General features: G+C 39.8%; 31 protein-coding genes and 1 long non-coding RNA gene across 46 annotated transcripts; 20 read left to right on the top strand and 12 right to left on the bottom strand.

The window, feature by feature from the left end:
* The first annotated feature begins 2,912 nt into the window (after positions 1-2,912).
* nbl1 (NBL1, DAN family BMP antagonist) lies at positions 2,913-5,866 on the top strand. Of its 2 annotated transcripts, none has more exons than XM_065243127.2 (4): positions 2,913-3,231; positions 3,732-3,912; positions 3,992-4,103; positions 5,046-5,866. In XM_065243127.2, the coding sequence occupies exons 1-4, from the start codon at positions 3,168-3,170 to the stop codon at positions 5,301-5,303; spliced, it is 615 nt and encodes a 204-aa protein (XP_065099199.1). In that variant the 5' UTR covers positions 2,913-3,167; the 3' UTR covers positions 5,304-5,866. The 2 variants fall into 2 exon arrangements, with proteins under 2 accessions (XP_065099199.1, XP_065099200.1); XM_065243128.2 differs by having other exon boundaries at positions 2,919-3,143.
* A 2,207-nt stretch (positions 5,867-8,073) lies between these two features.
* LOC135721293 (transmembrane protein 88-like) lies at positions 8,074-10,413 on the top strand. The gene is made up of 3 exons (XM_065243483.1): positions 8,074-8,185; positions 8,886-9,168; positions 9,276-10,413. Exons 2-3 carry the CDS (start codon positions 8,887-8,889, stop codon positions 9,501-9,503), a joined length of 510 nt encoding a protein of 169 aa, XP_065099555.1. The 5' UTR covers positions 8,074-8,185; position 8,886; the 3' UTR covers positions 9,504-10,413.
* Positions 10,414-15,273: 4,860 nt separating this feature from the next.
* LOC135721024 (von Willebrand factor A domain-containing protein 1-like) lies at positions 15,274-19,174 on the top strand. The gene is made up of 5 exons (XM_065243124.2): positions 15,274-15,568; positions 16,550-17,095; positions 17,177-17,455; positions 17,658-17,933; positions 18,006-19,174. The coding sequence occupies exons 1-5, from the start codon at positions 15,502-15,504 to the stop codon at positions 18,278-18,280; spliced, it is 1,443 nt and encodes a 480-aa protein (XP_065099196.1). The 5' UTR covers positions 15,274-15,501; the 3' UTR covers positions 18,281-19,174.
* A 611-nt stretch (positions 19,175-19,785) lies between these two features.
* On the top strand, positions 19,786-24,917 carry LOC135721025 (olfactory receptor class A-like protein 4). Its single transcript, XM_065243125.2, has 4 exons — positions 19,786-20,530; positions 21,305-21,568; positions 21,674-21,928; positions 24,551-24,917. The coding sequence occupies exons 1-4, from the start codon at positions 20,312-20,314 to the stop codon at positions 24,797-24,799; spliced, it is 987 nt and encodes a 328-aa protein (XP_065099197.1). The 5' UTR covers positions 19,786-20,311; the 3' UTR covers positions 24,800-24,917.
* A 666-nt stretch (positions 24,918-25,583) lies between these two features.
* On the top strand, positions 25,584-27,704 carry LOC135721292 (olfactory receptor class A-like protein 4). The gene is made up of 4 exons (XM_073813537.1): positions 25,584-25,880; positions 26,128-26,434; positions 27,087-27,346; positions 27,431-27,704. Exons 1-4 carry the CDS (start codon positions 25,632-25,634, stop codon positions 27,668-27,670), a joined length of 1,056 nt encoding a protein of 351 aa, XP_073669638.1. The 5' UTR covers positions 25,584-25,631; the 3' UTR covers positions 27,671-27,704.
* Positions 27,705-28,275: 571 nt separating this feature from the next.
* Positions 28,276-29,850, bottom strand: ora4 (olfactory receptor class A related 4). Its single transcript, XM_065266155.2, has 2 exons — positions 29,764-29,850; positions 28,276-29,250 (listed from the first exon to the last, which is right to left on the bottom strand). Exons 1-2 carry the CDS (start codon positions 29,848-29,850, stop codon positions 28,276-28,278), a joined length of 1,062 nt encoding a protein of 353 aa, XP_065122227.2.
* Positions 29,851-31,591: 1,741 nt separating this feature from the next.
* On the top strand, positions 31,592-34,586 carry fndc10 (fibronectin type III domain containing 10). The gene is made up of 2 exons (XM_065243119.1): positions 31,592-31,695; positions 31,867-34,586. The coding sequence occupies exon 2, from the start codon at positions 31,963-31,965 to the stop codon at positions 32,776-32,778; it is 816 nt and encodes a 271-aa protein (XP_065099191.1). The 5' UTR covers positions 31,592-31,695; positions 31,867-31,962; the 3' UTR covers positions 32,779-34,586.
* Positions 34,587-35,774: 1,188 nt separating this feature from the next.
* ssu72 (SSU72 homolog, RNA polymerase II CTD phosphatase) lies at positions 35,775-42,062 on the top strand. Its single transcript, XM_065243121.2, has 5 exons — positions 35,775-35,961; positions 36,579-36,722; positions 40,415-40,554; positions 40,640-40,758; positions 40,990-42,062. Exons 1-5 carry the CDS (start codon positions 35,882-35,884, stop codon positions 41,089-41,091), a joined length of 585 nt encoding a protein of 194 aa, XP_065099193.1. The 5' UTR covers positions 35,775-35,881; the 3' UTR covers positions 41,092-42,062.
* A 137-nt stretch (positions 42,063-42,199) lies between these two features.
* Positions 42,200-45,653, top strand: tmem240b (transmembrane protein 240b). Of its 2 annotated transcripts, none has more exons than XM_065243122.2 (4): positions 42,200-42,850; positions 43,003-43,109; positions 44,718-44,920; positions 44,993-45,653. In XM_065243122.2, exons 1-4 carry the CDS (start codon positions 42,809-42,811, stop codon positions 45,160-45,162), a joined length of 522 nt encoding a protein of 173 aa, XP_065099194.1. In that variant the 5' UTR covers positions 42,200-42,808; the 3' UTR covers positions 45,163-45,653. The 2 variants fall into 2 exon arrangements, with proteins under 2 accessions (XP_065099194.1, XP_065099195.1); XM_065243123.2 differs by having other exon boundaries at positions 42,987-43,109; positions 44,993-45,649.
* A 308-nt stretch (positions 45,654-45,961) lies between these two features.
* Positions 45,962-50,009, bottom strand: atad3 (ATPase family AAA domain containing 3). The gene is made up of 16 exons (XM_065243118.2): positions 49,732-50,009; positions 49,390-49,466; positions 49,214-49,315; positions 49,084-49,143; positions 48,938-49,007; positions 48,698-48,863; positions 48,544-48,613; positions 48,299-48,454; positions 48,164-48,220; positions 47,950-48,075; positions 47,744-47,868; positions 47,524-47,575; positions 47,364-47,434; positions 47,112-47,279; positions 46,626-46,734; positions 45,962-46,448 (listed from the first exon to the last, which is right to left on the bottom strand). Exons 1-16 carry the CDS (start codon positions 49,913-49,915, stop codon positions 46,176-46,178), a joined length of 1,866 nt encoding a protein of 621 aa, XP_065099190.1. The 5' UTR covers positions 49,916-50,009; the 3' UTR covers positions 45,962-46,175.
* A 1,057-nt stretch (positions 50,010-51,066) lies between these two features.
* On the bottom strand, positions 51,067-52,250 carry mrpl20 (mitochondrial ribosomal protein L20). Its single transcript, XM_065243481.2, has 5 exons — positions 52,202-52,250; positions 52,034-52,130; positions 51,683-51,793; positions 51,530-51,607; positions 51,067-51,451 (listed from the first exon to the last, which is right to left on the bottom strand). Exons 2-5 carry the CDS (start codon positions 52,118-52,120, stop codon positions 51,278-51,280), a joined length of 450 nt encoding a protein of 149 aa, XP_065099553.1. The 5' UTR covers positions 52,121-52,130; positions 52,202-52,250; the 3' UTR covers positions 51,067-51,277.
* Positions 52,251-53,272: 1,022 nt separating this feature from the next.
* On the top strand, positions 53,273-55,629 carry sdhb (succinate dehydrogenase complex, subunit B, iron sulfur (Ip)). The gene is made up of 8 exons (XM_065243116.1): positions 53,273-53,422; positions 54,014-54,147; positions 54,262-54,347; positions 54,488-54,624; positions 54,710-54,823; positions 54,901-55,002; positions 55,076-55,198; positions 55,296-55,629. The coding sequence occupies exons 1-8, from the start codon at positions 53,354-53,356 to the stop codon at positions 55,374-55,376; spliced, it is 846 nt and encodes a 281-aa protein (XP_065099188.1). The 5' UTR covers positions 53,273-53,353; the 3' UTR covers positions 55,377-55,629.
* Positions 55,630-56,189: 560 nt separating this feature from the next.
* mfap2 (microfibril associated protein 2) lies at positions 56,190-59,422 on the top strand. Its single transcript, XM_065243117.2, has 9 exons — positions 56,190-56,277; positions 57,322-57,363; positions 57,648-57,698; positions 57,781-57,804; positions 58,098-58,154; positions 58,234-58,275; positions 58,352-58,439; positions 58,527-58,600; positions 58,678-59,422. The coding sequence occupies exons 2-9, from the start codon at positions 57,327-57,329 to the stop codon at positions 58,779-58,781; spliced, it is 477 nt and encodes a 158-aa protein (XP_065099189.1). The 5' UTR covers positions 56,190-56,277; positions 57,322-57,326; the 3' UTR covers positions 58,782-59,422.
* A 137-nt stretch (positions 59,423-59,559) lies between these two features.
* LOC135721016 (uncharacterized) lies at positions 59,560-75,323 on the bottom strand. 4 transcript variants are annotated; one of them, XM_065243114.2, is made up of 36 exons: positions 74,878-75,012; positions 72,951-73,077; positions 72,739-72,881; positions 71,355-71,546; positions 71,158-71,241; positions 70,984-71,078; positions 70,742-70,907; positions 70,564-70,670; positions 70,249-70,476; positions 70,076-70,166; positions 69,864-69,950; positions 69,609-69,776; positions 69,339-69,538; positions 69,078-69,260; positions 68,855-68,999; positions 68,609-68,755; positions 67,885-68,115; positions 67,599-67,792; positions 67,383-67,510; positions 67,033-67,202; positions 66,746-66,925; positions 66,542-66,676; positions 66,320-66,463; positions 66,012-66,250; positions 65,777-65,936; positions 65,528-65,695; positions 65,013-65,442; positions 64,754-64,920; positions 64,284-64,404; positions 64,049-64,212; positions 63,748-63,963; positions 63,437-63,661; positions 63,210-63,359; positions 62,933-63,133; positions 62,507-62,638; positions 59,560-61,004 (listed from the first exon to the last, which is right to left on the bottom strand). In XM_065243114.2, the coding sequence occupies exons 3-36, from the start codon at positions 72,871-72,873 to the stop codon at positions 60,750-60,752; spliced, it is 5,838 nt and encodes a 1,945-aa protein (XP_065099186.1). In that variant the 5' UTR covers positions 72,874-72,881; positions 72,951-73,077; positions 74,878-75,012; the 3' UTR covers positions 59,560-60,749. The 4 variants fall into 4 exon arrangements, with proteins under 4 accessions (XP_065099186.1, XP_065099185.1, XP_065099187.1 ...); XM_065243113.2 differs by lacking the exon at positions 74,878-75,012 and adding an exon at positions 73,338-73,896 and having other exon boundaries at positions 70,742-70,901; XM_065243115.2 differs by lacking the exon at positions 74,878-75,012 and adding an exon at positions 75,301-75,323 and having other exon boundaries at positions 59,561-61,004.
* A 218-nt stretch (positions 75,324-75,541) lies between these two features.
* Positions 75,542-79,881, bottom strand: necap2 (NECAP endocytosis associated 2). The gene is made up of 8 exons (XM_065243111.1): positions 79,723-79,881; positions 79,066-79,166; positions 77,227-77,331; positions 77,045-77,126; positions 76,843-76,951; positions 76,586-76,754; positions 76,325-76,412; positions 75,542-76,247 (listed from the first exon to the last, which is right to left on the bottom strand). Exons 1-8 carry the CDS (start codon positions 79,818-79,820, stop codon positions 76,205-76,207), a joined length of 795 nt encoding a protein of 264 aa, XP_065099183.1. The 5' UTR covers positions 79,821-79,881; the 3' UTR covers positions 75,542-76,204.
* Positions 79,882-80,313: 432 nt separating this feature from the next.
* On the top strand, positions 80,314-85,424 carry fbxo42 (F-box protein 42). The gene is made up of 10 exons (XM_065243106.2): positions 80,314-80,685; positions 81,784-82,035; positions 82,447-82,563; positions 82,806-82,940; positions 83,028-83,181; positions 83,264-83,374; positions 83,483-83,579; positions 83,660-83,716; positions 83,788-83,904; positions 84,092-85,424. The coding sequence occupies exons 2-10, from the start codon at positions 81,804-81,806 to the stop codon at positions 85,055-85,057; spliced, it is 1,986 nt and encodes a 661-aa protein (XP_065099178.1). The 5' UTR covers positions 80,314-80,685; positions 81,784-81,803; the 3' UTR covers positions 85,058-85,424.
* A 498-nt stretch (positions 85,425-85,922) lies between these two features.
* On the top strand, positions 85,923-90,345 carry slc25a34 (solute carrier family 25 member 34). Its single transcript, XM_065243110.2, has 6 exons — positions 85,923-86,387; positions 86,729-87,351; positions 87,776-87,841; positions 88,251-88,403; positions 89,261-89,395; positions 89,686-90,345. Exons 2-6 carry the CDS (start codon positions 86,881-86,883, stop codon positions 89,857-89,859), a joined length of 999 nt encoding a protein of 332 aa, XP_065099182.1. The 5' UTR covers positions 85,923-86,387; positions 86,729-86,880; the 3' UTR covers positions 89,860-90,345.
* Positions 90,346-91,711: 1,366 nt separating this feature from the next.
* Positions 91,712-97,139, top strand: fblim1 (filamin binding LIM protein 1). 3 transcript variants are annotated; one of them, XM_065243109.2, is made up of 8 exons: positions 91,712-91,880; positions 92,592-92,926; positions 93,067-93,125; positions 94,653-94,725; positions 94,807-94,976; positions 95,376-95,554; positions 96,499-96,619; positions 96,750-97,139. In XM_065243109.2, exons 2-8 carry the CDS (start codon positions 92,596-92,598, stop codon positions 96,861-96,863), a joined length of 1,047 nt encoding a protein of 348 aa, XP_065099181.1. In that variant the 5' UTR covers positions 91,712-91,880; positions 92,592-92,595; the 3' UTR covers positions 96,864-97,139. The 3 variants fall into 3 exon arrangements, with proteins under 3 accessions (XP_065099181.1, XP_065099180.1, XP_065099179.1); XM_065243108.2 differs by having other exon boundaries at positions 92,574-92,926; positions 93,001-93,125; XM_065243107.2 differs by having other exon boundaries at positions 91,714-91,880; positions 93,001-93,125.
* A 273-nt stretch (positions 97,140-97,412) lies between these two features.
* On the top strand, positions 97,413-117,598 carry LOC135748140 (msx2-interacting protein). 5 transcript variants are annotated; one of them, XM_065266225.2, is made up of 15 exons: positions 97,413-97,678; positions 99,671-99,991; positions 102,102-102,587; positions 105,700-105,857; positions 106,821-107,021; positions 107,112-107,263; positions 107,347-107,472; positions 108,010-108,123; positions 108,211-108,324; positions 108,422-108,522; positions 108,753-115,824; positions 115,929-116,021; positions 116,155-116,349; positions 116,542-116,700; positions 116,792-117,598. In XM_065266225.2, exons 1-15 carry the CDS (start codon positions 97,596-97,598, stop codon positions 116,921-116,923), a joined length of 9,507 nt encoding a protein of 3,168 aa, XP_065122297.2. In that variant the 5' UTR covers positions 97,413-97,595; the 3' UTR covers positions 116,924-117,598. The 5 variants fall into 5 exon arrangements, with proteins under 5 accessions (XP_065122297.2, XP_065122296.2, XP_065122295.2 ...); XM_065266224.2 differs by having other exon boundaries at positions 97,414-97,678; positions 102,105-102,587; positions 105,697-105,857; XM_065266223.2 differs by having other exon boundaries at positions 97,414-97,678; positions 105,697-105,857.
* A 56-nt stretch (positions 117,599-117,654) lies between these two features.
* prkar2ab (protein kinase, cAMP-dependent, regulatory, type II, alpha, B) lies at positions 117,655-122,933 on the bottom strand. Its single transcript, XM_065243104.2, has 10 exons — positions 122,594-122,933; positions 122,382-122,417; positions 121,358-121,497; positions 121,167-121,273; positions 120,933-121,086; positions 120,449-120,550; positions 120,065-120,139; positions 119,693-119,758; positions 119,471-119,609; positions 117,655-118,288 (listed from the first exon to the last, which is right to left on the bottom strand). Exons 1-10 carry the CDS (start codon positions 122,856-122,858, stop codon positions 118,164-118,166), a joined length of 1,209 nt encoding a protein of 402 aa, XP_065099176.1. The 5' UTR covers positions 122,859-122,933; the 3' UTR covers positions 117,655-118,163.
* A 3,459-nt stretch (positions 122,934-126,392) lies between these two features.
* Positions 126,393-129,592, bottom strand: slc25a20 (solute carrier family 25 member 20). The gene is made up of 10 exons (XM_073813568.1): positions 129,440-129,592; positions 129,286-129,408; positions 129,014-129,106; positions 128,814-128,941; positions 128,608-128,698; positions 128,396-128,513; positions 127,694-127,766; positions 127,512-127,621; positions 127,314-127,438; positions 126,393-127,029 (listed from the first exon to the last, which is right to left on the bottom strand). Exons 2-10 carry the CDS (start codon positions 129,385-129,387, stop codon positions 126,967-126,969), a joined length of 903 nt encoding a protein of 300 aa, XP_073669669.1. The 5' UTR covers positions 129,388-129,408; positions 129,440-129,592; the 3' UTR covers positions 126,393-126,966.
* A 742-nt stretch (positions 129,593-130,334) lies between these two features.
* nckipsd (NCK interacting protein with SH3 domain) lies at positions 130,335-134,810 on the bottom strand. The gene is made up of 13 exons (XM_065243101.2): positions 134,466-134,810; positions 134,162-134,274; positions 133,890-134,085; positions 133,744-133,819; positions 133,020-133,633; positions 132,769-132,939; positions 132,614-132,700; positions 132,397-132,535; positions 132,248-132,328; positions 132,045-132,173; positions 131,703-131,795; positions 131,399-131,571; positions 130,335-131,145 (listed from the first exon to the last, which is right to left on the bottom strand). Exons 1-13 carry the CDS (start codon positions 134,637-134,639, stop codon positions 130,933-130,935), a joined length of 2,259 nt encoding a protein of 752 aa, XP_065099173.1. The 5' UTR covers positions 134,640-134,810; the 3' UTR covers positions 130,335-130,932.
* Positions 134,811-135,317: 507 nt separating this feature from the next.
* ndufaf3 (NADH:ubiquinone oxidoreductase complex assembly factor) lies at positions 135,318-136,853 on the top strand. 2 transcript variants are annotated; one of them, XM_065243097.2, is made up of 5 exons: positions 135,318-135,458; positions 135,858-136,053; positions 136,138-136,204; positions 136,317-136,417; positions 136,505-136,853. In XM_065243097.2, the coding sequence occupies exons 1-5, from the start codon at positions 135,370-135,372 to the stop codon at positions 136,592-136,594; spliced, it is 543 nt and encodes a 180-aa protein (XP_065099169.1). In that variant the 5' UTR covers positions 135,318-135,369; the 3' UTR covers positions 136,595-136,853. The 2 variants fall into 2 exon arrangements, with proteins under 2 accessions (XP_065099169.1, XP_065099170.1); XM_065243098.2 differs by lacking the exon at positions 135,318-135,458 and adding an exon at positions 135,492-135,626.
* Positions 136,854-137,003: 150 nt separating this feature from the next.
* Positions 137,004-140,020, bottom strand: LOC135748152 (rab GDP dissociation inhibitor beta). The gene is made up of 11 exons (XM_065266238.2): positions 139,730-140,020; positions 139,483-139,590; positions 139,107-139,203; positions 138,875-139,009; positions 138,529-138,727; positions 138,205-138,336; positions 138,030-138,129; positions 137,766-137,937; positions 137,535-137,679; positions 137,388-137,442; positions 137,004-137,307 (listed from the first exon to the last, which is right to left on the bottom strand). The coding sequence occupies exons 1-11, from the start codon at positions 139,898-139,900 to the stop codon at positions 137,161-137,163; spliced, it is 1,461 nt and encodes a 486-aa protein (XP_065122310.2). The 5' UTR covers positions 139,901-140,020; the 3' UTR covers positions 137,004-137,160.
* A 170-nt stretch (positions 140,021-140,190) lies between these two features.
* Positions 140,191-144,579, top strand: LOC135747964 (transmembrane protein 43). Of its 2 annotated transcripts, XM_065266029.2 has the most exons (12): positions 140,191-140,400; positions 140,477-140,617; positions 140,725-140,859; positions 140,964-141,058; positions 141,136-141,185; positions 141,262-141,331; positions 141,429-141,627; positions 141,706-141,780; positions 141,943-142,044; positions 142,125-142,242; positions 142,319-142,547; positions 144,453-144,579. In XM_065266029.2, exons 1-11 carry the CDS (start codon positions 140,389-140,391, stop codon positions 142,519-142,521), a joined length of 1,200 nt encoding a protein of 399 aa, XP_065122101.2. In that variant the 5' UTR covers positions 140,191-140,388; the 3' UTR covers positions 142,522-142,547; positions 144,453-144,579. The 2 variants fall into 2 exon arrangements, with proteins under 2 accessions (XP_065122101.2, XP_065122100.2); XM_065266028.2 differs by lacking the exon at positions 144,453-144,579 and having other exon boundaries at positions 142,319-142,663.
* A 13-nt stretch (positions 144,580-144,592) lies between these two features.
* On the bottom strand, positions 144,593-147,348 carry LOC135721007 (rho-related GTP-binding protein RhoA-B-like). 2 transcript variants are annotated; one of them, XM_065243100.1, is made up of 5 exons: positions 147,246-147,348; positions 146,253-146,415; positions 145,604-145,724; positions 145,391-145,521; positions 144,593-145,076 (listed from the first exon to the last, which is right to left on the bottom strand). In XM_065243100.1, exons 2-5 carry the CDS (start codon positions 146,406-146,408, stop codon positions 144,903-144,905), a joined length of 582 nt encoding a protein of 193 aa, XP_065099172.1. In that variant the 5' UTR covers positions 146,409-146,415; positions 147,246-147,348; the 3' UTR covers positions 144,593-144,902. The 2 variants fall into 2 exon arrangements, with proteins under 2 accessions (XP_065099172.1, XP_065099171.1); XM_065243099.1 differs by having other exon boundaries at positions 146,253-146,410; positions 147,246-147,320.
* Positions 147,349-147,486: 138 nt separating this feature from the next.
* LOC135721004 (olfactory receptor class A-like protein 1) lies at positions 147,487-149,964 on the bottom strand. The gene is made up of 2 exons (XM_065243096.2): positions 148,641-149,964; positions 147,487-148,549 (listed from the first exon to the last, which is right to left on the bottom strand). The coding sequence occupies exons 1-2, from the start codon at positions 148,697-148,699 to the stop codon at positions 147,586-147,588; spliced, it is 1,023 nt and encodes a 340-aa protein (XP_065099168.1). The 5' UTR covers positions 148,700-149,964; the 3' UTR covers positions 147,487-147,585.
* On the top strand, positions 149,960-151,843 carry ora2 (olfactory receptor class A related 2). Its single transcript, XM_065243453.2, has one exon. It carries the CDS (start codon positions 149,981-149,983, stop codon positions 150,947-150,949), a length of 969 nt encoding a protein of 322 aa, XP_065099525.1. The 5' UTR covers positions 149,960-149,980; the 3' UTR covers positions 150,950-151,843.
* An 8,751-nt stretch (positions 151,844-160,594) lies between these two features.
* On the top strand, positions 160,595-223,518 carry LOC135720996 (uncharacterized). Its single transcript, XM_065243089.2, is given in 79 exon segments — positions 160,595-160,647; positions 160,784-160,990; positions 161,084-161,227; positions 161,311-161,467; positions 161,554-161,581; positions 161,680-161,794; positions 161,883-161,975; positions 162,058-162,121; positions 162,213-162,311; positions 162,392-162,495; positions 162,631-162,769; positions 162,850-162,968; positions 163,072-163,221; positions 163,310-163,480; positions 163,554-163,860; positions 164,156-164,232; positions 164,322-164,409; positions 164,489-164,606; positions 165,065-165,188; positions 165,266-165,402; positions 165,490-165,745; positions 165,844-166,086; positions 166,170-166,346; positions 166,453-166,598; positions 166,693-166,783; positions 166,868-167,257; positions 167,333-167,459; positions 167,532-167,650; positions 167,737-167,933; positions 168,021-168,204; positions 168,294-168,459; positions 168,545-168,669; positions 168,765-169,073; positions 169,166-169,369; positions 169,467-169,592; positions 169,762-169,932; positions 170,015-170,119; positions 170,209-170,304; positions 170,408-170,539; positions 170,642-170,657; positions 172,549-172,677; positions 178,591-179,030; positions 179,114-179,270; positions 179,356-179,383; positions 179,475-179,589; positions 179,678-179,770; positions 179,868-179,931; positions 180,014-180,112; positions 180,196-180,299; positions 181,948-182,086; positions 182,194-182,312; positions 182,420-182,567; positions 182,570-182,817; positions 182,889-183,195; positions 183,381-183,451; positions 183,538-183,625; positions 183,705-183,822; positions 183,927-184,050; positions 184,143-184,279; positions 184,372-184,627; positions 184,712-184,954; positions 185,038-185,214; positions 185,318-185,463; positions 185,560-185,650; positions 185,735-186,124; positions 186,214-186,340; positions 186,413-186,531; positions 186,618-186,814; positions 186,895-187,078; positions 187,171-187,336; positions 187,414-187,538; positions 187,636-187,944; positions 205,010-205,213; positions 222,171-222,296; positions 222,479-222,649; positions 222,733-222,837; positions 222,931-223,026; positions 223,124-223,255; positions 223,433-223,518. Coding segments are annotated over 78 exon segments (11,925 nt in total). The 5' UTR covers positions 160,595-160,647; positions 160,784-160,789; the 3' UTR covers positions 223,451-223,518.
* On the top strand, positions 195,512-203,262 carry LOC135720999 (myosin heavy chain, fast skeletal muscle). Its single transcript, XM_065243091.2, has 27 exons — positions 195,512-195,567; positions 196,745-196,957; positions 197,042-197,185; positions 197,269-197,425; positions 197,512-197,539; positions 197,637-197,751; positions 197,839-197,931; positions 198,028-198,091; positions 198,183-198,281; positions 198,365-198,468; positions 198,849-198,987; positions 199,091-199,209; positions 199,317-199,466; positions 199,545-199,715; positions 199,789-200,095; positions 200,273-200,343; positions 200,443-200,530; positions 200,610-200,727; positions 200,834-200,957; positions 201,049-201,185; positions 201,268-201,523; positions 201,625-201,867; positions 201,951-202,127; positions 202,233-202,378; positions 202,474-202,564; positions 202,649-203,038; positions 203,131-203,262. Exons 2-27 carry the CDS (start codon positions 196,757-196,759, stop codon positions 203,260-203,262), a joined length of 3,864 nt encoding a protein of 1,287 aa, XP_065099163.2. The 5' UTR covers positions 195,512-195,567; positions 196,745-196,756.
* On the top strand, positions 212,403-220,119 carry LOC135747961 (myosin heavy chain, fast skeletal muscle-like). Its single transcript, XM_065266025.2, has 27 exons — positions 212,403-212,559; positions 212,768-212,980; positions 213,075-213,218; positions 213,302-213,458; positions 213,544-213,571; positions 213,667-213,781; positions 213,865-213,957; positions 214,055-214,118; positions 214,209-214,307; positions 214,391-214,494; positions 215,712-215,850; positions 215,968-216,086; positions 216,185-216,334; positions 216,419-216,589; positions 216,670-216,976; positions 217,162-217,232; positions 217,322-217,409; positions 217,489-217,606; positions 217,708-217,831; positions 217,912-218,048; positions 218,131-218,386; positions 218,488-218,730; positions 218,814-218,990; positions 219,096-219,241; positions 219,337-219,427; positions 219,512-219,901; positions 219,988-220,119. The coding sequence occupies exons 2-27, from the start codon at positions 212,780-212,782 to the stop codon at positions 220,117-220,119; spliced, it is 3,864 nt and encodes a 1,287-aa protein (XP_065122097.2). The 5' UTR covers positions 212,403-212,559; positions 212,768-212,779.
* Positions 223,519-235,390: 11,872 nt separating the features above from the next.
* On the bottom strand, positions 235,391-241,047 carry LOC135721001 (uncharacterized). The gene is made up of 2 exons (XR_012335921.1): positions 240,784-241,047; positions 235,391-236,230 (listed from the first exon to the last, which is right to left on the bottom strand). It is a non-coding gene; the product is annotated as an uncharacterized lncRNA (long non-coding RNA).
* Positions 241,048-244,545: the final 3,498 nt, after the last annotated feature.

The following is a 244,545-nucleotide window of genomic DNA, read 5'->3' as shown; positions in this document are numbered from 1 at the left end:
ATTAATAGAAAATTAATGTATTTTATAAAAATATAAATCTGGGGCCCCCTGGCATCATTTCATGGCCCCCAGTTTGAGATCCACTGATCTGATGGGCTTTAATGATCATTAAAAGGTGAGTTGTGTATTTTTGTAAAGATGTAATCATTTACATTTAATCTTGGCAGATACTTTACAAAATGATTTAAACCCATAACGTGAGTGTTGCTGGCTCTACCAGTTCAACTGAAGTACTCTGAAAATATTCATATCTTGATTCACGAGTTCATATAATCTCATCTTTGCTGATATCAGAAATGTTTGTGCTGAAGGCTTTCTGTACCCGTCTGGATTAAACCCGTTTGGATCGGTGCGACCCGTCTGAGCATGTTGGCTGAAAATACCATTAAACCCTGAAGCTTCATTCCAGTTCACTCTTCAGTAACTCTGTAAAGATGACAGGTTTATCACAACACTGATGCTTTCAGATGAATGTGTGTGTCAATCAAACATACACTTAAACAAACACAAACTCACTTAAAGCTTCAGGACAGAAACACTTCACACAAACTCACTGGCACACAATCTGCACATGTTTTATGATACATTACATTGTTTAGAGTCGAATCATTCTGTATATTTGTTTCACCAACACAGTAATCCTTAGATTTTCTTCAGAAATAAATGTTTTGTTATTTTAGGAAATTAAATTCAAGAAGAAATTGTTTCTTTATTTGATATATATATAAATCAATTTTGTGTGTCTGTCAGTTGTATGTTTGTAAGCATGTGAGTGTGTATTTGATACATCTGATAGGAGGAGCCGCTGGATCAGACACAGATCTTCTTTCAGGGGACGTTGTTTTGTGTTTTGTGGTTTTGTTTGACATTTTAAGTTGTGTAATAGCCGCAGCAGTGGGACGCTGGCGCTCTGAATCCAATTAAAGGACTTCAGATGGACTTCTCATGTTTCACGGGTGGAGATCTTTCACTTTATTCAAAACTCACCCTATAAAAACACAAAAGTACAGTGAAGACAGCGTGCTATTAGAAAACACTTCATTTATGTGCCGTGGTATTTTCTCATTCTTTTAATGGTATTGCTGCTATTCTTCTTTGTTTGGCACAAATTTAAATGCAAAAATCTAATAAATCATCATATTTATACATTTCATGCCACAGGTCATTGTTATTAAAACACTCTGGTCTGTTCTTTATCATTATCTGTCATTGTGTTTAGAGTATTAGCATTGATATGAAACATCTTCTCTGTGTTTGTGTGTTGAAGCTGTGATGTTCTTCAGACGTGAGTCATAAGATGTTACCGTAATGTGTGCACGTCTGTAGCTGGAGGTGCTGGGATCTCAACAGGACTTTAGATCTCCACACCTGCTGCATGTCTGACTGTGAAGGTAATACATCTCTCTCTCTCTCTCTCTCTCTCTCTCTCTCTCTCTCTCTCTCTCTCTCTCTCTCTCTCTCTCTCTCTCTCTCTCTCTCTCTCTCTCTCTCTCTCTCTCTCTCTCTGATAGGTCCACTAGATGCTTCTCAACCCTGCTGCTGGATCATCATTTCCATCTGCTTCACTTTTACTGTGTCTCTTTATTGAATATAAATGTTTGACAGGAAAACAGCCGTTGTGTGTGAGTGCTAAGAGTCATGATGAAATACTTACTGTGTGTGATGTGTTGTGTAGTGTGTGTTGTGTAGTGTGTGTATGTAGTGTGCACTAATGAGTGAGTGAGTTGGACTCCTGCTGGTCTGGAATAGAAGCCAGATTCAGCACCTGCAGGAGAGAGAGATGTGACGGAGAGATATGAAGAATCAAACATTAATACTAATGTATGCCAAACAACACACACACACACAACACACACACACACACACACACACACACACACACACACACAACACTGCGGGGTTTGTGTTGTGTGTACTTTGATAAGCTGGTGGTAATGATGTTTACACGTTTATGATCAGAGCATCATGGCTGCATTATGTGTGTGTGTATATTGCGTGTGTTTTGTGTGTGTATTGCGTGTGTTTTGTGTGTGTGTGTTCACGCAGCCCCCTGGTGCAACAGAATGTGAAGAATGTTCCAGAATTTCGGAGGTTCAGCTTTATGACAAACAGGTGAGATACCAGCACAAGAAGCATCTACTGATGCCAAATCCAGCCGATCTTCACCTGTGACTGCAGAGAGAGAGAGAGAGAGAGAGAGAGAGAGAGAGAGAGAGAGAGAGAGAGAGAGAGAGAGAGAGAGAGAGAGAGAGAGAGAGAGAGAGAGAGAGAGAGAGAGAGAGAGAGAGATCAACATGTTTCTACCCGTCTGACAGATTGAAGTAAAGCACTGTAATCACACAGAGAGGAATTTAAAAGCTTCACGCATCACAGGAGAGGAGCTGTTTAACACACGTTTACTTGTTGCTTTGATTCTTAAAGAAACACAATAACTCAGATGAGAAGTCTTGAAGTGATAATCATTCATCATTTCATTTCACTCAAGACGCTTGATAAATGAAGTCCTGTGATGTTGTGTGTCTTTAAAACAAAGAGACACAGACTGATGACATACTGAGAGTTTGAGTTTGTCCTGGATGCTGCTGAGGATTCGGATCAGATTGCAGGAGATTCAGACCTACCAAATCCACCAACATCATCATCTGCCCGCCTTCAAACACACACACACGCACGCACGCACGCACGCACGCACGCACACACACACACACACACACACACACACACACACACACACAGACACACACACACACACACACACACACACACACACAGACACACACACACACACACAGACACACAGACACACACACACACACACACACACACACACACACACACACACACACACACACACACACACACACACACACACACACACACACACACACACACACACACACAGAGAACTCATCTGTGACCCGCCCACTGAACACACACACACAACAGCGTCAGTGCAGTGTAAAGCTCGTCTCATCACAGACGGACAGACAGATTGTGTTCCTCTGTACGTGTTGTGTGTGTGTTGTTGTGTTGGTGATGTAATTGTTTAACTTCATCGGGTCAGAAGAGGGCGATCGGTCCGTTTATCATCATCATCTGAGATCCGTCAGGAGAGATCAGACACAGAGACGCTCGCATGAACCGTGAGTTTCCCTCCTGTCTGATTCATGTCTTGTGTCTGTGGCTCATTCATTCTGCTGATGGATTTACGAGAGCGACTTTCACTGATCGGTGACAAATGACTTCTCACTTCTTCACTGTTTGTAAAGTTTAAAGGGATTTATTTGAAACTTCCCGTCTGTCCGTCTCTTTCTTTCTCACACTCGTCTCTCCTCTGGAATAATGGATCAGGAATGTTATTTATGAAAACCAGGCGCTTGCTTTCTTGTGGACGTGCTGTTTTAACTGCGTCTCTTGAGTTCAGTTTGGCTTAAACCCGAGAAGGCATTTAAGAAGTGTGTTTTATTAGAGTCAGGTGGTATCAGACCCGTCTCTCTCTTTCACTGCCTGTCTCTCTCTCTCTCTCTCTCTGCATTGTTCTTGTGCCTCATTCTGTGGTTGCGAGCCAGAGTTTCTGGTCATGTGAAGAGCTGATTATTCTCCATCCGAGCGAAACCGGCCAGAGAGAGAAAGAGAGAGAGAGAGAGTCCAGAACATTCAACAGAGACAGATCTTATAAATGAGCTTTAGATTCTGATTAAAGTGACTGAATGATGATGATGATGTTTCAGGTATCGTGATGTGGCCGCAGGTTCTGCTGGTGTGTCTGCTGACCGGGTTCTGCCGGACGGCTCCTCACGCCCACATCAACCGTCTGGCACTCTTTCCCGATAAAAGTGCCTGGTGCGAAGCCAAAAACATCACGCAGATCGTGGGACATACGGGCTGTACGCCACAATCCATCCAGAACAGGTTACACACACACACACCATCCTATTTCTGTTCAATACATAAGAAGGGTTTTGGGTTGTGACCATGTTTGTGTTTTTAGGGCTTGTCTGGGTCAATGTTTCAGCTACAGCGTCCCAAATACTTTCCCACAATCCACCGAGTCTCTGGTCCACTGCGACTCCTGCATGCCTGCGCAGACGCAGTGGGAGGTGGTGAGTGTGTCGCCGCAAACCTTTTGCATCTGCACAACATAACAACATGTTGGGGAAAGTAGAGGGGAGGTAAATTGGACGTAGTACAAGAACAATACTGAGAAAGAGTCCTGGTTTAAATCACCACACAGCTAATACTGCAATAACAATAAACGTTTGTCACGAGAGACGCTGTTCCAACTTTCATATCTGCGTGCAATATTTCACATTTTAAAAAAACACGTTGACATATGTTGGACTTGAGTATGAAATATGTCTCACCGCATGCCGCGTGTCTTGTCGTGTGGTGCGCTGTAACAACTGTGAGCTGTTAGCAAACCACAATCCAGTTAAACATTGAAGCGGATGATTGATGGAATCGTGGTGCGGGTTAACCGACTCTTTATGAGGCGTGTTGAAAGACAACAAACACACTCATCTGTCTCAGGCGTGTTTCCACTGTCACGCGTGAGCGTGTGAAGTTTTTGTGTATTTAAAGTGTTTTGCGGTGCCGCCCTCTAGTGTTTGAGTTTATTTTGCTTCGATTCTACAAGCGTGTGTTTGTGTGTTTAATCATCGGCATGTGAGAATAATCCTGATTTGTTTCGTTAATTCAACGTACCGACGCACAACGAACGTCGAGGTTCAGTTTGACATGAAAGGTTTCGTTACATGTAGACACGAACATGATTTTCTGTTTGTAGTTTAGCGTTTGCGAAATCTCTCTGAACGCAGAAGGATTCACTGTGACGGATGCTCTGCTACTGATTATGTCCTTTCATACGATCTGCGACTTAATGGAAAACAGTTCACATTTGGTAAAAAACAGATTCTGGTTTGTGTTGAGAGAAACGTGAAGTAATGTGACAGTAACCCGATCTGACCCGCAACACAACATCTTTAATGTTTCATATACTGCTCATGTATGTTCATCTTAATTTTGACCTCTCTCTCTCTCTGTAGGTGACTCTGGACTGTTCGGGCAGTGATGAAGCTCCTCGTGTCGATAAGTTAGTCGAACACATTCTCCACTGCAGCTGTCAATCATGCAGTAAGGAGGGTGGACAGGACGGGACGCTGCTTCAGTTGTACCCGTCAGAGGGGGCGCCGGAGACCCCATCGCTCTCAGACGCACAAACACACACAGACACGCAACCACAGCGCAGTCGCACACGTGCAGACTCTCCTCATTTACACCTGCACACGTCAGAGACGGGCTGATGCGTATCAAACTACACTCACTTTTAATAAAAAACATCACACACTCGTCTCATATCTGCAGATTATTATGATGAAGAACTGAACAGAAGCTGGTAAAGTGAATTAAAGGTCCACTATGTAGATTTTAGTGGCCTCTAGTGGTGAGATTCTGAATCACAGCTCACTCCTCCATTTCCAAACACATAGAGAAGCTACGGTAGCCCCTACAGGACAAACACGGCATCGCCTGAGACAACGTAGCGATGAAGCGCAAAGTTATGTAGGTCATATTGCATTTCTGTCAAGAGATCCTTCTAAAAGTTACACATTGCACCTTTAAAACAGCTCCTTACATTTGAATAATATCACTGTTTACAACATCTGTATGAGAATAAACACACACTGCGCTGTTTTACACAAATGTACTCTCACAATCACACGCAGAAATGTTCAGATCTATGTATGTGTGTTTTAATGTCACACACATTTATTTCCTCTCTCACGCACACAAACATACGTTGTGTGTGGCTTTAATTCACTTATGTTATATTGTTTTATTAATCTCAATAAAAAAATTAAACCCATCGTGATGTTTAAATTGTCATTATTTAAACAACATAACAGATGATCTATAATCGATATATCTGTATTAGTGAAAGTGTCCATTTATATTTGTTAAAGTGAGTTACAGTAATATTTTATCATGCAGATCATTTATTTATTTATTTATTTATTATAGACAGAGAGCTTTAACTTTCCTACAAATGTTAAAAATATAAAGCAACAAGGATTAAAACAATGCTTGTATAACAGACTAACACTTATATCTGTCTGTCTGTCTGTCTGTCTGTTCATGTAAAGGTCATCTGGTCATAAAGTGTTCTTTTGTCATGGTAACCATCAGAGTCTGTGATTGGTCAGACAGTGTCATATGTTGTATGTGTGTTGTACGTCTCAGGGTTTCTTGACTTTAAAATGTCATACAGCTGAGATTCATTCATCACAGTAATGTGTTTGATCAGATCTAGAAGATTAATTCTTCCTTTATTTTATCATTTTACATTATTTTTATTGTTTACACTCTTTTGTGTTTGGTCTTAACTTGATTTGTGTCATAAACTCACAGTAAATGTAATGACTTAAGTTGATCATCAGATGGCGCTGTGAGACTGTGTAAGTATTTCTCTCTGTCTCTCTCTCTCTGTTTTTAAACATTTGTTTATATTTGGACGTTCTCCTAATAATTCAATATTTCTCTGTCATAACAAAAGAGAAAACCACTTATGATGTAATTACCCATGATGCTTTGCTTTGTTTCCAGTCTCTTTATCTGTCCATCACTGATGAGGTGATCTATGGCTTCATCTCAATAACACATCAGAGCTTCAGAGAAAGTGAAGGCAGAGGATGGATGAATCACAGAGATGTTGTCTTCATGAGTTCCTACTGAAATATTAAACACAGTATTGTGGTTAAGGCTAAAGATTTTACTCATGTATGAGGCATTACTTCTGCGGGTACACCTTACAAAAAATCCCCATGGTAACCATCATACTTTCTGCCATATAACTGGTTATATAAAAGTAATGATTTCTTAAAATATATAGATTTTCTGGATTTCATACACTGTATATAGATTTTTCTGGATTTCACACTGTGTATGTACTATATAGATTTTCTGGATTTCATACACTATATAATAAATAGATTTTTCTAGATTTCACATGCTGTGTATATACTATATGGATTTTCTGGAATTTGTACACTTTATATAATCTATAGATTTTTTCTAGATTTCATACCCTCTATATAATATATAGATTTTTCTGGATTTCACACTGTGTATGTACTATATAGATTTTTCTAGATTACACACACTATTTACAATCTATAGATTTTTTTAGATTTCACACACTGTATATAATCTATACATTTTTCTAGATTTCACACACTGTATATATATATCTATAGATTTTCTAGATTTCATTCACACTGTGTATATACTATATGGATTTCTAGATTTCACACACTGTATATAATAAATAGATTTTTCTAGATTTCATACACTGTGTATAATGTATTATTTTTTTCTGGATTTCACACTGTGTATAATCTATAGATTTTTCTAGATTTCACACTGTGTGTATACTATATGGATTTTCTAGATTTCAAACACTGTGTATAATCTATAGATTTTTCTAGATTTCACACACTATATGTATATATTAAATAGATTTTCTAGATTTCATTCACACTGTGTATATACTATATGGATTTCTAGATTTCAAACACTGTGTATAATCTATAGATTTTTCTAGATTTCACACACTATATGTATATAATAAATAGATTTTCTAGATTTCATTCACACTGTGTATATACTATATGGATTTCTGGATTTCATACACTGTATATAATAAATGGATTTTTCTAGATTTCATACACTGTGTATAATGTATTAATTTTTTCTGGATTTCACACTGTGTGTATACTATATGGATTTTCTAGATTTCAAACACTGTGTATAATCTATAGATTTTTCTAGATTTCACACACTATATATATAATAAATAGATTTTTCTAGATTTCAAACACTGTATATAATATATAGATTTTGATTTGATTATAGTGAGGATTAAGTAGCTGAGTTATTTTTGGTGATTTTTTTCCAATGTTCCATTACGCTTTTGTTAGTTTAAAAGGCTTTTAATGTGATTCATGTCCTTACATAGACGTCTCTCTCTTTCAGGTCTCTCGCTCTCTCTCTTGTTCTGTTTCTATGTATCGCTCTCTCTCTCTCTCTCTCTCTCTGTGTCTCTTTCTGTACGTCTCACTCTTGCTCTGTGACTGGCTCATTTGGATGTATCTGTTGTCAGGATTAAATCTCTGCAGCTCTACAGCAGGTAAGATGCTGTAAACTTTAAGTGTGAAGTTGGACTTTGTGTTGTTATAGATTATTGCTATAATTTTTTTATTTTGTTTCTGTACTGATCTCTTAAGATGAGTTTCAGGAGTAAACACCCTGTAGATATGTGTCTGAATAGTGAGCCGATAAGTTAAGACTCTCTGTTTAGGGATCATAAATGTGTTTGCAGCGACTGTGTGTGTGTGTGTCTGATTTACAGTTACATCTCACTCGAGTGCATGTTACTTCTGCAGATGTTGTGTAGTTGTAAGAAAGACAGCCACAGTATTTACATGCATGTTTGCTAAAGTGAGCCGGGGATAATCCATCAATCAATACATGAATCAATACAGCTGGTTGTGTGTGAGACAAAAAACACAGTTCATACAAACACTGTTCCTCATTTTAAAATAATCCAGCTGTCAGAGACTACAGATGAGACGGAAATATAATCACCATACCAGAGAAATAAAGGGTTCTTATATTAATACACACACATATATATATACTTCTGTATGTGTTGTGTGTATTGTCTTGCGTATCTTGTTTGATAAAGTGTGCACAAACTGAGGTTTTGTTAATGTTTCTGAAAAAAAATTCTGCAAGTGTTTATATGTTGTACTGAGATGAAGCTATAATTGTATTTATTTGGATGACTCCTAAGGCTCACCTCTCTCTCCGTCTCTCTCTCTTTGCAGGATGTGTGGAATGGGTATAGTTTTGGACGATGGTGGAGGTGATGAAGACTTTGATGTCGGTGATGACGTGATACAGATGTTGCCGCCTCCACCGGTTCAGTGTGATGGAGGGGTGTGGGGTCCCCGGCGGGGTCACTGTGGGTGTCTGCTGTGGGTGATGTTTCTGCTGATGTGGAACATGACGCTGATGCTGGTGTGTGTGGGGTTAATGTTTCTGGTCTTCAGTCTGGTTCTGCTGCCCGCTGCTGTGCTGCTGTACGCCGGCTTCCTCTGTCACTCACGGGTGAGATGGACGGCACACCCACAACACGCCCATACTAACACACACAGACAAACACACACACACATCCTCCTAAAGTTCAGTCATTCTTCATATAATTTTTTTTGTAGATTCTGGCTTCACAAGCCTCTCTCTGTCAGTACCTCGATGATAACAGTTGCTCCGCCCTCATCATCCTGGGTTTTGTGATGATGTCACCATTGGTCGTGGTTGCTGCGGCGACATTCTGTGGTCTTCTTAGACGACTACACCTCCTCTTATATTTTCAACCAATCACAGGAGCTCGATACCGCGGGCGAGGCCTGGGCTGGAGGCGGGACCTCCATGCCTGGGTTTGACGGACATAAACATCCACTGTTCTCAGGACAGCGTCCAGGGTGACCTCCGCTAACAGATATAATCTCCGTCTATACCTAAAGGTTAAGGGGACGGCAAGATCTTAAATCTACAGCAAACACAATCACAGAGCACACAGAGCAGAAAATCACTCAAAGGTTTGTGAATTTTGTAAAGCCTTTTGTTGATGTCAATGTATTGTTCATGGTCAAGTATTAAAAGTAAGTTTTAATGTGTGTGTGCTGTTGTATTTTATTTAATGACCTTTGTCATGTGTGTGTGTCTACGCACTTCATTCATACAGTATTGTAAAAAAATTCAAGGATTGGAGAATAAACGCAACTTTCCAGAATCATTCAATACAAAACTGATAACACAATCAGAAGTCAAGTAATGTTTAATTGTTATCAATGTTTTAATAAATTGTTTAGCGGTGTGACATTAATCTGTACTAGTAGTGTGAATAAACAAACACATAAAATATTTTGTTTGACTTTATTTACCCTACACATAACAAGTCTAAAACCCCCCAAGCTATAAAAATATCTCAATGAAGACTCAGAAATATCTCTGTTACATACAGGACATCCGGCTTTTATGCTAAATGATCAACATCTTCATCTTTTCTAGTCAATACTAGTAATTAAGTTACTGCTTTGTTAAGTGATCTGATTTTTCCATCCGTTGTGTCTTTTATGTAACTCAGTATGGGTGATAATAGGATTAAAGTATGGTTTTTACATTTGAATTATATTCATTACATTATAACAATGACTGATTTTATCTATACGAGATAGTCAGACATTTGTGGACTGTCACATTAACATTATTATTGTATTGTATATTAATCATAGTAAGCTAATGATGCTTTGTGAAACACCCCACATGTGAATAAATGTCTTTCTTATTTTATTTAGATGACTCTGTGATTATTACCTGAATCTGTGTGTTGATCTGATTGGAGGTTAATGTAAATACATTAACAGTTTGACCTAAATAAACTCACTGTATGATTTGCATATTCAAAACTTCTAATGTGCCCCCCAACACACACTGATTGGTCACCATGACAACCGGCAGTGGTAGGGGCTTTGCCATGGCAACATAATGGGATGAGAGAGTTGAGGTAATGACAAATAATGACAAGCAGTACAGAGAGAAAGAGACAGAATGTATTAAAGATACTTTATAAAAACAAAACACACACACACACACACACACACACACACACATAAATGCACGCACGCACACATACACAACACATTCACCTCTGAATGACATCCAATAACAAATGACTGATTTCCTGTTCCTGTCATTTGATTGGATTGTAAGCCTGTCTCAGTCATTTAAATATTAATGATGTGTAATTAGTCATTATTATGACGGTATGTAGGCTGAAGACTCCCTCTATTAAAGAGGTTTATTGAGTAATTATAGAGAGCTGCAGGGATGAGGTCGTTTTGGAGTCTAACCCCGGACATTAGCTGGACACTGGTTTCCTCACCCATTCATTTTTACCATAGACTTTAAAAAAATAAACTCTGTGTTTAACAAAAGTTTATGACACTTACACGTTTTGTCCAACAAGATAATCTTCCCAGATGAACATGACTTTTATGAATTATAAAGTCTAAATTAATTTACTCGAAATTAAAAGCTAACCTTATACTACCAGTAAACTACACCAGGGTCTCCAGACATCAACGTCATCACCACCAAGCTTGCGACAGCTTGTTTGTTGGGAATTGTGCTCATGTTTCGTAGTTTTTGAGATGTTCATGCGTGATGATGTTTACAGTCTGTAGTCCCATGTAGCAACTTGGCTAAAGTTAACCCAAGATAATATTTAAGACATTTAACCAAAACCCCACTGACTTGCTAAAATGCTAACTCGTTTTCAGGTTTTACGTACAAAAATACGTCTCTATTGAGATGTTTATGTTACACGGTGTACATGGCTATTAATTCATAACAACAACAAAAAAGTCAAGAAAGACTTTTATAACTTGCTGTAGATTTTAGACAAAGTTTCTGCGCACAGAAGAATAAAGGCAAAAACACGAATGCATAATAAATGAGTTGCTTTTTTAAAAATGAAACACAAACTCTACACAAATCATCATCATGTTACATCAGTGTGTGCTTGCTGTAGATAAATCTGTTTTGGAGGATTCAGACTGATTCTCTAGCTCACTGTTGGATGTGATGTCCTGCTGTTTGTCTCTTATGTTCGATTCATTCAGTCGTTCCCCCCAGTGACTCTCATTACACTGAGATATAATCTCTCATTCATCGATGATGATGATGTATTGTGTGATGTACTGATCTTCATCACACCTGACTCCACCTGACCTTAGAGAAACACTCGGCCACACACAAACCTCACCTGACCGCTATTAACTCTTTCCCTGCAAGCCTTTAAAAAAAAGTTGCCAGCAACTTTGATAGAGATCAGATTCAGGGCGATGATCTAAGGGGTTGCTTCCAAGTTTTATAAGCTGTGTAAGAGTGGAAATACAGATTGCCCGAAAACTCTTCATTGGCAGGGAAGCGTTTTCTCTTAATTGATTAGTTAACTCTTCAATGGCGGGGAAAGAGTTAAAGACAACATCTTACTTTAGTGATGTAACACATATCTGTGTGAACTGAATATTTATAGCAAACTAGATTCTGAAGAAAGTGTGAAGTGGTGCTGGCCGTGGCATCATTTACCAGTGATTATACACGTAAAGTAATTCAACCGCCATGTCCTTATAATATTCTGATGCAGAGATATAGGCCTTTTTAAATCAGTTGCTAGTGTTCCTCTGTTTGGTTGCTAGGGAGTAAATTGGCATCCACCAGTGATTAAAGTCCAACCCACAAGTGAAACAATTCAATCCCTGTGTTTCTAAGATGTTCTGATGCAGAGATATAGGAAGGGGAAAAATGGTGGGTGTAAGCGTCTCCATCTAGCCTGGGTGCCAGCCGATCTTAGCCCCGCCCACAACATTTTGAGGAACGGGAAGATCGGTCTGGAGTTTCACCGTTGAGTTGCAACTATGCTCGACCCAAAGTTGGTCGACCGATCAAATTGTCAGGGCGGGCTTTATATGATGATGGACAGATGATCAGTAACGTAAATCAACCACGTCACCAAAGAGCGCGTGTGTTGAATCTGTTGTTTACAACGAAATGGCTGCCGCGGTAGAAATCAGATGTGTGGACTCTGACATTGAGTCTGTTCTAAAAGATATCGACAGAGCATTGATTTTAAAAGAGGAACAGAGAAACGCGAGCAAGGCATTTGTTGATGTTTTTGCCGTCCTACGGGATTCGACAAAAGTTGTCGCACTTATGAAAGATAAAGTTAAAGAAGCAACTGAAATGGGTATCACGGCGATGCAACTCGGTGTGCACGACGAGATGGATATAACAAGCAAACGTAATGGGTATCGTCGTGGATGAAGTTCAACTAATGTACAAATGGTAAGAGATAGTCTTACTGTATGACTTAATGTGATATAAATGAAATGTTGTAAACATAGTAGGTGTTGATGTACGTTCGCAAACTCAGACTTGTAGTGTGTGTCGTAGCGAAATAACTAGCAGTTCGGTCAAGCTGCAAATACGTCATTTCAACATACGTCTCACACCCCGTTGCTCTGATTGGTCGTAGGTCTATCCAATTGAGTGCAGAGGCATTTTTCGGTTGAGACACGCCTCATAATTATAGCTCAATGGAGCGGTATCAGACTCAAATTCTGACTAGAATTGAGTATGACAACGTCAGGCTAGTCTCCATCAGACATTTTTAGCGAAATGCTGTGTGTCAAGTTTTGCTAGTGGATAACATGGAGATGATGTTTGCTTGTGTGTGTGTTTGTGTGTCTGCCCAGGTAACAAAATGCCAGCAAGTACATTTTTAGTACACTAATACTAAGTAAAAGTATAGTTCTACTTCAGTAATACTTCAGTGCACTTAAATAAAGTAGTGTATTTAGTGAATTATTGAAATAAATGGTGTCTCAAAATAGCACAGTTGAGTACACTTAGATGTTCTTGACTTTTTGATACATTAAGTACAAAATGAGTGCATTAAAATTAAAATGTATTTTAGTGGCCTTTTTTACCAAGGTGTGTGTTTGTGTGTTAATGCTTATTTTTTCAAGATTTCACAAACCCTAAGAAGTTTAGGAGACCCCTAACATTACTGAGATAATCTAATTCTACCCTTCAGTACACTGACCACTTCATCCATAATGCACTGCTCTTCATGGGCTCCGTCTCTTATCGTATGAGCCTCGTGAGCACTTATCAACTCTCTTCTGAGGGAAAATGATGGGTTGGTAACAGCAAGGATCTCAGATTAGAGGCAAACGTTTATCTCTTTAATGTTTTTCTCTCATGTGATTAACATTTCACTGCCATCAGCCCATTTATCATGAGCTACGAGCGAGTGTTTGTGTGTGTGTGTGTTTGTTTGTGTGTGTGTGTGTGTGTGTGTTTGTGTTGATGGTAGTGATTAGTGTGTGATTTATGTGTAGATGTTTGTGTTTATACACTGCTGCAGTGCAGTTGTAGTTTATCATGATGTCCACACTAAAATATGGACCTCAGGTTCATTTCTTTGCCATCAGACAGAATCACTGCGACTCTTTATTCAGTCTCAAAGACTACAGGAACCAACACACAATCATCTCTGGACATTATTGTGATTTAACCCTGGATCACATCACACCACAACAACTTGATTCTCTTTATAGATTTCATATCATCTTAGGACATAATTGTTCGTTTATAGTCAGCAGTGAGTCTGAAGCTACACAAACATTAACGTTAAAATCTGTACAGAAATTGTACGACTCTGCATGAGATATTTATCTTTCACTAACGAAGCACCTAATGTTAATTCAGATTTAAAGAAATACTTAAGGTCGCGCTGGCGCATCACACGGCTAGTGCAAGACAAGTCGTCGTTTAAATGATCAGGATTTCTGTTTTCATGAAAGTGGAGTAATCCTTTAAATGAACATACAAATATTTGGAAAGAAGGAAAAGCAGTAATTCAAATGAATGATATTTATAAATAAAACCGTAGTATTTCAGATGATCTGGAGAGTGATGGCAAATCCTCAGCTGGACTGAAGTGAAATTATCTGTGTTATCTTCTGTCTGTCTGTCTGTCTGTCTGTCTGTCTGTCTATCTGTAGAATAAAGCCATCATGAAAATGTCATTTCTCTTCCTCTCTGCCATTTTCACATCCCACTTAAAGGTCTTTTTATGTCACATTGGCAATTTTCCCTCGCCTGAAGACCAATTCTTTCCCTCTGAATCTATTATTTCTCTTTGTGTGCTTTAATCATTACTCAAGATTAATTTCATCATTTATAGCCTAACTCACACTGGACTGAAGGATATCAATCTCTTTAACTATAAACGCTTTTATGTTCTCATGAAGTTTGCGTCTGGTTGTGAAAATGCTTTTGATGCCATTGAGAGGTTTTGTCCTTGAGTGAATATAAAACTCATCTGAATTAAAGCTTTGTATCTTCACAAACTCCTTCATTCCCTCACGCCGTGGGTTTTCCAATGAATTTCCCAACTCTTATACAAATATCACTGCTGGATTAACACAAAGACCCAATAGAGAAAACACTCATCCCAGTCTGTCTGTCTGTCTCATTCCTGTCTCGCTCTCTCTCTCTCTCTCTCTCTCTATTATTGTGAGATTATTTACAGTAAGTGTTTTTTATTCATTGTGGTTATGTCTGAACACGCAGTCTTGTGTTCACGGGCTGTCACTCTGTCTGGGGGCGTAGTGATTGTGACGCGACGCTCGCTCGCACGCGCGCAGGGCACACGCGATGATAAGAGTCTATAAAACTTTACGAAAGTAAGAGGAACAGATGAAGGTGGACTTTTAAATTAGTATAAACACAAATAAAAGGCTCGTGTCTTTACTCACGTGTCCGTGAAAACTGCAGCTGCGTCTAACTTCAGAAAATCTGCTTTTATTAATGGAGCTCCGGTTCATCTGTCTGCTTGTGAGCGCGTGCCTGTGTCCACCCTGCGCGCGCACCTCAGGTAAGCTAAGTGATGTGCACGTGTCAATCTCTCATTAACGCTTATAAGAACGAGTAAGAATTATGGAAAGAGTTACTATATGAAATAATGTGGTTTTTTTTTTTTTTTACTTTTTTTTACTTACAAAATATATTGTAGGTTTCTTTAACATTATGTTCAAACTTTAAAGGTGCCAAAGAATGCATTGTAATAATCTGATAAATAGTTCTCTGATATCTAAATAGAAGGTTTGTGGCTTTATGAAGTGCAAAAATGATCCAGAGTCAGTTTTTCATGTCCATTTACAACCCTAGGATTTGTCTTTATAATGAAATGGTCTATTATTATCTTATTTGAAAGGGTCATGAATAATAAAGTTGAGCTCTGCTCTGATTGGCTGTTTCTCCTTCAGTAGCTCTGTGTGTGTGTAAACAGATCTTATGTTTGGGTCTGTATCAGATGAAGATACAGATTTTTTGGGAGATTTTTAATGGATTGTTCTTAATGGTAAGTTTGTGTTTTTTTCAGTATGGACCTGCAGTATTTCAGTTTAAGATCAACATGTTATTGCACATACAGTACAGATTATCTCTTATATTTATAAAGTAATCTCTCTCTGAATCCTGATTTGTTCTTTAATCCTGCAGTAATTCTGCTCTCAATGTTTCATTTGACTTCAGTAATTATAAATGACTTTGGTTTATTATTAACACGTTTGAATGATGTGCCAGACAGCAAAGTAAGATCTAATATTTCACTCTTATGGAGATTTATTACTCATCTAAAAAGTGTGTACATCTTAATCAGGGCATATATGAATATTCATCACGCTCCAAATTTGGGTCACATTTTACATAAATCTCTCCTGCTTGACATGAATTACTTTACTTTCTCAAATAATGATCCTCAGGATGAGTTCAGTGATGCTGTCATTAAAATATCAAAATGTTAGATATCATAAATGTAAGGTTTGCATTTCTCTCTTTCATTTCTCCCTGTTAGTGTCAAACTGTTGTGAGGGAGATATTTTACTTCTACTGGACTCATCTGGTAGGGTGAACTCTAATGAGTTTTCCAAACTGCTGCAGTTCCTCTCGGACCTCCTGCGACCGTTTCTATTGGGTCGTGGTCAGGTGAGGGTGGGGCTCGTGCAGGCAGGAACCAAACCAAGATTGGAATTTGGCCTGGACACCTACAATACCCAGAATGCCCTACGAGATGCACTGGGGAGGACGCAGCAACTCCATGGAGAGACAAACACAGATGAAGCTTTGCGATTGGCTCAGAGAATACTGCGTGATGATGCCAAAGCAGAAGCTCCGCCCAGAATACTTCTCTGGCTCACCGATGGGGTTTGGTCAGGGGCAGCGGAAGGACCAATGGCAGCGCTGCGACGGCAGGGCGTGTCCGTATTGGCTGTTTCAACTGGACCGGGAAATTATCAAACGCTTCTAAATGTGGTGACTCCGCCCACTGAAACCCATCTGTACTTTGTAGATGTTGATGACATCAGCATCATTACTGCAGACCTGAGGGAGGCCATCATAGGTGAGACATTCAGAAAGATTATTTTGAGTTCAGTCCATGTATACATGATGAGTGATGTATCTTGATCATGATTGTCATCAGAGCTGATTCGTGCGGAGCGCCTGCAGGTGCGTGATGTTCATTCCCACAGCGCTGTGCTACATTGGCGGACGACTCTCAGTGAAGGTCTGAGGAGCTATGAGCTTCTCTACGGGCCCGACATCTCTAATGGCACCAGTAACAAACTCACCGTACCCAGGGACTTCAGCTGGACCGAACTCAACAACCTGCAGCCCGACACGAGCTACACCGCCCGGCTAATTCCTGAAACCAATGCTCCCAACATCAAAACCCTCAGTGTGACCTTCAGAACTCTGCCTGGTCTGTATATAAACACATAAATATTTAAAGTTGGGACACTTTATTGTCCACAGTAATATAATGGGCAAAAAAAATCCTCTGTGCAGAATTATTTGAATTAATTTTACTTATTTGTCTACTGAGATAATTCTGCTGTAAACAGGACATAAAGACAAACCGGATATATTTACTGTAGTGCTGTGTGTTATTTAACTTCTTTTAGAGCATTTCGGTCCTGTCACAGTGATGGTGTCAGATTTGGGTCCAGACCGCTTGCGTGTGAGGTGGGATCCGGTCCAACGCCATCAGGTCCAGCAATATCGTGTGGAATATGGGTCGATACCCAGCGGGTCGATTCGTACTTTGACTCTGCCCTCGTATCAAAACTCTGCCCTCCTTAAACGTCTCCAGCAGCACACTGAATATCTCATCACCGTCACTGCACTGCACTCGTCAGGCCAGCAGAGGGCGATGTCCATCAAAGCCTGCACACAGGAAGGTAAAGCTCATAACTTTCTCCTGTGGTACACTAAACACGAGTTTTTACTGATGTATGTGTTGTTTTTTTCAGTCGTCCCTGCGCTCCTTGACCTTCAGCTGAGTCCAGTGGGGCGGGGTTCAGTGCAGGTTGATTGGCGGGGAGGTGGAGAGGAGGGGCTGATGGGATATTGGGTGAGTTGGAAGAATGAAGATCGGCCTTCATCGTCTTCGTCTTTCTCGCGGTTTCTGCCTCCGCGTTCACTTTCCACCCAGCTGACAGATCTGTGTAACAGCAGTCGGGTCTGTGTATCACCCGTGTATCGGAGCGTCAGGGGCGAGGGCCTGTGCTGTACCGCACACACTTAAACTTAACTTAACTTAACTTAACTATAACACATATATATATACTGCTATTACTTCATAAAACAATATTTTCTTTACTAAACCGAATCTGTCCAAATGGCATCCAACACCTGATTATAACATCTGACTGAATTAAGATCATCATGTCACACAAATACAGCTCATTAATACAAGCAGAGATCTGTTTAACTGTTACTGGACTCATCTGATCTAAACTAAATATTAACTATTAAATTAATATGAACTGAATCAAACTGGTTTGGGTTAATTTAAACTAACCTTCATTATAGCACACACACATACACAAGTGTATGAACAGCGGTATTGAGTTGTGTGATGTGTGTGTGTGTTTGTTTGTTTGTGTGTCTGCTGACACCTGGTGGCCATCAGACAACAACAACATTAACCAGAAGAGATGTATGAGAAAAATAAATGTGTTTCTAATGTGACATAAACAACTATGAATTAAATATTCTTGTTTTTAGGAGAAATTAAGAGGGTTTTGTAATGTTACCCAGAGAATAAACACAGCGTCCGCTCACAATTCTTTGCAATTTTTACTCTAATTTACATTGTTCTTACTATATTGCTCAAATAAATGTTTGTAATTATAAAGTAGTACATTTTTATGAATTAATAATGTTTTTAATAAGATCGTTATGATGGTAACAGGGTTAATACAAAACCTAAGAAATCATATACAGATCAATAATAATATACAGGAAATATAAAGAGAAAATAAAGCATAAGAAGATAATCAAAATGTGTAATATTTTATATTAATTTGATGTATTTTTGTGTGTCGCTTTGAATTAAGTCGTTTGCTAAATGCCTATATGTAATGTATATACTGTATGTTTTACAATAATATCACACCTGCATCTTTATAAGAAGATCTATAAATGAGCCAAAACATGGATTCATTAGATTATACATTTTAAAATAATAAAGTTACTGGATGTTGTCTCAGTGAGACTGCGTGTGTTCACTAATGATTTGGACTGCTAACTAGTCAGAGATTAATTGGGACCGGTGGGTTAAATTAATCCCTCGTGTGTAAAGATGCATGTTCAGCCCAACACATCCGTATCTCCGGCCTTTCCTCTTATCTGTAAAAAGATCATGAACGGACAGCTGAGATACACCTGCAAAAAACTTTTATAAAAAAAACCATTGCACTTGTCACTGGGGCAGAACCTTTATAAAAAAAAGTGCACGTTTGCACCTCAATTCATATTAGTCTACGTATCCCTACATAAAACTGAGTATTGTCCCAGTGCCTGGAGACAAAATTGAGCTCTTTAAAAACATCAATTTCCTTGAAAAAGTTACCTTCCGTTTAACATACTTGAATGCAGTATACAGTACGTACTGTCTCTAACAGACGGACGTGTCTGAAGATAAACTGATCTCACTTCATCCAATCAGACCACAGAGACAGATAACATCTCACCTGAGAACACAATCCTCTCACCTGTGTGTCTCTCTCTCTCTAAAGGTCATAAATCAGTGCAACTCGTCAATATTCATAAATACATTGGATTCAATACTGTTTGAAATAAGTAAAATATGATATGACGCGTGTATTAAATTCATTTATTAGGGTTAACCCCTTGAGAAGTACCAAAATGTGAAAAAGAGTTGATCAGTAAATCATCTATGAGATCAGGACAGGCCAAAACTTGCATTCTCATGAAAAACCTGGAGCTGTTGGGTTGGGTCTTTTCTAATGAATTGGGCTGCCAACTACAATGATTAATGAGCCTGGTGGGGTTAATTATTTGTCCGTGCGTAAAAAATGCTTGTTCAGCACTTGTATCCTAATGCATCCGTATCTCTGGTGGAATCTCGCTGGCCATGTTCTCCTACCGCAGGAGGGCCGGGATGGAGGGGATGTTGTTGAAATTTAATTGGTAACCGTGGTGATCGAGTGGGTTTGAGATCATTGAAGCGTCACAGAGAACATTCAGAGAGAAGCTTCATAAATGATTAGCGCCAGAACCGCTTGAGCACCTGATCGATCGGTTATGAGTTATGGCTTCGTCGCCACTCTACCTCACTGTCTACATCTTTCTGGTGATGCTGGGGAACTTGGGGAACGCTACGGTCATCGGAGTGGTCGGAGAAAGCATTCTGCGCGATCCGGGAGCCGTCCGCAGCTCAGATGTGATTCTGGTCAACATGGCTTTCTCTAACCTGATGGTGTCGTTGACGAGAAACTCGCTTTTGGTGGTCTCTGACTTGGGAATACAGGTATGGTCAAATAACCAATGGATGCTTGTATTGATCAGTGGTGTGGGATAGATGTGGTCTGGGATTGATGAATGGCTTGCTGAATAGTTGGATGGATGGTTGGTTGGTTGGATGGCTGAATTGATGGATGGTTGCTTCAATGGTTATATTGATGCTTGGTTGGATGTTGGATGGATGAATGAATGGAATTCTGATAAGAATAAATTAATTGAACAATAGAGGTTGAGGACAACAGGGGTCTGCTTCAAGCCCTAACAGGTTACCTTTGAAAAAAAATGTAATCTGTATAGATGGAGAGTGGGTCAACAGCAGACCTGTCATCCATACATTTGAACTGTCTAAGATAAGAAGATCTCAGCAGTATTAAGGAAACAATTCAACACTACATAAACCTCAAGTCCGTTAAAATCCCCAATGCATCCTTAAGTTGAGGCTCTGCTGAACTGGGAATGACTGGTTTTAATGTTTCTAAATGACCCCACAGGAACATGACTAGAAGGAATTTCTTGAGGATGTTGGTTTGATTCAGAAATAATTCAGTCGTTCAGAGAAAGTTTTGGAAAATGGTATAGTCTGCAATATCCAGTAAAGTGTCTGGGACAAATAAGTCCAGTTTATAAGATAAAAGATCAGTTTTTGATTAGGGTTATTACCATTCCTAACTGAGAAGTTGAAGCAACCCAACAGTTTGAAGTCAGACATCTCAAATTCTTTCAGGAATAATAATCTGTATCTATGTTCATTTTATAGTCCTAAACTCTTTTCTCTCCATAGATATTCCTCAATAAAAATTGGTGTCGTTTCATGATGGGCATATGGGTTTGGTTGCGCTCTGCAAACGTTTGGTCAACATTTTTTGTCAGCGCATTTCATTTTCAAACCCTGCGTCGTGTCTCCCCACCCATCATCAATCTACACGGCCCACGTAAGCTTCCAAAGTCCCTCATACTTGGGTTTTTCCTCCTCTGGAGTCTCAATCTGATCTACTCAATCCCAGCGTTTTCCTTCTCCATAAACGGAGGCGCGAATTCCACTGAGGTTTTACTTTCAATTGTTCATCTATCAGATTTATTAGACCAAAGTCATTTGTCACCTTCATTTGACCTTTAACTCCTTTCTCTTGCTCTCTCTCTCTCTCTTCAGACTTTAATGTTGGTGAGCAGCACAACTCGGCCATTGCTCGGTTGCATCTGGGACTTTCCGACTCCCGCCAGTGGCCTGACCTTTGCCACCTCTTCTATGGTGATACATGAGACCATTCCCATCATCCTGATGAGTATCACTAATCTGGGATCTCTGCTGACGCTGTATTCCCACGGACTCACACGGATCGCTGCTCATAAGAGTCAAGATGCACCTGTAGCCAGTCGGATCCCTGCAGAGAGGCGGGCAGCTAAGGTGATCATTCCTGTAACAACTTAGTCTCCAATCTATGCTGCAGCTTTTCAGGGTTTAGCTCCAACAACTTTGTCTGAATGTTTTTAGCAGACCTTGATGAGCTTAATCCGTTGTGTTGAATTTGTGTTGGAGCTAAATTCTGCAGGGCTGTGGACTTCACTGGAGACCTTTGGTCTTAACCTTGCTGACAAAACCAGCTGAGCTGGACATCACTGTATCTTTGTTTTTCTTGAAGTAAAAAGGCCTTGATTGTATCATGCTTGTCTTTTTGTGTTAAACACCAGGTGTAATCTTTAGGAAGTACCTCGTAAATAGTGAGACATTTTGGCTAAAACAAGGCAACATTTGGGCTGTCAGTGAAAGTCTAATAAACTGTCTTGGTTTTTGCTTGCCGGGAAGCAGTTGAGATATGTTTGAAGCGTGTGGTGCAGGTGCACTAGACATCTTGTATTTCATTCACCGTCATTCATATGAGAAAACAAATCAATCATTTGTGTAAAGCACTGCTTCCCAATCCTGGTCCTCAAGTACCCCCTCCCAAAAAGTTTTAGATGTTGTCTTATTTAACACACCTGATTCAACTCATCAGCCTCCTTCTGAAAGGTAAACACACCTTCCTAATGAGTTGATGAGTTAAATCAGGTGTGTTAAATAAAAAGGCATCTAAAGGGGGTACTCGAGGACTACGGCTGCGTTCCAGTTTATTTCTTTATGACCTTCCCTCACTAACTTCCCTCAGTCTTGTTCACTTGGATGTACGTCATTGCTTACGTCAGTGCTTCCCAATACTGGTACTCGAGCACCCCCTCCCAAAAAGTTTTAGGCTCTGTTTACACGTACATGGTTATTTTTAAAAACTGAGAGATTTACCTTCGTTTGTGCCCCTCGTTTACACGCAAACGGAGAACTCGCCTGTGAAACCGATTGTTTCTAAGAACTCCGGCCAGAGTGGAGATCTTGAAAATCTTCGGTTGCACGGTTGCATGTAAAGTGAGACAAACGGATGTTTAAGCAGGCAACGTCACAGAGTATGCGCCAGAGCTCGCACCTACGTCAAAAGTGCGACCCATGTTTACATGTGACTGCTACTCTGAACGCTTCCAAGATCACATTTCTGTTCGTGCAAACTCGTTTCGTGTGTTTGTATTTGCAAATACAGCTGCTCCATTATGTCGAGGAGCAGAGACGAGTGCTCTGAGGTCAGCAATTTTACGCGTTTTTGACTTCATGCGGCGCTGCAACGGATGATGTCAAAGTACCGCGAGAGCGATTCGAAATTAGACCTCTACGTGTAATTCCTCAACTCGCTCTCGCTGTACGTTGACGTCATCAATCACCTACTGCAACAACTCCTCCCTCCAACATGAAGAACCAGTTCGCGTCACCACCAGCGCTGCCGGTGATTGGCTTACGTGGGCTTGAGCATCTCTTGACGGCAAATATGCACGGGTATGTGTAAATAAACACTTTTCTGAAAACTGACATGTGTGCACGATATTATTTTTGAAACCGGAGAGGTTGAAATGTCCGTTTATGAAAATAGCCGCCCACGTGTAAACATAGCCTTAGATTCGTCTCCTTATTTAAAACACCTGATTTTACTCATCAGCTTGTTAGGGAGACCTGTTTACCATTTTGGAAGGAGGCTGATAAGTTAAATCAGGTGTTTTAAATAAGGAGACATCTCAAACTTTTTGGGAGGGGGTTCTCGAGGACCAGGATTTGGAAGCACTGGCTTACGTTGTACGAGGGCCCACTACTGTTAGGGTGGCCATTCGTGCCAGTTCCGCCAGACACGTCCCGAACATGTTTTCGGGTTCGTTCTCCGGAAGTCGCGTTGCTGGACCGCATACGTCATCAAGGTTTAATATTTTTGGTTTAATTTCAGAAAAGCAACCGTTACATTTCAAGGTACGAATGAAACTACAATGATTGTATGTCTTAAAATAAATAAATCTTAATTTTCTAATGTATTTTAACTGAAATGTGAGAACCTCGATGACGTATGCGGTCGAGCAACGTGACTTCCGGAGAACGAACCCGAAAACATGTTCGGGACGTGTCCGGCAGAACTGGCACGAATGGCCACCCTAACTACTGTTGGAACTTGAAGTTGGTTTCAAATGGAACGCCCTAACTTACAGGTGTGAACTACTTTCCTCTCCATCATTTGAATTGTGTAAAGTGCGAGCTGCTGAAGTCACGTCACAATCGTGTTGCATTGGTATATGGAGCTGCCCGAAGTGTACATATGAAGTAAACTCACTCCCTCTGTGAAAATCGAGTGAGTGAGAGTCTGTCCATATAAACTTCCCTCGTCCACTTGACAAAGTGGAATGCACTTTAAAATGGCGACAGGGATTCCCCGAAGGGAAGTGTTTAGGGAAGTCCGCGAGTACACGTCTAAAACTGGAGTGGAAAGCATCCCAGGATTGGGGAACACTGGTGTAGACTCTCTCTTATTTACAGAAGTTTATCTCTGTGAACTCTAACCTTTGACCAATAGATGAAGATTGTCTTTTCAGCTCTGAATATAAAACTCCAGACTTCTCTTCAGTTTAACTGATATTAAGATATAAGAGATATAAAGACTTAAGAAATGATGTGTTTGTGTTTGATCAGGTGATTCTGGCTCTGAATATGCTCTTCATAGCATCATGGGGCACCAGCGTCATTTCTGTCAATTACTTCAATTATAATCGCGGATCTTCAACTGAGTTCCTGCTGATCGTCGCCCGCATCGGAAACATCACCTTCATCGCTCTGTCACCCATCATCCTCGCCGTAGGACACAGGAGGCTCCGGGCATTCATAAAGTCAGTCCTGTCTCACATACTATATCTAAAGCCTGTCTGTTCAGGAAGAACGTGAGAGAGAGAGAGACAGCTGTCTGTCTGTTGTTTACTGTATCATGAAGTTACTAAAGTCTGTTTCTGTGTATCGCATTTAAATTTTTTTGTTTTTATTTTCAATAAAGTTGCATTTTCTGTCTGACCAAAGAACAAAGGTTTTCTTAGATTGATTTAATCTGACATCATATGAAGAAGATGCCTTAGGTTTATATCATGACAGGGTTTGTCACATGTGTTTACTGACACCTAGCGTTAAACCACACCGCTCTTCTTCGTATTACAGAATGACACCACTTAACTGTTTTCCCATTGGATAACTGGATAGGTGTGATTGATAATGTCTGAATGAGATAAATGAGCTCTTTTGATCTCAATAGGAATAGCAGGAAATATTTAATATTCTTTAAAAACATTAACTGAATAATCTGTGTACAGGGCTCTAGTTGGATAATGAGATTTCTTTGTAGTTAGTTTGGGCTTTGAACATAAACCCTCTGTGGGATTGAGTTAGGTTTGTTAATCAGTTAGTCAGAGTTTAATGAGTCTGATGGGGCTAATAATCCCCCATGGGTAAAAATGCATCTTCAGCACATTTATCTCAATACATCCATATCTCTGGTGGAATCTCACTACTCTTCCTGGTATCTTCTACTACAAGAGCTGGACCAGGATTATGCCGATCTGGTTTCTTCTTCATATTTATTGGGTAACCGTGGTGATAGAAGATGATGGAGGTTGGGGTGGGAGGTACTGGGCTGGAAAAACTAAACATCACTGAGAATGTTCCCAGAGAAAGCGCATTAGTGATTCACAACTGAAGTCATTTGCACGCTCACATTATCAGGCGAATCATGGGAAAACCTATCAGTATAACTCAGCGTATGGCTTCATCACCACTTTACACGGCCATCTACATCTTACTGGTGCTGCTTGGAAACTTGGGGAACGCAACGGTCATCGGAGTGGTCGGAGAAAGCATTCTGCGGGATACGGGAATTGTCCGAACCTCCGATGTGATTCTGGTCAACATGGCTTTCTCTAACCTGATGGTGTCGTTGGTGAGAAATACTGTAGTGATGGTGTCTGACCTGGGAGTCGAGGTACAGTACAATCACCTTCATAAATCAGTGGATTACTGGGTTTTAATCTTAAGAAAAATTTACAAGCAACAGCTAACAGTACATCAATGTCAACAGGAGTAATCTTGAGTAGAGCAGATGTGGAAATGTAATAAGTAGTGAAAGAGATTTAGTTGATTATTATTATTATTAGTTTGTCAGAATGACTGTTAGTAGTCATGTGAAGGTAGAAATTTTTTAAAACAACATCATGTCTCTTTCTTCGTAGGTGTTCCTCAATAGAGACTTGTGTCATTTTATGATGGGTGTCTGGGTTTGGTTGCGCTCAGCAAACGTCTGGTCGATATTTTTTCTCAGCGCATTTCATTTTCAAACACTGCGTCGAGTCGCCCCACCCGTGGTGAAACTACACGGCCCCCGTGGTCCTCCAACTAACCTAATCCTGGGCTTCTGCTTTATATGGAGTCTGAACTTCATCTATGCCATTCCAGCATTTATCTTCTCCAAAAACGGAGGGGAAAACTCCACTGAGGTCTGTCTGCAGTTTGTTTATCTGTGTGTTTCCATTGTGTGTACAAGGACAGGTGAAGTTAGTGTCTGAAACATCTGTATCTCTAGGTTTCAATATTTTTTCTGTTTAAAATTGACACTTCTGTAGTTACATCGTGTACTAAGGACGATGACAATTTTCTTCTAGGCCAATATGGCTAGGAACTATACTTAATCCCTTCATTTATTTTAACTGAAGATGACCCTGCTGAAAAAAACAGCTGGTCTATGTTGGTTTGATGCTGGTTTAGCTGGTGGTCACCAGCATACCAGCACCAAAACACAACATATGCTGGTCTTGCTGGTATGCTGTTTTTTCAGCAGGGGAGTTGTTCATCCTGGCCAAGAATAACCCTTGCCAATACCTCTTCATGCATGTGAATAGTTTATTTAACTAACTCATCTGTCCTACATCCAGTCCATAGCTGATGCCTAAAATATTTTATCGTACACTAAACCTGTAGCTGCTCAAACAGGACTGAGCACTTTATGGTCATCAAACCCAACAACCATCTTCAGAAGCAGACTCAGGACTTGCCGCTTTTAGCAATAACTAATATTTTCATTAGGTAGTATTGTATAAGTATCACTTCTTTCTTTGTATGCCATTATATGTCTGTCTTGCCATCTCATCATTAGACCAAATCAAACCTTAATTTCAACCCTCTCACCCTCTCTCTCTCCAGACTATAATGTTGGTGAGCAGCACAACTCGTCCATTGATGGGTTGCATCTGGGACTTTCCTTCACCCTACAGCGGCCTGGCCTTTGCCACCTCTTCCATGGTGATACATGAGACCATTCCCATTATCCTGATGAACTTCACTAACCTGGGCTCCCTGCTGACACTTTTTGCCCATGGACGCATGCGAAATACTAACAAGAGTCAGGATGTGCCGACCGTTAGTCGAATCCCTGTGGAGAGACGGGCAGCTAAGGTGAGCATATCCTTAGAATCTCAGTTCGTGATGGTACTGCTGCTGATTTTGGTAATAACAGATCATGTGTCTGTGTTTGATCAGGTGATTCTGACTCTGAATATTCTTTTCATATCATCATGGGGCACCAATGTGATCTCTGTCAACTACTTCAACTATAACCGTGGATCATCGACAGAGTTCCTGCTGATCGTTGCTCGCTTTGCTAACATGAGCTTCATCGCGCTGTCGCCCATCATCCTCACAGTGGGACACAAGAGACTGCGAGCTTTCATAAAGTCTCTCCTGTCTCGCATTCTCTGGATAGATAAACTTTGGGCATAGTCATTATTTACATAAACAAAACAATAAAAACACAAACAACCTGCTGGAAATCAACTGGAAATATTTTATTACCTAATTAATATTCATGAGTATCTGTGTTTTACAGGTTGAGCATCAATGGGATTCAAATAAACATTTGGTGGAAAAAATTGATTGTGTGTCTGAGATTTGTTTAATTCTGTTATCATGACATAAATACATTAATAGGTGAATTCATAGCAACACAGTGATGTATTATAGCCATCTACAGTACACTTGTATACAGGTAAACTGTATGTTTTAATTGCTTCTAGTGGAGGTCCCACACTTAAAAAAAACAGGCAGTGCTGAGGGCCTATGCTGAGATCTTCAATGTCACTTTTCACTCAGTTGCCAATCACAGTGGAGGAGGGGTGGGACAAATACAACAACTATGATAATAAACAAGGATATTATAGCAACTAAAGCCCTCAGGCATTCGCTGACGTTTAAATCATGTGCTGGACACAGATCCTAAAGGCCGAAGTATGGTTCATTTTTACGCATGCACGAGGGTCCGCATACAGTGGGCGTGCCACAATTTTCATCATTAGAAGAGTGTGCGCGTACAGTGTGAAACACTGTAGTCACTTTTTCCTTATGTGTTCTGCTTTACCCGATGTGATGTCTTTTGGTGTTGCTGCTGTATGTTTGCTTGTTTCCGGGTGTTTCTGCTCCGAGTTTTTGATCCATGGTACCCAATGCTGCAGCATGACATTAATTCTTTTCCGCAGTTTTCCGTGTCCGAGAGCCACAACCAGTGGGCTGAACCCCACAAAGAGCGAAGCCGAAAAATGAGCGACGGTCAGGAGTCCTTCTGCGTGCCGGCCGCCGTTGTGGTTATAATACGTAACCGCGGCCACTTGCAGCACCCAACAGCCCACAAACAGCGCGACCAGAGCCATGATCACGTGACCCGCCTTCCTCTCACTAGACGTCTGTTTGTCCACGTCCCCACCAGTGACTACACCCGATGCCACCGCCCTGATGTGCTTGGCCAATGCGTGTAGGGTCGCAAAATTGGTGCCCACCATTAAAATCAGCGGCATGATCTCATTCAGTGCCAGAGACGTGGAGGCAAACGCGTAGCCTTGCTGCTTGGTGGGAAACTCCCAAACACAACCCAGCAGCGGACGTGTCGTGCAACTGATCACCATAAACTCCACCGTGAAGTTTCCTCGCACGTGGGTCGTGTAGACGAGCGCGGGGATTGAAAATAACAAGTTGACGCCCCAAACCACGCCCAGAATGACCCACACCCGTCTGCGCTCCCTCTGGTGGCCTAGCGAACCCATGGTGACGTGCTGGCGCCGCAGTGTGGCGCAATGGAACGCGCTGAGGGCGAGAGTGACCCAGCAGCTCACCGATCGCCACCACACCCACAGGAGCATGAAGACGCGACACCAGCCGGGCGACAGCGACACTGCCAGACCAAAATCAGACACAAATATGGGAACTGTTCGAAAGATGGACGACAGCAAGTTTGCCATGCAGAGATTGACCAGAATGGTGTCAGATGGAGGCAAATGACGAGAGCCGCTTTCTTTAGCACACTGCAACACCTAGAAAACAAAGAGAAGAATTGAAGATACTAGATGAATAACAAAAGAGAGGAACTAAAAAAAGATCAAAATAACACACCAAAAAACATCAGTATTGTCTTCTTTTAATTACAGTTCAGCATCTGCCTCTAAATTCTCATGACTGCAATGCAAATTATTTCTGCTCGATACAATCTGTTAGTTAAAAACACACATGATAAAATATCTTATTGCATCAAAGAAATTATTTATATGTAATGAAAATAACATTGCAGTAAAAATAATTCCCAAAAAGTTTCATAATTTCAAAATAAGATCTTGGGGTGAAGTGCATGTGTCCAGCCAATGTTCTAGAAAGCATCATGAGATTAAACTGTAAGTCAAAGATTCACTTTCTTAAATCTGTCAGAAATGTCTTATTCTAGATTAATTACTTTATTCTAGAAATATGCTGTTAAAATTAAATTTACGTTATCATATTTACATTCAAGACAAACAATACAATCAATATTACAGAATGAAATCTGTTCTCACCACATAGATGACGAGAATATTGCCGATAATTCCCGAGAAGACCAGCAGGCCGAAGAAAATGGCATCTACTGTCAAAACTTCAGACATGTCTACACTTCACACGTGTCTGTCTCTTTATCTCTCTCTCTGTTTGCTCTGTCCATCTTGTGTAAAGGTTGTGTTAGGTTTCATTGCTGTTGTTTGAGCTCATTTATATTAAATGCACACATACGCTCAACCGCACAATGCTTCAGCAGGCTTGAACTTTCTGTGTTTCAGGGTTGATTTCATTCAAACCCTCGGCTCTCAGCACTTCTCGATCATTCTCACACCACAGGGATTTTAATCTAGCATTCATTTTGTCATGCTTAAGTGATGATAAATAAATCAGAGTCATGCTTCTGAAAGCAGATTGATAGAAACAGTGTTCCAGTCTGTCCAAAATACACCTTTGAAAAGTAACAGGAATGAGGGGCACATGATTGTAATCTCCAAATCAAAGATGTGTCTTTTAATCTGTTTAACAGGCACAATTACAGTCAGTTCTGTGCTGCATTCTTGTCACTTTTCAGAGATTTTTGCAATTTTGATCATGTGATATTTGTATTTTTTTGGGGGGCGGGGGCTGTTAGTGTCCTTCATATGTGTACAGTTTGTTGATAAAGGGCTGATATATTGAGGCTCTGGAGACTTATTAAACTTTCTGATGCTGCACTTTAAGGAGCTGATTCAATCCTCCACAGAGGAACATGTGCGTCACAAATCACTGACTTCAGCTATTCAAATCTGCATGTGAGGACAATATTCATCAGCTCATGTCCAGAATAATGTTTTTATTTTATTATGTTTTCTTTTGTTCTTAATTTGCCTCAATCAGTATTTATTATTTTCCTGAAGGTATTCACATGTGTCATATTTTCTTTGTAAAGTGTTTGATAAAAGTTTATGCCGTTAATATTTTTCTCTTATTGTGTCAGATTCAGTCAGTCAACTTTATTTGGAAATTAACTGATGGATAAATAGCAAAAAGTGTAACTAACATGAATGGGTGAAGAATGTAGTAAAACAAATTAACTAAGTGGATGTGACGTCATATAGTGTGATCAGAATTGTAGCTCATTGTAATACCATAGTATTCATTGTGCAGAATGATTATCATAATTTATATAGTACTTAAAAACACTAAAATGATGGAAAATTATGGTCTGATGTTGATTTAATGGTAAGCGGCTATAATACCAATAAACTAACGACAATGAATGAACTCAGTATAGAGTTTATGATAAGTAGGGCTACGGATAAATGTGTTTTTATTTATGCCTACCTATAAACACTGCAGATCAAGCAATAAAGCTCTCCTGATTTTGCCAAGTGGTTGATGTCCTTAGGGCAACATTATAGTGAATCTGGGACATCATTTTGATCAACCAATCAGATTTGCAGAAATAAGTTTAATTGTACAATCAGGATTATCTGCTTCTAGACCATTGTTTTTCATCATTTCCCTCTGATGTTAGGGTTCAGTTATGGTTAGGGTTTTATTTACAAAAATGCTGACCTTGGGTCAACACAGTATGTTGCCCTTAGTGCATCTCTCATATGGCGAAATCAGAAAATACCGGGGTAATACCAGGGTACCTGTCTGAAGAAAAACATTCACACTGACACTTTTCGGGACTTCATTCGCAAAATGCTGCCTTTTCTCAAAAATAATTACATTAAGAGTTTAAATGCGTTTATTTGATATTGTTTATTATAAAAAATAAGAAAATCTAAATGATAATATAGGGTTAACATTTTTCTAGAGAGTAATTACATGAAAGTGACTGAAACCGAGCGAAACGTGACAAACACATCATTCTGTGATGCGCGAATAAACGCGCAAGCGCGGGCACAGATAGATGCGCGTTCTCGATGGCAGGCTGTAGTGTTTGATGATCTAGTCTTTCGAAGGTAACATCTTTATTGCTAACATTAAATCTGTATTTAGATTAAATGATAAATGAACGACATTTGTTCACGTGTTTATAAATCAAACGAATGTGTTGTTTTGTTTCTTGTGTTCATAGATGCGCGTGTGTTTAAAGCACGAGTCGGTTACGGTTTCTTTCTGTTTTCCTTCAGGTCGTCTCGTGCACCGGTGTGATGGCGACCGCACGTGCACCGTTATTCTCCGCATCTGTCCGTCGTGTCTAGTGATATAAAGCCGTTAGATCAGACATGTCACGCCGTCAGGGATCGGATCTCCTCCGCAGCTTAGCTCTTCTGCTGTTTCTCAACACCGGGAGTTCTGCTTTACCGAACCGGACCAGCGCCGTCCGTTTCATGCAATACGAAAGCCCCGGCAGCAATAATAACGACACTCTAGGAATCAATAATCCCGAGATGATGCCAAAGCTAATGGATAATAGCGGGACAGTGAGGCGGTGGCCCGCTTTGGGCTCTGGGGGAGAAATCGGGCCACTGTGCGCCTACCGCACCATGAGCGCGGGTAACCCGGGGCGCTTGTGTTTTCGGTACACGCAGACCGACTTCACGTGCCCGGCTCCTTCATGTCGGCAGGTGACGTCACCCGGCGGGCAGCTCACCGCCAACCTCCTGTCCAACAGCAGCGTGTTCGTTCAGTGGACCTCTACTGCCCCAACAAAGAGCCCCGCACCGGGCCAGACGGGCGGCTTCAGGCTCAGCTGCTGGTGGAACGGCAGCTACACGCAGTTCGACTGCGCAGGCGTGCATTTAGGCAGCAGCTGCAGGGATTATTTACTCAGTGAGCTGCACACAAACGTGCACTACCGCCTCTGCGTGCGACCCTACGCCACCGAGCGAGCAGAAGCCTGCGTGGAGTTCAGCCTCGCGCCCGACGGGATGCAGGACATCGTTATCGCCATGACAACGGTGGGCGGGGCCATCTGCGTGATGCTGGTCATCATCTGTCTGCTGGTGGCGTACATCACTGAAAACATCATGAACCCAACAGCGCAACACACGCTCACTGCGCAGCATTCCCACAGATCTCACTTAAACACACATCTGTGAAAACACACAAACACAGACACCTCTACTCAGGATCAGACACTAAATGCCAGATTTACATAACTGTGACACTACATAATACACAAACATGAGAGCTGAGAACTATTTACTGAATAGTAACTGCACACTTTAAAAATCAAAGAACACAGTTACCATTATTACAGAAATTATTCACCACATTGTGAATTGGGGTAAGATAAGGAGAAACTGATTTTAATACTTGCTCAAATAATCCTGTCTGTGAATTCCAGACTAACGTCTCACAATCTAATGATTGGATTTGGAGTTTATATTTTCACAAAATGTTCTGTAGCATCATGCTAACTTCATGCTAAATTAGGGTGAACTTAATTGCCATTTTTCCCGGACATGTCCTGGCTCGGATTTGGGGTACATCCTCCAGAAGTCGCATTGGTTGACCGCATACACCATTTATTTTTATATTTTAGGTTCTATTTAAGAAAAGCAAATAGCCTACAATGATTGTATGTCTTAAGAGAAATAAATCTTAATTTTATTATGTTTTTTTTTACCAAAATGTGAGATCCTTGATGACATATGCGGTCAACAAATGCAACTTCCGGAGGACACACCCCAAATCCTGGCCAGGACATGTCCGTGGACAATGACACGCATGTTCACCCTAGGATAAATCATGTTAGCATTATGCTAAATCATGGTAATTTCGGTACATCATGCTAGCTACAGACTAAAACACTTAAACAGCCAGGTAGACCAATAAACTATACTTATTTTAAACTTTTGTTCATCTGTTTTTACAACTAAACCGAATTAAACGTTAAAATAAGTTTCAAAAAGTTGTGGCTGATATTACTTCAGGTTTATTCTTCATACTGTAAAACATGGGTCAAATGGACCTCATTGCTTTGTGGGATCACATGCAGTGCTGCATTCTGCACATTATAAGAAATACAGTTTGTCATGTGGGTATTTATGAAAGCAGAAAATGTTCATACTGTGCACAGAATACATGCATACATTACACAGATATACAATAACACTACAGTAGTATGTACAGAGTAGTACAGAAGCAATAGTAAGAAAAGTATATTATTCTGAAAACATCACTGTTGAGCTATCTTAGCGTGAAATCTCTTAATTATTTAATAATTTCATTTACCAAAAAACTGTGCACTTGTTATTTAGTCAGAAAGTTATATAAATATTTGTTCGAGTCAGTCCATAATGAGAAAAAGTCATGTTTTGGCTGTAGTAAGGAGGTCAAGCTGCTTTACTTTCAATATAGATGTCTGTAGAAATTACAGTATTACTGTCAGCTGTTTGCCAGTAACTTACTGTAGATTTACATTGATGTTATTTACTGGCAACAGTTTGTTGAAAGTTAAATGAACATTAAACATTAACAAGTCTTTATCTTTACAGAATAAAACTATAAAATAACAGCCTCATGCAAAGCATTCTGGGAACCGAAATCTGAAGGAAAAAACTGAAAAAGGTTGATGAGGATTTCTGGTTCCCAGAATTTGTATGTAAAGACTTGTTATTGTTAATTTAACTTTCAACAAACTGTTGCCAGTAAATAACATACATTTAAATCTACAGTAAGTTAATGGCAAACAGCTGCATAACTACAGCAATTTTTACAGTGTATTTAGAGGGATGCTGTAATTTTGTACTGTAATGTTCTGTGTGTTAAACCCAATAATTAAGATTATGCCTTATCTTACACAAGAGTTAGTATTCACCAAAATGAGAACATTGACTGACCGATCTGAATACTGTGCTTTTATTCCTCCTTTTGTGTCAATAAAGAGACTTGTTATGATTTATTTTGATTATGTGGTTATTTATTTCGTGAATTAACAACCTCGCATGCCTAAAATTAGGCTGACTGGATGATGTTTAATATCAAATATTACAATGATTTATAAATATGAATATTTAATACTTATATATTTTGTAAGTAATAAATACATGTTTGGGCATCACATTAGTGATATTACGTTGAATAATATGATGAATATGTGGTGTGTGTTTTTTTTAACATTTTTATTGAATATCAACATCAAGTACAAAACATATTTTGTTCAATGCCACATAAGGTATTATTCACATGTTAAGAGAATAAAAGAGAAAAACATACATAAATTGAGTACTTTTAAAGTATTATATGTTTTCAGAGCTTTTTTGTTTTTTTTTACTTTTTCCAATGGGGTACTGTATAATTTGAAATCATTTATAAAATGTTACATGTTTAGTTTTTTGTCCTAATAAATAGCTGTATAATATATTGTTCATTACTTTCCAAATGTTCTCTCTCAAAAATTAATTCCAGTCAAGAATCAATTTCTACCACATGACCCAATTTTCTACTAATATGATTTTCCACATCTATCCAGAAAAGTCTTGAGTAGATACAATGATAAAACTGATGCAAAGTTGTTTATTTTTCCTGTTTACAAAATTCACAAGCATATTAAATATGTAGCTTAAATCTCTCCAAAACACGTTTAATAAGCTAAACTCTATGTAGACACAGCCTTAATTTTATTATTGACACAAAACTTGTTCAGTATTTTCCATGTTTTATCCCAGTATTACCAAATAAAAAAAAACAAAAAAAATCTTGCTGCAGGAAAAGAAACAAAACAAAGGGTATTTCTTATAATATTGTTGCTACATTTTTGTTTCAAGATATTAACATTACTGATGTACCACCACAAAAGTCATCCATATTAATTTGCAATGAACTAGAATTCTTTAAAATAAATACAACATTATTTGGAATTGGTTTAACTGGTAATCGGAATTTTTCAAGAAATTCAGTGTATGAACGCAAATACCCGTCAGAATTTAACAACTGTTTTACCAAAATAATCCCCTATTAATCCAGGTTTGATAGAAAAGTGATATTGTTTGATGAATATGTGTGAAATATTACCGCACACTATGCTGACGCCCCGCCTCCTCGCCCCGCCTATACATTGTGACGTCCCACCGGCAGCTGCGCAGCTCGTCCGCCATTTTCTCTCCGTCAGCAGATCAGAGCAGAAGCGTCGAGTTGAGCTCGTGTCGAACAGACTCTATCAGATCCTTACAAACTTCTGCCGGGCTTTAGATAGCGATGCCGGCCGATCCGCTGCGTGTCGCGGTCGTGTGCTCCAGCAACCAGAACCGCAGTATGGAAGCGCACAACATCCTGAGGTAACGACCCGGAACAATCGACCTGAAAGCCTCACGAACCCGCCCGGGCTGCCGTCCACCTCACACCGGCTCACTCATTTCCGCGTCCTCCTTTGTCTCCGGCCCAGATGATCCAACAGACGCAGATCCGAACACGAGAGTCGTTATCATTTAAAAATTAATATTAAATAGTAAAGAAACTCGATGCGCCCAGAAGAAACCGAATCAGATTATTTTTTACAACCTGAAGCGAAAAAATACCACAGAAAGTTCTGGAATAAACGAGCCAGACCCAACGCCATTATTTATAACTATTTAGGAAAAGTGCTCTTACCGAACTAGTGTGTTGGTACCAGGTGGTGCTTTACCAAACCCCACTGTACAGGAGGATTAAAACAATATTTACACGATACTCCACATTACATAATATAATACTATGGTAATACCATGACCCATTTTGGCAGAATGTGGTATTACCATAGTTATTTGTTAGTGTTGTAATCCACACTAATGATCTCAGATCAGGTGTTGTTGTGTTTGGTAAGTCACAGCAGGTTTACCCCTGATCTGTTGTGTAGATGTGTGTGTGATGTCTATGATCTGTGCTGTGTTTCATTGTTTCTCTGTTATCTTTACAGCAAGCGAGGGTTTGACGTGCGTTCCTTCGGCACAGGGACTCATGTGAAACTGCCTGGACCGGCTCCGGACAAACCCAACATTTACGACTTTAAAACCACTTATGAGCAGATGTACAATGACTTGGTGCGCAAAGACAAAGAACTGTATCCCTAGCGTAGACTCACGCAGGAAAACACAACTGTGTTAGCTGTGCTTCACGTTCAAGGATTTCCAAACCCACGACTGTGTTCGTGACAGACAGGGCCAAAACTTAACTCCAACTATCTGTTAGTGGCTGCTTTACTAGTTTTAGAAACTGGTTTAAATTTCGCAATGATAGTAGTCGTAGACCTCGCTGGTATTATATGACATAAATGACAAATCAAAGCTAGCGATGTTACGTGGATTTTACCACATTGGTAACATTTGAATTCCTTTTACACCATGTGGCAACACAGAAGATTTATTACAGTTAGCTGCCAGAAATTGTTATAGGGTAGGATTGAATTTAAATATTTAACGAAGTTCACGAGGAGCACGGTTAAGTTATCCAACTGATCATCGCAAAGAAGTCTCTACACTGCAAAAAGGACTTTCTTACTTCATATGCTTGTCTTGTTTTCAGTACAAATATCAAAAAATTCTTAAACCAGGATGTCTTTTCTTGATGAGCAAAATGACCTAAGAAAATAAGTCTAGTTTTTAGACAAAAATATACAATTTAACTCAATATGTGCTTAAAACAAGCAAAAAAACTGCAAATGGGGGGAGAAAAGAATCTTGAAATAAGTTGAAAAAATTGTCTTACCCCTTTGGGGCTTTTTGCTTGTTTTAAAGAGAGAGTTCACCTAAAAGTGAAAATTCTGTCATTTACTTATTTACTGTCTTATTTTGTTACAAACCCATATAAATGTCTTTGTTTTGATGAACAGAATGGAAGATATTTTGATAAATGTTTGTAACCAAACCGTAGATAGACCCCACTTACTTCCATAGTATTCTTTTTTTTCTACTACGGAAGTGAATGTTGATTACAAACATTTATCAAAATATCTTCCATTGTGTTCATCAAAACAAAGACATTTATATGGTTTTGTAACAACATCAAAGTGAGTGAAATACTTTGTATCTCTTAAGCACAAATTCACTTAAATTTTGTATATATATATAGTCTAAAAAAAACTAGACTTTTTTTTAGTCATTTTGCTCATCAAGGAAATGCATCTTAATTTAAGAATTTTTAGATCTTTTTACTGAAAATAAAACAAAAATACGTCAAGAAGTCATTTTTTGCAGTGTATATTTGACCCGGGGCCACAAAACCAGTCATAAGGGTCAACAATTTTTATCTGAAAGTTTTTTGTTAATGTATGGTTTGTTTGGATAGGACAATATTTGGTTTGAGATGCAAAGAAATCTGGAATCTTAAGGTACAAAAATCTAAATATTGAGAGAATCGCATATAAAGTTTGTTTAAATGGAGTTCTTAGCACCTCATCCATTCACAAAAATAAAAGTTTTGATTTATTTATTGTAAGAAATGTACATGGACCATGATCTTAATATCCTAATGGTTTTTGTATGAGAAAAATTGATAATTTAGACCCATAAAATGTTTTGTTGGCTATTGCTAGAAGTTTACCTTATGACTGGTTTTGTGGTCCAGGTTCACACATATAGGTGTCCCGTGACAGTTTTTTAAGCATTCCTCCTCCGGCCGATGATCTCACTGTGTGCTGTATATCTCCGTTAGGTGGGGGGGGGGGGGGTACTTTGGATTCAATTTAATATTGGGTGTTCATAGCTCTTCCCTCAGACAGGACGCTAAATATGCTTTACTGTCATATTTGATTACACTTTATTGCAAACTCGTCAATAGTAATTAATGGAAAAGTGAGTGGCTGTTAAGAAATGTTTTTGATAAGGCGTGTAACTTTTCCATTCACCCCTAATGATAGATGACTGAGGATAGAAATCAGTGTGATTTCAGGATTTTTTGACTTGTAAAAATCCTCCAGAGAAAACTGAATTAGTTAAAGGACACAGATTCCTCAGATGCGATTCGCTGAGTTCACATGTACGCAGAAATTTAACATGTTTGATTTGACCGTTAGAGAAACTTCTATAAATTATCAATCAACTCGCAAGCCAGCTTTTGAAGAAAAAGTTAACACTATGGAAGCTAGTAAAATAAGTAATTAAGTAATTTTACCACTATATTGTTTGTTTTATGTCAGAGAAATAAAGGATTTGTTGGGTTTTAGGTTGAATGTCTTTTTATATAATAGTCAGTGTGAGTGTTGATGGCTTTTAAAAGTATCTTTCACCAGTAAACATTCTGACACTTAAAACATGCGTTCAACTCCATCTGATACAGAAACCAGTGGTGTAGGGTTAGGTTAAGCCACGCCCATTTTAACAGAAAATAAAGATTAGGGTTACGGTCAAGCTACTGTAAACTGTAGTTACTGTTTTAAGTTCTCAACACTGATGTAGTTTATCCTTTGATTCGTGGACCCGTCTCCTCTAATCGCTCTTTATTATATTGCACTTATAGGCAAATAATATTTGTTTCTCCACTGAAGTTGACCTTGACCAGCTGACTCATTTAAGTTTTTCAGATTTTGGATAAAAACTAGATTTTGATTTGGGGCTATGCAATTAATTGTTTCCATTTTTTGATTCAAACAATTTCAAAAACAAGACAATCGAGGTAAAAAATTATTGTACAGTTAAAATAGAAATTGCATGCTGCGATTGTGTTTGTAAGGCACCACTGCTTTGACACATGCAACGTTAATATAAAGCTTAAATAAATGCATGTTTTCAGAGTCACGGAGTAATCGTGTTAAATAATCATGATACTGAGTTTGCCCTTAATCATGCAGCCATATTTTGATTATTTTTGACATTAACCTGTAAGAGATTTAAAAAAGTAACTTATATAAACCTTTTAGTGAAATATTTGAGAAGAGTGGGGAAGCGCTCTTACTTTATTAGCGTGAGTGAATGGTCTCTAGGTTTATTCAGTGCATGTTTATCTCTTTTACCACAGAAAGTTACATCGACTTATGCCTCGGTTTATTCACAGTAATCCTTTAACAAAGATGCCTTTATTTTAAAGTGATAGTTTACCCAAAAATTACAATTCTGTCATCATTTACTCACTCTCATGTTGTTATAAACCTGTATACATTTCTTTGTTTTGATTAAGACGAATGAAGATATTTTGATGAATGTTTGTAACCAAACCATTTCTGGACCCCATTTACTTCAATAGTATTATAGTTTCCTACTATTGAAGAGAATGGGGTCCACAAACGGTTTGGTTACAAACATTCCTCAAAATATCTTAATTCGTCTTAATCAGAAAAAAGATATTTATGCGGGTTTATAACAACATGAGAGTGAGTTTTTTTCATTTTTGGGTGAACTATTGTTTATATAGATGTAAGTGAACTACTGTAACTGTGATGATGGATGTGTTGGGCATAGACGTTTAAAGAGATGAATATACTGAAGTACTGCAGGTCTTCAGTGTTGAGTTATAAACATTAGTGCAGAGATGTGTGTGTGTGCGTGTGATTCACATGATCTTCTCTTTACATAACAGATTCAGTCAGGACAGAGTTTATAAAGATTCATAGTGTTTATATAATCAAACTCTTATCTAATGAAGTGTCTGTCGTGTGTACGCTGACCACTAGAGGACGCTCATGTATTAGTTTTAAGTGTTGTGAGTCATTAACCCTTATTTATTTGTTGAAAGATTCACACCTTTGTATATAGGTTTTTATTGATGTTTGTTTATTTTGAGTCTGTATGTTGTGTTTTCCTTGACCGCTGTACTCTTCAGATACACACAGAATGGCATCTTACACATGTTAGAACGAAACAAACGCATTAAAATCCGACCGGAGCGATTCCAAAGCTGCAAGGATCAGTTTGATCTGGTCATCACCTGTGAGGAGAGAGTTTATGACCAGGTGGTGGAGGGTGAGGAGCACTGATCGTAATGATCTTCATCATCTCTCTTATGAATGATGTCATGTGATTTCACCTCTCTCTCTCTCTCTTTCAGACCTAAACTCTCGTGAGCAGGAAACCTTTCAGCCTGTACACGTCATAAATGTGGACATTCAGGATAACCACGAGGAGGCCACACTGGGAGCGTTTCTCATCTGTGAACTTTGCCAATGTGTGAGTATGAAGTGAGCGTTTATTCCCCGAGTCTGAGCTCAGTCTGATCCTGTGGTACAAACACCCTTCATTCATCTCAAATCTCAATGCATGTGAATCCTATGCTGTATATTTACTTACATTAAAACATGACGAATGAAACGACTGTGATGTGTATCATGTTTGTTTGTGGTCAGGTTATATCTCTTATTACACTGAGCTGATGCGTTGGGATTTGTCCGTTTCTTTCAGATTCAACACACGGATGATATGGAGAATGAAATCGATGAACTTCTGCAGGAATTTGAGGAGAAAAGCCACAGACCGTTTCTACACACCGTCTGTTTCTACTGACACACGCATACATTCAGCCCCCCTCACACTGAACACAGTCAGACCGGTTGCCATGGCAGCAGAGTACAGGCATGACAGTCGCTCATTTACATGCTAAGAGAGTCATGTAATACACACACACACGTACACGTATATAAAACAGTCAGGATGAGAGCGTCTCTCTGTGTCGTGTCAGTCTCAGTACGGCACAATGACTTGAAGGACATCTGACTTTCTCTTCATGTGTGTATGAGGATGCTAAGGGTTAAATATTAATCAGCTGGAGATGGACACAGAATGGATCTAACACTGATTCTGTTAGGAGTTACAGATCTGATCTGTGTTCAGTACATGGCAGCCAGTCTCAAAACCCTTAAAGGGACAGTTCACCCCAAAATTAACATCATTACCCTCATGTTGTTCCAAACCTGTATACATTTATTTGCTCAAAACATCTTCCTTTGTGTTCAGCTTGTAACCAAACCGTTTTTGAGCACCACTGACTTCAATAGTAATATTTCCTACTATGGAAGTCAATGGTGCTTCAGTTTTCTGCTTCATTACAAACATCTTCATCAGAACAAAGACATGAATACAGGTTTGTAACAACATGAGGGGGAATACGTTTTGGGGTGAACTGTCCCTTTAACACGTTCGGTGTCAATGAGTGACCCATCAGTTGGTATCTTGCAGATCATTTTGTAATTCCAGAGGGCTTTTTTTAACTGGGCTATCAGATATCTTGTGTTTGAGTTTTTACTCTGGATGTGAATATATATATATATATATATATATTTTGAATTTCTTTCACGGTTACTTAAACATGAACTTGAAATGCGAGATTTAAGTTTTTTTTTTCTTTAATTTTGTAAATGAAAGTAAGTTTGTGTAATTGTATCTGACTCAGCCCAGAGTGCCTGATATTATTATTATTCTTGTAAATATTGCGCTATATATGAAAGAATGAATGAATGAATAAAAGCGTCAATGAATCTCATGGTGCTCGTGATGATTTTACCTTTACGCAAATTTGGTGTGACGATGGTTTTACATCATCGCACGTAACACTGAATGATTTCCATATTTAAGTACTTTAATGGTACGTCATGAATTGTACAATATCTCCACAAACCTCAGGTGCTTGTCTAGAAATAAAAGGATTATCGTGTATCTTACAGAAAACATTGTAATATCTCTTTAAACTGCGAACGTGTGCGACTTTAAATCCGCGTGGGACTGATATTCCAGATGAGTGTGACGCAGGGCTTTCTCGTTAAGCTAATGGACTGATCTGAGATCCGATACACATCAGATCACTTACAGTTCCCAGGTGAAAGCGCTTGACGCGTTTATGTTCCGCGTGACTCGCGGTTTTCTGTGAAGGCGCGTGGAGATGAAAGCTTGCTGATATACAGAGCGACTCGTTATGATGAAGGCGGATTCGCGTTGTCGACGCGCCGCGGCGTACGCGTGTTTGTTAGACATAATGTAAAAACCGAGCCTCAGGTGAGACATCTGATGCTGCGAGTCCGATAACATTCATCTCCATCAGTGCTGTACCTGTGAAGAAGAAGAAGATGATGATAAAAGATCCGCGAATATGTGATGAAGATGATGTTTATGGTCTGTAATGAAGATGATGATATTTCTGCATCTCTGTTAAAGATGATGTTGTGTTTGTGAAGATACTTGTGGATTGATCTGTGATGATGAAGATGATGTTTGTCTATGGACTGTGATGAAGATGATGTTTATGGTGACTGGAGCGGTTCTGGTTCTGGTAAGAGGAACCTGCTGCTGAGGAATGACATAATGACTGCAGCTGAACTTTATTAACTCGTTGTTTTGCTTCTGTTTCTGTGGACGAACATGTTGAAATACAATTTTAAACGCTGATCGCTGGGAAATGGCTGTAGTTTTGGTGTTTTCCAGGCCATCGTGTGCGTGTCCGACATGAACGCGCTTCTGGACCGATTTCACAACTTCATTCTGCCGCGCATGCGTGGACCTGAGCGCGTGTGTCACTGCTCGTGCGGCAGGTAATCCACACCTGACCTACATTAACATTATACTGTTCACCGCCTTAACTACCGGACCTTTACATTTCAGGCACGTAGCAGATCCAAACTAACAACTAAATCAATAATTCAGCATAATAATAAAGGCTATAAACGAGGTTTAGTGACGACACAGTTATATCAGCTTACAAGTTTATGTTAGTTTGTGTTTCCCACAACCTCGTCTGTTTATTCGGTATCCTTTCTAATAATCAGTGTTGAGTGTAACTAGTTACTAAGTAATTGTTACTTTTATTTAATGACTTTTTCTTAATAAAGTAAAGTAAGGGATTACTCGGTAATCTAATGCAAGTTTCTTCTGATGTAATTGAAGTAAATCCTGTGTATGGACTGTAGATCAATGATATAATACAATAGTGGATTAAACATCAATATTTAAAGTCTAAGGTTAAAATGCATGTTTTTTATTTATCCTTCTCACTTTAAATACTTTGGTGAGTTAATAGTGCAAAACTTATTATAAATCATTAATCCTACCAAAACCTAAACTTCACAACTACTTTAAGTATTAATAAGCAGTAGTTAGGAGTATATTGAGGCAAAAGTAGTTAATAGCTAAAGTAGTTAAAGTGGGGGACCCATTTCTTGCATTTACATGCGTTTAGAGACTATGGTGATAAAAAAATCAGGAAATAAAGGCAGACTTTCAGTCCTGCTCCTTCATGACGACATGTGGTTAAAAATAGTGACAAATGAATTTGAAAGTTGGGGGTGCACAAATTAGATTTTGAAAAGTAGGGGGGGACATGACCCCCCTGTCCCCAGTGAAAATTACGCCTCTGGTTAATAGTGAGAACTGGACCTTAAAAAGTTTGAGCAGAATAATTGATGTACTTTTATATGATTTATTTGAGCCATTTCAAGCTTATCTTTGTACCATTTACTAAATAGGATTATAAAGTAATAAGTCATTAAATACATTTTAAAGAGATTAAGTAAGTTTATACAGTAATCTAATTAAATGATTTAAGATAGTAACCTGGTAATCAATGACTTTTTTTGAGTAAGTTACCCAAAACTATTAATCACACATATAATACATTATAATTGATTTAATTTTATTTAATAAAATCCCCCACTGGCGTTATTTTTAACATTACTAATAAAACTGCAATGTTATGTAACTCAGCCGTAGATCTTAGAACGAATGTGTTAAAAACAACAGATTAGTGTTGATTCAGAATCCACCCATCTCTGTGTTGTTATTGAAACAACACATTGTGTGTTACTTTTAACACAACTTGGGTTAAATTTTAACACAAAATGACACATAATGTGTTAAAAGCTTATTGCACATAGATGTGTTAATCCTTTCTAAGAGTGCGGTGATAAACTTCATCTGGACATTATAACACAGTCTCACAGAGATATTTTAAACAATGACTATAAATGGAAACGGGACATGTTTCTGTTCATCTGACCTAGTTCTGATTGTTGTGTCTCACATGGCCATGCAAACCAAATTATCTTCCTTCAGCTTTAAACTTTACTTTCCTTCTGTGTTTTTCCAAAACTGATTTCATATGAAAAGATTTCTCATCTCAGCTTTATCCTCTCTCTGTCCTGAAGGCATCACGTGGAGTATGTGATCCCGTACGAGGGATCCGTCTCGGGGGAATCCATAAGTTCCTCCACGAGTAACAGCGTAAGCAAACAGGAACTGGACCTGGTTCTGGGTCTTCTGATGGGCTTCTGTATCAGCTGGCTCTTGCTGTGGCTGGATGGAGCGCTTCATTACGCCCTGAGGTTCTGGAGGTCCAACAGACACCACGGTAAGTTTCTTCTCACACAAGAGTTTGTTTGGAGTGATTTGATTGGTCGCTGATGTTGTCGTTGTGTCTCAGGTGAAGATGGTGATCTGTGGCGCTCGTGGCGATGGGTTTCCCGTGTGTGTAACCTACGAGAGCTGCGCAGACGTCTGCAAAGCCGCAGGACAGAAGACTCTGGTAATAACGTGGTACACGTCAAACAGAAGCTCTACCACAACGGCCACCCGAGCCCTCGCAGACTCTGACACACAATCACAACACAACGGTCCATGATAAACTGCAGTCTGTTGTGTGGATCTCCTGCCTGCTGGATTCTCTCGGAGGATTCTGTGTTTTTGCTTGCTGTGTGTTTTTCACGAGTGTTCGTTTTGTAGGGGTACGACACATCATCCAGGGGGGTTTGCATTTTTTAGAAGAATATTTATGTACCGGGTAACAGTGTCTGTTTTAGAAACACGGCATGCTGGGTAATCTTTAGTAGAAACGGGTCAGGGGGACAAAGTATTTTAATGTTTAGTGATGTATGAGAGTGTGTGATGTTTGTAATTTGTGTTTGTGTTACATTAAAGTGATGGAACTCAAACTACAGCTTCAATTCACTTTTCACATCACACAAATAATGGTTTACCCACTAAAAGTGTGACACAAACCTCAATATTTGTGATTTTAACTTGAAATTTGCATCACAGCTATTTAATACTACCCCAACCCTAATTTCTACAGCATTTTTGTCATGAAAAATTTACATTTTTATAAATTTATTTATAAAATGATGGTTATTGCATTATTTTTATTTATTACTATTAATGTAAACTGCTATAAAAAAATTAAATATATTTTCACCTCCAGATACTTCAGTGAAAAACTTTGAAGTGTTTTTTTAGAACAAGTTATATTAATTTGTAGGTGCACATAAACTTTTTACCCCCACACTCAAAAGGGGGGTAGTTAAGAGTAATACTCATTTAAATTTAAGGTATATTTGAAAAGCAGAACTTAAAAAGTCCGTGTCACTCATTCAATAAAATATCATAGTAAGCAATGATAGGAAATGAAACTTGTTTTACTGTCAGACAGAAACATGATCTCATCTTATTTCATTTGTTTTCAGTCTTTGTGATTAACAGCTAATTTTAGTTTCATACAGAAATGTTACACAGACATCAGCTCACCTGAACAAACTACACATCTTAACAAACACACACACGTGTGTTACTTTCATCTTAATACACAGGTCAGACTCTGAACACTGAGCCGGTTATACTGCAGTCCCGTCTTTAGGGTCCGGCTCTCGTTTTGAGGCGTTTGCGTCAGGTTTATCCAGCTCTGATGTCACAGGAAGTGGAGGTGAGAAGCCCGTCTTTGTGGCTTTACTGTGGCTCTCTGAAGACATCGCTCGGCCCTCGTTGTCCAGGACGCCCTCACCGTGCAACCAGTTCATCTTCTGTCTGTGCTGACGGATGGCGTCCTCCACACGCGCGTCAATCATGGCCTCCGTCAGGACACCGTCTTCCGATGAGTACGCAGCCGCCTAAATAAACAAACACAATGATATACCAGTCTCCAACTTCAGTACTACTACTACTACTAACTTATGTTGATTAGATCAAGTTTCTCTCTACACTGAAGTTCATGTTATGTGTGAGTTTAATAAAACACATTTAACAGAAAGACGATTAGCCTGCAGGATCCTGAAGCAGATACACACCTGCCAAGCAACTCCCAGTTTTGAGATCTCACGTCCAGACATCCCGGCCACTCGATCGGCGATCTCAGAACATTTGAGTCCATAATCAAACTGAGCCAATTTCAACCTCCTGTACAAACAAACACAGAGTTTTATATCATCAGCATAAAGGCCACAAATACAAACAGTGCACACTATATACTGTATGCTGTTGTTTAAACACTAGGTATGCATTATGCAACATTACGAATCACAGCTAATAATCCTGTTCATCTGCCAGAATGCTTAATGGGATACAATATCAAAATCCCATGTAATTAATTCACATTATTTAACTAGTAACTAGCCATTTTCTGGATTATATGATACAATAGTTTATGCTGTGGTGTACTGCACAGATTCCCATACTGTGCACCCTATGAAGTCTACACTTCAGTGATGTCATCAGTAGTATGCTGTGCTACAGGTGTGTGTGTGTCTCTGTGTGTGTGTGTGTGTTTTACTCACTGGCGTCCTCCTGTGGCAGGTTCCAGCACATATCGATCAAAGTAAAGCCGCACGAGTCGCTCTCTCTCATCAGGTCCAGGCAGCATGAAGTTCACGATCTCATCGATTCTGTCATTTATCGCCCAATCAAACTGCTCGGGCTGATTACTGGCCAATACCAGCATGAACCTGCACACACACACACAAAAAACATCACCGTGATCTGTCTGTCTGTCTGTCTGTAAGAACATCAGAGACAGAAAGAGAGTTTACTTGTTGCTCTGTTCTCCAGTGCGATACAGGAATGCATTTAAAGTCGCTCGCAGATCCTCACTGATCTTCTCCTGAAACACAAACACACACAAACACTGCTTTAGTAACACACATGACACATGCGGTATAAACATGAGAGAGGGAGAGCAGTGAGTCTTACAGTGGATCTCTTGCGCAGGAATGCATCTGCTTCATCCACAAACAACAACAGCCTACAAACACACAGAAGAAATGTTTAGATTGACTTTAATCTTCAGCTCAAACCCAAATATTAAAATAAATCAACTAAAGATTTAGAATATGAAGCGTGTTGTTGATGTTTTTCTCTCGGTGTTTAATGTAAATGTTTAACATGAACAACACAATGACATGCGTCTCACCCGCGGCTGCTGGTTCCGGCCCAGTCGAACACTTTGTGCATGGCCGTCACTCCGTCTCGACCCATCGGCGCCACGTCGCCCCCCGTCATGATGGCGTAATCCATCCCAGAATGCACTGCTAGTTTCTGTTCACAGACACATCAGGAGCCGTTAGATTATATGCTGGCTGTCATATTCATCAACACGTTTGTGTGTGTGCGCGTCACCTTAGCGAAGAGCGTCTTTCCTGTTCCCGGTGGGCCGTACATGAGAATATTCCGGTACAGACCTCGATTTTGTCTGGTGTTCCTCGTAGCTATGGCGATGTCACGCACGCGCTCTTCTAGAGACGGCTGCGCAGACGCAAGAGATGGGATTCACTTCAGTAAGTCAACATGAAAGTGTTCAGCAAATAGTTCATGTGTTGGGTTTTAAACTCACACTGAGCACGACTCCCTCCAGAGCGTCCTGTGGTTTACTCTTCAAACGCTTCACCATCTGAAAAACACACACAGACTCCGTCACACCTCACTTCCTGTCTACACAGGAAGTCATCAGATTAAGTTTGTCTCGTACCTTGATGGGGTGTTTGAGCGCTTCCACCACTGTGATCCGTGACGTTTCTCGCACCAGCGAAGGTTTTCCTAACCGAGCTTCGATGTATCGACCGGCCACAGCGGTGGCGTTGCGTGCGGAGTAAACGCCCACTGCCAGCAGCGTGAGTCCTGCCACCTACAGGAGAGGAGGAGCAGCGCAACTCAATGAATACTGAATATATAAAGAGCTTCAGCTGATGTGTCGGAGACGAGGAAAGACTTTACTGTAGCTGTGACTTTATCCCAATCAGACACGAACGTCTTGAAGCCTTCTCCAAAAACAGCACCTGCAGTCCTACACAACACACACAAATACACAACATCACATAAACATATACAGACAATGAGCACGGATACATGTGTGTGTGTGTGTGTGTACCGTATAGACTCTAATACAGTCTGTCTGTGTTCGGCCGCCTTCAGTCGGATTTGTTCGCGGATGATGTCAGCGTTCTCTCTCTCGACACGTGCACGAGCTTTAGACTCCGCCTCCACGCGCAACATCTCGTTCTTGTGTCGCAGCTCCATCTCGTGCTCAATGGTTGCTATGGGAACAAGTTTTTTTATGATCAAACGTAAACGCACGTCATATTTTTATTATTATGCAATGAAGTCGCACCTTTCCTCATGGCCTCCTGCTTCTGTACGGACTCCTCCTGTCTGCGCAGATTCTCCTCATTCAGAACTTGCTGCAGACCAATAAAGAGGAGACGTTAGGATGACACGTGACGCGCGATAAATGAAGATTAATTTCTCCATACGCACCTGCTGGCGGAGCTGATCTTCGTATCGCTGCCGGGCGAGTTTATCCTGATACTGAGCTCTCTGTGGAAAGAGTCACATGATCAGAGTGATGTCAGAGACTCTCATACGAGCGCTGGAGTCAATCTCTTACCGCCTGATGCTGTTTGGTTTCCTCATTCAGGGTTTTCCGCCGTTCTTCTCCCTGTATGCGGATCTGATCTCCCTTCAGCTGCTCCAGAGCCGCCTCGTACTCCTGAAGATCACATCAAACTTCACACACCTGACCAATGAGCACTCACGATTTGAGATTTGTGAGAGATCGTGTACCTTCATCTTGGCTTGATGTTCGATCTGGACGGTCTGTTCCTGCATGCGAGCGAGATCCAGCGCCTCTTTGGCATGACCTGTCATCACACATCACTCTCATTATCATTTTTAGGACATTTCTCATGATTTTCGTGTAAATATTGTGGTAAACATTCAGTACAATGATGACGATGCTTTACAAAGTATGCATGATAAAATCATAGATGTGGGGGGCGTGACCTTTGACCTAATGCCCTTCACATACTCATGACATGAACACGCGCGTTTGACATGTGAAACATGACGTCACGCACACAGACTGAAACGCAAGGTCGGACCCTCGGGTCTGATGCCGGTACTCACGGGATCGGTCCAGTTCTTTGGCCGCATTCGCTGCGCGCTCCAGTCCCGTGGGGTCGAAGTTGCTCCATTTGTCCTTCGGTTTGTCACCGGAGCCGCTGGGCGGAGGCGCGGGAGGAGCGGGCGGAATCGGGCCGTCCGGAGGAGCGACACTCTGGCCTTTATTGAGCCCGAACAGCCACGACATGATTCAATGTGAGCACGCAGACCCGGTACTGACTGAACTCACTGCCGCTCCACGCTGCCGCATTCTGGGCATGCGCACTGCTTCCTGAGCACCGTTGCGAGCTTCTGATTGGCTGACACGCTCGTCCTTCTACAGAAGGTCAGGGAGGAAGCCACGCCCCTCAAGCGTGTACGGTGGCCGAAAAGCTTCTGCAATCATCTTAACGGAGGCTTGCATCAGATTTATGTTTACCAAATCATCATTACATGAGATACTGTTGGACATATTAATATACTTTAATGATCAAACATTTTATAAAGAAAATGAATATCTTATTCAAATGTTGATTTCACTGGGGAAATGTTATATTCATAAACTCAAAACCAAATTTCTCTCATTTGAAAAATGAACTTTATTGTACTATACACTAAAGAATTGTAAAAGTAAAAAATCAAATAAACCTTATAAGATTACAAGCAAATATGACATTGCTAATTAAATTACACTTTCTCCTTTCTTTTTTGTTTGTTTATTTTATTTATTATTGAATTAACTCTGTTGTATTGAGCTGTTAATTTTATTCGATGATTTAAAGGGGAGACTTTTTTAAGATGTCAAATAAATCTTTGGTGTCCCCACAGAGTACATATGTGAAGTTTTATCTCAAAGTACCCCACAGATAATTTATTATAACATCTTAATATTGACACTTTGTAAGTGTGAGCAAAAATGTGCTGTTTTTGGGTGTGTCCTTTAAAATGCAAATGAGCAGATTTCTGCTCTAAAGGTCAGTGCCGTGGTTGGATAGTGCAGATTAAGGGGCGGTATTATTATAATAAGATCCCCTTCTGACATCACAAGGGGAACCAAACTTCAATTTTCTATTTTTTCACATGCTTGCAGAGAATGGTTAACCAAAACTAAGTTACTGGTTTGATCTTTTGTCACATTTTCTAGCACTGGGGACCCAATTATAGCACTTTAACATGGAAATGTCAGATTTTCATGATATGTCCCATTTGAAGAACTAAATTATTTTTATAATCATTACCCTTTAATGGCAGAAATCTTTCATAAAGATCATATATTATATGTCTGAGTGGGATTTATAACTGAAATCTGCTGTTATATTGGTGTAAACACAACATTTAAAAGATATGCAATTACACAAACACACTGCACTGACAGTTTATTACTATGAAATTGTTTATTGCTCTATTCATAAACACACAGATAAACATTTATTTACACAGAAAAATCCAAACACTCCAAAACAAGAGTGAAGCTTTTCATATCTGATCACTGAACACTATGTGACAGAGATACAGACTGACACTGGTTCAGCATCTTCTCTGATGGGTTGAGGTCCAGGGTGTTTTTGAGTCACTGCAGCTGCGTGACGCGTGAGAAAACGCCCGGCGGCTCCTTTCCGTCGCCCAGTGCAGCTCGGAGACCCTCCTGCTGACGCGCGCGGGCAAGCGCCGTGAGCGCGTGGAAAGTGCGCGGCTCTGTGATTGACATGTCACACAAGACGCGTCTGTTGAGCTGAACGCTGCACTGTAGGGACACACGACACATGTTACGCACACATAACACGCGTGTGGATCAGATATATGAGCTGTCACGCACACTGACCTTCAGCAGGTTGTGCACGAGCGCGGGGTATTTCATGCCGTGTTCTCTTGTGGCTGCAGCGATGCGCGAGATCCACAACTGCGTGGACACAAATGTTTAGTTTAAACACCTCAGATATGTGTGTTTGATGGCTCGTGCTTTTATTTATTTTACCGTTCTCATGCTGCGCCTTTTGGTTTTGCGTGCTTTGGTGGCGTAGACAAACGCTCTGCGCACCGCGCGCACTGCCAGACTGTAGCAACGATTCTTCCTGCCGCGGAAATGCTGCACAAACACAAAAACACAAACACACAGATCAACTAACGTTACAATAACTGATCTGATTCAAACAGATGGTGATACAGTGCATATACTTTACATGTTTACATTACCCTAACACAAGATTACAAAATATCAGTCTGACTCTATTATTCACGGACAGGTGGACAGTAAGATAAATAAGTGAATAGAACAGATATGAATAATTATTTTGCTTATATCTCGTTTTGTTTCATGTTATCTCACCCGAGCGTTCTTCAGGAGCTCTTGAACTTTCCAGTATCTGTCCGGTCCGCGGTTCCGGATCCAGCAGGACAGCGTCAGAAACACCATGATGACCAATCTAAAGATCAATAATCACCCTGAACTCATGAATTCTCATTCATTAATCAGATTCTGCATGTGTGACCTTACATTTCATGTGCCGCACTGACAACCTGACATCACTTCCGGGGCATGTGCGACAAACTAAAAGTCCCACAGTTTAAAGCATAGATATGTATATAAAGGCTAGATGGCTCGTCTGCGCTGATGGCCAATTGAGTGGAACGTCCGCATCTTGGCGGCCATCTTAGGACAGGGCGCTCGCTCACTCGTAGCATTGAGTTTTAATGATGCAGGTACTTTTAAATGACCATAACTTGCTTAATTTTTTACCGATTTTCAAACGGATTGGTTTGTTATAAACGTCAAAGATGTACCTATGACACTGAATACGTATACTAAAAATAAATAAAAAATTCATGAAACATGTTAAAGCATCCAGAATTATAGCCACGTTAATAACGTTTGTAAAAAACCAAACCGTTTGTAAATCCGTCAAGAATTCAGCAAGTTACGAGCATTTTAGTTGGCGTATGTCACTCACCTTTCGTCCACAGCAGCAGGGAGCAGCACTATGGCAGCACTGACCTAAGATGGCCGCCAAGTGACGACACAGCTGACTCCGCCTTGAGCCATCTAGCCTTTATATACATATCTATGGTTTAAAGAGTATTATTAAGAGTATTTAGATAAATATATCTGTGTAATAAACTGTAACTATTTTTATTAAAACAATAAATAGAAACACCACACTGGGACATAACAACGTTTATCTTTCTGAAGTGAGATTTATAGCAAACAACGTGTTTTTTCTTTGATTATTTCCTTTGTGTGTTTAATAAATAGTTTTTATGCTGTACAGCACTTTGGTCAGTCCTGGGATTGTTTTAAATGTGCTTTATAAATAAAAAGAACTATAACTTGTTCATTAAACCTAAACACTCTGACTATAACACTGAATGCCTTAAAATATTGAAATCAAGGTTGGAATTGAGAGACTTCTTAAAATAATTCATATTTGATTGCGCAATAAAAGCTATATAAGCCTTCATGCAGGCCTGCGCAGACAGAACGGGTTATTACGTCAAAGTACAGCGAGATGTACTCTCACGTGGTACTTTGATGTCATTTCTTGATCAATCTGCGCAGCTCCGCATGAAGTCGACACACCTTTATTGAGACACGGTACCGTCGCGGTGCATTATGGTCTGTTGGAGGACTGAAGGGTCAGATTGACTGATCATGGCCGCGGTGTGTTTCTCCTTGAGCCGCTGCGGTGTTGCTGCTGTCCGTCCCGTCGCTGCTGTAACGGTAATGAACTAAAACACCCGAGTTTAACGTCTTTAAACTGATCTGAATCTTAATATGTGTTTTAAGACTGTGACGGGTGTTTGAATGTGAAGTGACAGTCGGTGTTTCTACAGTTTCTACAAGCTCTAATGTTCTATAGATGAAGTATCTAATTAATGAGTTATAATATATGTAGTATATATATCAGTTCTGTGTGTTTATATTGTACATAAGTCATGTTTCTGGACTCTTGTGTCATGTAAACAAGCGTCGTAAAGTTTTAGCAGGACTATGAACTAAACGTCTTTCAGATGCTCGGATTCATTCAGATTCATTCGGTTCAACAGTTTGGATCTTGTAAAGTAGTTCACATCATATTTTAGTTGATTGTATAATGTTATGGTGTACTTACAGTGATGTAACAGTGTGTCATTCAGTCCGCGGCCACGAGAGGTCAGGACATCACTGTCTTTTACTCAGATCTGACTGACTCATAATAATAATAATAATAATAATAAATGTTTTTTCTAATTTTAGTTTTTCTTAGAGCCAAAGCACAAGATGTTGTTCTGTGTTGTTTTGTGTTGATGTTGTATGATGTGTTTGTATCAGGCGGTAAGGTTTGCACAGACAGCAGCAGCACCTGATACTCAGCCCAGAATCAAGAAGTTTCAGATCTACAGATGGGATCCAGACAAGACTGGAGATAAACCTCACATGCAGACCTATGAGATTGACCTTAACACGTGAGTCTGTAGTTACTCTCCCATCTGTACCTATCCTGCTGTCTGTACTTACTCTTACGTCTGTAGTTACTCTGATGTCTGTAGTTTGGATCTAAAGAGATTCTGTTGTTTCAGGTGTGGGCCGATGGTTCTAGATGCTCTGATCAAGATCAAGAATGAGATGGACCCAACACTGACTTTCAGACGCTCCTGCAGAGAGGGTGAGTGAGAGATTATAATTATTTACATGATTAGAATTCTTAAAATCAGTATTACAAGATTTGTTTACAGTGTTTTTAAAAATATTTAAAAACAGTCTGCTGTGTGTAATTGGTGTCTGATGTGGTTCTGATTTTTGCAGGCATCTGTGGCTCTTGTGCTATGAATATTAATGGTGGAAATACTTTAGCGTGTCTGAACAAGATCGATACCAACACCAGCAAAGTGTCGAAGATTTACCCGCTGCCCCATATGTATGTGGTGAAGGATCTTGTGCCCGTGAGTATCTCATCACACTTCTCCTGCGTCTGCTGGCCATGAGCTGTCTGCTGGTTTGCTTTATCATAATTCATTGTGTTTGTAGGATATGAGCAACTTCTACGCTCAGTATAAATCCATTGAGCCGTACTTGAAGAAGAAGGACGAGTCCAAACAGGGTCAGCAGTATCTGCAGAGCATGGAGGACCGGGAGAAACTGGTAGAGTAAAGGCCGGAGGACAGATTGTAGCGTCAGAACTAAAGTGTGTTTGCTGACGGTGTGTTTCTCTTCATCAGGATGGTCTGTATGAGTGTATCCTGTGTGCCTGCTGCAGTACCAGCTGTCCCAGTTACTGGTGGAACGGAGACAAGTATTTGGGTCCGGCTGTTCTCATGCAGGTAAGATGAAGCCTTTGAGATGTTCTGCAGGTTCCTGAAGAGTTCTGCAGTCAGTGTGTTTCATGCATTGCAGGCGTATCGGTGGATGATCGACTCTCGTGATGATTATACTGAAGAGAGACTCGCCAAACTACAGGATCCATTTTCACTGTACCGCTGTCACACCATCATGAACTGTACCAAGACCTGCCCAAAGGTTAGATGTCCAGACCTTTTAAATAGTCTATTTATAAGAATCATGCAGGTTTATAATGATTTTACACTGATGTTGTGTATGGTTTTGTCTTCTGCAGGGTTTGAATCCAGGCAAAGCCATCGCTCAAATCAAGAAGATGATGGCCACGTACCAGGAAAAGAAAACCGCTTCAGCATAAATCTCATACTTAAAATGAAGGAGTACAATAACACACACAAACACACACACACGACTAAAACAACACACAATAAAATCTACACAACAGTGATACAAACTCAAATTATCAGATAGAAAGAGAGAGAAAGTGGCACTTGTTTATCACATGCTATATAAAATGATGTGTGTGTGAGAGACAGACAGTGATGTGTATAATCTGTGATCCATCTGTGTAATTTTGCTTTATATGAAATAAACACATGCTTGTATCTCAACATGTTTCTCTCTGCTTACTGAAGAATTGAAGTTCCAGTATTATATTTTAATTGAGATGACACGCCCTGATTACTTATTTAAAGTAAATACTCGAGTCATTATTGATTGTGTGAGTGTTATTTAATAAAGAGAAACATGTTATGAAACGCTCGATTTGTCTACTTCATGACGTCATTTGTGCTGATCTCATCCACCAAAATCCATTCAATAATCGAACACAGATATCGTGTTTGTGGTTAATTCATGTGTGTCTTTAGGCTTGTTAAGATTGCGAGAAACAGATATAGTGTGGATTAGTTTAAGGATGAAACGAGGAGCAGCAGTTTGATGATGATATTTAATATTTCACAGACTCTGCATTGCGCTGAGGGGCGGAGCTTAACGCCGCTGTCATCAGATGTGTCCAATGATAAATGTTTTAATAATCATAGATTTAAATATAGATAGTTATAATTTAAAGTCATTTATTCCGTGTTTAATCATACTGTGATAAAGAGGAATGTTAGATGTTATAGTTTATATTTCTGTAGGTGTTGCTCTGTGAACAACAGGCGGGGGCGGAGTTACGCGAAGAGGGCGGGGTTTGAGAAACTTCAGACACGCGCTGAGACTTTAGCATCACTCGAAGAGAAAGAAGTGAATTAAAGGTAAGTCTCTCTCTCTTTAAAACTCTTTACAGTTATATAAAACTCTGAGTTAATGTTTGGCTGTCGTCTGACTTAAGATTAATAAAATGTCGGACACAGTAAAGAGTTTTGAATCTCTCTCTCTCTCTCTCTCTCTCTCTGTATTAATAACCGATGTGAGTTTAATCTTTAAGTGTTTATTCTTTGAAAGACTAGATTAACATTATTTAATTTATAATTGTATTTAAAGTTAGTGTGTTAGTGTTGTGTTAACTTCAGGTTGTCGGTTGAGGCAATTTCTTTATTGGGGGGTATTACAGCTGGGGGCAAATCACCAAACAGCCAAAATAAACACACACACAAAGACAGACAGACAGGAGGGGGTTAACAACAAAAGTCTCCAGAAGGAAAAGGAAGAAAAGATTGTGTTTTATTGAATGTGTTTCTCTCTCTCACTCACTCTGTGTGTGTGTTTGTGTGCATGTGGGGGGAGGGTCCTGTAAAGGTTTGGGGGGGTAATGGTTCCCAGATGTGACACACACACACACACACACACACACAGTGCAGGAATTTCTCTACACACACACTGCATTAGTGGACACGACTTTCGTGTGTGTTTGCGTGTGTGTGTCTGTGTGTGTGTAAATAGACCTGTGCAACGGTTGATGGTTTATTAAGATGACAGACTGTCTCACTCTCTGATTCAAGAGATGTCTGTCCATCTGTGCAACATCCTCTTGTTAGTGAGAAGACAGACAGGATGAAGTGAGACTACGAGCACAGAAATGCCTTGAAGGAAAACTGTGAGAGTGAGACAGAGAGATTTGGGGCAGCATGAGGGTTTCTGCTCTGAACTCATTTCTGAGAAAAGCAGAAACACACGAACACATTCTTAAAAGTGCAGACCACTGCAGGGGCCACAGCAGGGCAGACACACAGACAGAGAAAGAAATAAAGAAAGAGAGAGAGGAAAATGTGAGCGTTACAGTCATATGAATGTGAATAACAGAGAAACACACAGCTGGAAATCTCATCATCATCTCACTGTTGGGTTCTTTTCTACAGACACCATGAAACTCTGTTACGTGATTCTGCTGTCAGCGGTCGGTGAGTCTCTCTCTCTTTCTCTCTCTCTCTCTCTCTCTCTCCCACACACACACACACACAAAAGATTGCCAACAGGTTTTAGTGATGGTTGGGATTATGGACTGGGGAATAGACTATACAGTTGTACAATATAAAATGCATTGCGTCTATGGTATTTTCCTTGTAAAGCATGTACTGTAAACATGACTGTGTGTGTGTGTGTTTGTGTGTGTGTGTGTGTGTGTGTGTGTGTGTGTGTGTGTGTGTGTTTGTGTGTGTGTGTGTGTGCTTGTGTTGTTCTTCAGGTTTGGTTCTGTCGCAGCCTCAGAACTATGAGGATTATACATATGGGTTGGGTGAGTCCATGACTGAATAAATCTCTGCTGTTTTTTCATTAATTTTACAGATTAATATTTTTTTTGTGTTTCTTCTTATCAGGTAACAACAATAATTATGATTACTGTAAGTGTCTCTCAAACTCTTTTACACTCAATTTCACACAAAACCATTCATGCAATGTAAAATTTATCTCCATTGGTAACGTCATTGACTGGAGGATCAAATAATGCATGACATTATAATAACATAATGCAAAACAAAACTAGATTAAATATGACAGTAGATGTTTATAAAACGTGTGGGTTTGTGGTTCTGTAAGTGAGTGTATTTTCAGATATCCTTAAAAAAATGCTTTTCTTTTATGTTGTTAAAGAATTATAATCATATGATGATGCTGTTGTTATTTTTATGAACAGATCCACCGGTGTCACAGCAAAGAATACAAACACAAACCTCAGGGCCTGGACAATTTGGTACATCTCACTTTATCTGTCCTGAGTTCATTTCAACAGCTTCCTATAATAATCATTGTGTGTTTTATTTTAATTCCAGTGGTGGAGTTTCAGACCGAGCCGACTGAACCTGGACCTCTGGGTACGAGCGTTTATAACCCACAGTAAGAGAGTGAATGAGCAAGAGAGAGTCTGATGAAGTTTGTTGTGTTTTACAGACTGTCGTGAAGAACAATATCCCTGCACTCGTCTTTATTCTGTCCATCAGCCGTGTAAACAATGTCTCAACAGCATCTGCTTCTACAGGTTAGTAAACACACAAACACTGAAGTGTATTCAGTTGTGTGACCTTTATTAAGATGGTACCTGAATTTCTCCTGTGATTGTCTACAGTCTGCGGAGGGTTTATGTGATTAATAAAGAGATTTGTGTCAGGACTGTTTGTGCCCACGAGGAGCTGCTCAGAGGTCAGTGAGGGGTCTGTTTTCACTCTTAATTCACTTTTACAGTGAACATAATCTAACAGACATTTGTGTCTCTGCAGCGGATCTGTGCCGGGATCAGTTTTCTCGCTGTGGTGTAGTTGCACTCAGTGGTCAGTGTGGATCGATGGGTGGGAACTGTGCCAAGAGCTGTGGATCCTGTTAAACACACAAACACACACATATACACACACTAGCCCTGGTACTGCCTATCAGATGCTAACAAACATACTTTACACAAACATGCAGATCTTGTTTACAACACTAATGCTCACTACAGCAGCTACGCACATCACATTATGATGAATTACATTCTCAGTATTTGTTTGTATGTTTGTGTAAAGTATATTCAACCCTAACCTTTCCTCCCACCTCTCTCTCTTTCTCTTATATTTTTTCAGTAGCATCTGATATTTTTGGGCTCATATAAACAGATCATATTTACTGTAATGATCATTTTCAGTATTTTGACCTTTGTGTTGTCACTGGTGCTATTGCCTTTTGTACACTGGCGCAGGACCAAACATTACTGTCATCATTTAGTGCTGTTGTTGTCATTTATTGTTTGTTTGTCTCGGGTGAATTAAACACTGAACCCTCACACGTGACCTGTAGCATCACCTGAAGAACACCAGAAAGAGAACGCTACCGAACGCAGACAAATCTGCGCAGACGACTCCTGCAGACCTGCGCAGACGACGCATTCTGGGTTCAACTGTCATATTTTAAATATCATGTATTATTGTAATATTCACAAACTTTTTAATTATTTTTGCAAGTTTAAAATAAAACATTTTGTATTTTAAATGTAAAGATCTTTTGGGATATTTGAAATCGTTACGCAGTTATTTAATTATTTATAATATATAAAACATTGATTATATTCCAAGCTTTACCATAATAAAATTATTTTATTAACAATACATTTTAAACAAAACATTAAAATCTAATTAAAGTTAAGTTTGAATGAACGTCACAATTTCGCGCCATTCACGAGCTGCTGGTGTCACGCATGCGAGCGCGAACTCTGACAGAAGATATTTAGCCTTAAATCAAGTTTTCATCGACAAATTAATCTCATTGTGAAACTGGAGCACAACAGCAGAAAACCCTAGGTAATAAAACCCTTCATGTTTATAAACATTCATATTTGCATTCTGAACAGTCGATTGAGCAGGAAGATGTAGTTTACCTCAGTTTACACCTGATCATGAAAACGGTTTTATTTGATCATAAAATGATTTCTAAAAAAAAAATCACCTGAGGTAAAATATTGATATAGCGATTATGAATTACAAATATAAATCAGGTTAACAATTGTATTTCAGATAAGCATACAAACATGTTTTCACATAACTTAAGAAACTACAGTAAACATATTCAAGTATTTCTCTTCATTATTTGTCAGTGTTTAAGGAATGTGAGATTTTCATTTATTATCAGACAGACAATAATATTCATATAATCAGACACCTGTCATCTACTCTGATTCTGTAAAACGTCCATGATTTCTCTAAACATAATAACAAGTGGTACCTGCTGGAAAAAACAGCATAGACCAGCATCATTTTCATGCTGGTTTAGCTGGTGGTCACCAGCATACCAGCACCAAAAAATACCAGCAATTTTTTTTAGCAGGGTAAACAGACACATACACCCCTCTATAGACGGTTTCGTGTCTGGGTGCAAATTAACTTCCGGTCTCTGTTTGTTTAATGGTCTGGCTAGTGGCTAAACTAAACTCTGGAACAAATACCTCGTCGAAAATAAGAAATGTTTTGGTTTCCTGAAAACGAGGGGAGACGGCAATCATGGATCAGCGCTATGTGAAGGGAGGGGTTTGGCAGCCGATCTGTAGTTTTGTTTTTGAAGTCTCGTTTTTGATACGATTTAGCTATGATTTGAACTAAGGTCATTTACGTGTTGTTTATTTTACTTGTTATCAGAAATAAACTACTCTCACCGGAAATTACGTTTGTTCCACAAAAGCCATTTGTTCATGTTGTTCCTGCTGAAACTGTCTATACTGTGGTGTCTCTGTGTACTCGTGCGAGAAAAGTCTCATCATCTCTGGGACAGAAGATGTGCTCGTTGTGGTGACATCATCACAGGTGAGTCTAAAGCAGTTCTGGGATCAGCTCAGAGTAGGTGCAGATGACGTGAACGGTGTTCTTCGTCGGATCTCCTGCTGTAACTGCTCTTTAAGCGTGGACACCTGTTCCTCCAGACCTTTAATCCGCTGACGGTGAACTCTCTCTCGGGCAGCCAGCGCTCGCTCTGCCTCACGCTGACTGATACGCAGTCGCTCGGCCTCGCGCTGGGCGTCCTCACGCAGACGTGCCGACTGCTCGCTAACAATGTGGTTCTGCTCCAGTTCACCCAGCTGAGCCTGAAACAAACATACAAAACATACATGTAGTTTAACAACATCTGGTTAGTGTGATCTTGACAGTTTGATAGACAGTTAGAATAGACTGTCAAACTTATAATAATCGTAACACTAAATCAACAACGCTGGAAATCATTATTACAATTAGTTAACCATTAAGGCTTTTCTTAGAGAACTTAAAATGTTTAAAGGGTTATTCATACCAATGTGACACATCAGCTCTTCAATTTTAGAAGTTTGTTGAATTTGTCGGAGCAATATTAGGTTTTAAACAAACACAGATTGACTTTGATTGTCTACAAACAACAAACTCAAATAAATTTAACATACAAAGTCTTATTTCTACCAGCAGACTCAGGCTGCATCTGAAACCGCCTACTTCCATACTATATAGTGAGGTGAGTAGTAAGTCCGAATTCCTAGTATTCGAAAAACAGTAGGCGAAAAGTGCCTGGATGACCATGAGCCTCCGGGAGAGGAGTTATCCAATGAAGTAGACAACGGTAACGTGGCTCTATTAAAATGTAAGCACGTATAATAAACAGATGTCTCATGTGGTAAAATTGCGCTAGTTCAACGTCATTCCAGTTAAAGACTAACTTGATATGTTATGACAACTAGGGGTGTAACGATACATCGTTCAATTCTGCTTGCTTTGCTCCACAATAAATTATGGTAAAATGCCGCTACATCTAGAAGCCTGAGGGCGCTCTTGTGCAAAAACTCAATATGCACCAAAGAAGAAGAAACATTACACAGGCAGCTCCAGGAAATATATAAACACATTTATATCGCTGTTCTTCAAACTATTTCAGGTATTTTCACACTAATAAAGAATATGTATAATGATTATGTTTGACGAGTGTTGCTTTTTCAAATTCATATTATAAACGACTCAAACTAACAGTGTTTTCAGATCGATAAGGACTTTCTAATGATCAAATAGCCGTAGTACATGAAATAGCTGTGAATAATAATCGGAATCAATATCAGACAGGCATCATAGTGTGTATCGCAAAATATCGTTACACCTAATGATGTACCTAACGTACCTAATGATGACGTATTCACGTGATGATGTATCAACACGGTGGATGTAGTACGTCCGAATTCATTCATATTATCCATATTCATACTATAAAACTACTGTTTAACAGTCGATGAGTAGATACTTCATCTAATTCAGTACCTACGGTCACATTATGTGATTTCGGACACAGCCCTCAGACTACTCAAACACACAAGCAAATGTAAGGGAGGTGCCTACTGTAACCATAGCAACAGCAGAAATCATATCAACCACCTAAAGTACATGATGGCACTGCTCTACCAAACACGTAATACACAAAACACAATCCTTCTGTTACTCACCAGACACATTGTGATCTTCTCTTTGACATCAAACAACTCTTCCTTACATGCACATCAATAAAAACACAATCACACACGCTCATTTATTAATTCTTGGTACTTTGATGTGCACTGGATTATAATGCGAGTACCTGCAGCAGTGCGATCTGTCTCTGTGCGTCCTGAAGCTCTTGTTCAGCGCTGTTGAGCGAACGATCCAGTCGTCCTTTCTCTGCAGACAGACGCATGCTGCTCTCCTCCGTCTTTAGCTTCTGTCGTTCCACCTGATGAAGGAAATTACACAAAACTCATCATTCACAGTTACCGCACTTCAAAACTTCAATCACTCCTGAGAAATTCAAAAAGTGACACCGGACACATGACACCTTTATCAAAGCTGGTTCAACCACAGTGAAAGGGGAGAATACATTTCAGGTTGCTACTTTGGTCAAAACATAAAACAGGTTTAATTATTACTTCCAATCCTCTGCTATGGTTATCACTATGTCAACTTTTGCGTGTTTGGATCAGATTCCTGTACACAAACAGAACAATAAGCTGTCAGATTAAGGCTTCACCTTATCCAGAGTGTTTCTCAGTGCACTTTTGTCTTTTTCCAAGCGGACGGCCTGTCTCTCTGCATCTCTCTTCTCTGTCTCCAGTAACGCCACGACTCTCTGCAGGCTGCGCAGACGCTCTTCTGAAGCCGCGCGGTCTGTCTGAGCAGACTGTAGACTGCGCTGGGTCTCGGCCAGGCTGTCAGATTTCTGCCGCAGAGTCTGCCACGTGAAAGATTTGGTCAAGTATAATGCACGTTATGTCAAGAGTTTGCTACACCTCAGTTTGGTCTCTCACCTCCTGTGTGTTGCGTAGCTCAGTCTCTAGTTCAGATCTGCGCAGCTGACTCTGACTCAGATCTGACTGCAGCGTCTGCATGCGCTCCATGAGAGCAGTGCTATTACGTTTGCTCTCAGACACGGATGCTCTGAGCTCATCTGCACGCTCCTGAAAGAGACCGCACAGAAAAACAATCACTACTTCTGCTTAACTTTCTTTCTCTGTATGTCTGTCTCTCTCCTTACCTGCAGCTGTCTGCGTTCATTCTCGGCCTGTCCCAGTGTTTTCTGCAGAGCAGCAAGGCGTCCTTGAGTGGCGCTGTGGGCTGCGGTGGCTTCCTGCAGGTTTTGGGAGAGGACGAGCGCTCGTTCTTTCTGAACGCTCTCTGCCTCCTGAGCTTTAGACAGTAAGAGCGTCAATCTGTCAACCTCTTTCTGAAGAGACGAGAGGCGTCCTTCACCCTCCGCCACCTGACACGCAGACGTACATCAGTACGGTGTTGTGGATGATATTTTGAGGCGGCTGTAAGGATCATTAATGAGGTATGAGGTTTTACCTGTTTGAGGATGTTCTCATGTCGTTCATTAGCAGACAGAAGCTCTGTCTCTCTCTCGGCCAGACTCAGTCTCAGTCTCTGCAGCTCTCCCTCCAAACTCCGCCTCCCCAGCTCCACCCGCGTGCCGTGCCCTTCAGCCGCCTCCAAAGCCTCACGCAGTCGATGACGCTCCGCCTCCAACCGTGCCTCTCCAGCTCGTCGCTTGCTGCACTGCTCCTGCAGGGGTCGATGTTGCTCATTTATTATGATGATTTTCACACATAATGACATGAGTTATATTGTTGTTTTAGTGTTATCTGACCTCAACACGCTTGCGTTCAGTGTCAGCGTTCAGTAAGACTCTCTCCAGCTCTTTGATTTTGTCGTTTAAAACACGTCTTTCTCTCTCGCTTCTCCGCTGCTGTTCTTCATGCTGATGCAGCAAAGCCTGAGCTGATGACAGTTTCCCATCCACGGCACGCTTATCTAAATGCATATATGCAATAAACATACGTGTCTGTGCGCCTGTCTGATAGCATATGTGTAAAGTGTCTTACCCTCTTGGCACTCTTGTAGTGTGTTGTGTAGCTGAAGCACACGATGTTGGGCGGAGTCTCTCTCTGATGTCACTTCCTCTAATTCCCTCTGTAGTGAGCCCAACTGACCCCGTGCCTCATCCTAACACACATTTATAAGACAGTGTCACTTTAACACTGTGTCCCAATCATTTTAATGGTGCATACAGTGTAATGGTGCGTTTATACCAGACGCGAATGAAGCGTTAATCGCGAGTTACATGTTATCTGGACTTTGGCCACGTTAACCAATCAGGAGCTTGCTCTAGTAGTGACGTGATTACAATGTACCGAGCGGAGGCAGAAATAAGAAGCAACAATGGAGGACAAAATCATCAACTCAAAATGTTCAAGCGTCCAACTATGCTTATTTATTCGCTTCATTCATGTCTGGTATGAACGCACAGTAAGAGTGCTGGAATGAAAGCATCTGTGGTGAATGTAAAGTTTACTCGTTCTCTCTGAGCTTCTCTGAGCTCTTGCAGGAAGTCTCTAAGGCCACTGCGAAGCGTTTCAGGATCGAGCTCAGGCAGGGCGACGGGCAGCGGCGCGTCTGTCCTTTCTGGAGACAATGGCCGCAGAATTACCGTGTTATCTGGAGTTATATTACCTGCCACATCTGAAAGAGCACACATACAAGAGAATTTTAATAATCTGACCCGTAAAAAGGTGCTTCTTTACAAGGCCTCAATAAATATATAAACTCTTAACCTTTGTGTGGTGATAGCGAGCAACGCAGTGGAGACACACTCCTATGTCGAGACAGAGACATCATAGAGGAAGGGGATGAGCCTGCCGGACTCCGCCCTCTGCTGCCGCTCCGCCCGCTAGACCCAATGCCTAGTGTACGCGTGAGCGCCGACTGCAGACTGCACAGCCTAAACTCCAGGTCTCTGCGGGCGGCCTCGGCACGCGACAACTCAGCCTCCGTCGCAGCCAGACGACCCTCCGCCTCGCTCAGGTGCAGCTGCATCTGCACGGACGCATCGGAGGCTGTTTGCGCACGCAGGGCGAGATTGCGAGCCTCGTCCTGAAGCTTCTTCTCACAGCCGCGAGCTTCCTGTAGATGAGACGTCAAGTCTCGCTCGCGAGAGCGCCAGCACAATTCGCTTTCACTCAGACGCCTCTGCAGAGAACACAGCTGAAGAGAGAAAGTAGTCATGGATGAGACACAACGACGGAGCCAAACGGTGATAAAATACATATGACCTCACACATCATCCAACCTCTTTTTGAAGAGCATTTCTGGTAGTTTCTGTGTCTGTGAGTTTTTGTTTAAGAGATATCAGTTCTCGCGCTCTCTCTTCATCTTTCTGATCTTCTCCAGACAGACGCGTCTGCAGCTCGGCCATCTGTTTTCCCGTCTGCTCTCGCTCTGCATCCAGAACTTTCACCTGACAGCACAGCAGAGTCATGGCTACATCGAATCACACGTACATCTCAATGACACTCGGGTCATAATCCTTCTCACTTACCTGTCTGCGCAGTTCCTGCAGCTCTCTGCGTGCCTCCAGTCTGGATCTCTCCACCTCACGCAGACAACTGCGCAGATCTGATGCCTCTTTCTGCACAGATGCCAAAGTCTCCTCCAGCAATGAAAGTTTCTGCTCGCTCTCCTCACACGCACGCTTCACACTAGACAGACAGATGTACATGGATTATATATTGTGCATCGTGGACTGGAACCTAAAGCACCTGAGTGTTTGTTACCTGATTCTCTCGCTCTCAGCCACTCGCAGTGCTTCCCTCAGCTGATTATTTGATTGGCTCAGAGCGTCCCTCTCTTTGGTTACATCACTGATGGCCCGCCGTAGCTCCGCCCCATCTCGTCTGTGCCCCTCGCCTATATCCCGTATTTGGCAAAAGCGTTTATCCATCTCCAAAAGTTCTCGCTTTGCAGTGTCGTGACTCTCCTCGCTGGCTGAGAGCAGGAAGCGGCATTCCTCAAGCTAAAAGAGAAAAATGTTTTTTTAAATGTATTAAATGTTCAATATACGTTAGTGCTTCTATAAACAAACCTCTCTGAGTGCCGCATCTGCTCGGGTCTGCTGGTCCGCACAGTTCTCCTGCAGTCTGCACAGCTCACGGCCATGTAAACTCCCTGTGTCCTCTAGATGACTGCGCATTTCCTGCAGCTCTGCATTTAAAGCTGTGACTGCAGCCTGGAAACAGAAAAATAAAACTTGAATGACTCTAGTTAAACTCAAATCGATCTGCAGCCATGCGTATGTTATTCTCACCCGCTCCTGGTCTTTGAGGAGAACCATCTCTCGATTCACTCGGTCCAGTTCCAACGCTGCAGTACTCAGCTCGGCCTGAAGGGAGCACACTTTCTCAGAGAGTACCGCCTTCTCAGCCTCCTTCATGGACAGCGCCTGCATGCGGCATCAGATGGGTTACAACAGAAGTGACGTCATGTGTTTTCTGTGTGTATGCTACCCTACCTGCTGTTTGTCAGTTTCTGCCTGCAGTAGACGCTGGTTTCTGTCTCGCTGCAGGGACCGAAGCTCTTCCTGAAGTTCATCTCGTTCTTTCTCGAGTCTGCTCATCTGCTCCTCCATTTGTTCTCGTACCTGTCGCAGCGCCACCTCGTGTTCAGCCTCCAAACTGCAACGCAGTGCCTCCTGTTTGATTCACAGATAAACACACATTTGTGCATAAATTATCTGTTTTTACTGACAGCCTGAACAATATTCATGAGCTGAATTATATGCTACATGGCGCTTCTGACCTTCTGATTGGTCAGTCTCTCCAGCTCCTCCTGGTGTTCAGAGAGGGCGGTGCGCAGAGATCGCTGTGCTTCTTGTTGAGCGGTCGTGAGTGCATCTCTCAGCATGTCTTTCTCTCTCTCACTCTGAGACAAAACTGTCTCTTTATCAGTACGCAAACGCTTCAACTCAGCTGAACACACAAACAACACAAAGATAAACGAAACATCTTAAACATGCATACGGAAATAACATATCTGAGCTGAATTAAATATCACCGATATTAATTCTACAGTAACTATAAATCCATACCTCTCGTATCTGTCTTTCTGTTACGTACTATTCAATGTACCTGTCTCTCTCTCTTATGTACCTGTCATGCTGTCGGTGCGCAGTCGCAGATGCTGGTTCTCTGCCTCCAGATGTTCTCGTCGAGCCTCAATCTGATTCATCTGCTGTTGTACCTCAAACAGACTCGTCTCCAGAGCCTCCCTCTCTGACCTACACACACACACACACACAGTTATACATACAACACCATACAAACACCCCATCACAAGACTGCTACTAGTGTCAGCGCAAGTGTCACCTAAAGGCAGCGATCTCTTCTGTTAACGTGGCATTCTCTCTTTCTGATGCCGTCAGCTGAACCAAGAGCCCCGCCCTCTCTCGCGCTAGCTCCGCCCGCCCACGCCCCGCTTCCTCAAGGGCGGTGCTCTGCCGGTCTCCTTCACCACGGATTGCGCCAAGCTCCGCCTCCAAACTGCTCAACTCACCCACCAGCTGTTTAATTGACAGCAGCAGCACATCAGAGATAGTTTCATGAGGAAACTAAAAAAAGACAAACGGAGACAGACAGATAGACAAAGAATCACCTGTGTAATTTTGTCTTGTAATTTGGATCTGTCTGCCCGCAGCGACTGAAGCTCCGCCTCCAGCCCCACCCTTGCCAGCTCAGACTCCTGCAGCGATTGGTGTAGAGTAAGACGGACAGATTCCAGCTCCAATCTGTCCTGCTCGGAGCGGACGAGCTCATCTCTGATGGTCAATTTCTCTTGATCTGCTTCTCTTCGCTGAGACGCTAACAGATTCTTATCTTCTTCCAGCTGTCAATCAACATGCAATATTAATATAAGGAATTAATGTAGATTCTTTGCCATAGGTTATGCGCTGGATGTGCATAGCTCTGCGTAGCCTGACGTGCACCTTGCCAAAATTTTAACAATGTATGTTCCTTACGGACAGAAAGCGCAGTGATTGATCCACTAGAACCCCAGGTAAAAAAATCTGCGTTGCATTTCTTCATGGGCATTTCCGCTTGCGACGGTAAGAACAAACATGGGCCAAGATGAGGTCTTCTCAAATCATACACAACAAGCTGCTGCCTCTTTGTTTGTGGGTTTACTGGCCAAGCTGCTTCTTCTTTGGCTGTTGCACTGCTGCTGTGTGTTACACGCGTGAATACTGCCTACTAGCGGTCTGCATGTGTAATTGCTCGTCGACACAGAAGTATATATGAAAACCGATGTGTTGAGGTTACGCCATAGGACCTACGCAGAACTATAATGAGCCTTTTATATTAAATGTTTGTGCGTTTACCTGTATGATGATGCTGTTGAGGTCGGATTTGTCCTGTGCAAGACTCTCATTAATGTTGCTCATCTTAGCGAGTGAATCTCTGAGTGATGACTCCTCAGACTGAAGTTTACTGAGCGACAGGGATATCTCGGCGTGACTCGACTCACACTGTACGCGCACAGGCACACAATGAGTTCACATCAGTGTATGAAACATAAAGTTTATTTATTATAGTGGATCTGTTTTACACCCTAATGATAGTCTGACCCTGTTTAGTGCATCTGCCAGCTGTTTGTTCTCAGTGTCCATCAGCTGTTTCTCTATCGTCCCTTGCTGGAGAGACTCTCTCACTGCAGACAGTTCAACACGTAGAGATGAAGCACGAGTCTCTGACTCCTCCCTCAACTGTTGACTGACACACACACACCAAAAACATTACAACCACAGCTACATTATTCATAAGCTAACATAAAAACCTACAGAGACTCACATTCTGTCTATCTCTGTTCTCGCTCGGTCTCTCTCTAGTATGGTAGCGTTTTTCTCTTCTCTCTCACGGTCTCGCTCTCTCTGCGCAGACGTTACAGCCAGCTGCAGCTTTTCGCACTCCAGCTGCAGTAGCTGCACCTGCGTCTGTGCCGCCTGCGCTGCTTTATCCACGCTCGCTTTCACACTGAGAGACAGAAGCACAGAGTTTCATTTAGGTTTTGTCACTAAACGTGCAAAGCCATTTGATTAGGTGTGATATGACCTGCTCAGCGTGTCTCTCTCCTTTTTAATCCTGTCTCTCTCTCTCACAATTGTCTCTCTCTCTCTATGGGCCTCGTCTCTCTCTGCCTGAAGCGCCTGCATACGCAGCTCTGCATCCCGTCGGCCAGACTCCACCTCTCCCAGCTGCCTGCGCAGCTGCTGGACTGATGACTGCGCAGACTGCAGACGCTCTCGCAGCTCCTACATGCACACATAGTATGAGATGATTGAGCGAAGACAGATGTCTATGGGTTTATCTGTCTGTCTGTACCTGTAGTTGGAGTTGTCTGTTGGTCACTGCTGAGCGTAGAGCAGACAGACAGGTGTCAGGGATGATGTGCGGTGATGACGAGGAGCGGCTAGGTGATGAAGAACGCAGTAGAGGCAGCATGGCTTCTTCAGTGTCTCCATCCAGACGGTCACAGTCAGAAAACAGCAGCTACAATAAACGCACACCACACATTCATAAACACACGCATCACATATCAGACGAGACGTCACTGAACGGCGTGTTTGTGTGTATTACCTGTGTGACGTGTCGGAGTGTGTTCTGCAGCGCTGCTGTCTGTGTCCTCAGTATATTTACTTCTGATTCCTCATGACTGCTCTGAACCTACAAACACAGTGATCATTGTGCTTACTAACTAGTGAAGAATAACAATAAAGTAAAAAAGTCATTGGAGTTGTTACCTGTCTGTCAGGTGGTCACATGTAAACTAGATGTGTGTGTGTGTGTACCTGTAGTTCACTGCTGAGAGTCGTGATTTTTTGTTCTCGGTCATCTATGCGAGCTTTGAGTCGCTCCACCTCCCTCACTGCGTCTGCAAGCCTGAAGCACAAACATCAACAACACTTTAACTTCAAACTTAAGACATAAGTCTGTATTGAAGTCCATATTGAAGATCACAGACCGTGTGTTGAGCTCAGTTCTATCAGAATCACTCTTGGCCTGTAAGGACATCATCTCAGTCAGTGTCTCTCTCAGCTGCTGCTCCAGCTGGAGCCTGTGACCCGTCTCTCTTTCCAGAACCAGCGTCGACCCGTCCTCACGGCTGCGCAGCGCTGCACAAGCGCTCACACACTGCAGCTGCACGCTCTGACCCGCGCACGCCAGCTCATTACGCATGTCCGACAGATCCCTGATAGACAGAGAAAGAGAGCTTTTAAACAAGTCTTCAGCAGCACGTCTGCATGTTTATGTTTTTGTTGTAGTGTCGCGGTCTGACCTCTCTGTGGCACTCTTGAGCTCACACACGTATCTGCGGAAGCCGACCACCTGCCTCCAGAGCGCCAACAGACGACTGTGTTCACTGCTGAAATAACTGTGGAAAGACTGAAAAAACACAAATATTAAAGGAAAAGCTGCGAACCAGAACATCTTGCTCGGTCACGGCCCACACCCACCTCCTCTTCTCTCCTCCAATCAGATTCCCTCTGCTCAAGCTCTTCCCTGGCTTTAGTCCAATCAGCAGTAAGTCTGCGGATGTCCTGACTGAGCGCCTCGTTGGCCAATCCGGCCTGTTCCAGCTGCTCTCGCAGCATGGCGTTGACTGCAGACAGACCGCTGCTCCTGCGCAGATGCAAACACGCTAATCAAACACAATGCACCGCTACAGGATTATCACACACACTCACACTTATCAAACCTCTGCTGTTCCTCCTCCAGACGGATGAGGGCGCTCTCCAAATCACTGCTGGGTTCATCTTCATCTCTACGATGACCGTTAAAATCACACCGACCCTAAAGTGATGCAAATCATTACCACGCAACAGAACGCAAGATAATAAGAAGTGATAATATGTGTATCTGTGGTACTGACATTAAGTTTGTGTTTGTCCAGTTCAGTTGATTTCTCCAGCAGCGTCTGTTCAAGATCTCCACACTTCTTCTTATACTGCAGAACCTGCGCACACAGAGACCACACGTAAATACATCGTTCAACTTTACATTGTGTGTTTTATATACACAGTTATATGTGTGTGTGTGTGTGTGTGTGTGTAACAGTGTGTGTTGTACCTTGGCCTGTAGTTTCTGTACGAGCTGTGCTTGTCTTTGCTGTCCCTCCTGATACGCTGTGAGTTTGCGTTTATAAGCCGCCTGCTCCTCATCCAAGCGTCTGCGCAGATCTACGTTCTGCTGCGCAAAGCTGCGAGACTCCGGTGAGTCCCTCCCCTCGTCCCCTCCCTCCAAACACAACGCCTGCTCCAACTGCACATACGTCACACACACAAACCCTGCACGTTTACATAACATACTGGACTTTAAATTGTGCCTTGTCTTCTTGATGTAAGGAACTTGTTTTTATACTTCTCAGTGACTTTTACTTAAATAATATTTGTGTAATAATATAGTAGAAACTAAGGCTGGGCAATCGTTTTTTCGATTAATCTTTTTTTTTTAAACGTGCTCGATTCAAAATCGATTCTCAAAGAGCACAAATCTATTTTTTTCATATTTATTTCCGCAAATATTGAACGTAAGATTAACGTTAATCTAATTACTAGTTTTTATGACATTTTATAAAATACTTTATCATAAATTCTGTGTAATTAAACCTCAGACAATAAGGCTAACCAACAGCACTATATTGTGTCATTTAATAGGTTTAGTTTCATTCAAAAAAAAAAAAAAAAAAACTCAGACATTTTCTTTAGGGGACCACAAAGGGATGCAATGTACATCGAAAAAGTTTGAGAACCACTGTTTTAGGCCAAAAAACTACCAGCTAGCATAGCAACCACCCCAACACCGTATAAACCACAAATAATACAACATAAAAACCATAGAGGAAACCATTTTGACTACATAACAATACCCTAAAAAGGTGAGGTGGTGAGTTTTGCACCAGCACCATTTATATTTTCACTTTATAAAACTTTATAAAAAAGTTTATTTTAAAACTGTCTTATGCAGAATAACTGAATGAAAGGAAAGAAATAAACTGTATGGGAAGTGATTCAGCAGTCAGGACCCCTGTGAGCTGCCCTGTGATACGCCTGTAAGAATATAAACCTAAAACACATTCATCATCTGTGGATTAAACACACACACACAGATCCTGAGGGTCCTTTACAATCACCCCCCTCCCCTCCATCACTGAGTGTTTACAGTCGCCATGACAACAACACCACACTTCACTTCATTCCACTCCTCGTTACCACGGAGACGAGTCAACCTTACTGTGATACAGACAAAAGAGAATCCAGAGAGAGACCTTACAGACACACATAGTTACACACACACAGACACACTAACACAAACACACACACTGTATATATACTCTATTACTAATCATAAACCACTGTGTTCAATCTGTTGACAATAAACGGTTGTGTGTAGAAGACCTCACTTCTTATCGAGAACCTTTTCATATTATTTTATTAGTTTGAGATCTCCTCACCCTCTCACTGATGGCGCTGTATTTGATGGCCAGTTCATCTCGCTCTGCTCGACTGTGGGCCAGTAGATCCTCCACACGACTCAGTTCTGACTGAAGAACCCGGTTCTCTTCCTGGACTGACAGAACCGATGACATACCTGCACCTGACAGACACACGTCTCAATCTCAAGAGTCATGGTGGGTTTGTGTGTAAGTGTGTGTGTGAGTCTTACTGGTGTCACTGAGGTTTCTGGACACAATCTCTCGTACACGGGCCGGTAAACCGGTCACTGGATGATCTGGAGAAGATCCTTGAACCGTCAGCCGCTTCTCCTCAGACAGAACGCTTTCCTCCAACCTCTTAACAAAAACAATACACACAACACACACTTCAATACAGTCTGACTATGCTTTGTGATCATCTTATAAGAGTGTGTGTCTGTAACAGATGGTCGCAGTGGAGATCTGTTGTATATTTAGATCAGATCAGAACACACACCTGCAGTGTCTGTACAACACTCAACAAATAGCAAAACTTAACTAATTAAACGCATAAAAGCCAAACACAATGAGCAATTAGATTTCCACGCATCAAATGAATGAATATAAATAAAGTTCACCTGAATGACGGACTCCAGTCTCGACTCACTTGAGTTTTCACAAGCGCTCATCACTCAAAATACACATCAAATATTATAATTATTTAACAAACATCTAATAAAACTCAATCACTGCAGATCTACGAATCTGAGATGAAACACGTGAACTCGAGTAAGACAATCCTGTTACAGTGAACCGACACGAACACTGACACACGCACACACAACTGAGACTGAAAGAGAGAGAGAAGCTGAGAGTGAGAGAGAGAGAGAGAGAGAGAGAGAGAGAGAGAGAGAGAGACAGAGAGAGGAGGATAATAAGATTGAATGAGATTTATTTTTACAGGAGCGTCACAGCAGATTCATTAATAAACCACACCATTAAATAAATCAAACTAAAAAACACTCTTAAATTTATCTTGTAGACTTATCTAGTACTTTATGTGTGTTATGAATCTTATTTGTCATGATGAATAAGTTTGTATTTTAGTTATTTTCGTCATTGAACATTTTAGTGTTATCTGGACTAACCACCTTGGCCGTTTCTCAATCTGAAGGCTGCAGCCTCCGGAGGTCGTATTTTTAGGCTGTACACGTCACCAAGACTGTCTTATTTCAGAATATTAACAATTATAAAGTTGACTATTATATTTAGTTAATCGTAAATTGTTGTAATATACTTATGATTTGCTAATGTAATGCTCAGTTATCTTAAATAAACCTGGCTTGATGACGTGTGCAGCCTGCATATGTGACCTTCGGAGGCTGCAGCCTTCTTATTGACAAACGGCCCTTATCACCATGACTACCGACTATCACTAACACAGACACGAGGAGATATCAGAGTCAGACGCGTTACACAAATTATTATTTATTTAAAATAATGTATTAATGCTGTAATAAAACTATACTAGCGTGATTTAAGTTAATTTAGTTGTTATAATTATTTAGTAATATAGTTGAATAGATAATGTTGTAAAACTATGTGATGTGTGCGCGCGCCCTCATGTGGCGGATTACAATAACTGCAACAATAATACAATCCAACAGGAACTACAAACATCCCTCAGTTTCCTCTTTTACAGTAAAATCTAATTTAAAGTCAGAAAATAAAGCTAACCGATCCATTCATTGTTAACAACATGTGTTCAGCAGAGTCAAACTTCCTCAAAATAACAACGATTATATTGTCAGGTGACTGTTTAAACTCAGATTAAAGACCGTATATTATAAATCAGTGTTGAATTATTATCGTGATCCGATTAAGTTTGTCGTGATATTTGTGTTTGTTTATGATTGTCCAAACGGGTAACGTTATATTAACACGCAGATTATAGATTTAAAACGCCACCAAAAAAAGACACTTTTCCTTAGCACAAAACCACAACAGATCCACTACAATAACGCGACAATTTATACATGTGGATTAATAATAGGACATACATGCACAATGACTCGTTTTCAGTAATCGATTCAATGATTCATTTTCACTCGTTTATCACATTAACGTAACGTTACACACATGACAGCGAACGCGTCATTAAATCACGCGGCAACTTACCGTAATAATCACGATTAATTCATTGTAAGTTAATAATAAACTGCAGATGTGTTTGTGTTGATGTATGAGCTCTAGTGTGAGACTCTTTCCGGGGTCACGCTCACTTCCCACGCGTATAAAAGACCTGAAAACACTAAAAATCACTGCAGATCTGATTCACATCATTCATTATCAGACACATATACAGAGTCAGACTGTATCTGATGTGATCACGTGTGGGAAGTGAAATGATTGAGCTCGCTAAATATACAAGCTGACTCTACTTTTTTTATTACTACAGTTAAACCAAAACACCACGATTACCACAATATAATCGTGGGTGGACTGCACTCAAACCATATACCAAGGGTGCAGAACTACTCTAATCTATTAATATTTAATATAAAATAATATTAAAAGACAACACCTTGAATTTATACTCACCAGACAAATCAGATCTCTCTACACACCTGAAACTACAACACAACCCAACCATGGAAACCATCAGCACACACGCACACACACACGTATGATGATGAGATTATGGATCTTCATTGATTTATAACGACTGACCCAAACAACCCATAACAGAAAACCTTTAAAATAAAAACTGTTTTCACTGAAGAACGCTTTGTTTCATTCAGCTCACTTCCAAATAAAATCACACAAAGTAAAGACACGCATGTCTATTAGGAAAAAGTTTATTCTGATATAAAATGATACATTCTACAGGTGTTTCATGAAGGCACTTGAAGGATCTGAAGATTAAAATCACCTGGAAAAGCCACCTAATAAAAGTCTGGTGTTAGTTCTCTATATAAATGTACATTTGTGTAGGGTGAAAATTCATCTGTTTATAAACAAATATAAAATGAGCTCTTGAAATCCTGATTTTGACATAGAGTAAATACAAGTCAGAACTGAAATAATCTCTCTTGTATTTAAATAAATGATTCTTCTGAGACACTAAAGCAAAGAAAATGTCATCAAACATCATCAGGCTAAAGAAAAAAAAAGGTAAACAAGACATTAAACATGATACTGATCACGTGAGACAACCTGACTGAGATGATTATTATTAATAATGACATAAACAGCAAAAAAAAAAAAAAACAATAACTGAAGCCCAACAGGCAGAAAATAGTGTCGGTGTGTATATAACTAATGAGATAAATGTTTTAAACACACGCTGGAATGCAGCAGATATCAGCTGTAGAGACTCCATCATGCGACCGCAGCCACACGATTGCATAGAAAACATCAACGTAAGAAACAGCGTCTTCACAGATCACTGATGTCACTCATGATCCAGGCTCCTCCCCTTCCCTTTACAAACACAATCAGATGGTCAGAACTGCACCCATTCTGATCGGCCCGAGTCCTGAGTTGATCTGAGGAACATAAACCAGTAAGTGAGACAGATGCCATCAGACAGACAGAGAGACAGACAGACAGGATTTATACTGACCCAGAGCCTGCAGCAGTGAAATCCCCCCACATGTCCTGAGAGGGTGGAGCACTGACAGGGGCAGAGACTCCATAATCCAACAGCAATCCTGAACAGAAAGATCAATTAATATTAGCCACGCCTCCACTCAGAGAGAGGCTGTGTTCAGTGTGATGTTGTGGTATGATAGTATCCTCTTCTCTCACTACTAACTTGTTACTCTAGTATAAACTTCTCAAATAAATGCCAGGATGATGATGCAGGTAGGTATTTATTCTGCACCTGTGCTCGGCTGAGTGACAGGCGTGGTGTGCTGAGTGACAGGTGTCGTCTGGGAAAATGCAGGTGGAGGGATGAAAGAGCCGCCCTTTACACCAGGAGGAGGAGGAAGCAGACCGCCGCCCACCCCCCGAGACTTCCCTGCACCACCGGAGTCTTTCTTCTTAATATTCTGAGAAAGTGAGACAAGAATGAACACCTGTCTGTCTGATCGGATTAGCACAAATCATCTAGACAACACATCCAGAATCCTCTCGTACCCCAATGTTAATTTTGATGGTCTGACCCTCTTTGAAGCCCAAGTCCAGTTTTGGGCCTACAACCGGATTTGCTTCCTGTTTGGCAAGTTCACATTCCTGTTTCACCCACCTGTGTGAGAGCACAGAAACCATCATCTTAATGCCTGATGCAGGTCAAAGGTCAAAACAAAGAGTAAGTAAACATCATTATTAAATGACTCACTTGAAATGGTCTTGTAGTGCAACATTGAAATCGAACGAATCGCCACGATCAGCGAAACCGACACCAATAAACGCGTGACGTCCTGAAATAAATTCAAGATTACCATGAAGAACATCTGTGTGATATTTAATGTCTCATTACTGCGGGCATACACGTTTAATAGATAATATATTATTAATGACCATTTCCATCTTCGATTCGGATAACAAAGTATCGGCTGGAGTCAGTGACAGATTCAACAGCGATGCCTGGATACTGATCCACAGCTGCCTGAGCAAACAACTCGCCTGAAAAAATAAACAATCAGAAAAACAACACTTTTATTTGTGGCACAATAAAAGCGCATAAATTACTAGGGCTGCAACAACTAATCGATAAAATCTATAATGATATTCATTGTGACGACTTATAATTAAAGTCAGGCGCTACCACGCAAACTGCGCGCTCAAAGTCAGGTGCATTTTCTTCATACACGAGCTGCACGTTTATCAGGCACTGCTGCTTCTTACACGACCAGCTTAAAAGCAAGGCAACATTGGCAGGTCCGCACCCTTTCAGTGGAGTTCTGAATTGGGCTTCATTTAAACTGTTTAATTGCCGGTTAGAGATGAAAGGATTTGGTTCTAGACCTGTTCGAGTCGCGACTCACTCGGATCGTTAACCCGGATCTTTAAATTAACTCATGAGTCGCGAGTCTCTAGTGTCATTAACCCGGATCAGTTGTGTCCTACTACAATTCAATGTAAAACCATAAACAGCGCCACCACACACACAAACCTCTTTCAACATTATTGATGAGACTTCGCTCGCACTACAGATCCATTCGTAACCGGCTGATCTGCGCGAGAACTGACCCGAGATTCTCACTCAGAGCCGGAAACATTGCAAACTCAAGAGACCTGCGGATCCGTGCGAGCCGCGAATTGACCCGAGATTCTCACTCAGAGCCGGAAACATTGCAAACTCGAGAGACCTGTGAATCCGTGCGAGCCGCGAACTGACCCGAGATTCTCACTCAGAGCCGGAAACAATGCGGACTCGAGAGACATGCGAATCTGCTCTGACTCGAGAGTCTCTCAACTCGTAACCGGCTGATCCGTAACCGACTGATCCGTAACCAGCTGATCCGCCGGCTGATCTGCGCGAACTGTCTCTCCGACTCTGGGGGCTACATAAGCAGGACAGTTCTTTTCTATATTTTCTCTATATTATTATGCTATTGTTATTAGGCTTCTTTTTTAAATGGTCGACCATACACACCAAACCTAAAACCTATAAGCATGTTATTTCAGAAGTGAAAGGCTTTTGTTATGGATTTGCTTTTGAGGAGACTTCAGTCGCTCTATAGATCCACTAACCGACTCCGGCTGATCCACGCGAATCAGCCGGTTAGTGGGATCTGTAGAGCGAGTCTTATGTCCATGGTCTGCGAGTCTGCAATGTTTCCGTCTCTGAGAATCTCGAGTCGCGTGGATCAGCCGGTTACAAGTGGGTCTGTACTGAGTTTCCTTGGCAATTTAGCAATACTGACTCAAATGACTCAAGTGAATCACACAACCCGGATCACTTTAGTGAGTGACTCACAATAACCCGGATCCTTAAAAGGAATCGAGTTTGCCAGGCCTATTTGGTTCATTAGGTGTTGATATTTGGGCTGTGAATAGTCATTGGGATGCTTTTGATCATATTAATTATATGACCATTGGGCTGGTTTTGTTATGTGGATCTGGCAACCCTGACAGGACAATGATGGAAACAAATGCGCAAAAGAACGCTGGTTAATAAAGGTTTGATTTCCTTAAATATAAGTGAGTTTGTATTTATTTAATTGTTTTTGGCTTTTCATAAAAATAGAAATAAACCTCAAACTCTAAGTAAGAATAATCATACGATTAATCGATTACGTAAAAAAACCCATTAGTTGCAGCCCTAGGATTTGTTTCCTCTGAATCCCATAAAAACAGAAATGATTAGGCATGTAAAGTGTGTAAGAAGTTAAGATTTGTGTAGCTGCTGCCCACCTGTGTTTTTGTCCTCGAGTTTAATAAAGGCAATGTTTCCTTTTGCTGTAATCTTCATGCGTCCACTCCACGCCGGTTCATCCAGCTTCCAGTCAGCTGCCCTAAAGCACATATAGCACAGTAACATTTACAACACAAACACACAAACGTCACAGTAACATTTACAACACAAACACGCACATCAAAGTAGCGCCGCACGATATTAAAACAAACAAGCAAACAAGGCACTAACATTTGTGTGACAGTTAAGCTACACTTTCAGCGCCAACACAAAACTTTGACTATAAGTAGCTTTAAAATATCAAACCAGTTCACCACGATATACACATGCACGATATGCTGTGCAGTTATATCAAAATTCCACATTAAACAAACACGTTCACGTGACTATCGGGTTGAGTAAATGTAAGCGATGATGTTTATTATTCATCAGCCATCGGCTGTTTGTGCTGACATCAGCTGAACTGAGGCGACGCGTCACACGACCAATAATCCATCACTGAAGCCGATCATTTATTTCAACTCGACTCGTTATGAATCAATCGGATAATAAACTGAAGTCATTAAATAATCTGTGTGAGATATGAGTGAGTTAAACGTCATCATCAATGTTGTGTTGGTCTCTCAGTTAAAAGCTCGGGTCGGTTCGGATCTCACCGGTATCCGCGGTTCGAGGCTCTTGGCGGAATCCGGTAAACATGAACCTCAGGCTTCACACACAACACCGACTCATACAGCGCGTTACTATCCGCCATCGTTACCGACACAACACTGCACTGTACTTCCGCCTGCCTGCACACCACACATAATAAAAGTCCCTTTATTCGACAACACTACAAACATAAACACAAACTGAAGAGTTTATTTGTATAGAAATGTTTGTACGTGTACTGTGTCAATAAAAAATATTTAACATTCAGACACCCTAAGCAGATAGAAGTTAACAGACGGATCTGAAAGGATTAACTAACTGAGAAAACAGGCGTTAAAAATAGAGAAGTGTTTCAGAACCAGAAAATCGAGGTCACTATGAGGCGTCAACAAACTTTCAAGAGGCATTAGATTATCATTAAAAACATTATTTTAGTTCAAAACAAGCATTAAAATAAGCAACAAATCATTTTGATGATGTTAATAATAAAACGTTTAATATAGGTTAAAAGTCATTCTGGAGTTAAATAATCGTACTAATGGAAAAAAAACAACACTTTTTTGGCAGTGCATAATAACAGATAACGTCATGGTGTCTGATAAGCGTCTGTGCACGCACACGTAAGGGCGTCCATTTTAATTCAGAAATTTTATTCAGCCGTTAAAAAAAATTTTTTACTTAGTTATTTTACTTAAATACTTGAATGTATAAAGTAAGAAGTTGCTTCGATTTTGTTAGGGCGAGCCCCCTCGTGCAGTACGCCCTGCGTGCTCGCGTATGTGCGTGCGCGTTCCGAGACTCAGGTACTGTGTATGCGTGCGCGCTCCCAAGCAAATGGAAGATGGCGGATGTTTGGTGTGTGAAGATTCGTGAGAGAAGCTGATAAAGAGAAACATATACAGCATCAGATAATCTGAAGAAACGACACACAGACAGACAGACAGACAGATTAAGAGAGAGAGAGACACGTGAGTATATGAGAATCTGTCTCACTGCACACATTTAATAAACAACATGAATATCTGTGTGGATAAACCGGCTGTTAGCGCACTGCTAATAACACACAGGCATCAGTTTATTCACATGACTGACATCAAATAATACACATTTACACTTCACATAGCAGTACATGTATCTTTACTATAGTAAAATGACTCTTGTGTTGTTTATTTACTGTAGTAAAGATCACTGTTGATGAAGAATAGCGACATTCAATCTAATATAAAGTCAGAATTACCTCTCAGTGTGTGTTTGTGTTTGGTGTTTAACATGATCATTAATAGAGATGTGTAACATGTTTTATGTTGTGATTGAGAAATGTTTTATATCTACACTATGTGTTGATTGATTTTATTTTAATGCTTCCGCTTTAACAACACAACAATTAAAGCAATAAACTAACATGAATGTCAGAGTTAGTATTTAGTTATTTATCTTCTTTTGCTTTAATATCAAAAACACTCTGAATGATCACATTAAATGATTAGAGATCAAGAAATAGTCTTAGAAAAATAAAATACTTTATTTTATGACTTTGACGGTTTATTATATGTGGTTTACAATGCATTCAAGCTCTACGTTTATATTTCTCATTATGTGAATCAAACCCAAGACCTTTAACACAATAATCTACCATCTTACAGGAACACTCATCATTAAAATCATAATAAATATAAATTATATGTAAATATACAAATGTTTATGCACATGTAAATACTTCTTAAATATCTACATGCATGTGTATTGTGTTTATACATAATTATTATACACAGTACACACACACATATATGATGTAAAGTGGTGATTAATTGTTATGCCGCCATTTGTGTTAGGGCTGCACGATATTATAGCAAAAACGGATATAAGAAATGCGGTATGATCATGCTTAATGCTTGTAGAATCAAAAAAAAAAACTTTAAATTATATAACCAACATACATCAACATCTCTCTCTTTGTCTTTATCAACCTAACCCTTTTTTAAGTATTACGATAATTGAGTTTATCACGTGTTTTTTCATCCAGCAGTAAAATAAAGTCTTTCAAGTAAAGTTTTGTTTGTCATCAGATCTTCATATAGACAGCATCATGTCTCGCTGCTTAGACGGTGAAGACAGCTGCTTTGTTGCCATGGATACAGAGGAGGGCGGTCAGACGGTGGACATGAAGACGGAGGACGCAGACAGACTGACAGTGAGCAGTCACAGCATGAGAGAGCTGCCAGAGGAGGTGCTGGAATACATCCTGTCCTTCCTGTCTCCATACCAGGAGCACAAGACCGCCGCCCTGGTGTGCAAACAGTGGTATCGCCTCATCAAAGGTTAGCGCTGCTTCAAATCACCTTCATTTATTTGTCACTGAAATAAAATATAAAGTATGTGTACTCATACTACACCCGTTATCCATCTTGGGATCACAGCTGGTTAGTTTTTACACTCTTTAAGCTGCTGGTTAAATGTCAGATCCTTGTGTTATAGCAGCAGATGGTAAGGTGGCTTTGATGCCTCTCGTCCAGTGCTCACAGCATTTCACTGCTATGTGTAAACACAGCCATGTGTCTCACCTGTCCAATCATTTGAAATGCATTTTAACACCAGGTGTAAAAAGGCTCTGAGTGTGTCATGGGTTTTTGTTTAACACTGGGGCGTTAACTACCCCCCCCCCCCCCCGTCTGTTTATTATCCCGCAATGGCCCTTCAAAGAGATGTCTGTCTGTCTGTTTGTCTCTCAGGTGTGGCATATCAGTGTTATCACGGCTTCCTGCGAGCTGTTCAGGACGGGAACATCCAGTGGGAAAGCCGAACTTATCCGTATCCTGGAACACCAATAACACAACGTTTCTCACACAGTTAGTACACACACAAACACACAATTGCTTTACATGTAATGTGTATAATTTTTTGGTGATATCATTCATGTGGGCGGAGTTTGCTCATGTAAATAACTTTACATGGTGTCTTCACATACACTGCTGTGTATAAGATACTGGGTTTAATGGACAGAAGATGAGATATAATGATGACAGACAAAGTTATTAAGTGATTAAATCATAACATGATATCATATGAATGTTGTTTGTCTTTATTTCAGGTGCGTGTTATTATGACTCCAATCAGTCCATGTATGTATTCGGCGGCTGCACACAGAGCAGCTGCAACGCTGCCTTTAATGACCTGTGGCGTTTAGACCTCAACAGTAAAGAGTGGATCCGACCGCTAGCGTCAGGTCTGAATCATCACTGGATCTCTGCTTTATCAAACGCTAACAGCTCGTGATCTTCTGCTAACTGACGCTACCGTGTGTTGTGTGCAGGTTCATACCCGTCACCTAAAGCCGGAGCCACGCTGGTCATGTATAAAGATCTGCTGGTGCTGTTTGGGGGATGGACGCGGCCCAGTCCGTATCCTCTGCATCAGCCTGAGAGATTCTTCGATGAGATCCACACGTACTCGCCCTCTAAAAACTGGTGAGAGAGAAACCGTGTCCTTATTCATGCAAAGATTTCACTGAGACAGCTCCAACTCAGAGCCTCTTTATCATCCTTACAGGTGGAACTGCATAGTAACGACTCAGGGGCCACCGCCCATGGCAGGTCACTCCTCTTCTGTCATTGGCAGTAATATGGTCGTGTTCGGAGGGTCTCTGGGTGCTCGCCAGATGTACGTATATAAGAGAAACTTGCTTTACTTCTTCTAGCTATGATCTCGTTGGTCTGAGTGGTTGATTTTGGGGTGAATGTATGCATGTTCTGCTATTGTCTCTGTCAGGAGTAATGAGGTGTGGGTTCTCGATCTGGAGCAGTGGTCTTGGTCCAAACCCACCATCAGCGGTGCATCTCCTCATCCGCGGGGCGGCCAGTCTCAGGTAACGTTAACCTCCTTTAATCACGGGAAATGTGATCAATCTGCTCTCAAACTCATCCGAAGTGTCCGACTCATCCTCAGATCGTGATAGACGGTGACACGCTGCTCATTCTGGGAGGCTGCGGAGGTCCAAACGCCGTGAGTATTTCTTTTTGTTTGTTCAGAGTAAAACACTGGACTGAGGTAAAGCGGTTCATCTGTGTGTGCAGTTACTGAAGGACGCCTGGCTGCTGCACATGAGCGGTCCAACCTGGACATGGCAGCAACTGCGAGTGGAAAATGAGGATCATGGAGCGCCGGAGCTGTGGTGTCACCCAGCCTGCAAGGTGAGTGTGTGTTTCAGTACACAGTGTGAATGTGTTTTAATGCCGCCTTTGAGTTGAATTATACAGAACATACCCAGAAACGCTATGAGATATTCATGATTCATATTCACTTTCAATTCAGATTGACACTGATTAGGGCAGGATCCTGTCACCGTATGTTTTCATATGTTTGCCTCTCATGTTGCAGGTGGGTCAGTGTGTGGTGGTTTTCTCCCAGGCGCCGTCGGGTCGCGCTCCTCTCAGCCCGAGTCTCAACTCTCGGCCCTCTCCTATCAGCTCTACGCCTGCCCCGCTAGGTCCCGACCCGCCTTCCCTGCGCTCACAGTCTCCGGTTCGCAGCGGAGCCGCGGGCGCAGTTCTGGGTGCGGTCGAGGAGGCGCCCTGCGTGAACGGCCGGTGGGGAACGCTGCGGCCCAGAGCGTCAGCCAGGGCGCGAGACGGAAGCCCATCATCATCGCAGCAGCAGTCACCCTCGCGGGGGCCCGACAGTCCCCCGCTGCTCAACGGCTCCTCGCCCTCCCCCCGCACCAGCCCTGTACAGGCACCGTCTCCACCCGCCCGACCACACCCTCACGTGCCAACGGACTACGGCTGGGACGGTTCACCGACATCCGAGCCGGCCAGTTCCAACGGGCTGCACACGCCGCCTCAGGCAGTCTCGCCGCGCACCCCACCAGGCGCGGTGTCTCCCGCCGCTCTGCGCAGAGGTCTGGAGGCCGTCAAAGCCTCCTCGTCGCTGCCGTCCTCTTCCTCTCCGTCGCAGCCGGGGACCTCGGCGTCCCCCTCATCCAGCCCACCCCAGGCCGCGGCAGCAGACGGGCACGCCATTCCCCCGATCGCACGCCGATTGGGTCACCATCCGCCTCAGAGCTTAAACGTGGGCAAGCCTCTCTACCAGTCGCTTAACTGCAAACCCATGCAGATGTACCTGCTGGACATTTCTCGTGCCAAGTCGGACGGCGTGGTGTCGTGGAAGGTGTACGGAAGCGGAGGCGCGCCCGGCGCCGTCACGGGGCCCCCGGAGACCAGTCTGCACACGGTGGTTCAGGGCCGAGGAGAGCTCATCATCTTTGGTGGCTTGATGGACAAAAAGCAAAATGTGAAATATTATCCCAAAACCAATGCCTTGTACTTCGTCCGCGCTAAGAGGTAATGGATGCACGCTGGCAGCTGCTGACCTTACACTAATTTACCTTAACATACAGCTCGACACGTATAAAGGACACGCAAACATAGTTGTTGTTTCAATTGAATAATGAATGAGTGATGGTTTTACTGCGAGTGTGCGTGCGTGTGTGTGTAATGAAGGGAATGTTTGTCTGTTTCTGTTGTATTTCACCCTCAGAAACTTTACAGATCTGATTGAAGGAAACAAACAGTAGTAGGAGGAACAGATGAAATCTACCTTTTATACTACAGCCTGCATTGTTTACATTAAACTTTTGTGTGTGTGTGTGTGTGTGTGTGTGTGTGTGTGTGTGTGTGTGTGTGTGTGTGTGTGTGTGTGCGCGCGTGTGCGCGCGTGTGCGAGGTGGAGTATAAACAGAAAATAAAGATCTCCATGTCTTAAATCTGTTATGGTGTTTTTACTGTGTTTACTCTTTTTAATACAGATGAGATTTGTTGATAATGTGTGTGTTAGTGTATGTATTGAGTTCATATGTAGTTACTAATACACACTGTAAATTTTGATGTTATTGTATTTAATATGTTAATTTTAATGTATGTGATGTTCATATGACCGCATCATTGAATGTTGCACGAGTGAATCTAAAGCATCGTCACCTCAGCACTGCTATCTTAATGTATAAAATATCAATTTAATCTGTTTCCGTGATCGATTTACAGCAGCAACGCTTCAGAGCACGTGTACCCGTAAACGACAAGCAAGGGCGTTTTCTATTGAAGTCCAAACAAACGACTCTTATGAACTGATTCGTTTTAGTGAATCAAACATACAATTCAACCATCCTGTTCACTCATCTCTTTCCGGTGTCCTGACATTTTATCCTACTCGTCAGATTGTCATATCCTCTCGGTGTGTTATCTTAGGTTAATTTGGGGTTGGACTGGTTAGTCCTGTAGTTATATGGGAGGCAGCACAAATCCACCGACTCTTTAACGAATCAAAGCATTTCTATCACGCTTACTTCAGTGTTGCCAGCTCATATAAATCATTTAGATTCGCCCCTGATGTGTTGTGTGAATGTAGCTTTAGTTTAAGTTTAGTTTAATTCAGTTTTTCTGTGTTCTCGTACTGAAGAATGGATTTTAAACACGATCTTTCCTATCATTCACCTTTAACCCATTTGAATTCATTCTGCGGACTCTCGCTTGTGATTGGCTGAGCGCAGGGGAGGCTGTGAGGTGTCACAGGAGCTGCTCTGTGATTGGCCATGGGAGAATTTTGGGCGGGACTTTGACTCTGGGGTTTCGTGTTTACCAGAGTCTGAATCAGAAACAGAAACCCGGTCACGCGCGCGGTAAGAAACATTCAGTTTTTATCTCTAACAAAGTTAGTTAAGCTTCACATGTACTGTATAACTGTCAGCATGACGAGTGTAGGTAGTTTAAAATGTTAAATGAGTTTAAGAACGTATTGTGTGTGCGCGCAAACAACTGCGTTGAAACAATGACTTCATGAATATGTAAATTATATCTCATAAACTTCATGAATAATGAAAACTAAAGAAATGTAGGCCATTATTATTATTGTTTTATATAGATAAATAAAGTCTTCTGGAAACATGGTAAAACAGTGTAATAAATATAGATTTTAATAAAAAAAAACTAGTTTTTTGTTTTTTAATTGATCTGTTTGCAGACTGAACATCAGTGGATTTCCAGACTGGTTTAAGTTGATCTAGTCCTGTGATGATTTTACTGTTAAACCGCGTCTGATTGATGAGAATGGAGTATAAGCTGTCAGTGATGAGTCCTGTGAGATAAACGCTGACAGCAGGATTTCATTCAAACATGCCCATCACACAGCACATAAACTTTCCCACAGACTCACAGTTCAACCCTCAGCCCTCTATAACCCCTCTCACCCGGGCACCACCGGGCTCCGCCCACTCCCTGCGGCCCCCGCTGGACTTCACTCTGGGCGCTCTGGCGTGCTGCGGGGCATGCGTGTTCACCAATCCTCTGGAGGTCGTGAAGACCCGACTTCAGCTGCAGGGTGAGCTGCAGACCCACGGGTCGTACCAGCGGCACTATCGCGGGGTGGGGCAGGCGCTGTGGTTGGTGGGCCGTACGGACGGGATTCGAGGTCTACAGAAGGGTTTGACGGCAGCACTGTTGTATCAGGGGCTGATGAACGGGGTTCGACTGGGGTTTTTCTCCTACGTGGAAGCCTCTGGGCTGACGGCAGTCCCGTGTGGAAGTCTGATAGCCGGGGCGACGGCGGGCGCTCTGGGGGCCTTCATTGCCTCCCCTGCTTATCTGGTAAGCAAGAGTCTGTGATTGAATCTGCTTAGAGAAACCTTCATGCCAACCACAGTTAAATCACAGGAGGCCGCTGTCCAGCTCTTTATAATCTATGTCAGCAAAGTGCAGAATGAAAACACAAGCGGTTTATGTTATAGGGGCGTCTACCTCTGTTTACAGCGTCTCAAGTGTTCATTTTCAGGAACAGTCTGGAGCTCGAGCTGCATGCGTGTAGACATCAATCACGGCAGCCAGTGACAGCAGATATATCTGTCAGCCGTGAGCTACCGACAAACACGACGAGTGTTGAAAGACAACATCTCAAATATCAAAACTGAACTTGAGTGTTTATGACAAACTCCTTCTGCTTTAAATGTGCTGGAGGACATCAGAGGATGTGTGCTTGTGTAAGTTTTGTGAGAGTATTGTGTTTATTCATCAGGTAAAGACTCACCTGCAGGCTCAGACGGTAAAGGCCATTGCTGTGGGACATCAGCACAACCATCAGGTACTGACAGATTACAGCACTGACCTTTAACCCTAACTGTGCGTTCACACCAAATGAGAATAAATCATGCTATTCACACGCAGTTGGACGCTTGAACATTTTAGCTTAACCTGCATCCTTTGCACCGTGAAATTCACGTCATTCACATGTGAAATTCAGATGCTAATTCGCTCAGTTTGCCAGCTTTAGGTAGCTTGTGGTCTTAATCTGTATATATTTAACTCAAATTGAGTAAACTTACCAGATTGTCCGACCTCCTCAATCACTTTCTTCCAAGCAAGATCCTTTTTATTCCTGTTTCTATAAAAGTACGAAGATGTGCATGCACACCGCCAGATGTGTCACCTGTTTGTGTGGATTGATCGTAACTGTTCTGAGTCCTCATAATCATTTTAATGAAACGTTTCAGAGCGTCTCCAGTGCCTTTCTGTCCATCTACCAGCGTGAGGGCATCTTGGGTCTGTGGAGGGGCGTCAACGGGGCGGTGCCCAGGGTCATGGTGGGTTCGGCTGCACAACTGGCAACGTTCAGTTCAGCTAAAGGCTGGGTAACACATGCACAGGTCAGCACACACACACACACACACACACACACACACACACACACACACGTATGTGTATGATGGAATACAGTGGCAAGAAAAAGTATGTGAACCCCTAGGAATAAACTGGTCCTGAATCAGACCTGCACATCATTCAGAAGGAATTTTTCCCCATTCCCCTTTACAAAACCACTTCAACTCAGACACATTTGTAGGATGTCTGGTATGAACCGCTCTCTTGAGATCATCTCTATGAGGTTAAGGTCTGGGCTTTTCAGTTTTTCAGTCCATAAAATATGGCACTGGGGTTTGTCAAGGTGCTCTTCTGCAAATTTCAGGCGTGCAGCAATGTTGTTTTTCATGAACAGAGATGTTAGCAAGTTCATATGATGCCTTCAAATCTGGTACCACTTCTTGGTAGAGTAACAACAGTCCAAAAGCGTCTCCATTTGTTGATTGTTTGACTGTAGACAATTCTTGATGGTAGCTCCTCTTAAAGCTCTTTTTGGCGAGGCATGGCTCACATATGCGTGTTCTTCTTGTGCAGAGCAAACTCCTAAAGTTTTGAGGTGTTTTTATCAGTCAAAGTAGTTGTAGTCCACACCTCCAAACGTATTATCTTAACCAAACTCCAGGTGTGCTTAAACCATGACTCCATTGAGCTTTATTGAGGTCATTAACTCAGGGGTTCACTTACTTTTTCCACAAGCACTGTGAGGTTTTTTGGTTGTTCTCAATAAAGACATGAAAGATTTTGTGTAATTATTTTTAAACACATTATGTTTGTCAATGACTTAGATGAAGTTCAGATCACATTTTATTCAGAAAACTATGACATTCCAAAAGGTTCACATACTTTTCCTCAACGTCTCTGGCAGTGGTTCAGTCCACAGAGCTGGCTCACGGCGCTCACAGCCGCTATGATCAGCGGGGTCGTCGTGGCGATCACCATGACACCGTTTGATGTCATCAGCACTCGACTCTACAACCAACCAGTGGATGAGTTCAAAAGGGTAAAACCGCAGCACATGCCAAAGCGAATAGATCAGGGGTGTCCAAAGTCGGTCCTGGAGGGCCGGTGTCCTGCAGAGTTTAGCTGAAACTTCCCTCAACACACCTGCATTAAAGTATCTAGTCTGTCTAGTAAGACCTTGATTAGCTGGATCAGGTGTGTTTGATTAGGGTTGGGGTAAAACTCTGCAGAGTCACCAGCCCTCCGGAAGCGGGATTGTACACCCCTGGAATAGATGATGAAGTGACTTGTTTTACGCTGCTGATGATGATGATGTGTTTGTGTGGTCAGGGTCGTCTGTACAGCGGTTTTATGGACTGTCTGATGAAGGTCACTTCCACTGAAGGAGTTTTGGGTCTGTATAAAGGAATGACGCCGGTGTTTGTGCGTCTGGCCCCTCACACTGTTCTCAGTATGTTACTGTGGGACGTCATGAGACAGCGAGCGCTACACTACACATCTTAACACACACGCTGAAATCTCTCGGGACCTAATGAGAGAAGTTTCTTATCATCACCATTAATTAATTCAGAACTTGAAGTTGAAGAGGATCATGGGAAATTTTTTAACTCACTTGTGTGTCTTATCTTTATGTGAATCTATGTTTTTTTAATGTGCAGTTGATTAAAGATTTACTAACTGACTAAAGTGTGCTTTCATTATTTGAGTTATTGTTAAAGAAAAGCCCAGAGCTGTATATACAGTATAGTCGAGAGCGGGGCACAAACTGAAGCTAGATAGATATCCACACATCCATCCATCATCTGACCATCCTTGTATTACGCATCAGTGCGTATAAATAAATCATAATAGTGAGTTATTTCCCTGATATCATATTTACAGTTATCATTTTGATGAATAGTATTTACATTTTAATATCATTGTATACCTGAGGCTTCATTATAACACTGTGTAACAACTTAAAAAAAAAACATAAGATGAAGAAATGTACTTCCAATGCACTCTTTGTTCAATATCTTAATCAAAACGTTTCACAGGAGATCTTCTGACAGTAAGAGAAAAAGACCAAACGCACAGATTGACGCGAACAATAACACCACAGCATCTGTATATGAACATGAGAGAGAGCAGATGTGTTAATATTTAAACACACACAATCATTTCTAATCCTACAGTCTGTGTTGTGTAAATAATAAAGTGTGTTGTGTGTGATCATGATGTTTGATTCATTTATTAAACTGAAGCTCATACAGATGTTGAGTTTCGTCCACACGGTGGCGCTGCAGTAGAGTTTACTGATGCTGCTCTTTAGTTTGTTTCTGTGTGATGGATGTGTTTAATATAATGAAAGTTTCTGTATTCAATGCTGATCTTTTACGGCTGAATCATCTGAAAAACTGACTGTGAAGTGTGGATTAAACCTTACAATTTAAATAAAAATGTAAAGTGTGAATAAAACTGAAAGGTCTTACTGAAGAGCTCAGTGATGATTGATCCCAGGGGTTAAACTCCTCACAGTTGACTTCATGATGTTTGATCTTCACTTCATGTAGAGTTTGTCTTCATGTTAGATATCACAGACTAAACTTTACTGTTCTCAGTTTCTGCTCAGATGTTTCTCTTCTGGACTCTCTACAGGTTTTGGCAGGGTCTGTATCTTGTGGGCGGAGTTTGTGTGAGGGGGATGATGTCATGATTGGGCATGTTCCCTCCTGCAGCAGTGACATCACTGATGCATTCCACAGACCCCCCTCTCTTTCTCTCTCTCTCTTTATTTTTCGTGCAGTCTGTTCTTTTTTTTTCTTTTCCTGCAGCTCCTCCCCTCAGATTCCAGCGTGATGAAGGTTTTTCTTCTGCTGTCGAGGTTAAACTCACATTCAAAACTATCAGTAGATAAAGAGGCACAGGATTATAGTCATCATCTACAGTATATAAGTTAGTAAAGGGTTAGGGTTAGATAGTGTCTTTGGTTTAATGGTTATTACTGTGTGAAGCAGTGAGGGGGGGATGGGAGGAGAACTGAGGGAGGTAGAGAAAATAACACAGAACAATGAGATAGAGAGAGAGAGTTGAGCTGGAAAAGGCAGGTAGAGTCACATCCTGTATGATAAAACAGAGGAACTGTGTGTGTGTGTGTGTGTGTGTTTGTGTGTGTGTGTTTATACAAGTGGCTGCATGCCTTTGTATGTCTGTGTGTAGTTGTTTGTCATACATTTTACTGCACTTTGTCAGTCATTAAGTGTTTAACTCTTCACTGATCTGTAACTCAGCAGAGAGAGAGAGAGAGAGAGAGAGACTGTGTGTGTGTGAGGGGAGAACAGAGGGAGGGGTTAAGGGAGGGAGAGGGCGTGGCTTCATGTAGATAGCGATCCTTACTGCTACAACTTTCTGTCTGTCTCTCGGTGAGTTTCTCTCTCTCTTTCTTTCTCTCTCTGTCTATCTGACAGTTTTTAAGCGTCCATCGATCTGCAGGAGAGTCGGTCAAGAGAGGAGCTACAGAAGGAGGTCACTCATCTGATCTTCAGGTATGTTTGAGCTTTGGGAGAAACTAATGAGATGTTATCAGACTCAGAAAGGTCTCAGACATTTCTCTACAGCAGAACAGAACCAAACAATCATCTATAAAACATGAACCTTTGTCTGTGTGTACGATTGTGAGCGTGTTTATCAGCATTAACTAGTTGAAGTTCTACTAGTTATCTGTCATTGAATGATTTGTGTAGCTCTGATCTTCCAGCTCAGGTGAGGTCTGTAGCACAGGTAGATGTCTTTATTAATCTAATCACAATGATTGGTGGTTTTATTGGATGAGATTTCTTAAGGTTCATAGTACATTTACTGTAGCATAAGAGAGAAAATTGCGTCATTCAGTCCTTCTTGTATAAACTGAAGATATCAGACACGCCTAGTCACATCTGTATAGGTATTTGTGTTGTGTATGCTTTGGTATTCATTTTAGTTTTGCTAGATGCACTCTTATAAGTTCATTTGATCGATGTGTTTCTGATAGAGGAGGAGCAACGCAGATCTTTTGTTAGTAACGTTTATTTAATTTTTTATTACTAAAGCTGCAGCATTTCTGCACCACTAACATCACTAAATGAAACTGACAGAATAATGTTTGTCCTTCCTGAACATTCCCCCTGGTCAACAAACCGTTTCTGAGTTGTTGCAATTGACTGCAAGAAATGATTTGATCATCAAACTTTTATCTACAGAGCATCTGTGTGTTTCAGCATTATGGCGTCTGCAGTGCCCCAGAAACGGATGGTGTCGTCTGTTTTTATCACCCTGGCATCTCCGTTCAAGGCGACCGTCACCCCGACGTCTCACATCCACAACAGCTCGGCCCAAAACACACAGCAAGCTGCCACGCCGCTGCGAACGTCATCCACATCCTCATCTGCTGGGCCGCAGGCTGGACAGAGCAGCGTCCACTCACCTGTCCCTGTGAGCCCATTATACGCCCGATCCAGACCCCCCATCACCCCAACACAGACCACACCCACTGCTGCCCCCTACAGGCTGGAAAACACAGACATACGCCCCAGGGTCAAATCCAGTGCAGATGGTAAAAAACCATGAGGGTCTTTATTGTGTTTAGTTAAGATGATTTGATCGATGACTCTTGTAATCTGTTACCAGTTGTTACTAGTTACCCATCCCCTCCTCCTCCTGCACCCGGTGACCTCTGTACTCTGCCTCCTCCAGCCCACCAACATGAACCCTGTGACCTCCCAAACCCCGAGCCAGCAGACACCCCTGCAGAGGTAAAATCTCCCTGCTCACCCGAATCTTTATAAGATCAACACCGTATATTACACATCACCTTTCTGCACTGCTGTCATAGTCAATATCTTGTGCGTTTAGAAACAGCTCCTGTGTGCTTAAAAAACAAACAAACCAATAATGTTTAAGACAGAAATCAGTGTTTCATGTTGTGTAACTTCAGTTTTTATTTCATTTAGTTTTGGGGCAAACTTCATCCTATGGGCCAACATTTAGGGGTGGTTTTCCCAGACAGGGCTTATCCTAATCCCAGACTGAAATGCATATTTGAGTTACTTAAATTTAAAACACCTGTTCCTCTCTAATTTTTACATATATCGGTGCCTTTTTTTCTCAAGATGCACACCTGTAGTGTTTTTGTAGGGTATGTTTGTAAAAACTTTTTAAATTCCCGAATATAAATAAGGCCTAGTCCTGGATTAGCCTAAACCTTAATGTTTTATCACAAATGAGAATGTGTAAGCTCCTCTACACGGCAAAAAAAGACTTTCTTATTTAGTAATTTTGTCTTGTTTTCAGTACAAATATCTAAAAATTCTTAAATGACGATGCATTGTCTTAATGAGCAAGAAAATAAGTTTGGTTTTTAGATAAAAAAAGAGGAAATAAATACAATTTAAGTGAATTTGTGCTTAAAACAAGGGCTGCAAAATGATTAATCACAACTAATAGTTTACCGAATAAAAGTTTTTGTGTAGATCATATATGTGTGTGTATTGTGTATAATAATTATGTATATTTAAACAGACACACACAAACGTATGTATATATTTAAGACATTTTTTACATGTGTATATTTTTTTATATATATATTGTTTATATAATACATAATTATAAATACTTAATATATAAATAGATTTTTTTCTTAAAATTACACATGCATGTGTGTGCATTTATAAATACAGAATTATTATACAAAATACACACACATATATGATGTAAACAAAAACTTTTATTCTGCAAACGATTAGTCGCGATGAATCATTTTGCAGCCCTACTTAAAACAAGCAAATAAATCTGCCAATGGGGTAAGCATATTTTTCATGAAATTTTCCTGAATTAAGTGTTTAAGAAAAAGGTTTCTTACCCCATTGACAGATTTATTTGCTTGTTTAAAGCACAAGTGCACTTAAATTGTATATTTTTGTCTAAAAACTTTCTCAAAAAAATTTCTTAGGTCATTTTGCACATAAAGAAAATGCATCTTGATTTAAGAGTTTTTAGATATTTGTAAAGCTGCCATGTGGCATTAATCTGTATAAAGCCCTGCCCTCCAAAGACATGCCAGCCAATCGAATGTTGCCAAACCTGTCGAATGATTGACAGGCAGAGCTGTTTATGTATGCCGTATTGTCAAAGAGTCATGTGAGATCTGACCACACCTAATATTTCACACATAAGGTTGTATTTTGACTACTTGTGTAAAAATAGGAGGAAATTTAAATCTTTAAGAACTGAGTGCTTCCCTTTGGATACAACAACATGTTTTTCATGCTTTTTAATGTCAGGTGAGCACTTTGATGACAGCAGCAGCCTCTGCAGGCAATAAACTGAACAACATTACAGATCCTCAGGCCATCGGTGAGTTTACAGTCAACAGCAATAAAAACTTTGCACCCTTTTGCCTTGGTCTTGAATCATCTGGTCTTTTGTGTGTCGCAGATGTATGCGGATTCTGCCGTAAACCAGTTTTGCTGTCTGAACCCGCCATCGACGCCCTGAACCGCAGTTATCACGCCGCATGCTTTCAGTGCAGACAGTGCCACACGCCTCTTGCTGCCAAACTTTACTATAATAAATCTGGTATTCCTCTGTGTGAGGACTGTTATCAGGTGCGTTTATAACATCTAAAAACATGTTGTCATTTAAGAAAGTACTTCTATGACTTCATCATTTACAAAATAACAAGAAAGCTTATTGCTAGGTGATCATGTCAGTATTATACAGATAGATGAATGTTAACACAGAGCAACTGTTGGCTCTTAAACATTAGAGAATTATTGTGAACACTAATGTCAAAAAGTCATTTCATCAGGATGATGATGTCATAAGAGGAAGTGAAAGGATGAGAAATTAAACTGAGGACACAGGAAAACCTCGTAAATCCATTACCAGTTTAAAAACCTTTATGTGAACAGCTTTCAGAAAGATTTAGGATACACAGTTTGCAGTTACGAGCAATGCAAATGAGTGATATTAAATGTGTGTGTGTGTGTGTGTGTATTTCACAGGCCAGTCTCGAACCGTGCTGGGCATGTGGTGATGTTATTAAAGATCATGTGATTCGAGCTCTGGAACGAGCCTATCACCCGCCCTGTTTTGTGTGCACAACATGCAGACAGCCAATCGGAGAGCAGAGATTTGCACAGGGAGAAGTTGGGGAGGTTTACTGTCTGCAGGATTATTACAGGTAGAATCGTTTGATATTAAATTCATTAGTCTTACACTGATGATACACTAAAGTCTTCGGTCACAGGACCGAAAGATCTACTTTAATATAAATGCTTAAAAAAAAATCTCTTTTATGGAGAGCTCTAATCAATATTATTATAATGACAATAAATAAAGCATGTAAGTTAAAGGAATTACTCCGCTTACATAAAAAATCCTGATAATTTACTCACCCCCATGTCATTCAAGATGTTTATGTCTTTCTTTCTTTGTTCAGTCAAGAAGAAATGAAGTTTTTTGAGGATTTTTTGCCACTTCATTGGACCTCAAAAGTTTACAGTCTCAAAGACGATACCAATGAAGGCATAAGGGTCTTATCTAGCAAACCATAATTTAAGCCAAAAAAGACCTTAAGTATTACGTAATCACATAGACATTAACTAGTATCATTCCTCAAACAACAACATCTGAACGCTCCTCTTTCTCCACGTTTGTAGACACTGGAGCAGTAGTTTCCCTTACGTCATGCATGACCTTTCCACATCACAAGTGGTTTAAAAGTACTTTTTTGTGAAAATGAGGATGGTTTCACTATATAAGACTCTAATGCTTTGGTTGGGATCGTCTTTGAAGATGCATTGAAACTGTAAACTATTGAGGTCCAATAAAGTCCACTATATGGAGAATCTTTTCCTCAAAAAAAAAAAAAAACAACGTAATTTCTTCTCGACTGAGCTAAGAAAGACATAAACATGTCAGATGAGCAAATGATCAGTTGTTTATTTTATGGAAGTGGATTATGTTTACACCTGGAGCTACTGGAATAATAACGCATCTGGTTTATTGAAGGAAACACCTCCTATGAGTACACTGCACACTGGCCAATCATTTTCATTTGTGTACAGTCCTAATAAAGTATGATTGTGTATTTGAGACACTACCACACATCTGTGTTTCCTGTAGGAAATATGCACCACAATGCAGCGTGTGTGGAGAGTTGATAATCCCGCGTGAAGATGGGACAGACAGCTACACTGTGGAGTGTTTGGGTCACTCGTACCATGAGGATTGTTACCGCTGTGAGGTGTGTGTGTGTGTTTTCATGTATGATTGTCTTTATTATAGCAGTGATTTAAAGATCTAATATTCAATAATCTTCTGACCAGAATCTCTTGATCATATGATTGAGTTTTTTGTTTCACTTTCTCTTTCAGGTGTGTAATGTACTTCTGTCTCCAGAGCCCAATGAGCACGGCTGTTATCCTCTGGACGGGCAGATTCTGTGTAAACCCTGTCATTTCTCCCTCATCCACAGCACACAACATTAAACAACAACAACTCAAGACACACAAAGTCTATTTGAAAGCCAAAAATACTGATGGTGAATGATGATCATTATAAACACTTGTTTATTATTATTTTTTTTTTATAATTGTTTAACATAATCCACTGTTTATGAATGTACCCAACATATCAGCTGTAATCTGATGTTTTTGCACACTTGATATAATCTGTAAAAAATATACCAAAGATACAAAACCACCAATTTAAATCTTTTACTTCCATTGTGAGTCAAACTGTTTAAAATAAACTAATATATGTGACTTATCTGTGTTTTCACTCGGACACTTTACAATAAGACTGTAAAATCCAGCATAAGATGATAGCTGGTTTAAGATGATCCTCCCAGCCTGGCAAAGCGGGTGGGTCAGCTGGTCTTACATGCTAGACCAGTTTAAAAAGTGACCAAAACCAAGCTGGGAGACCAGTAAAAACCAGCTCACCGGCTTATGCTGGTCTTAGGTGGATGTTTCCGTAGGGCTTTTGATTTATAATCATGTTCATGAGATCGTGACATTTGCTCGGATGGCGCATACTCGCGGGGACGCGCAGGGTTGCATCGCTCGTCACCATCGGTTCCTTCGCGCGCTACCTCTCGGGCACGAGCACCGCCGCGAGATCTTTTCGTCACAGAAGCTCGCGGTGGATTTTCCCTCACGGTCAGAGATTAAACGACGCGAAAGCGCCTATGTGCATGAACGGGACACGGACGACGCAGGATGGTTCGGGAAACCAGACACCTCTGGGTGGGAAATTTACCCGAACATGTTCGCGAGGAGAAGATAGTGGAGCATTTTAAACGGTGAGTTAAACAAGAAACGGAGCAGCGCGCGCAGTGACGCGGGCCTCGGGCGCGCACACACACACAGCCTGAACGCAAAATCAGCGACGAAACGGCAAAGAAAACCAAATTTAAGTCCAGAAATAAACCCACACACGGTTCAGAAGAAAAAAACAATCCGCCGTGAGGTGAAATGATCTCAAATGGACATTATTAAGACGATCAAGTGGAGCAGCAGATAGCTGACTGGCTAGCTAATGTTTAACGGGTTAATTCGTAAAGTTTGAGGTAATTTCTACAAAAACAACGATTGTTTCATGCTCACTAAATTGGCTGTTTACGCGACACTCAAACTCGCACAAAGCGCCATGTTTTCTGTGAAATCTGCAGATGCGTCGCGTTACGTGCGCGGTTAGCTCGCTGCTAATGGAAGGGCTGAGCCGGTTTAACTGCACGAGACGTTTAAACGAAGAAAAACACTGAAAAAGATCAACTGAAGAAATATAAAGATAACGTGTGTCACATTTTTAGTTGGTTGTGAAACTAAGTATTGTTTGAGTTGACTTACCTTACTTACATCGGGACTGCTGGGATCCACACAGAAAGATGAATGGCTGTATTTGTTTAAACTGAATTAATGACACGACAAAAAGCGCGTTTGGATCATGACGTGTCGAAACTACTAGAAATTCATATTAACCCTAAAAACAAACATAACCACACAGAACTAACGACTTATTGCTCACTTGATAGATAAACAATAAGTGCTCAAACTAAACCTTAAGTGCTGGTTATAGTTGACATGCATGTTTGTTCCCAGTCAGTACTACCTGGTACTTGGAGATAGTTTTCCTAATTTTGAGGCGACGTATTAGATGTTTACACACTTTTGTCAAAGTTACTTGACTGTTCAATTTAGGGTTATATTTTTTTTTGGTATTTTTAACCTGTTGCATGTGGCCACCAAAATTTGCCCTATTAGTCTTGGTACATGTAGTGTTTCACTATTATGGATTTATCAATGACTGGACAAAAAGAAAATGGTTTAGATTTCTAGTGTTGTTAAACTTAGACCTGCACCGGGAGCCTGGATAAGAGGCAATGGAAGGTGAATGATGATGTGACGACAGTATTGGTTATATTTGTTCATGATACCAGATAAATAGTGTTTTACACAAAATTAATAAAAAGCGTAAACAATCTGTTAATTGAGCTGTTAACAAGGTTAGCAGTTCTGGCAATCAGCCAAGCGGTCAAGCGCACAAACGTGGTAAATTATCACAGTTTATATTTATATTCTCATGTGATAGTATTCTCTTGACGTAGTCATGTAAAATTGTAACATTACTCTAGCTGCGTTTCTCTTACCCTTTAAATTGACATTGTGAATTGAAAATACAGAAACACGTCAACTTTACAAAACCCAGCATATATCGAAAAAGTTTTTACTCTCACACGAGGTTTTTTTTAAAGCAATTCTGCAAATGTGTATTTCGCAAAACTGCAATGGAAACGGTTTATTCATGTTTTCAAGTAAGTCACATAAATATTATTTAAAGATGAAGTGATATGTACTAAAACCTCCCAGAAACGCCTTAATACGTGTCTGCCCACTCACAAGTATAAGAGGCTTTTCTTGCCAGTAATGTTTGTATAACACTCCAACATCTCTTTTGATTTAAAATAATCTACTATTACCTCCAAGAAACACCTATATGTGCTGCTCCAAAGTATAAGGGGCTTTCCTTGGCATAAATGTTTGGATAATACTCTCACGTCTCCTTTGGTTAAAAATAAAGCCTTTGGATGTGATTAGTAAACCTACCAACATCAGTTGACGTGATGTTTGGAATTACCTATCGCGAAAGGGAAAACTAATGTGGCATGTCATCTGTTAATGCAAACGTTTGTCATTTCAAAATTGTTTTTTGTCGACATTTAGAAAATAATGCTAAACTTTTTCTTAAATCTGTAATGGAAACACAGCTAATGTTTTGCCTTTCCTTCTCACAGGTATGGACGGGTGGAGAGCGTTAAGGTGTTGCGGAAGCGTGGTTCGGAGGGAGGTGTCGCAGCATTCGTGGATTTTGTTGACATCAAAAGTGCTCAAAAGGCCCATAATGCAGTCAACAAAATGGGGGACAGGGACCTTCGCACCGATTACAATGAGCCGGGTTCAGTGCCCAGCGCTGTGCGGGGTCTGGAAGACAGCACCCCATCTAGCAGCCATGGAAGGGAGGCTGCGGGGTTCTCGAGGGGCTCCGTGGGGCCGGTTTATGCGCCCCCGGTGTCTCTCCACACCAGAGAGGGGCGCTATGATCGCAGACTAGACGGGTAAGTGGACACAGGCTCCCTCCTCAATACAGGGGGACTATGTGTCAGATAGCAGAGTTTCCCACTGTCAAAAGGGGTTGAGGTTGGGTTAAACACATGAGAATGAACCAGTGCCATTACAGATTGATTTAACCAGATTCTATTGATCCCTCTTCATTCTCTGAGGCCTGACTTCGCAAATCGGATATATTAATCCTTGTCTGTCATGTTAAGAATGAGTGGATAAGATTGGTGTTTTCAAAATGTGGGATTACTGTGTGAGCCATATTCCTCTTCTGAGTTGGATATTACCCCTGTGGAAAATATCCTGGTCGGTTTGGATGTTACGATGGCGGAGACGTAACGGGTGAGTTTTGGATATTAGGCGTTACCCAAATTTTCGGATATTACCCCTGGATCGCGCTCTTTGGAAGTATACGCCAATAATGGATTACGCAAGATTTTTACCGGGAAAGTAGTCGTGTTCGCGTGTTACCGACGTTTTGAAATCTTTTCTTTTTCCTCCCTTTTATTTGCTTTGCACGATTATTCCATCACCCATCCGGTCATTGTTCAAACCGTCTGTCATGGTCAGCCGTGGATGTGTATTGCCAGTCCAGTGGATTTAAGAAGGCAAAAAACTCAAGACTCGTAAAGATTGCTGGATTTAGGACAGGATTAAGGTGAGGTTGCCATTTTCAGGGTCCATGTGGAGTTAAGTGTTTGTCAGGGCTCATCATTTCCATCTGTTTCACCACCCATCATGCTTAGAGAGGGACATAAACATTACCACAGCTCAGAACTGCAAACAGTGGATATTTATCAAGATCCGAAGACATCTCGGCCTGGATAGAGAAAGATTTCCACAGCCTAAACGTTGGATCTAATCACGTGCTGGATGTATAGGTGTAGATCAAACCCCAAGCACTTTGCTGGATTACCTCATCTCGTGTGGATGTACACAACCAACAGCATCTTACTGGACATTAGAAATATCTTCAAGGTGAAAGTAGATACTTGAGTTTCCTGAAGTTTGTTTGGATGCTGAGGAACTAATAAGTGGAATACAGGCTGGAATTACAGACTGCCTTTTTCCCTACAAAACTTTTTGCTGATTATTGTTACCCTGAAGTTTTGAAAAATGTTTGGATTATTCCTGCCTTTACCAGTGGAAAATAACCAAGACATTCTTGTAGTCAATGTAATGTTCTTTAACCGTTTCTGTCAGGAACACATTTTTTATTTTTCCCAACCTGTTCTTGAATACTTTTAGCAAGTCTTAAGTCTCTGGACAGTCTCGAGCAAAGCGACTCTCTCCTTACTGGATGAAGAAGAATTTTTTTGGATAATGGGAATCGGGACCTTATCCTTCATTTTTCCAAGCATCGCTTTGCGGCGTCACTGTTTTTGGCTCACACAAAATTCCTCCTATATTGTATTGGGAATATGTAGGGTCAGTTACTGCTCTGAAAAGGTTGGTATTGCCATGCCTTATGCATCTTTGTGCTTTCTCTTATCTAACCTAGACATGCACCCTGTTACTTAATCTGTGTTATTTACTAACTGTAGAGGTAAAAGTCATCCTTTAGTTAGTAGCTTGTAGTCTTAACCCTTCTGTCCCCTCTGTTTGTCTATCTAAAGTGTTTTTCATGCTTCTGGTTTTCCTAAGTGTGTCTGCACTCTGCTCTTTCATTTTGTCATATTTCTCCCTTTTGGAGTCAGTAATCAGAGAGAGAGAGAGAGCGCATGCACGGTTCATCAGATTATTAATAAGAAAATAAAATATAAACTGCTATGTTATAATTGCATGATTCATTAAGATGCGAAAGCGTATTCTTATGGCTCACATTCAGGATAATATTCCCACTGTAAACCATCCTTCAAAATATCAGCTTGATGTAATCTTAGTTTTTCATCGGTGTCAATAATTTGTGGCATCCCCAACCAAGTCCAGTAAAACCTTTTAAAAGCATTGGAAGATGAAATGATTTTTAGATGGGTATATTTGATTTCCTCCATGAAAATTGATGGGAGGAATATTGTTTTGTGTGGATGTGTCCAATGTATTTAGTTAAATTCTAAGTTTATATATTCTCCTTTTCTGTTGTATCTCCTTCTGTCTCTCTCACAGCAGCTCTGACAGTCGGGAGCGAGCGTATGAACACAGTCCATACGGACATCATGAACGAGGTGGCAGTTTTGAAAGGCCACGGCATTACAACACAGACTATTATCGGGACCGGTCTATGTTCGCCTCTGGAGTCACTTCGAGCCCAGCGGCTAGTTCTATTAGTGGTGGCTTTGACACCCCAGAGTCTCACTTCGAGTCTCGAATTCGTGACTCGTTTACACTTTCCGGTTCTGCTCGCCGTGACCCTTACCGCGATGACCGGGGTCGGCGCACAGATCGGACATACCATCATCGTCGGAGTCGGTCCTCGCACTCTTCCCAGTCTCGACACCCGTCGCCCCAGAGGAGCACGGGACAAACCCCTAAAGCATCTCATTCCCCTAAAAGAACACCAATTTCACCTGGCAGGGGTCCGCGGTCACGTTCACGCAGTCGATCATCCAGCTCTGATTCCGTCAGCAGCACCAGCAGCACAGGAAGTGGAAGGTAAGGCACCAGACGCTTCGCTTCAGGTTGCACTTTCCACGAAAAAGGTACAATGTAAGGCTTGAAACTGAAAATAAAAGAAACATTATGTATTTTATATGAGATTTGCCATTTTTGCAAACCTGTAAGCAAAATTTGGCACATTTTAAATTTGTGATTAAATATTTTTTTGTGTTCCACAAAATATACAATATTAGTCCAGTTAGGTGAATTAATGGCAGTACCTTATGACTTCCTTCAACAGTTAAAGGGATAGTTCACCCAAAAATGAAAATAATGTCATTATTGGCTCACCCTCATGTCGTTCTAAACTCATAAGACCTCCGTTCATCTTTTAGATTTAGTCTGAGAGCTTGTTGACCTTTCATTGAAAATCAATTTACGGTATACTGTCCATGTCCAGAAAGGTAATATAAACATCATCAAAGTAGTCCATGTAACGATCAGTTGAGTGGGTCAGTTAGAATGTGTTGAAGTATCGCAAATACATTCCAAAAATAACAAAAATTATGACTTTATTCAACATTGTCTTCTCTTCCAGTTCTGTTGTGAAGCGCATGCACGAGACTGAAGTCACGTGACTGCAGTGACGTGGCTGACGTGTTATCTGGTGCGCCACAGGTTTTTTTTTTGTGCGCCCGAGCTTCGTTTAAAGTCTGAGGGAGACACATGCTGTAAGTTTGAAAAAATAAACTTCACAAACATGTCTGAGGATAACACGTTATCCACGTCACTGCAGTCACGTGACTTTGGTCTCGTGCACGAGTCATTGGTGGTCAAGAAGAAAAGCAAGGGCAGAACTGTCATGCCCACAACCTTCTTAAAACTGATTCCATTAATCCAAGCACGTCATTAAAGTCCAGGCGCTCTAAAATTTCCAGTGCCAGGGAGCGGGAACAACACACAACCTCTGTTAGAGCTGCACGTATTACAAGCTCAGGTGGAAGAGGCCGAATCATGCGCATTACAAGTTCAGGTGTTAGAAGGAGTCCCGTTACAAGCTCTCTTGTCAAACCCACAAACCCTCTCATGCGAGGAAAAGCATGCAGTGCACATATTAATAACCATTGCCACTATTGTCATGAAAGCCTGCTCTTGGCGATATGTCTGATTATCGTCGAAACACAATACTATCAGTACAACCCTAATTTGTATATTTTTATATTACTGAGAGCCAAGTTCTCACATAATCATGACCTCTGACCTTTCATCACAAGCTTATTGTAATGCTTATGTGAAAATTAACAAATGCAAAGATGCAGTGGACAAAACGCTGTCCAAAACTGAGAGTCTACAACATAGTTTAGTTCCAGGCAATGGTCCTCGTTCTGTGTAAACAATCCTGAAATTTGCGGGCTTCTCTCAAGAGCTTTACGATAGGATTACGTCATGCAAGAGGTCAGAGGTCACCCTTGTGTCAGAACACGGTTTTTTTTTGTGAATGTGGGGATGACAAATACATAAAACGGGTCACCAAGCCTGCTCCTGGAGGGCCAGTGTCTCTGCAGAGTTTAGCTTCAATCCTAATCACACAAACCTGAAGCAGCTAATTAAGGTAATACAGGAGCAGGATTGGTGACCCCTGATCTAAAAGGCAATAATAGTTTTAAAAAAGTGTAAAAAAGAGAGTGTTTCTTTCACAAACATATCTTTATGCTTCAGAAGACATTTACGTATCCACTGGAGTCCTTTGAATTACCTTAAAGGTGCTGTAGAATGTAGCAGACCTAAACACATCAGTTAACATCTTTCTTGTTCAGTGTAAGGCATTTGGTTTTTGAAAGATGAATGTTTTGAATGAAGTAATTATTTTAATAAATATAAAATGTTAGTTAATAAAATGTAATGTTGCTAATTTTTTCCTAAATTATTACAAAGTATTTTACTAGTTTGATACCTAATGTTGGTTTGCACTTTTTGATAAACTTATTTCTATGAATTCGCTAGTTTGATGCTTTGGCAGATGCTTTTTTCTAGGGATGGGGACTTGGTGGCTCATTGATCTGTAATTGGTTAAAGGGATAGTTTGGCCAAAAATGATATTAAACCCATGATTTACTCACCCCCAAGCTGTCCGAGTTGCATATATCCTTCGTTTTTCAGACAAACACATTTTCGGATATTTTATAAAATGTTTTAGATCTTTCAGTTGATTAATTGTAATGTTACGGGGTCCACCCATAGTCCACGACCTTCAAGTCCAAAAAAAGTGCGTCCATCCTTCACAAATTAAATCCAAACAGCTCCAGGATGTTAAACAAAGGTCTTCTGAGGGTAATCCGCGCGGTGTTGTTGTAGAAATATCCATATTTAAAACCTTATTAATGAAAATAACTACCTTCCGGTAGACTCCTCTGTATTCAGGAGAGAGTATTAGCGTAGTGTACGAACTTTTCTTAGTCACGTATGACAAATTCGGAGGTCGGGGGCACAGAGCAGCAGCAGAGTCGCCTCCGTAGGCTGCGTAAGCTCTCATCCTGAATGCGGACGCGACTAAGATGGCGGCGCTACAGGAAGGTACTTACTTTCATTAATAAAGTTACCCTCAGAAGACCTTTGTTTATCATCCTGGAGCCGTTTGGATTTAATTTGTGAAGGATGGACGCACTTTTTTTGGACTTGAAGGTCGTGGACTATGGGTGGACCCCGTAACATTACAATTAATCAACTGAAAGATCTAAAACATTTTATAAAATATCCGAAAATGTGTTTGTCTGAAAAACGATGGACATATGCAACTCGGACAGCTTGGGGGTGAGTAAATCATGGGTTTAATATCTTTTTTGGCCGAACTATCCCTTTAAGCTATATGTGATTTTGTCTGTAAAATCCAGTCTCAAAATCTAAAAATGAGATCAAGGACCATCAAAGTTTAATTGCACTTGATTCTTTTAAAATGATCATAAAGTTATTTAGCGGTCTCTTTCTATCTGGCTGTAGAGAGGGACATGTAGTATGGTTGCACATAGATTATGGAAAAGTTTTTGATATAGGTTACATTTTTAACAGCTATGGAAATACCAGTTCATCAGATATTAGATCTTGTTCTAGCATTGTGTGGTTAAATATAGATTTTGTTTATTGAAAATGTTTCATTTCATTCTGTTAGCAGTGATTCAAACAGCAGCTCCAGTGAAGGGTCTCGAGCTCGCTCTGTGCAGTCTGCAGCAACGCATGCACCTCCGGCTCCTCCTGCACTCCCTCTGGACTCCGATGAGCCACGGAGGAGCTTTGGTATCAGGGTTCAGAACCTTCCCACACGGTCCACAGGTGAGCCACGTCTGCTTGCATCATCTCATCTTATCCATCCTTCTTTAATAGCTCCTTGAACATGGTATGATGCATGGTGTTACATTAATCTGATGCAGCAAATTCAGGTCAATAGTTTATCCAAATATAAAAATCTCAGTTTACTCTCAACCTCGAACCATTACAGATGAACATAACTAACTTTCTTCAGTTGAACACAAAAAATTATTTTATATTAAAATGTTGTGATATCATTTGCAACCATATTTAAACGTACAAAGCTGATCCATATAGTTTATCATTAATACATGTATCAATCGCTAGATAATGGCTCAAAATTTTAATCCCTTTCACTCACATAGTTATCATTTTACTTCAGGAGACCTAAATAATTCATTGCCGTAAGGATGTCAGTGTTTCCCATACATTGATTTATTTGTGGTGGCCCACCACAGAATCAACACTGGCCCCCACAAATAGAATTTTCATGATTCCCATGTACATTTTTTTGTCACCATTTAAAACAGCTTAATCCGGCTTAAAATATAATTTGATACAATACAGATCAAATACAGATACAGATCAAAGAGTAGAAATGAAACATATTTCAGTTGCCAACACTAGATCAAACGCAAACACGACATGATGATGTCACATATATGCTAATTAGCGGGTGACGTCATCACCACCACAGTCTCCTCAAAATCCTGTGGGAAACACTGGATGTATTTGCTTTTTTGAGCTTAACTTTGTTGGTTCCCATATAAGAAGATAACATGAAAAGATTCAAATATAAAGTTATTTGTGTTCAGCTGAAGTTATGTTTCTGAGATGGCATAAGGGTGAGTAAATGTCATGTTTGGGTGAACTACACCTTTAATGACGTATGGTGAATCTCACGTGAAGTCGATGTTCTAGGTAGAGAAATAGCTGTTGAGCATTTTAAACTTTAAGTGTTTAAAAATGTGTTTCAACTTCTCTCAGATACAAGTTTGAAGGATGGGCTTTTCCATGAGTTTAAAAAATATGGGAAAGTGACATCGGTGCAGATCCACGGAGCATCAGAAGAGCGTTACGGCTTAGTGTTCTTCAGACAACAGGAGGACCAGGAAAAGGCTCTCAATGTGTCCAAAGGAAAGCTCTTCTTTGGGATGATGATTGAGGTCACAGCCTGGAATGGCCCCGGTGAGCATTTTTGTTTTAAGATTCAAGATATTTATTTGTCTTAGCCGTGATGAGTTGATTGAACATTTTGGTCACATTTACCTTTAACAGAAACAGAAAGTGAAAACGAATTTCGGCCCCTGGATGGACGCATTGATGAATTTCATCCAAAGGCCACCCGTACGTTGTTCATAGGAAATCTGGAAAAGACTACCAATTATCAGCAGTTACTTGATGTTTTCCAGCGATTTGGAGAGGTCGTGGTAAGATGTTCAATTCGTTTTCATCTGCACTACTGGAGTAGTATTTAAGTTTTCTTATGTAATAGTTTCCTTATTTATTTCAGGACATTGATATCAAAAGGGTTAATGGTGTTCCCCAGTATGCATTCGTTCAGTACTCTGATATTGCAAGTGTTTGTAAAGCCATCAAGAAAATGGATGGAGAATATCTTGGAGCCAACAGACTAAAGGTATTTGCAAATTCAGTTCCTGTAGTGAAGCATTGCATTAGCAGCACATCAACAGGGGTTACAGTTTGATATCATAATAGCATTATATTTTTAGAGATTGCATTTTTGAGGGCTATAGCATAGTTGTGATTTTACCTGTGACATTTCACACACAATTTCATTATTACAAATCCAATCAGTATTCATTTGCTCAAGTTAATTTAAAAAATATTCACAAGATATTTATAAGGCCATTTTTAGTCCATTTAATTTTGCTTTATAAATTAACAAAAGTAGTCACTTTAGTTGAAAGAGTGGTGCAGATTTGGTTAAATATTCAACCTTGCACAGAATTACAAGAAAAGCCTTAAAATACTGATGGATAATTTTCTCCATAGAAGATTTTTTTCTAATTTGTCTGTAGCAGTTTATATTTAGTTATAATACCCTTTTCCTGAAAAAAAAAATAAAGTTTTCACTGCTGTTGACTTGTCCATCATAATTTTCTTATGCATTTCGACTGGATGGTGTCTAATGTTTATTGTGAATGGATTACAGCTTGGATTTGGGAAGAGTATGCCAACAGCATGTGTGTGGTTAGACGGGCTGTCCTCTAATATTACAGAACAGTACCTCACACGCCACTTTTGCCGTTATGGACCTGTTGCCAAGGTAGAGTTCTAGTAACCAGAAAGCACTTATTTATGCACAAATTATTTTGACTTTTTAAATGAGGCAAACTGTTTGTTCTTTTCACAGATTGTGTTTGATAGATTGAAAGGAATGGCTCTCGTTTTGTACAACAACACAGATTTTGCTCAAGTGGCTGTTAGAGAAACCAAAGGATGGAAGATTGGAGGAAACAAAATTAAGGTAGTTGGAAACTTTCAGTAGTTTTAAGCAGTTCACTGGAGAACTCTGATGTGATTTTGAATCAAATGAATATAACGTGTTTGTTTTTCCTGACCAGGTCGATTTCGCTAGTCAGGAAAGTCAAATGGCTTTTTATCGTTCTATGCAGTCATCAGGACAGGACATCCGTGACTTTTATGATATTTCATCAGAGAGGAGGTATGTTCTTTATTTCGTGCTGAGAGAATAAAAGCAATAATTCTATAATTAAATATAAGATTTTACTTACAACTGCAACATTTAAGCCAATTATATGATGCGTAATTAACGCACATGATTCAGATCATTGGCTTCTTAACAGAAAGGTCCATGAACTGAGGATGCTGTGTTGTTTGGACATCTTGCATCTAGTACAGTACTAATATATTTCCCAATTCCACTTTTGATAGAGATGAACGGAGAACTCCATATCATGACTTTCCTGCAGAGAGGGCTTATTATGAGAATGTGCGGACTCCTGGCATTTATGCCGAAGACCCTCGTCGAGAATACTCTGGTCGTGGCCGTGATCGCTATCAAGCAGAGTTGGATCATTACCAAGGGGACCACTATGATCCCCGGTACCATGAGGACCCACGTGAATACAGAGATTATCGGGACCCTTTTGAGGATATCAGAAAGTACAGCTATATCCAACGGGAACGTGAGCGGGAGCGTGAACGCTTTGAGGCAGATCGTGGCAGATGGAGCCCATCTCATCAGCGCCGCCCCTTGACTCCCTCTGCTTCACCCACACCATCTGAACGTGTATCACGGGAAGCAGAAAGACGGGTGTACAGGCACTCTTCAGAGAGATCTGGAAGCTGCAGCTCTTTATCTCCACCACCACCACAACCTCAACCTCAATTTGAGAAGTCAGTAAAATCACCATCGGACTACAAAGCGGATGAGCTAGGACGAGAATTGGAACAGACTGAAGCAGATCGTTTAAGTGGGGCTGAGAACAAGAAGCGTGGCAGACGCAAAGAGAAAGCTGACAGGGAGAAAGGAGAGAAATCCAAACAAAGAAGAGGTAAAGCGCAATCGCCTATTGTACCTCACTCAGAATCGGATAGAGAGACTTGTCCAGATTTAGGTTCTGGAAAGGTAAAAATTTCAGACATGGAGACCCAAGAAAGACAAAAGCAAAAAGAAGATAACGAGCCCCCTCCTGCTGAGCAAGTGACTCGCCATGAATCGCAAAAGGGAGAGCGACTCGATCAGGGTTCAAGTGAGTCATTGGATCGCGATGGCAAAGGAAAAACAAAGAAACACTTCAAAGCTGACTCTGGTAGTGATGGTAAAGATTCCCTTTTGGATTCTGACAGACTTGCAGCTAGAAAGAGACGATTTGGTGATCCCAGTGGGAAAACTATAAGACAGAAAAAGGGACGTGTGGATGAAGATCCAGGTGGTTCAGACTTTGGGCTAAACACAGGGTTTGCAAAAGATATTGATGTTGATGTAAAATCAGAGAAAGAGGCTCCAAAAAGAGAACACCCCAGATCCAAGATGGCGTCTCATTATAGTCACAGGGAAGAGCTTGATACAAGTATGACAGGGGCATCTCAGGGCCCATTGGTACGACAAGGTGAAATGGCTGAGGTGGATACTGTAGATTTAATATCTCATCCTGGGTCAAGTATGTCTAGACAATTTTCAACTGATATAACCTCAGAAAAGGAACATAAAGTTAGGGACGAGTATCCTGAGAACATTGACCTTTCTCAGAGTTACCGCAAGCAAATGGAGCAGAATCGGAGACTTCGGCAACAGCTGCAGGAGCCTGATAAACCAGGAAAAACAGACCCCCTTCAGGGTTTAGATGCAGAAGATCTTGAACATCGTAGCCTGGTACATGAAGTAGGTAAACCTCCGCAGGATGTAACTGATCATTCTCCTCCAAGTAAGAGCAAGAAGCAAGAGACACTTGAAATAGACATCAGTGCTAAGAAAGAAAGGATTTACCGAACATTCAGGCAAAAGAGTGAAGAGACTGAGTGGAATAACACACATTCTCCAAGATTTCAGCATGTCCCTCAACAAAGAGAGGAAGAATATACCGACACCCACAGCCAATTGACTGTTAAAGAGGTCAAAGAGCCATCTAGACCTGAGGATAATTTTCAGCCAGATCTGGAGCTTGCAAGTAAACGGATACATACTTCACAGATGTCAAAAATAAGTACAACTCCGCAAGATGAGCAGCAAAGATGCTGGGAGAGTCAACTGAAGCAAGACCTGTTGCCAGATTATTCAAGAAGCTCAGAGAAAAGACGTCTCAATCGAAAATACTTGGATTATGGACTTTGGCCTGATTTAGAGCCTGGAGAAGTGCGTTCAGACTCTGAAGAGGATCGTGAAAATAAACCTAATGCTCCGTCAACCTCAGTATCTTTCTCAGAAAGACATCGTACGGACAGGCTGTCAGAGTCTAAGTTGTTAACCTCTCTTGAGAGAAACAAGTTTTGTTCCTTTGCAGATGATCAAACCATTACCCCAGATACTAAAGCTCTGTTAGAGCGTGCAAAGTCTTTGTCCTCATCAAGAGAAGACAACTGGTCTTTTCTAGACTATGATTCACATTTTGCCAGTCTCAGAAATCGAAAGGAGACAGAAAAAGTTGTAACAACACCACGACCAACACCCTCATGGTACATGAAGAAAAAGAAAATTCGAAGCGAGTCGGATGACAAAATAGATGACAGAAAAGAAGATCCAAAGCCAGAAGAACAGGAGCGGCGAGAGTTATTTGCATCACGCTTTCTTCACAGCTCTATTTTTGAGCAAGATTCAAGGCGCCTCCAGCATCTGGAAAGAAAGCATGAAGACCCTGAACAGGGTGCTGGATATCTGTACTCTCAGCAAAGCCTAGCTGAGGGGCAGCCAGAGCCAGAACCAGTTGTGCTTTTCCATAGCCGCTTTTTAGAATTTACAAGGTTGCAACAACAGAAGACTAAAGAACAATGCCATCAAGTTCCCAAGCAAGACGAAAACATAGATGGGACCAGATTAGGTAAAATACTAGAGGAAGGACAAGAGCCTCAACAACAAAATATCTCTGAAACTAATATTCCTCAGACTGAGGTGAAATCAATTAGTCCACTTCATGCACCACAAACTAGTCCAGTTCAGACACCTCAAATATCACCAGTTGCACTTGCACTCAAAGAAACTTTGCCAAAAGTAGAAAAGGAATGTGATGATGTTCCTTCTCGTATTTTCCATGAGCCTTCTGTGAAAAAGGAAAATAAAGAGCCTGAAGAGCCCTCAGCTCAGTCATCACACCCTTTGTTTGAGCAAAGCTTTGAATCTAATGCCTTAGAGTGCCAAGAAGCAGAAACTCCAGTTCCTGAGATAAAATTGTCATTAAAGACTCAAGAACTTGACCACACCCATGAAGAAGTTGCAGAACAGGTCTCAAATGATGATGCACTATTAGGTAATGCCCAATCAAAGGCTGAGCCGCTGATAAAATTACCTGAACCACCTAACTCCCCCTTACATGTCCCTGCTAAAGAACCTGAAAAAGAACCTGAGCTGTCTGTTGCAGAGGCTGAACCTAACAGTGCAGATGATCAGAAAAGTACTGAGCACTGTGCAAATGAAGAAGCTGTTTCACCCCCTCCTAAGTCAAGGAATAAAAAGTCTAAAACATCACCTTCCACACCAGCAACATCTACAATTTTGCCTGCTACCCCAGACAAAGCAAGCACCCGAAAAAGTGAGCGCATTGACAAGGAAAAACTAAAACGTTCTCCAAGAGTTGAGGCATCCAAAGCAATGCATGATTCAAAGTCCATTAATAAATCACCAGTCCACAGCTTGGATATGGAGCAAGGTACAGAGCAGACATCCCTGCCAGTAAGGGCAAGACGTAGGAATGTGCGATCGGTCTATGCTACACCAATTGAAGATGAATCTGCTCCACAACCCGTGAAAGATATAGAATCTCCTCGTGTTGCACGCAAACGTGTTGCAGACAAAGATGTTGGATCAGACGTGGAGAGCCATGTTGCAACCAAACGGGGACGCCCCCCCAAGAATCGACGGCATGCAGATGATGTGCTAGTGGGTAAAGGTGAGCGATTAAAATCTAATGAGACCAAGGAATTCGATAGTACTGATATAAGCAGTGAGGGAGTTTCCAAAGTGGGTAAAGGCAAACATTCACCCCACGCACAGAAAGGAATAAATCCAGTAAATGTTTCAGCATCTGGATTTGGAAAAAAAGCAGACAAAACGGAAAGAATTTCAGAAAGCATGAAACTTAATACTGAAGAAAGCGCTCTTGTTCTCAAAAACCTTAGAATCCAGCTTGATGTGACAGAGGTAAAGGCAATGCTTCAAAACAGTGAGGATGAACCAGGAAAAAATGACGAATCTCTCAAAAAGAGTTCACCTGGTGTTTCGTCGAAAGACCAGTTACTAGAAGCTAAATTTGTAAATGCTGTAACAGATGAGGATGGTAATAGTGAAAAGGTGGCTTTACCTGATCCAATGAACACTGTTGAATCACATGATGCTTTGTTGTCTCGAGAGCTGGAGCTTGAGCAAGCTGTTGAAAATATTGCCAAGCTGACAGGAGATTCTTCTATTGAGTTTAAAGGTACCCCGACAAAGGCACAATGTCCATTAGCTGAACTTTCTAAAGAACCAGAGCGTGACTTAGAAGAAAAGCCTGCTAATCCATCCAGCGAAACAGAACTTGCTGCTGCAATTGATTCCATAACATCAGAGGAGGCACCTTGCAGTTTACCTCAAGAACAAATTATTAGTTCTGTTGTTGATTCAAAGCCTGATGTCCAGACACAGGGGCCTAATTCTAAAGTTTCTGACACCTCTGTTAACAAAGCTGTTGTTCAGGAGGAGACTATGACTACTCCCAAAAAGGGATCTAAAGGTAGACCTAAAACTACAAAAAGAGCGAAAGGTCAGAAAGCAGCTGTAAGTAAAAAGGAGCCCAGCAAAGATATAGTTTTGGATACTGAAAGCACCCCAGTGAAGTCACCTGAGGTCACACCTGCAGAACTTCCAACAAAAACCGAAAGATCACCAACAAGTACTACTCTTGTCATTACTTCGTCATCCAAGCAGGGTATAAGTTTGACAGCTCCTAATGTAACCTATTCAAATGAACCTGAGATGCCTCTCAAAACTGAGCCTGATGTTCCAAAGTCCTCTCTATCCATCAACAAAAGTCCATCTTCATCCAAATATCAGCCTTATTCATATGAGAACATGTCACCTTCATTGTCCCCAACAAGAATCTGTCTCAGCAAAAATTTGTCATCAAGTATCCCAAGTAAGCTTTCTGTTACCCCAACAGACCGTTGTAATCCGCCAAAAGAAGGTGGGATCCTCTCCCCTCCACTAACCTCTGTAGCCCTTGTGGAGGGTCCAGCGTTACCCACAGACACACCAGTTCATGATGTCAACCCAGGTGATTTACGTAAAATCCCCACCAAACCTAGGGTTGTACCAGTGTTGGAAACTAGCACCACATCTGTGAGTGTGCCTGCTCATTCTGCAAGGGAAAAGGAGATTACTCCAGACGCAGTAACCAACAAAAGTGCTCCTCAGGATAACAGGCAACTGTCAGTTTCGTCGGTTTCTGCCCAACCTGTTGTTAGACAGCCTCCTTCCATCCCATCTCCAGAAACAAAGCAGATCTTCAATGAGAAGTCAGTAATTTCAGTTATTGCTTCCACTCCTACCTCTGTAATCAGCCGTGTTTGCAATCCTCCTGACACCGAAGAGAAGCCAAACGCTCCAATGGGAAACCCCTTTCTGGACAAACAACCTCCAAAACAGATTTACCAGCAAAGCTTGGATGAAAGCAGCACTTACCATGGTCCCGCAGTTGGAGAGGAAGGTGGAAATGCTGGTCGCTATATTGTGGAGAGTACATCTTTGAGTACAGGCTCTAGCGCAGGACTTCGAGTTCAGACATCAGAAGGGGTGGTGGTACTGAGTCATTCTGGGCAGAAAATGGAGGGGCCACAGCGTATAAGTGCCAAGATTAGTCAGATCCCTCCAGCTAGCGCTGTTGATATAGAGTCACAGCAGCTGGGATCTATGCCACAGATCAAGCAGGAGCTGTACAGTGCCTCCCAGCAACCTACTTCAAAATGCCTGCTTCCCTCAGATCATGGTCACTCCATAAAACCACAGCTAAATGTCTCGATTAAGCAAGAATCTGCCCTGGACAAATTAGAATCGCCTTACACAACGGTTCAAACTGGGGTTGTTAAAAGATTGCAACAAACTGCTGGTCCATCACAGGTCATGGGTTACCTTCATACAGAATACCCAATGGTTATGAAGCATGCCAAAAAAGGAGATGGTTCAGAATCCCTCAATGTGGATAGTGTGAAACCTGCCTGGGTCTCAACTATTAGTCCTGCTATAAGCCCGCATCTTCCTTCAGCAGCAACAGCAGCAGGCAATCACGTTGGGTTCATGCCTGGCACACCCACAGATCGAGCTCCAGCCCTCATTCAGTCTAAACAGGAGCCGAGATCTCCACGGAAATCAGGACACCCTCATTCTCCATTTGCCAAAGTATCCCCTATTGGCTCATCATCTCCCAAAGGAGTGTCTATGGTCCTTCCGCCTGGATTAGCCTCTCTGCCCCAGTATGTTCCCACCGTTCATCACTCTGAGCAGTCTGTGATCATGCCTCCACACAATGCTCATGGCACCATTGGAAGAATGTCGCCACACCGTGTTGGCCCAATGGGACACCTTACACAGAGTGAGGTAAGAGTGAACACACCTCCTCTCTCTATGATGAACTATGGAATTCACTCTGAGAGCCTCAGTTCCTCTTGGCCTCCTGGACAGCAACGTCCCACATCTCCTCAGGCTGTGGGAAACCGGGAAATGGTTCTTAAAGTTAACCCTGCTAATGCAAGGAGCCATGATGGAGGGGAAGATGACCCAAGGCGTTTCCATCCAGCTCTTGGGCGACCACCACCTGCTGCTCAACTAAAACCTGAATCCATACCAGCAGAATACCGAGGAGCTCTTCACAGCAGTTTACCACTTGATCGATTTAATATTTCACAAAGGGACATGCGAGTGCTCATGCACCACCAGCAGAGTGATCGGCCAGCTACAGAACTACACCAGGGACACATCCCCGAGAATATACCACCTTCTTCAACTCCTACCAGCATGGCAGCATCTCTTTCTCCTCGGCCACACATATTAACAAAGGGAATATCTGACAAGGACACTGCAAAAGCATCAGAGCTGAAGAGGGCAGCGTCACCTGGTAAAGAAGGATTGATGGCAATCCGTAGCACGATGCCTCCCATAGCCTCTCCTCAGAGAGTTCAGCTAATGGCAGCAGGAGTTGGAGCATCTTTTCCTGAATATCCTTCTGTGTATACCAACCTACGGCCTGCCCACCCTCAGTTCGCTGACGGTTCTTCAATTGGAATTAGTCATTCCCCACTTGGTGTCGCACCATCCCAAGTAAGTTTAGATCAGATTTGTTTTAAAACATGTATATACCTTTAGCTGTTTAGTATACACATGTAATCCTCTATTCCATTTCCATTTTTTTTTTTTAAACAAAGGGTGTTCAAGAGCCAGAGTCAAACCAAGCACAGGCTGAAGCTAAAGTGGAGTCAGGTGGACATCAGCCTGTAAACATGGTGCAGCTCCTAACTGTAAGTGTGAATTTTAAGGATATAGGTGAAATTGTAACAGGCTGAGGTTGTGTGAGTGCAAATGTTGTCTGCAAATGGCAAAGTTCTACTAAAACCCTCTTTCCATTTTAATGGTTTGTGTCGTTTTGTGCAGAAATATCCTATTGTGTGGCAAGGCCTGCTTGCACTGAAGAATGACACTGCAGCAGTTCAGCTGCACTTTCTATGTGGAAACAAAGCTCTTGGCATGAGGTCATTGCCTCTCCCAGAAAGTGGTGGGATTCTTCGCATTGTACAGAGGATGCGACTGGAGGCCCAGCAATTAGAGGGAGTCACTCGCAGAATGACTGTATGTATCTCTCTTCTGTTTTTCCATGAGCGTGTGAATAAGAAATACAGAGATATTGAGCAGCCATGTGTTACAAAGATGACACGTGTTATTGATGATTGTATTTTGATTAAATCAGTTAAAGTTTTGAAGGTTGAACATTGACTGTGAGCAGACAGACTTGTTAGATGATGAATTTGTGCTGTGTTTCAGGGGGAAACTGATTTCTGCCTGCTGTTGGCCATGCCCTGTGGTCTTAACCAGGAAGATGTGCTGAACCAGACACAGGCACTCAAATCTGCCTTCATCAATTACCTGCAGGCCAAACTGGCTGCGGGCATTATCAATGTCCCTAATCCTGGCTCCAATCAGGTGTGTGCTCTTTCTGTTTTAATTTAGTTGTTGACTTGACAAAATAAGTCATGAAAATAGCTCAAGAACAATTGTTTTTCTCCATGCACAGCCTGCCTACGTGTTGCAGATATTCCCGCCTTGCGAGTTTTCCGAGAGTCATCTTTCAAGGCTAGCGCCAGACCTTCTCAGCCAGATCTCCAGCATCTCTCCACATCTCATGATTGTCATCACATCTGTGTGATTCGCCCGCTACAATGCTCTGATGTCACCTTGCTGCCACAAGGACCACAGTCTTTGATCTGAAAGTTCTATATATCAAACTCCTTAACGGATCATTTTCTCGTGTCTCCGAGCCACTGGCAGGTTCGTCCGTCTACGGCTTAGCTGCGTCTCTGATTTGACTTCATCATGTTTCTGCAGTGTTTGTATTTATTGACAAAGTTAATTTTTGTTCACGGAAACACTTGGATGAAAACATTAGGATTGACATTTTCTTCATTTGGTGATATGAATCTATTTTTTTGAAGAATGAATCGGAAGTTATCGTAACAAACTTGTGCGTGTTTTTTAAATTGTCATGTGGTCGCTGAACATTGGACTCGGTGTCTTCGATCACCCACATGCTCCATGTTCCCGTCATCAAACACATGCAGGATTATGGAGTTTCTGGATTGCCGGACTGTAAATATTTTAAATATTTAAAACTTTGGCAAGATGACCCATGCCCAAACGAGTCGCCCTTTACTTTAAGCTGTGGATCTTACCATATTTTGTGATGAGAAAGACAATTGAGAAGTCAAACAAAATCAAGTTGGGATGTAAATACTTGAGACTTAAGGGGCTGGAAGCTCTTTGGTGGGTTTATCGTGGGCACTTCAAATTTTCTTACTCAAATAAAAAAGGTCCAGAAAACTTTCTTGTCATGCTTTTATTTGTGTTTAATCATCAATCACAGGAAGTCATGGGTAACATTTCTAGAAAGTTTACTAGTGTTTCACAATTGCAGATGGTTATGGTTATCTACTGCGGGTAATGCAAGGACATATGAAGGAAGGTTCTTTTTTTTTATACAAAAAATTTGTAATGTGCTTGAAATGGTGATCTATGAGCCAAAATGTGCCAAGGGCTAAAAAACTGAAGTGTCTCAATATTTTTTGTTTAAGTCTTTGGCTGTTAAATGTTCTGTAGTCTAGGGTTACTGATGTAATTCTTCTTTATTATTTAATCAGCACTGTATGGCTAGTTAGCGCTTATATTTCACACCCATTTAAAGTGATCTGGTTGACCAGTGGATTTGATACACATTCAGGTTAGTAAGTGATTTGAGGACATAGTGTTTTAATCTTGTGGTTATACCTTTGAAACGGTTAATGTTTGTCCAGGTACAGTGCATTGCCCTATAGTAAGTGCATCTTGAGACAGGATCTGGACACAGACCTATGTTTTTAAGTGGTTTGTTCGTTCTACAGGTGGTGAAGTTATTAATGTTTAAGATCATCACTGGAGCCAAAGAGAGCCACCAGCTGTTGCTCATAGTGACTGATGTTCCTCTTCAGAATCTCCTTACACGAACCCAAGAGACGCTCAAACGCTTGCACATCAATCACTGACAAAATACCAGAAATAAAATATCGTCATAACTTGAATAAGAACAGCGTTTACCTATAAACAAATATTTAAAGGGACAGTTAACTCAAAAATGAAAACCTTTTCATTATTTACTCACCCTTGTGTCATCTTCCAATGTCGGTCTTTGTTCTTCAGAACCCCTTTGTTTACTGAATGGTTAGTGAAAAACTAAATTATTATTAATTTTTTGGTGACACTGTTGTATTGTGTTTCTATCTGTGTCTGATCTGTTGGCAGTTTAAGGATGTTTACTTTAAGATAAGGTGTAACAAAGTCAAATGCAGTTATTTTTTTAACATTTTTGCGTGTCTTTGAAGCTTGAAGGGTATATAAGATAAGAGTGGATGGTGACTGTCTTTGTGAAAATGCAAAACAAAAATCTACGTTTGGGTTCTGAAGAACATAGAAAGACATTGAAGATGTCTTAAAAATGTTTGGGTGAACTATTCCCCTTAAAGGAAAGGTTTTTCTGCCTATATTTTTATAATAGCTGTGACCTAAAAGTCGGTTTGTCTGCAGTCTTTGATATCACTTTATTTGCAGAACTTGACCTTGAAAACAGAACTCTGTATACTGCAGGGGTCTCCAACCTTTTTGTGAGCAAGGGCTACCGCAATGGATAAAACAATCTGGAGGGCTATGCTTTGATATAGTCTACTTAAAACTTTTTTGTTTTACATTGTTGATCTTATTTTACTTGGATGTGTGGCGGTTTCCCGGACAGGGATTAGACTAGTCCTAGACTAAAATAAAATAAATGTAAGAGCTGTCCAAAATGTAAACAACTTGCACTGACATATCTTAAAATGCATCAGTGCCCTTTGTTTTGCCTCAATATGCACACAAGTAATGTTTTTAGTAAGGCATGTTTGTTAAAACTAGTTATATTTCCTAATTAAACTTAGGCCTAGTCCTGTCTTAAGCTAATCCCTGTCCGGGAAACCACCCCATAATGTTTTAGTATTGTTTAAAATGTTAACATATGTAAACCAAGCCAAGCTAATATAAAAATATGAAATAAATAAATAATACAATTGAGACTATTAATAGAATGTGCTTTGGCGGGCACCTCACAGACTCCACGTTGGAGACCCCTGCTGTATAGAAATGTCTTTCTATTATCATTTAGTTCAGGACTGGCAATTTGGCAAATTTGTACCTAAACACCTGGTCTCTCCAAATGCATACACAGAAGCAGCTCTGGGTTTGTTTGTGACCAGCGCCAGTTCCCCGAAATACTGTCCTGTAGTGCAGCGGGCGATCTCAACCTCCTCATTCACCCGCTGGCCTGCTTTAGTCTACAGAAGGACATCAATGCATGAGGAAACCCCCAACTACAGTCATTGAGGTGTGTTTATACAGAGACATAAACAGTGCTTACTTTGCTCTTAATCATAATTTTAACTTCCCCAGACTCCACAATATAAAAGCAGTCGGCTTCATCACCCTAAGAGTCAAAAGAGAGAAAACTGCTTGATATCCACACAATTGTATTATTGTAATAATCCAACTATAAACTTTTTAATCTACTTTCAGTATGTAATGCTAAGGTACATTTCATAGGGTTACGGCAAATTCTCTATGTTTGTCTTAAAATGATATCTGTGATATTAGAGTATATAAAACAGTGGTATATAGTAGTGTCATTATTTATATTATATTCCACATGTGCATGTACAGATGCTTCAGCAATATTGTATGGTTTCTATAAATTTCTAAGGAAACATTACAGAACTTGAGAATGAATACAAACCTGTTTTATGATCTGTTCTCCGTTTTTAAAGGATTTCATCCCCAAAACATCAACAAGTTTCATTCGTTCAGATAACTGAAAGAGAGAGAGAGAAATTACTCAACCACCTTCAGCATCTAAACAACTGAAAGGAAAAGATGAATTGTGAGGATTCAAAATCAATTGCTTAATTCCGGCCTCAGGCCATTCAGAAATGCCTGTTTGTTGACAGACAGCAGACGACTCTGGGCCGGATCCACACCGAACTTAGCAGCCCTATGTGAATCTGGCCTGGAGTCCTCTGCTGTCCATTAAGAGTCTGATAAAAATGCTCATTTACAAGAAAACATGTCAGACACGGAGGAATCTGAGCTCTTCATATGTTATATACGTTTCCACCCTCACCTGGAGAGACCTTAACAGCGGCACACTCTCAATAAAACTCTCATACATTCTCCTCTTCTTGGCATTAGTTTTCACAATGAGTCTGTGAAACGTGACCCTGTCCTGAAAATAAAATACACAAACATGACTGAAGTTAGAGTGCAGATGACCCTACATACACTACACTGACTACTCTATACACGGTTAAGTGCATATTGCTAGTAGTACGCTACATATTTCTCACGTGAAGTAGCCCTACCCAAATAATTCTGAACACAGAAATGTGGAAAAACTGTTTAACGGTGTAACTCCACAATTCAGTACTACACAGTTAACAGTCTGTGTGATGTGTTTCAGCAATACATGTCTAACATTTATAATGTGTGTGGAAACAATTCTCTAAAATGACTTTACACTTTAACTATGAGCACATGTGGTTATAATATTTTCTCACAGTGTGTTCTGGTCTGTTATACATACAGAAAATCACAGTTTACAGCCTTACCAAAGCCCACAGCGCTCCGTCCTGTGTGGCAATGATAGTGGCCGCTCGAGGTGTGTTATACATTAGAGCAAGTTCACCAAAGCTTCCTTTATTTTCATATTGACCCACACAGCGAGTCACTCCGTCCTTCTCTATCATTATATCAAACACACCCCTGTGACACACAAACAGAGATTTCAACACAGATCTGTACACACAACAACAAACACAATCAAATAAAGATTACAGGCTTACCTTTCAATAACATAAAAATTATCACCATCATCCCCTTGATTTATGATGCACTCGTGAGGTTTCACCAGCACTTCAAACATGCTGTCTAACACCTCATTAAACTGATCCTGACACAGACAGACAGACAGACAGACATCAGTATCTGGTCAGCTCATTTGAAATGCTCTATGATCGTATATTTTTAACATCACCTGCTCCAGTGTTTTAAACAGCAGTGTTTCTCTGCAGGCGTCCTGAAGTCGACAGCGCTGCTCTTCAGTTTTAGGGTGAACGACCCTCGACTCGACCCCATCATCTTCATCTTCATCTGGGTTATAAGCCTCTGCACACACTGTACAGTAACACAGCCCTTACTAAACTAACCATGCGGTTTTCTAGTAGTAACCATGTTTTTTATGTATTGATTACCATCGGCAGTGTTGGGTGTAACTTGTTACTAAGTAATTAATTACTTAGTGTAATTTAATGACAGTAACCTCTGATGTGATTAGGGTTAACCCAAACCTTTAATAGTTAGTTAAAGTCACCATGAAACGGAAGTAGCGATTGCCTTATTTTCCACGTGCTGATGTATATCCATGTGAAACAGCTTCTGAAATGAAATTTGAAACTTGAATTTGTCCATTGAGATCTGATTGGATCATTTGAAGTTGTGTTGCTAATCGCCCACCTGCCGTGCCATATGACCGGAAGTAAAATCATTTTTAGGAAGGGAGGACTTTGTGTTTTTGATTAAAGATTATGAAGGCACATGAATAAAAACAATTATGAAGCTCATAAATAAGTCATTTGTAAAAAAAATACCACAATATTCCAAAACAAATTACAGCTTTTATTTTAATTTCATGGTGACTTTCATAGTGAGAATTTCATTTTTAAAAGTGTGAGCAGAATAATTGATGTACTTTTATTTGATTTATCTGAGCTGTTTCAAGCTATTTTGTATAATTTACTAAATATGATTTAGTAATTAGTAAATAATTAAACTTTTTAAAGAAAGTAATATCATTACACGATTAAAGATGTCATTAGTAACAATAATAAAATTTTTTTTTTAAGTAACTTACTAGGGTAACACATTTTGTTGTTGTTTTAGTAAAACCGTGGTTAATTCTCGTAAAGTAACCTCAATTACAGCGACACTGACAACCTAACAGTTTAACCCTCTGATAACATCAATTATTCATCATAAAAACTTAGACTGAATTAAGTTACCTGAAACTCTTCTGTTGCATTTACTAGTAGGAGGTGCTATGGATAAACAGACAAACAAATGTTAATAATAAAAGAAAAAGATTTGGTTTACAGTCATTAACAATAACAGTTTAAATTCTGAACGGTGAGATGTTTGTGTGATTTTATCCAGACAGTAGTAGCACATGAAACTGATTTCATCTGATTCACGTGACCTTTCTGAATCTACTCACGTTTAAAGGTGAAGTCCTCTGGAAAAGCATCTTCTTCTTCATCATCATCGTCCTCAGTCGAGTCTGTCGCGGCGGATCCGCGGTCAAACGCGTCGCCACGGGTCACCGGAGAGCGGCCAGAGGCGCGCACGGGGCTCCGACGCTCCCGCAAGCGCGTGAAGTGCTGAACGGCGAACTCGAGCAGATCTGTGGGTCTCTGCTTCAGAACCTCCAGCGTGAAACCCATCAGAAGATCCGTGAGACCCACCGGAACCTCGGCGCTCATCCCGATACCGACACGAATCACGCGCGAAGGCGCCGCGGTAATGCTCAGCGTTTATCAGGACGTCGATCAATAACCACAGTAGGGGAGAGTGGGGTAAAGTGAGACATTTTTTACATTTGCTCCCCTCTAAGCGAGCTAAAATGATATATCAGTCAAATTGACACATTTTCCATTAATTCAGGATGTTTCCTAGCTATGGAAATTACCAGAATATATTCAGGACGAAGAGCAGTGAAAATATGAGTGTTTTAAAAAAAGTGGTCTTGTGTCTCACTTTACCCCAGCTTAGGGGTAAACTGAGACAGACCAGAAAAATCAAGGGGGTAAAGTGAACCAGCTCGGGGTAAACTGATCCACTTACTTTTTACACTCTGAAACTACCATAACAGCACATATTGTAACAGATAAAATCCTGACGGCTAGCTTGACAACCACACATTCCAGAACTAATGTTGGACTAGTAACAGAATCAAGGGGATTGGTCAATTAAGAACATTATTTTTCTAAACACTTGAAAGTACAGTAACTCTGAACCAAAATCAAATACAACATAACATAATTCAAAAGTTATATTTTTTTTGCCAGTTTTTGCCTTTATTTAACAGTGAGTTTTGGAGAGGACAGGAAAGTACAGGGAGAAGAGAAGGGTATTGGATCGGCAAATGACCACGAGCCGGGAATCGAACTCCCAGAAAGTGTGAAAGCACCACATGTCGGAGCGCTGCCCACGGTAGACCATTGGCTCCGACAATTCAAATTTTTTTAATTAACATTCAAATGACATATAGAACCAGTTAGATTAGAACGCAGTCTGGGGGTCAGAACAAAGGACCCTTAGAGCCAGCTAGTGTCTGTGGGTCAGCGCAAAAGACATTCAGAACCATCTATCAATATTTCTATCCCTTGCAGCTGCTCTTACTGTGGGTTCACACCAGACGTGAGTTCAACGATTTGTGCAAGTAGATTACATTCAAAGTTAATGCAAAGACACGATCAGACGCATCCTCGCCTGGGGCGATGCGAATGACGCCATATGAGCGGAGCATTTGCCGCGAAAACACGCACTATTCACCTCAAACATGTCTTCGCCCAAGTTAAAAATATTTATCTCGAACGAAAAATTTGCATGACACAATGTTAAATCCCGTGAGTAATCTAGAGTGAATAATGCTACGTACACACCAAATGCGGGGCAGTGCGTTACTTGATCTAGATTACTCGCAGGATTTAACATTGTGTAATGCAAATTTTCGCTCAAGTTGAATATTTTCAAATTGGGCGAAGACATGTTTGCGGCGAATAGCGCGTGTTTTCGTGGAAAACGCGCCACCCATATCACGTCATTCGCATCGCCACATGCGAGGACGTGTCTGATTGCGTCTTGTGATGAGCGAGTCACCCGAAACTCGGATCATTTAACCCGATCCCTAAAATGACTCGAGAACCATGAGTCCTTAGTGACCATTAACCCGAGTCAGTTGAGTCCTCTCAGATTTTGCATTAAAAATGAGAAATTGTATCAAACACAAAGCTCTTCAAATGTTTACAACAGAATTACAACAAATAACTCTACATAAGCTGCCATAGGTTCTATAACTTGCAACAACGAGTTAATTTACATCACCAAATGTCGACTGGGGGTACCGAGTGAACCAAAAGCTGCTATTCCGGATCATTATTTCTTGCAGCTCCGAGTCCGAGTACAAAGGGATGCGTGCGCGCGACAATGAGTTGGACGGCGGCTCGGGGATTCACACAGAGAGTGACTCAACTCATGGAGCTTGAATCCTGGGCTAGGAGAAACAAGCCTTGCTCGTGTTGTTAACCCACTGACTCATGTAGGCTAATCTGTTGAAATATTTGACTGGCACAATGTTTTGGGTAGAAGCTGCAAATGTTTAACATTTTTAAATACGAGGACTGCTGCAGCAGTGCTGCTGGAAAGATCCGCCACCGACGGACGTACACGGCTCCTCTTGTTGACTGAGTCACTCAGAGTGACGTGAGTGGTTCACTCACAGGACCCGTGCAGGAGCGGGCGAGCGGCTCTGTCTGGGACTCACTCACAAGATTAACCGAAGCCTATCGTGGATCTTTTAAGTCAATCTGAAACAGGACACGTTCCTCTCATGTCCAAGTCAACCAAGCCTGACATCTTCTAAATGTGGTGTTGATATATTTGTCGTTATGAAATGAAACTAAACACACCAAACTTTTACAATTATGTTATTGATAATGTTACCACGGGCATGCATGTTTTTTACGAGTTCCTCAGGTCACATAAGCCCTTTTTTTGTGAGCAGAGGAGTCATAAACTCGTAGCTGCACGCGTGATCCGAGTTGCTTGGTTGGCATTAGTATGACTTAGCGATTGGAATTGGGAGATTTTGACCAAGTGACTCGAGTGACTCGAGTGACTCGCACAACCCGGATCATATTAGTGAGTGACTCAGAATAACCCGAATCCTTGAAAAGATCCGGGTTGACCATCACTACGTCTTTGCATTGACTTTGTATGTAATCTACTTGCGCAAATTGTTGAACTTGTGTCTGGTGTGAACCCACAGTACCATGATGCCTCGCGTTTGGTATGTACATAGCATTAGAGAATTCTTTCCTTCCTTGACCTAAGCAGCTGCACTCTCCATCTCCTCAAGGGGTGTTTTTCCCCAGGCTGTCTTCCTGGTGTATTGACTAGGCATAATGGTTTTTCTGCAATGTTTATAACATTAAAAATAAAACATATGTAATGTAATATTACATTAAAATATGTTTTAGACTAAACTGAACTTGTGCCTCATGTCTCACTTTACCCCACATCATTTGTCTCACTTTACCCCACCACCACATTTTGGAAAAAAACTCTCTCTCTTGGAAATTCAGGCTAATCTTCAGCTAGCATCAACACAAGGTTTTATATGTTGGTAGTTCATAAACATGTGTGATATAAGTTTTTCTACCTGAATCAATTTGCTTTGGCACAACAGTTGATTAAGTTGACAGCAAGAAAATTTACTTTTACAAGCAAAAAATATATTTTTGTGAAAAAAACATGTTAACCACAGCAGCATGAGGTCCTGTCCTTCATGGCCAAGGGGAAATTTGAGGGGCTTAAAAACATAATGGTCATAGGACCACAAATGTGTTCCGTTGCCTAGATACAGGGGGTGTCTCACTTTACCCGATGTCTAACTTTACCCCACTCTCCCCTATGTATATAAAAAATGTACATTACAGACACACTTTAACTTTAAATCACCACAGCCGTGTTATCTACACACCTAACAAACATCTCAAACATTTAATCATTTATAACTAAAACTCTCCCGCTTATCTTCCCTGCGGGAGGGAAAATCGACCAGTGGAAAATATCGACCGTCCTCGATAAAAACCGCGGGACAAATCTCATCATTATATTCCCCTGAAATATTACATGACACAAACCTATTAAAGTCTAGCATAACAAAACTAAAATCTGCCAAGTTAAAACATCAAACACAAAAGACACAAATAATAACTCACAACAACATCATATGAAAATCCGCAATAAACATTTATTCATGCACACAATGCAGGTGAACACAATTAACAAAACAATTAAAATAAATCTAAAGATAAATGAAACATGTGGGTGAGTTTTCCAGACAGGGTTAAGGTTAAGCCAGGACTAGACCTACAACATTTAAGTAGTTTACTAACTAACCTTACATCTACATTCTTAGCATCTTGTAACTAAACAACGGCACTGATATATGTTAAGATATTCAAGCGCAAGCTGTTTTTAATAAAAAACAAGCATTTTAGTCTTGGCCTAGACTTAAACCCTGTCTGCCCATAAATGTGTATTTCTGACTTCATAATGTAAATGACTGACATGGAAATGAATGTGTTACTGTATAAAACACACTCGCGTTTGTTGTAAAACTGTTGAATTATTTTAGATGATAAACATTCAGCTTCCCTGAAGGCAGAAATGATTTCACAGTCTGGCATTAAGGCACATTAAACTATTACAGTTTAAAAATCTCAAAACAAATAAAAGTCTGTGCTGTGGATTCATCACAGCGTGTGTAGAGATCTCTTCTGGTGTCACAGACGTTCATCTGGATCACAGATTTGGAGCAATCCAGGTCAAAAACTTCATAGCCAATTCAAAACCCAGAAAACAAGCCTGAGGAGAAGACAAACATTCAATACAGACACACATTGATTCCTGTCGCTTTGCTGAATTTAATTGATTTATGTCATTTTGACCATGAGGACTTTGGATTGTAGCTCCCCAACCGTCACCATATCTGATTTATTATTTTTACTAAAGAAGCAAATTACTCAATTATTATTTATTTATAAAAATCTACCGAACACTTTACAATGATGAGATCTCTTTATTTTTATTTATTTTGGGGTGTGATTAACCCTGCATGCGTTCATGAGAAAAGTAAAAACGTAACGTACCGCATTGGCCGGAAACGCTCGGAGCATCACGGCATTGAAGCCTTTATAGAGCGAGCCGATCCCCTCCTCCCTAATCAACTCTCTCAGGACATCCCGAAAACCATTGGGATATTTGCCCTCGGGAGCTGTCAATCAAACACAAGGACATCAAACCGCCGTTGTTTCCAGACTGCAATGCTGTACTGCCGTCTAACTCACCTGTCTGAAAACGAGACTTCAGGACATCAGGAGGAATCGCCACAGCCCAGTTAAAGATTCCAGCCATCCCACCGGCAAACAGAACACTGGGAACGCTCAACTCGGTCGGACTGAAGAGAGAAACCGCTTATTACCACAAAACACACAAGACAGTCTTGCTTTTGAGACGCGACGTCACTCACCTCTTCCCTTCTGGTGTAAGAATCTTCTTCAGCCACTCGTAGGTCATGAAGTACATTCCACTCGCCGGCACATCTGAGACAGAGTGACAGCTGTCAATCATTCACATGCACAGAGCTGTCAATCATGTCTTTTCTCAGATCAGATCAAATCTAACTTTAGATCAGAGCACAGATCAATGCTAGGGATGCACCGATACCGATACTGGTATCGGCCTCGATACCACATTTTCTAAAGTACTCGTTAAAAGTCCCCCGATACCTGGAATCGATACCACGGTCTGAGAAATGTCTATGTTTGAGCGGCGTGTAAGGGGTTAATGCCTCTTGTGTTGTCCAAAGAGGGAGAGTTTACAACAACCTGAAAAACTAGTCCTTTGTTTTTTTGTTAAATTATATGAGTAAAGCTGTTACCTGTAAATTTAAATCATGTTTTTTTATTAAGTACTCTGTATCGGTATCGGCAAGTACTGAAATGCAAGTACTCGTACTCCTACTCGTATTCCAAAAAAATGGTATCGGTGCATCCCTAATCAATGCGCTACTCAAATTTGTTGCTTCTTTACATCATTTTGGCATCTGAATTTATCTGATAGGCCTTTATTTTGCCATCCTAACCCTAACTACACAATAATTGTCTTTTACTTGTTTTCCTCGCTGCTCACGTCACATCTGTAAGAGGCTGAAGTGATCGGCTGTTTGTACCTCTCATGAGCGTCAGTGCCGTTCCTTTATAAATGCCACGGATGCCACTTTCTCTGTACAGCTGCTTGACGCAGTCCATCGGCCCGTTGTACTTGACCTCCCCTGACGCGGCCTGGATCTGAACACACACACGCACATTACTGTGCTAAATGATGTACTGAACGTACTGTGCTTTATCTGGCAATGATTGATTTGGGTTGTTTGTGTCTTACCTGCAGCAAACATTTGATTCTCTCTCCTGGAGCCATGATGGCCGTCGTGAACACACCTGACAACATTCCTGCCGCAAACAACTGTGGATATCTGAAACACAACACAAAACACACACGTTTGTTTGATTGTCAGGACTTTCTATAGGACCGGCCAGCGATAATAAAATAAAACCACTCGCTGGTATAAAGCACAGATTTGAACTCACGTCAGAACGTCATCTGGTGTTTTCTGCTGCAGTTTCTTGCCCAGTCCAAACCCAAAGAAACACACAGCAAACATGGGTGTGACACCGATGATAGGGGCCGCCATCCCCTTATACAGACCCCGGACCCCCTGTCAGACAGACAGACATCAGTCTATGCAATGCTGGTGTTATTAAGTAAAGATCAGTAAATAAAGTCTCACCTCTTTTGCAAGGGTTTTTTTAAAGCAGTCAAATGTGCCTCTGTAAAGAAGCGATTCACCTGCACGAGGCTTTGGCTGCGTCTGCAGTCGCACCTGCGCAGACAGCAGATAATGACAAACATTTTACACTTTTCTCTCATTTCTTTCTCCTCGTTTATAGTCTGTACATCTATAAGCAGTCTCTCAATAGACAATATACAGTGTATCTCTTTAGTAAGAACCGCTGACAGTCACGTGATAAACTCATTTACAATAAATAATAATAATAATACTTTGATAGTGTCCAGCGGGTGTCCAGCAAACACTAAACAAACTCCCCCGAATCCACCGGCGAAGAAATTCTTCATCGGACTGATCGGCTGCTGCTTCGACATGATTCAGTCTGATCTCTTGTGATTCTCTTTGATTTCAGTCTGATCTCTTGTGTTTCTCTTTGATTTCAGTCTGATCTTTTGTGTTTCTCGTTGTTCTCAGACTGAATAGATGACGCTTTGTGTTTTTAAAGGTCTTCAGGTTTAGCGGTGACAGCAGTGTCTTTTTCTTACTCTCACCGCGACCTTTCACCCACATGCGCACCCGGAACTATTTCACTGATGCACCCACAGAAATAAAGCGGCTGCGGTGTAAAGAGAAGTCAACGCACTTTGCAACACCTTCATTCATTAATACCAGAACCTTGAATGAGAGAAGAGGGACCTCTAAAATCACCAGCTAACGTCATAACATATTTGCGACCAACAGTTAAACCTGACATTAACTTTACCATAAACTTTGTTACTTAAATACAAATCACTTTCCAGGTTGATTCGGTTACTGCGCATGCACACGCTGGCTCCCACAGATATCTTAACATGACTCTTTAACTGGAAGACGTTGCACTTTTCCTTCATTCATTGTAGCAGCAGTGGGGCGTCTTGTTCACATCTATAATCTTTGGTGTAGGGACGGTGTCTGACGTGGTCATAAAGTAGGCGCGGCTTAGCAAGAACGATCGACTGTACGCATGAATTCAACGCAACAAATACTACGAATACTTTATACATTAAACTGACTGATTAATAAGAAATGTGTGAAACATGCGGTGAAATGTAAATGCGGATCAATGGAGGATTGAGTTTTCTGAGCAAGGGAGAATCGCAGGCAAGCGGCGCGTCACTATAAACCGTCCGGATAGCAACACGGAACCAAGTATTCTGAACAATTATGAATGAAAAACACTGTTGGGTTAAAACAAATAAAACATAATTTTGTTTAATACCGGAGTTTTCCAGCATTATTCTAAATGTACATTTATTTACTATAAAAAGAGACAGACACTTGATTGAAGGTGCATTAAGACAATGGCAACATTTTATTAATTTTTCAACGTTAAGAAAATATATCGTTCCTGTTTTCCCTTCACAACAACAAAAATTGAAAGGGTAAAAATAGATATTTTTAGCTGTTTATAATCTGCCCGATGTTTTAAAGACAATATGATAACATATGACAGACACCCATACATAAGCTAAGCACAAACCCTAAGAGTAACATCAGTTCAGTGCTATTGTACTTGTTTCTGTATAATTGTTTTAATACTGAAGGAATAACACGTTAACTCATATTACTCATTTAAGCAGCATTTTAGTGTTTTGACTGTCAGTGATGAGAAAGCAGAAGAACATCAGAGAATCCACAAATAAACAAACAGCAGCTGTACAGACACTACAGGCCATTTTTTCTGCTGATATTTAGTTAAGCACGAGCCACAGCAGATGTTTATATGCGTTTAAGTCAATAATAGCAACGAACAGACTATTGTGCAGATAACGACGCTATTATATCGACTAACAGAAAGAATCTGAACTGTTGTTACAGATGAGCACTGAATGATGTTATTGAGAAATAACACGTGAAGGGTTAAACTACATGCACTAACATCAGTTTCTAGAAATCTGAGGAAACTCCTTATAGATCTGCTGCACAATGAGTTTGTCTATGTGTCTGCTCGATCCCTCATCCAGCCCAGAGTCCTCGTCCTCTCCCAGAATCCTCTGCAGCGCTGCCTGCAGGTCACACAATCGGTGCTGATGCTCCAGATAATCAGTAGAGCGCATGATAGCGTGCATGAGAGACAGATACTCCATACGCATCTGACACACAGACACACAGACATCAGTACATTTAAAGGAACAGTAGCAATGGTCACATCAAGACAAGATGAACATTAAACACTGCGCTAAACTACAGAAATAACTTTCAAAGGTTTCAGTTCCTTTAATTCCAGTGTTCTGCTCAATGATTCATGTGTACCACATACACTACATTAGTATTATTTAGCAGTATGTTGTGGTTAGTTAGGGGTTCAGGCTTTTATGGTGAACAGGTGTGCAGGTGCAGTCTCACTCTATCACCAGGCGACAGGTCTGATATCTGTCTCACTGCAATGTCGATCATCACCATCAGGTCTGTGCGGTAGAAAATATCTGAAGTGTCCTGACTGGCAAACACATCCTGAAGAAACTTCAGCACAGCGTGTGGAGCAGGAGGAGAGTGATTGAACAGACACACTGGATCCTCTACACACACACACACACACACACACACACACACACACACACACACACACACACACACACACACACACATTAATACAGCTGAAGTACTTAAACAGTTAACTTTAAACCTGAAGAGAATCTCTGTGTCTCACCTCCTCTGTTGAGTAACAACAGGATTTTCTCAGGGAGAATCTTCACATTGTGTCTCTTCATCAGGGCCTTCATGACAATGTTAATTTCTGGTACTGCAGGGAGAAGTACACACACACACACACACACACACACACACACACACACACACACACACACACACACACACACCACACACACACCACACACACACCAGTGTAAAAAACACACAGTTCCCGTCATCACGTCTGTGACATTAAAACATCAGCATTACAGGCAAAATTCTACTTTAAAAAGTGTTTCTCAAAGTCTGTGGTGAAAATCAAGTTTTTATTGTTGTTTGTGTCTCATGTGGTGTTTTTTACCACTCAGGTGGAGGTTGAATGCCAACAGGAGGTTGATGAAGAGGTCCGGCAGCTGTTCTGTCGGGTCAGAAGGCAAACCTTCCTCAATCACATCCAACAGAAACTGCAGGAAACTGCCATTCAAATGATCTGTGACAGACAGACAGAATCAAATTCAGATTCAAACCTTCACAAGCGTCTTCTACGCCTCATCAAAGCCTCACCATAGTGATGCAGCGGTAACTGTTCACCCATGGAGAAGATCATGGCCATCAGCAACGCACTGTAGCACATCTTCTCATGCTCTGCGCACAAAACAAACGTCAGTCCACGTAAGAGAAACTCACCTGAAGAAAATCAGACCCGGATTTACCCTGGGTGTCGTTCTGCAGGTCCCGCGCGAGCTCCATGGCCAACACCGAGTTGAGGAGGGCGGAGATCAGCGCAGCGTCCAGGCCACACATGGCACCGAACACTTTGAGCAGCAGCAGACGTAGGGACACTCGATGCTCCTGAACGATCACACAGATGAATCAACGCTCAAGTGATGATTTATCAACACATTAGGAGATCGGTGGTGACGTGCTCACCATCTGGTAGTAGGACACCAGTGACATAACCGGCTCGAACTCGTTCACTCGACACATCTTTTTACACACCTCGGGATCTGCATCCGTCTAAGAAAAAGACACCAGATGTAAGGAAGAGGAAGTTCACGACAGATCTGTGTGTCTGTGTGTCTTACCAGTATCTGCAGTAATTCCTCCAGGTAACACGCGATGAGCGCGTGATCTTCATACAGAGCCCAGCTGCGCTGCTGGGAATCGTCGCGGTGACGTGCCAAATCCGCAAAGATCACCTGCAGCCGCTGCTCGTCATGACACACCTGCCCGAGCGGCAGCGCCGAGCCGAGATCCTGTCGGTCACACAGACTTGTGTCACACCGGAAATACGCTTAAAAAAGTTAAGCGGGATATAGCTGGGAAATCCACAAACCTTACTCTCCACCAAAGACATCAGGACTCGCTCCAGGTCAGTAGCAGCCTTTGGCAAAGCGCTCTGCAGGTGTCCCACCACCACACCCACAGCGACCCGCGACAGGTCATAACTGAGGCCCGTATTCTTCCTCACTAATTCAATCAGTTCGGGTCCAATCGTCATGGGAACTTCTGCGGACCGGGAGGGGCTACCAGCGGGGCTAAGAGAAACCGGGGTTGGGGCCGCCGGCCACTCGGCTTCCGATCGGTCATGCTGCGATTTGATCGGCTGAGGACCTGGCACCTCCGGAGTAGGGGATCGATCAGGCAGGAGAGTGGGTGTGGTCTGCAAATTGATTGGCTGAGAGGCGGGGCTACTGTTAGAAGAATCTTGCTGGGCTAATGGAGATGAGGACTGGTCAGGTGGAGGTGGAGCCTTGCCTCGTTTTGGCACAGGAGGAGGAGTACTACTAAGACTGGGAAGACTGACATCTGAGGAAATGACAGAGCGGGAGGAGCCAGAATTTAAAGAGGCGGAGCTTATAGACAGAGAGGGTCCAACAGCAGTGGCAGCAGCAGAAACTGCATTGTGGGCGGGGCTTGAGGAGGATTCTCTCACTGACACGTCTGGATCTGCAGAGAGAGAGAGAGAGAGAGAGAGAGAGAAAGAAAGATAAAGAGACTTTTATGTAGTAAAGTAATAAAAGTGTGTTAGATTCAGGTTGTTGTCGTATTAAAAACACCTCTGCGTTGTAGCTGTCTTTGTTTCTCTGGAGGAGGAGGAGTTACAGGTGCAGCTCTGCGAGGATGAGGAGGAACCTGAGGCAGAAAAAGAGCATCAGCACGCACGCACGCACACACACTGATGACAGAAGGTCATGTGCTTTACCTGATAGACCACTGGTACGCTATCTGAGATGGGCTCGTCGCCCTGGCAACTGTGGGCTCGACTCAACCCGTTGGGCGGCAGCGGTGGCGTGCGGCTCAGTGACATCTCACTAGAGGATGATGGGAGTTTCTGCTTGTGATTGGATGGAGTCGGGCTTCTGCGGGTCAGCGTCTCTTTTCTGTGGTGGATCAACTTTCTGTGGAGTGTGTCACCATGTGAATGTTGTACTTGTGTGTGTGTTTGTGTATGGTTTGTGTATAATGTGTACTTACTGCAGGACATCTCTCTGCTCCAGGTTATATTTGCCTCCGTTTGTCATGGCTACATTGTGAATGGCTTCAATAGCTCGATCTATCGACTGCAACACCTCATCATGCTCAGGTGCCTTTCAGGAGAAACCACAGATAATATTAGGATAATAAATGACTTTAAAATCAGTCAGCATGAGAACTGTAAGCAAATTCATTACATAAGAACGCAGTGCAACTGGCTCGTGTAATATGAGATCAATCCAGCTTTAATACTCAACCTACTAAGAAACTTTTCAATAAATCTGTTTCTGTTTCTGTTTCTCACCGGTATTTTCTCTATATATGACGCCGGGATGTATCCCGTCTCGCCTGAGCTACAGCGCGTCGCGAGCCACCAGTGCGCGCTGCTGCGCTCGAGGATGAGGAAAGACTCGCCCGCGGGGAAGCGCAGCGCGTTCCGCTCCGCAGAGCTGAAGTCAAACATTGAGCGATACATCATCCAGATCAGCGACGCGTCTGTCTCGCGTTTAGCGCGCAATCTGAGCAAAGTTACAACACATTAATTCAGATCATAATACGTTTGGCTAATGTGAACGCGCAGGCTAGCGCGCAGCAGTTCTTGTCCCGTAAACAGCCACGGCCGCGCGCATGATCACGCGCCCCCCAGGATAATAAATCGAGCTCAGAGTTTGAACTACTCCCATACATTAAGAGAGAATGGAGAGCAAAATATAAATAATATTTTATAAAAAATCTGCTGGTGACAAGATTTGGGATCTCCGTATAGAAATTTTAGGAGCAACAAGATTAATGAATAAAATCTGAGAATAATAATTTTTTATCTCTCTCCATCTCATTTATTATCATTTACTATAATTATTATTATTAACAGTTGGGGTTAGATCTTTAGTCAACACTTCTGATCAGTTTGTGTGGGTAAATGCATCCTAACGTTGCCAAACCGCCAATAAAAACAAGAGGAGAAGAACTGCAGTTATAAATCAAATAAAGAGAAAGATCTCAATATTTAGTTTAGTTAAACCATAAATTAACAAAAACAATTATAGTTGTGCGAGGGTTTGTGAAACACAAGCATCATTTGATATTTTTGAAAGTGGCATGAAGTTTATGAACTAGTGAAATACTTTAGGAACAGAAACAGGATCCTCGCGTGCATGTTTCACGGGTCCCGCTGCAGTGACACGAGCACGCGCGAGAGTTCCGGTGTCATGGCCGCGACGGGTTGCGCGAGGTTACTGTCATTGGGATCCGTTCACGGACTGCGGCTCGGCTCGAGAGCTCTGCCGGTTCTGACCCGGTAAATGTGTTTGAGAGTCTTTCGCGATCATACTGTACCTGATGAGTTACTATAAACACTTACTTGAATCAAACAGAATGAGGTCATCAACTCTGAACTTATATTATTGTGAAAATGATTAAAGCGGAGCGCATTGGATTGTGGGATACTGAGTGTTATGTGCAGTATGTAAGTTCCCCCCTAATGCATAGACTACTGCAGAACTTAATCGTGTAGTGAAGATACTGAGCCTCCATCTACACTGAGAGCAACAAAAGCCCTCCTGTCATGATGCTGTGTTCAACATATCTGCTCTCTCTCTCTCTCTCTCTCTCTCTCTCTCTCTCTCTCATTTGTTAGATGTGTTGTTATATGGAGACATATATCCAGATGAAATTCATCTTTCTTTGATCCTCACAGAATCGGTCCGGTTCGTCACCACCGGCTCGGTCCATCAGATGATGAGATGTACCAAAGGACCACCGTCTCTCTGATGCAGAAGGAGGCGGATGGAGGCTCCATCATCTACAGCTACAGCCCACGAGGCTTTAACATTGACGGGAACAAAGTGTTTGGACCCTGTGCGATTCTCCCGCCGGCCATTCTCCAGTGGAATGTACGTACAGTAAATGTTTAAGACGATGTTTTCTTTCTCGTGTGTTTGTCTGTGAAGATCACAAGCTTCTGATGTGTTTTGCAGGTGGGCTGTCACACAGACATCACAGTGGAGAGTTTGTCTCTGTTTTATCTGATCGAGCCACGCATCGGTAAGACACCGGCTCTGTTCCTGATGGCCAACTACTGCACTTCTTTTATATTTTATTCAGTAAGTTTCTCTACATAATATTCGGATAACAGCTGCAATGTGTTTTTGTGCAGAGATTCTGGTTTTGGGCACAGGAGCTCGTACTGAACGCCTGGATCCAAACGTACTCGCCTTCCTCAAGAAGAAAGGCATCGCTGTAGAGGTTCAAGACACAGTACGTCCCTTAAACCCTTCTCTTTAAACTCCTCATGTCAGTGTATCATAGCCGTATTAGCTGACAAAAATGTGTTTCTCTTCACAGCCTAATGCATGTGCCACATTCAACTTCCTGTCCAGTGAGAGACGCATAGCAGCAGCCGCTTTGATTCCTCCTCCTGAGCAGGCAGAATAACTTCAAACTCCACACCTTACTATGTTAATATTTATATTTGTCAAATTTGATATGAAATAATATGTAGAAGAATGATGAATGAGAGAGAGAGATTGAAGGTATTAATGTTGAGCAGTCAGCAGAGTTTCTAATCTGTTCTTGTCTTTCTGAATGTTGCCATCATCTGACCTCTACGATAAGCCTTTAATCTGTGTACACACACACGCACACACACACACGCGCGCACACACACACACACACACACACACGGACATAAACAGATCTTTATTAAAACAGAGCTCTGCTTCTCTAACACAAAAACATCAGAAGAAACATTCAGCAGCAGAAAGATTGAAAGCATTGCCAGTGTTGCTGTTAACATGTAGATAAATGCAATTTAGTATTAAATGTTATGGTACAGGATTAATAAAGTGTCAATAATAAACATTTTTGTTATTATGAAAACTTTTTCACAGTATTTTTTGCATGCAATGTTAATTTCATTTCATAGTCAAGATATCTTTTACGTGATTGATTCCATTGAAATGTTTGACATAAACACACTGTTGTGGCTTCCTGTTGTTTTTCTATTCGTCCGAGTTGTCGTCTACCTCTACCTCTCTGGGGTCCCTAAAGATGAACTCTGACCCCGTGACACGCTGGTATAGATCCATGATGTCATCAGTCTCTGTCTCAAAGTGTGTCGTAGGATCATAAGATCTAGAGATGAAGATCTAGACAAAAAACACAACCTTAAACAAAGCCACGCATCGAGAACGTTTCAACATTGGCGTGCGCGTAACGTGTTTTATACCTGACTCCTGCGCCCGTCGTCTGTAGGGACCATCAGATTACTGATAGACACAAACCTGCAGGTCAAACAAACACTGTAAGCTGAATCCAGAAATCCGTGTCATTAAAGTGTTATGTCGAGAGACACTTTTTATCTTTCTTCACTTACTTTTGCGTGATTGGCTCCAGTAAAGTCAACCCGGGCTGAATCTCCTTCTCTGGGTCACTGGTTTCCACCATGGTGCTCACGACGGCAACATACTTCCCTTCTGCGGCTACACTGTGAGAGTACGACACCATACATACGTAGATATCTGCAGAAGGTTAGGGTTAAGGTTATTGTCCTGGAAACCACCCCATAATCTCTGAACCTTTACTAAAACAGATGGAAATGTCGTACCTGACTTCCTGTTCAGCTGTGTCTGAGGTATGATGATCTGGCACGAGTTTGCATCATGGGTGTTTTTGATGGGGTGATTCAGCAGACAGATGACTCGCACGACCCGGCCCACTTTCTTCACACGGTTGGGTACGTAGCTGGGGTCACAGATCAGCTGCTTACACCCGAAGACCTTCATCAGAGGATTACCAGCACATCGTCACATTACACTTTCTACATTTCACTAACACTGATCATTGATTTATTACATGTGTTAAGATTAACCTCTCCCTCTGATTTGACCGCCGTCACTCGTCCGCCCTCCGTTACGATGTCATCAACACGTCTGTTCAACATGTAGGGGTTTCCGTAGACGGCGCTGAGCCTGTGGAGCAGAACATCCGACCTTTAACCTCCTGCATATACTGATCTCATTCTGATCACATTCATTTCACTTTACCTGACAAAACCTTGCGGCAGCTCGCCCAGGCCAAACACAGGGTAGAGGAACGGGCTCTGGGTGTAACGGGCCAAAGACTCGGAGTAAACCTTAATGCGGTTAATGGTCGAAACACACGGCTGCTCCAGATAACTGCACACCAAACAAACATCTACACATGAACCTGGATTTAACTAACAATAAAACTAAACTGTACTTGTGACTGTTCTCTTAAATATAGCAACACCTCCCACATATCAGTCAAATTTCTCAGTCTATTTCATCACCATGACTGGATAATGAATGATGTAGGCTACTAGTTAATGTTATCACTGTGTTTCTCACTCATCATTAATGTGAAGGGCCAGCGCATGGCCGGTGACCTCCAGAACATCGGCACCGAGGTCAAAGTGACGAAAGACGTCTCTCATGGTGGTTCTGTGAGGGTCCATGTCATGATGGGTCCGTGGATCATTCTCTTCAAAGTTCAGAACAAAGGAAAGGAACTTCCGAAATCTGCGCTTGTCAAACATGCCCATTAAATCTGGAAAGACACATCACACGTCTGAATGAATGCGATGATGTTCCTGTAAATGACTTTGGCTTTTTGGATGCATTACTGTAAAAGTACGGTAGATCCTGAGAGGTAATGTGATGATGAGTGTATACTTTATATCAATGTGTGGGTTACCTGAAGTCTGAGTTTCTGCCTCAGTACAGGGAACTTTATGAACTTTTCCTCCCTTGTACACAAAACTTCCTTCAACCACTTTAAAGTCCAAATAGCGCGTCACCTCTGTGTAGAGCAATATCTTCACCAATTGGCCTGAAAACCACAATTATTCAGTCATTAACAAAACACACACACACACACACACACACACACTCATTACAATGCGAATGTCGCCTCTCTCTGCTCCTACCGTTGGCAAGAAAGAATTTGGGAATCAGATCAACGTTCCAGTCTTTCCCACAGCCCATAGATTTAACATTAGCTGGAACCTGGAACTTCTTATAAAGCTGCTCAGGGAGATAAAAACATGACCATTACATCAAACTGTCCTCACAAAATAGAAAAAATAATAAACATATTTGTGAATGATGAAGATGTGAGGGTTAAACTATTAATGGATCAGATTTCAATAGTCAATCAGAAAGTTTCAGCAATACTTGTGTTTATAAATTTGTGTTTTACTTGTTAATGTGTTCTTGTCTGCATTTTTGTATGGTTTGTAAGCTGTTGTGTTTGGTCTGCCCGTGTGTGCGTGTGCATGTGTATGCGTGCATGCGAGTGCCGACCTCTTCTAGAGGTGAAACAGAGGCACTTTCTCCTCCATAATATGAGTTACAATCGATATGAAGGACCTTCTTTCCATTGACTGACATCAGTCCAGATAAAATACATTCCTGTAGGATAAGCCATTATCAGTTATAAAGATCTGAGCAGTTATGTGATAATACTAAGACGTCTCATAATTATATAATTAATTATCACATATATCTGAGTTTACACATAAATAATTATCTAATTTATTAGGTTCCTTACCTTCAGTCCAGTTCCTAAAACAATGACATCAAACTCAGGCATTCTGAAACACACACACACACAAAGAGTCTCCCAAAGAAACAATACCTGTCTCCCGTGCGCGCGCGTAATTATTTTATTATCCTGCTGCCATAATCTTCTTACTGTCACTGCAGATAACACTGCGATCATCTGTCTGTCTGTCTGTCTGTCTGAGTTTTATAAAATCGTCCATCTTCACTTTTTTAAATTTTAGATGTTAAGAAAAAGTATATCAGTTCTAGTAGCTCAGAAAGTATACATAAAATAATTAAATAATTTAAATTTTTTGTAGTACTTCTATTAATAGATTTAAGGTGTTTTTAAGGCAATACATGTGTTCATTAAATATCACGTCTCCCAACTAAAAGAACTAAAAGAACTACATCTCCCAGAATGCTGAGTGTAGAGAACTACAATCTCTCCCAGCGTGCTCAGTCATGAAACTTCCTTGAGTTCATCGCGTTTCTTATATCATAATATTATTAATATAATAATAATATATTTAATATATCTCGTGTATTTTCTGTTGTCATAAAATCTTTATACAGTAAGTTTGATCAGTAACAGACTGAATGTTTTTAGCTGCACAGAGGCAGATTTAAGAGATTTGATCAGTTTCTCTTCCTGAAAGTCGCAGAATGACTGAAGCAGTAAGTTTTACCGCTGTATAACTTCAGTAATATGATCTTATCTGTCTGATCTCATGTGTTTGATGTTTGTTGTCAGTTTTCAGCCAGTGAGCAGCACGCGCGCGTTCACAGCCGTAAATCTGCGGGTTTTCTTGAACGGTTGGGTGACAGCACGGGTGGAGTGATCGCGGGTCTCTGTCTGTTCACCCTGTCTGTCTATCTGCTCTTCACCAACGAGGTGAGGGAAACTCTCTACCTGTCTGTGTGTCTGTGTGTGTGTGTGTGTGTGTGTGTGTGTGTGTGTGTGTGTGTGTGTGTGCTTTTCTGACATGTGTGTTGTTGTAGGGTCGAGCTGTTCGTACTGCTCTCTCTCTGGATGAGGGTCTCTCTCAGGTTGTGTCTCTTGCTGCAGATTTGAGTTTGGATCCTGAGAATAACAATCGTCTGGTTCATCTCTCCGGCAAACTGCAGACAGGACAGGTGCATCACGTGATCACACATTTAAATACTCCTCTCTGAACACGTGTGTGTGTGTGTGTGTGTATTCATGTGTATGTTATGTTTGTTATCTTCATGGCGTGCAGCCCCTGTATGACCCGAACTACAGCGTGTCTGTGCATGCAGTGAAGTTGAAGAGACAGGTGGAGATGTACCAGTGGGTGGAGTACACAGAGAGCAGGTCAATCTCACTCACGCTTTCACATTTAAATCACTCTTCAATCTGATGTTTGACAATGAGCCGTTTTGTCTTTTCAGGGACTTTAAAGAAAACGGAGAGACTAAGACAGAAACCACATACACATACAGTGAGTGTTGTCTGATCTCCGTCTGATCTCTGTCTCAGGAATATCTCAATGATGTGTGTGTTGATGTTTCTTACAGACACCGAGTGGAAGTCAGAGGTCATTAGCAGCCGACACTTTGATCAGGAGGTCGGCCACATGAACCCGAGGTTAAACATCACACACACACCTCTGAAATCTCTCTGTGGCTCTGATGTTTGTGTGCGACTGATGTTTTTTATTTATTTGTTTGTTTGTTTGTTACAGTGCTATGGCGGTAGAGAGCGTGACTGTTGTGGCACCTGACGTTTGGGTCGGACAACTCTTTCTGTCCAAAGGGTTAATCGAGCAGATTAATGACTTCCAAACGTTGAGTCTTAAAGGATTTCCTGTTTTTGACGCCAACACTTTCCTGACTGTGTATGAAGATTATTTCTATCACACTGCAAACCCTCGAAGGCCAGAGGTGAGCACGCTTGAGTCCTGACTGAACACACGATCATGTGACACCATAGTGACTTCTTGTTGTTGTTGTGTGTGTTAGGTGGGAGATGTTCGCGTTATGTTCACCTATGCTGGTCTCAGTGGTGACGGATTGTTTCCTGGCCCCGCCCACAAGGTGAACAGCAGTCAGCTGGAAAGGCGTTTTAAGCAAAACTTAATGTGAATCTGTGTTCATGTAGTTTATGATCACTGATAAAGACATAAGTAAATAAACTGACATCAGTATGAATGTGTGTGTGTTTGTGTGTGTGTGTGTCTGCGTGTGTGTGTGTTATAGGTGAGTATTGTGGCCATGCAGCAGGGTGATAAACTGATGCCCTATAAGACTCGGTCAGGGGACACGCTGGAGATCTTGTACATGGACGAGCTGTCTGTAGAGGTGAGATTGTGCCCACATGTGATTATTGTGTTGAATCTCTCTTTCAGTCACTGATGCGTTCATGAATGTGTCCACGTTAGGAGGTGTTTGCTAAAGAGCACCAGCTGAACAATATGAAGACTTGGGCATTCAGGGTGGGAGGCTGGGCGCTCATGTTTCTGGGCATCAGTCTGACCACACGCATTATATACACACTGGGTAATTTAAACACAATCACACACACACATATACAGTCTTACAGTCGTGTTGTAGTTGTGACAGTGTCTCTTTGCAGTGGATTGGGTTCCTGTCGTGAGGGAGTTGGTATCTCTGGGCTTGAAGATGTTTGCTCTCATCATCTCATCTTCTCTGTCTCTGCTCGTCATCGCTGTGGGCTGGGTCTTCTATCGCCCTCTGGTGGCAGCGCTGATAACGGCCCTCGCTCTGCTGCCGGTTCTTATAGGACGCACCAGAGCTCCGTTCAAGAAAACACAATGACTATATTATTGTGTTGGTAAATCAAGGTGACGGTGATACACATTTTAGTTTTGCTCAGCTGTTGTTTGTGTGGTGTTAAAGTGCATTTATGATGTAGGATCTCAATCCATTCTATTAAACGAGAGATACGAGCAAGTCGTTACAGATTATTGTCACAGTTCATTCGGCTTTATAAGCTTCTATCTGACATGTTTGTCAAAATTAAAGTTTCATTGTGTAATTTTTAGAAGGATGTCTTGACAGAAATGCAAAATAATCAAGATAACTATATTATCAGTTGTGTGTAAAGACTTTAGAGTTACAGTGAGTCGTTTTTATCTCCATACACTGTGGGTCTCCTTACGTGGAGGTCGCCATCATCTTTCTAAGTAAGCGGACAAACTTCTCTATAGAGCTCGTGTTGTTACTTCATTGTCTCAGACGATGACATGTTTGTCCTGTGGGGGCTACTGTATGTGTTTTGAAATTGAGGGGTGAGCTGTTGGTTGCAATTCACATTCTCACCACTAAATGCCGCTAAAGTTTACACACACACCACCTTTAAGTTATTCACACATTCTTATTCTGTGACAACTTATTTACATGATGTCATGTTTTTTTGGACGATGCTTACATTTTAGAAAAAATTCTCAGAATGCAGATAGAAGCTTATAATACCAAGGCGGTAAGTTATATGACGTTATACCACGGGTCTGCTGAATGCTTTATTCTGATTGGTTGATCCATAGGTATGCATTATTTTTTGATAAACGCACACCTGACCTGTCAAAGGTATTAAAATAACCACCAGAGCAATGTCTGTGGTAACTGTGGTATAAGAAGAATAATTTGAATTATGTAAGGCACAATTGACGACGTTGAATTATTCAAAAATAATGCACACCCAAGGTGGTAATGTGGCATGATGCATATATATATATATATATATAAAATACTCAAAACCCATGGAACATTTATCAGCCAATCAGAATAAAGCGTTCAACAGACACGTGGTATAATTGAGAATAATGCACACCTGCAGTGTCATACCGCATAACCACCTTGGGTGTGCATTATTTGTGTATAATTCACAGCCTGTCGTCAATTATTCCTTATTTATTCAGCTGTCTTTAACATCTTTGTTGTTGTGCATATGAGGATAAACACTGTGGCTCAGATTTTTTGTAAAATCACTTAATGTCCTGGGGTGTATTCCAGAAAGCTGGTTATGTGTCATACCCGGATATGTTTAAAATGAAAAACTTCTGTGGGGTGGTTTCCTGGACAGGAATTAGCTGAAACCAAGACTAGGACTTAGTTTAATTAGGAAATATAACTAGTTTTAACAAATATGCCTTACTAAAAACATTACTTGTGTGCATTTTTAAGCAAAACAAAGGGCACTGATGTATTTTAAGATATGTCAGTGCAAGTTGTTTATAGTTTGGACAGCTCTTTCATTTATTTTAGTCTAGGACTAGTCTAATCCCTGTCTGGGAAACCACCCCTTAATGTATTCCCCGTGTGGACACTAACTCTCGGTCACCAGTAGGAGGTTAATTTAACTAACTCTTATCAGGTGTTTTGGAACGGACATGATCAGGGCAAGCAGGTTTTAGGTTAATCAACTGAAAGTTCATGGTAAGTTAACCTCGCTTTCTGGAATACATCCCTGAACCGATCACCTGGCAGTGAACAACATTAATACAGGTTAGTTTAATCCTCATCGAAAGGTTTTTAAGATTAATCTGAATTCAAATGTGTGTTCCCAGTAATAATAGTTCAGTTTCAATGCATTATGAAATAACATTTTCGTCAGTTCATGACTCCTCTTATATTACTGTAACATTTAAAAGCTTATTGTATTGCATGGCTTTCTGGATGATGAGTATTTATGAAACATTTCATTCAATCAAAAAGGTGAAAGTACCTAAATTCAGTTTCTACTACAGGTGTCTGAACACAAAAATGAAGGTTGATTTGTGGTGGTAGGCTGTGACTTCCTGTTCCCATGTAAAGTGAAATATTGTTTAAAGTTAAGAGACAAACTGCAGATCTCTTAAGAAACTTTCACCACAAAAGTCAAACAAAAGATTGTTATAAAGATTTTAATACACAAACATACCAAATTCTGTTTCTTTCTGAAAGACAAAAAATGAATTTCAAGTCTTGTCCGTGTGTGCGTGCATGTTGGTCCTGATCTTTTTTTTTAACTTTGTTGCATATTTGCATGTGTGGCTCACAGCGCATCACTATGACTTTGACACATTTCGCTGTTGAATGATGTCTAAACAGAACCATTAAATACTGACACAAACTCTCATCACTAGCTGAACTGATTCAGTTAAAAGAATAAAAATAGAAGCAGATGTTAAAGGAGGTGAACACAGGCATTCTGTCCATTACAGCAGGAGGCATTTATTGCTCTTCTTGCCCCTTCTGGCCTGCAGCGCCGCCCTGGTGGCCATCTCGAAAACCTCCCTGACGCCATCCTTCGTTTTAGCGGAGCATTCCATGTATCCGAAGGCACAGATTCTGTTGGCCATATCTCGGCCCTCCTCCGGTTTGACAGGCTCCTGGAAAGGGACGACAAAACAGATTCAGTGTTTCTTAAACCGCAACAAAACTAAGAAGAAATCTGCCTGCCACGTTCACTCGAATACAGTCATCATTACACTCTTCAATCGCCTTCAAATCCATCAAATAATTAGATGAAGCAACGTTTAATAAAAACAATTCAATTGACTTTTTTACTGTTTGATAGCTGTATCAGGTTTATTCGACTCCATCGACACTGTGCATGCTAATAAAGTTCAATCGAAGGCTTTCTTTTGGTCCGTCAGAGTTCATATAAACTAAGCACACAAGAAGCATCTACAGCGTTCCCCACCTGCTTCATCTTGAAGAGCTCGCGACGCGTGTGTTCATCGTTTCGAAGGTCCTTCTTGTTGCCCACCAGGATTATGGGAACGTTGGGGCAGAAATGTTTGACCTCTGGAGTCCATTTCTCTGGAATGTTCTCTGCAAAAGAAAGGAATCACAGGTCAACAGACTGAGACGTACATGAACGATGTGAGCTGAGCGGGCAGCGGGACTCACTTACCGAGACTGTCGGGACTGTCGATGGAAAAGCACATTAGGATGACGTCCGTGTCGGGATAAGACAGCGGCCGCAGTCGATCGTAATCCTCCTGACCTGCCGTGTCCCACAGTGCCAACTCAACCTGAAAACAACCGCACGAGACATTGAACATTGTGACATACAAACCCCAAAATAAATGTCAGCGTTGATGGGGGACTGTTTGATATTATTAGAAAGCGGTGCTCATGCTAAAAAACAGTGACACTTTTAAAGCTTAAATCTGCTTTCATCACATCATCTATCAATTTTAAAACAAGTCTTTACACTGAAGAAGCCATTATTAAACCCAATCAAATGTGTCACAAAGCAGAGGTCTCCAACGAGGTCCTACAGAGTTTATTTCTCTAATCCAACACACGTGAAGAAGCTCATCATGATCTTTGAGACCACTGGAAACATCAAGACAGATGTGTTGGAGCTAAACTCTGAATTTAGGATTGCAGACCTCCAGGATAGGAGATCTTTAGTCTTGATCAAGAATGACTCTTTCTTAAACATTAAATCTAAACAAAACCCAGACAATATTCAAGATAAAACTCTAATAGACCATACGACCAACACACATAAATGACAGAAGAAGAACACAGTCCACATCTGTGCTAATAGTTACCTGTTTACTGTCCACTTCAATGTCAGCCACATAGTTTTCAAACACAGTGGGGACGTAAACTTCTGGAAACTGATCTTTACTAAAGACGATGAGGAGGCAAGTCTTCCCACAAGCACCATCACCAACGATCACCAGCTTCTTACGGATGGCGGCCATATCTGCACTACAAACCACACAAGTGAATATCTGTGCACTGTACTTAACAATAACACAGCGTGAGAGATGAACAACGCTTTATAACATGACAAATAAGAGTTATTACAGTGCAAAAACATCATTTCAGTGACATTCAGTCTCATAAAACAGGCTCCTTTATTTGATGTGAACTATTAATTTGAAATACATGTTTTTGGATTTTGGCTAAAATATGATCTGGACAATGTCATCCCCCCAAAAATGGCTAAATATATAAATACTATCAGAATATAAATAAAAACACAAACATGTGAGCAAACATGACGACAAAGACGAGGCTTTATATCATGACCCAATGTGTGACCCTGTCTGTAAAGACTCAAAATCAAATCCTGAAAATAAAGAGCATCAAGGTCTCATTTTAAATCATTAACTAACCATAACTCAGTTAAAATGTGTTAAGATGTAAGGTAAGTTAAAGGGTTTATGCGCAGATTTAAAATTCAATGCCGATATTGTTATTATGAAATACAACATTAGACACTTACATAGACGGTAAAATAGTACAGGGTAAAAAACCAAACTCTAACCCTTATTAACAGCTTATCTGTAATTAAAACAAAGAATTGTTAGTTTTTAAAAGTATACATTTATTTAAACGAATGATTAAAGCTGTGTTGCTGCTAAGATAACAAGCTACTAAAGCGGAAGTGACCCGACTCTTGTCATTTAAAGCTCTCTAATGGTTCAAAATGAAGCGCATCCATAGAGTCAATCGGTGAATTTAAACCGTATTAGTTGGATTAATCATTTATTTCACGTGAATGAGTAGAAGATTCAGATTAAATTAGATTTTACCGTCGGATTAATTCGTCTCGAGTTTTCCGGGTCGGTTCAGTGCGCGCGCCTGAAGCCAGACACACTCAGACAAGATGGCGACTGAAAATTAACCCGTCAAAATAAGAGTCGCACTGGAACTGAACAAAAGTGTCAAAATAAGAGTCACAATAGACCTGAACAGATGTGTCAAAATAAAACCTTTCGAGGAGTTTTCGGCACTTTATTGTCTGTATTAAAAAATGTGTTGTTTTCACATTCAGAAATTTCAGATATAGATATGGCATACTATACAGTTTTTTTATTAATATTTTTAACCCAATTACAACTCTTTCCCCAGACCCAGAGCTCTATGTTCTGGTCATTTTTTAACATTTGAGTCCTTGTTGTCCACTGCTTGCTGCTCTTGGTCTGAGGCTGCACACATCATCCTCGCTTTGACCTTCTTATTAGAGGAGATGATGAGGAACGGGCTGAGAGACGCATAACACGAGGAGAAAAACACTCTCATATCGGCCACGACGGGAGGCACCTGGGTCACGGTAAGCATGTAGATCCAGATCACGTTATCGATGCCAAAAAACACAGCATACAGAACCACCAACATCAGCACCGTCTTGGCAGCCCGTGTTTCCATGGTGCCGCCCTGTTGTGACCGCCGGATGCCTCTCACTTTCCTGCTGTGGCGATGCAGGAGGACCAGGATGTAGACGCTGGAGCCCAGCATCAGGCCCACGAAAGCAAAGTCTCGCACCGATACCGCGACCCCGTTAATGATGTAGGACAAGTTATCGTGGAAGTCGACATGGCAGAAACCCAGATTGAGTGTGAACGGGGGGACGGTACCGTTACGAGGGGCCACAGAGAAGAACGGGGCGGCTATACAGACGGCCATGTTTATAAACCACAGCATCGCAAACGTAGGGAGAACCAGCTGCGGCAGCTTGGCCTTAAGCCTGGACAGATACGCTCCTGACGCAGGCGCAACGGTCACCGCCTGGAAGACGCTCAGCATGCAGGTGATGCAGACCGACAGAGCTCTGGCGATGCGATACGTGTAGATCACCACCTTGCAGCCGCCGTCGTCGAGCAGATTTCGCAGGCCGAACACGGTCATGGTCTGCGGGATGCAGCGCGTCAGCAGCAACATGAGATCAGCGAGGGCCAGGTGGCACATAATCATGTCCACGGGCTGCAGGTTCAGATCGGTCAGAATGATGTGGATGTAGGCCAGTAGGACCAGGACATTGGCAAGGATGCCCAGTCCTGCCTGCAAGAGGAAGGAGACGCCTTTGATAGTGATGCATAAGTCCATAGACCCGCTCCTGTACACGGCCAAAACACAATGGTTGCAGATTTATTCATAAACATTTGCAATGATCTAGAGCAAGAAGTCATTGGATTTGATCCACCTACCTGTGTCCAAGCGTTTGGAAATGTTCTGTTTGTAGGATTTTCTGTAGTTGACGACTCATGCTACGTGAATATATAGCTTCTAATGGACCCGTGGGACCCGGCACAAACCAAGGAAACCAAGAAAACAAGAACGATTACTCGAGCCTTCAGTGAACGTTCATATTGCTTGCTCATATTGTTGGTTTTGTACGTGTTTAAGTAAATAAAATCAGCTCTTTGGGTGATCTTTTTATTCTCTTATTTTTGTAAATTTCTTTTGCTCTCGCTTGATTTTATTATTTCTTGTGGTGCCGTCCCAAAAAGGGGGAAAATCACTATTGCGTACCTTCTCTGGATCTGTCCCACATCTTTGAAATGATCTGCGGGTTGAGATCTGCTGATTCTGTCGCCATCTCTGCCAACACCTCACTTACTAATACAGAATTTAATATTTTTATCTCATTTTCTATCTTTATCTTTCCTATCCTTGTCTATGTATACTGTGTTAGACTTGATAAGTTCCAGTGCTCTTGTGCTGCTCTAATTTCTTCTATTGTTTACCTCATTTGTAAGTCGCTTTGGATAAAGCATCTGCTAAATGACTAAATGTAAACGTTCTAGATTTTCCTTTATTTTTGTAGGAGTTTTTTCTAAATTGTCATTTTGTTGAAGATTTATTTTTATTGTTAACTTTTTGATCTATTTTTTTATTTATTGTTTACTACTGAATGCGTTTGTCCCTTGTGTGTCCTCACAATATAATTAGACAACATTAAGATCATTAGCAAATGAATCTTTATAAACATCTCTGTTATGAGCCGGTTTAGGGCGTGTGGATGAGGTCGGGCAGGTCTCGACTCGTCTGTTTTCTGTGTAGTGGTTCATCTTGTATCGTCATATCAGATCCCTGTGATTCCTCAGGAGATTTGAATGCTTTAATCCTTTCCTCTTGTGTTCATCTTAAACAGATCAACAATGATACAATGTGCAATATATCTAAATTAAAGCAAACGCATCTTATAGATGTTCATGTTATGACTATTTCACACTGAGAACATTTTTCTAACTGAAGATGGTCTGAGTTTGCCTTGCATGTATTTGTTTACCTGTATGGCGTCAGTCACTGATATGAATGTTGCAACAGAATCACTTGACTGCACATCATTCACATAATTAAGTTCAAGTGTAAGATCACTGGACCGTTCTTTACATTAACATCCCTATGGCTCTAAAAAGACTATAAGAACAGATGATCATTCTGAGGTGCGTGGCGTTGCAGTGAAGCATTACTTATAGATCTTAATGACAGATGAAGAAGTTTCTAAGTTTAAAATAAACTTTTTCAACCATCATTTTCCCAAATGATCAACTCGGATGCTTGGACGCGCGGCATGCTCTTCCTGACGCTTGCGTTGATGGGCATTCCGGGCAACGGTGCTGTCATCTATGCTTTCCTCTCGGCGATGTGTCACGAGGGTCATCTCTTACCTGCCGATGCCATCGTGCTGCACCTGGCATCTGTCAACCTTACGGTGGTGGGCGTGCGCTGCCTGCTGGAGGTTCTCGCCACTTTCGAGATCTACAACGTGTTCAATGATGTCGGTTGCAAAGCCGTCATCTTCATATACCGCACTTCCAGATCTTTGTCCATCTGGTTGACGTTTGTTCTGAGTGCATATCAGTGCTTGAGCATCGCTCCGCCCGGGTCACGCTGGGCTAACGCCCGTGTTCTGGTAGCCCGATACTTGGGGGCCATTTTCCTGGCATTATGGTTGATCAACACCTCCATGAGCGTCGCTCCCCTCATGTTTGCCATAGGTGCCAAGAATGACTCCAAACTCATACAGAACGGAATCAATGTGGAGTTTTGCTTCCTGGCCTTTCCGTCCAAGTTCTCTCGGGACGCCAACGGCGGCGCCCAGGTCGGAAGAGATGTGGTGCCCATGGCGTTAATGGCAATGGCCAGCCTCATCATTCTGGTCTTCTTATATCGCCACAGCCAGCAGGTGAAAGGTTTACGAAGCGGCGGAGCGGTCACGGCCGGCAGGCAGGGCCAGTCTGCTGAACGGCGGGCGGCCATCACCGTGGTCACCTTGGTAACGCTGTACGTGTTGTTTTACGGGGTAGATAACGGGCTGTGGGTTTACACGCTGACAGTTCAGCAGACTATGGGCTCATCGCTGATCTCGGACCTAAGAATTTTCTTTGCGTCTTTGTATGCGGCTGTAAGTCCCATCATCGTCATCATCTCCAACAGGAAGGTGAACGGACAGCTGGCGTGTGGGAACCGGCCGAAAACACTTTCTGACCCCATACAGCCCAAAGTCTAATGCATCACAGTTTATCGTGAACTAAGAGTAAAAGACAAACGTGTGTCTGTTATAATGAATAAATGTCTCACAAACAACATGTTGAATTTATTAGCAAATTTCTTTTCATTGATCTTTGACAAGGTGTGAGCTATGTTATATATTCCTTGAAAATTCTTTAAGATGTTAGTTTTTGCTTTTTTTGTGTTTTTTTGTTTTTGCTTTTTTTTTAGTTTAGTGTTTTTTTGGGAACTTATAATGTCAGCTCTCCACACAGTTGTCCTGCAGAAGAACCACAGGTGTGTAAATCAGCTATGTGTTATAATAGTTTTCTTCATTTCTTTTCACAGTAGGGTCTTTATTTTAACACATTTGTTTTATCTTTTTGTCAAGCGTTATAGGGGTTAAAATGTATTTTTTTTTTACACTTTTATGTTTTGTTATGCAATATGGTCACATATTCAGCTCTTTTTACCGTGGCATGTCCAAATACTTTCTTGGATGAGTGAACGTGTTTGTTCTCTAAAGGGTCGTACTGGATTCTGATGTTTAAGTGCAGTGTATCGATGTATTGCAGGCTCTGTGCTGTAAGAAAACCACCAAGTGACAAGTGAACCCATACCTACAGAAATCATATTTATTTAAAGACGTTTTTTTATTGTAATTCAGAGTTTTACATTCTTTATGACACTGATAAATGATGTCAGGTGAGAAGACACATCACATGTTTGAAGACTTCTTCATGTTGGGTTTTATCAGACGCTCGATCCGTGTGTTATTTTCTTCACTCAACTGAAGTCTGATCTGTTGAAACAGACTCCGGTGGAATGAAGGACACAACACACAGATATTCACAGATATTCACCCAGCCGATCTGTGTAAACCTGGACATAAATAACACAAGTAAGAAGTGAATTCTTCTGTGTGTGACTGCATAGACATTTCCCTGTACAAGACCAGACCTGCTGTGAATCTGCCCTGCAGCGATATATACACACACACACACCAAAACAAATTGATCTTATTTAAACTTTATTATAGACTATAAATACAAAAAATCAAGAGTACAGAAATGCTTGTCTTATCTAAACTCTCACTTGGATCCATCTGTTCATTAAAATGATTCGCTTCATACTCACCGAGAGGTTCAAACTCAAATGACCTGCAAATATAAAATACTCAGGATAAGCAAACGCATTACGAAGAGTTTGTTAATGTCTGTTGGTTTCTGGCAGATAGAGAAGAGAAACTGTTATCCCTCTTACACAATGAAAAGAAGAAGCAGAAAGAAGAAGCAAGATCTGTTCAGACAACTAAAGTCAGCGTCAGCTTGTCTCTGGTCACTTACCTGTTTCAGGTACAACATTCATTCAGCCACTTGCAATAAAGCATGAGGAGCGGGGTCCACCCCAGAGTCTTAGCCCCGCCCACTGAAGCTGAAACTCCTCAGAAACCAACACAGGAAAACTCTCGATGTTTAATACAGACCTTTTGTATAAAATCATCATATATCAAAGCTTCACGTTAAACGTTTGCTGCAGCTGTGCCTCCATCTGAATAGTGGACAAATCCAGCGTCTTACATCCAGTATACTTCTTTACGAGTCGTCTTACAGCATCTGAACACGCTCATCACAGATTTTGCAATAACTGATGCAGTTGTTGCAGTGTGAGTTCATATTTTGACATGTAGGTTTGGTAATGTCACCATATAAGGAAGCGCAAAACTGTCGGCCCTGTCCGGACTCGCTGGAGGAATGTGAAAGTATAGAGGATTTTAACATCACACCATTCACACGATATCTATTGAATGATGCTCTTTTTATTGTTTACACTTCTGGGGATAAACACTATCTGAGCACCCTTACAACAAATTACATTTATACACAAGCTTTCAATTCAGGAGAGGATCGATCTTGTATTTATTCATTTATTTTTGACATTATATTGTGCCATATATTCATTTTAAATGAACAAGATACAGAATACTGACGGGGAAAGTCTAAAGGGTTCAAACTTTCACTATTAACTCATTTATTTTTTATTGAAATATTATTTGTGATTTTATTTCACTGCTTGTTCCTATTTATTTTTTTTTCTTTGTCATGCTATACTCATTGACTTTCTAAAGCCTCGCTGTAAGAAACACAACTGGTTTGAGTGAGAGTTAAAGTCTGATTATTGAAGCTGAAAGGAAATAACCCTGCAGTGCACAGAGAAGTTTAATGATCATTAACACTGCGTATGTCTTCATGAATACATTACCAGAGCTCTGCAAGAATGTGGACAGGATTGAACATGCAGTCGTCCGTTTCCTCTGGATGTGTTGAAGTGACACAACACGAAGAGAAAGAACTGGATGGTGTAAATGTTAGCAATGCTTCATAGTCTGAATGTATCAAATGCACATTTACACACAGACGATGTTTGAACCAAACAGGGAGGTTATTGGAAAATTGAGACAGTTTTATTTGACTTTTTATTATCATTTTGTGATCTACTATAGTGAGACACAGTGTGTTTTTAAGGACCGTCCCTAAAGAAGGCTATAGCAAAACTTATGAAATAATATAATTAAAGCTCACAGTTTATAATAATAATTACAGATTAAGGTGATCAGATTTCTCAAATAAAAACCAAGGCCATGTCCTAGTTCAATAATTAAAATCTCATTAAAATCTCATTGGTTATTATCTATGAATTACAAAATGTTTTCATCTTTATATTGTTGTTAGGTTTCTAATTAAATTCATTTCTGTAAATCAATTTTTTTGTTTTTCTTTTTACAATGCACAGATATGACATTAAGGGTTACTTTAAAGTTACTACTTCAGCTGAATTCATAGCATTATAAACGTGGAACAGAAGGAATAACACAAAACAAAATGCTCAGTACTAATTTACTACATTAGTTTATTACTTTAATTTAACGTGAGTAATTACTTTAAACCCGATAACTTTGACTCTTTTTATATCTTTTGAGGGCGATCAAGTAATCAATGCAGCTCGCAGCTCCCTCTGCTGGTGAAAATAATCATCACATGATTGCTCCGGTCTGGTACTCCAAAGGCTTTTTCACTGTAATTGCTGGTTGTTGGGACGTGCTGTAAAACGGGGACATTTCTGCGACAGAACACACACACAAAAAAACTGGTCTGGTCACGTTTCATTCAATACATATGTGTTTAAAGCTGCATCAGCAAAGATTAACTTTATCAGTTCTCAACCATTTAAATAAACCACAACAAACATAAACGTAAATTAATATACATTTCAGAAAATGAAACAGATCATATAAAATGTAAAACACAAAGAGAAATATGAATAAATATAAACCCCAGAGTTATGAAGGGATGTGAAGATCTTTAATCTTTATTTTCCTCCAGTGCAGTAGGAGGCGCAAATGCACCAAACCAGCGCCGATAAACACAAGAGAAGAAGGCAAACGCACGAGATTCAGAAAGTTTGTTTCATTTTATTTTTATTTCCTTAACAAGAACAACACAATATATCAGATAAACATCAAAAGAGATCAGAAAGTATAACCGTGGTTTATATGAACATGTCTACATTTGAACCTACTTAGTGATGCAACTCAAAATTACTTACAATTTCTAAAATGACTTTTACTAACCTTAAATGTTTTCCTTAAAGTGCTAAGTGTCCTCTAGATTCTCTCAGTGTGTTAAATTTTTTTTGCATTATATGTAATCTTGAATGAATCTGTATGTCAAGTCGAGATTAGTCACAAGCATGTTTTACTGATGTATTGCTGCCATCTGCTGCTGAGCTGAATCACAAACTCATCTGTGGCCTTATGCCCAGTTTTTAGTCGTTACTCAGGTAAGTATGGGTTTAGTTTAAGCAAACTATGGTAACTTACACTACACTGCTAACCAGTGTTGAGAACTTCCTCGAGACAAATAAGCTTAAAAACAAGAACAAAACGAGCCCAATGTTATTTTGATCAAACAGTCAAAACTGGCCATCTGAGGGTTGTCCGTCCCCCTAAAATATCATGAAAACCATGTGAAATATAAATAATATAAAGATATGCAGGCTACTTTAAATACTTGTGTAAGTAGTAAAACCACTCAAATGGAAAGGGAGAAAAAATGCTTTTTAAGTTTAGAAACATAACCTCACAGTGGTTTGATCCATAAATAAATATTTTTAAACCAAAATGTGTACTGTGTTTAAAAAATGTTACTTTTTAAGTATTATCCCCCTTCTGTTAGATGAAATTTCCCGAAAGTTTGAGAGTGCGGTTCGAGTCTCACAGCCGGCAGGTTGTGACTGAGGTGTCCTTGAGCGAGGCACCTGTCCTTTATAACTCCCCTCAATGCTATGAGAACAAAGTCGTAATGTTTATAGAGAATAATGTCATAGTTTTACATTAACGTGTTTGGATTGATTTAAACAAGCAGATACCAAATTACATGTTTACCTTATTAATAAAACAGGCAAATGATGGAGAATCTGAATGCAACGAGCAAAGTTACAGTTTAGGCGTATTCTCAATGTGACAGTGATAATAAAACACTAAATGCATTAAGTTACATTCCTCATTTTCTTTCATGGGAATGCGCTTAACATAAAACTTGTTTTCATGAGAAGACACCTAAAGGCATTACGATGTGTTTATAGATTTCTGCTTGTTCACAATCATAATGCTTTTTACATGAGGCAGATTCCTTCGTATTGCCTTTCTGAGCCCATCTCCATTGATATTGTTTTATTAATAATACTTCACCAACCTGAAAATTCAAGACAGAGACCTAAATATACATTTCTTAATGTAATGTTGACATTTTCTGACCTAAGGAGTTTTGTGCATGAAACATTGCAGAAATTTTTGTGGAAGACCTGACTGGTGAGTCGGAAAAAAGATTTAAGAAATGAATTAATTTTCTTAAACTACACACAATTTTTGCGGTATGTACCCAGTCTTAACAGCTATGGGGCGCTAACAGTCTACACTGGCTCTCTCACATGCAGAAGGAGATAAGATAGAGGCATCCAAAAACAAATGAGGTACTGCTAGAACATCTACTGTAACATAAAGGATGAGTGAGATATTGTGTATATTGCCTACAAAAATTTTTTTTTCAAAAAACACCTTTAAAAGCGTAACTAAACCCTAAACCAACTTTTTTTACTTACTGATCTGTAAGAATGGGGCTTTATTAGTGCTGTTCATTGATTTTAGTAAGTTTTTTGACATTTGTATATAAAGTGTTTCAATACTGCAATATATGGTGTAAAAACGTCTATGTGCTGCCCTCTTCAGTTTGAACGGTGGCTACTGCAGTTGAATTTTCCTATTGCATGGTGGGTCCAAAAAATGACTCGTGACGTAAGCAGGTTCAAGCTCACCACGCCCTTGTTACTATCTCACCACACACTTAGTTCGTCCCCTCTATCTCCTTGGGATCTGCCCACTTTTCTTGCATTTTTCAAATATTGCCAGTGGGTGGAGTCAAGCTCTGACCAGGGGTTTAGTTACGCTTTAAGGTGCCTGTCGGATACCAGAAAGATGTTTTCTGTTTGATTCAGATGGTCCAGTTACAACATCAATCAGCATCTAGGAGCTTCATTCCAGAGGCAAAAGCCAAATAATACAAATGGCACAAATGTTTAAATCACAAAAATCATCTTTCAAATGAGAAGAAACCAAAATATTTTTAGGCCGGATTACTAATAGTCACATGATATCTGTGTTATAGTGCATACAGGACTTTTGATTGTCAGGTTTCTAGTTGCATTTATTTACCTACAGCAAATTGTTGAAAGTCTGCAGCAAGATAGATTTCATTACAGCTGACCGAAAGAGAGAGGGGCGTCTGCACAAATAATGCAATATTGAATAAAGATAATTTTCACATTCATTGTAAACTTATAATAATTGAGGAGCTCAGATGCAAAAGTGCCTATTGTCAAAAATGAGATAATGATATTAACCGAATGCTCTCAGCGTGTATTAGCTCTATATGTTCATCAATGGACTCACACGATTCATAAGAGTCACTGCGCAACATACCTATGGCAACCAACCCTCGCTACGCTAAAACTCTGGAAGCTAGTTATTACAGTTTATAAAATTGGAAAAACCTATATTTTTTCTTACACAATCGCATCGATTAACCGCAGAAGCCCTTTATTAACCCCTTGGAGCTGTGTGGATTACCACTGTGAAGGATGAATGCACTTTTTTGGGGGGCTTTAAGTCAGAAGTTCTTCCCTGATTCCTGATCAAGGACATTTACTAAAATAACTCCAAATGTGTTCGTCTGAAAGATGATGGACATATGTATCTCAGAATTGGACATACCAAATATCAGTCTGAGATCTGAGAATATCACTTTATTTCTGTTTTTTTTTTAATTTTCTCATTTTGTTGTGTAGTGCCTCCGTAAATGATCATAAAAGTCTTTAGGGCATTCATTCAAAATTCTGACATGAAAACAATATTCAAAAACACAATATAAATGAAAGCGAGTTAGTAAATCTATACTTGAATAAAACAATATAAATCAGCAATATTAATAAATTGAAATGTTTTTAATCTGCAACAGTGGCAAGAAAGTCCTGCAGTGACTTTGGTGGATGTAAGTAAAGCTTTTGTGAAGGTCAATGTGAAGGTCATTATCTGAATTTGTAGCACCACATACATTCATCTCATCACAGTAAAATAATAACAAAGCTGTTCAGTAATTTTTTAGAATTTACATTCAAAAACACATGCAAAACAACACAATTGCTATGTGATATCATTTAAAGTGCCCTGTCAGGTGGCCGTGTATATGCTAATAATCATCCCGTTCAAAAAAAGTAGAAAACTGATGAATGAGTCTCAGTCATGGTCTATATTTGTATGCATCTTTACCTCTAGACTGGCAACAGCTGTTCATGAGACATTCCATGAGGCTTATAGGATCTTCTCTGCATTTGTCTTACTATTCTGTCAAGATTCACACCTCTGCCGAAACAGATATAGTTTCCTATAGGAAAATGTGTGAGATGAAGGAGCTATAATTAAACACAGCCACCTTCTATATGGGGTTGGGCTCCTTGTTTCACTCTTTCCCTTTTTTAGTCTGTCAAGAATTTGTAAAGATAACTGGGAAGAAATATGAAATTATTCATAATATGAACTGCAGGACTTGTTGCAGATTAAAAACATTTCAATTGATTAATATTGCTGATATTATATTGTTTTATTCAAGTATAGATTTACTAACTCGCTTTCATTTATATTGTGTTTTTGAATATTGTTATTGGCGATTCACATATACCGTGTGAGATTGTGATGTTTAGTAAAATACGAAAGATTGGAGTAATTAACAGATAGGCACCTACCATAGGAGTTTTTACAGGTACAGGATCGATAGACGTGATTCATCGTAACGTCACAACATCGTGATTCTTAAAAGAGAGAATACTACATCAGGTCTATGAGTTCACATTTGGTGCAAACTGCTACTTCTGTCAACAGACTCTTGCGATGGAAATCAAGATCATGAGCTCGTGCACTCACTTCTTTGATATAGGTTATTAATAAAAATGCTGTTGCTGCTGCAACTTTATACCAGAGGCATGTGGACTCTCCCCCGCAGCTAATCCAGGCCCATCATGCCTGTGGACCAATGCCAAATGACAAGTCGAGCTATTAAAGTAAATACCCGACGGACACGACACCATACATGGAATGCATGCTAATCCAAATTTGTCATTTTTTTCTTTTACCCTTCACTGTTGTCGGCTTTTTAGGCTTTTGCTGAACACTTCATAGGCACAAAACTATAAATGCGTGCACCTTTGATTACTGAACACACCCTTACAAACATTAACCATCGTTTTATTGTGGTAAAAGTGTAGTAACCATGTTTTTTTGGGTGTATTGATTACTATCAGCAAAAGTATGGTTTTACTACACCAACCATGGTTTAACTATGGTTTTTGAAAACCGTAGTTGTCAAAACCATGGTTATTATGTGGTTACCGTGGTTTTTTATTTTTAACTGTACTAAAACCATGGTTAATTTTCTTAAGGGCAGGTATCACTGAGGACTGATGGACTGAAACCATCTTAACTGACCGTATTCATGACTGAGCCTCTATATTTGAATTGTTTTCATCTGCATGTGTTCTCATACCACAAGCAATTTTACTTGACTGCCTTGTTTGATTGGACTTATTTACAAACCTGCTAAGCTTGCAAATGGTGTGTAACTGAATCCCAGGGTTGTTTGACAGCTCCTCCACAGCTTCGCCACTTGTGCATTGATGAAATTCCAGTTAGATTAACTGTTGCCACCATTAAGGAGAACCAAGGAGAACTTATTTTGTGCAAAATTAAATTTGATTTAAGCTTAGTTAACGGAATAAATGTTTAGTGCTACATTGCACTTTACGTTTGTGTTTTTTTTTGTACAACACAACACAAAAGCCTACCCCAATCTCTTTTCTCTTAATTCAACTGTCGATTTTTTCATAACTTTATTTAATTTAGATACATTTTCAGTCTCTAATTTAATTTCTGATTTCTTTTTATTTAACGTTAATTTATATACATATTTTCTATAGAGTAGGTCTATACCAGATCTACATTTTATTACAGCTATATGTGAAAAAATCTTGTATCTTGTTACATGTTACTTGTCCAGTAGTCACAAAACTTGCAAAACTATACATAAGGCTCATTTTATTCCATTACACAGACTATTTATGATCATATTTAATAATATTAATAGTAAACTTAATTGTCATTGTATCATTAACTTTATAAAATTGACTTCTTAGTGTTATCATATCAATTAAATTAATCATCCCCCCATTAAATTGGACCAGAAAACATAAGAATACACCTCCTCATAATTACTATCAAACAGTAAAGTCTTACCAATAAATCAATTAAGACCCAATCTTGAATTATATATATATATATATATAATGTTATATTATATATCAATACATGATCAAGTTAAGCATTTATTGGAAAATTTATCTGCTTGTCTTCAGACTTTTATTAAATACCCTTGACACATTGAGGGACATGCAGACATGTAATTGGTCACAACTTGCCATTTTAATTCTCCCCATCCTCCTTATATTGTTGGCGTTTTCACAAATAATTTAAAAGACTTTTACCCATACTATAAGATTATAAACTATTATATGTCTATTTTTACAGCATAAAGCAACTAAAACGGACTCACTGACAATTGATTTTTAATTGCTAAATTCTGTTCTTACATTGTTTTTGTTTGAACCAGAGCGGCTGTTTAATTTACTGTAGGTGTAACATCACAATGTCATTTAAACACAGAAACTACAATAGTCACTCATCAGTCAGTCAGCTGTCCCCCATTAGGATAAAAATACCAATGCACATGTTATTAGAAACATGAGTGTAACATTGTCATATATAGACAGTAAAACCCAACCCATTATAACCAAATAGAGAAAGGCAATGCAGTTGATGGAAACACTCAAGTCCTTATAAAAGCAGACGTCTCGGTCTCTCTGAAGGTCTGCCAAGCACCCAGTGAAGGTAAGTGAGCCAAGACTCAGCAGAGGCAACTACATTGTATTGCATTGAGATATCAAGATTGATGTGAATGTTGGAAGTGATTCTCAAAACACTCTGACACTGTGTTTTTTACAGAATCCACAGGAAGTCATTCCAGACGTTTCTGGCCTTGAGAGTCAAGCAACAAAGTGAGAAAAACTTTATAATATAGTGCATAATTGGCGAAAAACTACTACATGAACTGTAGGAGGTTTAATACTAAAGAGAACTATTGTGAGAACTACACCCAACTAATCACTGTCCTCAATGTGTTTAACACAAAAGGTCATCATGGGAGACGGTGAGATGGAGTGTTTTGGCCCTGCGGCCGTTTTCCTCCGCAAACCAGAGAAAGAGAGGATTGAGGCTCAGACTGCCCCATTTGATGCCAAAACAGCATACTTTGTAACTGATACAGATGAGATGTACCTGAAGGGTACTCTTGTTAGTAAAGAGGGTGGCAAAGCTACCGTCAAAACTCATAGTGGGAAGGTAAGTTCAAACTATTAATTGTGATCTTGAGGAATTATGTCATGTTTCTAAAATTTTGAGTCAATCCTGATAACTGCTATTGTTTATTATCAGACTCTCACTGTCAAAGACGATCAAATCTTTCCCATGAATCCACCCAAGTTTGACAAAATTGAGGACATGGCCATGATGACCCACCTCAATGAGCCTGCTGTGCTGTATAATCTCAAAGAGCGTTACGCAGCATGGATGATCTATGTAAGTCTAACAACATCACTTTTAATACCTGTGATGAGGTCGATGTTAAACTGTAACACATTGGATCTTCATCCCCATTCCAGACCTACTCTGGTTTGTTCTGCGTCACTGTCAATCCATACAAATGGCTGCCAGTGTACGATGCAGTTGTTGTGAACGGTTACAGAGGCAAAAAGAGGATTGAAGCTCCACCCCACATCTTTTCCATCTCTGACAACGCCTACCAGTTCATGCTCACCGGTAAGTGGATTCAGATATTTACTAATGAGATTTTGTAAAACAAATGGGACTCTAAACACTACAAATACTCCATGGTTTTATTTCAGATCGTGAGAACCAGTCTGTTCTGATTACGTAAGTACATTTCCTTTTCTTCAATTAACTTTCTTATAAATGTTATATTTAAAAACGCATAGAGTTTTTGTGAATAAAAATCTTGTTTGAACCTCCAGTGGAGAATCTGGTGCAGGAAAGACTGTGAACACAAAGCGTGTCATTCAGTACTTTGCAACCGTTGGTGCAATGTCTGGAGCAAAGAAGGCAGAACCTGTTCCTGGAAAAATGCAGGTTAGCAAAATCATATAGATTACATATGGACTACAATATTGATTGATTTACCTCATTACTGATCTAATATTACCAATCTTATATGCAGGGCTCACTGGAGGATCAAATCATCGCAGCCAACCCCCTGCTGGAGGCTTATGGTAATGCCAAGACTATAAGGAACGACAACTCGTCTCGTTTTGTAAGTCTGGTGTAATGCATTATCATTTGTGTTATACCTTTTCAAGATGGCAGAGATTCAAAGGTGTCCTCAAATGTTTTAGGGTAAATTCATCAGGATTCACTTTGGGACAACTGGGAAACTGGCCTCAGCTGATATTGAAACTTGTGAGTCTCAGTGTTCTCGACCAAACCTACATGTTTTTTTGTTGGACCAACATGTGCATTAGTGATTAAAAGCCATTGTTTCTCTTTAAAGATCTGCTGGAAAAGTCAAGAGTAACATTCCAGCTGTCTGCTGAGAGGAGCTACCACATCTTCTACCAGCTCATGACTGGACACAAACCAGAACTGCTCGGTAAGAAATCTACAGTAGTGTGTGATTCATAAAAGCCAATGTCTAAGAGCAGTGTTAATAAAGGCATTAATTCTTTGCAGAGGCCTTGCTCATCACCACCAATCCTTATGACTATCCAATGATCAGCCAGGGTGAAATCACTGTCAAGAGTATCGATGATGTGGAAGAGTTCATTGCCACAGATGTACGTGGTGGACAACAGGCTTTATTCTTTGACTGCTTATGATATATTTATGAGCAGAAATAATGGATAAAACATACTGCATGATATAGAACACATCTCTTTGCTCTAAAATGTCGTGTTAACTTTTCAAAACAGACTGCTATTGACATTCTGGGCTTCACTGCTGAGGAGAAAATAGGCATCTACAAGCTGACAGGTGCTGTGATTCATCATGGCAACATGAAGTTCAAGCAGAAGCAGAGAGAGGAGCAGGCTGAACCTGATGGCACTGAGGGTGAGATAAACAGAGATTATTCTCATTACTATATGAACATTCATATACTGATTGTTATCTGGAAATCTCTGCTTCTTTAGTGGCTGATAAAATCGCCTACCTCATGGGCCTGAACTCTGCAGACATGTTAAAAGCTCTGTGTTACCCCAGAGTAAAGGTCGGAAATGAGTTTGTTACCAAAGGCCAAACTGTACCACAGGTGATGAACACAATCATTCTCTACTGAACAAACAAACAAACTCTAAAATCATCTTAATAAAACTCTAAAACAAAACTCATGACCTCTATACACTCTTTCACAGGTGAATAATGCAGTCAGCGCTCTGTGCAAGTCAGTTTATGAAAAAATGTTCTTGTGGATGGTCATCCGTATCAATGAGATGTTGGACACAAAGCAGCCCAGACAATTCTTCATTGGTGTGCTGGACATCGCTGGATTTGAGATATTTGATGTAAGCATCGATTACTAATACGTTTCTAAGAATCAAGATATAAATGTAAAGATATAAGAGGGAGAATTTGCTTGTGTTGAAATGTCAGTACAACAGCTTGGAGCAGCTCTGCATCAACTTCACCAACGAGAAACTGCAACAGTTTTTTAATCATCACATGTTTGTGCTGGAGCAAGAGGAGTACAAGAAAGAAGGCATTGAATGGGAGTTTATTGACTTTGGAATGGACTTGGCTGCCTGCATTGAGCTTATTGAGAAGGTAAAAATAAAGGCTTGACAAATGTTTTAAATATTTTGTACTTGTGCTTAAGCTTGAGTATTTTCTCCACCAGCCAATGGGCATCTTCTCCATCCTTGAAGAGGAGTGCATGTTCCCCAAAGCCACAGACACAAGCTTCAAAAACAAGCTGCACGATCAGCATCTTGGCAAAACTCCAGCCTTCCAGAAGCCCAAACCTGCCAAAGGCAAGGCAGAAGCTCACTTCTCTCTGGTGCACTACGCCGGCACTGTTGACTATAACATTACTGGCTGGTTGGACAAGAACAAGGATCCACTGAATGACTCTGTTGTGCAACTCTATCAGAAGTCATCAGTCAAACTTCTGGCCTTCCTGTATGCTGCTCATGCATCTGCCGAAGGTATATTTAACTGATAAATATTAAAAAATTATTCTTTAGTACTTCTTGAGATAATCTTAAGGACATCTAAGTGTGCCTATGTTTTTTAAATACATTTTAGCAGATTTTAATTCACCGTCATGACACTTAGATATTCTTAAGATTATCTTAAAAAGTACTAAAGAATATTTTAAAGTATATTAAGTACACAATTAGTATGTGAAAATACACAAAGTATTTTATGGAAGTGTACTTTTTACCTGGGTATAAGTGTTCTGTCATTGAAAAGTAAACCTTAACCCTTATTCATCCTTAGCTGATGGTGGCGCTGGTGGAAAAAAAGGAGGCAAAAAGAAGGGTGGTTCCTTCCAGACAGTGTCTGCACTGTTTAGGGTATGAGGCGAATCTCTTTGTTATATAGAAAGTAAAGTTCATTACAATAAAAAACAAACTAATCTCTAATGAAATAAACAAATTTACAGGAGAATTTGGGCAAGCTGATGAGTAACCTGAGGAGCACTCACCCTCACTTTGTGCGTTGCTTGATTCCTAATGAGTCCAAGACTCCAGGTAAACATTTTTTCTAAATTGTTAAATGTATCTATTGTTTTAAAATATCTTTTCATCCATATTAATGTCTTTGTTCCAGGTCTGATGGAGAACCACCTGGTTATTCATCAGCTGAGGTGTAATGGTGTGCTGGAGGGTATCAGAATCTGCAGGAAAGGTTTTCCCAGCAGAATCCTCTATGGTGACTTCAAGCAGAGGTACTTTAAATATCTCAACATAAGGGTGGCCATTTGTGCCAGTTCCGTTGGACACGTCCCGAACATGTTTTTGGGTGCGTTCTCCGGAAGTCGCGTTGGGTGACCGCATACATCATCAAGGTTTAATATTTCGGGTTCAATTTCAGAAAAGCAACCGTTACATTTCAAGGTAAGAATGAAACTACAATGATTGTTTGTCTTAAAATAAATAAATCTTAATTTTCTAATGTATTTTAACTGAAATGTGAAAACCTTGATGACGTATGCAGTCGAGCAACGCGACCTCCGGAGAACGCACTCGAAAACATGTTCGGGACGTGTCCGGCGGAACTGGCAAGAATGACCGCCCTACTCAACATATAATCTTTTCACCAGTTAAGCTTCATATGATATACCATCATCTTGTCATCTTTGCTTTGTTTTAACAAAAACATAATTTATCCCTGATTGTCCTCCAGATACAAAGTATTAAATGCTAGTGTCATCCCTGAGGGACAGTTCATTGACAACAAAAAGGCCTCAGAGAAACTTTTGGGCTCTATTGATATTGACCACACACAGTATAAATTTGGACACACCAAGGTAATCCAAATGTCCTGAGGTAAAATCTGCATAAAAAAAGATTTATAGCACTTAAATCTTTTTTAAATATTGTTTAGGTGTTCTTTAAAGCTGGTCTGCTGGGTACTCTTGAAGAATTGAGAGATGACAAACTAGCAGCACTGGTAACCATGACACAGGCTCGTTGTCGTGGATTTGTCATGAGGAAGGAGTTTGTCAAAATGATGGAAAGGAGGTACAATGTACTTAAACAAAAGTGTTTGAAATACAAATAAAATGAAATGGTTTCAAAGAGTGAAAGATCATTTTATGTTCAATGCAGAGAATCAATTTATTCCATTCAATACAACATCCGTTCATTCATGAATGTGAAACACTGGCCATGGATGAAGCTTTACTTCAAGATCAAACCTCTTCTGAAGAGTGCAGAGACAGAGAAAGAAATGGCAGCCATGAAGGAGAATTATGAGAAAATGAAGGAGGATCTAACAAAGGCCCTAGCGAAAAAGAAGGAGCTTGAGGAGAAAATGGTGTCACTCCTGCAGGAGAAAAATGATCTTCAACTGCAAGTAGCATCTGTGAGTATTACAGTTGTTAAAGCAAAATAATCATGGATCTCAAAGGCAAAGCTTTAAAAACTTCAAGTAATTAACCTTGTATCCATCCCAATCAATAGGAATCTGACAATCTCTCTGATGCTGAGGAGAGATGTGAAGGTCTTATCAAAAGCAAGATTCAGCTTGAGGCCAAACTTAAAGAGACAACTGAGAGATTGGAGGATGAGGAGGAGATCAATGCTGAACTGACTGCTAAGAAGAGGAAACTAGAAGATGAATGCTCTGAACTGAAGAAAGATATTGATGACCTGGAGCTCACCTTGGCCAAAGTGGAAAAGGAGAAACATGCAACTGAAAACAAGGTTCACATTTAATCACATCTTCTTAACACAGCTCATGTGTTTATACTTGAGTATAAAAACACTGAACAATGCTTTGAATTTAGGTGAAAAACCTGACTGAGGAGATGGCCTCTCAGGATGAGAGTATTGCCAAGTTGACCAAAGAGAAGAAAGCCCTTCAAGAGGCACACCAGCAAACCCTTGATGACCTTCAGGCAGAGGAAGACAAAGTCAACACTCTGACTAAAGCCAAGACAAAACTTGAGCAGCAAGTGGATGATGTAAGATGTTTGACATGAGAATAAGGCTAATAATAAATGAGGAGATTATTTCATTTGTTCTGTTGCTGTGTGTTAGATTTTCATGCACTCTTTTTTGTAACTTTAGCTTGAGGGTTCACTGGAGCAAGAGAAGAAGCTCCGTATGGACCTTGAGAGAGCAAAGAGAAAGCTTGAGGGTGATCTGAAGCTCACCCAGGAATCTATAATGGACCTGGAAAATGACAAACAGCAATCAGACGAAAAGATCAAAAAGTATGATAGATTTCATCAGTATTATCATCTGAAGTTGTCATTGTATCAGTAATTTTCCATTGCACATTTTACATAACATTTTATTTTAAAACAGGAAAGACTTTGAGATAAGTCAGCTTCTCAGCAAGATTGAAGATGAACAGTCTTTGGGGGCACAGCTTCAGAAAAAGATCAAAGAACTTCAGGTAAAGTATATTATATTATGAAGTACCTAGCTGAGATAATTCACATGACCAGTATGATAAACTAAATGTGTTTTTTTTAAATAGGCCCGCATTGAGGAGCTGGAGGAGGAAATCGAGGCAGAGCGAGCTGCTCGTGCTAAAGTGGAGAAGCAGAGAGCTGATCTCTCCAGGGAACTTGAAGAAATTAGTGAGAGGCTTGAGGAAGCTGGTGGTGCCACTGCTGCCCAGATTGAGATGAACAAGAAACGTGAAGCAGAATTCCAGAAGTTGCGTCGTGATCTGGAAGAGTCCACCTTACAACATGAGGCTACAGCGGCCGCTCTCAGAAAGAAGCAGGCAGACAGCGTGGCCGAGCTCGGAGAACAGATCGACAACCTCCAGCGTGTCAAGCAAAAGCTGGAGAAGGAGAAGAGTGAATACAAGATGGAGATTGATGACCTATCAAGCAACATGGAGGCAGTGGCCAAATCGAAGGTAATCACAACTAAAGGGATCATTAAATGAAAATGCACAGTGAGACATCATGTGTAAAACATTGTATTTTGTTAGGCTAATTTAGAGAAGATGTGCCGCACCCTTGAAGACCAACTGAGTGAAATAAGGTCCAAGAACGATGAAAATGTTCGCCAGCTCAATGACACGAGTGCCCAAAGAGCAAGACTTGCCACTGAGAATGGTTAGTGCACAACCAATTTCTGTTCCAAATAAAACTGTTCAATAGAATTATTAATCTAAAGCAAATGAACAGGTGAACTGGCTCGCCAGCTGGAGGAGAAAGAAGCTCTTGTTTCTCAGCTTACCAGAGGAAAACAGGCCTTCACTCAGCAGATTGAAGAACTCAAGAGACACGTTGAGGAGGAAGTAAAGGTACATCACTACACATGGTGAAATGTATTTCTTCTTCTAGTAATTCCAGGAGCCTTCAATTGTGCTAAATTTATGTTTGATTTTAGGCCAAGAATGCTCTGGCCCATGCTGTCCAGTCTGCTCGCCATGACTGTGATTTGCTCAGAGAGCAGTTTGAGGAAGAACAAGAGGCAAAAGCTGAACTTCAGCGTGGAATGTCTAAGGCCAACAGTGAGGTGGCTCAGTGGAGAACCAAATATGAGACTGATGCTATCCAGCGCACTGAGGAGCTTGAGGAAGCCAAGTATGTCATTTAAAAATAAAAAATTTTAGGAAATTTTTGTTATGAATGAGACTTCACCATTTAACCCATTTCCTACAACTTTTACAGGAAAAAATTGGCCCAGCGTCTGCAAGATGCCGAAGAATCAATTGAGGCTGTGAACTCTAAGTGTGCTTCCCTGGAAAAGACCAAGCAGAGATTGCAGGGTGAAGTCGAGGACCTCATGATTGATGTGGAGAGAGCAAATGCTTTGGCCGCCAACCTGGACAAGAAGCAGAGAAACTTTGACAAGGTAAGAAAAACTTGACCAATCTGTAAATCTAAACTGTGATCCATATGTTTTAAATGACCTATGTAATTATTTTATTTATTTCATAACAGGTGCTGGCAGAGTGGAAACAGAAGTATGAGGAAGGTCAGGCTGAGCTAGAAGGTGCTCAGAAAGAAGCTCGTTCACTCAGCACTGAGCTCTTCAAGATGAAGAACTCTTATGAAGAAGCTCTTGATCACCTGGAGACTCTGAAGAGAGAAAACAAGAATTTGCAACGTAAATGACACTTTTTCAAATATCAAGATTAGAAATAAGATTGGCATGAAACAGAACTTTTTACAACTGTGTTTTTTACCTTTAGAGGAGATTTCTGACCTTACGGAGCAGCTTGGAGAGACCGGAAAGAGCATTCATGAGTTAGAGAAAGCCAAGAAGACAGTGGAGGCTGAGAAATCAGAGATCCAGACTGCACTGGAAGAAGCTGAGGTAAAGTTACTTGCAAGATTCTATTACCCACACTGTCAAATAAAATTTGATTGAGCTCCTTTAGTATGTTAATAAACCCCACTATTGTTTACCAGGGAACTCTGGAACATGAAGAATCCAAGATTATTCGTATCCAGCTTGAGCTGAGCCAGGTCAAGAGCGAGATTGACAGAAAGCTTGCTGAGAAAGATGAAGAGATTGAGCAGATCAAGAGGAACAGCCAACGAGTGATTGATTCCATGCAAAGCACTTTGGACGCTGAGGTCAGGAGCAGAAACGATGCCCTGAGAGTCAAGAAGAAGATGGAGGGAGATCTCAATGAGATGGAGATCCAGCTGAGCCATGCAAACCGCCAGGCTGCTGAGGCCCAGAAACAGCTCAGGAACGTCCAAGGCCAACTGAAGGTACAGTTTTTTTCTGTTAAATGTCTTCACGAAAGGTTTATTTGTCTGAATTAAAATAAAGGATGAATATTGACTCCCTAAACCTGCCACAGGATGCCCAACTGCACCTTGATGAAGCCGTCAGAGGACAGGAAGACATGAAGGAGCAGGTTGCCATGGTGGAGCGCAGGAATAACTTGATGCAAGCAGAGATTGAGGAGCTGAGAGCTGCATTGGAGCAAACAGAGAGAGGCCGCAAAGTGGCAGAGCAGGAGCTTGTAGATGCCAGTGAGCGTGTGGGACTGCTGCATTCTCAGGTATAAAAATGTACAATACCAATAAACTTGAGAATGTCACTTTCAAGATAACTAACTTTTTGTAACATTCTGACTAAAAACTGCTGATGTCTCACAGAATACAAGTCTTATTAACACCAAGAAGAAGCTTGAGAGTGATCTGGTGCAGGTTCAAGGTGAGGTGGATGATGCAGTCCAGGAGGCGAGAAATGCAGAGGAGAAAGCCAAGAAGGCCATCACTGATGTAAGTGTTTGTAATTATTTTGCATTTACACATTTTCATTGCATTGCATTGCACTACTTTGGAAATGTAAAATTTGTAGCATTTTCTATTTTCTTTAGTTTTAGAATTGTATTATATCCTTTAGGGAATGTGTCTGTATCTATAGGCTTTTGACTTGCTCCTATTTTAGGCAGCAATGATGGCTGAAGAGCTGAAGAAGGAGCAGGACACCAGTGCTCACCTGGAGAGGATGAAGAAGAACTTGGAGGTTACTGTCAAAGACCTGCAGCATCGTCTGGATGAGGCTGAAAATCTGGCCATGAAAGGTGGAAAGAAACAGCTCCAGAAACTGGAGGCCAGGGTAGGTTTGAATGTTTAGGAGCTCTAAACTCTAAACATGCCAGTGATTTCTTGCATTATAACTATAACCCTTTTTTGTGAAGGTGCGTGAGCTGGAGGCTGAAGTCGAGTCTGAACAGAGACGTAGTGCTGAAGCTGTCAAAGGAGTGCGCAAATACGAGAGGAGAGTGAAGGAGCTCACCTACCAGGTAAAACAACTCAGTGATTGTTGCTTTATCACCTAATATTTTTGTATACATTGTTTAACCCAGAGAATTAACACTATTTATATTGAAAGACTGAAGAAGACAAGAAGAATGTGACCCGACTGCAGGATCTGGTGGACAAGCTGCAGCTAAAAGTGAAGGCCTACAAGCGTCAAGCTGAGGAAGCTGTAAGTATAAAATCTCTTTTTGTGATCTTTATATTTTTGTAAATCTTCAGTGTCATAAAAACATGAAGTCTGATGAAACGTGCATCTTGTGTGACCATGACAGGAGGAGCAGGCCAACACTCACCTGTCCAGGTACAGGAAGGTGCAGCATGAGATGGAGGAGGCTCAGGAGCGCGCTGACATCGCAGAGTCCCAGGTCAACAAGCTGAGAGCCAAGAGCCGTGACATTGGGAAGGTAACAAACAATTTTTTTTAAAATTCAATGTTCAGTAACTGCACTCTGAGGTCTTTATACGTTAAATGAATTAAATATCGATTTATGAATCTTAATTTGAAGAGTAAAGATGAAGAATGAAGATTGGACACCAGAAGACCTACAAGCAAGCATATAATATGAGTGACTTGTACTGAGTTTTCTTACTTGTGACCATTAAAAATGCTATTTTTATTTTTCTGTCCATGTTGTTTATTTAATACAACAGATTCATTTTCTGAAAATAAAACTAGAGGCGGTAAATTACATACATGTTTATTCCCTAAAGAAAGTTCGCAACAAAGTTCATTTTGTTAATGAAATGTTTCAAGTGGCATTTTTTATCCCATAAACTATGATACTACCGCATTTTCCTATGTGAATTAAGAGAGGCTCCTTTCATTGCGCTGATACCATTCAGCAACCATGTGCACAGATTGACCCCAAGTATTCACTTGCCTATTGACCTTCCAGAAGATAGGGGCCCTTATTAAATTTGTTTTCATAAAAACTTTGCAAGTGACATTCATTCTTAATCAAGTGTGTAGGAAAACTGTATTTAAGTTTTTATTCTGCAAGAGCGCTCAAGCCTCTGCTTCTTCCTTTGTCACTTTTCCACTCTTTTGTCAGCAGCCACAGTTAACCTGTCAAGCATCAACGTCAGACATCTCCATGACCTGCATCCAGGTCACCATAGTTACAGCATCATGAGCTTCAAAAGAGGTGGACATACAATAAATGTTTTAATTATCTTACCTTACAGTTAATTTTTTTCACGATTAAAGTGATGTAGACCTGCCATTTGCTGTATACAGTACATCAGATAATCCTTTGCTGATTGTTGTTTAATTTAGCAACAAACAATGATAGTTTAAGCTCTGGTGCATATTGTGCATATATCGGTTGGGGTTATGGGTTTATTCAGAATTGAGCATACTTGAATTTAAAGAGTAAATGGATAAAATTGTCTCATTTTACAGAAAAATAACCCACAAAAATGTAGTAAATCCTAATAATTAACCATTTTAATAATTCCTAAAAATGTTTCCCAATTACTTTTATTCCCAATTTCCCAACTGTTTGAAGAGGCATACTAAAACATTAAAAAAAAGGTTTTATAAAAAAAAATCCTGTATCCACTACAATGGACACCAGAATGTGGTACATGTGAAACTGAACCATGACAACAATAAGAAAATACCAAAGGCATCATAACTATTATGACTAAAACTACCACATCACTGCTAGTGTAGTTTGTGTATTTTGGAACTTTGACGTATTTCTGATTTAAGGTGTATGCTATATTTCAAAAAACAATTCCTCAAAGGAATACCTTTCACCTAGTACACTTAAGATACGTTTGGTTTTACAATCTGATCTGCGACACCTTGATGCATGTGCTTTATCCATCAGCTCGGGAAGGTGCATGGCTGAGGTTTCCATTTTTGACGAGGGGGAGTGTAGTCATCATCACTCTCTGGAGATTTCGTCTTGGCCCCAAGAAATCAACTGCTTACCGAGGAGCAATTTGAATTCAATGAACTTAAATGGTTTCTTTCCCTGAAGCTGGCAGTCAGTCTTGTACTGAATCCCTGCATTGATGATTGCCAGATCAAAAAAGTGGAAAATAACCAGTATTTCTGAAGCATGGAGCAGGGACCCCCTGATACCAAATGTGTAAAACAGATATATTTATGTAAGCAGTAAGGTACAACTATTGACCAATCAGAATAAAGGACTTGAACTAACTGTTTTATAAATAGAAGCAAACATACTTTCACACCGCAGTATTATGTTAAGAAAGTACATTAGCACTAATATGCATGTTGTTGTTGTTGTTGTTGTACGTGCATCATTTTCTGTGTACTATTTTTATTGTTTAAGTAGATTTAATTTCATTATTATTTTAAGGTACAGTAGTTGGAGTGTGATAGATTTTCATTTTACTGTGAGATGGACAATGACACATTTACCTAAATCTTATCTTTCAGTTTATAAAGATGACGTGGTGATCATGGTGAATGGAACAAAGACTGTCTATTCTGGTGGAGATAGAGGTTGTGCAGAAGACATCAGTGCAGACATTAGCCCTTTTCACAGAGACATTCCGGAAAATAGACGTAAAATGCATCTTGGATTTTTCCGGAATGGTTAGAGTTTTTGTTCTTTCACACTGCCAAGATTACACGGCATCTGATGGTCCCGGAAAGACACGTGACCTGTTGAAAGTCCCGCCCTCTCTTCTACGCAGCGTCTGAAGTTTGCAAAGTATTTATTATTCCTCTCTCCAGAAACAACTCGCGTGCATTTTTGTTTATAATAAGACTACAAAGAAGCGCGTGAACGCACAGTTCTATTCTGGTGAATGATCTCAGCTTCAGAGTGGATATTTGACGAGCTCCCTGATCTCTGCTTTAATACAGTTTTCAGACATTTCTCATCGTGATTGTTTATATGCATTTAAAACCCACATTTTGAGGAGCTGAACGATATATCTTGGTGGGATGACGCGCGGGTATTTTCGTTTATTATAGCTCAAATGAGCACGTGACGCGATATTCTTTTATGCTGCTGAATGATCTCCGTTTAAACGCAGTAAGTAACGAGCTAACTTACCTGATATCTGCTTCAGTCCAGTTTGCTGACATTTCTCGTCGTGAATGTTGTTAATTTCTTATTTTAAAGAGTTGAACCAACTTCATGTTGCCATGACATGCGCGTCCTCACTACGGCACGTGCGTCATTGTTTATGCGTCTCATTTATCATTTCCTGAAAACTGCTTCAATCTAGTTTGCAACATTTCTTGTGGTGAATGTTTATATGCATGTTATCTCTCGTTGTAAGGAGCTGAACCATAACTTGTGTTGTGATGAGGCGCGCATCCTCACTACGACACGCCCATTACGGCATTCTTGCGGCTTCTTGTTCACACAGAGGGTTATCCGGGTATCTGACTAGGTCCTCTTTCCGGCAACGATCCCAGAAGATTAACGGGACGAGTTTTTGTTCACACAGACGCTTGTCTGGCAATTTTACGGGTATTTTCTGGGACCAAAGGTCTGTGTGAATGGGGTTATACAGTAATAGATTCTTTTGTAAAAACAGGTCATTTCATAAAGTGCAAACTCGTCTTTTTGTTTCTCTGTCAGGTAAAAAACACACAATACTACTTTATAATTCTGAGGTCTTTTTTGTGGATCAATATTGTTATGAGTTTCAAACCAACTATGCATCTTGCACCATTAGTACAACACACATTAGTTTAAATGTGAGTCATAGTTTTATCAGTTTATAATGCAAATGCGTTGTCGTGTCGCTTGCCTGTCAAAGTAGTGTTTTATAGTATGAACAACTTTGAACAGTTTTGAACAGCTGTCCAAGATCAGAAATATAATAAAAGTCATTGAACATTTTTCAACTCTTGGCACTCAGCACAGACAAAAACCTGTCAGCTGCTGCTGTTTTAAAAAAAGCGCCGAATTTCCATTGGAAATAATTAAAAATACATGCTGACCCCAGACGTAAACTCTTGGTTTTCACACACCTAAAATTACATTCTGAAATGAAGACAAACGTCCCTATATAATTGATCAGTTTTATGATGAAGAGTTAATGTATTTTGTCGCTACTTCTGCTTCCTGAGTGGATGTTTGCCTTGTCTTCAGATATTTTGTTTTTGTCTGCAGGCTAATATAGAAGACCTTCAATAAGCCTACGCATGTGCCTAACTTAAAGGGAGCATTGGTTGTAAAGTTTTGAACATGTATTTTACATGTTTACCTTGTTCTTGAATGCCCCATCTTGCTGTGACTCTGAAGGAAGTCCTGCCTTGGTAGACCACAAAATCTATAACCATACCACCTAGTGTGGCCTAGACAAACACCTTAAATCCAGTCAGGTATGGTTTGCCTGGTACTAGAGTACCTATTACACACTATTATTACGGTAAAACATTGTTACATTACGTTAGAAAATGTATTTGTGTTATTTAAAGTGTTTTCAGAAATTGAAATTAAATTATTAAAACAACATTTTTTATGACAAAAATTGCACAATAAAAATTATTCCGCACTTATCATAATTTTCTTCTCACCAAAAATGTCGAGGGGGCATGTGAAATTTCTTAAGGGGGCTTAACTTTAAACCTAAAAACACAGAGATTATTTGCCTTTGGCAATTTTTTTGGCAATACTGCACAATACCTAACCCTAACCCACACCTAACCCTAAACAGACAAAACTAATAAAATTATAACTTTAATTTTAATCATTTTAATAATATCTTAAGCATATCATAAGTCATAACACAGATGATAGCACTAATAATTGTTTATATATTCATTTTACTTCAATGAAACATTATATTTTTGGGATTTGTTTAATTAAAGTTTAAAAGAAGAAACATTATAGATTATTTTTTATAGCTTTCTTTGCTCATATTTACCAAGGGTGCCCATACTTTCGAGCCCCACTGTATAGTATTTCATATATAGTATTGTATAAAGTCTATTCTATTCATATAAAGTCTGGCCAGCGATAACCAACAGCTTCTTTTATCTTTATTTTTTCATTTTTAAATCCCATAAAATTTTATAATATACCATATTCTCTATAGGATCAGATATGTCTGGCTCTCTCCCAAGGGTTTTTTTTCTCCCAAGGACTACGTTACATTATTACTCGACTCACTAGTACGGTTTAATCTGAGCCACTGGACTTTGCTACTTTTGTTGTCTTCTGATTTTTCTGTGTTTTCTCCAGCTTTTATTAATGTAAAGCTGCTTTAAAAAAATTAAACAATTGTGTAGAGCGCTTTATAAATAAAGTTGAATTGAAAGATTATTGTTTTAGTATTATTATTATTATTGGCTATTGTAGATTGACTGTTTAGAATATGGAATGATCTGAAGGTCCATTGCAGCAGGAAGTGTGGCACTTACAACCCACTTTGACACAAACCACTTACATTTACCTATTGATTGGATCAGGTCTGGGGTCTCAGTCATTTATAAAGCTGTGCATACGATCCTTACTAAAGTTTATGTGTGCCCAAAAGCCAAACAATATTCCGATTTATAAAATCATACGCACACCTGTAAGCAATGTTCCCTTTAAAAATCACAGATCAATGCCAAGTGTGCGTACTTGAGTCAGCCTCATATCCTTCCCTGTATACGCCCATTTTAAACCATAAATAGTCAATACAAATCACCTAATAAATGCTGTTATTGAGACTGCCATCCAATTGTTTGTTCGCAAGATTGTATGCTATTACTAAAACAAAATAAATGTTTCCAGCTCCTTTAGTGTGTGCGTCTGATACATGCGTGCTCTTCTCCAGCAGCACGAGTGTGCTCTACAATGAGCACTAATATAAAAATGGATAATTTTAATTTAAAAACATAAATAGTCATTTCCTTTTCCTAACAGACTTATTACTATAGCGATCTCTTTATTTTCTTTCTTAATAACTTGCACAAGTAAGTAAATTGTTTAGTGTAGGCGAACACATGTTTTTTCATGCCGGTTGGGTTATGAACACCATAGTTAGCACTATTGTAATGAGAACATAGAGAGTAGCCTAGCATTTGTTCAAGAGTTTAATTGCTGTAAATGAGGCCCTTGGCCAGTGTAATGTTGGTAAAATGGTGATGCTAAATTGAGAAATGATTATTGATATCTGAAACAGTGCTGACATGGCCATAGGGTGGTGCTTACTGCTTAATTCCCTCCTCACTGCTTGCAGCTATAATTATTTGAAAAGATATCCTACTGATCGTTCTGGACATTTTGTAACATTCCTATTTTTGAATAATGTCTTTTTTAAAGCTGCATGCTTTAGTTGTCTTTTGACATAAATGTTTTCAGATAGGTTTTAATGCCTTTATAAATAGTTTCTTACAGACAGTGCAGAATTCCTAACTATATTAACAACAAGTCTAACTTTATAACAATAAACACAACAAATAATAGCTTTCATTTTGCCGCTATAATGCTGACCCAAATGTCCGCAAACCTTTAAATGTATGTTTTATGCATTAAAGCACATGCCGTTTATAACACTATAAATCCAGTTTTCTACAGTACAGTACGTACCTTTACTGATGAGCTTTTATTGGCAACTGAAAAATTACTTTCACTTTTTCAGAAAAAAAAAAGGTTTTATAAATATATATATATATATATATATATATATCAAAAAAAGAATGATTTTCTTTCAGTGAAATGTAATAACCATTAACAACTATTAGCATGCTGGTTACTAGAGGATGCCAGTTATTTATAAAATCAAGTCTGGCTGTGCAACTGAAACTAAATACCAGTGCCATCTGTGGGCTTCTCTGCATCTGAACTGAGTTTCTCCTCTATGCCAAGTCACTACACTGAAATAGCATCAGTAATAAGATTTTAATCGCCCAACATTTACGATGTTCTCATAAATAAATAAATAAAAAAATTACAGAAACCTATAGAAAAAAAGTGACAAATTCATGTGCCTAGATTTATGCTTACATGCATTTTGGTCTATTAGTATGTCATTCTTTTTTTTTTAAAATTTCAAAATTGTCTTGTAAAACAACAAAAATAGTAGAATGAGAAGAAAAAGCCAACCTTTTTCTGGATAAAAACTGAATATTACTGATATGAGGCGGAACCATACAATCCGCAAGATGAAAACAGGGACACTAAATAAATCACAATAAACTAAATTTATCAAAATTTATAAAATGTAATTCCTTAAATTGTTTAAAGAACACTACAACCTGATAAAATAGAATATGTGAGTTATGGCATATACAGTATATGTGTGTTTTCCAAACACCTTTTTAACTGCTATTCTTTTTAACTTACAATGTCTTAACACTTTAAAATTATGTACATTTAAAAGTTTATGAAAAAAAAATGAATTACGAACATTTATATCACTGGCATGCAGCATTAAGACACAAAGTCAGTAAATGAGAACATCACGCTGTTTTCCATTGGGAGTGCAAGTTAAACAACATGACCATATGCAGATGCACAGTTCTGCTGAGCACTTAGTTATGACACTATATAAATGCAGCTCATGACTCCTGAGGATTCACAGTGGGCCTGCAGAGGTAAGTGAGATACAGCATTTATTTAATTTTCTCCGTCTTTGAGGAATACCTGTGCTGGAAAGCAATAAAATAATTCTCTCACCTGCTTTTTCTCTTTTAGAAATCTTAAATTCACATCAGCTCTTGTTCCCTGTGGAGTCATAAAAGGTAAATCGCTTATAGTTGTAGGGGTGGTTTCCTGGACAGGGATTATTTTAAGCCAGCACTAGACCTTAGTTTAATTAGGATATATAACTAGTTTTAACAAACATACCTTACTAAAAACATAACTTGTGTGCATTTTGGGGCAAAACAAAGGGCACTGATGTATTTTAAGTAGGGCTGTCAAAAGATTAATCGCGATTAATCGCATCCAAAATAAAGGTTTGTGTTTACATAACATATGTGTGTGTACTGTGTATAATTATTATTTATATATAAAAACACACCCAATCATGTATATATTTAAGAAAAAATTGTTATATTTATATATAAAATATTTATATTTATATATAATATAAAATATAGAAATGTATATACAGTATTTAAATGCAAATATTTCTTAAATATAGACATGAATGTGTGTGTATTTATATATACATAATATTTATACACAGTACACACACATATGCTATGTAAACACAAACTTTTATGTTGGATGCGATTAATCGCGATTAATCTTTTGACAGCCCTAATTTTAAGATATGTCAGTGCAAGTTGTTTTCAGTTTGGACAGCTCTTACATTTATTTTAGTCTAGGACTAATCTAATCCCTGTCCAGGAAACCACCCCATAAAATTTCATCACTTAAATTATGCTGTAATAACACTAAAATTAGGATTAAAGTTTGGAACATCAATCTGCATGTCAATGACTTAGCAAATAAAATTGAAATATTAAGCATTAATAAACATACTTTTACCTAACCCTATGTATATTTTATACCACAGTAATCTGCAACCATGGGAGACGGTGAGATGGAGTGTTTTGGCCCGGCGGCCATTTACCTCCGGAAACCAGAGAGAGAGAGGATTGAGGCTCAGAACACCCCGTTTGATGCCAAAACAGCATTCTTTGTAACTGATCCAGATGAGATGTACCTGAAGGGTACTCTTGTTAGTAAAGAGGGTGGCAAAGCTACTGTCAAAACTGATTCTGGGAAGGTACGTTCAAAATAATCTTAAGGAATTATTTCATGTTACTAATATGTTGAGTCAGTCCTGATAACTTCTTTTGTTTATTGTCAGACTACCACTGTCAAAGAAGATGAAATCTTTCCCAGGAATCCACCCAAGTTTGACAAAATTGAGGACATGGCCATGATGACCCACCTCAATGAGCCAGCTGTGCTGTTTAACCTCAAAGAGCGTTATGCAGCATGGATGATCTATGTAAGTCTAAAGACATCACTTTTAATACCTGCAATGAGGTCGATGCTAAAGTGTAACACAATGGACCATTGTCTCTGTTTCAGACCTACTCTGGTTTGTTCTGCGTCACTGTCAATCCATACAAATGGCTGCCAGTGTACGATACAGTTGTTGTGAACGGTTACAGAGGCAAAAAGAGGATTGAAGCTCCACCTCACATCTTCTCCATCTCTGACAACGCCTACCAGTTCATGCTCACCGGTATGTGGATTCAGATATTTACTAATGAGATTTTGTAAAACAATGGGACTCTAAACACTACAAATACTCCATGGTTTTATTTCAGATCGTGAGAACCAGTCTGTTCTGATTACGTAAGTACATTTCCTTCTCTTCAATTAACTTTCTTAAAATATGTAAAAACACATAGAGGTTTTGTGAATAAAACCTTGTGTGATCCTTCAGCGGAGAATCTGGTGCAGGAAAGACTGTGAACACAAAGCGTGTCATTCAGTACTTTGCAACCGTTGGTGCAATGACTGGAGCAAAGAAGGCAGAACCTGTTCCTGGAAAAATGCAGGTTAGCAAAATTATATAATTACATATGGACTACAATATTGATTGATTTACCTAATTTTCTGATCTAATATTACCAATCTTATATGCAGGGCTCACTGGAGGATCAAATCATTGCAGCCAACCCCCTGCTGGAGGCTTATGGTAATGCCAAGACTATAAGGAACGACAACTCGTCTCGTTTTGTAAGTTGAAGTCTGATGAAATGCATTATCATTTCTGTTATACCTTTCTTAGATGGCAGACATTCAAAGGTGTCTTAAATAATGTCTTTCTCTTTAGGGTAAATTCATCAGGATTCACTTTGGGACAACTGGGAAACTAGCTTCAGCTGATATTGAAACTTGTAAGTAGCATTGTTTTAAAACTGTTTTATCGTTAAACAAGCATGAATATTAGTCATCTGATGCCAATGTTTTCCTGTAAAGATCTGCTGGAAAAGTCAAGAGTAACATTCCAGCTGTCTGCTGAGAGGAGCTACCACATCTTCTACCAGCTCATGACTGGACACAAACCAGAACTGCTTGGTGAGAAATCTAGAGTAGTGTATAATTGATAAAAAGCAATGTCTAAGAGCAGTGTTAATGACATGCACATCAATTCTTTACAGAGGCCCTGCTCATCACCACCAATCCTTATGACTATCCAATGATCAGCCAGGGTGAAATCACTGTCAAGAGTATTAATGATGTGGAAGAGTTCATTGCTACAGACGTACGTGGACAACAGGCTTATTATTCTTTAATTCTTTATGATATATTTATGAGTACAAATAATGAAAAAAATACCACATAAGATAATGTAAAGTCATGGCCAAAAGTACTGGCAGAGAATTTTTTTGTTTTTTTGCAAAGTTTGCTGCTCCATTATTTGTAGATTAATCTTCAACATGTTTCTATGGTATACTAAAAATAATGATGAGCATATCATGATTTAAAAGGCAAAACATTTAGTATATGCAAAGAATCAATATTTACAACGTTGACCCGTGTTATTCATAACCTCTTCTATTTGCTCTGGCATGCTTGATATTAACTTCTGGGTCAAATCCTGACTAATGGCGATCTTCATTATCACTCTTCCCTTGTGACATTGTGTTCCATGCGGGAAAGTGCACAGATCATCGCCAAATTGCTCCTGGATCATAAGGAGAAGTTGCTCATGCAGGATGTTTTGATAGAATTCTTTACTCATGGCAGTGTTTTTGGGTAGAATCATAAGAGAGCCCAATCAGAATGCTTCGCTGTTGGCACGACACAGGACTCATCGTGGAGTTCACTTTTTCTTCTCCCGACAACCGATTTTCCTGATTTTCCAAACAGTTAAAAGGGAGCTTCACTTTACACCATAAGCTGTTCAATCCTTGTACTTCCTGTAGAATTTAAGTCTGTCCTTGATTGTTATTTTTTTGGAGAGAAGTGGCTTCTTTGCTGCCCTTCTTGACTCCAAGTCTTCACCTCACTGTGCATGCAAATGCACTTACACAAAACTGCTACAAAGCAAGCTCTGTACTGGTGATGACATGATTCCATCAGGAGAAGACGGTCCTGGTGCTTTCTGGACACTCTGGGATGTCCTGAAGCCTTTGTTGCAGCCGAACCTCTCTTCTTGAAGTTCTTGTTGATCCAGTAAATGGTTCTTTCAGGTGCAATATTCTTTTTAGCAACCTCACTTGCATGTGAGGCCATTTTGATGGAAAGTGATGAAGGCTGCACATCTTTCCTTGGAGGTAACCATTGCTAACAAAAACACAATAATTTGTAGCACTTTTGTCCTTGTAGAGCGATCAGTCTGCTCTTACATTCCAATCAGTATGACAGTTAATCCCCCCAACTAGTACTCTTTTACATTTTCACATGTGCTGTTGTTGTGATTTTTAAAATTATTTTAGCTGGTCATTTTTTGCCAAAAAAGCAGTAAAATTTGTGAAAAGTTATTTTTTGGCCAGTTATGCTCTTTGCTGTTATTCAAAATACATGATCAAATGATACTATTTAATTTCAATTTCATCATACTGATCACTCTGCACAATAATCTGGAACAGATGTCTGTAACCTTGTTCCTGGAGGGCTACCATCTTGCAGATTTTAGCTCCACCCCCCCTCCCCAAAAAAACAGCTGAACCAGCTAATCAAAGTGTTCAAGGTTGCCTGATAATTGCAGTCAGATGTGTTTGAGCAGGGTTGCAATTGAAGTATGCAGGATGGTAGCCCTCTAGGAGCAGGGTTGAAGACACCTGATCTAGAAACAATGTGAATGAACACCACAACAGCTTAAGCAGCAAACTTTGCAAAACACAACATTTATGTCATGTAACTGTAGCAAAAACACTCTTAAATGTTGTATTATTTTCCCAAAACAGACTGCTATTGACATTCTGGGCTTCAGCGCTGAAGAGAAAATAGGCATCTATAAGCTGACAGGTGCTGTGATGCATCATGGCAACATGAAGTTCAAGCAGAAGCAGAGAGAGGAGCAGGCTGAACCTGATGGCACTGAGGGTGAGATTAACTTCATTCACAAAAATACTCTGTGTATACTAATTTATATATATATATACACAAACATTTATTTACTGACCATTATCTGAAAATCTCTTTTTGTTTAGTGGCTGATAAAATCGCCTATCTCTTGGGCCTGAACTCTGCAGACATGCTGAAAGCTCTGTGTTACCCCAGAGTAAAGGTTGGAAATGAGTTTGTGACCAAAGGCCAAACAGTACCACAGGTGATGATGAGTAACACAATTAATGTCTATTGAACAGACAAAACCTAAAATGATCTTAATTAAAATGTAAAACATAAAATTAATAAACTACGTACACTCTTTTACAGGTGAATAACTCAGTTAGCGCTCTGTGCAAGTCAATTTATGAGAAAATGTTCTTGTGGATGGTCATCCGTATCAATGAGATGTTGGACACAAAGCAGCCCAGACAGTTCTTCATTGGTGTGCTGGACATCGCTGGATTTGAGATCTTTGATGTGAGCATGGGTACTAATATGTTTCTAAGGATCTAAATGTAAAGATAAAAAATGACTTTCTTATGTTGAAATATCAGTTCAACAGCTTGGAGCAGCTTTGCATCAACTTCACCAACGAGAAACTGCAACAGTTTTTCAATCATCACATGTTTGTGCTGGAGCAAGAGGAGTACAAGAAAGAAGGCATTGAATGGGAGTTCATTGACTTTGGAATGGACTTAGCTGCCTGCATTGAGCTTATTGAGAAGGTAAAAATAAAGATGACAAAACAATGTTTATATTATGTACTTGTGATTAAGCTTGAGTATTTCTCCACCAGCCAATGGGCATCTTCTCCATCCTCGAAGAGGAGTGCATGTTCCCCAAAGCCACAGACACAAGCTTCAAAAACAAGCTGCACGATCAGCATCTCGGCAAATGTGCAGCTTTTCAGAAGCCCAAACCTGCCAAAGGCAAGGCAGAAGCTCACTTTTCTCTTGTGCACTATGCTGGCACTGTTGACTATAACATTTCTGGCTGGTTGGACAAGAACAAGGATCCACTGAATGACTCTGTTGTGCAACTCTATCAGAAGTCATCAGTCAAACTTCTGGCCTTCCTGTATGCCGCTCATGGAGGCGCTGAAGGTAAGATTTCCAGAATATATTACATTTGTGTATCTCAAAACTAGAACATATATTTTTCAGAATTGATAAACATATTTTGACAGATAAACAGATTTATTAAATGGTCAAGAAATGACAATAAAATATTAATTACATTAACTACAATATTTTTTACAATTAACTTGTGTTGGCTTGACACAAAACAGCTGAAAGTGGTGGAAAGAAGGGAGGCAAGAAGAAGGGTGGTTCCTTCCAGACAGTGTCTGCACTGTTTAGGGTATGAGGCAAATCTCTTTGTTATGTAGAAAGTAAAGTTCATTACAATAAAAAACCTAAACAGTAATGAAATAAACACATTTACAGGAGAACTTGGGCAAGCTGATGAGTAACCTGAGGAGCACTCACCCTCACTTTGTGCGTTGCTTGATTCCTAATGAGTCCAAGACTCCAGGTAAACAACTTTCCTAAAATTTAAAATGTATCTATTGTTTTAAAATATCTTTTCATCCTTAGTAATGTCTTTGTTCCAGGTCTGATGGAGAACCACCTGGTTATCCATCAGCTGAGGTGTAATGGTGTGCTGGAGGGTATCAGAATCTGCAGGAAAGGATTCCCCAGCAGAATCCTCTATGGTGACTTCAAACAGAGGTATTGTAAATGTCTCAACATATAAACATTGCACCATTTGAGCTTCATATGATATACCACCATCTTGTCATCTCTGCTGTGTTTTATGCCTGATTGTCCTCCAGATACAAAGTATTGAATGCTAGTGTCATCCCTGAGGGACAGTTCATTGACAACAAAAAAGCCTCAGAGAAACTCTTGGGTTCTATTGATGTCGACCACACTCAGTATAAATTTGGACACACCAAGGTAAGACAAAATTCCAAAGACTAATGTGAAATCTGCTTAAAGGAGAACTGCCTTTCACTTTTTAGCACTTACATTCTCCAAATATTGTTTAGGTGTTCTTTAAAGCTGGTCTGCTGGGTACTCTTGAAGAGATGAGAGATGAGAAACTAGCAACGCTGGTAACCATGACTCAGGCTCTTTGCCGTGGATACGTCATGAGGAAGGAGTTTGTTAAAATGATGGAAAGGAGGTAAAATGTAGTCACAAAACTGTTACTGTTGGAACACAAATGATTATGAAAGTATAAAAGAAATGAAAGTAACCAATGGTATTTTTACACAGAGAATCAATTTATTCCATTCAATACAACATCCGCTCATTTATGAATGTGAAACACTGGCCATGGATGAAGCTGTACTTCAAGATCAAACCTCTTCTGAAGAGTGCAGAAACAGAGAAAGAAATGGCAGCCATGAAGGAGAATTATGAGAAAATGAAAGAGGATCTAGCAAAGGCACTAGCGAAAAAGAAGGAGCTTGAGGAGAAAATGGTGTCTCTCCTGCAGGAGAAAAACGATCTTCAACTGCAAGTAGCATCTGTGAGTATTATAGTTGTTGAAGCCAAATAATCATGGATTTTAAAGGCACAGTTTTAAAAACTTTGTCTCCATCCCAATGAATAGGAAGCTGACAATCTCTCTGATGCTGAGGAGAGATGTGAAGGTCTTATCAAAAGCAAGATCCAGCTGGAGGCCAAACTCAAAGAGTCAACCGAAAGACTGGAGGATGAGGAGGAGATCAATGCTGAACTAACTGCTAAAAAGAGGAAACTGGAAGATGAATGCTCTGAACTGAAGAAAGATATCGATGACCTGGAGCTCACCTTGGCCAAAGTGGAAAAGGAAAAACATGCAACAGAAAATAAGGTTCACATTTTAATCACGTCTTTAACACTCGGTGCATGTGTTAATACTTGACAAGGAAATCACTGAACAATGTTTGCATGTAGGTGAAAAACCTGACTGAGGAGATGGCCTCTCAGGATGAGAGCATTGCCAAGTTGACCAAAGAGAAGAAAGCCCTCCAAGAAGCACACCAGCAAACCCTTGATGATCTTCAGGCAGAGGAAGACAAAGTCAACACTCTGACTAAAGCAAAGACAAAACTTGAGCAGCAAGTGGATGATGTAAGATGTTTGGCATTAGAATAAGGCTTATAATAAATTAGAAAATTATTTCATTGTTCTGTCGTTGTGTGTTAGATTTCATGCACTGTTTTTGTAATGTTAGCTGGAGGGTTCACTGGAGCAAGAGAAGAAGCTCCGTATGGACCTTGAGAGAGCCAAAAGAAAGCTTGAGGGTGATCTGAAACTGACCCAGGAATCTATAATGGACCTGGAAAATGACAAACAGCAATCAGACGAAAAGATCAAAAAGTGTGAAAGATTTCATCAATATTACAAACTGAAATTGTCATTGTATCAGTAATATTTTTGATTGCACATTTTACATAACATTTTATTTTAAAACAGAAAAGATTTTGAGATAAGTCAGCTTCTCAGCAAGATTGAAGATGAACAGTCTTTGGGGGCACAGCTTCAGAAGAAGATTAAAGAACTTCAGGTAAAGTATATTATATTATGGATTAGCTAACTAGGATAATTCACTTTACCACTATGATAAACTAAATGTGTATTTTCAAAATAGGCCCGCATTGAGGAGTTGGAGGAGGAAATTGAGGCCGAGCGAGCTGCTCGTGCTAAAGTAGAGAAGCAGAGAGCTGATCTCTCCAGGGAACTTGAAGAGATCAGCGAGAGGCTTGAGGAAGCTGGTGGTGCCACTGCTGCCCAGATTGAGATGAACAAGAAGCGTGAAGCAGAATTCCAGAAGTTGCGTCGTGATCTGGAAGAGTCCACCTTACAACATGAGGCCACAGCGGCCGCTCTCCGAAAGAAGCAGGCAGACAGCGTAGCTGAGCTCGGAGAACAGATCGACAACCTCCAGCGTGTCAAGCAAAAGCTGGAGAAGGAGAAGAGTGAATACAAGATGGAGATTGATGACTTATCCAGCAACATGGAGGCTGTGGCCAAATCAAAGGTAATCACAACCAGACGATCATTAAATAAAAATGTACAGTGAGACATCATGTGTAAAACATTATATTTTATATAACTGTGTACTGTTAGGGTAATTTAGAGAAAATGTGCCGCACCCTTGAAGACCAACTGAGTGAAATAAAGGCCAAGAATGATGAAAATGTTCGCCAGCTCAATGACACGAGTGCCCAAAGAGCAAGACTTGCCACTGAGAATGGTTAGTGCACAACCAATTTCTGTTCCAAATAAAACTGTTCAATAGAATTATTAATCTAAAGCAAATGAACAGGTGAACTGGCTCGCCAGCTGGAAGAGAAAGAAGCTCTTGTTTCTCAGCTGACAAGAGGAAAACAGGCCTTCACTCAGCAGATTGAAGAACTCAAGAGACACGTTGAGGAGGAAGTAAAGGTACATCACTACACATGGTGAAATGTATTTCTACTTCTAGTAATTCAAGGAGCCTTCAATTGTGTTAAATGTATGTTTAATTTTAGGCCAAGAATGCTCTGGCCCATGCAGTCCAGTCTGCCCGCCATGACTGTGATTTGCTCAGAGAGCAGTTTGAGGAGGAACAAGAGGCAAAAGCTGAACTTCAGCGTGGAATGTCTAAGGCCAACAGTGAGGTGGCTCAGTGGAGAACCAAATATGAGACTGATGCTATCCAGCGCACTGAGGAGCTTGAGGAAGCCAAGTATGTAATTTAAAAATAAAAAACAATTGAGGAAATTTTTAAGATATCACCATTTTACCCATTTCCTACAACGTTCCCAGGAAAAAATTGGCCCAGCGTCTGCAAGAAGCCGAAGAATCAATTGAGGCTGTGAACTCTAAGTGTGCTTCACTGGAAAAGACCAAGCAAAGATTGCAGGGTGAAGTAGAGGACCTCATGATCGATGTGGAGAGAGCAAATGCATTGGCCGCCAACCTGGACAAGAAGCAGAGAAACTTTGACAAGGTAAGAAAAACATGACTCATCTGCAAATCTAAACTGTGATCCATATCTTTAAATGACCCATGTAATTATCATTTTGCTTATTTCATTTTTAGGTCCTGGCAGAGTGGAAACAGAAGTATGAGGAAGGTCAGGCGGAGCTAGAAGGTGCTCAGAAAGAAGCTCGTTCACTCAGCACTGAGCTCTTCAAGATGAAGAACTCTTATGAAGAAACTCTTGATCACCTGGAGACTCTGAAGAGAGAGAACAAGAATTTACAACGTAAATGGCACTTTTTCAGAGTGGAAAACAGATTGGCATCAAACAGCAATTTTTACAACTGTGTTTTTTACCTTCAGAGGAGATTTCTGACCTTACTGAGCAGCTTGGAGAGACCGGAAAGAGCATTCATGAATTAGAGAAAGCCAAGAAGACAGTGGAGGCTGAGAAATCAGAGATCCAGACTGCACTGGAAGAAGCTGAGGTAAAGCTACTTACAAGAATCCATTACCCACACTGTCTAATAAAATTTGATTGAGCTCCCTTTAGTATGTTAATAAAACCCCACTATTGTTTATTAGGGCACTCTGGAACATGAAGAATCCAAGATTATTCGTGTCCAGCTGGAGCTGAGCCAGGTCAAGAGTGAAATTGACAGAAAGATTGCTGAGAAAGATGAGGAGATTGAGCAGATCAAGAGGAACAGCCAACGAGTGATTGATTCCATGCAAAGCACTTTGGACTCTGAGGTCAGGAGCAGAAACGATGCCCTGAGAGTCAAGAAGAAGATGGAGGGAGATCTCAATGAGATGGAGATTCAGCTGAGCCATGCCAACCGCCAGGCTGCTGAGGCCCAGAAACAGCTCAGGAACGTCCAAGGCCAACTGAAGGTACTATTCTTGAATGTCTAAAATAGAGTCAAAGCATGACAACAAAAAAATGACACCCTAAACCTGCCACAGGATGCCCAACTGCACCTTGATGAAGCCATCAGAGGACAGGAAGACATGAAGGAGCAGGCTGCCATGGTGGAGCGCAGAAATAACCTGATGCAAGCAGAGATTGAGGAGCTAAGAGCTGCACTGGAGCAAGCTGAGAGAGGCCGCAAAGTGGCTGAGCAGGAACTTGTAGATGCCAGTGAGCGTGTGGGACTGCTGCATTCTCAGGTATGAAAAATTATTAACAATAAACTTGAAAATGCCACTTTTATAATACCAGTACGTTTTTTTTGTAACATTCTGACTTATAACACTGATCTCTCACAGAATACAAGTCTTATTAACACCAAGAAGAAGCTTGAAGCTGATCTGGTCCAGGTTCAAGGTGAGGTGGATGATTCGGTCCAGGAGGCCAGAAATGCAGAGGACAAAGCCAAGAAGGCCATTACTGATGTAAGTGTTTCAAATATTTTGCATTTACACATTTCCATTGCATTGCATTGCACTAATTTGTAAGTGTAAAAAATTTGCATTTCCTATTTTCTGTAGTTTTAGAATTGTATTCTACCATTCAGGGAATGTGTCTGTATCTATAGGCTATGGATTAATACATTTTCACTATTTTAGGCAGCAATGATGGCTGAAGAGCTGAAGAAAGAACAGGACACAAGTGCTCACCTGGAGAGAATGAAGAAGAACCTAGAGGTTACTGTTAAAGACCTACAGCATCGTCTGGATGAGGCTGAAAATCTGGCCATGAAAGGTGGAAAGAAACAGCTCCAGAAACTGGAGGCCAGGGTAGGTTTGAATGCTTGGGAGCTCTTAACTTTAAACCAAGCCTGGTACTAGTCAGAAATGTTGGTTGAGCAGCCGTAACACTCAATGTACTCACTCAAACACTATATATAGCAGATTATATAAGCAGAACTGTTAATGTTGGCAAATGCAGAGCTAATTAAAGGCTATCTAAGACTTTTTCTGAAGATATTTTGCAGAGTACCAGCTGCCTCCGACTGAATTATAAAAGTTTTTAATGTAAACATTGTAAAGATATGATAATGTGGTAATGACGTTCGATATGCGTCAATTCACCTAAGCCAAGGTATGGCAGACTTGGTGACGTCATTCAATCTTACTACTTTGACAAGACAGTCCCATAGGCTATATTTTCATGAATTCCTGACCCCTATCATACATTCTGCTGCAGTAACCATGCTCAAATATCACAACAAAGCACAATGCTTTAAATGATCTATTGATAAGAAAATCATGGAAGCAGTTTGACATGTATGACAAATACGTGAAAGGTTATCTTGTTTGCCAATAGAAACAGCACCAGACGAACGCACAAGCCCTAAAATAATATGTGTATTGCGACAAGTCCAAAGATAAATCACACTGCCTTGTTTATTACAGGGCAAATGAAAAATTATAACGTAACATTATAAAACACCACGTTGTAGAAAATAGTAGTACTTTTCCTCTAAGTTAAATACTGCTGAAGAGACTTCTGAGCTTTGTGTAAGATAACCAGACATTGGTGGGCGGGCACTAATATAAAAAATGGATGCAATTTGTGTAAGTAGACACCACTTTTTATGATTGGCTGGACATTATTTGGGGGGGGGGCAGAGGGAAAATCTGTAGAGCCGGCCTTGCTCTAAACATGCCAGTGATTTCTTGCATTATAACTATAACCCTTTTTTGTGAAGGTACGTGAGCTGGAGGCTGAAGTCGAGTCTGAACAGAGACGTAGTGCTGAAGCTGTTAAAGGAGTGCGCAAATATGAGAGGAGAGTGAAGGAACTCACCTACCAGGTAAAACAACTCAGTGATTGTTGCTTTATTACCTAATATTTTTGTAAACATTGTTTAACTAAGAGAATTAAAACTATTTACATTGAAAGACTGAAGAAGACAAGAAGAATGTGAACAGACTGCAGGATCTGGTGGACAAGCTGCAGCTAAAAGTGAAGGCCTACAAGCGTCAAGCTGAGGAAGCTGTAAGTATAAAATCTCTTCATGTGATCTTTATTTTTTTAAATCTTCAGTGTCATAAAACATGAGGTCTGATGAAATGGGCATCTTATGTAACCATGACAGGAGGAGCAGGCCAACACTCACCTGTCCAGGTACAGGAAGGTGCAGCATGAGATGGAGGAGGCTCAGGAGCGCGCTGACATTGCCGAGTCCCAGGTTAACAAGCTGAGAGCCAAGAGCCGTGACATTGGGAAGGTAAGAAACTTCATAATTTCCTAAATAAAATTAAAATTAAAGTAATGAAAATGCAATTATAACTGAAATGTTATTGACCAAATCTTTTTGTATTCATTTAAAGAGTAAAGATGAAGAATAAAGACACCAGACCTACATACAATCATGTAATATGACTTGCTTCTGCTGTGTCTAAAAAAGTATCCATTAAAAATTTCTAAGTTCATGTTGTCTGCCATTCTTTTTATTCACACCACATCAAACTACTGTTTTTAAGTTTGCAACCAGTGCAAGATATACAGATGTATTACTGCAGAAGTCAAAAATCCATCAGGTCAGCAATTCTATTCTCTTTTCATCTATCTGTGCCATCATCTGTCAAAAAAATAAAAATAATGAAATGTATGTGTTCAGTCACAGTCATTTAGATGAGCCATATAAGACTGTAAGATGCAGTTTGGACCTTAATCATAAAACGAAATAATTTGTACTAATGCACATTTTCCAGTATTGCAATACAATATTAATAATTCAATAAAGTTTTTAGATTAAATTAAATGCCACAATTTATGATAAAATATCTTCCAGTGTGCTAAAAGATTGTTGCCGTATGTGTATTGTCCCCCGTTACAATGAATACAACCGACTAACTTAATTAATACCTCTGATGTAATTGTACCCAAGTAAAATTTTTCCTGTGAAAATCTTTTCCTCACGCCTTAAAAGAGCTTGAAGGTTACTCTACACCATTCCTTCATTTAGTATATGCAGCCCATAACTATGCAAATTAGCCACCACCTTCAGTCAATAACAACAGCTTAACCTGATCCACTTGGTCAACTGTAGTTAATGTGATCCCTGGTAAAGTTAATTAAATTAATTTTAGAGTGCAGAGCTTTTGCATTGTTTTATTAAAAAGATTTCAGCACCATATTAGCTGGTAGAGCATAATGAACGCTTTGACCCATCCCCATCTTACCTTACATTTAGTCATTTAGCAGACACTTTTGTCTAAAGCGACATACGCATTAGGTAAACAATAGAAGCAAATAGAACATCAATCCTAACACAGTACACATAGCCAAGGGATAGAAAAATAAAGATAAACAATAGAAAAAGATATTAAGCTCTGTATTAGTAAGCGAAGTACAGTATTGGCGGAAGAGATGAGTTTTAAGCCGATTCTTAAAGACGGCTACAGAATGAGGATATCTTGTCGCAACTTGCAGATCATTCCACAGATGTTGAAAAGAGCCAGAGGTATGCGATAGTGATTTTTTTCCTTTTAGGGATGGCACCACAAGCCATTGCCCGGTGGCTGAGCGCAAGAATCTAGAGGGTACTTAAGTCTGTATAAGCGAGTGAGTGTAAGTGGGCGGTGACCCAGTGGTTGTTTTAAAGGTCAGGAACAGTTTTGAATTTGATGCGAGCTGCTATAGGAAGCCAGTGTATCCTGACAGAGAGGAGTGAGGTGCGCCCTCTTTGGCTCATTGAAGACAACCCTTGCCGTTGCATTCTAGATCATCTTTGGGGGTTTGATAATGTAGACTGGGAGCCTGGACTAGGACTTGTGTAGCATGCTCGGATAGGAAAGGTCTAATTTACCTAATGACGAATCTACAAGAGCAGGTGGTGCTGGAAACATGCTCTGTGAAGCAAAGCTGATCATCAATTACCCCTCCCAGGTTTTTGCCTGTCCTGGAAGGCGTAATGGTTGAAGAAACCTAGTTGGATGGAAAGATTGTGATGAATTTATATGACAAGCAGTTCCATCTTTGCAAGGTTCAGCAGGATAACCCTTTATCTAGAGTAAGATGCAGGCAGAAACCGTGGGATTGTCAGGCTGGAATGAGAAGTAGAGTTGTGGAGTGTGTCATCTGCATAGCAGTGGTATACAAGCCATGTTGCCGACTCCTCTCACACAGTGTCCCGCCGTGCTGCGTTCCACATGTAGTTTAAGCGACATATACTGGTATGGGTGTATATTAAAAATTCATATCATAACAAAAGTAAAAAAACGGTATTTGGAATGAACCAGTAAACCACCAACCATTACTTTATTACATAATTTAACAGAGTTGCAAGTTGTCGCTGGGCAGTCATCAATTTGGTAGCATGGGGGTGGGTGGGCATCACACAAACTAAAACCAGATGTACTTGGGGAATCGAGGACGAGACAGAAAAACAGAAACAAGTTGCTATTAGTGTAGAGGCTGCTCATGTGTACTGTTAAAGGAATACAGTTATACATTAAAATGGATCTGTGCGTGCTCGGTTCTGGTCAAGCTAACTATTGTGGCATAAGTACGTTTGTACCGCACTTTGAGAACCACTGATGTATAAAAGGTGGTTTTAAAACTGCGATTTTAGTGAGAAAATACTCACAAAATGTTTTTACTAATGAAAACGCACATAGCACTTGACTTTTAAAAACACCAAACAGCCTTAAAAACAACAATAAAACTTTACTACAGGTGGAGTGGAAATCCATAAAAAGGCAAAGTAGTTCTTATTCAGTTTCATGTGCATCTTAATTGCATTTACTGTACATTACTCTGCAGACATTTATCATCCAAAGCAACTTACCCAAGAGAAGCATCATAAGCAGAATTTTTCTGAATTTGAAAGTTCAATTTATTTTAACATAAATTAATCATACATTATGAGGATAGGACAGTGTTGAGAAGAAGGACAAGTGAAGCATTAAGATGCAATTTTTTTCAAAAATACCATAGTTCTCAAAATATGTTTAAAACATATAGTCTCTCCTTAATATACCAAAGGACTAACAAAATAAATCCGTTAAAAGTTAGTGAGTGAGCCTGAACCCTAAACTAACCATAACTCCCTGGTTGTCTTGAACTTTAGCTTTCACGGTTGATGGCAAAGACTCACCGATACATCAATTAGCCCTGTAGCCCTCCACAAACAAAAGTGTGTCTTTAGTGTCAGTATAAGCTAAATATTTGGGCATATATAAGTACAAGACAGTAATAAAACGTTGTTGTGTTGTGTATTACAATGTTGTGTATTACAGGTGTATCATATTTACACTTCCCTGAGCATTATGTGTATCATAAGTGTATCGTCCTTACTATTACATAACAGTGTAATATCTCCACTCCTTAATGTTGTGTCCTTTTGTAATAGTACTTTTTCTTTTGTCTCCTATGGTCTATTATGTACCATGCACCTTATGCAGAAGCTCTGCAATTTCGTTGTATCTAGTGTACTTTGACAATAAACCATTATCTTCCTAAAAGCCTTAAATTAAAACCCTTAAAACTAACCCTTATAAACCCTTTCGTTTTTTTAAAAAGAGTAATCAGAAATATTATATCTGACCTGCAGTAATAATGTAGACACTTTAAATATGCTGCCCTTGCTTAATATTTTACCTTATGCAAATAAAAGCAGAGCTATATGACCATACAACAATGCATTTACTAGGCATCGGTTTCTCATTCACTTAGCATGCGTACGCACAAATTTGTAGGTAAAATATGCATATGAACGTTTTCATGAACAAATCATGATTCAACAAAATCTTTCGTATTAAAATTTCTTGTAAATTGTACGAAAAAATTTCAAGAACATCTTGTAGCACCTGTACGCAATAATAATCACCTTAGCTTACACTAAATAATAGCCTATAATTACAATGTAAATAATACTTTACAGCAGCATTATATATATTTTTTAACAAGAATGTTCAGATTTTAAAATGGATTCACTGATTTACAATCTCTGTGCATCACTTTTTCCAAATGTATTCCTTACCTAAATGATTCAGAATATAATCAGACTTTTGTAAATTTGGCATTTATTAGGTATTTAATCTGATAATAATTTGCAAAACTGTCCCTTAAAAATAGTTTAGACTCTGTTAACTATGGTACCAGTTATAAGATATAGTAAACACATCTTCATTTGACTTAATCTACATTACAAATAATCATAAGTAGCATAACATGAACTAAATAAGCATTTTTCCTAAGCATTAGGCTATTATTTAAAATATAGATTAAGAGAAAATCAGAATACTTGCAGTGAGACCCCGTCCGAAGTCATAATGGGTGCGATTAAAGTCTACACTATTGACTGGATTCGTGACCTAATTGCGCAACAGCAGCCCTTGCTGTGCTATATTTATGATTAATCCATATAAGAACAGGCTGTTAATAACTTTAGGAGTCATAACATCATTCCATAATTTGATTCCAATTTATGTGCAGTGAGCTAAGCCAATAAAAAATCTGCCAATGGTATTATTTTTCATTTGGATGGATGAACTATTTCAGTCCATATCTGGACATGCATCTGTTAGTAAGATTTTAATTTCATCTCCTGATGCCAAAAGATGCCTGCCAGGTTTTATTTTAAATTGACCAACAGCAAAATCTAAATAAATATCTGTTTAAAAATCTTTTTTTTTGCATGGTAAAAGCATGAATGTGCCTTTAACATGTAACATATAAGGAAACAGCATAAAGAAAATTCTGAGATTTTACTCTGTAGGGCAAATAACAGGATTCCTAAAATCTTAATACAAACATTGCATTTTGTTGAATGTAGGAAGTTTCCATACATCAGTCTGTTTTATGACACATGTTAGGACTGGTAAGTGATGAGTGTCCAAAAACATAAACAAAAAGACAGAAATGAAAGGACAGCAAACTGGTCATCTGGATGGAAGATACCAGTTACTGCTGCCCCGAAACAAAATACCAGTGGCAAAGGTTCTACTTTGTGCCAAGTTTCAATCATTTAAAGTTTATACACTAACCCTAACAACCCCTCCAAAATGAATTAATCAAGCAGAAAAGCGTTTAACATAAAGAAAACCTTGCTCCTTAACTTGTTTGAAAGAAAACTACAACCTAATAAAAACATGGGACAAAAAAATTCTTATGACATTTAAACTGACTTTCTGACATGCTTTTCTGTTTAACTTACAATGTCTCAACGTTTGGAAATTATGTACACTTTAAGTTTTTACAAAATATAAAGAATTAAGACTGTAAGTATAGTTATATTACTGGAATGCAGTGTTGAGCGACAAAGTCAGTAAATGAGAACATCACACTGTTTTCCACTGGGAGTGCAAGTTAAACAACATGACCATATGCAGCGGCACAGTTCTGCTGAGCACTTAGTTATGACACTATATAAATGCACTTCCTGACTCCTGAGGATTCACAGTGAGCCAGCAGAGGTAAGTGAGATATAGCCTTTAATTCATATCCTTTGTCTATGTGGAATTCCTATGTTGGAAAGCAATAAAATAATTTTTTCACCTGCTTATCTCTTTCAGAAATCTTACATTTACATTAGCTTTCTTTTCCTCTGGAGGCATAACAAGGTAAAACACTTACAACTTATTTTAGTTCATTTTAAAAATCTTTCTTCATCAGTTTAATGATGCTATAATAACACTAACATTAGGATTAAAGTTTGACTAAAGTTTTGATTACTTACCAAATAAAAATATAAAATATTAGGCATTAATAATGACTAAGAAGTTATATTTAAGTCAATTCAAGTCATATTTATTTTAAAGCACATTTAAAAGCAACAGTGTTGCTCCAAAGTGCTGTACATTTAAAACAGGGCAAACAACACAAGTTTAACAAGACAACAAATCTTAATAAAATGCTAAAGAATAAAAATGAAATTTGAGAGCAGACTTGCAAGTGAAGGAGCAAGCCTCACATTGATATGCAAACTATTCCAGAGCCTGGGAGCTGTGGCAGAGAAGGCACACCCACCTTTTGTTTTGTGAGACAAAGATTGTCAATGAGAGACAATTAAAAGAGACTGACTAGACGATCTCAGAGCCTGTTGTAGAGAGTAGGGTATACAAGAACAACAATTTTAAAATCGATCCTGAGCTTTGCTGGTAGCCATTGAAGGGATGCTAAAATAAGAGTGATATGATCCCTCTTTTAATTACCAGTGAAAAGCCTCGCTGTAGCATTTTGCACAATTTGTAGACTGGAGATATCGGCTTTAGGCAAGCTGCTATAAAGACACTTGCAATAGTCCAAGTGCAAAGTTATGAAGGCCTGGATTACACTTTCCAGATCTTTATAAGACAGGAACTGTTTTATCTTTGCAATCATTCTCAAATGGAAAATACTTCCCTTTACTACAGTGCTATTCTGTTTCTCCATGTTTAACAATGAATTAAATACAACCCCAAGATTTCTTACATCAGTTTCTACACAAGTGGAAAGAGGGCACAAACAAAAAATAGCCATGGGACTAGATTGACCTAAAATCAGAATTTATGTTGTCCTTTATTTATTTGCAAGAAATGATTAGCCATCCAACATTTTAATTCTTCAAAACAGTCAGAAAGCATGTCCCAGAATCACTATATTCGGTCTAGGCTGTAAGATAAAACTGTGTATTATCTGCCTAGCAGTGGAACAGTATCTTATATTTCTTAAACATGGCACCCAGGGTCAACATAAACAGTGACAAAAAAAAACTAAAAGTATTTGAAACAGAATGTTATTGTACATTTTATACCACAGTAATCTGCAACCATGGGAGACGGTGAGATGGAGTGTTTTGGCCCGGCGGCCGTTTTCCTCCGCAAACCAGAGAGAGAGAGGATCGAGGCTCAGAACACCCCATTTGATGCCAAAACAGCATTCTTTGTAACTGATCCAGATGAGATGTACCTGAAGGGTACTCTTGTTAGTAAAGAGGGTGGCAAAGCTACTGTCAAAACTGATTCTGGGAAGGTACGTTCAAAAAAATCTTAAGGAATTATTTCATGTTACTAATATCTTGAGTCAGTCCTGATAACTTCTGTTGTTTATTGTCAGACTACCACTGTCAAAGAAGATGAAATCTTCCCCAGGAATCCACCCAAGTTTGACAAAATTGAGGACATGGCCATGATGACCCACCTCAATGAGCCTGCTGTGCTGTTTAACCTCAAAGAGCGTTACGCAGCATGGATGATCTATGTAAGTCTAAAGACATCACTTTTAATACCTGCAATGAGGTCGATGCTAAAGTGTAACACAATCGACCATTGTCTCTGTTTCAGACCTACTCTGGTTTGTTCTGCGTCACTGTCAATCCATACAAATGGCTGCCAGTGTACGATACAGTTGTTGTGAACGGTTACAGAGGCAAAAAGAGGATTGAAGCTCCACCTCACATCTTCTCCATCTCTGACAACGCCTACCAGTTCATGCTCACCGGTATGTGGAGTCAGTTTTTCTTCTGATGAGCTTTTGTAAAATTATTGCCGTCTGACCACTAAAAATACCACATGGTTTTATTTCAGATCGTGAGAACCAGTCTGTTCTGATTACGTAAGTACATTTCTTTCTCTTCAAGTAAATTTCTTACAAATGTTATATGTAAAAACACATAGAGTTTTTGTGAATAAAAAATTGTGTGAACCTCCAGTGGAGAATCTGGTGCAGGAAAGACTGTAAACACAAAGCGTGTCATTCAGTATTTTGCAACCGTTGGTGCAATGTCTGGAGCAAAGAAGGCAGAACCTGTTCCTGGAAAAATGCAGGTTAGCAAAATCATATAATTACATATGGACTACAATATTGATTGATTTACCTCATTACTGATCTAATATTACCAATCTTATATGCAGGGCTCACTGGAGGATCAAATCATCGCAGCCAACCCCCTGCTGGAGGCTTATGGTAATGCCAAGACTATAAGGAACGACAACTCGTCTCGTTTTGTAAGTTGAAGTCAGATGGAATGCATTATCATTTCTGTTATAACTTCTAAGCTGACAGACATTCAGAGGTGTCTTAAATAATGTCTGTCTTTTTAGGGTAAATTCATCAGGATTCACTTTGGGCAAACTGGCAAACTGGCCTCAGCTGATATTGAAACTTGTGAGTCTCAGTGTTCTCGACCAAACCTACATGTTCTATTGTTGGACCAACATGTGCATTAGTGATTAAAAGCCATTGTTTTTCTGTAAAGATCTGCTGGAAAAGTCAAGAGTAACATTCCAGCTGTCTGCTGAGAGGAGCTACCACATCTTCTACCAGCTCATGACTGGACACAAACCAGAACTGATTGGTGAGAAATCTACAGTAGTGAACAACTGATAAAAGACAATGTCTACGAGCAGTGTTAATATAGTGCACATTAATTCTTTACAGAGGCCCTGCTCATCACCAAAAATCCGTATGACTATCCAATGATCAGCCAGGGTGAAATCACTGTCAAGAGTATCGATGATGTGGAAGAGTTCATTGCCACAGATGTACGTGAACAATGGCTTAGTATTCTTTGGTTTCTTATGATATATTTATGATTAGAAATTATTGAAAAATATACCACATAAGATAAAGATACAGTCTTAATGTAATAATGTTAGGTGTTCATTTTGCAACAGGCTCAAAGTTTTTTTTCCAATTAAGTTTTTTTCTATTATTTGAAATGCATCACATCACTCTGTACAATAATCTAGAAACAATATGAATGAACACCACATCACCTTAGGCAGCAAACTTTGCAACCCTAACCTAAAAGCACAAAATTTATGTCATTGCCATTATGTTTGGAATACAGCACAGTGATGTATAGTACTGTAGCAAAAAACCTCTATTGGCACTTAAATGTCGTGTTTACTTCTCAAAACAGACTGCTATTGACATTCTGGGCTTTACTGCTGAGGAGAAAATAGGCATCTACAAGCTGACCGGTGCTGTGATGCATCATGGCAACATGAAGTTCAAGCAAAAGCAGAGAGAGGAGCAGGCTGAACCTGATGGCACTGAGGGTGAGATTAACTTCATTCACAGAAATACTCTGTGTATACTATATATATCTCAGCATACAAACATTAACTTACTGACCATTATCCGGAAAACTCTCTTTGCTAGTGGCTGATAAAATCGCCTACCTCTTGGGCCTGAACTCTGCAGACATGCTGAAAGCTCTGTGTTACCCCAGAGTAAAGGTCGGAAATGAGTTTGTTACCAAAGGCCAAACAGTACCACAGGTAATGATGAGGAAAAAAATTAATGTCCATTGAACAAACAAAATCTTAAATCATCTTAATAAAAATGTGAAACATAAAATGCATGAACTACGTACACTCTTTCACAGGTGAATAATGCAGTCAGCGCTCTGTGCAAGTCAATTTATGAGAAAATGTTCTTGTGGATGGTCGTCCGTATCAATGAGATGTTGGACACAAAGCAGCCCAGACAATTCTTCATTGGTGTGCTGGACATTGCTGGATTTGAGATCTTCGATGTGAGCATGCATTACTAATATGTTTCTAAGGATCTAAATGTAAAGATAAAAAATGACTTTCTTATGTTGAAATGTCAGTTCAACAGCTTGGAGCAGCTCTGCATCAACTTCACCAACGAGAAATTGCAACAGTTTTTCAATCATCACATGTTTGTGCTGGAGCAAGAGGAGTACAAAAAAGAAGGCATTGAATGGGAGTTCATTGACTTTGGAATGGACTTAGCTGCCTGCATTGAGCTGATTGAGAAGGTAAAAATGAAGACTTGACAAAACGATGTTTATATTATGTACTTGTGCTAGACCTTAAATATTTCTCTACCAGCCAATGGGAATCTTCTCCATCCTTGAAGAGGAGTGCATGTTCCCCAAAGCTACAGACACAAGCTTCAAAAACAAGCTGCATGATCAGCACCTTGGCAAAACTCCAGCCTTCCAGAAGCCCAAACCTGCCAAAGGCAAGGCAGAAGCTCACTTCTCCCTGGTGCACTACGCCGGCACTGTTGACTATAACATTACTGGCTGGTTGGACAAGAACAAGGATCCACTGAATGACTCTGTTGTGCAACTCTATCAGAAGTCATCAGTCAAACTGCTGTCCTTCCTGTATGTCGCTCATGCAGGTGCTGAAGGTAAGAATTCCAGAATATATTACATTGGTGTATCTCAAAACTAGAACATATCTTTTCACAATTGATAAACATCTACAGCAACAGACATTTTGGCAGATAAACTGATTTATGAAATACAATATTAAATTAAATTAACATTTTGTTACAATTAACTTGTGTTGCCTTGACACAAAACAGCTGAAAGTGGTGGAAAGAAGGGAGGCAAGAAGAAGGGTGGTTCCTTCCAGACAGTGTCTGCACTGTTTAGGGTATGAAGCGAATCTCTTTGCTTCTTTGAATCTCTTAGAAAGTAAAGTTCATTACAATAACAAACAAACTAATCTCTAATGAAATAAACACATTTACAGGAGAACTTGGCTAAACTGATGACTAACCTGAGGAGCACTCACCCTCACTTTGTGCGTTGCTTGATTCCTAATGAGTCCAAGACTCCAGGTAAACAATTTTTCTGAAATGCAAAATGTATCCAATGTTTTAAAATATATTTTTATCCTTAGTAATGTCTTTGTTTCAGGTCTGATGGAGAACCACCTGGTTATCCATCAGCTGAGGTGTAATGGTGTGCTGGAGGGTATCAGAATCTGCAGGAAAGGATTCCCCAGCAGAATCCTCTATGGTGACTTTAAACAGAGGTATTGTAAATATCTCAACATTATAATTTTTTCACCAGTTGAGCACCATTTTGTCATCTTTGCTGTGTTTTAACAAAAACATAATTTATCCCTGATCTTCCTCCAGATACAAAGTATTAAATGCTAGTGTCATCCCTGAGGGACAGTTCATTGACAACAAAAAGGCCTCAGAGAAACTCTTGGGCTCTATTGATGTCGACCACACACAGTATAAATTTGGACACACCAAGGTAAGCCAAAATTCATAAGACTGAGTTGAAATCTGCATAAAGGAGAACTGCCTTTCACTTTATAGCACTTACATTTCCAAAAATTGTTTAGGTGTTCTTTAAAGCTGGTCTGCTGGGTACTCTTGAAGAGATGAGAGATGAGAAACTAGCAACACTGGTAACCATGACTCAGGCCCTTTGCCGTGGATACGTCATGAGGAAGGAGTTTGTCAAAATGATGGAAAGGAGGTACAATGTAGTCACAAAACTGTTTGGAACACAAATTAAATGCTTTGAAAAAATGATAATAACTGATGATATTTTTACACAGAGAATCAATTTATTCCATTCAATACAACATCCGCTCATTTATGAATGTGAAACACTGGCCATGGATGAAGCTGTACTTCAAGATTAAGCCACTTTTGAAGAGTGCAGAGACAGAGAAAGAAATGGCAGCCATGAAGGAGAATTATGAGAAAATGAAGGAGGATCTAGCAAAGGCACTAGCAAAAAAGAAGGAGCTTGAGGAGAAAATGGTGTCACTCCTCCAGGAGAAAAATGATCTTCAACTGCAAGTAGCATCCGTGAGTATTACAGTTGTTGAAGCCAAATAATCATGGACCTCAAAGGCATAGCTTTAAATATTTTAAGAAATTAACCTTGTTAACCCCATTCCAATGAATAGGAAGCTGACAATCTATCTGATGCTGAGGAGAGATGTGAAGGTCTTATCAAAAGCAAGATTCAGCTGGAGGCCAAACTCAAAGAGTCAACCGAGAGACTGGAGGATGAGGAGGAGATCAATGCTGAACTGACTGCTAAGAAGAGGAAACTAGAAGATGAATGCTCTGAACTGAAGAAAGATATTGATGACCTGGAGCTCACCTTGGCCAAAGTGGAAAAGGAGAAACATGCAACTGAAAATAAGGTTCATATTTTAATCAGTTTTTTTACACAAAGCTCATGTGTTTATACTTGACAAGGAAATCACTGAACAATGCTTGCATGTAGGTGAAAAACCTGACAGAGGAGATGGCCTCTCAGGATGAGAGCATTGCCAAGTTGACCAAAGAGAAGAAAGCCCTCCAAGAGGCACATCAGCAAACCCTGGATGACCTTCAGGCAGAGGAAGACAAAGTCAACACTCTGACTAAAGCTAAGACAAAACTTGAGCAGCAAGTGGATGATGTAAGATGTTTGACATGAGAATAAGGCTAATAATAAATGAGGAGATTATTTCATTGTTCTGTTGCTGTGTGTTAGATTTTCATGCACTCTTTTTTGTAACTTTAGCTTGAGGGTTCACTGGAGCAAGAGAAGAAGCTCCGTATGGACCTTGAGAGAGCAAAGAGAAAGCTTGAGGGTGATCTGAAACTGACCCAGGAATCTATAATGGACCTGGAAAATGACAAACAGCAATCAGACGAAAAAATCAAAAAGTATGATAGATTTCATCAATATTACAATCTGAAATTGTCATTGTATCAGTAATTTTTCGATTACACATTTTACAGAACATTTTATTTTAAAACAGGAAAGACTTTGAGATAAGTCAACTGCTAAGCAAGATTGAAGATGAACAGTCATTGGGGGCACAGCTTCAGAAAAAGATCAAAGAACTTCAGGTAATGTCTATTATATTATGAAGTACCTAGCTGAGATAATTCACATGACCAGTATGATAAACTAAATGTATAATTTAAAATTAGGCCCGTATTGAGGAGCTGGAAGAGGAAATTGAGGCAGAGCGAGCTGCTCGTGCTAAAGTAGAGAAGCAGAGAGCTGATCTATCCAGGGAACTTGAAGAAATCAGTGAGAGGCTTGAGGAAGCTGGTGGAGCCACTGCTGCCCAAATTGAGATGAACAAGAAGCGGGAAGCAGAATTCCAAAAGTTGCGTCGTGATCTGGAAGAGTCCACCTTACAACATGAAGCTACAGCGGCAGCTCTCCGTAAGAAGCAGGCAGACAGTGTGGCCGAGCTCGGAGAACAGATTGACAACCTCCAGCGTGTCAAGCAAAAGCTGGAGAAGGAGAAGAGTGAATACAAGATGGAGATTGATGACTTATCAAGCAACATGGAGGCAGTGGCCAAATCGAAGGTAATCATAACTAAAGGGACCATTAAATTAAAATGCACAGTGAGACATCATGTGTGTAAAACATTGTATTCTATATAACTTTGTGCTGTTAGGGTAACCTAGAGAAGATGTGTCGCACCCTTGAAGACCAACTGAGTGAAATCAAGGCCAAGAATGATGAAAATGTTCGCCAGCTCAATGACACGAGTGCTCAAAAAGCAAGACTTGCCACTGAGAATGGTTAGTGCACAACAAAATTTCTGTTCCAAATAAAACGGTTTAATAAAATCATTAATCTAAATCAAATTAACAGGTGAACTGGCTCGCCAGCTGGAGGAGAAAGAAGCTCTTGTATCTCAGCTGACCAGAGGAAAACAGGCCTTCACTCAGCAGATTGAAGAACTCAAGAGACACGTTGAGGAGGAAGTAAAGGTACATCACATACAAATGTTGAAATGTATTTCTACTCCTAGAAATTCAAGGAGCCATTAAATATGGTAATTATTTGTTTGACTTTAGGCCAAGAATGCTCTGGCCCATGCTGTCCAGTCTGCCCGCCATGATTGTGATTTGCTCAGAGAGCAGTTTGAGGAAGAACAAGAGGCAAAAGGTGAACTTCAGCGTGGAATGTCTAAGGCCAACAGTGAGGTGGCTCAGTGGAGAACCAAATATGAGACTGATGCTATCCAGCGCACTGAAGAGCTTGAGGAAGCCAAGTATGTAAATTGAAAATAGACGAATTGAAGAAACCTTTGTTATGATTAATATATCACCACTTCATCAATTTACTACAACTTTCACAGGAAAAAATTGGCCCAGCGTCTGCAAGATGCCGAAGAATCAATTGAGGCTGTGAACTCCAAGTGTGCTTCCCTGGAAAAGACCAAGCAGAGATTGCTGGGTGAAGTAGAGGACCTCATGATAGATGTGGAGAGAGCAAATGCACTGGCCGCCAACCTGGACAAGAAGCAGAGAAACTTTGACAAGGTAAGAAAAACTTGACCAATCTGCAAATCTAAACTGTGATCCATATGTTTTAAATGACCTTTGTAATTATCATTTTATTTATTTCATAACAGGTGCTGGCAGAGTGGAAACAGAAGTATGAGGAAGGTCAGGCTGAGCTAGAAGGTGCTCAGAAAGAAGCTCGTTCACTCAGCACTGAGGTCTTCAAGATGAAGAACTCTTATGAAGAAGCTCTTGATCACCTGGAGACTCTGAAGAGAGAGAACAAGAATTTGCAACGTAAATGGCACTTTTCCAATATCAAGATTAGAAATAAGATTGGAATAAAACAAAATTTTTTACAACTGTTTTTTTTTCCTTCAGAGGAGATTTCTGACCTTACGGAGCAGCTTGGAGAGACCGGAAAGAGCATTCATGAGTTAGAGAAAGCCAAAAAGACAGTTGAGTCTGAGAAAGCAGAAATCCAGACTGCACTGGAAGAAGCTGAGGTAAAGCTACATTAAATACTTGTATTAATGTATTACCCACATTATCTTACTTGGAACAATAAACAATTGTAAGAAGCGGTAAATTAATACAATTACATTGATTTCCTCTAGTATGTTAATAAAACCCCACTGCTGTTTATTAGGGCACTCTGGAACATGAAGAATCCAAGATTATTCGTGTCCAGCTGGAGCTGACCCAGGTCAAGAGTGAAATTGACAGAAAGATTGCTGAGAAAGATGAGGAGATTGAGCAGATCAAGAGGAACAGCCAACGAGTGATTGATTCCATGCAAAGCACTTTGGACTCTGAGGTCAGGAGCAGAAACGATGCCCTGAGAGTCAAAAAGAAGATGGAGGGAGATCTCAATGAGATGGAGATTCAGCTGAGCCATGCAAACCGCCAGGCCGCTGAGGCCCAGAAACAGCTCAGGAACGTCCAAGGCCAGCTCAAGGTACTATTCTTGGATGTCTGAAATAGAATCAAAGCATGACAATGTTTCTACAACAAAAAATATTAACACCCTTAACCTGTAACAAGGATGCCCAGCTGCACCTCGATGAAGCCATCAGAGGACAGGAAGACATGAAGGAGCAGGCTGCCATGGTGGAGCGCAGGAATAACCTGATGCAAGCTGAGATTGAGGAGCTGAGAGCTGCACTGGAGCAAGCTGAGAGAGGCCGCAAAGTGGCTGAGCAGGAGCTTGTAGACGCCAGTGAGCGTGTGGGACTGCTGCATTCTCAGGTATGAAAAAGTGTTAACAATAAACTTAAAAATGCCACTTTTATAATAACAGTAAGTTTTTTGTAACAATTTTACTAAAAACTGCTGATGTCTCACAGAATACAAGTCTTATTAATACCAAGAAGAAGCTTGAAGCTGATCTGGTCCAGGTTCAAGGTGAGGTGGATGATTCAGTCCAGGAGGCCAGAAATGCGGAGGAGAAAGCCAAGAAGGCCATCACTGATGTAAGTGTTTTTAATTATTTAGCATTTACACATTTCCATTGCATTACACTACTCTGTAAATGTAAAATGTTGCATTTGTAGTTTTAGAATTGTATTCTATCCTTCAGGGAAGGTGTCTGTATGTTTCATCTATGGTTAAATACACTTTCACTATTTTAGGCAGCAATGATGGCTGAAGAGCTGAAGAAGGAACAAGACACCAGTGCTCATCTGGAGAGGATGAAGAAGAACCTGGAAGTTACTGTTAAAGACCTACAGCATCGTCTGGATGAGGCTGAAAGTCTGGCCATGAAAGGTGGAAAGAAACAGCTCCAGAAACTGGAGGCCAGGGTAGGTTTGAATGTTTAGGAGCTCTAAACTCTAAACATGCCAGTGATTTCTTGCATTATAACTATAACCCTTTTTTGTGAAGGTGCGTGAGCTGGAGGCTGAAGTCGAGTCTGAACAGAGACGTAGTGCTGAAGCTGTCAAAGGAGTGCGCAAATACGAGAGGAGAGTGAAGGAGCTCACCTACCAGGTAAACCAATTCTGTAATTGTAGCTTTATCACCTAATATTCTTGTATAATAACATTATGTTTAACCAAGAGTATTAACAATATTTACAATGAAAGACTGAAGAAGACAAGAAGAATGTGAACAGACTGCAGGATCTGGTGGACAAGCTGCAGCTGAAAGTCAAGGCCTACAAGCGTCAAGCTGAGGAAGCAGTAAGTCTAAAATCTCTTTATGTGATCTTAATTTTGAATGTCATAAAAACATGAAGTCTGATGAAATGGGCATCTTGTGTGACCATGACAGGAGGAGCAGGCCAACACTCACCTGTCCAGGTACAGGAAGGTGCAGCATGAGATGGAGGAGGCTCAGGAGCGCGCTGACATTGCTGAGTCCCAGGTCAACAAGCTGAGAGCCAAAAGCCGTGACATTGGGAAAGTAAGTATAAATATTTTTTTTTAAATTTAGGTTTAATTTTTTAAATATTGCGTAAATTAAAATGAAACTATTTAAGTATAAAATTGAATTACTGAAATGTTTTTAATCAAATCTTTTTGTATTCATTTAAAGAGTAAAGATGAAGAATAAAGCCAGCAGACCTACAGACAATCATATAATATGACTTGCTTCTGCTCTAAAAAAGTATCAATTAAAGATTTCTAAATTCATGTTTTCTGCCACCCTTTTTATTCATACCACCTCAGACTACTGTTTTTAAGTTTGCAACCAGTGCAAGGTATACATATATATATTGCTGAAGAAGTCAGACAATTCATCAAGTTAGCATTTCTTTATATTCTCTTTTCGTTTTTCTGTGCCATCATCTGTCAAAAAATCATAACCGAATAATGAAATTCATGTGTTCAATCACAGTCATTTAGATGAGCCATATAAAACTGTAAGATGATTGGACCCCAATCATAAAACAAAATTAATTTGTGCTAAATTTCCATTATAGCAATACAATAATAAGTTGTTAGATTGAATTTAATGGAACAATTTATAATAAAATAATTTACAGTGTACCAAAAAGATTGTTTGGCCTATATGTTTTGGTAAAGTCCCCCCATTACAATTAATACATTTAGACTAACTTAATGGATACTCTTGATGTAATTGTACCACTTAAAACTTGTGTTTTATCACCAAAATGTCATATTAATTATTTTCCTGTGAAAGTCTTTTCCTCGTACCTTAAAAGACCTTGAATATAACTCTACACCATTGCTTCGTTTAGTATATGCAGCCCATAAATATGCAAATTAGCCACCACCTTCAGTCTATAACAACAGCTTGACCTGATCCACTCAGTCAACTGTAGCTAATGCGATTCCTGTTAAAGGCAATTAAATACATTTTAGAGTGCAGACCTTGCACTGCATTGTTTTATAAAAAAGATCTCAGCACATTATTAGCTTATTACCTAGAGCACAATGAACGCTTTGACCCATCCCCATCTTACCTTAGCAATGCCCCTGGGCCTAACTATTTAACTACAGCTATGCATATTTTAAAAACGAGCCATACTATTCCTAATATAAATATTTATTTTTGTCAGCCACTTTTAACATTGTTAATACACAATGATGATCATTAGCACTGCATTGTACTTGCATACAAGTAAATATAAACCTTAAAGTCCCATGTGGAGTTTTTATATGCTTTAAGACAAGCCATATGCCAATTCACAATTCAACACCTTTGCTGAGTATTTTCTCCAAACTGGAGACATTCACATGGTTTAAAATCGCATGTGCTTCTAATGTCACAAACATGTAACCAGTCACATCATCACAATGGAATGCATGGATTACTGAAACAAGTCATAGATATTATGTATGGATGCCTCGTAGACTCTATGATTGCAGGCTTTGCTGCTTTAGCTCTACATCTGTGCTCCTTACACATGCAGTTTGAGTGCTGTAACTTGTTAACATCATTGCTTAAAGACTGCTGAAAACACACAGTTCACAAATGAAATGTGTGAAACCGAATTTATTAGTTATGTGTCTGAAACTTCTGTATGTAGCATCTATTAACATTTATAAACTGTAAAATGTAAACACAGGATCAATTTAAAAACTCAGTTGGTAACACCTAAAAAAGTGCAAAACACTTTAAATGAACATTTTAATTTAAAATAACTTAAATTTGTAGGTGTTACCAATTGAAGTCATTTTTTTAGGTGATCCAACGTTTCACTTTTTACAGTGTATCTATAGTTCGAGGTGGTGTGAATGAGTGGAGACAAGGACTAATTTGTATATTCTTAGATCAGCATATAGTAAATGAGGCATGGGTGTAGAGTTACATTCCAGATTTTATAAATTATCAGAAAATTACTGTTGTAAATTCTAGTATGATGCTCAAAGATCAGTTCTAACTGATAAAATTCTTCAGTGAGACGCTAAATAAAATGAAATAAAAAGTTAAAATGTACCCAAAAGTTAAATAAAACTGTTAATGTCTACTTAAATGTTAAAATCTGTACTTAATAAAAAAGAAACGAAAATGTATTGTTCTTAAAAGTTATGTACTTCAAAATGTAGTTTACTTAACTAAGTGTTTTAACTAGAACTTTACACTTTTTGTGTGACTTATCGTGATTAGTTATAAGAATATACTATTATTTTTATTAAACACTTTTGTCAGCTTCTACTAAATGCCACAAAGTAAAGTATCATCAGTGTGAATAATTCAGTCCCTTTGTGCATTTAAAAGTGAATACATCACTGTTGTGTAAAAATAAGTCACTAGATTTATCAGTAAGTTTATGTTCTTGTTAGTGGCGGTTCTAGACAAATTTCACTGGGGGGCCAAGGAGGGGCCAGTGTTTAACCAGAGGGGCACATTAAAAAAGGGCAACAAATGATATTTAAAAATTATGGGGGGGGGGGGGGGGTCACAGGGATTAGTTTAAATAATACATAAACATACTATATTACAGAATTTAACAGAGCTGCAAGTTAGAAGCTGAGGGTTAGCATCACACCAAACTAAAACCAGATGACGAGACAGGAAAAAAGAAAAAAAGGTGTTATTAACGTGGAGGCTGCTCACGTGTACTGTTGGATAAATGGATACAGTCATACATTAAAATTAATGTGTGGTTGCATGGTTCCGGTCAAGCTAACTAACACTGATGTAAAAAGGTAGTTTTAAAACTGCAATTTTAGTGAGAAAATATTCACAAATGGTCTTTACTAATGAAAATGCACATAGCACAAAAAAAACACAATACCGACATAAAATCAACAATAGAAACTTTACTACAGGTGGAGTGGAAATCCATAAAATGTTAAAGCAGTTCTTTTCATGTGCATCTTAATTGCATTTATTGTACAGTACTCTGCAGACATTTTTCATCCAAAGCAACGTATACAAATTAAGCATCATAAGCAGAATTGTTCTGAATTGGAAAGTGCAATTTATGGATGCATTTTGTTATGAGACATAGAAGCAGGATAGGACAGTGTTGAGAAGATGTGCATCTTTCCTAACCCTAATCCCTTGCAACATTCAAAAAACAATAAAAAAACATATTTCCCAAAAATGATTGACATAGATATTGACCACATTTCTACACTTTTATCTTTTATTTTAAAAACAAACAAACAAACAAACAAACAAACAAACAAACAAACAAACAAACAAAAAACACTAACTCTCTCTCTCTCTCTCTCTCTCTCTCTCTCTCAACAGGTATTGTTTCAGAATAGTGAAAACTTGGTATAAGCACATTTTGCACTATTGCCTCCCTATCATTTAAAGTACAGTAGTTATCAAAATACGTTTGAAACATATAGATTAGCAAAAACAATCATTATTAAAGTCTCCCTTAATATCCCGATGGACTAACAAAGGTTAGTGAGTGAGCTTTAGCTTTCATTACTGATGGCAAAGGCTCTCCCATCAACGTCAATTAACCTCACAAAAATCTATATTTAGTGTCAGTATAAGCTGAATATTTATGCATCTTTAAGTACTAGACAGTAATAAAAGTCTTAAATAAAACCCTTAATTTTCTTTAAAAAATTAATCAGGTATATTTTAACTGACCCTCAGTCATAATGTAGACACTTTAAACATGCTCAATATTTTACCTTATGCAAATAAAAGCAGAGCTACAGTATATGACCATAACTAAAACAATGCATTTAACAGACATTGGGTCTCATTCATTAAGCATGCATATGCACAAATTGGTGGAATGGATAAACCACATGTATGCAATCATTATCTAAGCCTTCACTAAATAAAAGCCTATAATTATAATGTTAGTAATAATGTTGATGTATAATATTTAGTATCTTTTCAGATTTTTTTATATTATTAGCATATATACATTATCTACATAATTATTATATTTTACATTCTTATATAGGCTATATAATTTTTTTCTACACTCTCAAGGATGATGCACGTAATGACAATTCTTCATGCTTTGCCTCCTCAGACGCGTCTGCTTAATGCCTAATGTAAACGTAATGAGAGGTCCAAACTTGATCCAGGCCGCCTGTCTGTTTATTTTAGATGGAGATGCACGTCTCTGGTGAAGTCAAATTAAAGGTGTTTGTTTTCATATCTTATATACTTCTTTTTTTACCAATAAGCCTACCTGTTACTTCAGTGGACAAACACAACACATCTGGCTTCCTCCACGAACAGCAACATCTCTCAAATTGAAATCCAAAGCAAAACGGAACTTTCCTGATATTAAATATGATCATAGATTTCTTTCTTGCTCTTTTGCTTTGGTGTCAGTTTGCTCTAACATTTTCTGTGGACAAGCACTGTGCTGCTGATTTGATTTAATTGGAGCCAGTTTGAGTGTGTATCATGCAAATTACCAACCTCGTGCACGCAGCTCCTCATTCAAAACACTTTCAATTCACTAACGTAAGAAAGATTATAAGATAAATTCATATGTGTACGTACGTAGCTGCTGTGAATTAGGCGGAACATTTTTATGAGAACTTCAAAAGTGCGTATAAATCCAAAAAACAAACGCAGTTGTTAATGAATGTGACACAATATCCTTGTGCAAATAATACTATACAGCAGTATTTTTGCTAATCTAATTAGCAAGTTATTATTGTTTTAGCAAGAATGGGTTAGGAATGGATTCACTGATTTACAATATATCTGTGCTTCACTTTTTCTAAATGTATTCCTTACAGTTTTCAATTAAATGGTTCAGTATTTATTCAGTCTTTTGTAAATTTTACATTTATTAGGTATGTAATCTGATAATAATTTGCAAAATTGTCCCTTAAAAATAGTTCAGACTCTGTGAACTACGGTACCAGCTAAAAGTTATAGCAAACACATCTTCATTTGACTTAATCTACATTACAAATAATCATAAGTAGCATTACATGAACTAAATAAGCATTTTTTTCTAAGCATTAGGCTATTATTTAAAAGATAGATTCAGAGAAAATCAGAATACTTGCAGTGAGACCCCGTCCGAAGTCATAATGTGTGCGATTAAAGTCTACACTATTGACTGGATTCGTGACCTAATTGCGCAACAGCAGCCCTTGCTGTGCTATATTTATGATTAATCCATATAAGAACAGGCTGTTAATAACTTTTGGAGTCATAACATCATTCCATAATATGATTCCAGTTTATGTGCAGTGAGCTAAGCCAATAAAAAATCTGCCAATGATATTATTTTTCATTTGGATGGATGAACTATTTCAGTCCATATCTGGACATGCATCTGTTAGTACGATTTTAATCTAATCTCCTGATGGCAAAAGATGCCTGCCAGGTTTTATTTTAAATTGACCAACAGCAAAATCTAAATAAATATCTGTGTAAAAATCTTTTGCATAGTAAAAGCATGAATCTGCCTTTAACATGTAAGATGGTAATAAACATTGCATTCTGTTGAATGTAGGAAGTTTCAGTACATCTGACATGTGCTTGGACTGGTAAGTGATGAGTGTACAAAAACACAAAAGCAAAGTAATGCGTGTCCTAACCCACACAAACAAGAAAGCAGAAATGTAAGAACTTCAGCATACAGGTCATTTGGATGAAAGAGAGTAGTTAGTTTATCAAAGCAAGTATTACTGTTGCCCCGAAAAAATACTACCTAATCTTATGGTATATCTATATATATGTATATATATATATATATATATATATATATATATATATATATATACAATACATATTTGTGTGTCTGTTATCCAAACACCTGATTTTTTGACATGCTGTTCTTCTACAATGTCTCAATGTTTAAACATTATGTACACTTATTTTTTTAAACAATGAAGACTATACCTATAGTTATATTACTGGCATGCAGCATTAAGATCAGTAAATGAGAACATCATGCTGTTTTCCATTGGGAGTGCAAGTTAAACAACATGACCATATGCAGCTGCACAGTTCTGCTGAGCACTTAGTTATGACACTATATAAATGCAGCTCATGACTCCTGAGGATTCACAGTGGGCCTGCAGAGGTAAGTGAGATACAGAATTTATTTAATTTCCTTTGTCTATTAGGAATACCTGTGCTGGAAAGCAATAAAATAATTCTCTCACCTGCTTTATCTCTTTCAGAAATCTTAAATTTACATCAGCTTTATTTTCCTCTGTGGGCATAACAAGGTAAAACTCTAATAATCATTAACTTAAAAATATTTCTTCATCACTTTAATTATGCTATAATAAAAAAAGTTTTTATAACATCAATCTGCATATCAACAACAACTTACCAAATAAAAATATAAAATCTTACGGATTAATAAACATTCTTGTACAAGGGCACAATAAAATCTATAAAATTTAAAATGTTAGTGTACATTTTATACCACAGTGATCTGCAACCATGGGAGACGGTGAGATGGAGTGTTTTGGCCCGGCGGCCGTTTTCCTCCGCAAACCAGAGAGAGAGAGGATTGAGGCTCAGAACACCCCGTTTGATGCCAAAACAGCCTTCTTTGTAACTGATCCAGATGAGATGTACCTAAAGGGTACTCTTGTTAGTAAAGAGGGTGGCAAAGCTACTGTCAAAACTGATTCTGGGAAGGTACATTTAAAACTATTAACTGTGATCTTGAGGAATTATTTCATGTTACTTATATGTTCAGTCAGTCCTGATAACTGCTGTTTTTTATTGTCAGACTACCACTGTCAAAGAAGATGAAATCTTCCCCAGGAATCCACCCAAGTTTGACAAAATTGAGGACATGGCCATGATGACCCACCTCAATGAGCCTGCTGTGCTGTTTAACCTCAAAGAGCGTTATGCAGCATGGATGATCTATGTAAGTCTAAAGACATCACTTTTAATACCTGCAATAAGGTCGATGCTAAACTGTAACACACTGGACCATCGTCTCTGTTTCAGACCTACTCTGGTTTGTTCTGCGTCACTGTCAATCCATACAAATGGCTGCCAGTGTACGATACAGTTGTTGTGAATGGTTACAGAGGCAAAAAGAGGATTGAAGCTCCACCCCACATCTTTTCCATTTCTGACAATGCCTACCAGTTCATGCTCACCGGTAAGTGGACTCAGATATTTACTAATGAGCTTTTGTAAAATAATGGGACTTTAAACACTACAAATACTCCACGATTTTATTTCAGATCGTGAGAACCAGTCTGTTCTGATTACGTAAGTTCATTTGTTTCTCTTTAAGCAACTTTAGAATTGTTATATGCGAAAATTCATAGAGGTTTTGTGAATTAAAATCTTGTTTGAACCTCCAGTGGAGAATCTGGTGCAGGAAAGACTGTAAACACAAAGCGTGTCATTCAGTACTTTGCAACCGTTGGTGCAATGTCTGGAGCAAAGAAGGCAGAACCTGTTCCTGGAAAAATGCAGGTTAGCAAAATCATATAGATTATATATGGACTACAATATTGATTTACTGATTACTGTTCTAATATTACCAATCTTATATGCAGGGCTCACTGGAGGATCAAATCATCGCAGCCAACCCCCTGCTGGAGGCTTATGGTAATGCCAAGACTATAAGGAACGACAACTCGTCTCGTTTTGTAAGTTGAAGTCTGATTTAATGCATTATCATTTCTGTTATACCTTTCTAAGATGGCAGACATTCAAAGGTGTCTTAAATAACTTCTGTCTCTTTAGGGTAAATTCATCAGGATTCACTTTGGGACAACTGGCAAACTGGCCTCAGCTGATATTGAAACTTGTGAGTCTCAGTGTTCTCGACCAAACCTACATGTTTTATGTTGGACCAACATATGCATTAGTGACTAAAAGCCATTGTTTCTCTTTAAAGATCTGCTGGAAAAGTCAAGAGTAACATTCCAGCTGTCTGCTGAGAGGAGCTACCACATCTTCTACCAGCTCATGACTGGACACAAACCAGAACTGATCGGTAAGAAATCTACAGTAGTGTGTAATTCATAAAAGCCAATGTCTAAGGGCAGTGTTAATATAGTGCACATTAATTCTTTACAGAGGCCCTGCTCATCACCAAAAATCCTTATGACTATCCAATGATCAGCCAGGGTGAAATCACTGTCAAGAGTATTGATGATGTAGAAGAGTTCATTGCCACAGATGTACGTTGACAACAGGCTTATTATTTTTTGATTCCTTAGGATATATTTATGAGTATAAATAACGGAAAAAACATACCACATAAGATATTGTACAGTCATGGTCATAAGTATTGGCAGAGAATTTAGTTTTTTGCAAAGTTTGCTGCTTCAGTAGATTTGTAGATTAATCTTTGACATGTTTCTATGGTATACTGAAAAACAATGATAAGCTTATCATGAGTTTAAAGGCAAAAACATTTAGTATATACAAAGAGTCAGTTATTTATAACCTCTTCTATGCGCTCTGGCATGCTGGATATTAACCTCTGGGCCTCCTGGTTAATGGCAATCCATTCTTGGCTTATTAGTGCTTAGAGTTGATCACATGTGTGGGCTTCTGCTTGTCCACTCACATTTTCAGGATTGACCACATGTCCTCTATAGGATTGAGATTCATTGAGTTGCCTGGCCACGGATTAAAACTTTTAATGCAATGATTTTCAAGACATTTCATTATCACTCTAACCTTGTGACATTGTGTCCATGCTGGAAACTGAACAGATCATCTGCAAATTGCTCCTGGATCATTGGGAGAAGTTGCTCATGCAGGATGTTCAGGCCCACTCCCTTGGTTGAAAAGCAAACCGACCCCTGCATGGTCTCAGGATGCTTTGCTGTTGGCATGACACATGACTCATGGTAGAGTTCACCTTTTCTTTTCCGGAAAATTGATTTTCCGAATGTCCCAAACAGTCAGAAGGGAGCTTCATCAGAGAATTTTAATTTTACACCTTAAGCTGTTCAATCCTTGTACTTCCTGCAGAATAGAAGTCTGTCCTTAATGTTTTTTGAGAGAAGTGGCTTCTTTGCTGCCCTTCTTGACTGCAAGTCTTCACCTCACTGTGCATGCAGATGCACTTACACATATCTGCAAGCTCTGTACTGGTGATAACACGATTCCATCAGGAGAAGACAGTCTTGGCGGTTGCTGGACACCCTGGGATGAAGCATTTTGCTATTATTAAAAATGCATTAGATCACTCTGCGCAAAAATCTTGAAACAATATGAATGAACACCACAACAGCTTAAGCAGCAAACTTTGCAAAACACTAATTTATGTCACTGTCATTATGTTTGGAATACAGTACAGTAATGGCAAACATACAGTAATGTTTGCCATTACTGTAGCAAAAAATCTCTCTTGGCACTTAAATGTCGTGTTTACCTCTCAAAACAGACTGCTATTGACATTCTGGGCTTCAGTGCTGATGAGAAAATTGGCATCTACAAGCTGACAGGTGCTGTGATGCATCATGGCAACATGAAGTTCAAGCAGAAGCAAAGAGAGGAGCAGGCTGAACCTGATGGCACCGAGGGTGAGATGAACTTCATTCACAGACATGCTCTGTGTATACTATATATATATATATATATATATATATGAAAACATTAATTTACTGACAATTAATTTACTGAAATCTCTGCTTCTTTAGTGGCTGATAAAATCGCCTACCTCTTGGGCCTGAACTCTGCAGACATGCTGAAAGCTCTGTGTTTCCCCAGAGTTAAGGTTGGAAATGAGTATGTGACCAAAGGCCAAACTGTACCACAGGTGATGAACACAATGATTGTCTATTGAACAACCAAAACCTAAAATCATCTTAATAAAAATGTGAAACACAAAATGCATAAAATACATACTATTCACAGGTGAACAATGCAGTCAGCGCTCTATGCAAGTCAATTTATGAGAAAATGTTCTTGTGGATGGTCGTTCGTATCAATGAGATGTTGGACACAAAGCAGCCCAGACAGTTCTTCATTGGTGTGCTGGACATCGCTGGATTTGAGATCTTTGATGTGAGCATGCGTTACTAATATGTTTCTACAGATCAAAATTTTAATGTAAAGATAAAAAATGACTTTCTTATGTTGAAATGTCAGTACAACAGCTTGGAGCAGCTCTGCATCAACTTCACCAACGAGAAACTGCAACAGTTTTTCAATCATCACATGTTTGTGCTGGAGCAAGAGGAGTACAAGAAAGAAGGCATTGAATGGGAGTTTATTGACTTTGGAATGGACTTGGCTGCCTGCATTGAGCTTATCGAGAAGGTATAAAAGACTTCACAAAGGACTTTAAAAATTATATTTATAAATTGTACTTGTGCTTGATCATAAATATTTTCCACCAGCCAATGGGCATCTTCTCCATCCTTGAAGAGGAGTGCATGTTCCCCAAAGCCACAGACATGAGCTTCAAAAACAAGCTGCATGATCAGCATCTTGGCAAAACTCAAGCCTTCCAGAAGCCCAAACCTGCCAAAGGCAAGGCAGAAGCCCACTTCTCTCTGGTGCACTACGCTGGCACAGTTGACTATAACATTACTGGCTGGTTGGACAAGAACAAGGATCCACTGAATGACTCTGTTGTGCAACTCTATCAGAAGTCATCCGTCAAACTTCTGTGCCACCTGTATGTCGCTCATGCAGGCGCTGAAGGTAAGAATGACAGAATTTATTACATGTGTTTATCTCAAAACTAGAACATACCTTTATCATAATTGATAAACATATACAACAACAGACATTTTCACAGATAGACTGATTTATTAAATGGATCAAGAAATGATAATACAATATTAATTACATTAATTACACTATTTGTTACAATTAACACAAAATAGCTGAAGGTGGTGGAAAGAAGGGAGGAAAGAAGAAGGGTGGTTCCTTCCAGACAGTGTCTGCACTGTTTAGGGTATGAGGCGAATCTCTTTGTTATGTTGAAAGTAAAGATCATTACAATAACAAACAAACTAATCTCTAATGAAATAAACAAATTTACAGGAGAACTTGGGCAAGCTGATGAGTAACCTGAGGAGCACTCACCCTCACTTTGTGCGTTGCTTGATTCCTAATGAGTCCAAGACTCCAGGTAAACAATTTTTCTGAAATGTAAAATGTATCTATTGTTTTAAAACATCCTTATATCCATTCTAATGTCTTTGTTCCAGGTCTGATGGAGAACCACCTGGTTATTCATCAGCTGAGGTGTAATGGTGTGCTGGAGGGTATCAGAATCTGCAGGAAAGGCTTCCCCAGCAGAATCCTTTATGGGGACTTCAAGCAAAGGTATTGTAAATTCAACATATATTTTTTTCACCATTTGAGCTTCATATGATATACCACCATCTTGTCATCTCTGCTGTGTTTTATGCCTGATTGTCCTCCAGATACAAAGTATTGAATGCTAGTGTCATCCCTGAGGGACAGTTCATTGACAACAAAAAGGCCTCAGAGAAACTCTTGGGCTCTATTGATGTCGACCACACACAGTATAAGTTTGGACACACCAAGGTAATCCAAAAATCCAAATACTGAGTTATGAATAAAGGAGAACTGCCTTTCACCTTATAGCATTTCCAAATATTGTTTAGGTGTTCTTTAAAGCTGGTCTGCTGGGTACTCTTGAAGAGATGAGAGATGAGAAACTAGCAACGCTGGTAACCATGACTCAGGCGCTTTGCCGTGGATACGTAATGAGGAAGGAGTTTGTCAAAATGATGGAAAGGAGGTACAATGTAGTCACAAAAGTGTTTGGAACACAAATTAACTGGTTTAAAAATATGAAAATAACTGATGATATTTTTACACAGAGAATCAATTTATACCATTCAATACAACATCCGCTCATTTGTGAATGTGAAACACTGGCCATGGATGAAGCTGTACTTCAAGATTAAACCTCTTCTGAAGAGTGCAGAGACAGAGAAAGAAATGGCAGCCATGAAGGAGAATTATGAGAAAATGAAGGAGGATCTAGCAAAGGCACTAGCAAAAAAGAAGGAGCTTGAGGAGAAAATGGTGTCACTCCTGCAGGAGAAAAATGATCTTCAACTGCAAGTAGCATCTGTGAGTATTACAGTTGTTGAAGCCAAATAATCATGGACCTCAAAGGCATAGCTTTAAATATTTAAAGAAATTAACCTAGTTTACCCCATTCTAATGAATAGGAAGCTGACAATCTATCTGATGCTGAGGAAAGATGTGAAGGTCTTATCAAAAGCAAGATTCAGCTCGAAGCCAAACTCAAAGAGTCAACCGAGAGACTGGAGGATGAGGAGGAGATCAATGCTGAACTGACTGCAAAGAAGAGGAAACTAGAAGATGAATGCTCTGAACTGAAGAAAGATATCGATGACTTGGAGCTCACCTTGGCCAAAGTGGAAAAGGAAAAACATGCAACTGAAAATAAGGTTCACATTTGAATCACATCTTATACACTCGGTGCATGTGTTAATACTTGACAAGGAAATCACTGAACAATGTTTGCATGTAGGTGAAAAACCTGACTGAGGAGATGGCCTCTCAGGATGAGAGTATTGCCAAGTTGACCAAAGAAAAGAAAGCCCTTCAAGAAGCACACCAGCAAACCCTTGATGACCTTCAAGCAGAGGAAGACAAAGTCAACACTCTGACTAAAGCTAAGACAAAACTTGAGCAGCAAGTGGATGATGTAAGACATTTAACATGAGAATAAGGCTAATAATAAATGAGGAGATTATTTCATTGTTCTGTTGCTGTGTGTTAGATTTTCATGCACTCTTTTTTGTAACATTAGCTGGAGGGTTCACTGGAGCAAGAGAAGAAGCTGCGTATGGACCTTGAAAGAGCCAAGAGAAAGCTTGAGGGTGATCTGAAGCTCACCCAGGAATCTATAATGGACCTGGAAAATGACAAACAGCAATCAGACGAAAAGATAAAAAAGTATGATAGATTTTGTCAGTATTACAATCTTTAGTTGTCATTGTATTAGTAATATTTTGATTGCACATTTTACAAAACATTTTATTTTAAAACAGGAAAGACTTTGAGATAAGTCAGCTTCTCAGCAAGATTGAAGATGAACAGTCTTTGGGGGCACAGCTTCAGAAAAAGATCAAAGAACTTCAGGTAAAATATATTATATAATGGAGTAGCTAATTAGGAAAATTTATATTACCAGTATGATAAACTAAATGTGTATTTTCAAAATAGGCCCGCATTGAGGAGCTGGAGGAGGAAATTGAGGCAGAACGAGCTGCTCGTGCTAAAGTAGAGAAGCAGAGAGCTGATCTCTCCAGGGAACTTGAAGAGATCAGTGAGAGGCTTGAGGAAGCTGGTGGAGCTACTGCTGCCCAAATTGAGATGAACAAGAAGCGGGAAGCAGAATTCCAGAAGTTGCGTCGTGATCTGGAAGAGTCCACCTTACAACATGAGGCCACAGCGGCCGCTCTCAGAAAAAAGCAGGCAGACAGCGTGGCTGAGCTCGGAGAACAGATCGACAACCTCCAGCGTGTCAAGCAAAAGCTGGAGAAGGAGAAGAGTGAATACAAGATGGAGATTGATGACTTATCAAGCAACATGGAGGCTGTGGCCAAATCAAAGGTAATCACAACTTTATCATTAAATGAAAATGCACAGTGAGACATCATGTGTAAAACATTGTATTTAATATAAATGTGTGCTGTTAGGGTAACTTAGAGAAGATGTGCCGCACCCTTGAAGACCAACTGAGTGAAATAAAGGCCAAGAACGATGAAAATGTTCGCCAGCTCAATGACACGAGTGCCCAAAAAGCAAGACTTGCTACTGAGAATGGTTAGTGCACAACCAATTTCTGTTCCAAATAAAACTGTTCAATAGAATTATTAATCTAAAGCAAATTAACAGGTGAACTGGCTCGCCAGCTGGAGGAGAAAGAAGCTCTGGTTTCTCAGCTGACCAGAGGAAAACAGGCTTTCACTCAGCAGATTGAAGAACTCAAGAGACACGTTGAGGAGGAATTAAAGGTACATCAATACACATTGTGAAATGTATTTTTACTTCTAGTAATTCCAGGAGCCTTCAGTTATGTTAAATGTATGTTTCATTTTAGGCCAAGAATGCTCTGGCCCATGCTGTCCAATCTGCCCGCCATGATTGTGATTTGCTCAGAGAGCAGTTTGAGGAAGAACAAGAGGCAAAAGGTGAACTTCAGCGTGGAATGTCTAAGGCCAACAGTGAGGTGGCTCAGTGGAGAACCAAATATGAGACTGATGCTATCCAGCGCACTGAGGAGCTTGAGGAAGCCAAGTATGTAAATTGAAAATAGAATAATTGAGTAAACCTTTGTCATGATTAAGATATCACCATTATTTAAATTTTCTACATCTTTCCCAGGAAAAAATTAGCCCAGCGTCTGCAAGAAGCTGAAGAATCAATTGAGGCTGTGAACTCCAAGTGTGCCTCACTGGAAAAGACCAAGCAGAGATTGCTGGGTGAAGTAGAAGACCTCATGATAGATGTGGAGAGAGCAAATGCATTGGCCGCCAACTTGGACAAGAAGCAGAGAAACTTTGACAAGGTAAGAAAAACATGACTAATCTGCAAATCTAAACTGTTATCCATATGTTTTAAATGACCCATGTAATTATCATTTTGCTTATTTCATTTTTAGGTCCTGGCAGAGTGGAAACAGAAGTATGAGGAAGGTCAGGCTGAGCTAGAAGGTGCTCAGAAAGAAGCTCGTTCACTCAGCACTGAGCTCTTCAAGATGAAGAACTCTTATGAAGAAACTCTTGATCACCTGGAGACTCTGAAGAGAGAGAACAAGAATTTGCAACGTAAATGGCACTTTTTCAGATATAAAGAGTGGAAAACAGATGGCATCATACAGCAATTTTTACAACTGTGTTTTTTTACCTTCAGAGGAGATTTCTGACCTTACTGAGCAGCTTGGAGAGACCGGAAAGAGCATTCATGAGTTAGAGAAAGCCAAGAAGACAGTGGAGGCTGAGAAATCAGAGATCCAGACTGCACTAGAAGAAGCTGAGGTAAAGCTACATTAAGTACTTGCAAAATCTATTACCCACACTGTCTAATTTGGAACAGTGAACCATTTTGAAAAGCACTATATCAATATAATTAAATTGAACTTCTCTAGTATGTTAATAAAACCCCACTGCTGTTAATTAGGGCACTCTGGAACATGAAGAATCCAAGATAATTCGTGTCCAGTTGGAGCTGACCCAAGTCAAGAGCGAAATTGACAGAAAACTTTCTGAGAAAGATGAGGAGATTGAGCAGATCAAGAGGAACAGCCAACGAGTAATTGATTCCATGCAAAGCACTTTGGACTCTGAGGTCAGGAGCAGAAACGATGCCCTGAGAGTCAAGAAGAAGATGGAGGGAGATCTCAATGAGATGGAGATTCAGCTGAGCCATGCCAATCGTCAGGCTGCTGAGGCCCAGAAACAGCTCAGGAACGTTCAAGGACAACTGAAGGTAATCTTTCTGTAGAATGTCTTCACAAAAGGTTAACGTGTCTTAATTAAAATAAAGCACAAATCTGGACTCCCTAAACTTTCCACAGGATGCCCAGCTGCACCTCGATGAAGCCATCAGAGGACAGGAAGACATGAAGGAGCAGGCTGCCATGGTGGAGCGCAGGAATAACCTGATGCAAGCAGAGATTGAGGAGCTGAGAGCTGCACTCGAGCAAGCTGAGAGAGGCCGCAAAGTGGCAGAGCAGGAGCTTGTGGACGCAAGTGAGCGTGTGGGACTGCTGCATTCTCAGGTATAAAAATTTACAATAACAATAAACTTGAGAATGTCACTTTCAATATAACAATATTTTTTTGTACCATTCTGACTAAAAACTGCTCATGTCTCACAGAATACAAGTCTTATTAACACCAAGAAGAAGCTTGAGAGTGATCTGGTCCAGGTTCAAGGTGAGGTGGATGATGCAGTCCAGGAGGCTAGAAATGCAGAGGAGAAAGCAAAGAAGGCCATCACTGATGTAAATGTTTAAAATATTTTGCATTTACACATTTCCATTGCATTGCATTACACTACTTTGGAAATGTAAAATATTTTGCATTTTCTATTTTCTGTAGTTTTAGAATTGTATTATATCCGTCAGGGAAAGTGTCTGTATCTATAGGCTATGGTTTAGTACATTTTCACTTGCTCCTATTTTAGGCTGCAATGATGGCTGAAGAGCTGAAGAAGGAGCAAGACACCAGTGCTCATCTGGAGAGGATGAAGAAGAACCTGGAGGTTACTGTTAAAGACCTACAGCATCGTCTGGATGAGGCTGAAAGTCTGGCCATGAAAGGTGGAAAGAAACAGCTCCAGAAACTGGAGGCCAGGGTAGGTTTGAATGTTTAGGAGCTCTAAACTCTAAACATGCCAGTAATTTTCTTGCATTATAACTATAACCATTTTTTCTAAAGGTGCGTGAGCTGGAGGCTGAAGTTGAGTCTGAACAGAGACGTAGTGCTGAAGCTGTTAAAGGAGTGCGCAAATACGAGAGAAGAGTGAAGGAGCTCACCTACCAGGTAAAATAACTCAGTGATTGTTGCTTTATCACCTTATATCACCTTTTGTATACATTGTTTAACCAAGAGAATTAACAATATTTACACTGAAAGACTGAAGAAGACAAGAAGAATGTGATGAGACTGCAGGATCTGGTGGACAAGCTGCAGCTGAAGGTCAAGGCCTACAAGCGCCAAGCTGAGGAAGCTGTAAGTATAAAATTTCATTCTTGATTTTACTTTTTAAAGTTTTAGTGTAATAAAACATGCAATCTGATGAAATGGGCATATTGTGTGACAATGACAGGAGGAGCAGGCCAACACTCACCTGTCAAGGTACAGGAAGGTGCAGCATGAGATGGAGGAGGCTCAAGAGCGGGCTGACATTGCCGAGTCCCAGGTCAACAAGCTGAGAGCCAAGAGCCGTGACATTGGGAAGGTAAGAAACTTCTAAATTCTCAAACTAAATTTAAAGTAAACTTAATTTAATTATTTGAATTAGATTAATTTTAAATAAGTTAAATTTTAATATAGTGTAAATTAAAATGAAACTATTTATTTGTACCATTAAATTACTGAAATATTATTGATTAAATCTTTTTATATTCATTTAAAGAGTAAAGATGAAGAATAAAGACACCAGACCTACAGACAAGCATATAATATGTGGCTAAACAGTGTCCAATAAAAAGGGTTAGTTCATGTTGTCTGCCACTCTTTTTATTCACACCACATCAAACAACTGTTTTTAAGTTTGCAACCAGTACAAGGTATCCAGATTTATTACTAAAGAGGTCACACAATTCATCAAGGTAGCAAGTCTTTATATTATCTTATTGTCTTTCTGTGCCATCATCTGTCAAAAAATCATGTGACCAAGAAACATCTGTGGTCATTTGCATATAGGAGAGCCATATAAAACTGTACGCTGCAACTTGGAGCTTAATCATAAAACTAAATTAATTTGTGAATAATTTCCATTATTGCAATACTACACAAGTTGTTACGAATTTGATGCAACAATTTATGATAAAATAATTAATAGAGTACAAAAAAGATTGTTGGCATATATGTATCAATAAAGTCAATATAAATTTTCCAATATAACAGGCTAACTGCGTTTTTGAAAAACCCTAAACTATAACCCTTAGCTATAAGCTACACAGCATCTAATCCCTAGTAGCGAGTTAGACAGCGTTCATATTTACAACATTGTGCAAAAGACGATATTTCACTGCCAAACTTTAGAAATGTATGGTCAAATGTTAATTAAATATAGTCATTTTAAGATATTTTAATGTACCTTGAAAGTTGTGAAAAGCTGCTGACGTTGGTAAATATGTGCATCGTGGCTTCAGACCACACGTCAAATGCATTATTCAAACCACACAATTCTGTTTCCTCTGAAACGTATTTACTTTCTAAGTTAAAAAACTGCTTAAGTTGATTAAAGTGTACAATATTTAATTGAAATCATCAGCAGAAAGCGGAATGCAATTGATCCAAAAACCTCAAACAGTAATATATATTTTTTTCTATTTTTCTCAGACCAACTCTGTAAAAATTCCTGACAAAATCATCTACTGTTTTTTTGAGTAACATCAAGTCTTGTGATAATTTAATTGATGTCCGAATCCACATCTCTAACTTTATAAAAGGGATTAATGCAAAAGTCATTTTATACATCCTTTTACTCCATTAAAGAGTTTTCTGCATCAGTGAAGTGTTTTTTTGGTGTGCATTCTAAACAATAACACCTTTATAACAGAAGTAATTGGAAGTACTGTATATGGGAACAAAGTTTCATCATCGCTCCACTACAGCGAGTGTGAGCTGATATGAAAAAAAACAGATAAGTCTAGTACTATCATAACAGCAAAAGTGCTAAATAGAATTTTAAAATGTATTTAATTATACATATTCCATATACATGTAGGGTTGATGTTAAAAGTTTGTCCTCTAGAGGGAGCTGTATCTTTGTGTGTTGTATATCTGGGTTTAGGGCACTTCCTTTGTGGGGGTGGAGCTATGACCTAGTCAAATTTTCTCTTTCCTGTTGGAAAGTTGGAAAGCTGGGTGGTGATAAAGAGTCTGCATCAGAGAAAATAAAGAGAGCTGCCCTGTTCAACCATCAGTCAAGCCTTGTGTCCTCTCCTTTCCCATAAAATTTAAACACAACGCAGAGACTTCTCACTACAGGCAAATAGGCGAGGGGACAAAGCACAAATAAGGGTTACATACATATAAACCAAGTATCAAAGTCACGTGAATGATCATATAATTAAAACCACATGAGCAGCACTTTTTCAGGTGTTTAGAACTATGAGCGCACACTTCCACCATACATTTATTTCCATCCAAATGCATACATTTTTTTTTATAAAAATAATTTACAAATATGAAAAAAAAGATTTGCATAAGTAAAAATACATTATTTGTAACAAACAGGAGATAAAGAATTTTTTTAAAAACATTATTTAAAAATGATTCTCATCTCAAAATATCCAAAGGTACATAAAGTTATAAAAAAAGGCTGGCGGGAATGAGCTAAATATCAAAACAATATCGTAGTCTATTGTAGTTGCCTCAAAATAGCGATGCGCCAAAAAAGCGCCTAAACACACCATGTTTTTAAGCATTGCATGGTGTGTTTGAAAGGGTCCACAGTGTTACAGATTGCAGCTATGACTCTATAATACTGTTGTTACAGTAATATATTGTAGAATTTAGTATATACCATACTATATAGTACATTTATATATAAATGTGCTGTATAGTATGGTACACCTGTCCAACTGCCCGTTAACGCAATTTTCTAAACAGCCAATCACATGGCAGCAACTGAATGCATTTAGGCATGTAGACATGGTCTAGACATTCTGCTGAAGTTCAAACCGAGCGTCAGAATGGGGAAGACATGTGTATTAAGTGATTTTAAACGTGGCATGGTTCTTGGTGCCAAACGGGCTGGTCAGAGTATTTCAGAAACTGCTGATCTACTGGGATTTTCACGCACAACCATCTGTAGGGTTTACAGAGAATGGTCAGAAAAAGAGAAAATATCCAGTGAGTGGCAGTTCTCTGGGCGCAAATGGCTTGTTGATGCCAGAGGTCAGAGGAGAATGGCCAGACTGGTTTGAGCTGAAAGAAAGGCAACAGTAACTCAAACGACCACTCGTTACAACCGAGGTATGCCGAAGAGCATCTCTGAACACCAGGGCCGCCTTAACCTAATGTGAGGCCCTGGGGCTGAGAGGTTTTGGAGGCCCCCCATACCCTCAATTTATAGTCTCATTAAAAAAAAGTGTAATATCTAGGTAATCTACATCACAAAATGCATTAGTTTCTTTCAATACATACAACAGTGAGTTTTCCCTCTTTGACCCAGAAAACACCATAATATCTTTTTTTTTTTTTTTTTTTTTTTTTTTATTCATGCTTAAGCAGATACAGGCTTTAACAGTACAAGTACCGAGAGCCTATCATGATCTGCAGCTACTCAGGACTGAATATTTAGGATAAGTGATATAATGCATCAGGAAGTTACAGTTTTTATTCTAAGGAGGTGTTTATTTAGTCTCTTCTTAAAGGCCTGAACATTCTTTGAGGTGATTTCACCTACTACAGTACAAGGGAGGCAGTTCCAAGTTGTTACAGCCGAATGAAGAAAGCTCCTCCCCAGGCATTTGGTGTTGGACTTGGGGAGTTTTAGAGCGTGACTTGGTCGTGCTCTTCGAGTGGTTCGGCAGAGGAAATCAGGAGGAGGTAGCAATGCTTTAAGATCCTCTGGGCAGTTTTCAGTGTGCATTTTAAAAAGCACAGTTATTGCTGCCACAGTTCTACGATGGCTGAGCTGGCTGATTGCATATTTCCTTTGGGCGGAGTCCTCATCTTCCCCAATGATTTTCAGAGCCTTTTTCTGGATGTTATCAAGCTGCCCAAGAGTGGTCTGTGATGCGTTCATCCAGGCAAGGCATGAGTACTCCATGGTACTCCTGACTTGTGCTTTGTAGACATTGGCCCTACCTTTGACATCCAGCTTATTGGCCAACCTGCGCAGAGCTCCAAGACGCTGTCCAGCACGCTTACAGATGTTTGACAGGTGATTAGTCCATAGCAACTTTTTGTCGATACATAGACCCAGAATATTCAACTGCTCAACAAGGTCAATTCTGGTTGCCCCAAAGAAAAGGTCCGGGCAGGATGGAGGCCTCTTTCTCGACAAAACCATAGCTTTGCATTTGCTAGGCTCGAACGTGACCTTCCAGGTATCAGCCCACCTCCGAATGTTCTCCAAGTCTTTATTTAGAGATGCTGCCACATTGGGACCATTAGCTGTCGTTACTGGGGCGTAGATGGTGGAATCATCTGCATAAAGAAAAATGCTGTTGTTGCACTGTTCCACAACATCATCTATGAAGATGGAGAATAATAGCGGGCCAAGAATAGATCCCTGGGGCACCGAGGCGTTGATTGGTTGAGGTGATGAGGACTGACCAGAGAGCACTACCTGGATGGACCTTCCTTCCAGGTAATTCTGTAGCCATGAATGTAATGGCCCAGTTATGCCTTTAGCAGAAAGCTTATCCAGAAGGCCGTAGTGCCAAACCTGGTCGAACGCTCCTTTAATGTCTAGTACAACAATGTATACCTCCCCTCCTTTGTCTAAGATGTTGTTCCACGTCTGTGACAGAACTGTAAGAAGATCTGCTGTGCAGTGGTTCGGTTTAAATCCATACTGTTTATCAGAAATTAATTTATGACGGAAAAGGTAGCCCTGGAGCTGTTTGTGAACTGAAGATTCCATCACTTTGCTAAGGACTGAGAGGAGGGATATGGGACGATAATTTGTTGAATCTGATTTAGAGTCTCTTTTATGTACGGGTATCACTCTGGCGGTTTTCCATTGTTTGGGGAACACACCATGTGAGAAGAGAATTTGAAAGAGACGACTGAGGGGACTAGCCAATTCTGCTGCACATTCTCTAAGAACTTTTGTTGGTATTTCATCGGGTCCCGTTGCCTTTGCTGTATCAAGGTGGCGAAGAATGTTCCTAATGTCTTTGGGTTTGAAGTGCACATAGGCAAAAGAGGATGTTGGTTGCTGGTGCTGAGGCATCGATTGAGCAGATACATTAAGCAGAGTACACTTCTCTGCAAAGGTTTGGCAGAAGATGTTAGCCTTTGCACTGGCACTGATGTGGGTAGTACCCCGGTGTTCTATGACAGGGATGTCTGTGAAACCACTTCTGCCTGAAAGTGAATTTACTATGCCCCACCATTTTTTTGAGCTTATTGAGTTATCTGCAAGATCATTTCTCAATTTAGTGTAATACTCCCTTTTTGCCCTCTTTTCAGCTTGATTGAATGCTGCTCTTGCCTTGAGGAACTTCCGTTTCATAGCCGGGTCATCGGAGGTCCGTATGTTGTGATAAAGCTTACGTTTTCTCAAGGCTAATCTTCTGCACTCTGCGTTGAACCAGGCTTTATCCCCAGGCTTTTTAGTGATGGTCTTATTGGGAATATATAATGCCATGGCATCTCGTAGTATGGAGGTAAAGTTTGTGCAGATGATTTCAGGATCTTCATCCTTGAGAATACTGGGCCAGTTAATGTTAGTAAGGTAGCCTCTCATTTCCCAGAAGTGAGCCTTATCGTAACTCCATACTGTTCTCTTATATGGCTTATCTCTGAAGACTGGGATTTGCAGCTGTATTAGAACAGGGTTATGGTCAGAGGATCCGATTTGTGCTAAGGTGGTAGTGGTTGCTGGTGTGTCTGAGAGAACTAGATCTAGAATATTTTCTCCTCTAGTTGGCTCCATGACCATCTGTTCTAGTCCCAGACAGTTGGCAAGTTGTAAAGCTCGCCGTCCAGCAGTGTCTGTTTTGTTACTGCCCAGCCACTCATGGTGGTGTACATTAAAGTCACCTATGAGCATTACAGACTGTGCTCTATATTCGTCCATCACTGAGAATGTGCTCTTGTCAAGGTAATCCAAGAAATCACAGGAGGCACTTGGGGGGCGGTATATCGCACCTATCAGGAGTGTCCTAGTTTTCAGAGTAACAGTGAACCACATGAGCTCAAAGTCATCCGGGTCTCTAGCTGGATTGTGATAGATGGATATTCCTTCTAGACAGTAAACTGCTATACCACCACCGTATTTTTCAGTGCGGTCTCTGCGACAATTAAGTGAGTAGCCAGGAATCTGGATGGAGTCGGCCCCGTCTGGAGTGGTGGAGTCAAGAAAGGTCTCCACTATGATGACTATGGAGGGTTTCTTCACTGAGCAATAGTTAGCAAGATCCCCAATATTGGACCGTAGCCCTCTGATGTTCACTTCAAGGATAGTCAGTTCGGATTCACTAATTCGTAGTCTTGGTCCGTGCAGTGGTCGACGTTGGGTAGTCCGATTGTTTCGAGGCTTTCTTTCTAGTTTTGTAGCAGAGGTTTAACGGCACAGGGGGAGCTAGCCCCTGTGCCCATAGTTCGCACCTGAGTGGTGCGGCAGGAATAAGTGCATACAAGGCCTGATCCGAAAGCATCATGCCTAAGCAGAGGACTCATAACGGATCGGGCCCCATTAAAGGAGCCACTTGGCCAGGGACGGGGTGATCGCACTATAAGTGATTCCATACTACCCCATAATACACTTAATACACACAAGACACTTAACAAACACACACAGCAACTTGGTGAAAATAAAACCAAAATGTTTGAGAGTATATATGTTTATAAGCTTTATGTTTATATAGTTTTTGGAATATACAAATTTGCAGAAAATTGCCACTCACTACCTAAATGCTCAGCACAGTTTTAAAAATATAAGAAGTGAAAATGCATTAATGTTAACAAAAGATAAGTCTTATAGACAGAATCTTGTTTTTTAATCAGTTATTTATTTTGTAGGCTTTTGAAGATATAGTATGCATTGTATTTTGTATTTATGCATACTACGCATGTAAAACGAACACGTATGAATATGCACAAAACAGATAGGGGACCATACATGTACCGTATATAAGATCTTTAGATAAGGAGATTATAAATATGAATGTGCGATCAGGGGATGATCATTAGAGATGGTCTTGTCGCGCTTTGACTTGCACATTTACCGTTGCGTCGTCTTTCTAAACCAACAGATGTGTACTGTGAGCCAATGTCACGTCAAACTACATCGCAACAGCTGCGCACGCGTCACTGATATAAACACGAGTAAACTTAAACTTTATGACAACGAACAATATTAATGTGTTCGGGTACTCCTTTCTTTATTTGGCGGCACAATATCTTGCACACAGTTGGAGAGACTTCTGCATGCCAGAGAAGGCACGAGCACAGAGAGAGCGAGCACGCGCGCGAAAGAGAGAGAGCGAGCACGCGCGCGAAAGAGAGAGAGACCTGCACCTCAGTGCTTATTATGAAATTTCAGAAAAAATACTCTTTCATTTGATGGTGGATTATTTCCTGTTTCTCTGTCACACTCAGTCTAACATGTAGGAACGCTAAGTTGACAACGCGCGCATTACGCGGAATAGAAAAATCTGTTACGTCTGATATTTTATTTCACGGTAAGTTACCACAGACCAATCAGCAGCCATGTAACGTGCAGTTAGAGTGATTGACAGATAACCTGACGAGTTACAAAACAATATGAACGTGAACTTGGGAGGCCCCTGAACTTGAGAGGCCCCTGGGCTTCAGCCCAGGTAAGCCCGTGCATTAAGGCGGCCTTGCTGAACACACAACACGTCGAACCTTGAGGGGGATGGGCTACAGCAGCAGAAGACCACACCGGTTTCCACTCCTGACAGCTAAGAACAGGAAACTGAGGCTACAATTCACACAGGCTCACCGAAATTGGACAGTAGAAGTGGGAAAAACGTTGCCTGGTCTGATGAGTCCTGATTTCTGCTGCCACATTCAGATGGAGGGTCAGAATTTGTTGTCAACAACATGAAAATATGGATCCATCAACGGCTCAGGCTGCTGGTGGTGGTGTAATGGTGTGGGGGATATTTTCTTGGCACACTTTGGACCGATTAGTACCAATTGAGTATTGTGTCAACCCCACAGCTTACCTGAGAATTGTTGCTGACCATGTCCATCTCTTTATGATCACAGTGTACCCATCTTCTGATGGCTACTTCCAGCAGGAAAACGCGCCATGTCATAAAGCGAGAATCATCTCAGACTGGTTTCTTGAACATGACAATGAGTTCACTGTACTCAAATGGCATCCACGGTCCCAGATCTCAATCCAATAGAGCACCTTTGGGATGTGGTGAAACAGGAGATTCACACCATGGATGTGCAGCCAACAAATCTGCAGCAACTGCGTGATGCTATCATGTTAGTATGGACCAAAATCTCTGAGAAATTTTTCCAGTACATTGTTGAATCTATGCCACAAAGGATTAAGGCAGTTCTGAAGCCAAAAAGGGGTCCAACCCGGTACTAGTAAGGTGTGTATATATATTTAATTTAATTAAATCCTTTGTGATTTTTGTTTGCCAAATAAAGACTAGTCAATTGAAAATACCTAGAGATTGTATGAGTCATATTAACAAAAACAATGCATTACATTTTCTTAATTTTTATTTCAGGAGCAGACTACACACATATTTTAAAGTACCCTAAACCATAAAACTTTCCAAAACCCTGATCTTGAAGATAATATTAAAATGTGCAACATAATGAGTAGAAACCCTACTCTCCAATATAAAATAAAGTGCATAAATAAGCTACTGAAAAATTCATTTAAAATTAAGCAACATATTTAAGACTCTAGACAAATAATATGTGCTACAAACTATAAACCAAATTAATGCTTGAGAAAGAAAGTGCAGTGCGTGGTCATGACTTTTAAAAGAAGAGCCAATTTATTATTGCCATAGAAACTGGAGGCATGTTTGAGACTGCACATGGACATTAACACATTAGGGCTGACTGAGTCTGATCATCGAGTTTTACCACAGTCTATGGGTTTTCACACATTAGGTTTGTAAATGTTAAGCAGACCAGGGTCCTCTGTGAAGACCTTTAATGCATTAAATTTGTCTCAAGTACAGAAACATGGAAGGATACAATGTGACACAGAGCTTTTGCAACCAAATTAAACGAGTAACAGCGTGAACGTGAACGCAGACTGAACTGGTCGGGAGAGACACGACGTGCTCACATGCAAAATGGCATTATCAAAGCGTGTCATTGTCACATGAAAGTGCAGAAATAATTCTTAAAGGTTTGCTCCCCTGTCTTTGCCATGGTTTCGCTTTCTCACTCCAGCTTGAAATGGACGTTAATTACAACAAATACGTTTTGCCCTTTGTTGGAATAATCAGCCACATCTCCCGCTACATTAAAAAACAACTAAAAACTCATCTTTTTCAAATATACTTTACAAAATGATGCTGACTGTCGACACACCCCTTCTTCTATCTAAAAACAATAACAACCACCACTAACTAAATAACTCTCTTTCTTTATCAACAGGTATTGTTTCTGAATCGTAAATGCTTGTAACTTGGTATAAACACCTCTTGTATTATTGCCTCCTTATGACAAATTGCTTGATTGTTTTCTCATCTTTGTAAGTTGCTTTGGATAAAAGCGTCTGCTAAATGCCTAAATGTAAATGTAAACATGCGTATCCAGAGCAACTATTGCGGCATGAGTTTGTTTGTATCACACTTGAGAACCACTGATGTACAAAACAGAAAAACACTTACCAATGGTCTTTACTAATAAAAATGCACATGGCACTTGTGCACTTTTAAAAACACCATACAGACATAAAATCAACAATATAAACTACAGGTGGAGGTAAATGGAAATCCATAAAATTTGATAGCAGTTTCATGTGCATCTTAATTGCATTTACTGTGCATTACTCTGCAGACATTTTCATTCAAACCAACCTAAACAAGTGAAGCATCATAAGCAGAATTGGTAAGTGCAATTTACTTTAACAACAAAATACATGCATTTTTATTTGAAACATAGGAGGATAGGAAAGTGTTGAGAAGAAGGGCAAGTGATGCATTAAGAGGAGTAGGGCTGTCAAATTTTTATTCGAATTTCGAATATTCGTCGAATGTAAAAAAATATGCATATTCGAACGTAAAACTTTGCATTCGAATTTTACCTGTGTCAGGAAGCTCACGCAACGTGATGATGACGTAACTGACGCGGATTGTTATAGAGAGCGTTAGCGGCTCAGCCAACTATGCGGAGCAAGCCAGCGTTATTCATTTGAAAAATAGCAAGAAAAGACAGTGGGGATTACGAGTCAGACAGAATACATATTAAAAGGGCTGTGTGATGCTTCTTTGGTTTTTGGAGCATCAACTGGAATTCAACCGCAAAGTGAAACTAGCTGAGATGACAGAATTAGTGTCGTCTGCTTTTAAATGCCGTTTTAAAGTTTAAAATAACTGATCAACATGAAAGTGCCATAATACAGCTGCTTGTTTAGCAACATTAAAACCATATGTGCATCTACAGAGTCCACAATGCATATGAGAGAGTTGCAATGTAACTCCGCGGTGTTTTTATTTTTATAACTGACTGGAAACATGACTTTCACGTGGACATTTGATATGCAAGTTTTTCATCAACATTATCTGCGTGAAATATGAACATGATGATCATCTGCCAACTCGACTGTTTCAGCACGTCCTCTATTAATTACGGAGAGTCTGCTTTATTAACGGCTTCGCACTGCGCATAAGTTAAACATTTCTGTTCTGTACTTTATTACTCGCATATATTTCTACATATTTTCAACCAAGGAACACAGAAAATATAATATAAGTTGCTGTGAGTAGCGTTAAAGCTTGACAAAATTTAAATGACTAATGATCTTTCCCATTTATTTTGACTTAAATAAAGATTCATTCGTTTTCATACTTTATTAGAAACACGTAAATTTATCTACTTATATATTATATAAAATGCCCTATATTAATATGCATTGTCTATGTATGGCATTCGTTTTGTACATTTACAGGTGCACAAATATACTGGTTAATTTAGATTTCATTAAGACACCGTGTGTTCTGTATTGACTGAGGCTCTGTACATTTTTTAGTAAATTTAATTAGTGTATGGTACATAAAATTATTTGTAAATGTATTCATGGATAGTTTCTTGACTATGTTTGTGTTAATAGCCTACACACGCTGGCTGTTGAGGCATTTTGCACTTGTGTTCCTTTGCATATGAATTTAAGAAATTATGTTTAATTTATTAGTGTTTATAACATTCGTTTTAACAAAAAATATGCTTTGCATGATTTGTTTATATTATTGGGGCTTGTGCTGCGCCCTCTTGTGGGCTTTTAGGAGTATTGTCTCCAAGATAAAGTAGGTCTTTATAATTCGAATATAATTCGAATTTTATTATTTTTCAAGGACGAATTTCGAATGTACTTGTTCAGCCATTTTGACAGCCCTAAAGAGGAGTGACTTTTTCTAATTCAGTTAAAAATTGGTTTAAAACATCTAGATTAAAACATTATTATGAAAAAACTATAACATTATGAAAGTGTCTCCTTAATATCCTGATAGAATAACAAACTGGGATAAATCCATTAAGAGGGGTGAGTGAACCAACCATAACCCCCTGGTTGTTTTGTGCTTCTGCTTTCATCACTGATGGCAAAAGCTCACCCATCAACATTAATTAACCTCACAGCCCTCCACACACAAAAGTGTGTCTTTAGTGTCAGTATGAGCTTAATATTTGTGCATCTATAAGTACTAGACAGTAATACAAATTTTAAATTAAAACCCTTCATTTTCTTAAAAAAATTATCAGAAATAACTTTCTTATTACATTCCTTACAGTTCACTACCAGGCTTCAATTAAATGGTTAAAGGGATAAACTGATTTTTGTAAATGTGATATTTATTATATATATAATTTGATAATGATTTTAGAAATTGCCCCTAAAAATATTTTAGACTCAGGTAACTACTGTACCGATTGAAAGATATAGTAAACACATTTTCATTTGACTTAATCTACATGACAAATTATCACCAGTCGCATAATATCAGCCAAATAAGCACTTTTCCTTAACATTAGGCTATTTTTGAAATTATAGATTTAGAGGAAAACAAAGTACTTGCAGTCAGACCCCGTCCGAAGTCATAATGGGTCAGATTAAAGTCTACACTATTGACTGGATTCGTGACCTAATTGCGCAACAGCAGCCCTTGCTGTGCTATATTTATAATTATTCCATATAAGAACAGGCTGTTTATAACTTTAAGTGTCATAACATCATTCCTTAAAGTGAGTCCAGTTTACGTGCAGTGACCACTAAGCCAATAAAAAATCTGCCAATGGTATTATTTTTCATTTGGATGGATGAACTATTTTAGTCTATATCTGGACATGCATCTGTTAGTAAGATTTTAATTTCATCTCCTGTGGCACATAATTCCTTCCCAAGTTTGTTTTTAAATTGGCCAACAGCAAGATAAAAAGATAAAAAAATCTTTTTTGCATTCTAAAAGCATGAATGTGCCTTTAACATGTAAGATGGGAATATAAGAAAACATCATAAAGAAAACAAAGAGATTTTACTTTATTGGGCAAATAACAGAATGTAGGAAGTTTCAGTACATCAGTCTGTTTTATGACATGTGCTTGGCCTGGTAATTGATGAGTGTCTAAAAACACTAAGAAAACACAAATGCATGAACTTCAACACAAGTATTACGGTTGGCCCCAAAACCAAATACTAGTGGCAAGGTTCTACTCAAAATCATTTCAAAGACTTTGCACTGACCCTTACACCCCCCAAAATGAATTTATTCAGTAGAAAAGAATTTTACATAAAGAAAACACATTTTGAAAGAAAATTAAAAACAAATTTTTTTATGGCATACATATGTGTGTTATTCAAACAACTGATTTTCTGATGAGCCATTCTTCTTCTGTTATTCTCAATAAGGTACATTTTAAAGTTAATACAAATAATGAATTAAGACCAAACGGCCTTAGAAATAGATGATCCCCCCTCGATGCAGTGAAAGACATAGAGTCTGCACTGGGAGGACTGACAAATGCCGGGGGTGTTGTAGAACACAAGCCTGCCATCTCCATCAGCACCTCTGCTGGCTGTGGATGGGATGCTGATAGTTGGAGGACGTACCAGCCAACTGGTTCAACACTGTGATGTGAATATCATCCTTCCGCAGCTTTGGAGATGCAATCTTAGTGGTGCTTGGCAACAGAAGGGTAGGTTGATGTTCCCAGAGGTACAAAACCTGTCTCTACCAATCCACAAGGGTCATGTTCTCAAGCCTCCCCGAACGCTGCCTCAACGTGCTGAATGCCCAAGCATGAAAGACAGTGATCGTGACCATCCTTAAGACCCATATATTTGCCACATCCAGAACTGCACGGACAAAATGACATCTTTAAAAAGACACACTCGCAATGACAAAAGAGAATTGCTGTCTTTAAAAACACGCGTGCTGTTCTTTTTTAGGAAAATCACTCTAATGCTGTGCTTAATTAATGAAGCATGCAGGGGAGTGGCAACACAGACTTAACTCAAGTTCAAAGACAATAAAGAGATTGAAATCTGCCAGCTTCCACTGGGTTGCTGTTTGTACAACTAACTTCAGCAAGTAGCAAACTTCCGAACAGAAAGAAAGCTTGTCGATAGCAGTTGACTGCCGGCTTTTGAAGTGAATTTTTCTTAAGATGATTTCGAATTGCACCTGACTCTTATTTTATACTTGCACTGCAGGGTGGTGCCAGCAGATGCAAATATCTGCATGCCAATTTCATTGCCGTTTTACAAGTTTCTTGAAGATGAGTGATCTTGCGTAGTATGTTCCCATTACGTCGGTCAAGCTGTAAGTATAAAATCTTATTGCTTGATCTTAAAATGTTTTCAGGGGCACATTTCTTTATTTAACCAACCTAAAAATGCATTGAGATTAAAATCTTTATTTCAAGAGTGACCTGGCTAGGAAAGACAGCAACCAGAAACAAATATGCACATTTCCAACAGACACAAAAATCATGAATCATAGAACCACAAATCAAAAATAACAGCAACATATTTCCAGAGGATAAATCATATAATTTGCTTACAGTAATTTACACTCATTTAATCAGTTTCAAATTATTTTGTAAATTGTTCCAGGCGAAAGAAGCATTTTATCCAAAACCTTTTCCTAGCTCTGCTCGCACTCGAGGAACTTTAATATTAAACAAATCACTTGAACAGAGTTTATAGCATACATTTATATTTGAAAAGCTAAAATAATAATAAACTTTATTGCAAACACAGGTCCATATCATACTCATACATAATACACAGTATATAAAAAAAAGAACAAACAACACATATTAACCTATAAAACATACAGGCAATTACACCAATGCCTTCTTAACCTTGAAGTAAATCTATAGCAGCTTTTCAAGGGGCTGTCTAAAGATACAATTAGTTGGTTCTCCGACTTGTCCAGGCGGCACATAAAACTGAACATCAATTGTCTTAAGAGTGCCTCACAAGTAAGCACCCTATTAGACACAAACAGCTGACTAGCACTATGCCACCTAGGGACACGAAGCAGCAACCTCATTGCATCATTGTATGCTACTTTAAGCCTCTACATACTCTTCTTATAGTTAGACCACAATTGAGCAGAATATAGTGGTGTTATATAGGTTTTAAACAGAAAACACTTCACAGAGTCAGAGCACATGGAAAACTTCCTTATAAGCATGTTAGCTTGAGCATAAATTTTACAACACTGTCGGTAGAGGTCTTTGTCATCTGTCCAATCATCAGTTTAGACATGACCTAGATATTTAACCTCCTTACACACATCAAGAGGGCTATCAGACAAATAAAAAATTGGAAATATTGATTTCCTGTCCTCAATACTTCTAACAATCATTACATGGCTTTTCTTAGCATTATAGTTTATGTCATAATCAAGGCCATACTGACAGCACACCTTCAACATTTGCTGCAGCCCAACACTATAAGGACAGATCAAGACCAGGTCAGCAGCATACATGAGGTGGTTAACAATAGTTTTGCCCACAAGACAGCCTGTTTTTAACCTATTTAACTGATTTGATAAATCATCCATGTATACATTAAATAGAATAGGTGACAAAATTCCTCCTTGCCGCACTCCATTACTAACACAGAATGGAGCAGATACAGCACCGTCCCATTTAACCTGGAAAGTTTGATGTGCATACCAAAACACTAAAATTCTCACAAAGTAGCTAGGAACACCTCTTTCCATCAATTTTATAAACAATTTCTCATGATTAATTTGATCAAATGCTTTTGTAGCATCAATAAAACTGAGAAATACAGATGAATTCATGCTAGTGTACCTAAACACAATCTCTTTTAGAGCATAGATACACATATCAGTTCCATGCTGCCTTTTGAACCCAAACTGATTGTCATTAGTGAGAACATACATTTCTAATTTTTTCAGAAGTATTCTCTCCAGTACTTTAGAAAAAATACTGGCTAATGCAATAGGTCGATAATTATCAACACTGTTTTCAACACAGGTACTAATAATACAGACATAATAGCATTAGGCAGGACACCATGAACCAGGCAACCATTAAAACACATAGAAAGCAAAGGACAAAGCTTATGGCTTGCATATTTTAAGTGTTCTGCAGTAATGCAGTCCATACCACCGGCTTTATTGCAGTCTAACTTATTAATGGCATCATGTATATCTACTGCCCTAACTGCCATATCTGCTGAGACATTACTATATTCATAAACATTTGTAACTGAATTACTTTTAACACAGTTAAAAAGATTATAGTAATGCTCACGCCAAAGCTCAGCTATTTTTTCTGGACTACTAACACCTTCAATGTCAGACGGTAAGGGTGTTTTATAATTGTTCATTACTTTAACCTCTTTCCAGAAGTCAGTAGGGTTATCCTTTGCTAACTTTCTGGCAAGCGAGTCTGCTCTCATTGTGATTTCGTTTTTCTTAATAAAATGGAGTGCATACTTAAATTTAGCATTTGTGCGTTTTTTCATATCCAATAATACCCCATGTCTAGGCCTACCTGCCTCAAAGACAAGTAAGATGAAGTTAAATCTCAAAAAGACTTATAGATATAACAATACCGATAAAATAAAACATCTTTGAGTATACAAAGATGGTAACTCAGCATTATCATATAATGATGTTTTATTAACGTAGTCAAAATAAGGGAACAATGCATCAAAATAAGCAACTTAAGTGTCACCTGCTATAGTCTTCAGGATCCATCCACCACAACGTCTTCTCTCACTCACTAGGTTACTCTCTAAATTCATTTCATTTCATTTCATTTACACCATACTTCTAGATGGGATCGCTCAGTCAACAACACGCTACCGTTTAGGCAGAACAATAATTTTCACTACTAAAGATAGCTTTATTAGTACTCTCCCAGACCTGTCTGGATATTGTAATAGAAACCTTGAACAATGTTTGTTCTAGCATGCTGGAAGCTGTTGCTCTCATTAGATCAAAGAGAATAAAAAAATCACCAGCACCATGGTATGACCATCATACCGCAGCCCTTAATAGGGTAACTAGAAAAATGGAACGAAATTGCAGAAGCACAAAATGAGAGGTATGGCGTGCAGCATGGAAAGAGAGTGTTCAACACTACAGACAGGCTATAAAAACCGCCAGATCTACCTATCTCAGAAAGCTTTTTGAAGAAAATCATAAAAACCCTCCATTTCTCTTTAGCACAGTTGCAAAATTGACTAGAAACAAAGAACAAACAAAAACGATATTAAAGCAACACTATGTAGTTTTTTACCTTTAAATAATGTCTCTAAAATTATTTCAATGATAGAACAACTTTTAACTGGACAAATTGTACTGTTGCTTCAACCTGAGCAGCCTCCTAGCTGCTACAAGCACACTCTGAAAGTGGCGGTGGAGGGTAGAGCACACAGCCCCGCCCCTCCCCCTGCCTTTAGAAGAGTGTCTGATACCAGGCACTGTTGCGCTTTTCAACCACATGGGGGAGCTGTAAGTCATTTTTACATGGAAACTACATAGTGTTGCTTTAAACTCCAACCTAATAGTCCAACTTTATAAACTTCTTCATTAACAAAATTATGGTTATTAGGGAAAACATAAAAGCTACACAAGCAGCCACCATTTTTCCCAATAGTTTATTGAATACTAGATTACCACATCCATATAATAAACCACAAGTACCTTCATCATAATTAAAATAAATATTATTAACATGTTTGAAAGCATTAATAGCAGACAATGTATGGAATGTATGTACACAATGATAACAATGAATAATAACATCTTTTACAAGAATATTTTTTCAATAAAATTATTTTAAGAATGACATTTTATAACCTCTTTGTAAGTTATCTCAGTCATAGTTACTCCCAACTGTCTATTTAGTGTCCTAGAGCTACAATACATGATTTAACTTATAAAACTCATAAGACATTATCAGTGTGTCATAAACTAAGCATGTTAGGACATAAGCTGTTTTGCAAAGTGCTTTAGAAAGTAATTAAAGCACAACTGAATTTATAATAAATTAGCATAAAATTAATGACTAAATTAGTTTATTATAGTGGTATTTGGTGTCTAACAGACATGTGCAAATGAGTATTGTGTGGGATTTCTGACCAAAAGTTGTTATCTCTACGACATACAGTATGTAAAGCATAAATACTTATAATGATGATGATAATGATAATAATAATAATAATAATAATAATAATAATAATAATAATAATAATAATACATGACTATAGTGTCATGCACCCACTATTAAAAAATAAAAATTAATATCTGTTGTCTCAATAATTTTTGGTTTGACTGTATATAACAAATAACTTTTCTAGCCAAAATGTACTAAAACAGATCAATAGAAATTTAAAGTCGAATAAGATAAAAAAATTACCTTACAATCAGCTGTGTCCCACTTTGTGTTCCAGTTAAAGAAAACTGCCTCAAATTATCACAGCAGGAACAAACTTTTGCTTATGGGTCTTGTTTAGATGATTATAATGAACCAATAGTTTCATATTCTATTAAAAAGGAGTGTTTAAGGCTGAGTAGATTTTAGCAAATGACCACCTAATATCAAAGCTTTCAACTTAAGACCACAATAACACTTGTGACCTTTGCTGACAAATGTCAAAGCTGTGATCGTCCTTCTATATTTATTTAAGTCCTAATATAAGACTACCCCTAAGAAGAAGATGCCTAAGAATTTGATTCACCACGTTATCATTTTATATGGCGTCAACACCTTAGAATTTATTCCACAGCCTCTTGCCATCTGTTCATACTTGCAGTGAAGATGACACATTCCTTTATCCATGCAAGGAAAAGCAAAAGGACAAGGGCAAATTCCAAGGAAAGACACATACAGTAGTACATGCACCACCACACCATCCTGTACAATTGGCACATTTAGTAGCTGATGTTTTATTCTTCATGCTATCATTGTGTGATGCATTAATCTAATGTAAATTAGTTTTCACATTTAAATGGGTTCAAACAAAATTTTGTACACAATTTAATTTATTTTACATAAAACCACAAAACAACAAAGTCCAACAGATCCAAGTTAACACATTAGTCTATCAAAACATAAGACAATAGAAAGTATTGTTAAGAAGTCAAATGAATGCATATTATAACACCATTTTTATCTGAATATTTTAAATAAGATAAAATCACACAGTTAAATAATTGACAACTGGATTTCCACCACAACACTTGAAGTTAAAATCTTGCACATAAATATATATCATATACAGCTAATCACTGACTGTCATTTATTTATTTCATTATATTTACATAAATAAAATAGAATGTTTCTGTTGTCCTGAAGGCTTCTAATTTTGGATTTCTATGAAGAAAATTTGTCTACAGCAGGGTCAGTCAACCGGTGGCCCGAGGACCAAATGCGGCCCTCCAATTATCCAGCAAGCTGGTCATCTTTGTCTGATTTAATATCAGCGTGGTTAATTTAAAGCCACCTTTTAGCTGTACATTATAAATGACAGTCGATAAACTAGAAGGAGAGTCTTAAAGGAGCTGCGTGGGGTGCCAACCATCTGTGGGTGCATAATTTTCGGATCCAATTTGAGATTTGGATGCATTAAATAAAATAAACCTGTTTTACTACACAGCCTATATATATATATTTAGCATGTAAACAAAGTCAATGATTATTACTTCACGTTGATTTCTATTAAATATTCAGATGTTTTCATGTTAAGGGAACAAGGTTACTGTTCATTTTTAAAATGTCAAGACTTTTTGAAAGGTTAAGCAAAAAGTCTCATCATTATTCTTCCTTTCCTTTCCGCTTCAGTTTCCATGTGGACCAGAATAAGCACTGTTGTATCCAAATTTGCTTCTTTGTCACACAAAAGCCTTGCAAGGCCCGTGGAACAGTATCACTGTGACATTTGAGAGCTTCTCCAGTGCTAAACTGGGCTCTACTGCTGTGCCAAAGTACATCAACATAAGACCCTAACACTGTCTGAACTCTGGTAACTGACACCCTTCGCATAATACCAGTTTCTCAAGAATATAACGATTGATCTTAATATCAGAGCTTTAAATTAAGTTTATTTTACTGTTTGTGGCTTTTGTCAAATATCAATTTAGTTCATTTAGTTCTGATTTTGAATTGTTTCTTAAAGTATTTACTGCCATTGTGTTATTTATTGTTATTTTACTTGTGTGTACTTTCTGAAAAGATATGTTAAATAACAACAAATTGTTAACTTTAGATGAACATTGGACAACTACAGTAAGTATAACAGTAACACGTAGAGGTGGTTTCCCAGAAGTTTTTAGATTAATCCAGGACTTAATTAGTCCATGTTTACATTAATGCGTTTACGTTTTTAGTCTACTCCATCTTAGTTTGAGAACTCTGGTTTTGCTCTGCAGTGTAAATGAATGTAGATGTCTTATGTAAATGAACAGCTAGTTTAAATGTGAAAGCACATCATTTTCAAAGTAAAAAATATTTTTATTCAGGTAAATTTAGGTTTTGCCCAAAATAGTAAACATCTACCAACTATTATAAACACTATGTGGTGGTTTCCCGGACGGGGATTAGACTATTCCTAGACTTAAACATTTTTAAGAACTGTCCAAACTGAAAACAACTTGCATTGACATATCTTAAAATTCATCATTACTCTTTGTTTTGCCTCAAAATGCAAACAGGTAATGTTTTTAGTAAGGCATGTTTGTTAAAACTAGTTATATTTCCTAATTAAACTAAGGTTAGATATAGAGTTTCTGTTTCACGGATGTGTGGGCCGGGCCAGGTTTTTGTTCATTAGTGGAGGATGCCTGAGAAAACACACGCACCGAGAAGAGCGAATGTTAAAGGGAAGAGAGGTAATTTAGTATTTTTCTTATGAATACAGTCGGCTCTTACAACCTGTTATGTTTAATGTAAGTTTACATTTGCTGAATTTTGTTTTTGTTTAAAGTTTGATACTGTTTAGTGCTGTTTACTTGAATGGTTCCTTTTTATCATAAAGACCTTTCTGTTTGGTAAATAACATCCTGATTAACTTATTGATCATATTAATATTTTGTAGGGGGAGCTAGAACAATGTAAGATTTTCACAAACACATTTTTTAAGGATACAAAATAGTGTTTGTTAATGTTACTGGCAAAATTATCCAGATATGTTTATTTGCTAATATTACACACCCATAGGTTGTATACATGGTTTAAAGGCAAGCTATTATTAGGGTAATAAGTTATTTCACACTTTTATGTGCATGTCCAGTGTGCGCAAATGGTCATATTTTATGTTTTATGGTCGTGTATTGTTTGGACCCAGATATTTTTTGAAATGCCAGTATAGGCAAGGATTTTAGTAATTTTTAAATTCCGTTTTATAACACAAATGCTCTAATGTAAAGAGGGCCTTATCAAGTGAAGTGAAATGAAAGTTAGCCCATACTTGGAGTGTGTCTTTTGCATTTAACCCATCTGTTGAGTAGAGAACACACGCACTGGAATTCATTCACCTGGAGTTAGGGGTGGGCGGAATGACCAAAAATCTATTTCACGGAATGAGTCATTTTATTTCACGGAACGGAATATTTGACGGTATACATGCCTTTCAGTTTATATTGTTTTTTGATGATAAAAATCTACAGAAATACACCACTCACTATAGCTTTTAACTAAATTCACTGCAGTTTTAAAATATGAGCAATTTAAAGTTAATAATGTTACAGTGAAAATGCCCAGAAGATAACAACAGCTAGTCTTGATTAGACAGAATCTTAAATTGTTTTCAATTGAGTTATTAATTTTATAGACTATTGAAGCTATAGTATGGCTTCATTGTATTTTGTATTTATGCATACATTACATTAAACATATGCAATATGTAAAATGAACAGGTATAAATATATGCAAAAACCTACAGACAGGATAAATACCTACAGTATAGCCTATATGAGAGACGAAGCTCTAGATATTATAAATGTGACAGGTGCTATGATGTGATGATCATAAAGTTGTTTTAAGGTCTTGACGCCTTTTTCTATTAGACATTAACATTTGCATCTCTTTCTCGTCTTTCCGATCAAATATGTTTGTATAAGCAAATGGCGCGTCAAACGACGTCGCTCCAGCAGCGCACGTATCACTAATATAATCGCAAGT

This window comes from Paramisgurnus dabryanus, chromosome 24 (genome assembly GCF_030506205.2).
Source record: "Paramisgurnus dabryanus chromosome 24, PD_genome_1.1, whole genome shotgun sequence".
In the NCBI taxonomy this organism is placed as follows: domain Eukaryota; kingdom Metazoa; phylum Chordata; class Actinopteri; order Cypriniformes; family Cobitidae; genus Paramisgurnus; species Paramisgurnus dabryanus.
This window is presented reverse-complemented; position numbering and strand designations above follow the sequence as displayed.

Excerpts from the sequence above, each read along its gene's own strand:
- nbl1 (XM_065243127.2), top strand. The coding sequence starts at position 3,168 with ATGTCTTGTGTCTGTGGCTCATTCATTCTGCTGATGGATTTACGAGAG. Across the intron at positions 3,232-3,731 it reads AGAGCGACTTTCACTGATCG|GTATCGTGATGTGGCCGCAG; the intron begins GTGACAAATGAC and ends ATGATGTTTCAG. Across the intron at positions 4,104-5,045 it reads CGCAGACGCAGTGGGAGGTG|GTGACTCTGGACTGTTCGGG; the intron begins GTGAGTGTGTCG and ends CTCTCTCTGTAG.
- LOC135721293 (XM_065243483.1), top strand. The coding sequence starts at position 8,887 with ATGTGTGGAATGGGTATAGTTTTGGACGATGGTGGAGGTGATGAAGAC. Across the intron at positions 9,169-9,275 it reads GCTTCCTCTGTCACTCACGG|ATTCTGGCTTCACAAGCCTC; the intron begins GTGAGATGGACG and ends TTTTTTTTGTAG.
- LOC135721024 (XM_065243124.2), top strand. The coding sequence starts at position 15,502 with ATGGAGCTCCGGTTCATCTGTCTGCTTGTGAGCGCGTGCCTGTGTCCA. Across the intron at positions 17,456-17,657 it reads GACCTTCAGAACTCTGCCTG|AGCATTTCGGTCCTGTCACA; the intron begins GTCTGTATATAA and ends AACTTCTTTTAG. Across the intron at positions 17,934-18,005 it reads CAAAGCCTGCACACAGGAAG|TCGTCCCTGCGCTCCTTGAC; the intron begins GTAAAGCTCATA and ends TGTTTTTTTCAG.
- LOC135721025 (XM_065243125.2), top strand. The coding sequence starts at position 20,312 with ATGGCTTCGTCGCCACTCTACCTCACTGTCTACATCTTTCTGGTGATG. Across the intron at positions 20,531-21,304 it reads TCTCTGACTTGGGAATACAG|ATATTCCTCAATAAAAATTG; the intron begins GTATGGTCAAAT and ends TTCTCTCCATAG. Across the intron at positions 21,569-21,673 it reads GAGGCGCGAATTCCACTGAG|ACTTTAATGTTGGTGAGCAG; the intron begins GTTTTACTTTCA and ends CTCTCTCTTCAG.
- LOC135721292 (XM_073813537.1), top strand. The coding sequence starts at position 25,632 with ATGGGAAAACCTATCAGTATAACTCAGCGTATGGCTTCATCACCACTT. Across the intron at positions 25,881-26,127 it reads TGTCTGACCTGGGAGTCGAG|GTGTTCCTCAATAGAGACTT; the intron begins GTACAGTACAAT and ends CTTTCTTCGTAG. Across the intron at positions 26,435-27,086 it reads GTGTGTTTCCATTGTGTGTA|CTCTCCAGACTATAATGTTG; the intron begins CAAGGACAGGTG and ends CTCACCCTCTCT.
- ora4 (XM_065266155.2), bottom strand. The coding sequence starts at position 29,850 with ATGTCTGAAGTTTTGACAGTAGATGCCATTTTCTTCGGCCTGCTGGTC. Across the intron at positions 29,251-29,763 it reads ATATTCTCGTCATCTATGTG|GTGTTGCAGTGTGCTAAAGA; the intron begins GTGAGAACAGAT and ends TTTGTTTTCTAG.
- fndc10 (XM_065243119.1), top strand. The coding sequence starts at position 31,963 with ATGTCACGCCGTCAGGGATCGGATCTCCTCCGCAGCTTAGCTCTTCTG.
- ssu72 (XM_065243121.2), top strand. The coding sequence starts at position 35,882 with ATGCCGGCCGATCCGCTGCGTGTCGCGGTCGTGTGCTCCAGCAACCAG. Across the intron at positions 40,555-40,639 it reads TTATGACCAGGTGGTGGAGG|ACCTAAACTCTCGTGAGCAG; the intron begins GTGAGGAGCACT and ends TCTCTCTTTCAG. Across the intron at positions 40,759-40,989 it reads TCTGTGAACTTTGCCAATGT|ATTCAACACACGGATGATAT; the intron begins GTGAGTATGAAG and ends CGTTTCTTTCAG.
- tmem240b (XM_065243122.2), top strand. The coding sequence starts at position 42,809 with ATGAAGATGATGTTTATGGTGACTGGAGCGGTTCTGGTTCTG. Across the intron at positions 43,110-44,717 it reads TGTCACTGCTCGTGCGGCAG|GCATCACGTGGAGTATGTGA; the intron begins GTAATCCACACC and ends TCTGTCCTGAAG. Across the intron at positions 44,921-44,992 it reads GAGGTCCAACAGACACCACG|GTGAAGATGGTGATCTGTGG; the intron begins GTAAGTTTCTTC and ends GTTGTGTCTCAG.
- atad3 (XM_065243118.2), bottom strand. The coding sequence starts at position 49,915 with ATGTCGTGGCTGTTCGGGCTCAATAAAGGCCAGAGTGTCGCTCCTCCG. Across the intron at positions 49,008-49,083 it reads AAGATCAGCTCCGCCAGCAG|CAAGTTCTGAATGAGGAGAA; the intron begins GTGCGTATGGAG and ends ATTGGTCTGCAG. Across the intron at positions 48,864-48,937 it reads GCAGGAGGCCATGAGGAAAG|CAACCATTGAGCACGAGATG; the intron begins GTGCGACTTCAT and ends TTGTTCCCATAG.
- mrpl20 (XM_065243481.2), bottom strand. The coding sequence starts at position 52,120 with ATGGTGTTTCTGACGCTGTCCTGCTGGATCCGGAACCGCGGACCGGAC. Across the intron at positions 51,608-51,682 it reads AAAGGCGCAGCATGAGAACG|TTGTGGATCTCGCGCATCGC; the intron begins GTAAAATAAATA and ends GTGTCCACGCAG. Across the intron at positions 51,452-51,529 it reads TCGTGCACAACCTGCTGAAG|TGCAGCGTTCAGCTCAACAG; the intron begins GTCAGTGTGCGT and ends GTGTCCCTACAG.
- sdhb (XM_065243116.1), top strand. The coding sequence starts at position 53,354 with ATGGCCGCGGTGTGTTTCTCCTTGAGCCGCTGCGGTGTTGCTGCTGTC. Across the intron at positions 53,423-54,013 it reads GTCCCGTCGCTGCTGTAACG|GCGGTAAGGTTTGCACAGAC; the intron begins GTAATGAACTAA and ends TGTTTGTATCAG. Across the intron at positions 55,199-55,295 it reads GTACCAAGACCTGCCCAAAG|GGTTTGAATCCAGGCAAAGC; the intron begins GTTAGATGTCCA and ends TGTCTTCTGCAG.
- mfap2 (XM_065243117.2), top strand. The coding sequence starts at position 57,327 with ATGAAACTCTGTTACGTGATTCTGCTGTCAGCGGTCG. Across the intron at positions 57,805-58,097 it reads CAACAATAATTATGATTACT|ATCCACCGGTGTCACAGCAA; the intron begins GTAAGTGTCTCT and ends TTTTATGAACAG. Across the intron at positions 58,601-58,677 it reads CCACGAGGAGCTGCTCAGAG|CGGATCTGTGCCGGGATCAG; the intron begins GTCAGTGAGGGG and ends GTGTCTCTGCAG.
- LOC135721016 (XM_065243112.2), bottom strand. The coding sequence starts at position 73,388 with ATGAGCGCTTGTGAAAACTCAAGTGAGTCGAGACTGGAGTCCGTCATT. Across the intron at positions 68,756-68,854 it reads TGGCAGATGCACTAAACAGG|TGTGAGTCGAGTCACGCCGA; the intron begins GTCAGACTATCA and ends GTGCGCGTACAG. Across the intron at positions 68,116-68,608 it reads TCAACAGCATCATCATACAG|CTGGAAGAAGATAAGAATCT; the intron begins GTAAACGCACAA and ends GTTGATTGACAG.
- necap2 (XM_065243111.1), bottom strand. The coding sequence starts at position 79,820 with ATGGCGGATAGTAACGCGCTGTATGAGTCGGTGTTGTGTGTGAAGCCT. Across the intron at positions 77,332-79,065 it reads ACTCGAGGACAAAAACACAG|GCGAGTTGTTTGCTCAGGCA; the intron begins GTGGGCAGCAGC and ends TTATTTTTTCAG. Across the intron at positions 77,127-77,226 it reads CCGAATCGAAGATGGAAATG|GACGTCACGCGTTTATTGGT; the intron begins GTCATTAATAAT and ends AATTTATTTCAG.
- fbxo42 (XM_065243106.2), top strand. The coding sequence starts at position 81,804 with ATGTCTCGCTGCTTAGACGGTGAAGACAGCTGCTTTGTTGCCATGGAT. Across the intron at positions 82,564-82,805 it reads AACACAACGTTTCTCACACA|GTGCGTGTTATTATGACTCC; the intron begins GTTAGTACACAC and ends TCTTTATTTCAG. Across the intron at positions 83,580-83,659 it reads CGCGGGGCGGCCAGTCTCAG|ATCGTGATAGACGGTGACAC; the intron begins GTAACGTTAACC and ends ACTCATCCTCAG.
- slc25a34 (XM_065243110.2), top strand. The coding sequence starts at position 86,881 with ATGCCCATCACACAGCACATAAACTTTCCCACAGACTCACAGTTCAAC. Across the intron at positions 87,352-87,775 it reads TTGCCTCCCCTGCTTATCTG|GTAAAGACTCACCTGCAGGC; the intron begins GTAAGCAAGAGT and ends TTTATTCATCAG. Across the intron at positions 89,396-89,685 it reads CAGTGGATGAGTTCAAAAGG|GGTCGTCTGTACAGCGGTTT; the intron begins GTAAAACCGCAG and ends TTGTGTGGTCAG.
- fblim1 (XM_065243108.2), top strand. The coding sequence starts at position 92,596 with ATGGCGTCTGCAGTGCCCCAGAAACGGATGGTGTCGTCTGTTTTTATC. Across the intron at positions 93,126-94,652 it reads CAGCAGACACCCCTGCAGAG|GTGAGCACTTTGATGACAGC; the intron begins GTAAAATCTCCC and ends TTTTAATGTCAG. Across the intron at positions 94,726-94,806 it reads TACAGATCCTCAGGCCATCG|ATGTATGCGGATTCTGCCGT; the intron begins GTGAGTTTACAG and ends TGTGTGTCGCAG.
- LOC135748140 (XM_065266223.2), top strand. The coding sequence starts at position 97,596 with ATGGTTCGGGAAACCAGACACCTCTGGGTGGGAAATTTACCCGAACAT. Across the intron at positions 107,264-107,346 it reads AGCGATTTGGAGAGGTCGTG|GACATTGATATCAAAAGGGT; the intron begins GTAAGATGTTCA and ends TATTTATTTCAG. Across the intron at positions 115,825-115,928 it reads TTGGTGTCGCACCATCCCAA|GGTGTTCAAGAGCCAGAGTC; the intron begins GTAAGTTTAGAT and ends TTTTAAACAAAG.
- prkar2ab (XM_065243104.2), bottom strand. The coding sequence starts at position 122,858 with ATGAGCGCCGAGGTTCCGGTGGGTCTCACGGATCTTCTGATGGGTTTC. Across the intron at positions 119,759-120,064 it reads GAGAACAGATCATAAAACAG|GGTGATGAAGCCGACTGCTT; the intron begins GTTTGTATTCAT and ends TTTGACTCTTAG. Across the intron at positions 119,610-119,692 it reads AAATTATGATTAAGAGCAAA|ACTAAAGCAGGCCAGCGGGT; the intron begins GTAAGCACTGTT and ends GTCCTTCTGTAG.
- slc25a20 (XM_073813568.1), bottom strand. The coding sequence starts at position 129,387 with ATGTCGAAGCAGCAGCCGATCAGTCCGATGAAGAATTTCTTCGCCGGT. Across the intron at positions 129,107-129,285 it reads ACCCGCTGGACACTATCAAA|GTGCGACTGCAGACGCAGCC; the intron begins GTATTATTATTA and ends CTGTCTGCGCAG. Across the intron at positions 128,942-129,013 it reads AAAAAACCCTTGCAAAAGAG|GGGGTCCGGGGTCTGTATAA; the intron begins GTGAGACTTTAT and ends TCTGTCTGACAG.
- nckipsd (XM_065243101.2), bottom strand. The coding sequence starts at position 134,639 with ATGATGTATCGCTCAATGTTTGACTTCAGCTCTGCGGAGCGGAACGCG. Across the intron at positions 132,174-132,247 it reads GTTACCGCTGCATCACTATG|ATCATTTGAATGGCAGTTTC; the intron begins GTGAGGCTTTGA and ends TGTCTGTCACAG. Across the intron at positions 131,572-131,702 it reads GTTGTTACTCAACAGAGGAG|AGGATCCAGTGTGTCTGTTC; the intron begins GTGAGACACAGA and ends GTGTGTGTGTAG.
- ndufaf3 (XM_065243097.2), top strand. The coding sequence starts at position 135,370 with ATGGCCGCGACGGGTTGCGCGAGGTTACTGTCATTGGGATCCGTTCAC. Across the intron at positions 135,459-135,857 it reads GCTCTGCCGGTTCTGACCCG|AATCGGTCCGGTTCGTCACC; the intron begins GTAAATGTGTTT and ends TGATCCTCACAG. Across the intron at positions 136,054-136,137 it reads CGGCCATTCTCCAGTGGAAT|GTGGGCTGTCACACAGACAT; the intron begins GTACGTACAGTA and ends TGTGTTTTGCAG.
- LOC135748152 (XM_065266238.2), bottom strand. The coding sequence starts at position 139,900 with ATGATCGCAGTGTTATCTGCAGTGACAGTAAGAAGATTATGGCAGCAG. Across the intron at positions 138,337-138,528 it reads GCCCTTCACATTAATGATGA|TTATCTGGAGCAGCCGTGTG; the intron begins GTGAGAAACACA and ends TTTGGTGTGCAG. Across the intron at positions 137,308-137,387 it reads ACGACGGGCGCAGGAGTCAG|ATCTTCATCTCTAGATCTTA; the intron begins GTATAAAACACG and ends TTTTTTGTCTAG.
- LOC135747964 (XM_065266029.2), top strand. Across the intron at positions 141,628-141,705 it reads CAAACCCTCGAAGGCCAGAG|GTGGGAGATGTTCGCGTTAT; the intron begins GTGAGCACGCTT and ends TGTGTGTGTTAG. Across the intron at positions 142,045-142,124 it reads TGGACGAGCTGTCTGTAGAG|GAGGTGTTTGCTAAAGAGCA; the intron begins GTGAGATTGTGC and ends TGTCCACGTTAG.
- LOC135721007 (XM_065243100.1), bottom strand. The coding sequence starts at position 146,408 with ATGGCCGCCATCCGTAAGAAGCTGGTGATCGTTGGTGATGGTGCTTGT. Across the intron at positions 145,522-145,603 it reads CGACAGTCCCGACAGTCTCG|AGAACATTCCAGAGAAATGG; the intron begins GTAAGTGAGTCC and ends TTTCTTTTGCAG. Across the intron at positions 145,077-145,390 it reads AGCTCTTCAAGATGAAGCAG|GAGCCTGTCAAACCGGAGGA; the intron begins GTGGGGAACGCT and ends GTCCCTTTCCAG.
- LOC135721004 (XM_065243096.2), bottom strand. The coding sequence starts at position 148,699 with ATGAGTCGTCAACTACAGAAAATCCTACAAACAGAACATTTCCAAACG. Across the intron at positions 148,550-148,640 it reads TTCCAAACGCTTGGACACAG|GAGCGGGTCTATGGACTTAT; the intron begins GTAGGTGGATCA and ends GGCCGTGTACAG.
- ora2 (XM_065243453.2), top strand. The coding sequence starts at position 149,981 with ATGATCAACTCGGATGCTTGGACGCGCGGCATGCTCTTCCTGACGCTT.
- LOC135720999 (XM_065243091.2), top strand. The coding sequence starts at position 196,757 with ATGGGAGACGGTGAGATGGAGTGTTTTGGCCCGGCGGCCGTTTTCCTC. Across the intron at positions 199,467-199,544 it reads CTGGATTTGAGATCTTCGAT|TTCAACAGCTTGGAGCAGCT; the intron begins GTGAGCATGCAT and ends TTGAAATGTCAG. Across the intron at positions 200,531-200,609 it reads TAATGAGTCCAAGACTCCAG|GTCTGATGGAGAACCACCTG; the intron begins GTAAACAATTTT and ends TCTTTGTTTCAG.
- LOC135747961 (XM_065266025.2), top strand. The coding sequence starts at position 212,780 with ATGGGAGACGGTGAGATGGAGTGTTTTGGCCCGGCGGCCGTTTTCCTC. Across the intron at positions 213,219-213,301 it reads ATGCAGCATGGATGATCTAT|ACCTACTCTGGTTTGTTCTG; the intron begins GTAAGTCTAAAG and ends TCTCTGTTTCAG. Across the intron at positions 218,731-218,813 it reads AACATGCAACTGAAAATAAG|GTGAAAAACCTGACTGAGGA; the intron begins GTTCACATTTGA and ends GTTTGCATGTAG.